Here is a 288,358-nt window from a genome sequence, read left to right as displayed (position 1 = left end):
TCTTACCAATGACCGAGGTCAGGCTAATTGGCCTGTAACTTCCCGCCTTCTGCCTCACTCCCTTCTTAAACAGGGGGTTACATTAGCGATTTTCCAGTCCTCTGGGACCCTCCCTGATTCCAGTGATTCCTGAAAGATCACCATTCGTTTTGAGAAGTGGAAGATGGGCATGGAGGTGTAGCACTCAGAGTTATTAAAGTGCAATTTCATTTTCATCATTGTCGCCTGGGTCGTCATCTGGCAGAGTCAACAGTCTGCTAAAGCCATAAATTGGTTTCATCCCATTGATTTCTCTGCTACACATGCTAGCGCAGAGATTAGTTGGGGGCAAATCACATCGATGCATTTATGGGGAAGTTAGATAAATGCTCTCATAGAAGTGGATAGAAGGATTTGCTGATGGGTTGAGATGAAGACGGGTGGGAAGAAGCTCGTGTGGAGCATAAAAATACAGCATTTTTTCATTCATTTATGGGATGTGGGTGTTGCTGGCTAGGCCAGCATTTATTGCCCATCCCTAATTGCCCTTGAGAAGGTGGTTGAGAGCTGCCTTCTAGAAGTCCATGTGGTGTAGGTACACCCACAGTGCTGTTAGGGAGCAGCCTTGGTGAATTTCTGCAGTGCATCTTGTAGATGGTACACACTGCTGCCACAGTGCGTCGGTGGTGGAAGGAATGAATGTTTGTGGATGGGGTGCCAATTAAGTGGGCTGCTTTGTTCTGGATGATGAGCTTCTTGAGTGTTGCTGGAGCTGCACTCATCCAGGCAAGTGGAGAGTATTCCATCACACTCCTGACTTGCGCCTTGCAGATGGTGGGCAGGCTTTGTGGAGTCAGGAGGTGAGTTACTTGCCGGAGGAGTCCTAGCTTCTGACCTCTTGTAGCCACAGTATTTATATGGCTAGTCCAGTTCAGTTTCTGGTCAATGGTAACTCCCCAGGATGTTGATAGTGGGGGATTCAGCAATGGTAATGCCATTGAATGTCAAGTGGCGAAGGTTAGATTCTCTCATCGGAAAAGGTCACTGCCTGGCACTTTGTGTGGCGTAAATGTTACTTGACCCAGTAACAATGAATGAATCTGACAACATTAATGCATGGAGTGAAAAAAAGTATCACCTGCACTGCAAATTGTGGCTGCTACTTAAAGTTGGATCCTTGGAGTGTTAAAACTGTGAAAGATGCTTCCTTTCCTGCCCCTCTCAACAGGTTGCATTTGAACAAACACATCTTTTGAATGAAGACTGATTTACAGCAGAAACCATGATTAAAGCTATTGCAATTTTGTTTCCTGGTAACGCAAATGCTTAAGGCTATTTTCTCCTCCTTTCGCTAGTGAAAGGAACACGACACTAAATACATGGACACTATTTTACTAATGGAACGCAAATCCACAAATGTTCGCAAGGAAACTATTTCTAAAGGGGCAATTTTCAAATCTTTTCAGCAATAATGCAGCACTACTTGTTACTATGTTTTGCACCATCCTTAAAAGTTGTCATCTCCACAACCCCGCACCCCCAAAATTTGTTAAAAGACCTGGATACCATGGACTTGCATTCAGGACTACTCCTGTTTTTATTGATTTGCAATCTAAAATGTTGAACTTCTTTCCCAAATATGTCCCACCTGATGAAGATTGAAGGCTCTGTTGATCCTTAAGCACCACCGCACCCCCTGCCGCCAAGAAGTAATCAAAATCTGGTATATTGTACTGCTGTCATTATAAGATAGGTGGGACCACTTTCAGAAACGATTTGGCCTGTCAAGTACTGCCCTAAAATTAGGACCCATTAATTAAAGGGCAGCCAATTTAAAACAAATTGGTAAAGGTTCCACAGTCTGCATAATTGCTTTTTAAATCAGAATTCTTATTTTTCTTTTAGAAAGAAAGACTTACATTTAGAGTGCCTTCCATGAACTTCATGCATCCAAAAGCATTTTACAGCTAACCAAGTACTTTATGATGTGTGGTCACTGTTTTGAGATCTTGCTGTGTGCAAATTCTTTTTATATTCGTTCATGGGATATGGGTGTCATTGGCTGGGCCATCATTTATTGCCCATCCCTAATTGCCCTTGAGAACTGAGTGGCTTGCTAGGCCATTTCAGAGGGAATTTAAGAGTCAACCACATTGCTGTGGGTCTGGAGTCACATGTAAGCCAGTCCAGTTAAGGACAGCAGATTTCCTTCCCCTCAAGGACATTCATTAGTGAACCAGATGGGTTTCTACAAGAATCGACAATGGTTCCATGGTAATTGTTAGGCTTTTAATTCCAGTTTTTTTTTAAATTATTGAATTCAAATTTCACCATCTGCTGGGAATCCAGGTCCCCAGAGCATTACCCTAGGCATATGGAGTACCAGTCCAGTGACAATACCACTATGCCACCGTTTTTTCTACATTACAGTGAAGGAATGGTGCACAGTATCCAGTACACTTGAGGCCATCCGTGACTTGCTGACAACAACAAGGAATAGTGTGTCTCGTAGACACCCACAGTATTGTGGCCAGAAACTTAACTGGATTAGCCTTGTAAATACTGTGGCCGCAACAGTTGGTCAGGGGCTGGGAACTCTGCAACGAGTAACTCACCTGACTCCTAAATCCTTTCCACTATTTACAAGGCGCAAGTTAACAGTGTGATGGAATACTCTCTGCTTGCTTGGATGAGTGCAGCTCCAACAATACTCTTAAGCTTGGCACTATCTAGCTTAAAGCAGCCCACTTGCTTGGCATGTACCCTTCAACCACCTCACATACCTGCATGACTGAGAAATACATTGTGATTGATTTAAGTTGCTAGGTCAAAATCCTGGCACTTCCTCACTAACCGCACTGTATTTTTTTGTGGTGTACATGCAATTTGTTTAAGTATGTAAGCAATTTAGATTTCTTTGCATAGCCGTGCAGTAACTTGCGTAACTTCAAGGGAACAACTTGTGCATGAGTCATGCATCTTAGAGGGAACATGGCTGAGAGTGTACAGATTGTGGCAGTTCAAGAAAGCAGCTCCCCACCACCTTCTTGAGGGTAATTTGGGATGGGCCTTACCCACACCCCATGAACAAATAAGAAAAAAAAACTATTATGTTAATTTAGATCATGTTTTAATTTAGATCCGGTTTTCTTTGAATTAAACTTTGTTTAAATCAGTTTTACCTCAGGCACTTGGAATGTTTATTTTCCTGACACTGACACTGGACCAACCTGCTGTCAGCTTTATTTGATTTATATAAAATAAACGAATGACAAAACCCTCTGATCACAATTTACTATTGGTGCAGCACAGTGTACTGCTAAACCATATAGACCAAAAGGTACTTTGATCTCTGATCTGTTCCATGAGATGATCTAAACTGAGGCAGTAATTGGGGAGTTATAATTAGATTCAGCGCCACTAAGCAAGAAATGATCAGACAGGGTTACGAACTACTATCCAGTGACCCTGTTGGGTAAGGATAGGTTTGAAGCAGCTTTATTGCCTCTACACATGACAATCGTTGTCTGAGCTCATACTTGAACAGTAAAAGTAAAAGACTTGAGTTTATCGAGCACCTTTCACAACCTCAGGATATCCCAAAGCACTTTTAGAGCCAATTAAGTACTTTTGAAGTGGAGTCACTCACTGTTGTAATGTGGGCAGCCAATTTGTGCAACATAAGCACCTCCATTGGATGTCTGGTGATACCCCCAGAATGAACTAAGCATTAGTAGTTAATTTTATTGTTAACCTCTATTCCTCTGAACAAGGGAAACTAAGAACTTTTGCACAAATGTCTGAATTAGACAGTGCAGTGCGAATGCACAAATATTCGAGTTGCGTTGCAATCAAGAGTGTTTTCCTCCTGGATTGTTTCTGCTTCTCCAACGTAGCAATTTGATAAGGTTAAGACTTGTATTAAAAATTCTGCCATGTTCGAAGACCATCTTGTAGAAAGTGTCAACGTGCGTATTCCCAGTTGGATCGGCAAATTTCAACGCCGTGAGTGGAATGTACAGATTGTTGGTCTGGTAACGGAATGGAGGGTTTTTGGAGGTAATCACCTTCACTGTGTGCTGTTAACAAAATCAGAAGTTCATAAGTCATGATTGGCATCATTCATAAGGACAGCACTAACTCGCCTGCCCTCCCCCCACCATCCTGCCAACACCCTGTGTTCCCCGCCACCCCCCCACTACTCCACACAGCTTTACAAACCCAATCTACTTAATCCAAAAGCATCAATGGTTGGCTCAGGTGAATGTGTTTTAATTGATGCAAGAAGTAACTACTTCGTGGATTCTGAGCAAGACTAGATCAGTAGAGAAAGTATCTGAACAGAAGAAGCCTACGAGCAAATATCTAAAAGTCTAGTCCAAATCTCTGAATTTTCAGTGCTTTCATGTGATAGCTACTCTAATCATAGGGGCATTTTTTTGTTCATATTTATTTTGTCAATTTTCTCCCCTTTCCTCTTGTGCACTCTCCAGTGAGTCTTGTCCACCATCTACAAGGCACAAGTCAGGAGTGTGATGGAATATTCCGCACTTGCCTGGATGAGTGCAGCTCTCACAACACTCAAGAAGCTTGACACCGCCCAGGACAAAGCAGCCTGTTTGACTGACACCACATCCACAAACATTCACTCCCTCCACCACCGATGCACAATAGCAGCAGTGTGTGCCATCTACAAGATGCATTGCAGGAATTCACCAAGACTCCTTCGACAGCACCTTCCAAACCTATGACCACTACTATCTAGAAGGACAAGGGCAGCAGACACATGGGAAACACCGCCACCTGGAGGTTCCCCTCCAGGTCACTCACCATCCTGACTTGGAAATATATTGCTGTTCCTTCACTGTTGCTGGGTCAAAATCCTGGAACTCCCTAACAGCATTTTGGGTGTACCTACACCACATGGACTGCAGTGGTTCAAGTAGGCAGCTCACCACCACCTCAAGGGCAATTAGAGATGGGCAATAAATGTTGGCCCAGCCAGCGAAGCCCACTCCCGTAAATGAATAAAAAAAAGTGCTGTCAGACTCCTCATCATGCGAGGGTAGATCACAGATGAACAATTTTTTCTCATACAATATCTATATCCATTTTCTGGGAAGACGAGAATAAGACACTGCACTGCTGAGACTTTTGATTATCCGCTGGCTTTGAAACAGATATATCTAATTCATTATTTAATTAAGGGTATGTAATGGCTAGCAAACATCAAGATGGATAACATTGTTCATTTTTATAAGAAGAATAAGGAAGAGACTGTAACTAGGGCCATAAACATAAATTAGTCACTTCCTCAGGAGAAACTTCTTTATCTAGAGAGTATTGAGAATGTGGAACTCACTATCACAGGAGTAGTTGAAGCAAATAGCATAGTTGGGAAGCTAGATAAACACATGAGGGAGATAAGATTTGAAGGACACATTGATGGGGTTAGATCATGAAAGGTTGAAGGAACATAAACGCCAGCTTGGATCCATTTTGGCAGAAGGTCCTGTTTCTACGCTGTAAATACTGTGTAATACTTTGTAAGATAATTGGAAAAAGGACCAAAGAGGGAGAAGTAAATTCTTTTATGTAGTGAGTTGCTGTGATCTGTAATACGCTGCCTGAATAGGTGATTAAATAGATTCAAAAGTAACTTTCAAAAGGGAATTGGATAAATGCTTGAAGGGGAGAAAAATTTGCCAAGCTATTGGGAAAGAGCAGGGGAGTGGGTCTAATTACATAACCTTAAAGAGTTGGCATGGGTATGATGGGCTGAAAGTTTCCTCTGCTGTAACGTATGACTGTAAATAACAGTGATTAAATGCCAATTTTCTCAGTACAATAACATTTCAAAATATATAACGTTTGTTAAATACCCACTATCAATTTCAAATACGATTGCTTGAGGGCACAACTTATTTCAAAAATACCTCAGCCACATCTTCTGCTGTTTGTCCAAGAGCATGAAAGACCTTTTTTGAATAAGGAAGGTACAGTTGCTGAAACATCTTTGCAGTTTCTTCATCCGTACTGGAGAGGTCCATTTTAGCAGCGTCCTCATACAGTTTAGTTTCAAACTCAGTGAAGACTGGTCCTGGTTCAATGAGACTTATGCTATAGGGGACATACACACCGAGAATAGTTATTCAGAATAACCATCTGATAATGAATAATGCAAGGATATGTCAACAGAAATAATATTTAAGAATATACAAAATATCTTGCATCATCAGAATAGCTTTAGAACTCACTTTGTACAATACTTGAAACCATTTTGTCCTGAAATGGCTTGACTTCTAAGCAACTCGTTTAAGGACTGCCAACCACTAGCGTACTTAGATAACTCCAAGATTTTCCATTTTATAACTGCAAGTTTATTAACTTAATAAAATAGGAACCAGTAGGACAATTATTGGGGCTCCCCTGATGGCTCAGTACGTAAATATACTACGCTGTATTTTGTGGTACTGAATTATATAGGCCAGCAAGTTTCTGGTAAAATTTCTGGGCTATTCTGAGTGAGTTAATCTTTACCAAGAGGTACAATGTACAGTACTACTGCAGATCAGCTTAGTGTTGCGTAGCTAGGGAGGTGGACAAAGAAGTATCATTGAGAGACCTTGGACACATCACATGAAAATGAAGAAGCCTGAATCTTGTAAAAAAACAATGTCTGATTCGATCTTTTTTTTTTCTCTTGATGATTAAGAAAAATCTTCAAGGCTCTTACTTTACATTGAATTTTAAAGCTTGAATTGCCAAACTTTCGCAGAAACCCTCAACAGCAAATTTTGATGCTGAGTAGACATCATTGAATAGAAGACCTAGAAATATGAAGAAAAAAATGATATTTTTTCCCCAGCCAAATAAAGCCAAAGTTTAAGTTTGATAACAAAATGACTTAACATTCAACACTGCAGCTACATTGATTGTCCATGGGCTGATGGAACTTCTAAAAACATCAACTTACCATGGATTCCCATAACACTGCTCGTGACGACAATGTGCCCGTTTTGTCGTCTTTTCATGTCGGGTAGAATTTCTTTCACCAAGCGAGCCAGACCGAAGAAGTTTGTGTCAAACACCGTTTTCATGGTATCTAAGCTTTGGCACTCTACTGGTCCAATGAGCCCCATTCCAGCATTATTTACTAAAACAAGCAGAAAAATGAAATAACAAAATACTGTTTTTGCTCAACAAGCTGTTTTCACTAGAAGTGATAAACAGGAGAGTACAGTTTTTTTTGCTGAGGAACCAAGCTGAGGCGTCATATCCCAAAGTGCAGGACATATTGAGAATTAAAAGACCAAAAGAATCAACAAATGGTGGTCAATGCTTGTTTATGATATCCTCAAACGTCTTGCATTATAAAGTGCCACATCTGCTTTTATAGTGGAAACTGCCTAGGTAAACGTGTCACACCCTAAATACACAGCCCCGTGAGTGGAGGCGCAATAGTGCTACTACTGGTTGGAGGGTGTAATGTCTTGTAGGGAAACTTTTGCAAAGCTATGGGAAAGAGCAGGGGAGGAGGACTAATTAGATAGCTCTTCAAAGAACCTGCACGGGCATGATACTTCTGTGCTGTATCATCCTATGATCCTTTATGAAAAAGCCCCGTTTTGAAAAATTGCACGCCTCTGCTGCCCTCTACAATAACAGTGTTGGTATCAGAAACTTTCTGAGGCAAATTCTGAGTTCCAACTTGCTTTGTCCCACTCTGAGAATAAGGTGTAAAATGGGTTTAGGGTTAGAATTGTGTTCAAGAGCTTGAAGTAGATTTAGGACTAAGATTAGATTTAGGATTTGGATATGGAGTTGGCTTTAGGATTAGGATAAATTGTTTGGGCTTGGGATCTGGTTATAGTTGGCTTAGGGCTTCAGGCTTAGAATTAGTGTTGGACTTGGGGTGACAGCCAATTAATTCAAAGGTACCTTGATTTCATTAAAATAAGTATTTATTTCAATGAGGAAACTCTTCAGATGAATTCACTTTAGTTTCTTTCTTTTTATAAATTTTACCTAATATGTCCACCTTTCGTTCTGGAATACTGTTCACACATTTGCATATTGAATCTTCACTGCAAACATCAAGTTCTTTAATTTCCAGTGTGTCATTCAATGTATTGCCCGCTGCATCTTCCAGCCTTTCCTTCTTGTCTAAATCTCGCATTGTTGCGACAACTGCAATAAGGCAAAGATAGACTGCGGCAGATGATTTACGATAATTTTTTGATGTATAATAGAGAGCCCCTGTGCCACTGTTCTGTATCCATGACACATTTCACAAATGTAAATTTAAACAATATACAGTTTACATTTGTTTTCATTTTTTATCTATCATGATTTGGAATGAACCTTGATGTTATAAACATTGAGATTATAAACTTATCGGTCAACTCTGTTTTTCACTGCACTATTTGTCACCAATACAATTTAATAATATAATGGATGTTGTAAAGTACATAAAGGAAGTTCAAGCCATATCCATCACAAGATAGGTTTAGATGAAGTTCCTTTGGCCCATTTCTTCTCATCCTTCCTGAAATATCAACCTAATCCGTGTTAAGTTCTAGCTATTTCTTAGCTAAGTCAATTTCTTGTGCAATCACCTTTCTTAGTAAGTCAATCCAAGTGCTGATCACTCAATGAAAGCAGCTTTGTTTAGAAAAGAAAGAAAAACTTGGATTTATATAGGGTCTTTCATGACCTCAGAATGTCCCAAAGCACCTTACAGCGGATGAAGTACTTTAGAAGTGTAGTTACTGTTGTGGAAATGTGGCAGCCAATTCATGCATAACAAGTTCCCACAAACAACAATGGCTAGATAATCTGTTTTAATGATGTTAATTGGTGAAGGATACCAGGATAACTCTCCTGCTCTTCAAAATATGTGACATGGGATTTTTTTTTAATATCCACCTGAGGAGGGCAGACAGGGTCTCAGTTCAACACCTCACCTGAAAAGTGGCATCGCCAACAGTGCAGCACTTCCTCAGCATCTAGAGTGAGGCTTGAACCCACAACCTTATGACTCAGAAGCAACAGTGCTACCCGCTGAGCCAGAGTTAGCACAATCACTGGACTTTGAAAGTATCAAACGTAAGACATTTCAGACATATGACAGTCCCCTAATTCCAAGACATTTTATGATGTTGCCTGGAATAGAAATGCAGCACACATAAAGGACCAGTAGGTAACTTGTTCCCAGCATTTTGTCAATGCTGCTACAATGGTCATTTATGAGCTACGTGGAAAAAGTGTTGTGGTGACTCCTTCATTCTATTTACTGCCTCTCCCTACAGAGAAGGCGATGGCCTCTGCAACCTGCTCCCATACAACAGTTAAAATCAGTAATTCATTAAAGAGAACCATGAGTTCGGACATGCTTCCTGCCACCCTAGGAAAATGTGTGAAACATATTACCTCATTATTAAAATAGCAGTATATAGGCGGGTAAGAATGAATGGATTAATTTATGGCTTCATTCGCCTTGCTACATTTCTCCTCCTCATCAATAATCACTTTTTAAAACCTGTCTCTGATCATTCTTGCAGCAAGGTCCCCAACCTTTAACCCCAACTTGGTTCTTTCACCAATTTGTCAAGTGTCTTTCAATGTTTTACTGCATAAAGACACAATTTAAGTGTCAGTTGTAAAGAAATTATACTCATATTAATAATAGCTTGTGTCTTGCACAACCCTCAAAGCAAGTCCTTTCATCATGACTGGTCTACTTGAAAGGGTAAATCGTAGAGTCTCAGAAATTTACAGCATGGAAGGAGGCTTTTCGGCCCATCATGCTCATGCTGCCTGACAAGGAACTATCCAGCCTAGTTGCACTTTCCAGCTCTTGGTCCATAGTGTTGTAGGTTACAGTACTTCAAGTGCATATCCAAGTACTTTTGGTGGGATTTCTGCCTCTACCACCCTTTCAGACTGTGAGTTCCAGATCCAAACACACTCAGGTAAAAACGTTTCCCCTCAGATACCCTCTAAACCTCCAGCTTCCTGCCCTAAATCTATGCCCCCGGTTATGGACCCTTCAATCAAGGGGTGTACAGGCAGAAATCCTCATCACATTTAAAAAGAGATGCCAAAATCTACAGGCTATGCTCCAAGAGCTGGAAAGCGGGATTAACTTGATAGCTCATCTTCAGCCGGCACAGACACGATGGCAACAATGACTTCCTTATTTGCTGTAATTTTTCCATGTTTCTATTACATTTGCACATCATAACCTGCAGCCCACGCGACTGTTAAAAAACTTGCATCAATATTAACACTTATACAGAATGCAATTTAAACTCTCATCTTACCTTTAAATCGTTTCAACTGATCTTTTGCTAGTTTGACTGCTAGGGCCAGGCCAATACCAGAGGAACAGCCTGTGACTACAACAGTTCTTGCAGACATTATTGTTTTTCCTATTGTGAACCACTGCAAACAGAGAAAAAGACTTCAGTGTTTGGAAGGTGCTGCTTTTCCCTTCCGAACTAGACAACCTAAATATAGCTCGATGGTTCCCTTAAGTTAGAACAAGTTTCAGTCAATTAAAAAGAAAAACTTGCATTTGATCCTGGGACCTGCAGATCAACTAAAACTGGACACAGGCTCTTCACAAATTCACTTGCATGTTAAATAATGGAACTGATGCTTTATCCTCCAGTGAAAAAATAAAATCTCACAACTTGGTTCATATTGCTGCCATGCAGAGGTACAGGGTGCATGGTAAGAAGTAAAGCTAATCTATACAAGCTAAAATAAAATTACAGGCCCCTCTATCAATGCATCCAACTGGCTCTTGGATGCCAACAACTTGTGTTTATATAGTATCTTCAAGGTCATAAACATCTCGAGCTGTTACACAGGAATCTTACAAAGCAAAATTTGACATAGGGCCTTATAAGATGATATTAGTGCAGATGATCAAAAACTCAGTCAAAGAGGTAGGTTCTAAAGGGAGAAAGAGAGGTGGAGTTGTTCAGGGATGGAATTATAGAGCTTAGGGCCCTGGCAGCTGAAGGCATGGCCGCCAACAGTGAAATGATGAAAATTAGGGATCCTTAAGAGGCTGGAACGCAGAAATCACGGAGGATTGTGGGGTTGGAGGGAATTACAGAGATAGGAAAGGGCGAAGGCAATGGAACAATTTGAAAATAGGGTTAAGAATTTTAAAATTGAGATCTTACTTAGCCAGGAACCAATGTAGGTCAACAAGCACAGGGGTGACTGCAGATTAATGTGTGTCTAAGTCAACTAGAGAATCCGTGTGCACTCAATCATTTCCAAAAAAGCACAAATGCTTGATTCAGTGAGGTTCAACAGCTTATTTTTCCCTAATTTAAAGATATTTTCCCTCCTTTAAATCCTCGCTATTAATCAACTGAGAGAACTGGCTTCAGTCCTACTTCCAGAGCGTGTAAATACTTCTCTTCGGATGTGTCATGGAAGCAACACTCAGATTTTCTCTCCTTGATCTGGATAATATTTTGATTTCATAGAACCTTACAGCACAGGAGGCCGTTCAGCACATCATGTCTGTGCAGGCTCACTGAGAAAGCTGTCAACTATTCTCACTTCCATGCTCTTTTGTCAAAGCACTGCAATTATTTTACGTTTTTAAGTATTATTCCAATTACCTTTCAAAAGTTACGATGAAATCTTCTTCAATCAATGTTTCAGGCAGTGAATTCCATATCACAATAACTCGCCGATTAAAAAGATTTCTCCTCATACCCCCTCTTGTGCTTTTGACAATTATTTTAAATCTGTGTCTTCTGGTTATGAGTGGAAACAGTTTCTCCCTACCTGATTTTTTCAAACCCCTCATGCTTTTGAACACTTCTATTAAATCTTCCCTTAACTTCCTCTGCTCTAAGGAGAACAATCCCAGCTTCTCCAGTCTCTCCACATAACTTAAACTGTTCATAATTTGCTGCTGTTGATGTAAAACTCCAACACTCAATAGCAGAACAGAGTGAAACACTAATGTTTTGCCCTCAGCACCTAAAACGTAAAGAGAAAAGTTAGAATTCTTGGCAACATTGATTTGCACAGTAGCTCATCCTGTGGCAACTCTTACAGACAAGCATAGAAAACCTGCCACAACACATTTCCGCTGATTTTCTGTAGAGCACATTAAGCAATTGATGGGTGCGGACAAAAGTCTGGAAACATGGGTTTCTCAAGGCCACTGACAGCTCACTTTCAGATGACCCAATTACTTTGCATTCTGTCCAACAGTCGAAAAATGTAATAAGTTTAGATTTATTGCAACATGTATCATTGAGTTCAAAATGTTTGTGAGAATATGTAAATTTGGATTACAATTAAAGGTAAAAACAGAAAGTAATGACATAAAAAAGCCTACAATTAAAAAAAAAATAGCCTTAATTTAAACAAGGATGAGTGAACATTTTTAATTACAATAAAAAAATGGTGCTCCATCAGAGTTCACTATGCTTTCACCAAACAAAAGCAGGCACATTATTCTATTAGCTCCTTGTTTTCCTTTCGATTATGTATGCCGTTCAATTCTTTTTTGAAGGCATTTGATTTTAGTACCTTTGTAGAAGTTATTAGATAATGGAGAAAACACAAACATAGGAGCAATTTAAAGACAACAATTTTACACACAGCTGTTTAGAATGACATTCAGTACAGTACCTTTTAAGTAATCGCTGCATGCACACCAACCAGAGAGAACGGAACTCAGGTCAGAACAGATCTTCTTACTGTAATCCCTAGTAATGACTCCCCACTCAGACACGTGGGGTCTCTGCACATTGGGAGTTGTAGTTAGTTTTTGCAAACCATTGTTTATTGTAGATAAAACATTAATTGAGCACCTCATAAGTGAGATGTTATTTGCAAAATACAATTGTTACCTAAAACTTATCAAATGGACTTTGATTGATCTTGAATTGAATATGCATTGAAGAGGACACAAGTAACATCCCAGAAATAACTGTAAATCAGGAAATGGAGGAGAGGGAGGAACTCAAGAAAATTACAATCACCAGGGAAGTATTACTGAACAAATTGATGCACCTGCGGGCTGACAAGTCCCCGGGTCCTGAAAGACTTCATCCTAGGGTCTTAAAAGAAGTAGCTAGTAAGATAAAAACAGAAACAGAAATACCTGGAAAAACTCAGCAGGTCTGGCAACATCGGCGGAGGAGAGCACAGTTGAATTAAGAGTGGAAGACAGGGCAGATAAGGTACAGATAGCTCCAGTGGGGGTGGGGGAATACTGAAAGGTAGAAATAAACAATGGGTGGAAATACATTTAAAAATAATGGGAATAGGTGGGGAAAGAAAAATCTATATAAATTATTGGAAAAAACAAAAAGGGGGAAGAAACGGGAAGGGGGTGGGGATGGAGGAGAGAGTTCAAGATCTAAAATTGTTGAACTCAATATTCAGTCCGGAAGGCTGTTAAGTGCCTAGTCGGAAGATGAGGTGCTGTTCCTCCAGTTTGTGTTGAGCTTCACTGGAACAATGCAGCAAGCCAAGGACAGACATGTGGGCAAGGGAGCAGGGTGGAGTGTTGAAATGGCAAGCGACAGGGAGGTCTGGGTCATGCTTGCGGACAGACCGAAAGTATTCTGCAAAGCGATCACCCAGTCTGCGTTTGGTCTCTCCAATGTAGAGGAAACCGCATTGGGAGCAACGAATGCAGTAGACTAAGTTGAGGGAAGTGCAAGTGAAATGCTGCTTCACTTGAAAGGAGTGTTTGGGCCCTTGGACGGTGAGGAGAGAGGAAGTGAAAGGGCAGGTGTTGCATGTTCTGCGTTTGCATAGTCTACTGCATTCATTGCTCCCAATGCGGTTTCCTCTACATTGGAGAGACCAAACGCAGGCTGGGTGATCACTTTGCAGAACACCTTCGGTCTGTCTGCAAGCATTACCCAGACCTCCCTGTCGCTTGCCATTTCAACACTCCACCCTGCTCTCTTGCCCACATGTCTGTCCTTGGCTTGCTACATTGTTCCAGTGAAGCTCAACGCAAACTGGAAGAACAGCACCTCATCTTCCGACTAGGCACTTTACAGCCTTCCGGACTGAATATTGAGTTCAACAATTTTAGATCTTGAACTCTCTCCTCCATCCCCACCCCCTTTCCGTTTCTTCCGCCTCCTTTTTGTTTTTTCCAATAATTTATATAGATTTTTCTTTCCCCACCTATTCCCATTATTTTTAAATGTATTTCCACCCATTGTTTATTTCTACCTTTCAGTATTCCCCCACCCCCACTAGAGCTATCTGTACCTTATCTGTCCTGTCTTCTAATCTTAATTAGCACATTCCTTTAGATAATATCACCACCTTCAACACCTCTTTGTTCTTTTGTCTGTGACAGCTTTTGGTTATCTCCACCTGACTGGTTGCTTGTCCCAACAAACCCCCCCCACCCTTAAACCAGCTTATATTTCACCCCTTTCCTATTTTTACTTAGTTCTGTTGAAGGGTCATGAGGACTCGAAACGTCAATTGTGCTCTTCTCCGCCAATGCTGCCAGACCTGCTGAGTTTTTCCAGGTATTTCTGTTTCTGTTTTTGTTTTGGATTTCCAGCATCTGCAGTTGTTTGTTTTTATAGCTAGTAAGATAGTTGATGCGTTGGTTTTAATTTTCCAATATTCCCTGGATTCGGGGAAGGTTCCATTAAATTGGAAAATAGTTAATGTAACTCCTATATTCAAAAAGGGAGGGAGACAGAAAGCAGGAAACTACAGCTTAACATCTGTCATAGGGAAAATACTAGAAGCTATTGTTAAAGACTTTATAGCAGGCCATTTAGATAAATTCAAGGTAATCAAGCAGAATCAACATGGTTTTGTGAGAGGGAAATCATGTTTAACCAATTTATTGGAGTTCTTTGAAGAAGTAACATGTGCTGTGGATAAAGGGGAATCAGTGGAAGTACTGTGCTTAGATTTCCAGAAGGCCTTTGATGAGTCGCCACATCAAAAGTTATTGCGGAAAATAAAAACTCATGGTGTAGGGGGTAACATATTGACATGGATAGAAGATTGGCTAGCGAACAGGAAACAGAGATAATAAATGGCTCTTTTTCTGGTTGGCAAGATGTAATGAGTGGTGTGTGACAAGGATCAGCGCTGGGGCCTCAACTTTTTACAATTTATATAAATGACTTGGGTGAAGGGATGGTTGCTAAATTTGCTGATGATACAAAAATGGGTAGGAAAGTAAATTGTGAAGAGAACATAAGGAGGCTACAAAGAGATATAGTTAGATTAAGTGAGTGGGCAAAGACCTGGCAAATAGAATAAAGTGTGGGAAAATGTGAAATTGTCCATTTTGGCAGGAAGAATAAAAAGAAGCATATTATCCAAATGGTTACAGATTGCAGAGCTCTGAGATACAGAGGGATCTAGGTATCCTAGTGCATGAATCAAAATAGGTTAGAATGCAGGCACAGCAAGTAATTAGGAAAGCTAATAGAATGTTATCGTTTATTGTGAGGAGAATTGAATACAAAAGTAGAGAGGTTATGCTTCAGTTATATTGGGGACTGGCAAGACCAAATTTGGAGTACTTTGTGCAGTACTGGTCTCCTTATTTAAGGAAGGATGTAAATGTGCTGGAAGCAGTTCAGAAAAGGTTTACTAGACTAATACCTGGAATGGAAGGATTGTTTTATGAGGAAAGGTTGGACAGACTAGGCTTGTATATACTAGAGTTGAGAAGAGTAAGAGGTGACTTGATAGAAGCATATAGGCCAGAATTTTAATTTGGGTGTGCGGGTGCGTGCCCGACACACCGGGACATAAAATGACGCGCGATGACGTCGGGCGTGCGTCCCAATGTCACCGTGCACCGTCGTTTTATTTCGCTAGGCGGGCGTGCGATGTCAACGGAGGCGCACCCGCCATTAATTAACGGGCCAGTTAAGTCCCTTAAGGCACCAATTGTCTGTGATTTTACATAGCCTGTGCGATTTCTAGCGCGTCGCATAGGCACAACGGGCAGGCGGGTAGGCCACATTTTCAAAAATCTCATCCACGGGCGGGATAAGAGGGGTGAGTGGGCTCGCTAATATGAGTTGTTAGTACTTTAGATTATACCTTACAGCTACATGCTTGTGTGAACAGGACAACTTCATTTCGCTTCAGAGCTGCTTTGGCAGAAATAACAGGCTTCACTTCAGGACACATAACACTTGGGGCCTTCCAAACATCAGACAGCCTTTCCTTACCCTGGGAATGGGGATTGTGCTCTCCTCTGGAGACACCTCCTCTGAGGAGGAAGAGAGGGCCAGAAGGGGGAGGATGCCAGGTGTCCCTTTTCAGCCTCCAGGGGAGCGATCTGTGGGAGAACAGGCGCAGGCACAAGGGGCGCAGGGCCAACAGGAAGTCCAAGGCGGAAGGGGCCGCAGAAGATGCCACTATCCTGCTGCCAGGGTTTACAGGCAGCGATGCAGCTACCTCAATATGTCTGAGTTGCAATGCCTAAGGAGGCTCCGCCTCTCAAGGGGGACAGTGACCTCCACCTGTCAGATGATTGGCCCTGAGATCAGATCAGTGTGGGTGGACACTCCATGCCAGTGGCACTGAAGGTCACAGTGGCCCTCAGCCTCTATGCCTCCGGCTCTTTCTAGGGGTCGGCGGGTGATCTTTGTGGAGTCTCCCAATAAGCTGTCTACAGTTGTGTCAAGCTGGTGATAGACGCTCTGTTCAGGCGTGCATTGACTTTCATTCACTACCGCATAGACAAGACCAGCCAGGCAGAGCGAGCCAGAGGCTTTACAGCAATTGCTGGGTTCCCCGGCATCCAGGGTGCAATCGACTGCACACATATGGCCACCAAGGCACCAGCGGGTGAGCCGAGTGCCTTCGTCAACAGGAAGGGATTCCACTCCATGAACGTGCAGATAGTGTGTACAATGACGGTGTGGAGCCGATCGCCGACCGTAAAATTCTGGCCATAAGATCCTGAAGGGTCTTGATATGGTGGATATGGGAAGGATGTGTCCTCTTAGAACCACAGAAAAGTTACGGCACAGAAAGAGGCCATTCAGTCCACTGTGTCTGTGCCGACTGAAAAAACTAGCTGCTCATTTGAATCCCACCTTTCAGCAACCATTCTGTAGACTTGTAGGTTAACATTTCAGGTGTAGATCCGGGTACCTTTTAAATGAGTTGAGGGTTTCTGCCTTAACCACCAATCCGGGCAGCGAATTCCCGACACCTACCACTCTCTGGGTGAGAAAGGATTTCCTAGTATCCCCTCTAATCCTTCTACCAATCACCTTAAATCTGTGCCCCTGGCAACTGACCCCTTGTTAGGGGAAACAAGTCTTACCTGTCTAATCTATCTAGGTCCCTCATAATTTTGCACACCTCAATCAAGTCACCCCTCTCTGTTCTAAGGAAAACAACCCTAGCCTACCTAATCTTTCCTCATAGCTGCAATTTTCCAGCCCTGGCGACATTCTTGTAAATCTCTTCTGTACTCTCTCCACTGCAGTTATGCCCTTTCTGTAATATAGTGACCAGAACTGTACGCAAAACTCGAGCTCCGGCCTAACCGGCGTTTTATACAGTTCCAGCATTACATCCTTGCTTTTGTATTCTATATCTCGTGCAATAAAGGAAAGCATTCCATATGCTTTATTTACCACCTTATCTACCTTATCTACCACCTGTCCTGCCACCTTCAAGGACCTGTGGACAGGCACTCCAGGGTCTCTCATTTTCTCTACCCCTCTCAATATCCTCCTGTTTATTGAGTATTCAATTGCTTTGTTTGCCCTCCCCAAATGCATATCCTCACACTTCTCCAGATTGAATACCATTTGCCACTTTTCCACCCACTCAACCAAACCATTGATATTATCCTGTCCACAGCTATCCTCTTCACTATTAACTACATGGCTGATTTTTCTGTCATCTGCAAATTTCCCAATCACGCTTCCCACATTTAAGTCCAAATCATTAATATATACCACAAGCAACACTGAGTCCAGTGGAACGTTACTGGAAACTGCTTTCCATTCGCTAAAGTATCTGTTGATCATTACCCTTTGTTTCCTGTCACTGAGGCAATTTTGGTTCCAGCTTGCCACATTTCTCTGTATCCTATGGGCTTTTACTTTTTGATCAGTCTGCCATGTGGGACCATGTCAAATGCCTTACTAAAATCCCCATAGACCACATCAACTGCACTACCCTCATCAATCCTCTTGTGAAAGAGTCTAGAATTAGGTGTCACTGTTTAAAAATAAGGGGTTGCCCATTTCAGACAGCGATCAGGAGAATTTTTTTTCTCTTAGCGGGTGGTGAGTCTTTGGAACTCTCTTCCTCAAAAGGCAGTGGAAAGCAGAGTCTTTGAATATTTTTAAGGCATAGCCGGATAGATTCTTGATAAACAAAGGGGTGAAAGGTTATTGGGGGGTAGGTGAGAATGTGGAGTTGAGGTTACAATCAGATCAGCCATGATCTTATTGAATGGCGGAGCAGGCTTAAGGGGCTGAGTGGCCTACTCCTGCTCCTAATTCATATGTTTCTTTGTACTCCAACCCCAGGATTTGAGCACAAAAATTCAGGCTGACAGAGCCAATGCAGTACTGAGGGAATGCTACACTGTAGGAAGTGTTTATTTTTTGCATGAGGCATAAAACCGAAACCCCATCTGGCCTCTCAGCTAGATGTAGAAGAAACCATTGGAGAAGAGTGGGGGGGGTAAGATCCCCTTGGGTGTCCTGGCTCAAAATTTACCCCTCAATCAACACCATTGGAACAAAATACCTGGTCATCTTCCCATTGTCGTTTCTCAGGCTGATGAGCACAAATTGACTGCAGCATTTCCTACAAGAGGACCACCATTAACGGCCGTGCCAATCGTCCGGAATCTTATCTTTGTGAGACCTGGAAAAGCAAAGCACTGTCAGAAAATAGTGAAATTGAAGTTGAAAAAGGAAATCGGCCCTGAAATCTCACTGCGGGATGAACGTGTGCATCAATGCTGAAAACTTTTGTCTGAAATTCTTGGGAGGTGCAATCGACCATTTAAGCTTCCAGCACACTTTCTCCCACAGATCCACTAGATTTTGCGTGGTTTTATTTCCAAGATCAACTTCAGTGGCTGGTGAAGGCTCGTTAAAACAAAATGATTGCCAAAACAGTAAAGGAAGAAATCTTAGGGGAACAAATTTAATTTTTGTTGCACCCCATGGCATAATTTCAGAATGAGACAGGGAAAAGTGACAACCACTTGGATTAGGCGCATCAAACAAAGAGCAAACCAGTGGCTTTGAATGTGTTACAATTTCCTTTAAATTTAACAAACTATAATAAAATGCAAATTTCAATGGAATAATTGCAATTTTCAGCATCCTGACTGAGAATGGGAAACGCAAAGTTGGTAATAAGACAGATGAGGGGGGGAAGAAGGAGAAATCCCACCTTGAAAAATATGTGGCTCGAGGAGGCTCTTGGGGCACACCTGGGAGGGGGAAGGGCAAAAAAAAACGGTTCCCACCTCGCTGCAGGTGCGCCGGCTTCATGCGTCACCTGATTGACGGGGCGAGCTGACCATTCGGGCTGCGGCCTTCGGAAAGGCATCCAATCCGATTGGCAATGCCTGAGCGAGGGGGGGCGGGATCTGATAGCCGGGCACGAGACGGTGAAGGTTGGGCGCGTGCGCTCTTGGAGCTCACTTGGCAGTGACGGTTGCGTGAATGTCTCGGGCGCCATGTTGTGAGTGCGAGTGGCGTCGTGGGCGAGGATTAAAAAGTCGGCCGGGTCTTTGAACGGACATGAAAGACATTCACCCGCTCATTCCGAATTCACCGTAGTAGGCAAGACACGGACGAATCCTGACTAAAGGGTCGTAGAACCCGGGCCCCGCCCGATTTATTCAATTTAAATTTAGACCTCTATGCCCACGAAATCTGGTTCTGATGAAAGGTCATCGACCTGAAACCATAACTCTTGTTCCTCTCACCCCGACGGTGCTGCCTGACCTGCCGAGCATTTCCAGCATTTTCTGCTTTTACACCAGAGAATCAGGGAATGGTTACAGCTTAGAAGGTACTGACTGTTGGTGACTTCACTGAAGTGGCAGAGCCTTCTGCTGTCTTGCACAATTGACCATTCTCCATGAATGAATCCTTTTGTTGGTCGACTGCAGGGTCAGCAAGGGATTGAGGTGAAATCCAGTCTTGCCCTCATGTGGACCATTTGTCAGCAAGGGTCAGTGGACAATGATCAGGACCAGAACCTTGGCCGATATCACCCTCCATGGCCCAGTGTATTATAGGATCATAGAATGGTTACAGCAAGGCCGTTCGGCTCGCCGTGTTTGTGCCAGTTCTCTGCAAGTGCAGCTCACTTCGTGCCACTCCTGTGCCTTTTCCTCTGCAAATTTTTTTCCCTTTTGCAAGCCACGATTCTGTCTCCACCACGCTGCCGCGCAGTGCATTCAAGATCCTAACTGCTTGCTACATTAAAAGAGGTTTCCCTCTTGTTGGCATTGCTTCTGCTGTCAAATCATCTTAAATCGATGTTCTCAGGTTCTTGATTCCTTACCCCAACCTTATCCCAATGGGAGGTTTCTCCCTATCTGTTCAGACCCCTCATGATTTTGAATACCCCTATCAAGCCTCTACTCAGCCTTCTCCAAGGCCTCTATCCAAATAACTGAAGTTCCTATCCCTGGAATCATTCCTGTGAATCTTTTCTGCACCCTCTTGAATGTCTTCCTAAAGTGTGGTGCTCAGAAATGGATGCAATATTCCACTTAAGACCAAGCCAATGATTTATATAGGTTTATCATAACTTATTTGCTTTTGTGAGCTATGCCCTATTTATAATGCCCAGGATCCCATATGCTTTACTAACTCTTTCTCAACCTGTCCTGCACCTTCAATGACTTGTGCACATAAACTCCCCAGGTCTCTGTGCTCCTGGACCCCTTTATAATTATACTCTATATTACTTACATCATTCTTCCTATCAAACTGAAGTACTTCACACGTTTCTGCATTAAATTTCATCTGACACATGTCCACCCATTCCACAGGCCTGTTTATTTCCTCCTGAAGTTTATCACTATCCTCCTTACAGCTCACAATACTTCCAAGTTTCGTGTTGTTTGTGGATTTTGGAATTGTGCCCTGTACACCTCAGTCTAGGTATAATATAGTTCCAGATTTCCCCTATTTGTTTGAAGAAATGTTCGCCCCTGAAGGGAGTACAAGCCATGTCTATGAAACGTATCCTCATAATTTAACCCTTTTAGCTTCAGTATCAATCTGACAAATCAGCATTGCGGCTCTTCTAAAGCCAAAACATCTAAAATCTTGTCAACCTCAATGTTGAAGTTTTCTATTGACCTCACGCTCCCCCCAGTGTCAGCAGTTTTTTTGGGGAAGAGAGCTTCAGATTTCTGCTATGTATGCGAAGAAGTGCTTTCCAATATCACCCCTGCCAGCTTGGACTAGATGACTTTCGGAAACCTTTGACAGGCCTAGGCCATTTGCACATCAGCTTGGCTGAGGAATTGAGGACTATAGCAAACTGCTCTGGCATTAGACTTCTGATTCAAGACAGTTTTCCCTGAATTGGTCAAAGAACAAATAATATTTTCAACATGACTGACTCTGGCTTTTAAGAGATTAAGTGGACTGTATAATTTAGCCTCTGTGCAGGAATGAGTTCTCCTTACTTGATAATGAAATCAGCTTGTATAATTCTTTGATGTTCCAGTGGCTTCACTCATGGTGTTTGTGGGAGTGCCAGGCCAAGAGATTCCGGTGCCAGAAGCCAGTGGTCTATGGGAAGGCTTTTCTGGTGTTGAGGTATGTTGTAGAGTGGCCGAGTTGTACTATCAGTAATAGAGTTGATCTGCAGACACTTTTTAAGTGGAAACATTAAGTTTATTTGCAATATACTCAGCAGCAACTACACATGTGCTTTCAACTCTAATTCTACACTAACTGCTGAGGTAGCCCATACTACTCTCCTATTGGTTACTACAAATCATGTGACCTTCCCTAACAAGTATTATTCTTAAAGGTACATTATGCACAAAACAAAACCAGAATGACTACAGCGTATGGTGTGGAGGGAGTGGGGATGCAGGGGTCTCTGGTGGGAAAAATCAGCAGGCATGGGACAGGACACACTGAGCATGGGTTTGAATCTTATAGCTTTTTTTCTGGTTAAATTTAGGATCTTTCATGCAAATGCTATTCCAATGCCCCAGTTGCATTATTAAGTCACTTTCCTCACCCCAACTTTAACATTTTCTGGCTGCCTAGTGGGTCTTCCATGTTGCTTGGAGCGCAGGCTGCTCTTGACCTCTGTGTCCAATTTTGCGAAGAGCACATGTCCAAGTTGTTGAAGCATGTCAGGTGCCTTTCCACCGGATTATCACTTCAGTACATTTACACGGCTGCAGTTAAACTGCAGTATAAAAATGGTGTAGCATGATCTGATGCTCATGGGGTCTAATTTCTGCTTTTTGGCTTGGCATCTCTTTTCCTTAAATCTATTTGAAGTGCCCTGGGAAGTTTCTTGCATTAAAAGGTACGATTGTAAACACAAGTTTCTGCTGTTGTCCTAGTACCATAAACAGCACTAGTATAAATGTTTAATAAACATGATTATTATATAGTATAAATCTCTCTTCTCGCTTAGGCTGTGCTTTGAGGTTGAGGATGACTTGCTTCCACACTAAAAGTGAGTTCTCATGTGACTGAAGAATCCAATGCATGACCTACGCTCTCTCACTGGTGGGGCAGACAGTGGTAGGGGGAACAACTGGATGGGATGCCTGGGTTGCCATGCGCTCCTTTCACTGTTGACCTTTGACTTCAGATATCCCTTGGTGATGAGACTTGAGGTGTTCAACTCCTTCTTGGATGTTTTCCCTCCACTTGGGGCAGTGTTGGGCCAGGGATTCACGGATGTCAGTGGTGATGTTGCACTTTTTCCAAGGAGGCTTTGAGAGTGTCCTTGAAGCATTTCTTCTGCCCTCCTGGGGCTTACTTGCCGTGTCGAAGCTCTGTGTCAAATGCTTGTTTCGGGAGTCTTGTGTCAGGCATGTGGACGACGTGGCCCGGCCAGCGGAGCTGATCAAATGTGGGCAATGCTTCGATGCTGGGGATGTTGGCTTGAGCGAGAACACTGACGTTGGTGCGCCTATCCTGCCTTTGCCGGATCTTGCGGAGGTACTTCTCCAGAGTTTTGAGATGCCTGCTGTATATAGTCCATGTCTCTGAGTCGTATAGGAGGGTGAGTATCACTTCTGCTCTGTAGACCATGAGCTTGGTGTTGGGTTTGAAGTCCTGGTCTTCAAACAAAATCTTCCTTAGGTGGCTGAAGGCTGCGCTGGCACACTGAAGGTGGTGTTGAACCTTGTCATCAATGCCTGCTCTTGTTGACATAATCGGTGGGTGGGGGGGTGGGGGGTAGGTTGGTAGAGGACCTTTGTCTTATGGATGTTTAGCGTAAGGCCCAAGCTCTTGTACGCCTCAGTGAAGATGTTGATGATGGCTTGGAGCTCAGCCTCCGAGTGTACGCAGACGCAAGCATTGTCTACGTGCTGAGTTCAATGACAGAGGATGGGACAACCTTGGATTTGGCCTGGAGGTGGCAGAGGTTGAACAGGTTCCCGCTTGTTCTGTAGTTTAGCTCCACTCTAGCGGGGAGCTTGTTGAGGGTGAGATGAAGCATCTTGGCGAGGAAGATTGAGAAGAGTGTCAGTGTGACAATACTGCCTTGCTTGACCCTGGGCCAAACGTGGATTGGGTCAGTGGTAGATCAGTTGGTCAGGATCACGGCTTGCATGTCATTGTGGAGCAGGTGGAGGATGGTGACAAACTTTTGGGGGCAGCCGAAACAGAGGAAGATGCTCCATAATCCTTCACGGTTGACAGTGTCGAAGGCTTTTGTGAGGTAAAAGGCCAAGTACAAGGGTTGGTGCTGTTCCTTGCATTTCTCTTGCAGTTGCCGTGCGTTGAAGATCATGCCTGTTGTGCCCCTTAGTGGGCGACATCCGCATTGTGACTCTGGGAGGAGCTCTTCAGCCAAAGGGAGAAGGCAATTGAGAAGGATTCTTGGCGATGACCTTCCCTGTTTCTGACAGCAGGGATGTTCCTCTGTAGTTCTCGCGGTCAGACTTGTCACCTCTCTTGAAGGTGGTCGTGATTATGCCATCTCTGAGATCTCCAGGCATGCTCTCCTTTCAGATAAGGGAGATGAGGCCATGTATTTGCGCCAATAGTGCTTCTCTGCTGCGTTTAGTGCTTCGGTGGGGATTCCATCTACTCCTGATGCCTTGTTGCTCTTTAGCTATCGAATGGCCTTTTCTACCTTGTGCCAGGTTGGGGTTGTGCTGAGTTGGTGGCGGGTAGCATGCTGCAGGTTGGAGTTGAGGATGCTTGAAGACAGAGTCTCTATTAAGAAGATCTTTAAAGTACTCCTTCCAGCGGGCGCTGACTGCCTCTCTGTCCATGATGAGCATCTCTCTGTTCTTGGCCAGCAGTGGATTGGGGCCTTGGGTCGTAGGTGGTCATGACTACGCTAAAGAAACCTCGCACGTTATGGTTGTTGGCTAACTGTTGGATCTCCACTTTCTCCACCCACCATCTGTTCTTTAGGTCACGGGTTTTTTTGCTGGACCTCAGCCTTCAACCATCTGTAGAGCTGCTTACTTGCTCTTGAGTTGGGTTGCTATTTCAGATGCAAAAATGCCTTCCACTTGTGGCTTTTCAGCTCCTGGATCTCCTGGTCGTTCTCATCGGACCAGTCTTGGTGTTTCCTGGTCGAGTGACCAAGCGTCTCTATGCGGGTACTGTTGATGGAGGCCTTGAGGACAGACCGGGCGCTGTGGACACTCTTGTGTCTCTGGGTCACCAGGAGTTGCCAGTTTGGAAGTGAGGCGCTGGCTGAATAGGGTTCTTATCAGGGTCCTTGAATGCCTCAGTGTTGATTTTCTTGTGGCATTGTTTCCGTTGCCATCGCTGCTATGGGGCTACATTGATGTTGATGACAGAGTGAATTAGGCGGTGGTCCATCCAGCAGTTGCTATCTCCAGTCATGGCGCGGGTGATATGCACATCTGCGGTTCGTTGCTCGGACAATGATGTGGTCAAGCAGGTGCCAGTGCTTGGATCGAGGGTGTTGCCATGAGGCCTTATACTTATCTCTCTGATCGAATAAGGTGTTGATTATGACATGGCTGTGTTCTAGGCTTTTTGTCAGGAGAAGGGTACTGTTGGTGTTGGATTTCCCTATCCCCTCTCTGCCAATTACATCTCCCCAGAGGTCTGTGTCCTTCCCAACTCTGGCGTTGAAGTCGCCAAGGAGGATCAGCTTATCGCCTGTTGGGACTCCAGCCAAGGATTGTTCGAAGCTGGAGTAAAATTTCTCTTTGGACTCGTCTGTAGCATCCAGTATTGGGACGTATGCGCTGAGGACTGTAGCGCATTGGTTCTGGGCTAGATTGAGCTGAAGGGTCATGGGTTGCTCATTTACTTCGCAAGGGGTGTCTTCGAGACGACCAAATAGTTCATTTTTAATGGCGAAGCCAACCCTCTGGAGGCAGTGATCTTCTACTGGTTTACTTTTCCAGAAGGTGTAACCACCACCTTGTTCCTTGAGCTGGCCTTCCCCTGCCTGCCCAGTCTCACTTAGAGCCGTGATGTCAATGTCGAAATATCTGAGCACCTGGGCAACGATAGCAGTACGACATGAGGAGCCAGGAAGAGATACTCAGCCAGATAGTCCCAGAGAGCTGAATTAGTATGAGTATTGAAAAATGATTGTTATTTCCTGTTTTGTATGGTACAGTGGAACTTTATTTATGCATATGAATAAGAAGCAGGAGAATGTCATTTGATCTTTTGAGCCTGCTCCGCCATTTGATATCTGCTATACATGGGGTGTACCCAATTGACAAATAATTAATAGTCCTCAGATTACATCTTCTCATTGCTGCACTGAATTTTGAAACCTCTATCTTACCCCTTCTAGGCTCAGTTCTCTCCAGATTTACTTACTTAAGGTGGTTCTGCTAGTCTGTGACATGGTTTTGTGCTCTTTGCTTCCCTGTGTATATCCCTCGTGACTTTGGACACAGAACCTGTTGTAGGTTACAGTTCGTAGGTCTCAAGAAATCTTTGTCGTCATGGTTGGTTAACTGTAAGTCGTTATTGACTATTAGAACTATTTACAAATATAAAGGGTGCAAATTATGAGCTATCTCCATGCTTGCTGGTACACATGGCTGTCCAATATTAGGTTGCCCAGTAGGTTTGGGTCATGTGCTGTCTTACATCACCATGTGGGTGGTACTGTACTCAGTCGTCCCATATTAACCTTAAGTGTGCAAGACCCTTATACTACAGAACCGTTACTGCACTGAGTCAAACACTGCTGAAGCGTGTTTAAACACACCTGCTACATGTTGCTTTTTAAAAACCGATACCTTTGTTCTGATTAATCTTCCAGAGGCTGTCAGTAGGATTGTCGGAAGGGATTTTCATTTTAGTGTCCATCTCTGCAGCAGCGGGTGGGCTTAAGAGCCTGTGCTTGCCATTGGTGGAAGAGGTTATTCATTTGGGGTTGTGCCTCTAGGTTGGTACTTGACAGAGTTACAAAATCGACATTTTCGTTTTTGCTTGCAGATAATTGAAAGATTAGATAATCAGTGTTCCAGTGCAATAGGAATGTATCCCTTTTTGGGCTCACCTCTTCTGATTAAAGTATATTTTATAATTGATTAACTCATCAGTAGAATACAGAAGAGTTTCAGTAAGGCTGACTACGCTAACAAATCTCTGAGTGAAGATCGGAGACTGAGTCATTGGATATTTAGTAATTGAATTTCGTAGCCTATTGTCATGTTCCAGTGTCTTATGAACTTTCAGTCAATACTTTAAAAATTTTGAACTGAAACAATCTATTAAAGTGGCCACTGAAAATCATGTGAGCTTTTAGCTTCTGAGCTCCAGAGAGCCCTGAGTGTCAAGCAAATACCTAATTAAATATGGATATTCACAGCCATCCGGAGAATTGATACATTTCCTTGTTTAGGATGGACCTCCAACAAAAGAACTGTTGCATTCCAGCCAGTTCATTTTTCAGTTTCACCATGGTCAGAAGAAATATTGAAACTGTGTGTGTTAGATGAATGTGAATGGATTTCCATCAACCTTGCATTGTATTCTGATGATCTCTCACCCAAACCTAGACTGGGTGAATTTCTAGGTGTCAAACAAAAACACAGGAGGTGTAAACAATACACACCACCCCTTTTTGGAAAGAACTTGTACAAGTCACATGCTGAAGAAGCCATTTTGTGGTCTACTTTAATAATTCAACGGGAAGCTGCTCAGAGACAGAAATCCATCAAACAGCCATCAAAGCTACATGTAAACTAAGCAGCCAAGGTAATAAACTAACATTACTTAAAAGTGGAAGATGGACATCCTGTTCCAACTTCAAGTTCACCTGAGAACCAACCTCCGGAAACTACTACAAGAGGCTTGCAGCTTACTGAAAACCCTCTGCTTTAAAAGACCTTCACTTCAATCAAAGCACCAACTTGTCTAAGAAATTACAGACCTGCTATGAAAGAGACTGAGACAATCATAAATTATAATTGTATTGTTTTTTTCCTGTATCCAACCTTTGTGTGAGTGATAGTGTGGGTGAGTTGAATGAGACGTGTTTTAAGTGTGTGATAATAAACAAACTTGCTTCGTTTTAAATTCACAAAAAGCTTGCTGCTGGAATTATTTAAATTGGGACACTCTAAGGGCAAGAAAACACACCCCCCTCACATACAAAATCACAGGCAGTAAGTGTGTAACACTACATTCATACAAGTAATCATATCACAATGTTCCAGGAAATTTGTTATTTCAACTATATATGTTAATTTAGGATCTTCAAATTTTTAAGAAAGTCAATTAATGTCATAATCCATGACTGAGGGATCTAGGTCCAGGACATATTTATAATTCTTCTGTCTTGCCTATTCTCTATATTTTAGCACATCTATTTTGTAGATTCCATGCAAAAAAAAAAAATGCTGTTGCTTAAGTCCTTTGCAAAGGACCACATTGTTATAAATAACAGTTTGGCTACTATAGAGTCAGTTCTACATATTCGTAATCAGTTTGGTGAAACAGCACGATTACGGAAGCAGTTGCATGTTATAATTCTGAGGAAATTTAAACTTATTTTAAAGAGAGTTCCATGATTAAAAAGTAGGTTGTAAAACGTCCGAACAGACAAATTTCCGGTATCGTCAGCGTACTTCATTGCTGTTAGTGGTGTATAGAGCATGTTGGTTTGGTAACGAAATACTGGCTGTTCCATTTTTATCACTTTGATGGTTGCCTTGGAAAAAGTAAAATTATAATTGGTTAAATGTAAACTATTGATCATTTATATAAACAACACTCGTGTCCTTGTTTGCAAAAATCTTCATATTGGAGACAGTCTTAAATGAGTCATCATTCTTGGCATCTGCTATATACTGCTGAAACCGCCAACCAGTAAGACTCATTCTTTTAGTTCATAACATCAACTTGTCTTTAAATTGGTCCTTTAACATAAGAAAATCTCCCACGGCTCTATATAGGAGTATTATAAAGCAAAATTTGACACTGAGCCACATAAGGCATGACCAAAAGCTTGGTCAAAAGAGAAAAATGCAAAATACTGCAGATGCTGGAAATCTGAACCAAAAAAAATTGCTGGAAAAACTCAGCAGGCCTGACAGCATCTGTGGAGAGAAAGACCGAGTTAACGTTTCGAGTCCTTGTGACTCTTCTTCAGGACTGAAGAGAAGTAGAAATGTGGTGAAATATATACTGTTTAAGGAGGGGAGACAGGTGAAGCTGGATAGAAGGTCAGTGATAGTTGGAGGCAGAGATTGCAAAAGATGTCAAAAGGTCGAAGGGGTGTTGATGGTGATGATACTGACTAACGGATGTGCTAATGGTGACATTGAGAGTGGAAAGCAGGGTGAGCAAGTGACAGATGGCCCTAATGGGGGTGGGGTGGGGGGAGGGGACGGTGTGGGAAAAAAGATCGAAATAGGCTAAAAGGTGGGGATAAAACAATGAATGGAAATAAATTTTAAAAATAATAATAGAAATAGGTGGGAAAAATATACATAAAAATTTAAAAATAAATATTGAAAAAAGGGGTGAGGATAGAGGAGAGAGTTCATGATCTGAAGTTGTTGAATTCAATGTTAAGTCCGGCAGGCTGTAAAGTGCCTAATCAGAGGATGAGGTCATGTTCCTCCAGTTTCGTTGAGTTTCACTGGAACATTGCAGCAGGCCAAGGACGGACATGTGGGCATGAGAGCAGGATGGTGTGTTGAAATGGCAAGCGACAGGAAGGTCTGGTTCGTGCTTGCGGACAGACCAAAGGTGTTCCGCAAAGTGGTTACCTAGTCTGCGTTCTATGTCTCCAATTTAGAGACCACCACATTGGGAGCAGCGAATGCAGTAGACCAAATTGAGAGATGTGCAAGTGAAACACTGCTTCACTTGAAAGGAGTGTTTGGGCCCTTAGACGGTGAGGAGGGGGAAGTAAAGGGGCAGGTGTTGCACCTTCTGCGGTTGCATGGGAAGGTGCTGTGGGAGGGGGTTGAGGTGTAGAGGGTGATGGAGGAGTGGACCAGAGTGTCCAGAGGGAACGGTCCCTACGGAATGCCGACAGTGGGGGTTAAGGGAAGATGTGTTTGGTGGTGGCATCATGCTGGAGTTGGCGCAGAATGATCCTTTGAATGTGGAGGCTGGTGGAGTGAATAGTGAGGACAAGGGGGACCCTATCATGGTTCTGGGAGGGAGAGGAAAGTGTGAGGGCAGAGGCGCTGGAGATGGGTCGGACACGGTTGAGGGCCCTATCAATCACCATGAGTGGGAAATCTCGGTTAAGGAAGAAGGAAGACATGTCAGAAGCATTGTTTTGGAAAGTGGCATCATCGGAGAAGATGCGACGGAGGCGAAGGAACTGAGAGAATGGGATAGAGTCCTTACAGGAAGCAGGGTGTGAGGATTTGTAGTTGAGGTAGCTGTGGGAGTTGGTGGGCTTGTAATGAATATTGGTGGACAGTCTATCACCAGAAATTGAGACAGGTCAGGGAAGGGAAGTGTCAATGATGGACCATGTGAAAGTGATGGAGGGGTGGAAATTGGAAGCAAAATTAATAAATTTTTCCAGGTCCAGACGAGAGCATGAAGCGGCACCGAAACAGTCATCGATGTATCAGAGAAAGAGTTGTGGGAGTGGGCTTGAGTAGGACTGGAACAAGGAACGTTCCACATACCCTATAAAGAGACAGGCATAACTGGGGCCCATGCGGGTATCCATAGCCGCACCTTTTATTTGGAGGAAGTGAGATGAGTTTAAGGAGGAATTGTTCAGTGAGAACAAGTTCAGCCAGTTGGAGGAGAGTGGTGGTGGATGGGGATTGTTTGGGCCTCTGTTCAAGGAAGAAGTGGAGAGCCCTCAGACCATCCTGGTCAGGGATGTAGAGGGATTGGACGTCCATGGTGAAGAGGAGGCGGAGGGGGCCAGGGAACTGGAAATTCTTGATATGATATAGGGCATCCGAGGAATCGCGGATGTAGCTGGGAAGAGACTGGACAAGGGGAGAGAGAACGGAGTCAAGATAGGAAGAAATGAGTTCCGTGGGGCAGGAACAGGCTGACACAATCAGTCTACCGGGACAGTCCTGTTTGTGGATTTTGGGGAGGAGGTAGAAGGGGGCTCTCTGAGGTTGAGAGACTATGAAGCTGGAAGCTGTGGAGGGAAGATCTCCAGAGGAGATGAGGTCAGTGACATTCCTGGAAACAATGGCTTGATGTTCGGTGGTGGGGTCATGGTCAAGAGGTAGGTTTCAAGAATTGTCTGAAAAGAGGAGAGAGAGAGAGAGGCGAAGAGGTTTCGCGAGGGTATTCCAGATACCAGATGTCCCAGAGCAGCTGAAGCACAGCCAACAATGGCAAAGCGATGAAAACAGTGGATGCTCAAGAGGCCAGAATTAGTTGAGAACAGAAATCATGGAGGGTTGGTGGAGGGACTGGAGAGGATTACAGAGATAGGAGAGACAAAGTTGATGTCTTTTTCGATTTTTAAAAAAGTCTTTTTGCAAGTTTGTTTAAATTTTAATAGAGATGCAAAATAGGCTGTAGTGTATTACTCTCATTATATACCCTGCCCAATATTCTTTTACAAAGTTATGGAAAAGGAAACTGGGCAGGGTTTTTATATTTGTATTGAGGATTTGCGTGTCGTTGGCAAGATCAGCGTTAATTGCCCATTCCTAATTTCCTTTGAGAAGCTGGTGGTGAGCTGTGATCTTGAACCGCTGGAGTCCATGTGATGTAGGTACACCCACAGTGCTGTTAGGTAGTGAATTCCAGGATTTTCATAAGGAGTGGCGATATAGTTCTAAGTCAGGATAGTGTGTGGCTTGGAGGGGAACTTGCAGGTGGTGGTGTATCTACGCATTTGTTGTCCTTGTCCTTCTAGGTGGTAGAGGTCGTGGATTTGGAAGGTGCTGTTGAAGGAGCCTTGGTGAGCTGCTGCAATGCCTCTTGTAGATGGTACACACTGCGCATCAATGATGGAGGAAGTGAATGTTTGAGGTGCTGATCAAGTGAGCAGCTTTGCCTTGGATATTGTTGTGCTTCAGTGCTGTTGAAGCTGCACTCATCCAAACAAGTGGAGAGTATTACAGTATTCCATCAATATTCTGACTTGTGTCTTGTAGCTGGTAGACAGTATCTGGGGAGTCAGGAGATTTACAATGTACAAGGTTTATAATGGATGGCCAGTCAATATACTGCTGCCTGTTTTATGCACCTGTTGGAGTTAAATTTTGTTCACAAAGTTCTTTTGATCTGTCTTGTTTGCTGGTATCAGACTTGCATTTAGTTTAAAATGAGTTTTTAAAAAAATCTCTTAAATATACAAGGTTTTAAATAAGCACTCATTTTTTTCCAACTTATTGTTGTTTTCCTGTATTAGCCAGTGGTATCTTCAATGTCAATTTTTTTAAAAATTCTATCTGTAAACATTATACTAAACTAGTTGGTGTCTAATTGCTCACAATCATTGAAATATTGGCCCGTAACTTTCGGTGGAGTGGCAATCGAGTTGGAGCACCACTCTGCCTGTAATTACTTACCTTGAAATCCAGCTGCTCCTATCTTGCCCGACTTGACTCAGGCCCGGTAAGATCTGTGTAGCGCAGTGGACTTCTGCGGCCTTCAGTCAAGGGGGTAGTCGGGAGCGGGTTGGGAGGGTGTAGTCGGGGGCCCCGGCAGGTCGCTGAATGGGTTGGGACATTCCGTGGGGGGGTAGTTGGGGGGGCTAGTTGAGGGGTTGGGAATAGTTGGGTAGTCCCATTGGGTTGGGAAGTGGAGTTGGGGGGGGGGGGGGGGGAGTGTGGTGGTGTTGGAGGATTCCCTTGGGGGGGGGGGGGTCAGCGGGGTTGTAGTGAGTAGTTGGGGGTAGTTGCTGTCCAGTGGGAGTTTGAGGGAGGTCAGTACAATGGTCACTCAGAAGCTAGAAGTTGTTTTAATTCTTCTAACTTTTTCTGGGTAGCTATTGGTGTAAGATAGAATCATCTGAACTTTGTAATTTAAATTACATTTTTGAATGGCTTCTATTGCAGGGCAATTGCCCATCAAAAGTCTGAACTTCCCGGGCAATTGCCATGCAATCCTTAACTGGGAACTTCCATTTGGAGGGGGGGGGATGGGTTAGGTTTCCCCAGTGCATCTTTGGGATACCCCCTTCTCCAGAAACACTGCTCTGGAGTTCAGAAGTTATGGGCCATTTTGTCATCTCATTTGTAGCATGGGAACAGACATGATGTAATCCTGAGAGAGGACAGCATCTACCATTCCTTTGAAACCATTGTCGTGGGCCTTTTGGACCTTGCTCCTCATGATCTAAGGAATATAATGGAAGATGAGGAAGAGCAAACATCATTAGTTGATCATCAAAGGCATTTTAACGTATTCTGCCAGATTTTCAAAGGCAGTGGAGACCGGTTAGCTACAGTCTAAATGGCACCCGTCTGCTCTTTGATGTCAAGAGTTGGTGACATAGACTTCTATGCAGATATCCTACCTCCGGTGTTCATGGAGGTGACTACACGGGCAGTGGCACCAGCCATCTACAAGGAATGCCTCACTTGCTGGAATGAAACTCCTCTGTAGCCTCAGACATTACACTGCAGAATCAGGGCATTTGACCCATCTAGTCCAGATTATTTGCCACTTAACCCATGTGCATCTTAATGCATTATGCAAAGAGAGAGAGAAATGCTGTGCTACTGGCTGAGAGTGTAGTTACAGTGTGACAGGTTTACACAGGTTGTTTCTATTATATGTATGGACATAGGAATTTATAATAGGCAACATTAACACACAAGAGTGATTAAAAAGGCGGAGGGGGGAATAGGAAGTAAGACTTTTTATATCGAATTTTATGCAGATTTTTAATTTATAGCTTTGTATGTTTTAAAACAGTTATTGTTACCAATATTAACATGCGAATGCTTAAAACCTTTGCTTGATATTCCTCTATTTGTGATGTGAGTGGAGAACTATTTGACATAAACTGATTAACACCAGTGTTGAAATAGTCATCAGAAGAATATCATAAGAAACCATGAAATGATCATTTGCTAATTTTGTGTTTAGTCATTTCTGTACATTGCGTTTTGAGCTTATGGTTTTTTGGCAAAACCGATTACCTTAGAAATTGTATCTGGAGTCTGTCCCATTGTCATAAAGATATCACGAGAAGCAGGTAGATAGGTATCTTTAAAATACTGGATTGTTTCTGAATCTGCTCCTGGAAATTCTGAGTGCAACACTTCTTCCATGAGTTTAATTTCAAATTCCGTGTTTACTGGACCAGGTTCTATCATTGAAACACTATAGAGAGAAGCAAAATACTGTTGTTAATGTAGAACTTGGATATTCTGAAATTGGTTGTATGTTTAGAGGGTTTATGGAAAGTGTTCCAGAGAGTAGGTTTAGGACAGCGGTGGAATGAGGTGTTGGTTGTGTGTAGAGATTAGAAGGTGTACAGTATGCTGAAGTCAGAGGAATGCAGTGGGTGGTGCATTTTGGAAATGCAGGGCCAATTGGGCAATGGAAGGACTCTATCTAAAGAGGAGAATCCACGTAATGAACTCGACTAGGAAATAGTTTATTCTATAGTTCATTGACTTATTCTTCTGAATTAGACTGACTATTTTTAACTTCTATTGTATGGTACTGTGGTACGTTTTTTGTTGTGCTTTTTAAATCCCTTTTTGGGACAATGGATTAGCATTCGTGTCATGCCCCCCAGTCAGTACCCAAGCGCCCCTGGGGAAGCTAATGATCCTACCAGCAGACTGAATTCCAAGAGAAAATTAAAGGACCTTGAAAAAGCCTCCTTGCGGAATCCCATGCAATCCCCTCAGAGCCACCAGTCTCAACATTGAGCAACCCTCTGGCTTGATGGCAACAGGGCATGCTCTCTGAACCATGCCAGGTTGAAAGCCAACTCACATCCCATGCCTTACAACTTAATGTTAAGGAACTATCAGCCGCCAAGTGAAACACAATTGGATGTCTTGCCACCCAACACCCCATCGACAAGAGACCTACAAGAGACCCATATTGCAACTAGCAGGTTGTGATTACATCAAAGGCTTTGACCTACTGTGCTACTCCCCTCATGCTAAACATGGCCATGCCACCTCTGCCTGACCTGACATTGCCGATGTAGCCGCCCTGTCATCAACCACGTTCTGTGACACAATTTGGATCGGCGGTTTCCATATTGCAAATGTGTACAGGCCTCCAAGTGCCAGCTAGGAACAGCAAGTCCTGCTGATACTGCCTCATCCAGCCACATATGTGGGAGACTTCAACAGCCACCACACTGACTGGGGTTACTCAGCACCATACAGTGATGGTGAACAGCTTCTAGAGTAGGCCTCCAGAAATGACCTCACCCTGATAAACAACCCCAAGCAATACGGGACGCTGTATTCAACCAGATGGGGTCAGAAATGCTCACCTGCCCTGTGCTACATCAGTTCCTTTGATGTTCAACCCCAACCAGCACAATGCCTTGTCCTGGAAGACTTACCACATAGTAAATACAGGCTATCACTCATTGACATTGGCCTTTGCCTTCTGTAAAGCAGATCATCATTATAACTATATATATTCATAATATACTTATGGAAGAATCATAGAAGTGTTTTTGTGATGTCATTCACAAAGCTGCTTGCACAGCCATCCCTCATGGCGATTGACCCATCTACATCCCATGTCTTGATGTAGAGCACAGCACTCCCAAAGGAATAAGAATCATTTGGTGATCCTGATATAGCAGACCACCTCGTTGAATCTCTCAATGCTACAGTTCACGCCAGATAGGAGGAAATGACATCAGGCCTCAATTTCACTCATTCCAGTCGGAAGTGCTGGAATTTGATTTGCTGACTTGGAGCAGTGAAAAATCACCTATGCTAAATTGCTAAAAGAACATGAAGACAGACATAGTGCTTCTAGATCTCACAACTACCTATGATACCGTGTGGCACACTAACCTGCTACTAAAGTTGTCTAGAATGCCTCCAGCCTGGCTCGGGACAGTTATTGAAACACTCCTTTGCAACAGAGTCCACCTTGGGCAAGGGAGAAGTGTATGGAGAAGACTGGTCAATGGGCTACCACAGGGTTCAGTGCTAGCCTCAACCCTGTTCAACATATATACAAGTGACTGCCAATAACCATGTCCCACAAGTTCATCTATGCTGATGTAATCTGTTGTGCCACCCAAGCTCCATCCTTCTGCACTTTGCTTCAGATCCTTAGTGAAGACGTTACAAAGTTGACGGACTACCGCAGCACATGGAGTCTAATGTTGAATCCCTCTAAACCCATATTCTGTGTATTCCACTTCCACAATGCCAGTGCCAAAAAATAATTGCGTATCTATATGGATGGCCAGAGACTAAGGCCTGATCCCAACCTAACATGCTTGGGAGTGACTCTACCAGCAAACATCCTTTGGATCGAGGAATGGGAAACATTGGAAGTCACTGACAAGTTACTTGTGACAAATCCCATCTGTTGAATAGTAGGCTTTGAACTACCATGGCGAGAGTGGTCCTTGCTAAACAGGTTCAGGACAGGCTAGGGCCCCTGTACAGCCGACCTACAATGCTGGGGCCTCAGAACAAACCCCTTATGCACTTGTGAAAAAACACACACAATTCTGCACATTACTGAGGAGTGTTCCCTCTACAGACTAAGTGGCAGAGTAATCACCTTAAATTCAGCAAATGAAGCTATCTGGTTTGATGGCTGCATTTGAGAGGGAGGATGTGCATCCTGCTTACAGAATACTGTTAATGCCCCTGTATCCACCAGCAAATGGCAAGGACCAAGAGATGGTACAGGCTCTGTTGTGCTTTCCTCTCTGCTCCATGTGACTCAAATTTGGGAAATTAAAGTAGGAGAAGCTTTGTGTGAACAAGATTCATCTGTGTACATTTTTTTTTTGAAGATAAAAGTGTATGTACTCGCCCTGATCTTCCTCTTTGTGCAAACTAGAACATGCCTGCAATTGTTCTTGCTTGGTGGTGTACCCAAGTAAATATATTTACTTACTATATGTTGAACTTCAGAAGTTGGACTGCAAGACTTTCACAAAATCCTTCCAAGGCAAACTTAGAGGCAGCATAGACATCATTGAATACGATTCCTGTTCGAAAGGAAGAATAGTGTTTTAATATTTGTTTTTAAAAAATAGATTTTTGGTTCCATTATTTTCTGACATCCATGTTTGAACTTTATAGTGCTCCTTATCAGTTGTTAAGATTTTTCAAAATAATTAGTTTCAGTGGAGAAAGGGAGATGGTATTGCAGAGGGTTTGAAAAACTATTTGGATCAATTAGTTTCATTAGATAGGATTATATAGGATACACGGCACTCAAACAGGCTATTTGACCCGATCAGTCCATGCCAGTATTTATGCTCTACTTGAGCCCCCTCTTATCTTTCCTCATCTAAATCTATCAGTGTAACCCTCTATTTCCTCCTCCCTTATATGCTTGTCTAGCTTCCCCTTAAATGCATCTATACTGTTCACTTCAACCACTTCTTGTGGCAGTGAGTTCCACATTGTCACCACTCTTTGGGTAAAGATGTTTTTTCTGAATTCCCTATTAGTTTACTAGCCAACTACCTTAGATTGATGGCCTCTAGTTATGGTCCCACAAGGGGAAATATTCTCTCTGACCCACTCAAAAAAAAACCTTCCAAAATTCTAAAGACCTTGATTAGGGCACTCCTTTTTCAACAGAGGAGAGACCCAGCCTGTCAATTTTTTTTTGAAAAATATATCTTATTCGTAAAATATCTGAAAGAACATTACAAACATTTCTAAATGGCCATCACAAAAAATGCAATCGTATTCAACTTTTACACATGGATCACGAGGTGCTTCGATACAATCAATGAAAATTACAGCCGCTTCAGTATGGTCATTACAGACAGTCAAACAGTGCAATGGTATTGGAGTTAACTACATACATCATGTAGCACTCTGAGGTGCTTCAATACAATTATGACACATTTAGTATTCACTACATGCATTCGCTATGAGTCATACAGCCCGAGGAGTTCATACAATTCCCACGCCCTCGGTACACTATGGCAGAAAGGTCTTAGACAGCGACCTTTCCCCATTGCGCCTTTGCGGCGGCTGCCCCAAGCTTTAGTGCGTCCCTCATCATGTAGTCCTGGACCTTGAAATGTGCCAGTCACACTCGGTCGGGGACAACTCATTGCACTGGAAGTTTCAGACAGATGAAAGAGTGGCCTTCACCGAGTTGATGATCCTCCAGCTGCAGTTGATGTTTGTCTCGGTGTGTGTCCCTGGGAACAGCCCGTGGAGCACAGAGCCCTGTGTCACAGCACTGCTTGGGATGAACCTTGACAAAAACCACTGCATCTCTCTCCAGACCTTCTTTGCGAAGGCACATTCCACAAAGAGGTGAACAATGGTCTCTCTCTCTCTCTCTCCACGCCCCCCCCCCCCCCCCCCACCACCACCACAGCCACCTCGAGGGCAACGTGCAGAGGGGGTGAGACTCCTGGTGTGTAGGAAGGATCTGACGGGGAGGGCCTTTCTCACCACCAGCCAAGCTATATCTTGGTGCTTGTTGGAAAGTTCTGGTGATGAGGCATTCTGCCAAATGACTTTGACAGTCTGCTCGGGGAACCATCCGACAGGATCCACCATCTCCTTTTCCCTCAGGGTCTCTAGGACGTTACATGCTGACCACTGCCTGATGGACTTGTGGTCAAAGGTATTTCTCTGCATAAATTTTTCCATGAGGGACGGGTGGTATGGCACGGTCGAACTTGGGAGTGTTCTGCGGCAGCGTGGCCAGACCCATTCTTCGCAACACCGGGGACAGGTAGAACCTCAGCACGTAGTGACACTTAGTGTTTGCGTACCGAGAGTCTACGCATAGCTTGATGCAGCCGCACACAAAGGTGGCCATCAGGATGAGGGCGATGTTGAGCACTTTTTCCCCCCTTTATCTAGAGGCTTGTACACATCCCTGCGAACACGATCCACTTTCGACCTCCAGATAAAGTGAAAAATGGCTTGGGTGATCGCCATCGCGCAGCAGTGAGGAATGAGCTAGACCTGCGCCACGTACAGCAACAGCGAGAGTGCCTCACACCTGATGACCAGGTTCTTACCCGCAATGGAGAGGGAGCGTCACTCCCACATGTCCAGTTTTCTTTCCAATGCATGCCCCAGTCCCTCCGAACCATATCCCAGCACCTTCAGGCCGTCTGTCCTGAGGGTGAAGGGGACAAAGGATTGGTCAGCCCAGTTCCCAAAGAACATGGCCTCACTCTTGCCATGATTTACCTTGGCTCCCTAGGCCAGTTCGAACTGGTCACAGATGTTGATCAGTCTGCGCACCGACAGCGGATCCGAGCAGAAGATGGCGACATTGTCCATGTACAGGGAGGCTTTGACCTGAGTGCCTCCACTGCCTGGGATCATCACTCCTCTTATGCCCAGATCCTTCCTGATGGACTCAGGAAAGGGTTCTATTCAACACGCAAACAGGACAGGGGAGAGAGGGCAGCACTGCCTGACTCCAGATTTAATTGGAAAGCTATCTGATTCCCACCCATTGATTGAAACCGCGCTATTGATTTTAGTGTAGAGCAGTTGGATCCAGTTGCGGATTCCCTCCCCAAACCCTATTTGGGAGAGCACATTCACCATGTAGGTGTGTGATATTCTGTCAAAGGCTTTTCCTGATCCAGGTTGATGAGGCAGGTGTCCACACCCCTGTCCTGCAATTGTATCCCCGAGTAGTGCAAGACTGTCCGAGATCTTCCCGCCGGGTACAGCGCAGGTCTGGTCAGGGTGGATCACCAACTCCAGAGCAGACTTGACCCGATTGGCGATGATCTTGGACAGAGTCTTATAGTCCATATTCAGCAGTGAATTGGGTCACCAATTTCTAATTTCCTCCATTTCCCTCTTCCGCTTGTAGATGAGGGTGATGATGCCTTTCCTCATGGATTCTGACATGCTGCCGGCCAGAAGCATACTCTCGTACATTTCTAGCAGGTCTGGGCCGATCCAGTCCGACAGAGCCAAATACAGCTCAGCCGGTAAGCCGTTGCTTCTGGTAGTCTTAGTCTTCTCGAAGGACTCAAGGGCCTTAGTCAGTTTGTCAGGAGTTAGCGGTTTGTCCAGACTTTCCCGTGTGCTGTCGTCTAAGACCTTCGTCATAGAGGACAGGAAGGACTGGGAGGCCGTGCTGTCTGTGGGCTTCACGTCAGACAATCCAACATAAAAGGATTTGCTGATCCTCAAAATGTCAGACTGCGATGACTTTACTGAGCCGCTGCCTTCCTTCAAGCTGCTGATCACAGATCTCTTTCTGTGTACCTTTTGGAAGAAGAAACGTGAGCACGTCTCATCCTGCTTCACGGAGTGGACTCTGGACTGGAAGATGATCTTGGAGGCCTCCGAGGCAAAGAGTGAGGCTTGCTGGCTCTTCACCCTTTGGAGTTCCTCCCTGATGTCGACCCCCATCGACTGCAGCCGGAGAAGATTCTGCATGTTTTTCTGGAGTCGGGACATTTCCCTCTGTTCCTTTCTAGCTTTCTGGATGCCTTTGAGGATGAAAAACCTCTTGATGTTTTCCTTGATTGCTTCTCACCAGGGTGTCAGGGACTCAAAGAGGGGTTTCACCCAGCCTGTCAATCCTTTCCTGATATGTATACCCATGCATTTTTAAAGTCATCCTGTAAAACCTCTCTGCACCCTCTCCATCATGTCTGTAACCTTTTTGAAATATGGTGACTTGAATTGCACACAGTATCAAAGTGTGGTTTACCCAAGGTTCGATTCAAGTTTAGCATAACTTCCCTTTCTTTTCAATTCTATCCCCCTAGAAATAAAGACCAGTGATTGGTTTGCTTTTTTTCTGACTTTGCCAACCTATGGCACAACTTTTAGTGATTGGTGTATTTGTATTATGAGATCCCTTTGTTCTTCTACCCCACCTAGACTTGCACTTTCCAAATAATAACTGACCTCCCTATTCCTTCCAAAACGTACTACCTCACATTTATCTGTGTTGAACTTCATTTGCCAAGTGTTTGCCCATTTTTGAAATTTATTAATGTCCTCTTGTAACTTGTTGCAGTCCTTCTCAATATTGAGTATCCCCTGCACCCGATTTGGTGTCATCTGCTCATTTAGAAATTTTATTTTTGAATTCACAGTCCAAATCATTAATGTAAATTGTGAACAGCAGTGGTCTCAGAACTGATCCTTGTGGAACACCACTTCTTACTTTCTGCCACTCTGAATAACTACCCTTTACTCCCACTCTCTACTTTCTGTCTTGAAGCCAGCTAGCAATCCATTCTACCACTTATCACCTGACTACATAATCTCTGACCTTATCCATTAGTCTATTCTGAGGCATCTTATCAAAAGCATTTTGAAAATCCAGATAAGTTACCTCTACTGCATTATCATTGTCAACTCTCTCTGTCACCTTCTCAAAATTCATTAAGGTTGGTCAGGCAAAACCTTCTCTTTTGAAATCCATGCTGATAATTCATTACTATATTTTTCATTTCTGGACGTTCTTCTGTTCTCTCTTTGAGTAGGGACTCCATTATTATTTCTATCATCAATGTTAAGCTGACTTCTCTATAATTCACTGAACATGTTCCATTCCCCTTCTTAAATTTAGGAATTACATTAGCTTTCCACTAGTACTCTGGCACTGCACCTTTTTTCCCAATAAATCATTAAATATGTTTATTAATGCCTTTGCTCTCTCTTCCTGAATTCTTTTGAAATATATGGATTCAATCTATCCAGACCTAGGGCTTTATCCTCTTTAGAGTTTGTTTTGTTCATTCAATATATCCTTTTTTATTTTAAACACACTTTTCTTATTGCTCTTATCATCATTCAGTGTCATTTTTACCTATTCTACCTCTCTGGAAAATACCGAAGCAAAATAGTTATTTAATATTTCTGCCATCTCTTTCTCATTAGCTGTTTAACCCTTAATGATCCTCTCTATTATCCTGACTGTATCTTATGGGACAATTCCCAATCACAGCCTTCCTTTTTTATTAATGTGCCTGGAAAATATTTTACTATTTTGTTTTATATTTCTTGATAATGTAATTTCATAATTTCTTATGCCATCCTAATCGTTTTTTTTACTTCTCTCTATATCCCTTTGTGCACTTTTCTGCTATGTACTTAATGTATGCCTCTTTCCTAACCCCGATTGTTCCCTTATGTCTTTATATATCTATGGAGTCTCACTAGTTTTTAGCTTGTTCTTTTTAGTGAAATATATTTTTCCTGCCCTCCGTTAAATACCGTTTTCAATGTGGAAACATTGTTGTTTGACAATATTGTTGCCCATTTTACTTTTCCAGCCTATTAAAATCAGCTTTCCTCTAATCTTTTAATGCAGTTTTCAGCGTACTCATGTCCTTCAATATCATAATTTTTAAAATTCTTTCACAAGGTGTGGGTGTCGCTGGCTAGACTATCATTTGTTGCCCTTTGCCCTTGAGAAGTTGGTTGTGTGCCACCTTCTTGAACCATTGTAGTCCATGTGCGGTAGGTACACCCAAAGTGTAGTTTGGAAGGGGGTTCTAGGATTTTGACCCAATGACAGTGAAAGAATGGCAATATAGCTCCAAGACAGGGTAGTGTTTGGCTTGTAGGGGTACTTGCAAGTGGTGGCATTCCCATGCATATTGCCCTTGTCTTTTTAGATGGTAGAGATTTGGAAGGTGCTGTTAAAGGCATGTTACGTTATAGTCACTATTACCTAGATGTTCCTCTACTTTTACATCTCTTACCTGCTCTAGTTTGTTCCCCATTACTAGATCCAATAGTAAATCTTCCGTTCTTTTTTAACATATTGGGTTAGAAAGGAGCCCTATATATATTCACAGAATCATTGAATCTTTACAGTGCAGGAGGAGGCAATTTGGTCCATTGAATGTACACTGGCTCTCTAAAAGAGTATTCTACTTCGTCCCACTCCCTGGCCTTATTCCTGTAACCTTGCACATTCTTTCTTTTCAGATAGTAATCTAATTCCCTTTTGAATACCTTGATCGAACCTGCCTCCACTGCCCTCTCAGGAAGCTTGTTCCAGACTCCAACCACCCCAGGTGAAAAAAATTTTCCTCACATCACTTTTACTCCTTTTGCCAATTATTTTGAATATGTGCCCTCTAGTTCTTGATGCTCTCTTTAGTGGGAACAATTTCTCACAATTTATCCTGTCCATACCCCTCAGGATCTTGAATACCTCTATCAAGTCTCCTCTCAGCCTTCTCTTCTCCAAGGAAAACAGTCCCAACCTCTCCAATCTATCCTCATAGCTACAGTTCTTTATCCCTGGAATCATCCTTGTGAATCTGCTCTGTACTCTCTCCAATGCCTTCACATCCTTCCTCAAGTATGGCACCCAGAACTGGACGCAGTACTCCAGATGACGTCTATCTAGTTAAAAGCAAAATACTGCGGATGCTGGAAATCTGAAACAAAAACAAAAATAGCTGGAAAAACTCAGCAGGTCTGACAGCATCTGCGGAGAGGAACACAGTTGACGTTTCGAGTCCGTATGACTCTTCATCAGAACAGAGGTCTATCTAGTGTCTTATAGAAGTTCAACAGGACTCCTTACTTTTGTACTCAATGCCCCTATTAATAAAGCCCAAGATACTATATGCTTTATTAACTGCTCTCTGAACATGCCCTGCCATCTTCAATGACTTATGTACATATACACCGAGGTCCCTCTGTTCCTGCACCTCCTTTAGAGTTTCTCCCTTTGTTTTATACTGTGTCTCCATATTCTTCCTGCCAAAATGAATCGCCTTACACTTCTCTGTATATTGTAGGAATACCATTCCCTTATCCCTTTATCTATATCTTTTGCAAATTAATATCAGGGCAGTTAAAATCTGCCATCATTATTATTTTATTTTTTACTTAATTTCCTTAATTTGTCTGCATATTTCTTCCTCTACGTCCCTTTCACAATTAGGTGGTCTGTAGACCTATTTGTGTAATTGGTTCTTTATTATCTTTTATCTCAGTTGTTTCTGTTTTTGTCTTGCTGATAGCTGGCATTCCTTTTTTCTATTGCCTGAGTTCTGTTACTCTTAATAAGTAAAGGTGTTCTACCTCCCCATTTCCCCTCTCTATCTTTTCTAAATATGTATATTTTGCAGTATTTCATTCCTAGTCCAGAAGGTTCCACTTTCTTTAATTAGAATTTGTTGACTAGTCATCAGTGGTTTTCATATATCCTCTGTTCAGCCATGATTTACTTCGTTTTATTAATATGAAAAATGCAGATAGTTCAACCTCATACCTTCCTTGGCTGTTAGTTTGTTTAAGTAGATGTCTGAGATTTTGTTTTAACCATGCCAGTAAATAGTATCATTTGCTTCAACATGGATAATTCCTGGGACTAAGATGGGCGATAGTCATCTTTTCCTAAACTTCCTGCTGATAAAGTTCAGAGCTGTGCTGGAATTAGCTCTGCTGAAGATTTTATCTTAAGGTTTTAGCTCTAAGCTGACCGTAAAGTACCAGGGTCACTGTGCAAACTGCAAGAGGAATTGTCCACTTTCAGTTGGCATACTTGATTTTTTGCAGCCTATTCTGACTTTGGAAATAAAATTCAGAAACTTTTAACTTATTATACAGGGAACATATTAACACATTGAACATGGCAATTTTTAGAAGTTGGAAGAATTTCAAACATGCAAAATAATTACCAAAATAAAATACTATTAAGCGCTTTAAAATACAAGACCCCTCTTCTATTGCCTCGGTAGTGCTCAGTTTATACATGGAAAGGCAAGAATGCCTCTATCTCCATTACATTGTCTTAAAATACCCTGGTGTTCCCATGAATGTGGTGGAATAACTCTGCCTACAGCAGAGTAAAGGCATGGAAATGGGGAATGGGCCTAATGGTGCTTTGTCTCAATTTTCTCTGGGAATGTTGTTTAGGTGCTTACATCCATGGGTTCCCAAAGAAGCTGTTGCCATTGCAACTGAATTGCATAGAATTGTGGGTCTGAAATGCCATAGAGACTGAAAAAGGTTGACCCTTGAGGTTGGTTGGTTTTCTGGCTGTTGGTCTTCTGGCTGCTATTCTTCAGCAGCAAGAAAGACTTAACAGGTGGCACCATATCTGTTGCTGCAGGACCCAGACTTCTAACAAAAAAACATTGTTTTAACATCCAGTCTTGATCACGTGAAGCAACAAAGCACAACTCTTTTGATTCTGAAACTAAAAGCTGTGCAGATGTCCCCTACCTGCTTCAGAACATTCAACATGCTTACTAAGAGAGATTATTTATGGACTGAACTGAAGAGGTTATGGTACCTTGAAGTCCCATCACACTGCTCATCATAACAATGTGCCCACTCTTTCTTCTCTTCATATCTGGTAGCACAGCCTTGACCATCCGAACAGCTCCAAAAAAGTTTGTGTCAAATACACTCTTCATTTCCTGGATGCTGAGACTTTCTATTGGGCCAATCTTTCCAACACCTGCATTGTTCACTGGACAAATGTATAAGACAAAAAAATTCTTTATCATAAATTACAAATGATGTTCCGCTTGAGAGAGCAGACAAGCTTTCGGTTTAAAGTCTCATCCCAAAGGTGGCATTTCCAACAGTGAGGCACTCCCTTGGTACTGCATTGGGACTGTCAGCCTAGATTGTTGTGCTGAAGTTGTGGAGTGAGTCCTTGATCATATTGAGACTAGTTCTGTGATTGAAATACAAGATGGCAAATAAGGGGACACCCTTATGGAGTTGGCGCAAGCGAGGCTATGGCATTCGTGCAAGCTGGTTGGCTGGTGGCAACAGAGGCACATGCGCAGGGGGAGGCATCAACTGGAGCTCATCCAGAGGCAATCGTGGTAGCCGCCTGTACTGGTCCCTGCCCTGGGGCTTGACAGCACTTGTCAGGCAGCTGTTGAAAATGATTTCCTGTGGGAAAGACTGACCTGTTCTACAAAGGGGAATTTTGGCTTTAAGAAGAGACGATCCCATGACCTGGGGAGGGTAGGACGCTAAATAGACTCACGTGACCCCAGTCGGCAGGCAAACTTGTCTATGTGACCAGGTGCTGCTAGAGTGAGAAGACGTTGTGGTGCATTTAGAAAAAGATGAACACAAAGGTTGGATCTGGGAGCAGAGATAAAGAAAAATAAACTGACTGTCACTGCTCCAGTTATTTTAAAGGAGCTGATTGACCAGAACTGGCCATACAGTGCACAGAGGTGTTACTGGGGGCTCGGATAAAGATGAATGTGGGGGAACAATGCTGATGATCTTCTGCATAAGTGTGCCTTTTTGCTGAAGACCATTCCCGTGGAACATGGTTTGGTTGGTAACTGCTCTTGGATGAGAATTCGGTGGCTAAATCCTTGAAGAACAGGAGCTAGAATTCTAGCTGAGGAGATTCAGAACGTTGAAGGACTTTGTGGCTAAAATTAGTGCCATTATATACTAAGTGGATTGCCTAGAAAATCCATGCAATCTGCCTTTGTTGTATTTGCTATTTAATGTGCATGTTATGACGTGGCAGATGATGTGTGCCAGGCAGACCAAATCCACAAGGGAAGCTTGGTCGTTCTATCACAATGGTCTTGCAATTTGTATTTATTATGAGATGTGTGCACTGAATTCAGAAGTAATAAGTCCACCGAGACCTTTAGAGATTAAAAAAATTAAATTAAAATATTAACAAAATATAAAGATTTCAAGCACATACTTAAGACTACAATTAATTATTACTATAATAACTCCTAAAATTCCTAATTAACCTAACTCCCAGTTACACTCCCTTTAACACAACAGTCCAGAATAGATTTTAGATTTAAAACAGAACCAGCAAGTTGACACAATACCCACTTGACAGTGGAATTCCAAATTGTTTTTCCCCAACTTCAGTTTTGTCATAAAGCAGACTTATGCACAAGTGCTGGAGGCTTCAATAAGGCTATTTCACACACTCCTGTTAGATCTTACATGGCCTTCTGACACATAGCCTTTCATTCTTCTCTAAAAATGTTTCTCTCATTTTAATATGTAAATTCTATTGTTCCTTATGTCTTTGAAACAGTATCTTCCTCATAATATAAAAACTTTCATGTTGCCAATATTGTCAGTAACCTTCGGGAAAAATAAACACGTTCCTTAGCCTTGCTTATCTGGCTAGTTGTAAACAGACTAAGATCCCTTTGAAATCCAAATCTCTTCATTTATCTTAAAATGCAAATTCGTTTCACACCTTACATGCTAAGCCAGCATCATGGGCAGAATTTTCCCCCTATTAGGGGGGGGGAGGTGTTGTACGGGGGTGAACCCAATCGGCGCCCCCGATCGGGTCCGCGCCGCCATTTTATGTGCGTGATGCGCGCCCGGAAGTACTGAGCATTCCCTGTGCGGGCAGGGGAGATTCCCTGAGGTGTCTCAGAAGATTAGTTTATGGTTTAAACATTTAAGTAAAGAATTTAAAAACTGTTAAAACATGTCCCCTCATGTGACAATGTCACATTAGCTGGGACATGTCAATGAATTTTTAAAAAATTTTTTATTGAATTTTTAAACACTTCATGAAACTTCATCCCGCCCATGGATGAGGTTCCATGAAAAATGCGAAGGCCGCCTGGGCTCTTCGCCTGCTCGCCAACCTTAAGGTTGGACAGGCAGCTCATTTTATTAATTCAATTAGTTTTTAACAGGCCTTTGACAGTTCAGCAGGCGTGGAGCCGATTTGGCTGCGCGCCTGCTGAACTGAAAATCTAAATGATGTGCGGTGACATCTGGATGCCCTCCCAACATCACCGCGCGTCATTTTACACGTCGGCGAGCAGGCCCCGCCCCCGCTTGCCGACCTGAAAATTCTTCCCCATGTTTACTTATTAGCATGTCAAGCTCTTTGCTTCTTTCAATGATTTCACACTTGCAGCCTACTTGACTCCAAATGTAATTAATTCACACACAGACCCAATTGTCCTTACCCCCATAAACCTACTTCACAATAAACCAGAAAAATATTATTCCTTCAACACAGAGAACTTTATAGTTTATATTGAATGCAATTTGCCTGTTAATTCACATTTAATTTATGTTAATTTTGGTTTGATTGTTATAATAAGTCATAAAAAGTGAAATCTTGCCCATCGGTTTTCTCTTTGGGGTCATTTGGTAAATTCGGTTCTTTTGGTTTGTTGGTCTCCACGAGGAATATAACAAAATTGGAGCTCATCCGGGATAGATCTGAAGTTGGTTGTGAAATGGGTTCATTGGAACTTTCCAATTTAAACAAACAAGATTTCGCGTTTACTTAGCTGTTTTCATTGGGGAATCAACGTGAGTAGCTTTGATGCTCAGGAAGATGTGGAGAGAGAGGATTTGTCTTAGTGCCTCGGAACAGTTGGGAAAAGATAATTTGAAGGCTGTAGCAGAGGAAAAGAGGGTCATCTTAAAATCAGGAGCCAAGAAGGCAGAGATTGTTGAAGAATTGACTGAGCACCTGAAGATCAAGAAAGAAGAGGATGTTTCTGCTTCAAGTAGAACTGGCAAAACTTCACTTAGAAAACAAAGTTAGAATTTGAAAGTGGAATGAAAAACTTGAAAGAGAAAGAGAAAAATTACAAATGGAGAAGTTAGAAAAAGAGGAAAAAAAGGCAAATACAGAAAATTGGGAAGAGAAAAGCACAAAGTATGTGCATTGGAGGGAAAAAGTGAGGATAACCAAGAACAAACTCCTTGTAGTTTTGAAATAAAAATAAAAACAAAAAACTGCGGATGCTGGAAATCCAAAACAAAAACAGAAATACCTGGAAAAACTCAGCAGGTCTGGCAGCATCGGTGGAGAAGAGCAAAGTTGACGTTTCGAGTCCTCATGACCCTTCACCTTTCAACAGAACTAAGTAAAAATAGGACAGGGGTGAAACATAAGCTGGTGTAAGCTGGGGGGGATGGGGGGTGGGGGGAAGAAGTGGTGGGAGAGGGGGTTGTTGGGACAAGCAAGCAGATAGGAGGAGATAACCAAAAGATGTCACAGACAAAAGAACAAAGAGGTGTTGGAGGTGGTGATATTATCTAAAAGAATGTGCTAATTAAGATTGGAGAGCAGGACAAGCAAGGTAGCTCTAGTGGGGGTGGGGTGAAATAAGCGATGGGCGGAATACATTTAAAAATAAACTAGGCACTTTACAGCCTTCCGGACTGAATGTTGAGTTCAACAACTTTAGATCTTGAACTCCATCCCCACCCCCTTTCTGTTTCTTCCCCTTCCCTTTTGTTTTTTCCAATAATTTATATAGATTTTTCTTTTCCCACCTATTTCCATTATTTTTAAATGTATTCCACCCATGGTTTATTTCACCCCAGCCCCACTAGAGCTACCTTGCCTGTCCTGCTCTCCAATCTTAATTAGCACATTCTTTTAGACAATGTCACCATCTTCAACACCTCTTTGTTCTTTTGTCTGTGACATCTTTTGGTTATCTCCTCCTATCACTGCTTGCTTGTCCCAACAACCCCCCACCACTTCTCCCCCCCGCCTTTAAACCAGCTTATATTTCACCCCTGTCCTATTTCTACTTAGTTCTGTTGAAGGGTCATGAGGACTCGAAACGTCAACTTTGCTCTTCTCCGCCGATGCTGCCAGACCTGCTGAGTTTTTCCAGGTATTTCTGTTTTTGTTCCTTGTAGTTTTGATTCAGCAAAGAATATTCACTTGGTGCATTTATTGTGGAGGGAGTAGAAAGGTACTTTTTGTCATTTGACAAAATTGCCATAAATTTGAAGCGGCTTAAACAATCTTCAAGTATGCATTTTCATAGGTAAAGCTTTGGAAGTGTACTCTTCTCTTTCAGAAGTGCACTCAGGTGGCTATGATAAAATAAAGACTGCTGTTCTCAGTGCTGGTGAGTTGATACCATTGGCCTATGGACAGAAGTTCAGAAATTTGAAAAGGAAACGGGGCCAGATCTCTGCAATTTGCTAGAGAGAAAGAAATGGTGTTAGAAAGGAGGTATAGATTGATGAAGATTGCACAGACTTTGAGAGCCTTAGGGAAGTAATTCTGATGGAAAAAATTAAAAATACTGTCCCAATGGTCCATTGGGAGTAGGGTCCCACCTGGAAGAGCATAAGGTTTGTAAAATAAAATAAGATACAATAATGACAGATGATCATGAATTGTCTCACAAGTATATTAATAACAAGCTCAAACTTGGAGACTTCCAGAGGTAGGGAGTTTGATAATGGAAAGAAACCTTGTTCTATTGAAGAAGATGGCAAAGGTGAAAACACAGGCACTCCTCCGGATAGTAAAAGAGAAAATCCGGAGGACAAATTTGGTTTGAGGGGGCCAAAATGCTATTTTTGTCATAAAAAAGGACATGTGATGCAAGTGGGAAAACAAGCCTGGAGCATTTGACTGTTCACAAAGTGTTCCTCGTGAAAATACTGTCCTAGTAGCTAAAGCTCACAATAGGCAGGTAGTTGTTCCCATGTTTACTGATAGAGTGAATCAGGGTGCAGAAAACTGTAGAAGTTTTCTGTTTGAGGGTAAAGTGACCTCATGTTTGTCTGGTGAGACAGGCAAGCCAATTCCCATCCTTAGAGAAACAGGGACAGCACAGGCACTGATATTAGTTAGTGACATGGATTTCCTGCCAGTTAGTTTGCTGAATACTAAACTTGTTCCCTTGTATAAAATGTTACTTAGTTACTGATCCTTATACTGTTGATGTTGTTCCTAGTTTGCCTGTTGATGTTGTGGATTTTTTGCAAAGAAATGACGACTGGGGATAAGGTTTTGATGTCTTCAGTGATTTCAAGAAAGCCCACTAAGGCTGCTGAAACTAAGGCTTTACAGGAAAAGCTGGATAACTTGAAGGAACAGAATACCCTTCATGAATCTGCTGCTAAGATTGATGTTCTTACTAAAGATGTGCCTGTGAAATTAGAAACTTGGCTTGCTAGTTTAAAAATAATGTTGGAGCATTAAGCTGAGGAGGAAAATTAATAGTAGTTGGAAAGGCCTTAAAATAACTTGAACTAGAATGGCAGAAAAAGTATGAAGATAATGCAACCAAACTGGTTGAAACAGCTTTAACAAAAGCTAGTGGTTGTTGGTTGGAAGAATTGACTAACTTGCCTGAATACAGAACCACTTTACAAATTAAGGGGAAGAAATGGGAGAGAAAGCATGAACAAGATGTGGCAAAGCAGATAGCAATGGTATTCAAAACAGATGACAAACAATGAAACAAAAACATGCTTTAGAAGAAATTGAGAAAGCTGGGTCCATTGTTATAACTGCAGAGTTCCAGGGAAAATATTTCTTCTTGGCAAATTAGAACTTCAGAAAGAAGCAGCAGCAGTTGCTAATGCTGGCAAAAGTTTGAGCTCAGTGAAAACAATAAGAGATCAATAAAATGAATTAACTAAATGAAAAGGATTATCAAGCCTTTTTAGCTGAGCATCGAAATGAACTCAATAAAGTCCTTAAAGCAGCTAAGGAGGTCTTTACCTGGCAGAAAAATGAGCTGCTTGCACAATAGGAAGCAGAATTAAACTTCAGTCTCCTGGAGGAGCAAAAAGAATGGCCAATTTATAAATAAGAACTTACAGATGAAAATGCTGCTGAATCTGAACCAGATGGGTCAGTTCCAGATGCAAATCTGGATAGAGACTTGGACATTAAAAAGCATGTAGACGTGGAAGAAAATGGGGACCAGAAGCAGAACCTGAACAGAATGATTTGGAATGTTTCATATACAACGTAAGCTGAGAAATTTTATACATCAAAGAGAAACCAAATACGAACTGGTTTCCAGAAAGGAAAACTTCAATTCCCAATAACAGCCATATGAGGAAAAATGCAGGCAACAAACAAAGAAATGTCAACAGGAAGGTCAGCAGGTGAAAAAAAAGCTGGAGACAACATGCAGACAGCTTCAGCACACTGTTCATGAACACATAAGTTACAATATCTTAAAGAACACGAAAGAACCACAAAGATTATGCAAAATGAAAAGGAGGATCTTGCAAGATGAATGGAAGAAAGTGAATCGAGCAGCATAAAATAACTCTTGTTTTCAGAAAAATTGGAACTCTGAGAATTCATGCAAGTTGATCTCTGAACCCTAATTGTCACATTCTTTACGGGGGAGGCGGTAATGCAGTGCTATTGTCACTGGGCTAGTAATCCAGAGACTCAGGGTAATGATCTGGGGACCCAGGTTTGAATCCCACCATGGCAGATGGTGAAATCTGAATTCAGTGAAAATATGGAATTAAATGATGACCATGAATTGATTGTTGTAAAACCCCATCTAGTTCACTAATGTCCTCCCTTTAGAGAAGGAAATCTACTGCCTTGCCTGGTCTGACCTACATATTACTCCACAGCAATCTGGTTGATTCTTAAATGCCCTCTGAAATGGCCTAGCAAGCCACTCAGTTGTATCAAACTGCAAAAGAAAAGTCAATAAAGAAATGTTAATAATATCTGGGAGCTAGTGCCAAATTTGGTTCACAGACTAGTCAATCAACAGCCTGACATAGTCATACTCATGGAATCATACCCTACAGATAATGTCCCAGACAACACCATCACCATCCCTGGGTATGTCCTGTCCCACTAGCAGGACAGACCCAGCAAAGGTGGCAGCACAGTGGTATGCTGTTGGGAGGGAGTTGCCCCGGGAGTCCTCTGGACCCCATGAAGCACTGAGGGTGGGAAGGGCGCAAGATGTACACTGGGTGGGGGACTTCAATGTCCATCGGTAGCTGGCTGAGTCCTAAAGGACATAGTTGCTAGATTGGGTCTGCGGCAGGTGGTTAGGGAACCAACAAGAGGGTAGAATGTACTTGACCTCATCCTCACTATCCTGCCTATCATGATGCATCTGTCCATGACAATATTGGTAGGAGTGACCACCTTGCGGAGATAAAGTCCCACCTTCACATTGAGGATACCCTCTATTGTGTTGTGTGACATTACCACTGTGCTAAATGGGATGGATTTTGAACAGACCTAGCAGCTCAAGACTGGGCAGCCATGAGGTGCTGTGGCCATCAGCAGAGGCAGATTTGTACTCAACCACCATTTGTAACCTCAAAGCCTGGCATATTCCCCACTCTACCATTACCACCAAGCCAGAGGATCAACCCTGGTTCAATGAAGAGTGCAGGAGGGCATGTTAAGAGCAGCACCGGGCATACCTCAGAATGAGGTATCAACCTGGTGAAGCTACAACACGAGACTACTTGCATGCCACACAGCTGAAGTAGCAAGCGATAGACAGAGCTAAGAGATTCCACAGCCAATGGATTAAATCTAAACTCAGCAGTCCTGCCACATCCAGTCGTGAATGGTGGTGAACAATTAACCAGCTCACTGGTGGAATGAGCTCCACAAATATCCCCATCCTTAATGATGGGGGAGCCCAGCACATCAATGCAAAAGATAAGGCTGAAGCATTTGCAACAGTCTTCAGCTAGAAGTGCCAAGTGGATGATCCATCTCTGCATCCTCTGGAGGTCCCCAGCAGCACGGCTGCCAGTCTTCAGCCAATTGGATTCATTCCATGTGATATCAAGAAACTGCTGAAGGCACTGGATACTGTAAAGGCTATGGTCCCTGACAATATTCCGGCAATAGTACTGAAGACTTGTGCTCCAGAACTTGCCGCGCCCCTAGCCAAACTGTTCCAGTACAGCAACAACACTAGCATCTACCTGGCAATGTGGGAAATTGCCTATGTATGTCCTGTGCACAAAAAGCAGGGCAAATCCAAGTTGGCCCCATCAGTCTACTCTCGCTCATCAGTAAAGTGATGGAAGGGACCATCAACAGTGCTATCAATGTTTGCTCACTGACATGTTTGGGTTCCTCCAGGGTCACTCAGCTCCTGACCTCATTACAGCCTTGCTACAAACTTGGACAAAAGAGCTGAACTCCAGAGGTGAGGTGAGAGCAACTGCCCTTGACATCAAAGTGGCATTTAATGACATCAAGGAGCCCTAGGAAAACTAGAGTCAATGGGAATCGGTGGTGGGGGGGACTCTTCGCTGATTGGAGTCATACCTAGCACAAAGGAAGATGGCTGTGAGAGGTCAATCATCTCAGTTGCAGGACATCGCTGCAGGAGTTCCTCAGGGTACTGTTCTAGGCCCAACCATCTTCAGCTGCTTCATCAATGGCCCTCCTTCCATCAGAAGGTCAGAAGTGGTGGTGTTTGCTGATGATTGCACAGTGTTCATCATTAGCAATTCCTCAGATACTGAAAAAATCCATGTCCAAATGTAACAAGACCTGGACAATATCCAGGCTTGGGCTGACAAGTGGCAAGTAACATTCGCGCCACACAAGTGCCAGCCAATGACCATCTCCAGCAAGAGAGGATCTAACCATTGCCCCTTGACATTCAGTGCCATTATCATTGCTGAATCTCCCACTATCAACATCCTAGGGGTTACCATTGACCAGAAACTGAACTGGACCAGCTATATAAATACTGTGGCTACAAGAGCCACAGAGGCTAGGAATCCTGCGGCGAGTAACTCACCTCCTGACTCCCCAAAGCCTGTCCACCATCTACAAGGCACAAGTCAGGAGTGTGATGAAATGCTCTCCACTTGCCTCGATGAGTGCAGCTCCTACAACACTCATGAAGCTTGACACCATCCAGGACAAAGCAGCTCGCTTGATTGGCACCCATCCACAAACATCCGCTCCTTTCATCACCGACGAACAGTGGCAGCACTGTGTACCATTTACAAGATACACTGCAGGAACTCACCAAGGCTCCTTTCACAGCACCTTCCAAACCCATGACCGCTACCATCCAAAAGAACAAGCGCAGCAGACACATGTGATCGCCACCACCTGGAAGTTTCCCTCCAAGCCACTCACCATCCTGACTTGGAACTATATCACTGTTCCTTCACTGTTGCTGGTTCAAAATTCTGGAACTTCCTCCTAACAGCATTGTGGGTGTGTACCTACACCACATGGACTCCTGCGGTTCAAGAAGGCAACACACCACCACCTTCTCAAGGGCAATTAGGGATGGGCAATAAATACTGGCCTAGTCAGCGATGTCCACATTCCATGAATAAATTTTTAAAAATGTTTAGTTTTATTAGTGGTTAAGCCCTTATGATTTTGTAACTACGAGATGTATAGTTGTAGAAGATGACAAGACAAAGTACCTGTAGAGCATGTAACGTATTTTTTAAAATATTTATGATGTTAAGAATTTGCTGTATTTCAAAAAAGTTGTAAAGAAAATTGAAATTCTACCTGAGGAAATTGGAACTTTGAAGGACTTTGTGGCTGAAATTGGAGTCATATATGCTAAGTGGACTGCCCAGTATATCCGCGTGACCTATCTTTGTTGTATCTGCTAATTAATGTGTAATTTGTAGTTTGCATTGACCACAATTGCCTGTTAATTCATGTTTGATTTACGTTCATTTTGGTTTGATTGTTAAAGTAAAAGTTACAAAAAGTGAAATTTTGTCCAGTGGTGTTCTCATTGAGGTTGTTGGGTAAATTAAATTATTTTGGTTTCCATGAGAATCATGTAAGCCTGAACTGGAGGAGCTCCCAGAAATTTCAGCCTTTGACTCCCTCTTAAGGAGGTCACCTTGGACATTCTTGTTGAAGAAAACCTTGAGAGAGCAAGTAAAAATGGAACTAGACACCTCCCAAACTCATGGTCTGTACTATTGTACTAGTTATGTCTTGATCCTGCTCTTTCCTTTCTCACTCACTGAAATACAATACAGACACTGTATATTGCACATGATTTAGTGCAAATTCTGAAGTAGTCTTGCATCCCAACATAAGTTCCTTGTAGCATAGGTTTGGTAGACCAGAGACACCCCAACGTTTTGAAGTTGAGATATCAGTGTCACAACTGTAGAGTTGGCCATTTATGATATGATTACAGTGAAAAGTGAACCATTGTGCACAAAAGTGGGATGGAGAGAGGGGGCACATATACAAATTCTAAACTCCCATACAGAATAAATGCACAAAATTGAAACTTCAACATACAAATGTCAAGTCCCAAATACAAGAGCTTGATACACAAGAAAATTTAAGAGCTTCGTGCACAAAAGTTCCAAGTCACGGTTTGCAAAGTTTGCAAGCTATCAACAAAGTTACATGGCCTGGTGGGTGCAGTTAGTGATCTTGTGGATGAAGCAACCAAAAAATAAAGCATTTGGGCACGTTTACAATTGAAGATATGTCATGCTTCATTTCCTTACCCAGTATGTCAATTCTTCTATCTTGAATATTATTGAGGCATTCTGTCACAGATTGATCACTGCAGACATCAAGCTGGCTGATATGTAATGTCTTGTTCAGTGTATCTCCAGCAGCTGCTTCTAGCTGTCCTTTCCTGTTTAAATTTCTCATGGTAGCAATAACTGTTTTGAAAAGAAAATTTTTAAAAAAGTGTATCACCATTATTGCCCGTTCACTTGCACTTCCTGACCAACTTTTCACTTCCTGTGTCATTGAATCACAAAGAAAGATTTGCATTTCTATAGTGCCTTTCATGGCTGTTGGTCATTCTAAAGTACTTTACAGACAATTATGTTTTTTTAAAAATTGTAGTCATTGTTGTAAAGTAGGAAATGCAATAGCCACTTGCACACAACAAACTCCCATGAACAGCAATGTGACAATGATCAGAAAATCTGTTTTTGTGATGTCTGTTGAGGGATAAATATTGGCTCGGCATTGGAGAGAACTCCCCTGTTCTTCTTTGAATGTAGCCATGGAATCTTTTACATCCTACTGAAAGGTTAGACAGAGCCTTGGTTTCAAAGAACTATACAGTTCATCTATGACACAAACATTTCTAATCTAGATCCAAATGTGATTTGAACTGTTATATATGTAGCTTTTACCAGTCACATCACAAGCTGACGTTAAAATAGGAATTCCAACGTTAAACAACAATACAGGCCTGCAGTGATTATATGTAACTAGTCGGTGGCACTGCATGATCCAGAAGTCAGTTGAAGTGCTTTTTGGAAATAAATTTTGTCTGCAGCTTTTTTTCTCAGTAACTGAAATTACTATATGGTTCAATACATAGTTTTAAGCAAAATTACCTAGAATTCACAGGTCATTCAGCCCAACTGGTCTATCCTGGTGTTTATGCTTCACACGGGCCTTCCCCTAATCTACCTCATTTCACTATATCAGCATACCCTTCTATTTTCTCCATCGTGTGTTTATCTAGCTTCCCCTTAAATGCATCTCTGCTATTCACCGCAACTATTCCATGTGGTAGCAAGTTCTACATTTCAACCACTCTTAGCTAAGGAAGTCTCTCCTGACCATGCCTAAACTACTGTCCGCTGAAAATTCACAAAAACCGTTGTTCAAACTCTTTCTGGAGACTCAACTGCCCTGCCAAGAGCTACCAACCAATTAGACTGCCAGTAGTGCTGTAGTCCCAGTAACGCCACCAGACGCATTGGCCATTACTGGGTCTTGAGTCAGTCCTTGACCAGGAGCATAGTTAGAGGCTGGAACACAAGGTAGGTGGGGCAGCCTCTCTGGGATCAGTCAGCCTAACCTGGACAAGCTGCAGAAAGGCAGATGGAGTAAGCAGGTGTGGGCTGCTCTTTCTGCTGAGGCAGAACCCCCCGCTCCAAGCCCGCATGCCCTGGTGGACTCACCATGCAGCGTGTGCCCCTCCACTGCTGGTAAAATACAGCGGCGGCAGGAGGAGGCCCTTAAGTGGTTTTTAATTAGGCCATTTAAGGGCCTCAATTGGTCCAACGTGGGCTGCCTGACACGTACTCCACTGCTGGTAAAATACCAGCAGGATGACTAGGCGATGGGCACTGCGCCCCTGTCATCCCACCTGATTTTCTCCTTTCCCATGCCCTGCTAGCCCACTCCTGGGGTAGGGTGTAAAATTCTGGACTCAGAATAGTACTGATACATTATAATGAGAAAATGGGAGGAAGAATGATAGATTGAGTAGTCATAAGTATTTTTATTAAAATATGTTAATATATGGTTTAGTAGTTCAGGATTGCTATTCAGTTTTAATAGCCTTAGTACTGTAGTATTGATGTGTGCTTTAATGTCACAATGTGTGAACTGAAAATATATAAAACTGGTCACCCAAGGACATGGAAATTATTAGATAGTTCTGATGGAAATCAGTCATCACCAGCTCAAATTTTTATATCAAAATGTAAGTAATTTTTATGGTAAATTTGTCTCTATCAGGTAACTTCACTTACATTAAAAAAGGGTTCTCAAATAATGGCAGAAAGTTTATTTACTAATATATGTACTTGTGTACAAATAAATCTGATTTACAGAATATGTCAATTTGTATCATATATTTCTATCCAGGTAATTATAGCTACTCATTTACTCCTCAAGCGAATCAGAGAGGAGAACTGTAATTGCATATAAATTACAGTTCAATGCTATTGTCTGTCTTTTTCTTTCAAGGTTACTTTGAAGATGTGCGTGTGTGTTGCAATTTACCTCTGAGTTTGAAACTACTTGCAATTACCTGCCTTTTCCCACAGGCGTTACACAGAGGCCTTAAAGAATGTAATAGGTGAGCTGATAAATATCACAGGATCAGTTTTCAGTCTGCGTGCTCTTAGCATGAATGCTTGCCCTATGTGCATGCATTTTCCGTCAATTAACTTCAAAACGTGAAAAATCATGCCGCTGAAATTTAATTTCCTGAAAACAAAAAAATGTAGTCATTTAACTGTGCTCCAGATTAACTGTGAGCTGTACCACGAAGGTCAGAAAGCATTTTATCCCATTTTAAAGTTTTCAAATTAGTTTTAAAAATAAAACAGAAGTGGATTATTAGTTCCAAATAATAAATGAAATGTGAATTTATAGTATCGCTGACAAAAGTGATCGTTCAAAACCTTTGGTGTGTTTTCTGTCATGAAGTCACAGCTCTTTATTTTTTGAAAAATGGTTTAAAAAAAACCTTCAACTGAACTTCTGTAATTTGAAATGAGGCAGCACAAATTACTTTATGGGCAGAATTTTCTGCCTGTTGGGCGGGTGGAGCTGGAGCGGCCGCAGGCAGGCACGGACCCGATCGGTGCCTGTGATCAGGTTCGCACTGCCATTTTGCGCAGGCGGTCCAATTAAGGCCCGCCAAGCATATTTGCTGACTCCTGTGAATAGTGGGAATGTGCAGACGGCCAGGTCCAGTGGCGACCCGGCAGTCTGTTTAAAGGAAGGCCTGGCAGCCTCCTGTAGGCTGCTCACAATGGCCAGTTCCAGGTCACACCGCAGGGGGTCGGCTGAGCAGGGCACGCTGGAGGGAAGGGCAGAGGAGCAGGGCAGGCTGCAGGGTAGGCCAGCTGGGGGCCAATGCGCCCCTCACTTTTCTGATGACTGCCTTGCTACCCCCCTCGAGGAAGTGGAAGCGGGAGGTGTTGGTCCCCCAGGATGGGAGGAGGAGGCCCCCCCTACATGACCAAACATGCCTGGGAAGAGGTGGTGAGCTCCCGCGACGTGATGCAACAATTTGTTGCGCTCTGGAAGGATGAGTACCATGTTGGCATTGGGCATTTAATCCAGCAGGTAGCCTTAGCCTTTGAGGCCCCCGCCCCCAACCACTCCAAGTCTTACTGTCGTGACTACATTGAATCATGTTGGGCATTTCTCGTACGCTGGGTGGGCAAGCAGATAGTGCCCATGCTTAGATCAGCCTGAGTGGTTCATGAGGAGATGAGTTCTCCCCCGCACCATGTGTTGGTCTTAGTCACACATGACTAGTCTGGGGCAACCTGCAGGAGATGCAGCTAGGCACATACTCAGAACTCCAACACATGTCTTATTCACGGTGGTGAGATTGTGGAAGGGGAGCCTCAAGGTGTCGTGGCCAAGAACCACCTGCTGCCCTCGGCGCTGCACGTAGTTGTGCCTCCTTGCTATGGGAGTAAAGACCATGTGTTTCCTAAAGTGATGTATGCAGAATGTGTCCAAGGTGGCCACTGGGTGGGGGGGGGGGTTGTTGGGAGCAGGCATACTATACTATCTTTGTGTGACTGATCAGCAGTAGTGGGGAGAGGAGGCACTGAAGGCCTGATATGGGCCACTGTGGTTGTGGTGTAGCGTACGTGTGCAGAGTCCATGTGCAAATTGCCACAATGAATGGTCTTTTCTGTTTTTCAGAAGAATGCTCATGATGCATCTGAGTGTTTGAGGACTGGAGGCAGCCAGGCTCACCTGATGGTGTTAAGCCACTTCGAAAAGGAGGCCCTAGAGCTTGAGAGGCACCATGCGCCCAGGTCAGCTGGCGTCGGTGAGGCTGGGGTGGAACGGCCAGGTATTTGAGGCCAACAGTGAGATCCACAATGTCCTCCCAACATCCATAGCACTGATGATTGTTTAATTTGTTATTGTTGCAACATTGCTCGGTCACAGAGTGATAGAGTCAGAGGCGTGGATCATAGAAAATGGTCCCTCGGCCCTTCAAGGATGCGCGCATCAAACACCTTCCTAAGTTTCCTAATTCCATTTCTTAGCACTATGCCCATGGCTTTGTATACCATGGCATCACAACTGCACATCCAAATACTTATTACGTGTTAGGAGGGTTTCTGCGTCCACCACCCTTTCAGGCAGTGCGTTCCACATTCCCAACACACTCTGTTGCAAAAGTTGCTCATCCCATCACCTGTCAACCTCATGCCCCTTACCTTAAATCAATGCCACCTGGTTACTCATCCCTCCGCCAAAGGGAAAGGTTCCTTTCTATTGACCCTATCTATGCCCCTCATAATTTTATAAACCTCAATAATGTCACCCCTCAATCCCCTCTGCTCCAGGGGAAATAACCTCCGTCTATGCTATGTCTCCTCATAAGTCAAATTCTCCAGCCCAGCCAGCATTTTGGTCAATGACCTCTGCACTCTCTCCACTCCAATCACATCTCTCTGTGAAGCGCATTTCACAACAGCACGCAGAACCATAGCTGTGGCCTAGGCAGCGTTTTCTGTACTTGGAACATTACCTCCCTGCTCGTATATTATATTCCTCGGCTAATAGAGGCAAGTATGGCACCTACCTTCTTAAACGCCTTGGGCTAAATTTTTCCGTCGGCGAGCAGAGGGTGGGGCCCGCTCGCCGACGCGAAAGTGACGTGGGATGACGTTGGGGGGAACCCATGATGTCATCCCGCCCCATTTAAATCTTCAGGAAGGTGGGGGCACAGCCAAATCAGCTGTCCGCCCGCCGACCTGTCAATGGCCAATTGAGGCCATTGACAGGATAATTAAAACAATTAAAGGACCTGCCCGTCCAACCTTTAGGTTGGTGGGCAGGCCGGGGAGCCCTTGCGGGCTTCTGAAAAAACATGAAACCTCATCCACCGGCGGGATGAGATTTCATGTAGGGTTTAAAAAAGTTTATTAAAGTTTGAGTGAAATTTATTAACATGTCCCATCTTGTGCGACATTGTCACATGAGGGGGACATGTTAATAATTTTTTGATTTTTCTATTTTTAAAGTGTGAAAACCTTTCAGCGATCATCCTGAGGCAGCACTTAGCCTTAGGGAGATGTGCGCTCTTTCGTGCGCATGCACGAAAGAGCGCAATCTCGCTTTTGGGGAATTCCCCCGCCCGCACAGGAAGCGCGTAGCGCTTCCCGGTGGACGTCATGCTGGGCGGGCCTTAATTGGCCCGCCCACTTAAAATGGCGGCGGGGCCCGCTTCTCCGGCAGGTATCGGCTACCCCGCCTGCCGGAGATTGGGTCGGGCCTGCCCACCCGACAGGCAGAAAATTCTGCCCCTTATGTATCTGTCCCGCTACTCTAAGGGGCCTGTCGACATGCACAGCAAGGTCCCTCTTATCCTCCTTACTTTCCATGGTCCTACCATTCATCGTGTATTCCCGTGCCTTGTTTGTCCTGTCCAAGTGTATCATCTCACACTTATCCACATAACATTTCCACTTGGCATTCCTTAGGCCATCTGACCAGCCTGTCACTATCCACCTGTAATGTAAGGGTGTCCTCCTCACTATTAGCCTCCCCACCAATATTCGTGTCCATAGGTTCTGGAAGGTTGAGCGCATAATGAGCCAGGGGGGAAAGGGATGAAGTGTCACTGTGTGCACGCTAACTGATCTACTGTCCTTGTTGTTCATTTCAGCATCATCAGAGCATGGCTGCCAGGAGGAATTGCAGATGCCCCGTCTCACACCTGAGGGGCCTGTACTGTCACCTGCATCACACCATTTCAGCAAGGCAGGCACCAGCGCAGATACTAGCACCTTGGTGGGCATTGCAACATCGGCTAGCGTCCCGGGGCACAGTGGAGAGGGCACTTCACAATCGCTGGAGGAGCTGGCAGAGACAGAGAGTGCCAATGGCACCAGCAGTCGGAGGACTGCAGGGGGCCAGGCACATGCTTAGTCGGTGCCTGATGATGTGCCTCTGGAGTCGTCTGGGATGCAGCAGCTGCAGGAAATGCGGCCGGGTGTGCGGGAGCATCTGGGAGTGATACATTAGGCTACGCTTTGCTTGGTGTCTGTGGTGGAGGAGTCCATGCGGAGCATCACTGATGCAATGAGCCTCATGGCAGAGCATCATGCTTCCTCCATGGAGAGAGTGGCGACTCTCGTGGAGAGGCGCCTCCAGGAGAACAATCAGGTCCTCCTGGGGTTACACGCGGACCTGCAAGCCCTCCAAGCGATCCAGGCATCGGAAGCGCATCTTGAGAAGATCGATGGCTCTCTCCACCACAGCCCTTGTGGAGGCGTGGCTCCTATGTACCGCTGCTCAGCTTCTGATATTGGATGACAGAGAGGCATCATGAGCCACCTTCTGAGGGGATAGCCCTTGTCACCCAGCAGCCATCCATCAAACCAAGCCGGAGCACTGAAGAGTCCTGGCACCTGGGAGTGTCTGAGGATGTCAGTGTTGTGGGAGCTGTCTGAGTACCTTGCACAGACTTGTAGAATCAGCATCCTGTGATCAGACACCATCTGCACGTTCATGGAGTGGAAGCCCTTCCTGTTGACGAAGGAAGTGGGCTCACCTGCTGGCGCATTGATGGCCACACGTGTACAGTCTATAGCACCCTGGATGCGGGGGAAGCCAGCAATGGCCGCGAAGCCTCTGGCTCGCTGTGTCTGGCTTGCTTGGTCCCAGCGGAAGTGGATGAAGGTCAATGCACGTCTGAACAGAATGTCTGTGACCTGCTTGACACAAGTGTGTACAGCTGATTGGGAGACACCACAAAGATCACCCACCGAGCCCTGGAAGGAGCCAGAGGCATAGAAGTTGAGGGCAACTGTGACCTTCAGAGCCACTGGCATGGGGTGTCTGCCCACAAAGTTAGGGGAGATCTCAGGGCCAACCATCTGATAGATGTAGTTGACTGTCTCCCTTGACAGTTGGAGCCTCCTTTGGCACTGCACCTCATACATATCGAGGTAGCTACTTCACTGCCTGTATACCCTGGCAGCAGGATGGTGGCGTCTTCTGCGGTCCCTTCCACCTTGGACTACCTCTTGGCCCTGCACCCCTTGTGCATGTGCCTGTACTCTCAAAGGTAGCTCCCCTGGAGGCTGAATGTGCACTCCTGGCCTCCTCCTTGTTCTAGCCCTCCCTTCCTCCTCAGAAGAGCTGCCTCCAGTGGACATGTCAGAATCCATAACCAGGCTAAGGGGAGCCCTCCGGAAAACTGCAGGCCCAATTAAGATTACTGACTGCAGATTGCTGACCTGAAGGTTCAAAGTACACAGAAAGCTGCTGGAATTCGTTCTGAATTGCTGCAGATCACACAGGCAAATTTTAAAAACTTTCTGCAATAAATACTTCACAAACCAGATTCACAATCCCACTAAGCCCTTTTATCCCGCCCATGGATGAGGTTTGTTAAAAATTCTCTTACCCGCCTGCCCATTGCGCCGACCCAAAGATCGCACAGGTGCCTAAAATCGTCGTTGATTGACGAGTTAAGGGCCATAACTAATCCATTAATTAATGGCGGGTGTGCGTCAAACTTCATCGAGCGCCTGCCCAGCGAAATATCACGGTAACATTGGGACGCTCGCCCGACATCACCACACGCCATTTTATGTGCTGATGTGTGGGCCCGCGCATCAAGCAGAAAATTCTGCCCTATAATGCGAGGCCACCTTCCAAGGTGAAGGTGAGAAAAACAAACAAGACCCCCCCCACACAGGAAGTGTGAAGAGAGAGAGATATTTCAGGTAATCAGTAGACATTAAAACCCAAAACTGAAGATATTAAAACTACAAAGGGCTGGACTTTAATTAACTGTAATCCTATTAAGACAAAGGGAACTGCTGGCCAGCCAGGATATACAACCAACAGACACTCAAACCCCCTGTGGAGGATGAAAGAACCCCATCTCCTGTTGGCTTCTACTATCATGAAATGTGTTAAAAGTTTCTGAGATGAAACATCAAAATGAGATTACTTGTTCTACAGCAATGATTACAGCAGAATGGTAATCAAACTGAACTTTAAGAACTGGGTTTGCTAAGCAGGAGGGGAATCTGGAGAAGCTGCTATTGGATCAGTAAGGAATCTCTCTCACTCTCTGAAGTTAAGCTCTATCTCTAAAGTCTAAAGATCCAGCACAGGAGATAGTGAATGTCCATCGGAACGAACCTCAGGAGAAACTCATTGATTTCTGGAAGACAGATTACAGATTAAGTAAAGGAAATTGTCTCCAGCAAATGCAGTTACATGGACTTCATTTCAACTCCGGGATTTTAAAGGAACCAAATATGTTAAAATGGCCACAAAGCTCAACAATCTACGCCTCAAGGACAAGCAAAGGACTTGATCGTATATTCTTTTAACATTTTATTTGGACCCTAACTTTCCTTACTTCTGATACTTTTGTGTGTGTAAAATCTTTTTTTTTTTTCTTCGGGTTTAGTAGCTAATAAACTTGCTCTTTCTTTGACTCAAGAAAACCTTGTGATTGGCTCCTTATTGTTCACTGCATAGATCGTAAAAAAAAATACATTTGGATTTGGAAAAGACATCCAAAACCCTTGTTGTGACCACGAAGAGGCTGAATTGAGGGGAGCCAGTTCACTCCTCTTCACCCTATTGTAACATTTCATATAGTAGTGTTCCCACCATAAACATGCAAAAATAGATGTGTGCCTTTATATAGAGAATAACAGTTACATAGGAGTCATTACGAGATCTTGTGACGCATCCCTATCTCTGGGCCAGAAGCTCCAGGTTCAAGTCCTCTCTAGGATTTGGTGGCCAAGGAGGTCCATTCATAACTTGGCCAAATGAGTTGATTATCAGCTTATAAATCCTTCCAATTTGCCTGATGGCAGGCAATAAGAGTGAAAGAGTTTCTTGGTCAGCCATACTGCAGAAAGCAATGGCAAACCACTGCAGTACTTTGCCAAGCATAATCGTGGACTAATCCAGTGGATGCCCATGGTTGCCAATGCCCTCATAGGGCATAGTACCTGAAGGAAGAGCAGTCATCTTTATTGGGCAACAATTGAGTCAAGGAATTCAGATAGTACGTAAATAGTAATATGCAACCTTATCTAGTTATGAATTGTTAAGATTATATTCAGAGATTAGATTTACCTATGATGTTCAGAGAAATTTCTTCTGTTTTGGGTGTTGCCCTACCTCTGAAAATATCTGTCACAATTCTTTTATTACTCACCCATGTGTTGTGGGTATCACTGGCATTTATTGCCCATCCCTAATTGCCCTTGAGAAGGTGGTGATGAGCTGCCTTCTTGAAAACAACTGTGTGTCTTGCAAAACAATAATTAAAATACCTGGAAAAACTCAGCAGGTCTGACAGCATCTGCGGAGAGGAACACAGTTAATGTTTCGAGTCTGTATGACTCTTCAACAGAGTCATACGGACTCGAAACGTTAACTGTGTTCCTCTCCGCAGATGCTGTTAGACCTGCTGAGTTTTTCCAGGTATTTTTATTTTTGTTTTGGATTTCCAGCATCCGCAGTTTTTTGTTTTTATCTGTGTGTCTTGCAAGGTCACTTCAGAGGGCAGCTAAGAGTCAACCTCATTGCTGTGGGTCTAGAGTCACATGTCAGCCAAACTAGGTAAGGTTGGCAGATTTTCTTACTTAAAGGGACATGAGTGAACCAGATGGTTTTTTCAACAATCTGCTAGTTTCATTGTCACCATTACTGATCCTAGCTTTTTATTTAACTAACTGAATTTAAGTTCCCTGGATGCTGTGGTGAGATTTGAACTCATGTCTGGATCATTAGTCCAGGCTTCTGGATTGTAATCTGGTAACATAAGCACTATGTTACCATACCCCTTGGAGCGTATCTTTGTAATACCAATGTGGAAAAAAAACTTTAAAAGATCTATTAAGTAAAAGGTAGAGATATAATTCCTATATTTTTCTAGGTAAAAACAGGTCCATTTAATGCACTTAAAAAGTAACATGACAACATTTTTTAAAATTATGCATCCCTGGGATGTGAGCATCACTGGCAAGGCCAGCATTTGTTGCCCATTCCTCATTGCCCTTGAGAAAAAAGGCATGAGTCATCCATATGTGTGCAACATTAAATATTTTTCTTTCAGTTAGCACCTAGTTAACAAAACACTTACCGTAATATTGTTTCTTGGCATCATTTGCAAGGTTTATAGCAATCTTTAAACCAATTCCAGAGGAGCATCCAGTAATAAGTACAACCTTTTGCCCATTGTTTGCCATTTGTTCTTCTACTGGAGAGCTGGAGAGAACACTGAAAAGGATTAATACTTGGATAAAGCAGATTAGTCACGTGATTGGGTTAGTGAGCTGTTAATAAACCTGTGGACCTTGTGTGACCTTGCGCACCAATATTATACATGCATCCCTACAGTCTTAGCTTAAGGATCACTGGAGAGTTTCCACAGAATGTTATGCGTGGTTCTGTTTTGGTTCATAAAGAATAAGATAAAGTTTTTGATCTAATTTTAATGAAAAGACATCATGGGTATAAAGTGGTGAAATATTTGCTTGTAATAGTCTAATCCTTTTGCTAAAGTTAGTGGTCAGGAATTTTACCTTTCAAATTAACTTTTGTGTTTGAATGTATATGAATCTATATAACATAACTATAATATATGTATTATTTATATATTCAAAAATATATATGCATTTTCATGTCAATTTTTGTGACAAGACAATTTCAAATGTAAATGCGGACATAGAAATTTATAGTGAAATTATAAAAGTAAGGATAAATGGTATGACTTTGAAATAAGGACTTAATTACATACATACATTTACCCTGGTCTGATTATGTCCCACCCTCTAACCTCACTTCATCTTGTTTGTCCACACTTGTTCTGATTCGCCTATGTAACAACACATGGGATCAACTATTTTATAATATAAGCACTATTAAAATAATAATGCTTCAAACACCGTGGCCTAGAAAAATGGGCAATGGGTGGCCAACTAAGTCCCCAATATGGTGGCCAGGAACAGTAAGCAAATTTTCAGCTGTTAGTGTGCCACCTACCATATCGGTAGAGGAGGTTGTGTTGGCAGTAAAAGTTCACATTAATAGCATTCCGAGCTCTGTGTAATCTGTTTAAATGAGGGGCCTGTGATTATGGCAGGAGCCATTTCCCATTTTGGATCGCTCAGCACTTCAGCTGTTGCTGAATTCGCTCTGCACAATGTGGTCCTAACCAGCATGAAGGCCCCTTTATCTTTGCCACTTCTATTTAAAGGAATTATGGTTAGTTTCTGTTTTAATGTTCCTGGCTAGGTCCTGTCTTCTTGGTGTTTTTTGTTGTTGTGTTGTATGACTGGAGAGTTCACTGCTTGCACAGAAAATGGTTCTGCTGCTCACTGAAATGTTTATTGTATTGCAGCCATGCCATTGGTGCAATGCTCCTGGCATCATCATCCTCAGTGATCACTTTCCACAGCTTACCAAATTGATAACTGGAGGGGTCCAGTCCCTTGCCCAACCCTACTTCCTGCTTATAGCTTTCAGCCAATTGTTATGACACAGCCGATGGTAAATGCTGAGTTGTTCAAATCCCAAAGGAAAACATGAAACTGCCACAACTTGTTTTTGCAGTTTGTGTAAATTTCAAGATGCATGCCTTGAATTCAGTAGTAATAAGACCACCAAGTCTTATAGGCTTTACAAAACTAGATTAAACATTTACTAATAAGAGAAGTGATTTTTAAATACATACATAGATCTACAAATTACTACTATGAGAACTTCTAAATTCCCCTAATCTAACTCCCAGTTACACTTTCATTAAGGGAACAGTAAGACACATAGATCTTAAAAGACCCAGGCAAAGAAACATGATACCCTGAACAAGTTGAATTCAAAGTGAGTTTTCTTAATGTCACGACTCAATGGGGGATAGTGTGCTATAATATCAAGCCCCACTGCTCCCTGAGCTGAGAGAAATGTGAAAAATTTGATTAGACCCCCAAATTGTCCAATTCTACCTAACTGTTTAACTTAGGTTAACATAATATGAGCACCAGCTTTGTAAACTTAACAAGTAAATAACCGTTTATTAAACAAATTGTCCTAAACCAGCGGCAAAAGAGAGGAATGTGAACTGCTAACTTTTAACTCTATAATTTAAACTCTACCTTCTTAACCCCTATACACAAACACACACATAAGACATACAAAAAATGGATTTTAAGGGTGAGATAAAACAGTTCAATAGCACCAATCCAGAGTGGGATTAGATGGGTTGATTTTGATTGCTGTCTTCCCAAATTCCTTGCAGTTCATTGTTAATGACACAAGATGGTCTTCCAGCACTTTCAGTCTGTAGTTCACTGGTTGAAAACTTGCTTTTCAATGTCTCTACTGGTGATTTTCCCCTTTTCCTTTTGATAGGGGTTTTTTCAGAGAGAGCAGGTTACAGGGCTATGAAGAAAACGCCAGCTAGCTAGTCTTGTAGATTTACTGGAATCTTACATACACAGGAGAGAGAAGTTTTAGGTGTGTTGTCTTTGCAGGTTAGGATCTCTCTGCTCACTACTATCACGCAAAACCTTGGTCACCTGATCAAGAGCCAATTAAAAATGTAGTTGCTAGGCAGTTCCTCTTACTTCAGGACCCCTTTCTGGCACCATTTTGTACAACCTGGCACACCCTGTTCCAGGATATAGCAACACTGTATGTTCTACATCCTGTTCCAGTGAACATGTCTTTCAACTAGCTGCCTCTAATTCAATTAAGCCTCAGCCACATACACATATAGACACATAGATACATCCCACTATTCCTCTATTTTACAATAAATTCCAATAATATTTTGAGAATTATTATATCTTCCAGACACAATGAGTAGTGTGGATACTGCTGACATCACAGGAATAATTGTAATCAGCAGGCAGCATGCTGCCGACATTGGTAACAACTTGCACGGAGAGCCCAACGTGAGTTTTTCTAAGGGTATTCAGGGGAGATGCCCTTTTAGAAAATTTTCAGTTTCATATTAAAAATTGTTACTTTTAGTTTACTTATTTCATGTGATTGATTTTATTATGTGGTAAAAGACATTTTTGTCATGAGATTGATCACTAAAGTAGCAAACAAAAAATACATGGTTATAAGAGCAGAACATTTATCCATCGGAGTCTATCCCTTTTTACTGTAAAAGCTTATTATATTAGTGCAAAGATTTATGATTTTTACAATGATCCTTCCTATTTTTGAATTCAGTCAATTTTCACAATCATTTCAATTCCATCAATATTTTACAAAAAAATGATCAATGTTATGTTCAATTTGGACATTCATCACATTGTATCCAGCCGTACGTAGAATCACAGAATAGATCAGCACAGAAGGAAGCCACTTGGCTCATCATGTCTGAGTTATTTTCTCAAATGGTCTTTTGGATGAGATGTTATACCGAGGCCCTGTCTGCCACCTCGGATGGACATAAAAGATGCTATAGAATTAATTGGAACAAGAGCAGAGAGTTATTCCCAGTGTCCTGGCCAATTTTTGTCTCTCAGTTAACATCACAAAAACAGACTATATGGTCATTAATTGCTGTTTTGGGAGCTTTTTGTGCTCAGATTGGCTACCATGTTTCCAACAATACACCTACACTTACACTACACCTACACTTCAAAAGTGCTTCATTACTTCAAAAATGGTTTCTGAGGTTCTGAAAGACTATATAAATGCAAGCCTTTGAGATGTTTTTGCATTTTATTTCAGATGATGAAATAAATTGAAAGTGGTGACAATAGAAAAGATCAACTGTGAGCACTCTCTCCGCACCTGAAAGGCCGATTATAACCTCACCCACGAAAAAGTTGGCTACCATGCAGCCATTTATACGCTAGGGGGAGGGTGTTAATTGGCTCAGGGTGAGACTTCTGCCCCATCTAGAGAGGAAGTATCACCTTAGAGAGCTGCTGGCAAAACTGATTTGCTGGCAGCTCTACTGTCCGAGTAAAGTCAGGTTTGAATGGTGGTCACTACTGGGACTACAGGCAGTCCCCAAAGAAGAGGAGGTTATGGAGGCCGGAATTAATGTATCAGCGGGTCCAGACTGGCAGGCCCCAGTGAGGGTGAAGGGGGGCCAGGTTTCAAAGGTTGTTGGTGGAGGGTTAAAAGGCACTGTGAGATGGAGGGGCATAGGGAACGTTCAAAGGATGTGCTCCCCCCCATAAAACCCCCATCTTCCTGAGACTCACCTACCCAGTAAAAGCTGCTGGACTTCCCTCATGTCATGGGCCTTCCCTTGCTGTGGTTGAAATTGGAGGAGGGGCAGAATGGGGCACTTAACTGGCCACTTAAAGGCTGGAAACCTGCAGGTAGGCCATGCCTAGCATTTTACAACCCGTTTCCATGAAACATGCTGATTGGGGGTGTGGTCTGTAAAATCTAGCTCCGTGGGTTACCTCACCTCATCTTTCATCTAGGTACTTTATAACCTTCTAATCTCAACATTTCATTCAACAATTTTAGATCTCACCCCTCTCTCACCTTCAAATGGTCCATTCATACTATCTACCAATATTCATTACAAACCCACTAACTCCCACAACTACCCCAACTACACTTCCTCACAATCTGCTTCCTGTAAGGACTCCATTCCAGTCTCCCAGTTTCACTGTCTCTGTTTCATCTGTTCAGATGATGCTACCTTCAATAACGGCATGTTTGTCATGTCTTCCTCAGACAAGAATTCCCCTCCACTGTGGTTAACAGGGCCCTCAAACACGTTCAATCCATTTCTTGCACTTCTGCCCTCATATCTTCCTCTCTCTCCCAGCACCATGATAGGGTTCTCCTTGTCCTCACTTTTCACCTCACCAGCCTTCATTTTGAAAGGATCATCCTCCACCATTTCTGCTAACTCCAGCATGATGCCACCATCATCTTCCCCTCACCTCCCCGTCAGCATTCTGAAGGGACGTTCCCTCCATGACACCCTGGTTCACTCATCTATCACCCCAACACCTCATCCCCTTCCTACAGCACCTTCCCATGCAATCACAGAAGGTGTAGTACCTACTCATTTACCTCCTCCTTCCTCATCGTCAAAAGCCCTAAACACTTCTTCCAGGTGAAGCAGCGAATCACTTGCATTTCTTTCAATTTAGTCTACTGTATTTGCTGCTCATAATGTGGTCTGCTCTACTCTGGAGACTAAATGCAGACCGGGTGACCACTTTGTGGAACACCTTTGCTCAGTCCGCAAGCATGACCCTGACCCTGTTGCATGCCATTTCAATTCACCATCTTGCTCTCATGTCGGTCTGCTACAATGTTCCATTGAAGCCTGATGCAAGCTAGAGGAACAGCATCTCATCTTCTGATTAGGCACTCTACAACCTTCTGGACTCAACATTGAATTCAACAACCTCAAACCATGAACCCTGTCCTCCACTTTGAATTTTTTCCCCCAAGTGCCAGTCTGTATCTTGTTCTCATGTTTTTGCTTTCAGACAGCACTGACCTCTATTCTTCTATTAACACCTACTTTGGACCAAATCTTTTGTCTTTATGCTATCATTACCATTCCCTTTGTCTTGTGTTGTCATTTAATCTCTCCTGCCCTCCAACCTGGCCTCACTTGCCTTCATCATCATCCCAACTCCCCTCCACACACATGCAGTCATACATTAAGTTAATTAAGTTAATAATTAGGAGTTCTGATAATTTTACAATATGCTGACACAAAGCTGATCTTCTGTTTCCTACTCTGTGCTTCTCCTTATGACTGACTAGAATATGGCTGGTCTGTTAATCAATCTTATGCTAGGATGAAATGTTTTCCCAGAAGGAGAACTGTAGCAGTAAGAAGAGTTGACACTGGCTGTATTTTAGATCTACCGCAGTATTAGCTAAAAGGTAAGTCTAATATTTCAACCTATATTCCCATTGCCCTTTCTGTGATGCAAACAAAATCCTCATAATTGTTCCTGAAAGTTGTGACTTTAACATTTAAGAGCATTATCCTACCATGTTTATGTTGGAAGACACTCATCATAGATTGTTGGGTCATGTTACACAGTTCAGAACTAGATAAACATGCCCTGTTGGATTTTTTTATGTAATTTGTTTTTATCGGACAAGATAAAGATTGCAATTTCATTCAGTGTTGACATATGTTGTAATAATTAATTATTGTGTACAAGAATGAGAACATTTCATAAATAGCATTTAGTTTGAAAGTTAATTCTTGCTGTCATTGGTTCTTAATAAATGTCTTTTATAACAAATCATCTTAATTTTACTGGTAACAACAGATCTTAATTTAGTAGCAGCTAAACCCCACCTACTTTAGTTAATTGATTTACTGTTACTAAATTAGACATCATTCTACTCCTTTGAGTTAGAAAATAATTGTAGGCTCTATTTTCATTTCTGTCACCCTGTTGGAATTATACTTTGCAGTCTGTTAAGTGACTTAAGCCCCAGTTTGCACCATTTTCACCTTGCATACCTAAGTGTCAAAGTTGTTAACATCTTGATTGCTTGACTGTTGAGATCTGATCTTCAGAGAAAAATTTTCTTTTGCCTACCTTTTTCAAGAATAGAACAGAAACTCTACTCTAAGTTTGCATCATCAAGAATTTGACAAGGAAAAAAATCTGAATCTTTGAAAATTTTTATCCCGCCGTTTACACCTAATCAGGTGGATCTTGATTTGCACATGGTTTGGTTCGGACCCCCAACACCATTTTTATCACTGACTGTATTGAATTCTGTGTGGGTTCTTCCAATCTTCCGCAATGGTATTAGTTGGAGATTGAAGGACCTCCCATTGCAATGCTGGGAGATTGGGCGAACTCCTTTGAAAATTCAATTGTTAGTTGTATTTTAATTGTATCGTATTGTATGCAGGTGGTGGGCATCAACTGGGGATTCACTTGGTATCCTCATGAAATATTCTTATATTTTTGAACTGCACTGGAGGCAGGAGGCCATTCTGCCATCCCAATCTGAGGGAGAGTTGCTGTTTTCATTTTCAATGCCCTTCAGTGCAGACAAAGGCTGTTATCAGGAAGACCAAATCTGCGACTTTGATGAGTGTAGCTCACAGAGCCTCAGTGGCAACTTCATTTTTGCTAGTAGAGCGGTCTGTGAGGACCTACTTGGGAGTAAATGCCTCTGTTGTTACTGCAGCCTTGTCACCATTCACCATGGGGTGATGAACTACACACATTCCAAAATGACAGTCGAGGCATGTGTTAAAGCCATGGCTGGGGCTGCCCACCTAAGCCATTGTAGCTACTTTGAAAATATAGGGGAAGGCCATATTCTTAACACCAAGCCGGTGATACACCTGGCCCTTGAGAGGTGGGTGGGACCTTCCTGCTAGTGGACCCTCTTGAGGTCATCGTGCAGTAGATCATCAACTCCAATGTTGTGCCACCTATCCTGGGTGAGCTCCTCCTCCCCCACCTTCTCTAACTGGGGAAGGTGAAGTCGGGGATAGTGCCAATCCTGCTTGGCTTCAGAGAGACCAGCCCCCGGCACATCTTCTCCTTTTCGTGCCACTCTTTGTGGAGAAGGCATTGGAGGAGGACCTGTGTGAGGGCGAGTTCACTGTCCATCACCAGAGGCTGCCTACCACATTTTTTGGACGGCAGATGGTGTGTGATGCCACGTCCATGAGGAGGTGCGGAACAAATGAAAGAAATGCCTGGCCTCCTAGGTTCCCAAAGCAAGCCAGGCAGCAAATGCTGGTATCAGTACAACCACCTCACCCCATTTTTATTCTCTCATCAGAGCCCTCAGCTGTAGCAAATGTCACCATGGTTGTTGGATTGAAGGTGTGAGGGCCGGGTAATCTGCTCGGAACAAAGGCGTGGCAAGAAACCAAACCCCTCCTCCGATAGCGCAAGACACCCAATTTGTGACCCCGTGCTCACATGTCCCTGGCCTGTGAGCAATCCCATGAGTGTCCCCCAAGTGTGACTCTGTGATTGTAACTGAGACTGTGTCTGAGCCTGAAAATGCTGGTGCCCATTTTGGTGGAACTTTGACAACCCCAGCCATGGTTTTAACACATGCCTTGATTGTCATTTTGGAATGTGTGTAGCTTTTCACCCCATGGTGAATGGTGACAAGGCTGCAGTAGCAACAGAGGCATCCGCTCCTGAGTAGGTCCTCACAGACCCTGTTATTGGTGAAGATGGAATTGCCATTGAGGCTCTGTGAGCTACACTCATCCAAGTCTCATGGCAGGGCTTGGGTACAGGAGCGAGGGAGAAAGAGAGGGTATGGAGGCAGAGGACTCAACAGACATGGAGATCTTACTCCTTCTGAACCCCTTCTGGAAAAGAAGGGAGGGCCACTCCACAGAAGTGGGCGAAAGCCCAGAGAAGGGATGTCCCTCTGTGAAAAAGGTATCACTGCCCCTCATTCCTGCCCCCTATCCCACCACCACGTGCTGTCAGTGAAGATGGTCCATCCCATAGGTGAGACAGGTCCCTCTGTTGACCTGTACCTCCTGATGGGAGAATGGAACCCTACTTGAGGGCGGTGCACAGGATTCATCCTCTACAATCCAGTCACTCATTGCCAACTCAGTGTCTTGAAAGCTGAGACAGGTAAGGTTGATGAGGCTGAGCCCACCTGGCCATATGCTGACTGCCTCCAGCACCTGCTCAACCTGTGGAGGATTCAGGATCACTGGGGCAGTAGTGGGCGATGGATAAGTCCCCCTTTCAATGTCTCTGACTTTGGTGACTGGCATACTGGTACTGGGTACAAATTCCTTAATCATGAATCCAAATGGCCACTGATATTCTCCAAGCTATCCCCCAGTACCCAGTGGTAGAATCCATGGGTGAGCCACATCAATGAGAGAACTGCACCAAGCAATCAAAAGAATGAAAAACCACAAAGCCTACAGCCTTGATGGTATTCCAGCTGAGGTCTTCAAAGCTGGCAGACTTTCGCTAACATCAAGACGCCATGCACTCATCATGGATTTAGGAGGGAAAAGAACTACCCCCGGCAAAGCGGTCATCCAGTCTGGAGAGACCAAACGCAGACTGGGTGACCGCTTTGCGGAACACTTTCGGTCTGTCCGCAAGCATGACTCAGACCTCCCTGTCGCTTGCCATTTCAACACTCCACCCTGCTCTCAGGCCCACATGTCCGTCCTTGGCCTGCTGCATTGTTCCAGTGAAGCTCAACGCAAACTGGAGGAACAGCACCTCATCTTCCGACTAGGCACTTTACAGCCTTCCGGACTGAAAATTGAGTTCAACAATTTTAGATCATGAACTCTCTCCTCCATCCCCACCCCCTTTCCGATCCCCCTTTTTTCCAACAATTTATATAGATTTTTATTTTCCCACCTATTTCCATTATTTTTAAATGTATTTCCATCCATTGTTTTATCTTTGCCTTTTAGCCTATTTCGATCCCTTCCCTTCCCCCAACCCCACTAGGGCTATCTGTACCTTTATTATCACATTCCTTAGATAATATCACCACCTTCAACACCTCTTTGTCCTTTTGTCTATGACATCTTTTGGTTATCTCCACCTATCACTGGCCCTCTATCCAGCTCTACTTGTCCCACCCCCACCTTAAACCAGCTTATATTTCACCCCTTTTCTATTTCTCCTTAGTTCTGTTGAAGAGTCATACGGACTCGAAATGTTAACTGTGTTCCTCTCCGCAGATGCTGTCAGACCTGCTAAGTTTTTCCAGGTATTTTTGTTTTTGTATAGAATCAACTGCGCCAGCTCAGCCTCCTACAAACTATGGCAGTGAGTGTTTGAGAACAATGACCATCCAATCAACAAAAGCCCTAGCGCACAGTGCAGTTATCATCATCACACTCCAGTACTGCAGTGAGACTGGACTCTGTATCAGCGATACAAAAGGATGCTAGATAAATTCCATCAGCAGTGCCTCTGCTGCATCCTCCGGATTCAAAGGGAGGGCCAGGAAACAAACGCTAGTGTCTTTCTTGAAGCCAGCTTTACAAGTATTCAGGCAAAGCTTCTGCAAAATCAACTTCAATGTGCTGGATTCTGTGTCTAGATGCTAAAAATCATCTCTCCCACGAGGTTCTGTTTTCTCAACTCTCAAATGACCAACCCTCCTGGGTGGGACAAAGAAAATGCTTCAAATATACTCTGAGGCTCTCCCTCCTGAAGCATGACAGCATTAATATTAATAACTAGGAGAAGCTTGCTACCAGTAATTCAAAATGGTGACAACTTGTCCATCAAGCTGCATCATGCTTTGAGTCACAATGACTCAATGAGGTATGTCCTGCCTCGTGTGCCCGAAGACCTGTGGTTCTAAAAATTGGCCTGTTCAGTTACATGAAGACCCACGGCAGCCGCCAACACTACCGACTGATACTGGGTATGGAGTTTTTCCTTTGGTAGCCGTATGGCCCAATGCCTGAGGTGGAGCAGGGTCCTGAACTGCCGCTGCCCTCTGGGCTAGACCCCTCATCCTAGGAATGGGATGTCCTCTCGAAAATTTTAACATAATTTTTTGCTTTCAAGTATACATAATGCTTTCAATTACAATTTGACATCAGCAGTTCTAATTTGGAATGCATTTGATACCAAATTTAATAGTGTGCTCAAAGCTATATCCATGCCTACTCAAATCTATCTAGAGTGCTCAAAAGTAAGAAATGTACTCAGCAACCTGCGTTGAACAATACAAGGAAATTATTTCAATTTTCAGTTTTTCACTTAGTCCAAAAAATTTATTTGTGATACAATACATGCTTGAGGGCACCACCTGAAACCCATCAGTTCTTAATTCATTTTAGCCTCAGGGTTTATACTTAGACCATAAGACATAGGAGCAGAAGTAGGCCATTCGGTCCATCGAGTCTGCTCCGCCATTCAATGAGACCATTGCTGATCTGATAATCCACAACTCCACTTTCCTGCCTTTTCCCCATAAACCTGACTCCCTTAATCTCTCTATCTCAGCCTTGAATATACTTAACGACCCAGTTTCTACAGCCCTCTGCGGTAAAGAATTCCACAGATTAACAAACCTCTGAGAGAAGAAATTCATCCTCATCTCTGAATTAAATGAGTGACCCCTTACACTGAGATTATGCCGTCTGGTCCTAGACTCTCCCACAAGGGGAAACAACGTCTCAGCATCTACCCTGTCAAGCCTCCTAAGAATCTTATATATTTCAATAAGGTAGCCCCTCATTCTTCTAAACTCCAATGAGTACAGGCTCAACCTACTCAACCTCTCCTCATAAGAAAATCCCTCCATATCCGGGATCAACCTAGTGAACTGTTTCTGGACTGCCGCCAATGTCAGTATATCTTTCCTTAGATAAGGGGACCAAAACTGTTCACAATACTCTAGGTGTGGTCTAACGAATGCCCTGTATAGTTTCAGCAAGATTTCCTTATTTTTGTACTCCATTCCCTTTGAAATAAAGGCCAACATTCCACTTGCTTTCCCTATTACCCGCTGAATTTGTATGTTAGCCTTTTGTGGCTCATGCACAAGGACCCCCAAATCCCTCTCTGCTGCAGCTTTCTGCAGTCTTTCTGCATTTAAATAATATTCAGCTCCTCTATTATTCCTGCCAAAGTGCATAACCTCACATTTTCCCACATTATGTTCCATCTGCCAAATTTTTGCCCACTCACTTAACCTGTCTATATCCCTCTGTAGACTCTTTGTGTCATCCTCACCACTTGCCTTCCCACCTATTTTTATGTCATCCACAAACTTGGCGATAGTACGTTAAGTCATTAATATGTGTTGTAATTAATTGTGGCCCCAGCACTGATCCCTGTGGCACTTCACTAATTACAGGTTGCCATCCTGAAAATCCCTCCCTTATCCCAATTCTCTGTCTTCTATTAGTTAGCTAATCCTCTATCCATGCTGATATACTACCCCTAACACCATGGGCTCTTATCTTGTTAAGTAGCCTAATGTGCGGTACCTTATCGAACGCCTTTTGGAAATCCAAATATATTACATCATCTGGTTCCCTTTATCTATCCTGCTTGTTACCCCCTTAAAGAATTGTAATAAATTTGTCAGGCATGATTTTCCCTTCATGAAGCCATGCTGACTCTGCTTGATTATATTATGTATTTCTAAATGCTCTGAAATTACATCCTTAATAATAGACTCTAACATTCTGCCAATGACCCACCCACTCCCCAGGTCTCAGGGTATAAACTCTCCCCTCACCACCAGTCTCAGGGCCTAAACTCGCATGTCTCACTCCCTCCAGTATCAAAACTCTCCCCCTTCTCAACCTCGAGTCACCAAACTCCCTCCTCTTCCCCTGCCCTCTCCCCCTTCCCCTCTCTCCTCTTCCCCTTTCCCAATTCCCCTCTCCCCCTTCCTCTTTCCCCTCTACTGCTTTCCAATCCCCCTTCCCCTCCTCCTTTCCCCTCCCCTCCCCCTGTTCCCCCTCTCTTCTCCCCTCCTCTCCCTCTCTTCTACCCTCTCTTCTCCTCTCCCCTCTCCTCCCCTGACCCCTCCGCCTTCCCTGACCCCTCCGCCTTCCCTCCCTGCCTCCCCTCCCGCTCTTCCTTCCCCTGCCTCTCCTCCCAAACCCCTCTCCTCCCTACAGCTTGTGCAGTGTTTGCTTGTTCCAGAGAGCAAGTTTTAGTTAACAGCCTTGGAATTCCATTTTCGAGGGAGAGAGAAGCTGCAAAACACCTCCCTTATAGCAACAATGGGTGCTTGTGGTAATATTGCTGGATGTTTTATAGATTAAGAATCTATTTGCATTGTTGCCTGAAATGGGTGTGTAGTTGGGAATCTAGTTAAGTAGAAATCTTTTGGGAACTGTTATAAGACTAAGTTTAATTGTGTAACTGTGTTCAAGTTTTCTTTTGTTAATAAATGTTTTAATTTAACCTTTAAAATCTCCAAAGGTAGTAGTGGACTCTTCTGACAAACCTTCTTGTAATAAATACAAATTGCAAAATCGTTGTGATAGCTGTGGAATTAAATTAAAAAATATATAACAAAATAAAAAAGCTAGCAACTCATCAAGGCTCTGCGACAGCACCTTCCAAACTCTCATTCTCTACCACCTAGAAGGACAAGGGCAGCAGATGCATGGAAACACCACTACCTGCAAGTTCCCCTCCAAGACCCACACCATCCTAACTCGCCATCCCTTCACTATCACTGAGTCAGAAACCTGGAACTCCCTTCCTAACAAAACCTATCTACTTGGCCCCTGTTCTTGAATACCTGATCGCCGAGATCCAGGAGCTGGTGGGCAATGTGGCTTGGGACAACAGGAACACCTGCATCAGCCTCCACCACCTGCAACTCACCATCAGCAATGACAAGGAGCTCAACAAGCAGCTGGGAGGTATCACCATAGCCCAGGGCAGGGTCTTCCCCAACATCCAGGCTGTGCCTGCCCAAGAAAACTGTACATCCCAGCAAGGTTTATGCCTGAAAGTGAAAGATCAGAAAAAGGTAAAAAGATAATGCGAATAAAATTTTTAAAAAGAAAATATATCGCCCAATGCATGGCTGAAAACAATCTTGTGGTACACTCAACCCGCCCCAGTTCTTCCCAGATCCCACTTTCTCTGCCATAAGCCAACAACACCCAGCACCTAACTCTGATGGCCCGGACCCTTCTGCTTCCGTTTGGGCCTGCTAGAAATGAATCTGCGTGGGACTGTGTCAGCCCACAGCCCTCCCTCTCTGTGCCTTTCCATCCCTACCCCCCTGTCTCTCTACCCCTCCTTCCCTCTCTCTCTCTACCCCTCCCACTCTCTACCCCTCTCTCCCTCCCTCTCTCTCTACCCCTTCCTCTCTCTCTCTCTACCCCTCCCTCCCTCCCTCTCCCTATCCTTGTTCACACCCTCTCTCAACCCCTCTCTCCGTCTCTCCACACCTCTCTCCTCTACCCCTCCCCCTCTCTCTATACCTCTTCCTCTCATACACTCTCTTCCTACCCCTCCATCCCCTTCTGTACACTCACTTCCCTCTCTACCCTTTCCTCTCTCTCTACCCCTCCCTCTCCCTCTCTACCCTCGCTTCCGCTTTCTCTATCCTTGCTCCCTCACTCTCTACCCACATGCCCTTCCTGTCTCTACCCCTCCCCCTCTCTCTCTCTCTAAACCCCCCCTCCTCTCTCTAATCTCTAACCTTCCCTCCCTCTCTGAATACTCACTTCCGCTCTCTCTACCCTTGCTCCCTCAATCTCTACACACAACCCTCTCGCTCTACCCATCCCTCCCTCGCTCGCTCTCTCTACCCTCCCTCTCCCTTCCTCTTTTTCTCTACCCTCCCCTCTCTCTTTGCCCCTCCCTCCTTCTCTCTCTTTACCCCTTCCTCCCTCTCTCTAACTTCCTTCCCTCTCTCTGTACCCCTCCCTCCCTCTCTACCCCTCCCTCCCTCACTACCCCTCCTCCCACCTCTCACTCTTTGCCCCTCCCTCCAACCCTTTCACTCTATACCCTGCCTTCCGTCTCTCTCTCTACACTTCCCTCTCTCTCTACTCCTCCCTCATCTCTCTCACCCCTCCCTCCCTTCTCTCTACTCCCTCCCCTCTCCCTACTCCTCCCTCCCCTCTCTTTACCACCCTCTCCCCTCTCTCTACGTTTCCCTCTTTCTCCCTACCCCTTCCTCCTTCCCTCTACCCCTACCAAACTCCCTCCCTCCCTCTCCCCTTCTCCCTCCCTCCCTCTCCCCTTCTCCCTCCCTCCCTTGTCCTTCACTCCCTCCCCTTCCCTCCCTCTCCACATCCCTCCCTCCCCTAACCTCCCTCCCTCCCCCTTCCCTCAGCCCATCCCTCTCCCTTCCTGTCTCTCCCTCTCCCTTTCCTCCCTCCCTCTCCCATTCCCTCTCCCCTTCCCTCCCTCCCTCTCTGGGGGGGTGGGGCACAGAGAGTTGGGTGTAGAGGAGATTGGGTGTAGGGGTGGTCGATAGGGGATGGTGGCTAGGATGGAAGTGGGGTTGTAGGAGGGGTTTGGGGTTTTGGCAGCGTTGGTTATTGGAGAATTAGGGGTTGGGTGTAGGGGGTGCCCCGCTAATCCATATCTGGTACCTTTGTCCAAAAAAAGCTTTTTAAAATTTTGTTTTAATTCTAAACACGGAAGTACTTCTGCTTCTTTAAATTCAGAGCTATCCCTATGTGTGTGCATGTAACGTGTACGTGTGTGTGCAAATGGATAAAAATGTTTTTAGTCCTGTTCTGCCTGTTAAAACAAATTGTAACCATTTATTCAATTCTAAAGTATAAGGTCCTAATTATATATGAATTCTATCTAATATCTATATTCTGCCTAAGTATATCTCTAAACTCCGTGATACTGGAAATTGGGAGGTGGACTACCTACCAGGCTGGCCAGTCCTAATTGCTGGTATGTGCACTTAACAGGGACAAATTTCCAAGTCGGGGCTGCACGATTAATTGGTTAATTTCCAACAACATTCTACCTGTGAACGCTTAAACGGGCCAACACATGCTGTGAACACACTTTGGAGCTAGCCGATCCATGACGGCTTAACACCAATGATGTCAGATGAACAGCTGCTGTTCGCAATTGATGTGGTTTCTACAGTCGCGCGCAAATAAATGTTTGCAATTGATGTGGTTTCAGGTCAGATCCTTCACATGATTACTTTCAGATTTCAAATGATGATTTAAAAATCACTTTCGAACATATAATTTTGCAACCGAGTGCAAGTTTACACTGTTGTGCACAGAATTCTGTCAAAGTTTTCAGGTAGGGTGTGTGCTAGATAGCTTGGAGCGTGATGGATAGCTTTGAATGTGCTAGAGCTGAGCACGCTATCAAATTTGATGTCAAATTCATTCCAAATTAGAACTTTTGATGTCAAATTGTATTTGAGCGCTTTGAACGCATTCAGACATTGAAAACAATCAGAGCTTATTTTCCTTATTTCTGAATTTCGATAGCTTCAAACATCCTAAAACTGAGCTAACTTGAGAAAATTTTAAAGCAGACTCTGGCCAGAATTTTCTGCTCCCGTTGGCGGCGGGCGTCATGGTGGGCAGGAGCGGAAAATATCGGGAAATCACAAAAATTGGTTTCACGTTGTCATAAAACCAGTTTGCAATCATCCGCTTCACCTGTCAATGGCGGGCTGTGTTTCCCACTGCCGCATGTCGGGAGCCTAATTTCGATACTTTAGCATCTCATTATAGGCCCTGCCCGCCGGAATCATCCCCACACACTAAATCATCCCGGCACAAATCATGCCGACGTGTTTCACAACTGTACATAAGCGCCATGCACCTGGCGAGCTGCACTTCAAAGTTTGTTTGCCCACCTTGCTTCAGGCAGCACTCGCAGTCATCAGCACCAGACTTCACAGACAGCACTGCATCACTTTTAGAGGGGAGCTGTACCTATCAGACCAGCTGTAAGGTAGGGGTGGCTTCTCAGAGGCTGTAGGGCCAGGGCTTGCTTGGGGAAAGGGGAGACGAGGCGTCAGGCAAGGGAAGATGCTGCAGGGTGAGGGCTATACTGGGGAAGGGGGGGGATATCCCAGGGTGTGTGTGGGGGCACATGTTGATTTTTGCAAGTTGCCTCAAGATGGTGAGGGCTGAGGAGGTTGTCTCCAGAGGAGATGAGGCCAGATGGAGATGTGAGGGTGTGTGTAAGAGAGTGAGTGGTGATATCCCTTGAGCTGGCAGTAAGTGAGATGCCAGTGAATGTGTAATGGCCTAGTGAGTGTGTGAGTTTAGAGTGATAAGATGGTTGCCTTACCCTGATGGCATGGATGAGATATTTCATCCTCTTTCTGTACTGGATGGCCAACCTCTTCTGTGCAGCGTTGGCACTGACCACCACTGCCACTGCCTCCCAAGCCGGATTGGTGAGATTGCTGGACCTCCTATGGCCAGAGCAGGGTGGAGGACACCGAGGCAGGCCTCGAAAAGGCATTCCACTGAACTCTTCTTGACTTTCAGGGCCATGTCAGTCCTGGGCAGCAAGCATTGAGAACTGTGTGCGTGGCTGCAGTTTAGATAAGGCACCCGGAGTGAAGAAACAGTGAGGAAATGGAGTGGCGGGCGATTCAGAGGCCGCCTGCCAGCGAGACGGCGTGTTTCTTGTGGCTGTATAATTAATGAGGTGGGAAGCGGACGATACGGTGCGAAAACCCGCCAATGCAGCCGGTGGGTAAAATGTCGTTTTTCACACCCATCACCGCGCTTAGTGCAATTCCGGGACTCTGTTTTAACATATGTTTTAATAAGCTAGTTTTATGTTTTCCTTCGTAATCTATAACTCATGCATACAATTTCCCTGCCCCTGCCTCACCCCCCCAGAGATTGCAGCAGTTTTCTTTCACACCACTACCCCACCTGCCCGGAGAAATTTTCTCCCCCTTTCCCAGAGCGATCCCTGCCCCCCTCCACCACCCCCCACCCTTAGCAATTTTCACCCTCAACATCTCCGAGCAATTTTCTTGCACTCTTGAACCCTCTATCTGTCCCCCAGATTGCAGCAATTCTCTTCCTTCTCGCCCTTCACTCCCCCTCCCATTTGCTCTCACTCTCCCTGTCCAACTCCCCCTTCTGCTCTCCATCCCCATCCCCCTCCCCCTCCCCTCTCTTCCCACCCCCCTCCTCTCCCCGTCTTCCCCCCTGCCCTCCCCACCCCTCTGCTCACTCCAACCACCCTCTCCCTCTCATCCTCCTCCCTCCCCAAACCCCTCTCCCCTTGCCATCTCCTCCTTCCCTACTCCTCTCCCACTCTCCTCCCTACTCTGACCCTCCTCCTCCCCCACCTTCCCGTCCCTTCCCCACCCCTCCCCTCATCCCTCACCCCTCCACCGTGCCCCCACCCCTCCCACCCTCCCTCACCCCTCCCCCACCCCCTCCCACCCCCTCCCACTCCTCCATCTCCTTCCCCTACCCCTCAACCCCCTTCCCCTACCCATCCACCCCCTTCCCCTCCACCCACTCCCCCTATTCCTCCATCTTCCCCCTACCCCCATCCCTCTCCTCCCTCCCCCCACCACTCTCCTCCCCCCAACCCCTCCCGCCACACCTCACCCCTCCTCCACCCCACTCCTCCCTCCCCCCTCCCCCATACCTCTCCTCCCTCCTCCCACACCTCTCCTCCCTCCTCCCATGCCTCTACCCCTCCTCTGCCCTCCCCTCTCTCCCTCCTCCACCCTTCCCCTCTCCTCAACCCCCCCCCCCCCTCCAAGAGAGTTTAGCCTTGAGACTTGGGGGGCGGGTTGGTGGAAAGTATACACCCTGAGACTAAAATGAATTGAGAACTGATGGGGATCTAACTGGTGCTCTCAAGCATATACTGTATAGTGGAAAGATTTTTTAGTATAAATGAAAAACAATAAATTTGGATACTATTTAAGTAATTAATTTCCTTATATTTTTCAATGCAGGTTGCTGAATATATTGGATAGCTTTGAGCGCACTCGATAGCTTTGACTGTCTTTTGCCATTTGATTGTATTTCATATCAGAGATGGCACAACACTGCTGATATGCGATCAAAATCATTCCAAATTAGAACATTTAATGTTAAATGATCACTGATAGTTTTTGAGCACATTGAATGCAGAAATGATGTTAAACTTTTCAGGCAGGGAGTGTTTCATGTCATCTGCAGTTTTCTGTCAGATTAAAATGATGGCTTTAGTAACGTGCAAGGCATGATAGTGAGCATCTGTAGGGTGTAAAATTAGTGTGTGACAAGGGGAGTCAAATTGCTATTTTTGTGTACTTCAGGAAAGGGACCAGCATTTAAAAATGGGAATCTTGTTTTATGTTTTGTATGTATCGCTTCTCAACCCAGTAGAGACAATTAAGTACAATTGAATTCGCTGATAATATCAGCACAGATTGGGGGGTGGGGAGTGGAATTTTCTGATCTAGCTCAGCTATTAATAACAAAACAAAAACAGAATTACCTGGAAAAACTCAGCAGGTCTGGCAGCATCGGTGGAGAAGAAAACAGTTGACGTTTCGAGTCCTCATGACCCTTCGGCAGAACTTAAGTATAGTTAGGAGAGAGGTGAAATATAAGCTGGTCTAAGGTGGGGGGCGGGGGGAGAGAGAAGTTGAGGGTGGGGTGGTTGTGGGGACCAGCAAGCAGTGATAGGAGCAGATAATCAAAGGATGTCACAGACAAAAGGATCAAAGAGGTGTTGAAGGTGGTGATATTATCTAAGAAAAGTGCTAATTAAGAAAGGATGGCAGGATACTCAAGGTACAGCTCTAGTGGGGGTGGGGTGGAAAGACTAACAAAGTATTAGTTGTAGATTTAAAAATAATGGAAATAGGTGGGAAAAGAAGAATCTATATAAATTATTGGAAAAAAAAAGGGAGGGGGAAGAAACGGGGTGGGGATGGGGGGAGGGGGAGTTTAAGATCTAAAGTTGTTGAATTCAATATTCAGCCCGGAAGACTGTAAAGTGCCTATTCGGAAGATGAGGTGCTGCTCCTCCAGTTTGCGTTGGGCTTCACTGGAACAATGGAGCAAGCCAAGGACAGACATGTGGGCAAGAGAACAGGGTGGAGTGTTAAAATGGCAAGCGACAGGGAGGTTTGGGTCTTTCTTGTGGACAGACCGCAGGTGTTCTGCAAAGCGGTCGCCCAGTATGCGTTTAGTCTCTCCAATGTAGAGGAGACCGCACTGGGAGCAATGAATGCAGTAGACTAAGTTAGGGGAAATGCAAGTGAAATGCTGCTTCACTTGAAAGGAGTGTTTGGGCCCTTGGATGGTGAGGAGAGAGGAAGTGAAGGGGCAGGTGTTGCATCTTCTGCGTGGGCATGGGGAGGTGCCATAGGTGGGGATTGAGGAGTAGGGGGTGATGGAGGAGTGGACCAGGGTGTCCTGGAGGGAACGATCCCTACGGAATGCCGCCAGGTGGGGTGAAGGGAAGATGTGTTTGGTGGTGGCATCATGCTGGAGTTGGCGGAAATGGGGGAGGATGATCCTTTGAATGCGGAGGCTGATGGGGTGATAAGTGAGGACAAGGGGGACCCTATCATGTTTCTGGGAGGGAGGAGAAGGCGTGAGGGCGGATGCGCGGGATATGGGCCGGACACGGTTGAGGGCTCTGTCAACGACCGTGGGTGGAAAACCTCGGTTAAGGAAGAAGGAGGACATGTCAGAGGAGCTGTTTTTGAAGGTAGCGTCATCAGAACAGATGCGACGGAGGCGAAGGAACTGAGAGAATGGGATGGAGTCCTTACAGGAAGCGGGGTGTGAGGAGCTGTAATCGAGGTAGCTGTGGGAGTCGGTAGGCTTGTAATGGATATTGGTGGACAGTCTATCTTCAAAAACAGCTCCTCTGACATGTCCTCCTTCTTCCTTAACCGAGGTTTTCCACCCACGGTCGTTGACAGGGCCCTCAAATGTGTCCGGCCCATATCCCGCGCATCCGCCCTCACGCCTTCTCTTCCCTCCCAGAAACATGATAGGGTCCCCCTTGTCCTCACTTATCACCCCACCAGCCTCCGCATTCAAAGGATCATCCTCTGCCATTTCTGCCAACTCCAGCATGATGCCACCACCAAACACATCTTCCCTTCACCCCCCCTGGCGGCATTCCATAGGGATCGTTCCCTCCGGGACACCCTGGTCCACTCCTCCATCACCCCCTACTCCTCAACCCCCACCTATGGCACCTCCCCATGCCCACGCAGAAGATGCAACACCTGCCCCTTCACTTCCTCTCTCCTCACCGTCCAAGGGCCCAAACACTCCTTTCAAGTGAAGCAGCATTTCACTTGCATTTCCCCTAACTTAGTCTACTGCATTCGTTGCTCCCAGTGCGGTCTCCTCTACATTGGAGAGACCAAACGCAAACTGGGCGACCGCTTTGCAGAACATCTGCGGTCTGTCTGCAAGAAAGACCCAAACCTCCCTGTCGCTTGCCATTTTAACACTCCACCCTGTTCTCTTGCCCACATGTCTGTCCTTGGCTTGCTCCATTGTTCCAGTGAAGCCCAACGCAAACTGGAGGAACAGCACTTCATCTTCCGACTAGGCACTTTACAGCCTTCCGGGCTGAATATTGAATTCAACAACTTTAGATCTTAAACTCCCCCTCCCCCCATCCTCACCCCGTTTCTTCCCCCTCCTTTTTTTTTTCCAATAATTTATATAGATTCTTCTTTTCCCTCCTATTTCCATTATTTTTAAATCTACAACTAATACTTTGTTAGTCTTTCCACCCCACCCCCACTAGAGCTGTATCTTGAGTATCCTGCCATCCATTCTTAATTAGCACTTTTCTTAGATAATATCACCACCTTCAACACCTCTTTGATCCTTTTGTCTGTGACATCTTTTGATTATCTGCTCTTATCACTGCTTGCTGGTCCCCACAACCACCCCACCCTCAACTTCTCTCTCCCCCCGCCCCCCACCTTAGACCAGCTTATATTTCACCTCTCTCCTAACTATACTTAAGTTCTGCCGAAGGGTCACGAGGACTCGAAACGTCAACTGTTTTCTTCTCCACCGATACTGCCAGACCTGCTGAGTTTTTCCAGGTAATTCTGTTTTTGTTTTGGATTTCCAGCATCCGCAGTAGCTTTTAGCTTTTTGTTTTTACAGCTATTAATAAGCTTACTGAGACACAGTTGGATGTTTTAAGAGCAATCCAGTGGCTTGCCTGTGCTTTTTTACACTTGAGTTTGAAATGTTGGTGTAGCACATATAACAAGATACTCTCCTTTGTGGATCTAACTTAGACTGCCAAGGTCAAACTCTAATAACTTCCAGGCAAAAAGCCATCAAATATCAGGAACTAACTGCTGTTCCCGGATTTTCATTAGACCACTGGGTTTAAATTAACTCTTAGTTAAACAGCCTGTTTGGTGAATATTTGGATACTTTTAAAGAGCAAACAGCAGTACAAATTTCCCAATTGTTAAAGATTAATAGATCTGTGCTAGGTTTTTATATAAACCACTAAAATTATTTAGAAAAGTTTGTCCTAGTGAAGCAGTCTGACATCATGAGAAGGACCTCTCTGTTGCTTGCTCTGTTGGTCTTTATTCCTGCACTGTCCCAGTGTATTCCACTGTAAGTATTAGGGGATGTTTCTGTTTTCTATTTAAATACATACTGTTTTCTAGACCATTGAAATTTAACATTAGACAGCTACCCGATGTGATCCTGCAAAAGAAGGGGAAATATTTCCCTGTTTCTTATTTATCACTCCTATTCTAATTAGCTTTCCAGTTAACTTTAAAGGATCCCATTGTTTGTCAGATTTGTTGTGTTTTTCTGAATGGAAGGATACCAAGGCCTTAGAGAGTGTGTATATAGGATTACAAAGGATATATGGCACAGAAACAGACCATTTGGTCCAACCAGTTCATCTTTATTTTAAAGATCTCTATTAGTTCATCCCTCTGCCTTTTTTCCCCCCCCAAGAGAAAAGTTGTCCAGCCTGTCAATCCTTTCCTGATATGTATACCCAAGTAGTTCTGATTTCATCATTGTAAATCTTTGCTGCACCCTCTCCAGAGCCTCCATATTCATATTTATATTTAGTTATGAGAACAGAACTCAGTACTCTAAGGGTGGTTTAACCAAGCTATGATGCAGGTTTAACGTAACCTCCCTACTTTGCAGTTCTGTCGCTCTGGAAATAAATATTAGTGCTTGATTTGCTTTTTTTTCAGAGCTTGCTAACCTGTGGCGTGACTTTTAGTGATTGGTGTGTTTGCACTCCAAGATCCCTTTGTTCTTCTACCTGACCTAGACTTGCACCTTCCAAGTAAAAAGTGACCTCTTCATTCTTCCTACCAAAATGTACTCCCTCACATTTATCTGTGTTGAACTTCATTTTTCAATTATTCAATGGAATTTTAGCAGGAATGAAAGATTTCAAGTTACATAGAGAGACTAGAGAAACTGAGGTTGTTCTCCATAGAGCAGAGAAGGTGGAAGGGAGATTTGATAGAAGTGTTCAAAATCATGAAGGCTTTTAATAGAGAAAATAAGGAAAAACTGTTTCAATTGCAGAAGGTACCAGAGAACACAGATGTAATTGTCAAACGAATCAGAGGCAAGATGAGGAATTTTTTTTTACAATGCACATTGTTATGTACTGGAATACTCTCTGAAAGAGCAGTGCAAGCAGATTCAATAGTAATTTTCAAAAGAGAATTGAATAAATACTTGAAGGGAAAAGAGCAGGGGGAGTGGGACTAATTGGATAGCTCTTTATAGAGCTGACACAGGTACGATGGGCTCTTGGCTTCCTTTTGTGATACATTATTCTATGATTGTATTCCTTGAATTTTGTCGCCAAACACTAACAGGACTCACCTCCCTGCTAATGGTCATTGTATATGCTGATCATAGGGAATAGCTGCAAATTAGAGAAGTAACCTCCTAGATACACTCAGGGAAAAGTATATATCTGTAAAAACTTCTGTATTGTCAGTCTGCTTACAGAAAGGTGAAAGAACGTTTGTCTTAGCAAACTAAGGTCAACATTAAATTTCATTATTTTGTCTAAAGTTAAATCAGAAATATTAAACAGACACTTTCCTGTTAAGGTCTAATTAAGATCTGTCTCCATAACAGACCTAGAGTTTAGAAACATTAAGAGCCACTGCTGTCATTTTGAGGTAATTTATTTCTTGGCATTGCCATTGAGGCCAGGACTCCCCTCCCCAATTCTCCCTGAAGTCAGGAGGGATTGTGGCAGAGGATAGAAAATTGCTGCCTCACCACCTCAACAGGGATTTGCCGCCCCTATCACTCCTTCGGGAATTATTGTTAGCTCCCTTTCCCCTGCCTATGTGTGAATGGGGCAATGGGATGGGATTGGGTTCCTTGGAAGAGTTCACTTCCACTTATCATGTTTCCTGGGGCCATCACAGAAAAGGTGATAGCAAGCTTCAAGAAGTTGCAGTAACAACCCTGGGGTACCCCAGTGAGGAAGAGGGATTTGCCCAGCCTCTTACTCCTCCATTCAGGCCTCCACTTACTTTTCATGGAAGACTGAACTACTGCTGAAGTCTGCAAGAAAGCTGATGTTCTGAACATGGGAGGTACGACTGCCCGATTGCCTCGTGTGCTGTTCCAGTGGCTGTCCCACAGGGATTTCGTGGCAGACTACTTCTTGGTAGGAGTTCCTGGGTCCCATTGTATGTACGGGATGAAATTCATTACATCTTCCTGGGTTAAGACCATAAGACCATAAGATGTAGGAGCAGAAGTAGGCCATTCGGCCCATCGAGTCTGCTCCTCCATTCAATGAGATCATGGCTGATCTGATAATCCTCAACTCTACTTTCCTGCCTTTTCCCCATAACCCTTGATTCCCTTTCTGATTTAAAATATGTCTATCTCAGCCTTGAATATACTTAACAACCCAGCCTCTACAGTTCTCTGCGGTAAAGAATTCCACAGATTCACTACTCTCTGAGAGAAGAAATTCCTCCTCATCTCTGTTTTAAATGGGCGACCCCTTCGAATGGTGATGGAATGATAGGCGGAATTCACGATCCACTGGGACACTGCTGCTGGCGGGTCAATCTGGCCTGAGTGTTCACTGGCATTCCAAATCGGTCCGAAAGGAAAGCAGTGAAGCACAAAGTTGTTTGTTCTGAAATAATCGCACACTTGGCGAAGGGTGTCAAGGGTATCGAAAACAGTTGGATAAATGGAATTGAGGTAAAGATCAACCATGACCTAAGTTAATGGCAGAACAGGGTCAAGGGACTGAATCAGAGTCTGCTCCAGTTCCTATTTCATGTACTGTCCCAACTCTTGTTTAGCCTCAGATGGTTTTAATAGCAAAGCATTTCAGCTGAGAGAGGGAATCCTGTTACTAGGACTTGGAATTGACAGTGCTAAACGTTCATCAAACAAGCAAAGTATTGATTGCCGTTACAGTGCATAACATTGTTCTATTTTAGCAAATTTATTTACATCTATCTAATGGATGTAATGGTGATTTTTATTTTCTCCATAATGGTTAGAGGACCAATTAGATTTGGTTTTGGGAAATCTAACTGTAGCTCATCTGTCCGCTAAACTGATCCTAAAATCAACAGCGTACATTGTTACTAGAGCACCTTAATCATTACTATTGATGAAATGGTACTTTGTTTACTTATTCTGACAGATACATATTGACGGCTCCAAACGTTTTGCGAATTGAAAATGATGAAAATGTGGTTCTGGAAGCCCACCAAATCAACGCAGATTTAGAAGTTGACATTACTTTACAATTTTTTCCGAAAAATGATGACATAATATTTAGGAAACATGAAATTTTACCATCAAATAAGGGATACCTATCTCTGCCTATTAAGGTAAGTGAACTTAAAGCAGTTCACTCAGTTATTAAGCAGCTCTCCAAAGTAGCAGTCTTTATTTAGAATAACCTAGGAAACTTTGGTCTAAATTTTGCTGCCAACACAATCCCTTCTGGAGATCTTCCTCCACAGCCTCCAATCTCATAGTCCCCTAACCCTGAACTGCCCGTTTCTACCTCCTTCCCAAAATCCATAAACAAGACTGCTCTGGTCGACCCATTGTTTTAGCCTGTTTGATCCCCACTGAATTTATTTCTTCCTATCTTGAATACATTTTTTCTACCCTCGTACAGTCTTTTCTTACTTACATCCATGACTCTTCTGGTGCCCTATGTCATTTTAACAGTTCCAGTTTCCTGGCTCGAACCGCCTCCTCTTCACTTTGGATGACCAATTCCTCTACATCTCCATCCCCAACAGGATGGTCTCAGAGCTTTCCATTTCTTCCTCGAATTGAGTCCTAACTAGTCCCCACTGACCACCACCCTCCACTGCCTGGCTGAGCTTGATTTCGCTCTGAGCAACTTCTCCTTCAACTCCACTCATTTCCTCCAAATAAAAGGTGTTGTTATTGAAACCCACATGTCTGCCTTTTTGTGGAATACGTGGAATATTCATTATTCCAGTCCTACTCAGGCCTCCTCCCTCACCTATTTTTCTGCTACATTGACTTAATTGGTGCTGCCTCTTGCTCTTGCCATGAACTTAAAAAATAATTGACTTTGTTTCCAATTTCCACCCTTCCTTCACCTTCACTTGGTTCATCTCTAACTCTTCCCTTCCTTGACTTCTCTGTCTCCATTTCTGGAGATAGGCTAACAATTAATGTTCTCTACACCCCATGGACTCCCACAGCTACCTTGACTACACCTTCTCACACCCTCCTTCCTGAAAGGACCGTATTCCATTCTCCCAGTTTCTCCATCTCTGTTGCATTTTTCTGATGATGCAACCTTCCACACCAGTGCTTCCAATTGTCTTCCTTTCTCTTCAACCGAAGACTCCCATTCAGTGTAGTTGACAGGGCCCTCCATTGTGTCCGCTCCATTTTATGCACCTGCCCTCACCCTTGTCCTCACTTTTCACACCACCAGCCTCCGTATTTAATGGATCATCCTCTGTTGTTTCCACCAGCTCCAGCATGATGCCATGGTCAAACACATCTGCCCCTGCTCTCCCCTTTCAGCATTCCGAAGTAACTGTTCCCTCCATGACACCCTTAACAGCCACCTCCCGTTCCTATGGTAACTTTTGATGCAAGTGCAGGACATGCAACACCTGTCCTTTCACCTCACCTCTTCTCAACATTCCAAGGCTCCAAACAGTCCTTCCAAGTGAAGCAGTGATTTATTTGTACTTCTTTAAGTTTAGTACACTGTATTCGTTGTTCATGATGTGGTCCCCTCTACTTTTGGGAGACCAACCTTGCATAACACCTCCATTCAGTCCACAAGCATGACGCCAAGTTTCTGGTTGCTTGTAATTGCAATTCTCCACCTTGTTCCCATGCTGACCTTTCAGTCCATGAACGACTGCTGTGTTCCATTGAAGCTCAATGCACGCTCGAGGAACTTGGCGCTCTACAACCTTCTAGACTCAACATCAGTTCAAAAATGGATCACAACCTCTGCCTTCACTTTGTTCCATGTATTTATTCTTTTTGTTTTGCTGTGTTGCTCTTATCTTTCTTTCTTTATTCCTTCATATTGTATTCAGGTGGTTGCTATGTAGCCATTTAGGCCTCATTTGGACACAACCTTTGCTTCTTTACTATATCCATTTCCACTCTCTTTGGCTGTTGTTATGTAATCTCCCCTGCCCTCCAACCTATCACTTCTCTTTTGTTCTTCCTGACCCCTCCCCCCTTCTAATGGCTTAAAAACCCTTACATTTCTATCTTTGGTATTCTTAGAAAAAGAGATATGCTATTGAAGCCTTTCATCTAACACATCACGGCAATTCGCAAGAATACCAATTATCAAGAAAACATCAATTTATACTGCATGAGAAGAGAGTGCTAATTGGTTGGCAAGTAGACTGTTGCCTTTACTATTCGTATTCTTGTGAATTGTCCTGATGAATACAAGACAAAAAGCTTCAACAGCATTCCTCTTTTTTTCACCAAAACTCATGTTCTGTGCTATCAAATGAGTATTTTTACCCTCCTTCAGTTCTGATGAAAGGTCACCTCAACCTGAAATTTTAACTCTGTTTCTCCCTCCCTAGATGCTGCCTGACTTGCTGAGTATTTCCAGCATATTTTGTTTCTATTTCAGATTTCCAACATCTGCAGTATTTAGCTTTTGTAATGATTAGTTTAATGGTGCTCACTGGTGTTAATAAGCAAATCACCCAGCAAATTGTGGTGAGTGAGACACTGACCTATATAACTTGTATTCCCCACCCACCCCCATGGGCCCTTATAGCCCCTGTGCTAAACCCATGCTAATGCATGACCATTCCACCCATCACCACCTTTAACCTTACACCCTCTATGCCAACTCTCCCTGTATCCACCATAGGCAGACCTCAGGACGCATGCCAAGATGAAATGAGATTTTAAATATATATTATGCATTTCACTATATTAAAAAAACTATCAACTATGAAAACCCATTCAATACATTTAAATTCCCTCAAGCACTCAACCCTATATGTTTATGTTTCGAATTCCACATTCACATCTACCTCTGATAACCTTCGATTCCCTTGCCTAACAATAATCTATCTACCTGTGCCTTAAAATATTCAATGACCTTGCATCCACTGCCTTCAGAGGCAGAGAGCTCTAAAGTCGCACAACCCTCTGAGAGAAAAACATTCTCCTCATCTCTGTCCTAAAAGGGCAACCTCTAATTTTAAAACAGTGTCCTATAGTTCTGGACTCACCCACAAGAGGAAACATTTTTTTCATGTCCACTTTGTCAAGGATCTTATATACTTCAATCAAGTCACCCCTCACTCTTCTAAACTCCAGTGGAAACAAGTCCAGTCTATCTAACCTTGTTTCCACTGGAATTTAGAAGAGTGAGGGGTGACTTGATTGAAGTATATAAGATCCTTGACAAGGTGGACATGAGGAAAGTCCAGTCTATCTAACCTTTCCTCATAAGACAGCCCGTTCATTCCAGGTATCATTCTAGTAAACGTCCTCTGAACCGCCTCCAATGCATTTATATCCTTAAATAAGGAGACCAAAGCTGCAGACAATATTTGAGATGTGACCTCACCAATGCCCTGTATAACTGAAGCATAACATCCTTACTTTTATGTTCAATTCTGCTCGTAATAAAGGCTAGTATTCCATTAGACTTCTTAATTACTTGCTGTACTTGCATACTAACTTTTTGTGACTCATGTACTAGAACACTTAGATCCTTCTGCACCTCAGAATTTTGAAGCCGTTCTCCATTTAAGTAATACTCTGCTTTTTTGTTCTTCCTTCCAAAGTGAACAACTTCAGATTTTCCCACATTAAACTCCATTTGACAGATCTTTGCCACTCATTCAACCTATCTATATCCATCTGCAACCTCCTCATGTCCTCTTCACAACATACTTTCCTACCTAAGATAAAAGCAAAAAACTGCGGATGCTGGAAATCCAAAACAAAAACAAAAATAAAAATACCTGGAAAAACTCAGCAGGTCTGACAGCATCAGTGGAGAGGAACACAGTTAACGTTTCGAGTCCGTATGACTCTTCAACAGAACTAAGGAAAAATAGGAGAGGTGAAATATAAGCTGGTTTAAGTGGGGGGGTGGGGGGGGTGGGACAAGTAGAGCTGGATAGAGGGCCAGTGATAGGTGGAGATTGCCAAAAGATGTCATAGACAAAAGGACAAAGAGGTGTTGAAGGTGGTGATATTAGCTAAGAAATGTGCTAATAGGTGACATTAAGGGTAGAAAGCAGGACGAGCAAGGGACAGATAGCCCTAGTGGGGGTGGGGTGGGGTGGGGGGAAGGGATCGAAATAGGCTAAAAGGTAGAGATAAAACAATGGATGGAAATACATTTAAAAATAATGGAAATAGGTGGGAAAAGAAAAATCTATATAAATTATTGGAAAAAAGGAGGATCGGAAAGGTGGTGGAGATGGAGGAGAGAGTTCATGACCTAAGGTTGTTGAACTCAATATTCAGTCTGGAGGCTGTAAAGTACCTAGTTGGAAGATGAGGTGCTGTTCCTCCAGTTTGCGTTGAGCTTCACTGGAACATTGCAGCAAGCCAAGGATGGACATGTGGGCATGAGAGCAGGGTGGAGTGTTGAAATGGCAAGCGACAGGGAGGTCTGAGTCATGCTTGCGGACAGACCGAAGGTGTTCCGCAAAGCGGTCACCCAGTCTGCGTTTGGTCTCTCCAATGTAGAGGAAATCGCTTTGGGAGCAGCGAATGCAGTAGATTAAATTGAGGGAGGTGCAAGTGAAATGCTGCTTCACTTGAAAGGAGTGTTTGGGCCCTTAGACGGTGAGGAGAGGGGAAGTAAAGGGGCAGGTGTTGCATCTTCTGCGGTTGCATGGGAAGGTGCCATGGGAGGGGGTTGAGGTGTAGGGGGTGATGGAGGAGTGGACCAGGGTGCCCCGGAGGGAACTATCCCTGCGGAATGCTGCCAGGGAGGGTGAAGGGAAGATGTGTTTGGTGGTGGCATCATGCTGGAGTTGGCGGAAATGGTGGAGGATGATCCTTTGAATGCGGAGGCTGGTGGGGTGATAAGTGAGGACAAGGGGGACCCTATCATGGTTCTGGGAGGAAGAGGAAGGTGTGAGGGCGGATGCGCGGGAGATGGGCTGGACACGGTTGAGGGCCCTGTCAACCACCGTGGGTGGAAAACCTTGGTTAAGGAAGAAGGAAGACATGTCAGAGGAACTGTTTTTGAAAGTGGCATCATCAGAACAGATGCGACGGAGGCGAAGGAACTGAGAGAATGGGATGGAGTCCTTACAGGAAGAGGGGTGTGAGGAGCTGTAGTCAAGGTAGCTGTAGGAGTCGGTAGGCTTGTAATGAATATTGGTGGACAGTCGATCACCAGAAATTGAGATAGAGAGGTCAAGGAGGGAAGGGAAGTGTCAGAGATGGACCATGTGAAAATGATGGAGGGGTGGAAATTGGAAGCAAAATTAATAAATTTTTCCAGGTCCAGACGAGAGCATGAAGCAGCACCGAAGCAATCATCGATGTACCGGAGAAAGAGTTGTGGGAGGGGGCCGGAGTAGGACTGGAACAAGGAATGTTCCACATACCCCATAAAGAGACAGGCATAACTGGGGCCCATGCGGGTACCCTTAGCCACACCTTTTATTTGGAGGAAGTGAGAGGAGTTTAAGGAGAAATTGTTTAGTGAAAGAACAAGTTTAGCCAGACGGAGGAGAGTAGTGGTAGATGGGGGTTGTTCGGGCCTCTGTTCGAGGAAGAAGCGGAGAGCCATCAGACCATCCCAGTGGGGGATGGAGGTGTAGAGGGATTGGATGTCCATGGTGAAGAGGAGGCGGTTGGGGCCAGGGAACTGGAAATTGTTAATTTGATGTAGGGTGTCAAAGAATCATGGATGTAGGTGGGAAGGGACTGGACAAGGGGAGAGAGAATGGCGTCAAAATAGCTAGAAATGAGTTTGGTGGGGCAGGAACAGGCTAACACGATTGGTGTGCTGGGACAGTCCTGTTTGTGGATTTTGGGTAGGAGGTAGAAGCGGGCCGTCCGAAGTTGGGAGACTGTCAGGTTGGAAGCTGTGGAAGGAAGATCTCCAGAGGAGATGAGGTCAGTCACAGTCCTGGAAACAATGGCTTGATGTTCAGTGGTGGGGTCATGGTCCAGGGGGAGGTAGGAGGAAGTGTCTGCGAGTTGACGCTCAGCCTCTGCGAGGTAGAGGTCAGTATGCCAGACAACAACAGAACCATCCTTGTCAGCAGGTTTGATGACAATGTCAGGGTTGGACCTGAGAGAACGGAGTGCAGCAAGTTCAGAGAGAGACAGGTTAGAGTGGGTGAGAGGAGCAGAGAAATTGAGACGACTAATGTCACACCGACAGTTCTCAATGAAAAGATCAAGAGAAGTTAAGAATCCAGAGGGAGGGGTCCAGGTGGAGGGAGAATATTGGAGGCGGGTAAAACGATCCGTTGAACGGGGAGAGGTCTCCTGCCCAAAGAAGTGAGCACGGAGACGAAGGCGGCGGAAGAAGAGTTCAGCATCGTGCCGAGCCCGAAATTCATTGAGATGAGGGCGCAAGGATATGAAACTAAGTCCTTTGCTGAGCACTGAACGTTCAGCATCAGAGAGGGGAAGGTCAGGGGTATGGTGAATACATGGCCGGGGCTGGGATTGGAAGACGGATGGGGACAGAGGGACAGACAGGGGTGGAGGGTCCTGGATGGGCGTTGGTGTCGATGAGTTGTTGGAGCTTGCATTCCTTTGCATCTGAAAGAAAGAGACAAAGTTTCTTGTTGAGGTATCGGATGAGACGAAGAATAAAATGAAACTGGGGGCACGGGCAGCTTAGAAATAGGGTGTGGCGGTGCTGCTGGAGGGAGAGGTTGAGTATGTTCACATGGCGGCGCATGGCACTGAGTGTGGATCTCAGGATGCGACAAGAACAGCAGTCCGAGGAGCGTTGTATGTCCTGGGGATACCTGTAATCCTGGGTGGGTTTGAAACATGAAGGATGGAACTTCAGTTGAAATCCACGTGGGGTAAGTCGGAGACGGAGACAGTCACTGAGGAAGGAAATATGGCTGTGAAAGCGGGTTTTAGTAAACACCTTGTCAAACACCAGGAAAGAAATGGAAAGCAATGAAGGTGAACAAGGGAAAAGAGAGATACGGAAATCCTGTCGGAGAGAAGAGCAATACTTCTTCAAGGTAGGCATTCCTTGAAGAGAAGTGGCAGTCAATTAAACACTAAGATAAAAGCAAAAAACTGCGGATGCTGGAAATCCAAAAAAAAATAAAAATACCTGGAAAAACTCAGCAGGTCTGGCAGCATCTGCGGAGAGGAGCACAGTTAATGTTTCGAGTCCGTATGACTCTTCAACAGAACTAAGTAAAAATAGAAAAGAGGTGAAATATAAGCTGGTTTAAGGAGGGGGGGGGGGGGTGGGTGGGACAAGTAGAGCTGGATAGAGGGCCAGTGATAGGTGGAGATTGCCAAAAGATGTCATAGACAAAAGGACAAAGAGGTGTTGAAGGTGGTGATATTACCTAAGGAATGTGCTAATAAGTGACATTAAGGGTAGAAAGCAGGACAAGCAAGGTACAGATAGCCCTAGTGAGGGTAGGGTGGGGTGGGGGGAAGGGATCAAAATAGGCTAAAAGGTAGGGATAAAACAATGGATGGAAATACATTTAAAAATAATGGAAATAGATGGGAAAAGAAAAATCTATATAAATTATTGGGGGAAAAAAAGGGAGGATTGGAAAGGGGGTGGGGATGGAGGAGGGAGTTCATGATCGAAAATTGTTGAACTCAATATTCAGTCCGGAAGGCTGTAAAGTGCCTAGTCGGAAGATGAGGTGCTGTTCCTCCAGTTTGCGTTGAGCTTCACTGGAACAATGCAGCAGGCCAAGGACGGACATGTGGGCATGAGAGCAAGGTGTTCTTCTTGTATACTTTGTCTTACGTTGTGGTTAATGTTAGGCGGCCTGTATACTACTTCTACTAGTGGCTTCTTTCCTCTCCTATTCCTCATCTCCACCTAAACCGATTCTACATCCTGATCTCCTGAACCAAGGGCATTTCTAACTATTGTACCATTGCCATCGTTGATCAATAGTGCTACCCCTCCACCTTTACCTAGCTTCCTGTTTTTCTTGAATACTGTATAGCCCTCAATGTTCAGGACCCAATCCTTCTTATCCAGCAGCCACATCTTTGAAATGGCTATCAGATCATATTTATTTACTTCAATGTCTGCTATCAATTAATTTACTTTGTTATGAATGCATCCAGATACAGAGCCTTTAATTTTGTATTTTTCTTATTTTTGTAACATCTTTTCTTGACTATTGGTGTATTCTTAGGTTTTATCTCTTTGTCCCTTCCTACTATTCTATGACCATGTTAATATTTTGGCCTCCTGCTTTGAATCTATCCCCTTGATCTGCCACATCTAGCCAAGCCTGATCCCTCACTACCCCCCTTATTTAGTTTAAAGCCCTCTCTACTTCCCTAGTTATGCGATTCACAAGAACACACTTCCCAGCAATGATCAGGTGTAGACCATCCTACCAGTACAGCCCACACTTTCCCCAGTACTGGTGCCAGTGTCCCATGAACCGGAACCCACTTCTCCCATGACAGTCCTTGAGCCATGCATTCATCCCTCTAATCTTATTTGCTCTATGCCAATTTGCATGTGGCTCAGGTAATAATCCAGAGATTCTGCTTCTTAATTTGGTACCTAGCTTCTCATACTGACCATGTAGAACCTCCTTCCTTGTGCTGCTTATGTCTTTTGTACCTACATGAACCACAATGACTGGATCCTCCCCCTCCCACTGCAAGTTTCTCTCCAGCCCTGAGGAGATATCCTGAACCCTGGCATCGGGCAGACAACAAGACCTTCTGGACTTTTCCCTACGGCCACTATGTTCCTGTTTGCTCCCCCCGCTTGAATGGCTTCCTGTATCATGGTGCCATGGCCAGCCTGCTCATCCACTTTACAGACCTTGCTTTTGCCCACACAAGTTGTGAGCACCTTAAACCTGTTTAACGATTGCAAAGCCTGAGACTTCTACACTACTGTCTGCTTGGTCCCACCACCTGTCTCATTCATGGTCACATCCTCCTGTCCCTCACTGCTGAGCAAAACAGACGACCCTATTCCAAGAGGCGTGACCATCTTCTGGAACAAAGTGTCCAGCTATTTCTCCCCCTCCCTTATGTTGCACAGTGTCTGCAGTTCGGCTTCCAGATTAATAGTCCTGATCCAGAATTCTTCTAGCTGCTTACGCTCTCTGCAGACGTGTTTGTAATGGATTGCCTTGGCTTCCAAAAGGTCCCACATTCCACAGCTGCAACATAACACCTGTCGTGCCATTGTTACATATTTTATTTAGTTAATTTAATTTAATTACTCACTAATTAACTTAGAATAGTTCCTATCCCCTTTCCCCTGTGCACCAAATTCCCACGTGAACCTAATTTGCTATTCACTCAGTCATAAGAACATAAGAAATAAGAACAGGAGTAGACCATTTGGCCCCTTGAGCCTGCTTCACCATTCAATAAGATCATGGCTGATCTTCTTGTGTTTCGATTTCCACATTCCCATCTAACCCCAATAATCTTTGATTCCCTTGCCTAACAAGAATCTATCTACCTCTGCTTTAAAAATATTCAATGACCCTGCCTCCACCGACTTCTGAGGCAGAGAGTTCCAAAGTCGCACAACCCTCTAAGAGAAAAAAATTCTCTTCATCTCTGTCCTAAAAGGGTGAACTCTAATTTTAAAACAGTACCCCCTAGTTCTGGACTCACCCATAAGTGGAAACATCCTTTCGATGTCCAACTTGTCAAGACTGTTCAGGATCTTATATACTTCAATCAAATCACCCGTCACTCTTTTAAATTCCAGTGGAAACAAGCCCAATCGGTCCAACCTTTCCTCATAAGACAACCCACTCATCCCAGGTATCAATCTAGTAAACCTCCTTTAAACCGCCTCCAATGCATTTACATCCTTCCTTAAATAAGGTGACCAAATATTTGAGGTGCGGTCTCACCAATGCCCTGCAAACTGAAGCATAAAATCCTTACTTTTATGCTCAACCCCTCTTGTAATAAAGGATAGCATTCCATTAGCCTTCTTAACTACTTGTTGTACCTGCATACTAACTTTGTGATTCATGTACTGGAACATCTGGATCCCTTTGCACCTCAGAATTATGCAGCTGTTCTCCATTTAAGTAATACTCTGCTTTTTTTGTTCTTCCTGCCAAAGTGAACAACTTCAGATTTTCCCACGTTAAACTCCATTTACCAGATCTTTGCCCACTCACTCAACCTATCTATATCCATCTGCAACCTCCTTATGTCCTCTTCACAACATACTTTCCTACCTATCTTTGTGTCATCTGCAAATTTAGCTACCATGTCTTCACTTCCCTCATCTAAGTCATTGATGTAAATCGTAAAAAGTTGAGGCCCCAGTACAGCAGGGCGCCGCTCGTCACATCCTGACACTCGGAAAAAGACCCATTTATGGATACTCTCTGCTTTCTGTCAGCTAGCCAATCTTCTATCCATGCTAATATGTTACCCACTACACCATGAGATTTAATTTTCTGTCTTTGATGTGGCACCATATCAAATGTCTCCATCTCATTCTGGCGTAGTCAGTTGTCTCCTCACGTGCCCCTTACTGATTGTGTGGTTTGATAGGCCTGTCTCTTTCATTAACACTCTGAGCTAGTTTAGCTTCTTGCTACAGTAATTACACCACTGGAACCAACTGCTTTCATGTGATTGACAGATAACTGCCACTCCATACAGTTCTCTGTTTAAAAAGGCCAACCTATCTTACTTTAAGGTTAGTACTATGTCAGATCTTAATTCTTAATCTGTGGTTAAATCCTGAAGACTTACCAGAACTTAACCATGTGAACCTAATTCACTACCTGCTTAGTCTCCATCTCACTCCAGCATAGCTGCCTGTCTTCTCGTGTTCCCCTTACTGATCCAATTCAATGTTAGAATCCAATTCTAATATTCTGAATCAATATGAGGTACATGTGAATTAACAGGCAACATCCACACTACACATTAAATAGAAGATATGACCAAGACAGAGCCCATAGATTTCTCAGCAACGCAGCCAGATGTGAGTGTTCACTCTGAGTTACATAATCTTGTTTAAACTCTGTCTCCCTTATGAGGGATTGCACGTCTTCACTCTTCCCTTTCAAATACCCAGCCTTGGAATTCCTTCCAAAAATTGCTCCGATTCAGGCTGCCTCGATGACTACTCATTTCCCAGGGTTTTAATCTCATCTCCCAAAACTACATTCCCCAGGATTCTGAGTCTGCACTACAGCACCGACTCATGGACAAAATTTCAGCACTTCATCCATGCTGAACAGAACACCACTTTTCTCCAATGGCCTGCTGCATGGAGTCACTGACCTTCCTTTTCAGCTCTTCAGGGCTTCTCCCAAGTCCTCACCACTTGGAGCCTGTCAACCACAGCAATTTTACTGCTTGGAGCCTCCTTCCTAGTTCCCCTCCCCAGTGGTTTCTCTCCTGAGTGGTTCTTCCGGATGGTCTCCTCCTGAGGCTGGAGGCGGAGGGGGGGAGGCTTCTTCCCCGGTCATCTCTCTCTTTGGGACCTCCCCCTGGGTTCTCTCTCCCTCAGTGAGACCTCTCCCTGTCCCCGTCACCGCTATGTTATTGGCGCCCACTCCTGGGTCCCATAATTGGGTTTTGGCATTGTTTTTTTCCCCACGCAGGTGAGTCGGGCATTTGTTCCCAGCACAAAGATCTTTCAATGCTGAACTCATGTGCAGCCCGCTCCCAATTCGCGCACGCGCGGAAACTCCTACGGCAATGTCAGCACTTGTAGTTGTCGACCTCTGCTCGGAACTCAGGTAAATTCCCATTCCTTGACAGTGTTGCAAAAAATATCGCAGGATGATGTTTTCTTCCTGGCAAGCAACCGAAACTGTTTAGAGCCGGATGCATTCCATTTTTCTGGTTATCAAAATCGTTGATTGAATTTTTGATGATTTTCAAGACTAGTAAGAGCATTGTTCTTAATTGAGTTTTGGCATAGATCAGATATTTTTGAATAATACTCCTACTTTACCCTGCCTTTTGAGATCATAACAACTCACTGCAGATAAAATTTTCACCAATCTCACCTATGGTTCTTTTGCTAACTATAGAATTTTTGAGGGGATGAATATCTGTTGGAAAAACTGAAACGATATCAGTATTTTGACTGACTTGATCAATTTCAAATACAGAGCACTTTCTCCGATGCTTTAACAAGCCTTATTGACTTGTTTTCCGGAGATGAACGGCCTTGGGTTATGCATTTCCTTGTAGCCTCCAGCAGTGATCCTGCGAGGTTTTACAGGATCATTGAGGGGTCACCTTATTTGCTTGACACTAGCAGGTTCTGTTATATACAAGGTTGATAAGGAACTTCTTTAGTCATTAGGGACTGACAAAATGATTTTTTTTCCTTCTAGACTTCTGCTGTAGTTATGTCAGAAGTCTGACATTGACATGGTGTCTCAAATTATGTTGAACTACGCCATTTTAAAAAAATTAATTCATGGGATGTGGACATTGCTGGTCAGGCCAGTATTTATTGCCCTTCCATATCACCCTTAACTGAATGTCTTGCTTGGCCAGTTCAGAGAGCAGTTGAGTCAACTGCATTGATGTGGATCTGGAGTAACATGTAGGTCAGATCAGATAAGAGCGACAGATTTCCTTCCCTAAAGGGCATTTTGAATCAAATGAGTTTTTACAACAATCTGGTAGTTTTACAGTCATCATTACTGATCCTAGCTTTTTATTCCAGAATTATTTTATTAACTGTATTTAAATTCCTAGTTGCTTTGGTGGAATTTAAATTCATGCCCTTAGGCTACAAGTCCAGTAAAATAATTGTGATGCTACCTCATTTGGTCACATTACTTGCCAATGAAACTTGTCACTTAGCAGCAAAATTTCAGATTGGCTTATTTGTATGATTACCAATGAAAATATTAACCGTTATCTTTTTGTGGATTTGTTCGTTGAGTTTTGTGATAAATAGTCATCTTCCTGAATATAGTTTGGTGTTCTGCAAAAGTGTAAGTTTGGTAGTACTTCATGTAGTGATGAATCATATCAAACTTATTTTAACCAGGAAAACTATAAAACCTCATGGAATATACAACCAAGTAGGAAGGGACACTGGCGTAAAGCACATCATGCTATCCTGAATTCTCCCTGATATTTATTTATGTTAACTCCTCATTTTAAGTGGAGGATTCTGTTAATCCATAAACTCTGCTCTGGTTTAGCATTACTACCCCAGTAAGCAGACCTCAATTCCTACAAACTATATAGTGTGTCTATAGCTGTTCAGAATCCAGGTAAATAAAGGTGAGATCCAGAAATCGAACAGAAGAACATTGCCATTGGACATAGCTTACCCAAATGTACAGTAGTTACTTTTGGTATTTTTTGACACATTGAATATACACAGCATTAGACTTTGATTCAAAAGAAACCAACAGTTTGTTCAATGAACACACACATGAGCAATATTCAGTGCTAAACAGTATTATTAAACTTATTTGCAAGCTTTTCTTTCCTTCATCTCTGAGCTGTTTTGCAAAGTAACTGGATCTAGTGGTTCTGTGCCTGACATTGGTAATAAGTGACTATGAGAATAAGACTTGCATTTATATAGCAGCTTTAACAACCTCAGGATGTCCCGAAGTATTTTATAGCCAATGAAGTACTTTTTGAAGTGTAGGAAAGACAGCAGTCAATTTGTGCACAACAAGCCCCCACCACAGCAATGTGCTAATGAACAGTTAATCTGTTTTTGTGATGTTGATTGAGGAATAATTATTGGCTGCATGACACCAGGAATAACTCCCCTGCTCTTGAGCATTGCTGAAAAAAAGAGACATGCTGTTGAAGCTTTTTGTCTTGCTCTCATCAGGACAGACATGAGAATGCCAAATTTCAAAGGGAGCAACAATTTATACTGCATGAGAAAAGGGTGCTGATTGGTCAAGGCATTGCTATGGAGAATGCACCAGGGAACTATTGTCCCCCATGCTTTTTAACTCAAAACAGGTGCAATTCCTGAGCATTTTCCTTTTGCCTGCGTATGAATATATGTAGCTGCCAGCAAGCATAAGTGAGCCACATTGTGAGCCCGATGGAACTTTGGTTTAGCATCTGACCTAAAAGACAGCACCCCTGGCAGTGCAGCACTCCCTCAACATAGCAATATGAATGTTAGCTTAGATTATGTATGTACATCTCTGGTGTGGGTTCTGAATCCACAACCTTTTGACTCAGAGGCTAAAGTATTAGCTATTGAACCACAACTGACATGTATAAACTATGAGATTGTCATTAAAAAAAACTGTGTTACTAATGTCCTCAGGAAGGAACTTGCTTCGCTTAGCTGGTCTATCCCAAATGTGAATCCGATCCAAAGTTACATGGTTAACTCTTAATGCCATCTGAAATGGCCTATCAAGTGTAATTATCGTAGAGCTATTAGGGCAACTAGAAATGAAGACTAGATGTGGCCTTTATAGTGTTGGATGCATCCCTAGAACAAATATTTTCAGAAATATTGTACAGTCAGGTATGGTACTAATGATTCTAGTGTTCAGCTCCATTGATGACTTTTTAGATAATGAAGTAGCCGAAGTCAGTCTGTAACAAGCTTTGACAACAGCCATGCAATTGTAGGAATGACCATCTTCAGCAAGAGAAGGAAAGAAGCTATCTCCTTACAGTTTCAATGGTACCACCCTATCCATATCATTGGCACCACCACTGATCAGATCTTAACTGGGCTAACTATATCATACCCAGAAGAGAACAGAGTCTATGAACTATTTAACCAGTGGCTCAGTTGCCAGCCAGTCAGATCTTCTCTACCATCAACAAGACTCATGTCAGGAGTGTGATGGCATGCTCATCACTGACCTGACGGATTGAAGTTCCAGCACTTTTCACCACCCAAGTCAGAGCATTCTGTTTGGTTCATGACCCTGATACTGTGGATCCTGTTTGCAGTATATCCTGCCTACACCACAACAACTTTACCAAGCTTAGTTTGACATTGTCTCTCTCCATCACTAATCTACATCCAACAAAGAAGGACAGAAACCACAATGTCAGAGGACCACAACCTAGAAACATTGTGTAAGGAATGGCCCCTGTACTAGAGTGGAAGACCAGAGGGCTATCTGTAATTGGGCCTTATTATAATCAAAACTACCAGCTCACTGGTGAAGACTTATGGAATTTCCAAGGCCAATGTGTGGATGTTAAATGGGGTGCTGGGGGGCAATATGACCAGTTGCATAATAACTACACTTATTTTAATATTTATTTCTTTATATGTTTTTTTTCCAGATACCCAGAGATAGAATTCCAAAAGAAACTGTATTGCCCAAGTATGTAGTGTTGGAAGCAAAATCAGCATTGTTTAACTTGGAAAGAATCATCCTTATTTCATATCAAATAGGACACATATTTATCCAGACTGATAAACCAATCTATACACCAACTCAAACTGGTAACTATGGCTACAAGCTTTCTGATATATCTCCAATGCATAAGTTAAGAGCAGTGCTGAATGTGTGGGGTGTGAAAATGGGGCGACGAGGCCATAGCTTACCAAGTTGAGAGATGTTAGGAATGGAAAATAGAGCTCTTCCCATTTTTGAGGTAACAATGTCTGCATTAAGCACACTGAATCCATGATTGAAACACTTTTCCATGCAAAAGTTGGTAGAAGTTTGGCACTCTCTTCCGCAAGTAACATTTGAAATTGGATCAATTTTTAAATTTAAAACTGAGATTGATAGAATTTTGTTAAATAGAGGTGTAAACATAGGAACATAAGAAATAGGAGCAGGAGTTGATCATAGAGTCTCTTGAGCCTGCTCTGCAACTCAATACAATCATGGCTGATCTTATGGCTCAACTCCACTTTACCGCCCTGTTCCCATATCTCTTGATTCCTGAGAGACCAAAAAACTATCTCAACCTTTCTCATACTCAATGATGGAGCATCCACAATCTTCTGAAATATGAGGCAAAGGCAGATATATGGAGTTAGGTCACAGGTCAGTCATGATCTCACTTGAATGAGGGACAGGCTCAAGTGGCTAAATGGCCTACTCCTTTTCCTATAATGCAGCCACGTTTCTGCACAATCCCAACAACATATGCCAGCCCAAACTCAGAACAGTAATCTCTGCTGCACCAGTGTGATATTTTTTTCCATTAGGCTTTGAGTCAGATTGTGACTTTGAATCAAATTAGAAAAAGTTTTGTGCTCACATTGATAAGCATGTGTGCATGTATGTGCATGCACTCATACTTAATGTAGCACATTCCTTATTTGACAGCGTAACATTTTTAAAATTAAGTCAGATGAAGAACGTAAGTAAAGATTTTCCCAATGCTGCTGAGTTTTGTAGGATATGAACAGTTTTTTGCAGCCGGGTCACTTGATAGTACTCTTGCCTCTGAGTCAGAAGATTGTGAGCACAAAAAATCTAGGCTGAAACTGCAGTGAGATACTGAAGGACTGCTGCACTATTGGAGATGCTGTCATTCAGCTGAGACATTAAGCTGAAGCCCTGTCTTTCCTCTCAGGTGGAAGTGAAAGATCTTGTGACACTATTATGATGAACAGCAGGGGAGTTTTCCCTGTTGTTGTGGCCAATATTTATCTTCAATCAACTACACAAAAGCAGATGTTCTGGTCATTGTTCATATTGCTTATTGTGTGAGCTCACTGTGTGCAAATTTACTGCCATATTTCCTACATTTCACAGTGGCACCTTTTTCCGAAGTACTTCATTGGCTGTAAAGTGCTTTGGACATCCTGTGCTCATGAGAATTACAATAGAAATGCAAGGTTGTTTTTTCCTTGTATCCCCAGGCACCTTTTCCAATTTTTTGAGGATCACTCATTGATGTATTTACCCTGTGCTGTGTGTTTGAACCCAGGTCTCAAAGGCCAATGTCTAAACCACAGCACAACCCAGTGCCCACTTTATATATTTTTAATGACTAGTTTTCCTTTGGCCTATCTAATAATGTCAATGGTCGGCTTCACACATTGACATTTTTACATATATAGCAGGATTAGTTGTTCACTGTGTCTCCTGCCAATGCAAGATGGCGGTCTGCGCATGGCAACTGGTTCACGCTTGCGCGGAAATCTACTGATGTCATTCTGCTTGACCCAGACTGCCAGTATCATTCTACGCATGCGCAGACATTTTAGCATGTTCAATTAGGGGCTGCATGGCATGATGATGTCAGAAGGATTTCAAAATTCGGCAGTTCTTGGGGAGTGCATCAGTAGGAATGGGGTGTCCATAGGGAGTGTTGGGCAGTATTTAGGGGTCCCCATCTGCTCCTCCTCACCCTCATCCCCTCCCTCCTCACCCCTATTCCTTCATCTCCCTGGTCAAAATAACGGCTATTGTAACAGCTATAGGCTTTCTCCAGATTTTATAGATGGGAGACAGAGTCCAGTTTTCACGGTGAAACCCAATGATTTACTGTCAACTCTGCAATTATTCCTTGCAAAAATGCACTTTTTTCAAAGCTAACTAGCTATATGAATTCTGGCTACAAGCAGCTGTGATTCATTCTCGCAAGCTGGTATCTATGATGGAGAGAGTGCAGTGTCTTGTCTTAAATATGTCTTTCCTTTATGTATGTTATAATTTAAATAACTCGCAAAGGATGAGAACAAATTAATACTGTTCCACGTTTCTTTCCGAGCCCATTAAAAGGACGCCGCCACCCAGCTGTGATGATTTCAGCAGTGCCATCTTTGGTCCAATACGCTGCCTACTCGGGCACTCCAAATGATGTCACGGGGCAACACACTCAAACTGTGCATGCTCGGAGCATGCACTGCGTTGGCAGGAAACACAGCCTTATTTATTATGTGATTTTATCTGTTTTTTAACGTTTAGTCTTTTATAACACATAAGTAAAGCTTGTATGTAAGCTTACTGTGAAAACAGAAACAGTAATGTGGATTAATTGTTGTTCCCCTTTTTTTCTCCAGTTCTTTACCGTTTGCTTACTGCGAACACTGAACTAAAACCGACCAAAAAAACCGTTCTTGTTGATTTTGTGGTAATGTACATTTTTACAATAATTCAACCAAAATAAGATCTTTTTGGGGATTTTTTTTTTTTACAACAAATCTTTATTTTCAGAATCCACAAGATGTTATCATGAAGAGGGAGGAAGTATTTGCCAAAGATAATACTGGCATTACTGGAAGCACCTTTAAAATACCCGAGATTGCGAAGTAAGTGCAAGAAGTGCAGGACAATTGGAGCTTGCTGCTGAAGCATAGTGGAGAAACATTTCTTTCATTGTTCATTGACATGGCAGTTCATAGTTCAGAGCCTTTTCACAACAGTGGCTCATACAAAAGATATTAAGTGATGTAGTAAGTTGTCAAGCTGGGAATTAAATTTCTCATAGCTAATTTTGATGACACTATAGGTGTGAGTAAATGATAATTATCATGATATTCCAATGCCTCATTCCTTGCAAAGTTAGTGCTGGTGGGAATTTTACAATCATTTTATTTTAACTTTGGTACTTGGGTTAAGTTCTCCCAGAGATTGATATGATGAAAGATTTTTATTCTCAAGTGTTTTCTGGTGTTTAAAGTGAAATTTAGTTGTGGCATTCTTCACCCTTGTAAAGGAGGTTGCAGTACAAACCAATTTGATCAACTGACAGTTCAGGACTAAATGATTTGATTTACTCTTTGGAAAACCTCACTCACACTATCATTTCATGAAAGTAGTGTGGAAAGTTTTGTTGGTTTTCCTACAATCACATAACAACAGCAGACCAAGGTCCTTTGAAGTTCTTTGCACCATATGGATGACATCAGTACATGTGCAGCACAACAGTGGGCATACTTTACTGAAACATCGTACAGTATTTTGCAGAGTTCGTTTGCTGGAGCCATTCTGTCCCAAGTACGAATTGTCCTGTCGTACTCAAGAAGTTTGAGATCATTTTTGAGTTCAAGTGTGCTCAATGCGCTCGATTACGATTTGACGTAAAAAGTTCTAATTTGGAATTAATTTGACATCAAATTTGATAGTGCACCCAGCTATAGTGCACTCAAAGCTAGCAAACGTGCTCCAGGCTATCAAATGTGCTCAAAGCTATCCAATATGCTCAGCAACATGCATTAAAGATATTTTTGATAAGCAAGGGGATGAGATGTTATCGGGGTTAGGCAGGAATACAAGGTTAAAATCAGATCAACCACGATCTTATTGAATGGGGGAGCAGAGTCAGGCTCCAAGTGGCCTACTCTTGCTCCTAATTCAATGTTTGTAAAAATACAAGGAAATTAATTGCTTAAATAAAATCCAAATTTATTCAGTTTTATCTTCAGTTCAAAAAATTGTTCTGCTATACAAAACATACGTGACAGCACCACCGGAAACCCATTAGTTCTTCATTCATTTTAGTCTCAGGATCCATACTTTCCACCCACCCACCCCTCAGGTCTCAGGGTGTAAATTCTGCCCCCCCATCCAGTCTCAAAGTCTAAACTCTCTCCTTCCAGTCTCCAAATTCTCCACATGCCCTTTCCCTCCAGTCTCCAATCTCTTCCCCCCTGCCCTCTCCTGCCAGTTTCCAATCTAGGAGAGGGGTGGAAAAAGGAAGGAGAGGGGAGGGGAAAGCGGGGAGGCAAAAGGGGAGTGGGGGAGGGGGAACAGGAGGCAGGGGAGGGCAAAGGGGGAGGGAGAAGGGAAGGGTGGAGAGGGGGGAAAGGAGGGGAAAGGGGGAGAGGGGAAGCGAAAGGGGAGAGGGGAAGGGAAAGTGTAGAGGGAAAGGGGAGGGGAGGGGAGAGGGGCAAAGGGGAGGGGAAAGAGGGGAAAGGGAAGGGGGAAGAGGGGAGGTGAAAGGGGAGAAGGGGAGGGCAAAGGGGGAGACGGGAGGGCAAAGCAGGAGGGGGAAGGGAAAGGGGAAGGGAAAGGGGAGAGGAGAGAGGGAGAGCAAGGGGAAAGGGGGTGAGAGGGAGGGGGAAGGGGGAGAGGGGAAGGGAAAGGAGGAGAGGGGAAGGGAAAGGGGGAGAGGGGAAGGGAAAGGGGGAGAGGGGAAGGGAAAGGGGGAGAGGGGAAGGGAAAGGGGGAGAGGGGAAGGGAAAGGGGGAGGAGGGGAAAGTGGGGAGAGGGGAGGGGAAAGGTGGGAGAGGTGGGGAAAGAGGAGAGGGGAAAAGGGGAGGGGGAGGAGAAAGGGGAGAGAGGGAGGGGGAGGGGGAGGGGAAAGGGGAGATCGGGAGGGGAAGGGCGAGAGGGGAGAGAAAAGGGGAGGGAGTGGAGAGGAAAGGGGAAGAGGGGAGGGGAGAGTCGAGCGGAAAGGGGGGAGAGGGGAGGGAAAAGGGGGAGAGGGGAAGGGAAATGGGGAGGGGGGAGGAGGGGAAGGGGAGAGGGGAAAGGGGGAGAGGAGAGGGGGAGGGGAAGGGGGGAGAGGTGAGGGGAAGGGGGAGAGGGAGTAGGAGAGGGGAGAGGAAGGTGGTGTGGGGGAAGGCAAAGGGGAGAGGGGAGATGAAAGGGGGTGTGTGGAGAGGGAAAGGGGAGGGGAGAGGGGGAAAGGGGGAAGAGGAGAGGCGGAGGGGGAGGGGAAAGGGGAGGGGAAAGGGAGAGGGGAGGGGGAGGGGAAAGGGGAAGGGAGAGGGAGGGGGAGGGGAAGGGGGAGGGGAAGAGGGAAGGGAGAGGGAGGGGAGGGGGTGGGGGGGAGGGGGTGGGGGAGGGGGAGGGAGGGGAGGTGACGTGAAGGGTAGAGGGAGTAGGAAGGTGGTGCGGGGGAAGGCAAAGGGGAGAGGGGAGATGAAAGGGGGTGTGTGGAGAGGGAAAGGGGAGGGGAGAGGGGGAAAGGGGAGGGGAAAGGGGGGAGAGGAGAGGGTGAAGGGGAGAGAGGGAGGGTAAAGGGGAGGGGAAGGGGAAGGGGAAGGGGAGGGGAGGGGAGGGGAGAGGGAGGGAAAGAGAGAGGGAGGGGGGAGGGGAGGGGAGGGAGGGGGGAGGGGAGAGGGAGGGGGGGAAGGGGAGAGGGAGGGGGGAAAGGGAGAGGGAGGGGGAAAGGGAGAGGGAGGGGGGAAAGGAGAGGGAGGGGGGAAAGGGAGAGGGAGGGGGGAGGGGAGTGGGTGTGGGAGGGGAGTGGGTGGGGGGGGAGGGGAGTGGGTGGGGGAGGGGAGAGGAGGTGAAAGCAGTAGTGGAGAGAGGGAAGAGGAAAGTGGGAGAGGGAAGGGCAAAGGGGGAGGAGAGAGGGGGTGGGAAAAGAGGGAAGGGGACAAGGGGAAGGAGAAAAAGGGGAATGGGCAATGGGGAGGGGAAACTGGGGAGGGGCAAAGGAGGAGGGTACAAAGTGTGAAGGGGAGGGGGTAAAGGGGGAAGGGAATGGGAATTAGAAGGGGAAGGGAGTGGAGGGGGAGGGGAGAGGAGGGGAAGGGGGGGCAGGGAATAAGAGCAGCCAGGGAGGGGAGCGAGAGAGGATTGGCAAAATAGAGAGGGAGTTTCGGTGAGAGAGGAAGAGAACTGCTGCAATCTGTGGGAAGGGAAAAATGGGCCTTTTTTTCTGGTTTGCATTTACCTTGATAAGTCTAAAATCCCAAAAGACTGAAAGACCTTTGTGCCGGGATTTTCTGGCTCCACCAGTGGTGGACCCCAACGTTGCTGGAGCCAGAAAATCCTGCCCTCCATTTTAAACACCCAGGCCTGGATTTTTCCCACAGGCACGTTAGTGTTAAATAGGAGTCAGAAATCTGCATTGTGGAGAAAGCGGTCTGTGATTTTTCCTGAACATTTAAAACCCATTTAACTTATTTGACCAAGCTTTTGATCATATGACCTAATACTGCCTTAAGTCAGCTCACCCTACCTGAGAAGTGTAACTTCTGAAAGTTTTGTAGGGTGGGCGGGGGATGTGTGGGCAGAAGAAAATTTCTCTGGGGTGGGGGTTTTGTGGAGTGCGGAAAAAAATTGCTTGGGGGCTGCTGGTGGAGGAGAAAATTGCTTCGGGGGGCAGGGTGGGGGAACAGCTGCAAACCAGGTGGGAGGGGGCGGGCGTGCCGAGGAGCTGGGGGGCCGGCTGGGTAGGTTGTGCTGTTGAGTTATAAAGAAAAACATAAAAGTATCTTGTCAAAACAGGGTCTGCTTTTTCTAAAGTTAGCTTGGTTTATGATGTTTGAAGCTGCAAATTCAGACAGATGGAAAATAATCTCTATGATTGTTTATGGTGTCCAAATGCTTAAGTGATGTTGCTAATCACAAATGTTTGAGTGCAGTGATTTGGGGCAATTGATGATATTGATGTCAGTTACAATACTTGTAATGTTAAATGATGGCTAAATGATTGTTTTTGAGTGCAATTGATGCCAAATGATAACTAAATGATTGCTTTTGAGTGCAGTTGATATCAAATGAGTGCAAATGAGCGCTGTTGAATGCAAATGATATCAAACTTTTTAGGTAGGGATTGAAGAAGGCAACAGTTCCAAATCAAGCAAATCCACATCTGGATGGTACTGCATGTTATGTGCATCATAACTCAATGCATGAAGGGCTGGAAGAGATTTAAAGTACTTGCTCTCAGACTAATTTTTGGATTTGCAGAAACATGAATTTGAAATATATCATACATAAAGGGTACAAGAGTAATGGAATTGATCTGTCCAGAATTGCACAAAATATCTTAAATATCATTTAAATTTGGATTTTTCTGTAATTGTGAATGGAGGAGATGAGTTTAGAGATGGATGATAACTAGAGCGGCGAGAGGAGAAAAGTGAGCCTGAGAGGCAGCAGTGATAGGATTAAAAAAGCGAGTCTGAGAGGGAGCTGTGCGAGAGTGGTGGGAGGATAAAAGAGCGAGCCTGAGAGGGAACTTTGAGAGGATATAAGAGTGACCCTGAGATGGAGTAATATGAGACAGTCTGTGGGTTCACAGCTGATCGACTGTGTTCTAAAGAAAATCAAGGTGACGTCACAGGGAAGAAGGTAAGTGATTGGTGAGTATTTTTATCTTCTCTGTAGGGTATTCTTTCAAATTAGTAGTTGGGAAATTAAAAATCAGGTCAGTATATCAGTAAGTGAATTAGCAGGTCTAGAGGTATTCATTTAAATTAATAGCTTAAAGAGACGCTAACTGGGGACAGAGCTTTTTTTAACATCATGGATGGACCTGTGAGCCCTGTTGGTTGTAATCCTACACCATATGGAAATTTCAAGACATTTCACAGAGTCTACTCCTGCCCACCCCACCCCACCTCTTCCTTCTGGCTTCCTGAACATAAAATCTCCCCAAAACTCACTCTGAACTCAATTCCATGCCCTAATGTGTATTGGAAGGATGGCCATATTGGCCCATTCTAGTTTTCCAGACTTGTTGCTCTTGCCCACTTCTCCCATTCCAGGTGGGAAATGGACCGGTTTCCTGCTAATAACGTCCAGCAGTTAAAATAACTTGCCTGATTTCTGCAGCATTAGCTGCGTTTCCCAGAGTTAAAATCACGGCCAATTATCTTAACCTCTTGGTGTGCTACTGACTCGTAACTTGAAATAATTTCTGTATATCATTTGGGATTTCTCAGAGTGGTTGAGATAGAAAAGGGAGGTGAGACATCCCCAACAAAAATGGATTCCATCTATAAATTATATTTCTTTGAACAATTGAAAGCACCTATTGATTTTGGATTTTATTGCTCAATGTGGCTTTAAGCTTTAAACAAAACCTGATGACAGTTCATATTGTCTTGGGATTCATGGGGAGTATATTTTGATTAAACATAAATTTTAAAATCGCAATTAATGATAGTTTTGACGTATATATAATGAATAAAGAAAGGATTTCAAATAAAATTACTTAACTAATATATTTTCCAGTATTGGAGTGTGGAAGATTGCTGCAAGTTACAAGGAGGCCAGTCATATAAATTACACAACTGAATTTGAGGTCAAGGAATATGGTGAGGAAATTTAGCTAATGTATTAGTTTATTATTTCTCTGTCCTGACTGTTTTCATAAAATGGATATTAAAAGCAAAGCATTTCTTGGCATAGTTTTAAATAAACCGATAGGTTACCATTTGGAAAATCTGGCTCTTTTTAGTTGTATTTCTGTAAAAATTAGTGCAGAATATTCTAGCGTATGGTGCTAAATTGATTTGTATTGATTTTTTGGTTGGACATTAAGACCAATATGTTGACTGAAAGTATTTGGATCTATTCTTAATGTGCGAGTGGATTCTTCCCTCCCCATGATGATGCTCACAAGTGCAGTGGAATTTAATGCCTTCCTCCATGGTGAGATTGATGGTGGGGAGGGAGGGGGTGCATTAATCAGGCCAGTGGGTAGGGGGGGGGAACCCTGCTGCCTCCCCACCTCCACCCCGATTAAGCATGTGGCAGGAAGGCCCATATACAGTCAATTCCTGCCCCACCACCAATTGAGGCCTTTAATTTATGTCCACTCAAAGGCCTCATCCCATCACAGCTGGGATTAACCCAGTGACAGGTGAAGGTCTCGCATGCGGGAGCATGACAGGCAAACCCATGTGGGGTTGCTAATAGGCTCTTGGGGGACCCTCGTTCAAAGGCATCAGTGCCTGATCAAGAGACCCAGCACCAGGAAGCAGGGACCTGCTGAGGGCCCACCCCCCTGTGCTTACTGCCAACCCCTTCACCCACCTCTTCCCTACTGCCCCCCTCCTGTCATCACTCACCTGTGGTCTGGGATCCAATGATGATCTAGGCCTTGGGGGCTGGGGGTGTTGGTGTTGTACCGTAAACAGCCATCACCTCACCTGTTCAATAGAACTGCTGGCCTCTGTTTCCACCTTTAAATCCAGCCATTAGTGTCAGGCCAATAGCAAGGTTGTGATAAAAACAAAAAGCTAAAAGCTACTGCGGATGCTGGAAATCCAAAACAAAAACAGAATTACCTGGAAAAACTCAGCAGGTCTGGCAGCATCGGTGGAGAAGAAATCAGTTAACGTTTCGAGCCTTCACGGCCCTTCGGCAGAACTGAAGCATAGCTAGGAGAGGGGTGAAATATAAGCTGGTTTAAGGTGGGGGGGGGGCGGGGGGGGGTGGAGAGAGAAGTTGAGGGTGTGGTGATTGTGGAGATAACCAAGCAGTGATAGGAGCAGATAATCAAAAGATGTCACAGACAAAAGGATCAAAGAGGTGTTGAAGGTGGTGATATTTGTCTAAGAAAAGTGCTAATTAAGAATGGAAGACAGGATACTCAAGGTACAGCTCTAGTGGGGGTGGGGTGGAAAAGACTAACAAGGTTTTAGTTTTAGATTTAAAAATAATGGAAATAGGTGGGGAAAGAAGAATCTATTTAAATTATTGAAAAAAAGGGGGAGGGGGGGAGAAACGGGGTGGGGATGGGGGGAGGGGGAGTTTAAGATCTAAAGTTGTTGAATTCAATATTCAGCCCGGAAGGCTGTAAAGTGCCTAGTCGGAAGATGAGGTGCTGTTCCTCCAGTTTGCGTTGGGCTTCACTGGTTGTGATGTTTGACAGATGTCCCCACTCAGCTCAAGAAGCCATTGTTCTCGCACTGTGACTGAAGTCATAGCCCCAACCACTCCTCAGAAACACCAAGAGAAATCTAGTTTCTTCTTATTCTGTGCTTGTGATGTTATTGTGTCATATTTGTAACGTCACATTTGAGTGCCTTCAATATGTGCTGATTTCCATTGATAACATATCTCTTCCACCATTGCAGATAATAGTGGTTAAACACTTTAAAGGACTTCTGCTTGATTCAGAACATCGGAATAGGAGGAGTCCATTGAGCCCCTCAAGCCTGTTCTGTTATTCAATTTAATCATGACCAATCTGTAATTCAGCTCACCTTGGTTCCATATCCCTTATTATGCCTTAATATCCCTTAATTGCTTAGCAAAGGTTCATTAATCTCAGTTTTAATAATTTTCAGTTAGCCTAATTGGACAGCTTTTGAGGAAGGCAGTTCCAGTTTTCATTACCCTTTGAATGAATAAATGCTTCTTGACATCACCCCTGAATAGCCTCTCTCTAATTTTAATGCTATGACCTCTTATTCTGGACTCCCTAGTATTTTACTATATTATCTTTACTATATCTATATTATTGCTAGCGTTTATCTTTATCTTCTCTACCAACATCATTAATCATCTTCAATACCTCAATTAGACCACCCATATCAAAAAATATTCATGTTACCAAGAAGCTGATGAGTGTATACCAAGATACTATTAAATAGTTCAGTATTGTTATTCTTAAAAATAATTCCTAGCAACTTTAAATTGGATTACTCAGCTGATAGGACATCTGGACAAACCATAGAAAATTTATGGCATAGTCTTTCATAGCCAGTCAGCCCACCGTGTCTGTGCTGGCTTAAATTCCACAGGCTGCCATGGTGGGACTTGAACCTGTTACCCCAGAGCATTAGCCTGGGCCTCTGGATTACTAGCTCAAGTGACACTACCATTATGCCACCACCTCCTCCAATAAATCAAAGCATAATTTTTAATTGAAAGAGAGAAGAGGAAGTATTATGATCCTTTTTGCTACCTGATTGTGCTGGCTCATGGATTATTGCCTTTGTGATTATGCAATTAATTTTATTGGTGATCTGTAAACTAACTAGCACAATGTCAAGCATATTTGGTCACAATTTCCAGATTGCACCAAAGCAGGAACTCTATCTGATAATCTAGGCAAACTCTTCAGATAGGTGATGCTGTATTGATTTCTATAAAATATGATGTTACACAGGTCTGCATTCTTGAATTGATGTAAAAGGTTCTGTCAAACTAGTTGAAGAAGTTCAGAGGAATTTTCTTGGTTTTCTGGCCAACATTTCTTAACGAACACCATCAAAAACATTGTCTGGTCGTTCATTCTAATGCTGTGGGGTGTGTAAATTGACTGCAATGTTCAAACATGTTAACAGCATGAGAGTCAGGCAATTATAATGTTTTAAATGGTGTTTTAACTTGGGTTTTTTTTTGTTAGTGCTACCGAGTTTTGAAGTTACCGTGGAGTCAGAAAAGCATTTTTTCTATGTTGATGATATTAACTTGGATGTTTCAATCACTGCAAGGTTGGTGAATTCTTCTATCAGAGAACAGGCTTGGTAGAGTGTTTGTTTCTATGATATTTTAACTTTTTTTTTCATTTTAGATTCACTTATGGAAAACCTGTTGAGGGTCGTGCATTTGTTCTATTTGGAATAATGAAGGATGGTGAAAAGATAAACATTCCATCATCACTTAAATCAGTAGCTGTAAGTAAAAAGCAAAAGATTCCTGAAATATTAGAAATTTGGGATATGTCCAAATGTTAACATGATCATATGGATTGACAAATAAAAAATCTTTGTAGTATTGAAGAATTAGCTAAGTGAGAAAGTAATTGCTTTCTTTGTGAGGAAACCCTTCAATAATGAAAGGTAGTTATTTTTGTTTGTTAATAGCTGTTCATTTTGCATGACAGTTATTTAATTTTTTGAACTATGTAGTTATAAGATTTAAAATTAGGGCCTAGAAAGTCAATCATATTGTGCTAATTTTTCAGGTGTTAAACGTTCACTGTCCAGTGTGCATTGAACTTCTCCATAGTTTCGCAAGGTGCACAGCAGAACAATAGAAAACATAGGGTCCCTACACTTATTGGAGAACTCTTTCCTGCTCTAAATGATTTAATTTCAGATTACAGATGGGCAAGGATGCACTTCGCTGACAAGTGGAGCTTTGAAAACCAGCTTTCCAAACATTCACGAACTTGTGGGGTGTTCGATCTATATTACTGCTAGCGTTATAACACATACAGGTGTGTAAGTACCGTGTATCTTATAGTTAAAGAGCATCTCGTACATGAATTGAAGGTTTGTAAAAAAGATTGACTTATTCCATTAGTATTTCTGTTTATCTATGTAATCAATCCATATATGTCTGTTGTAATGGTTTTATCTTGAGAACATAACAAATAGGAGCTGGAGTAGGCCATTTGGGCCCTTGGAGTCAGCTCCTCCATTCAGTAACATCATGACTGACCTTCAACATCAACTCCATCACGTCCTATTCCTATATTCTCCCATTACCTTAGTATCCAAAGGTATATCAATCTCTTTCCTGAATATACTCAATGATTGAAATTCCACAGGTCTCTGCAGTAGAGAAATCCAAACATTCACAACGCTTTGAGTGAAGAAATTTCTCCTCATCTCAGACCTAAATGGCAGATCACTTATTTGACACTATGACCTCAGGGGGAAAATTTTCTCCCTGCCGGGTTGGCTGGTTAGGATCAGGCACGGGCGGGTGCGGAGCCGATCGCCGCCTGCGATCGGCTGTGCGCCACCACTTTATGTGGGCAGGCCAATTAAGGCCCGCCCAGCATGATGCATGGCTGGTAGTGCTCAGCATTACTCCTGTGGGCGGGGGAGGAGGGGGAGTCAGGGCCTGCGCTCTTTCGCGCATGTGTGCGAAAGAGCACAGAAATCTCCCTAAGGCATGGCGCAGCCTCAGGGAGATTAAGGTCATATTGGAAGTTTGAAAAAAGAAAGATTAAAATTATTCAGACATGTCCCCACATGAGCTGGGACATGTTTATGAAATGTGTAAAATGTATTTATTTAATAAAGCCTTCAGGAAACCTCATCCCGACCGTGGATGAGGTTTCCTGAAAGATGCGAAGGCCACTTGGGCTCTTCGCCTGCCCTGCCAACCTTAAGGTTGTTAATTATCTGAATTGTTTTTTTATTGGCCTTAACAGGCCTTTGACAGCTCGGCAGGCGTGCAGCCACAGCTGGCACGTGCCCACTGAACGAAAGATCTGAATGATGCGCGGTGACATCAGGACACACACCTGACATCACTGCGCGTCATTTTACGTGTCGGCGTGCCGGGCCCGTCTCCGCACACTGACGTGAAAATTCTGGCCCTGGTTCTAGACACCCCAATCAGAGGAAAACATCTTCATTATCTACCCTCCTGAGCCTTAAGAATTTTATATGTTTCAATAAGAGATCACCTCTCATTTTTCTAAGCTCCAGAGAATACCGACATGATCTACTTAATTTCTGGTCATAGGGCAATCCCCTTTTGTAATGGGTAGCTTTTCCACTTGTTGACACCAGTAGTATCTGTATAATCTAGTTGTAATTGGTCGAAACTGTGCAAAAGATTGGGAAAATTTAAACTTCAGTGAGCTGTACTCAGTTATGTTTTCTACCAGCTTTTACACTAGTTGAAAATTCAGTTCACCCGGAACAGGCCCTGCCAAATCTGATCACATCTTTAGGTCAAAATTGTGAGATTCTACTAATTGTGTTGCTTTGGGAATACTCTTCAAAGTGCGCTCATTTTCTTAGGTGTATAGGCACCAGTAGGCATGTTTAAAAAGTTTTTTTTCCATTCGCTGTTGGGATGTCAGCAACGCTGGCAGGGCCAGTATTTATGCCTATCCCTAATTGCCCCTAAGAAGGTGATAGTGAGCTGCTTTCTTGAACTGATGCAGTCCATGTGGCTGACTGTTCTGTAGCAGTTTTGCTACAGCTCAGTTGCTTGTTAGTCCATCTCGGAGGCAGTTGAGAGTCATTCACATTGCTGAAGATCTGGTGTCATGTATCGGACAGACCAGGTAAGGGTGGCAGATTTCCTCCCCTGAAGGCGATAAGTGAATCAGATGAGTTTTTAACGACAGTCTGATAGTTTCATGATCATTACTAATGAGACTAGTATTTATAATTCAGATTTATTAATTAATTGAATTTAAATTTCCTCTGCTGCCATGGTGGGATTTGAATTCATGTCTGTGGAGAAGTTTTACTCATAGATTACTTGTCCATTACCAGTGTGCTACTGTCTCCAGTAAAAGTGAAAAAAATATTGAGTTTACATAGAAACCAATTAGTGTATACCAATGAATCTTTTAAATAATTCAGTATAGGTTCTTTAATTAATTTCTGAGGAATCAGAACATCAGTAGCTGCATTTAAATTGTGTTACATTTTAGTAAGCCCACAGCAGGGATATTTTACTTCTGGATATAGTAAAATGCCTAATACAATTTTCTTTGTTTCTATTTTTTTGCTTTATGATACAGGTAGTGACATGGTAGAAGCAGAAAAATCAGGAATAAAAATAGTCACCTCTCCATATACCATATTATTCACAAAGACTTCCAAGTATTACAAGCCTGGAATGCCATTTGATCTAATGGTACAAATATCCCTGCTTACTTCGTCTTTGCTTTCTATTCCTTATGTTAAATCTTTGCTTTGAGAGGAATACAATAAAGATTGTTTTTACTGTTCCTTCTTCTCTGAGGTCTATGTAACGAATCCTGATGGTTCACCAGCCAATGGAATCCCAGTGATAGCCAACAATGACCAGAGCCATTCGAAAACCCAACTTGATGGTATTGCCAGGCTGACGATAAATACGGTTGGACAGCCACAAAATTTACCAGTAAAAGTGAGCACATTTAATATAGACTCATAGAATAATCCAACACAGAAGATACCTTCCAGCCTACTGTGGCTGTAGCTCTTTGAAAGAATCATCTGTTTGTCCCATGCATCCTGCTTTTTCCCCTAGCCTTACAAATTATTTCTCTTCATGTATATATTTGATGCCCTTTTTGAATGTTATCATTGAACCTGCTTCCACCAGCCTTTCAGGAAGTGCATCCATATCATAACTACTCATGGCATAATAGAAGGGTCTCATGTTGTCTCTGGTACCTTCACCAATTATGATACATCTGTATCCTCAGATTACCAGCCCTACTGCCAATGGGAACAATTGCCAATTACTTTATCAAAACCCTTCATATTTTAAACACGTCTATTAAATCTCCCCTTAACCTCCTCTGCTCAAAGGAGAATATTCAAAGCTTTTGCACCATGAACGATTTAACGAAATATTGCAATATGGATTTACTTTGAATACTTCACCTACGCTGTATAATATTGACCTTAGAAAATAACACGTCACAAATGCACTTGGGCTCCTGATTCATTTCCTATGCATGGAACTTATTTTGTTCCTTTTAAGGAATGAGGGAATTCCAGAAATTTGGACTGTGATAGCGAAGGTGTGGCCAGCAGTAGTGGAGTAATTAAAACCAGGGATGATCAGGAGGCCAGAATTGGAGGAATGCAGAAATCTCAGATGGTGTACCAATCTACTTCCTGCTGATTTTATCCTTGATAGCAGAAATTAACCTCATTCTCATAAATGTTTGCTATGTTTTCAATGTTACTAACTAACTTGTAAAGCAGTGTTGCTTTATAAATCGTGCATATTGGCATTTACTCAATGGCTTCAGTTTAAGTTTCTTGTTTTAAAATTTTTTTCCTCTTATAGGTTGAAACAAATGTTGCCAACACTCCTAAATCTCGACAGGCCTCTGCAAGTATGGTGGCAGAACCATATAAGACGCAATATGGTTCAATGAACTACTTGCACATTGGCATTCAACCAGTAGAGCTAAGTCCAGGAAATAATTTGGTAGTTAATCTCAATCTCCGAAATGACAATTCACAAATCCAGGACCAGATAAAGTACTTTACCTACATGGTATGTTCTCTGTATGCCAGTCATGTCTTATTGTTTTGACATTTATAAAAGAGGCAGTTCAAGGATCTTCGGTAAAAAAATCAATTGTGGAGTGAGAAGAGGTTATTCTGTCCACTGAGATCATTCTGTCCACCCGGTTATGTCCACTTCTCATGCATGGGTTTTACTAACTTCGCTGAAAAAAGAGACATGTTGAAGCTTTTCATCTTGCACTCATCAGGGCACTTTGCAAGGATACCAATATAAGAGGAAAACAACAATTTATACTGGTTGGCAAGTGGACTCTGATCAGCGCTCTCTTCACATACAGTATAAATTGTTTTCTCCTTATATTGGTATTCTTGCGAAATGCCCTGATGAGTGCTCACTGACGGAAGCTAGCAGCTGGCCCCCTGGGTTGAACATGACTGTGAGGTGTACACACATGAGATAGACATCTCCCAGCTTGCGTTTGATGCTTTCCCACAGCTTCTTGTCACAGTTGGGTGAGACAAAAAACCCTAATCATTTGAGTTCGAAAAGGCCATTGATTGCTTAGCAAGCAGAAAGGCTACCCGCAAGGATGGAATCCCAGCCAAATTGCTCAAACACAGAAAGTCCAATCTACTGCCACACCTTCATGACCTCCTCCTTTATTGGAAAATAGGATCCATTCCGCAGGACATGTGTACACAAAAATCATCACTTTATTCCAAAAGGAGATAGCAATCGCTGCAGGAGCGTCTCACATCTTAGTATCACTGGATTGGCCTTTACTAGGGTCATATCTAGAAGTCTCCATCTACTTGAAGACTGACTACATCCAGAAGCACAGTGCGATTTCTGTGATGGCAGGTCTACAGTGGGCATGATCTTCATACACCATCTACAAGAGAAATGTAGTGGACAGGATATACCATCTTACTTTTGTAGATCTCACGGAAACAAGATTTTGGCTGTCTATTAAAATTGGCTGTCTTCCAAAGCTTCTCAATCTTGTCTGCTCCTTTCATGAAAACATGCACTGTACTGTACAGTTTGATGTGACTTTCTCCGACAGTTTCAGGGCGAAAATTAGAATAAAATAGGGCTGTATCCTAGCCCCCACTTTTCTCCCTTTCAAACTGGGTGCAAAATTCAATCATGTTGTGGTCGCTGTTACCTAGGGGTGCCTTTACTCTGAGGTCATTAATTAATGCTGTCACATTACATAATACCTAGATTTGTTACATTACGTAAGTCTAATATAACCTGCTCTCTGGTTGGTTCCTGCTCTAAGAAACTACTTCGAAGACATTCTATGAACTCCTTATCCAGGCTACTATTGCAAATCTGATTTTTCCAGTATATGTAGATTAAAATCACAATGATTATTGCCATCCCTTTATCACAAGCACCCAATATTCCTTCTTGTATACTTTGTCCTAAATTGTAGTTACTGTTAGGGGGCCTGTAGACCACCCCCACTAGTGACTTCTTTCCCCTACTGTTCCTCATCTCCACTCAAACTGAGTCTACATCCTGATCTCCTGAACCAAGGTCATCTACAACTATTGTACCAATGCCATCCTTGATCAGCAGTGCTACCCATTTACCTAGCCTCCTATTCTTCTTGAATACCATATGGCTGTCAATATTCAGGACCCAATCCTGTCATTCTGCAGCCTCAGATCATATTTATTTACTTCAATGTGCGCTTTCAATTAATTTACTTTGTTATGAATGTTACGTGCATTCAGATACAGAACCTTTAGTTTTGTCTTTTTGTTATCTTTGTAACATCTAGTCTTGATTATTGGTGTATTCTTAAGTTTTATCTCTCTGTCCCTTCCTGCTAATCTATGACCCTCATTTCCCATATCACTATTATGCTTTCCTGCCTTGAATCTACCCCTTGATTTGCCACAGTTACCCAAGCTTGATTCCTCACCATCCTTTGTTTAGTTTAAAGCCCTCTCTATTTCCCTAGTTATGCGATTCGCAAGAACACTCATCCCAGCACAGTTCAGGTGTAGACCATCCAAACAGTATGGCCCCTACTTTCCTAGTACTGGTGCCATTGCCCCACAAACCAGAACCCACTTCTCCCACACCAGTCTTTGAGCCATGCATTCATCTCTCTAATCTTATTTGCGCTATGCCAATTTATATGTGGCTCAGGTAATAATCCAGAGATTATAACCTTTGAGGTTCTGCTTCTTAATATGGTACCTAGCTTCTCATACTGACTATGTAGAACCTCCTTCCTTGTCCTGCCTATGTTGTTTTCACCTACATGGAGCATGACAACTGGATCCCCCCCTTCCCACTGCAATCTCCTTTCCAGCCCTGAGCAAATATCCCGAACCCTGGCACCGGGCAGACAACACAGCCGTCTGGACTCTCGCTCTTCGCTGCAGAGAACAGTGTCAATCTTCCTCACTATACTGTCCCTTACTACCACTACATTACTGTTTGCTCCTCCTACTTGAATGGTTTCCTGTACCATGGTGGCATGGTCAGCCAGCTCATCTACCTTGCAGACCTCGCTTTCATCCACACAAGTTGTGAGGACTTCAAACCTGTTTGACAATTGCAAAGCTTGAGGTTCCTTCACTACTGTCTGCTTGGTCCCATTAGCTGCCTCACTCACGGTCACATCCTCCTGTCCCTCACTGCTGACCGAAACAGATGGCCCTATTCTAAGAAGCGTGACCATCTTTTGGAATTAAGTGCCCAGGTATTTCTCCACCTCACTTATGTTGTACAGTGGCTTCAGTTCAGCTTCCAGATCAATATTCCTGATCCGCAATTCTTTTTGCTGCTTACATTTTCTGCAGATGTGTTTGTCCTGGATCGCCTTGGTGTCCAAAAGAACCCACATTCTACAGCTGCAACATAACACCTGCCCTGCCAATATTACTTATGTTATTTAGTTAATTTAATTACTCATTTAATTAACTTAGAATAATTCCTATGTATACAACACCTCTTTCCCTTGTGCATCAAATTCCCACATGAAACTAATTTGTTACTTACTCAGTTTCCGTTGCATAGTCCTCTTTCTGCTTGCGCACCCTTTACTAATAGTGCGGCTTGAAAAGTCTGTCTCTTTTATCAACCCTCTGTTGAGTCACCTGCCACAGTAATTAACACCACATGAACCAACTGCTTTCAGGTGGTTGATAGATAACTGCCACTCCAGTCAGTTCTCTACTTAACAAGTTAACCTAATTTACCTGAAGTTTAGTACTATGTCAGATCTTGATTCTTAATCTATAGTTAAAACCTGAAAAGGACTTACCAGAACTTACCATATGAACCTAATTCGCTACTCACTCACTCTCCGTCTCACTCTGGCATAGCCGCATGTCTTCTTGCGCACCCCTTACTGATCTGTGTGAGAATCAGTAAGGATGTCCCTTGTGCTGTTAGTGTGTCAGATCCCTGATGGCCTTATGAGAGTGTGAGTAAAGATTGAGGAAAAGTTTGACTTAGCCTGGCGAGTGAATGAGATTATTCATCCTCCTTTTGCATTGAATAGCAGTCCTCTTCTGGAAAGCATTGGCCCTGACTGCACTGGCGAGGTTGGTAAATGTCTGGCTCCCATCACTGGGGAAAAGTATCTTCCACTGGCCCTCGATTGCCAGGCGGAGTGCTACATCCCTAAGTTGACTTGCCTGTCCTCAGTTCCCTGCAGTAACATGTGTGGCTATCCATTATTCTTTACTACATGTTTAGAATTTTAAAAACTTAATTAAAATTATGTTGATAGTTTTTATTCACATGTTTCCTGGTCAGTGCACTGTTCACTTTATTATTTCATGTGTTGAGATCATTGAAATCCATATATGCATCCATAGATCTTCAAAATTATTTTTCTACTTTAACCTACTTTTGTCCCTTGACTTATTTTCTCTTTTTTTTTACTTCCTTTAATTAGTTGATAAGCAAAGGAAAGATAGTGACAGTTGGACGGCAGCCGAGGGAGTCAGGTCAAATTGTGGTGAACATGCTCGTCCCAATCACCCCTAACCTAATACCATCCTTCAGACTGCTGGTTTATTACTATTTGCCAAAGGACCCGCAAACAGAAATCGTTGCCGATTCCATTTGGGTCAATGTGAAAGACACATGCATGGGAACAGTAAGTATTTCTGTTTTGTATTTGGTTTGTTTGCTCTGGAATTTGTGCAACATTTTTACTCTGTTTCAGTACTGAGAGGTTAGATGAAGAAAGGAGGGAGACAGAAAGGAGGAAACTATAGGCCAGTTGGCCTAATGTCTGTCATTGGAAAAATTATAGAACCCATTATTATGGAAGTAGTAGCAAGACATTTAGTCAATCATAATACTGTCAGGCAGAGGCAGCACGGTTTTATGAAAAGGAAATCGTGTTTGTCAGATTTATTAGAGTTATTTGAAAATGTAACAAGCAGGCTGCTTAAAGGGGACCCAGTGGATGTAGTGAATTTGGATTTCCAAAATACATCGCTATAGTGCCACATAAAAGGTTACCACGCAAGATAAGACCTCATGGAGTTGGGGGTAATATATTATCACGGATGGAGGATTGGCTAATTAACAGGAAATAGAGAGTCGGGAGAAATGGGCCACTTTCAGGTTGACAAATTATAACTAATGGAGTGCCACAGAGTCAGTGCTGGGGCTTCAGCAATTTATGACCTATATCAATGACTTGGATGAAGGGACCAAGTTTATTATAGCCAAATTTGCTGACGATACAAAGATAGGCAGGAAAGCAAGTTGTGAGGAGAACACAAAGAGTTATTGATACGTTAAGCAAGTGGGGAAAAATTTAGCAGATGGAGTATAATGTGGGAAAATATGAGGTCATCCACTTTGGCAGGAAGAATAGGAAAGGATAATATTATTTAATTGGAGGGAGGCTACAGAATGTTGCAGTACAGAGGGATTTGGGAGTCCTTGTACATGAATCACAAAATGCAGGTACAACAAGTAATTAGGAAGACAAATTAAATGTTGACCTTTATTTGAAGGAGGATGGAGTATAAAAGTAGAGAAGTTTTGCTACAACTATATAGGGCATTGCTGAAACTAGACCTAGAGTACTGTGTACAGTTTTGATCTATCTACTTAAGGAGGGATATATTTGCATTGGAAACAGTTCAGAGAAGTTTCACTAGACTGATTCCTGGGATGAAGTGGTTTTTATATGAGGAAAGGTTGAGCAGGTTTGGCCTATACTCATTGGAGTTTAGAAGAATGAGAGGTGATCTTATTTAAATATATAAGATTCTGAGGGGGTTTGATAGGGTAGGTGCTGAGAGGATGTTTCCCCTCAAGGGGGAACCTAGAACTGACGAGGGGGCACAGATTAAAAATAAGGGGTCATAGTAGTTAGATTAACTTAAATAGTTAAAATGTAGATGAGAAATTTCTGCTCTAAGAGGGTCAGTAAGTTTTGGAATTGTCTTTCACAGAGAGCAGCCAAGGCTGGGTCATTGAATATATTCAAGACTGTTAGATTTTTGATTTACAAGAAGATCAAGGGCTATTGGGGCGGCGGCAGGAAAGTGAAGTTAAGGCTACATTCAGATCAGCAATGTCCTTATTGAATGATGGAACAGGCTTGAGCGGCTGAATGGCCTACTCAGGCTTCTATTTCTTTCTTATGTCCTGCGTTGCTAGTTCGCCAATTATCTTAAATCTGTGTCCTGTGGTTACTCTCCCTCCTGCCCCATCTACTCTCAAAACCCGTCATCATTTTGTACACCTGAAATACTTAGTCCTATGCATGCAAGTTTGTATTTTAGCCAATTGTTTAGAAGCTCTTACTGGTTTTACTGTTTCGTTACAGTCATGTGATTTATGATTCCAATATCTCAGTATTTGAGCTGAAAATTAACCACAATTGGAAGTTCCACTGAAGTACTAGTCGTCAAGGATTAACTTGGAAAAATAGCTAATGACAAGAAATAACTATTTTCACAGTACTTAGCACTTTTGCTGTACTATGGTGATAAATGCTATGAAGTTACTCAAGTATTATTAGGTAGTGCTGCCTGAAAGGGTGGTGAAAGCGGTAAATTTCAAGAGAGAATATGATGAAGGCTGCATTTGTTGCCAATGCTGTGCATGCTCAGTTCTGGTGTTTTAGTCTGTCACATCATTGTGAATGACACCGGCAAACAAATCAAATTCTAGACAATAGAAGTGAACAGGCTACTCTGAGCAAATCTTACATACTGGAACATTATATTTAATGATAGTTAGAAACTCAGACCTTTTGAATCCAGACCTGTCAGCAATATTCCCGCCTAAGTACAGTTTTTTCTCCAACCAGTCAAATCGTTTGCTTCCATTTCAATCTCAGGGAGTGACTGGGAATTCTGGATTTACGGAAAAAAGATATTTCTGTCTGAAATCTGCTCCCAGCAATGGGGCAGGGATTAATTGATCGGGGGATCAGCACTTTCCTGAGAGATGTGAGTGGCTCTGAGAAGAGCCTTTAGGTTCAGAGATTTGCAATTTGCTCAGATTGTTTCACTTCTTTCCTGGCATTGCTTTCTTAGCCTTTGCTGCTTTCACTTTGGGCTTGGCTTTCGATTTGTTCACTCTTTTGACGCCTGTGGCATTTTGTCTCTTGTCAAAAAAAGCTGAGTGCAGGGAGTGACATCATTGGATTTGTGCGCATATGCAGATGGGTATCAGCGACCATCTTGTGTGGCCATATTGCGTTGGCAGGAGACACAGTGTATGATAAATACTTGAAGGGGAGACTTTACAGGGCTATGGAGGAGTGGGACTAATTGGATAACTCAAATGAATGAGGCTGAATGGCCTCCTGTGCTGTTTCTTTCTTTGATTCTATAATTTCAGTGTTCCAAATCTAATTTTAGAACCATCAGCAGTGATGTGATACACTGTTCAAAGGTAATCCAGTATTTATGACTATTTCAGACTAACATCCATTTCTTCACAGCTGATAGTGTCTGCTGCAAATAAGCACGATGAAAATAAGATCTACGCACCGGGCAAGCAGTTTCAGCTGAAGCTCACAGGTGACTCTGGGGCAACGGTTGGTCTAGTTGCTGTGGATAAAGCGGTGTTCATATTGAATAAGAAAAATAAATTAACACAGAGCAAGGCAAGTAATTCCTAATATTTTTCTAAGCATTTACCTTTAGAAATTACTGTTGTTAGTTACTAATAGACGAAAACAAAACCCATTTGTGTGATGTTTCTCGGCTAATTGTTTTAAAGAATTCTTTTACTTATTTATTTGAACAAAAGTGGCCAGCAACTGGCCAGATGTGCACATAGGTCGTTAGGAGATCTAAGCAAGAATAGGGAATAGCAAGAGGGAACTGGAGGTGTTGGGGAGGTGGGTTTGAGGGTTAAGAGTGGGGGGAAGGCAGACTGGGAGTGACCACTCTGGTAGTACTTACAGTTGGGTGAAAAGTGTGAGGGAAGAAACCAAGATGTACTGTTATTTGTTTTGATTCTCACGAAACTGATGGATGCCTGGGTCCTGCTGCAATGTGCCCTTTAATAAAGTACACTGAGTTTGAGGAGTTTCAGCAGGGAATGACAAGTTCCATTACTTCCACCAGCACTTGAGAATGTGCCATAGTTTAAATGGTGCAGTTTTTTAGGGCCTGTTCATCAAGGAAGAAGCAGAGGAACATGACTGAGCTAAGATCAATTGTGGACTCACTTCCCATGTGTTGGAACTCAGTGCAGGTCTGACTCTTTTTCACTGTCACACTCAAAAAGCCTTCTGCACTCTGAAAGACATAGTATTTCTGCACAGGTCCTAAGATAGATATGAGAGCTTCACATTGGGCTTCCTCAATCTTACTTTGCATGCTCAAAATTTTGGAAGGAAAGGCAACTGAGATCTTTGTTACATAAGCTGTCTATGTCTGCCTGACATGAGCTTGAACCTTAAATGTTATGAAACAACTTTTTTGAGGTGGTGGTGGCATCGACTGCCTCTGTCACCTCCCTCAAGACACTGTATCCTATCAATTGGTGGAGTATTTCCTGCATTTTCTGTGTTTATTTCAAATTTCCAGCATCCGCTGCATTTTTCCCTCATTTAAGGAAATGACAGCGGGTGGACACAGATTGGCTGGTGGTATTTCTGCTCCACCACTAACCTGCCAACTGGAGGGAAAGTTAGATTGTTAAGGAATCACTTTATCTGCTTGGTTAATTCATGCACCCGCTTTGTGTGCATTCTATGTAGATCTGGAATGTTGTGGAGAAAAATGACATTGGCTGCTCACCTGGAAGTGGTAGCGATGTTTTTGGCGTTTTCTCAGATGCAGGATTAACATTTGTAACAACCACTGACATCAAGACTGCTACAAGAACAGGTACTATTTCCTGGAAGCACTCAACATATTGAATTAGCTTATGTAACTTCGTGTAACTCTTTTTGTTTTCGAGTCAAAAAGTAACTCTTTTCGAGTAACTTTGTGTAAAGGGAAGTCCGGTAATGGTCGAGTTCTATTTGCAGTCATTGTTTAGAGGATGAATGAAATAAATAAATAGCTTAATACACTGTCTTGTAATTGCGCTGAAATCTCATGCAGTTTGATTATACATACCTACACTGCACTTATTCCACCTGAATTCCAACTTAAATCTCTCTCCCCCCCCCCCCCGCCCCAATTATCGATATCTCCAATATTCAACATTCCAAAAATCACTGCTTTCACTGTTTAAGATCCCCGCTTGAGCCACATGTGCTGCCTGAGTTCCAGCATTTTCTGTTTATGTGCAGATTTCCAGCGCCCACGGTATTTTGCTACTGATAAATTCTCCTGTTAATTCCCTAGGATAATCTGGGGACATTAGATGCATGCAGTTATGTTTGTAAAATTCATACTGTGCATCAAGATTGTTTGAAACTGCAGGACTGTAACTAATATTTTGACATGTATCTATTTCAAATATCTATTACAGAGCTGAAGTGCAAACAGCCAATGATACGTAAACGTCGTTCAACGAGTTTAATGGATGTTAAGGCGGCTAAATGTATGTGTTTCTGATTTAAGAAATAGTGCATTGCAATTAATCACATTTGTAAGGGTCATTTGGATGGCAGCTTTTTAAATTCATAATGTTAGGCTAACTAAAATGTTATTCTGATGCATCTATATAACTAACCTTTTTCTCCGTAAAAACAAATCTGTGATAAATTATTTCTGCTGAGTTTGCTTTTATTAACCTGCATGGCACCTGAAGGTCTGATCATTGGCTTGTCAGGAGTACTGTACCTTTGAAGATAAAATCTAAGGTGCTTTGGCACAGAGCCAAAACACAAAAAAAGTTTGATGTAATTGTTCTTAAAGACACAGCCAAAAGACTGTAACACAAACTAGCCATAGAAGTTGTTGATATCCTGGAAGACAATTTTACCATTGAAGATTCTTGGAAATAGCTAAAGGAGGTTACTTACAGCACAGCACCTGAAGTCCTAAAATTCATTAAATGTGAGCACCTAAACTGTTTTGACAAGTGACCAAAACATAGGCAATCAGCTCCTAACAAATAGGCATGAGATCCTCTTTCGTTGGGCAGAGCACTTCAGTAATCTCCTGAACCAACAATCCATAGTGTGCAATGATACTATTGAGACATTTCCACAGCACCACACCCTGAAAGAGCTTGCTCCCGATGCTTCTCAAGCAGAAGTCACGAAGGCCATAAAGCAGCTTTCTATGGGCAAGTCGCCGGGAGCTGATGGCACCCTACCTGAAGTGTTTAAGTACAGAGGGATTCATGGTCAGGAGACTCAGTAGTCTCTTCTGCATAATCTGGAACCAGAGCGCTGTACCCCAGACTACACAGATGTCTCCATAATTCATCTCTACAAACAGAAAGGGAGCAAGTCTATCTGCCACAACCATCGTGGAATATAATTTCTTTCAACAGCAGGAAAAATTCTTACAATGGTTATTCTTAATTGAATTGTCACTCACCTCATTGACTGTGTACCCCGAATCACAGTGTGGCTTCCGTGCAGGACTGGGAACAACACATGTGATCTTTGCAGCATGTCAAATTCAAGGAATGTCCCACCAACAGAATAAGGACCTCTATATGGTGTTTATTGACCTGACTAAGGCTTTTGACACAGTAAACTGGAAGGCCTGTGGAAGGTTCTGTACAAATATGGCCACCCTGAAAAGATGATCGATCAGTGTCATTTGCTCATTTCATGATGGCATGATGTGCAGTGTGATGCAAAATGGTAGGTCATTGGATGCCTTTCTTGTCAATAATGGCACCAAGCAAGCTTGTGTATTGACTCCAGCTCTGTTCGCCTTATACTTCATAATCCAGTAGGCTCTCAAAGATCTTGACATCTACACATCGAATTCAGGACAAATGGAAACCTCTTCAATTTGCAAAGATTCAGGGCTTGCACTGAATAGGTACTGAGTGAACTTTTGTTCGCATATGACTGTGCTCTCATAGCACACACTCTGGAGGATATACAACTGCTTGTTAACCACTTTGCACTCGCCTCAGAACAGTTTGGCCTGACAATAAGTCTGAAGAAGACAGAGATCTTCTATCAACCTGCCCCTGGTCATATACCCCAAGATCCCACAGCTACTATTAAAAATACACCCCTCCATTCTGTACAGAAGTTTTGCTAACTTGGGAGCATCCTCTCCAAGAACACTATGGTGAAGGATGAAATCAACCATCACCTGACAAAAGCAAGTTCAATGTTTGGCAGGCTCCCTCACAGACTTTGGAAAGAGCACAGAGTTTGTCCCAGAACAAAGATCAAGGTCTACAAAGCAGTGGTTCTTATACACTTCTTTATGGGTGAGAGACTTGGACAGCATTGCATAAAGCAACTAGAAGTGTTCCATATTTGCTGCCTGAAACCTGTTTGCAATTTCAGGTGATGGGACAAATCCCCAACACCAAGGTTTTTGCAAAGTGCTGCATACCTGGCTTCGAGTGCGTGCTCATCAGATGTCAGCTTCGCTAGGTCACTCCTGAGTTTCACATGGAGGATTCCTGCATACCAAAGGCAGTACTTGACAGCTAACTGAGCACGGGAACCGCACCACAGGAAGTCCCAAACTTGGATCTAAAGACAATCTGTAAGCTAACCTCAGAGCCTGCCAGCTAGATTCCCAATACATGAGGAAAAAACAACCTTAGACAGACTCAAATGACGAAGGATAAGTGAGCACAGGACAAAGCCAATTCATCCATCGTCCCTCCAACACAGGCTTAATATGCAATATTTGCAATCAGTTATGCAAATCGAGACACACAAGACAACATCAACCTACACCAGGGCTTCTGAAACTGTGGGTTGTGAGACCAGATTCTGGGGTCGTGGAGCTCCGACTGAATGTTAACAGCTGCAAGACCCCTTTAAATCATTGCGTATTTTTTTAGCCGGCGCCGATCGCCTGCGATCGAGTGCGCACCACCATTTTACGCGGCAGGCCAATTAAGGCCTGCCCAGCGTAATGCGCGTCTCTGGCATCAGCGTGAAGGGGCGGGCGGGGGTGGGAACTCAATGTCTACCGGGTCCAATGGCGACCCGGCGGCCTATTCAAAAATGGCGCAGGCAGCCATGCGAAGGCTGCCATTGATTTTGCAGTACCGTTGCAATGCAGAACGTCGTTGCAGAATAGGGCAGGCGGGAGGGCAGGTCAGCGGGGCAGTCGGCCCTGAGGTTTTCTGGCAATTGTCTCGCTGCCCTCCTGGGGGAGGTGGCAGCACGCCGGGATATCCTTGTCCCAAGGGACCGGAGGAGGAGGTTCCCCCCACCTCACCAAAAATGCTTGGGAGGAGGTGGCATCCAGGGTCAGCTCCCATGATGTGGTGAGGTGCACATGGCTTCAGTGACCTCCTGCAATCGGGAAGGATGACCCCCCCACCCCCGGACCTCAGAGTTCTTAGAGTGTGAGTGGCAAATGTCAATGAGGCAGCATCTGGGAAAGGGGGTGAACCCTGGCTGCTTGGAATGAGTGTCTTGTGGCTCGAGGGTCACGAATCGGCTGAACCCTGCAAGGTTTTCCTCAGGTGGGGATGGCCAGGCTGCAATGGCAATGCAGGTGCGAACAAGAATTCACTCAGTAGCTGTTCAGTAACTTTTGTGCATGCCCTGAATCTTTGCAAATTGAAGAGGTTTCCGTTTGTTCTGAATTCAATGTGTAGTCTTATGTCAAGATCTTTGAGTGCCTACTGGATTATGGCCAAGAAGTACATGGCAAACAGCTGGAGCCAGTACACAAGCTTGCTTGGTGCCATTATTGACAAGAAAGTCATCCAATGACATACCATTTTGCATTACACTGCACATCATGCTCCTCTCTCCTTTCAGGAGAAGACAGCCCACAATAATGCTGAGAGGCTGCGGACTGGCAGAGGTACGCCCCATCTTCTAATCCTGTCCGGATACGAGCAAGAAGCACTAGAGCTGGAGAGACGCCATGCGCCTAGGTCAACCAGCCGTGGTGAGGTTGGGGTGCCACAGGGAGGTAAGAGTGCAGTGTACTGAGGTCAGCATGTTTGTCATAGCAACCATTCCACTGTAGCCTCTATATTGATGCAAGCCTCGAACATGGAATCCCCATTGATAATGGAAAGACGAGGGCATCCTGATCCAGGTGCCAGGCACGCACAGTGGCAGTGTAACGACTTCAACTAATGACATGTCCTTGTTCTTCCTTTCAGGCTCACCAGAAGACCGTCGGGGTCAGGAGCTTGAAGGACCACCGTTCACTCTAGAGGACACAGAGGATATAAACGCACCAGCGTCACACCCTCTCAGCCAGGCAGGCACCAGCGCAGATACCAGCACCCCGGTGGGAGTTAGATCGTCGGCTAGTATCTCGGTGCACAGCGGTGAGGCCGCTTGAGGTGCAGGCGGAGGCAGAGAGTGCCCAGGGCGCTGGCAGTCGGAGGACTGCTGGGGACCAGGAACATGCTCAGTTGGTGGCTGATGATGTGCCTCTGGAGTCGTCCCTGAGGCAGTAGATGCTGGAAGTGCAGCAGGGTGTGCGGGAGGATCTAGCGGGAGATACATGAGGAAATGCGTGCCATGGTCTCCGTTGTAGAGGAGCCCATGCAGAGCATGAGCAATGCAATGACCCTCATGGCCAAGGGCACTGCTTCCTCCATGTGGAGAGTGGCAACTCTCATAGAGAGGCTGCTCCAGCAGCTCAATCAGGGATTCCTGGGGATGCACTCGGACCTGCAAGCCCTCATGCCAGCAATGACCTCAGGTGGTCACTGTCAGTGTGGGAGATGGATTAGGCACCCAGTATCCCAGCTAGGTGCCCATCCATCAATGGTGAGCAGGGAGGTCCAAAGCAACCTGACGATGGTGCACGAGCTGCTTGTTGTCCCTGTGGGCTCCTCTCAGGGTGCTCCGGATGACGGCAGTGGCTCCTCCGCCCCTCTGCCAGTGACCGTGGCATCCGATGAGGCTGCGGCAACTGGGGAGATGCCAGCCATGGCACTGGCCACTCCCAGGTGGAGCCAGCAAAGGCTTCACGGGCTAGAGGACGCCCACCAAGGTCATCAAGGCCAACAGGACAGCAGAGTGAGCAGGCTGTCACCAATGCCGGTGTCAGCGAGGGGGGAGCACCTGGATACAGCACCCGCAAGCGAAAACTTGAAGCACCTTAAGCACAACACGGCCTTATCACTGGTGATATTTTTTTCCCCCACTTTTACGTTAATTATTATTTAGTGTGATGGATAACACCTATCCATTTAATTTGTATTATGTATGCCAGGCACCACACCAGTAAATGTGTTTCTGTTCAACAAACTTCTGGTGCTTCATTAGTTCTGCAGGTGCAGGGTAACCCATGATGTTATGAGTGACTCGTTTGTCATTGAACTTTATTGAAATGGCACATAGTGCATGTTGTTCACCAAGCAAATGTTCCTATTAGTTATTGAGTATGGAGCCTGCAGCCCTGGCATGTGGTGGTGGTCTTTATTTGGTAGGCTAGCTGAAGGAACATTGGACCAAAGCCTTCCGGGTGTCCCTGCCTGCCTGGAGGTTGCCCAAGTCAGCGTCTATCCCCTCAGCATTCTCCTGAGCATGCTCGTCCTTAGACTCACTACTGATCTCATTGTCTGCTGCCAGAGCAGCTGTGGTGGCCAACATCTTCCTCCACTGCGTCTGCCCTTTCCAGCACCAGATTGTGGCGAGCGCAGCATGCAACCACTATCAGTGACACACAATCTGGTGAGTATTGCAGTGCGCCCCCTGAACGGTTCAGGCATCGGAAGCGCATCTTGAGAAGGCCGATGGTTCTCTCTACCACTGCCCTTGGGGAGGCGTGGCTCCTATTGTACCGCTGCTGGCCTCTGTTCTTGGATGGCGGAGAGGCGTCATGAGCCACCTTTTAAGGGGATAACCCTTGTCACCCAGCAGCCAGCCATCCAGTCGGGCTGGACCACTGAAGAGCCTCGGCACCTGGGAGTGTCTCAGGATGTAAGCGTCATGGAGCTGCCTGGGTACCTTGCACAGACTTGCAGAATCTGCATCCTATTGTCACACACTATCTGCACGTTCATGGAGTGGAATCCCTTCCTGTTGACGAAGGCACCCAGCTCTCCCACTGGCGCCTTGATGGCCACATGGGTGCAGTCGATTGCACACTGGACACAGGGGAATCCAACAATCACTGCAAAGCTTTTGGCTCGCTCTGCCTGGCTGGCCTCGTCCGTGCGGTAGTGAATGGAAGTCAATGCATGCCTGAACAGAGCGCCTGTCACCAGCTTGACACAACGGTGGACAGCTGATTGGGAGACTCCTTAAAGATCACTGACCGACCCCTGGAAAGAACCTGAGGCATAGAAGCTGAGGGCCACTGGCATGGGGTGTCCACCCACACAGTTAGAGCTGACCTCAGGGCCAATCATCTGACAGATGGAGGTCACTGTCTCCCTTGAGAGGCAGAGCCTCCTTCGGCATTGCACCTCAGACATATTGAGGTAGCTGCATTGCTGCCTGTAAACCCTGTCAGCAGGATAGTGGCATCTTCTGCTTCCCCTTCCGACTTGCATTTCCTGTTGGCCCTGCGCCCCTTGCACCTGCGCCTCTCCTCCCACAGGTCACTCCCTTGGAGGCTGAATAGGGACACCTGGCCTCCTCCCTCATCAGGCCCTCTCTTCCTCCTCAGAGGAGATTCCTCTAGTGGAGACCACAATCTCCATTCCCAGGGCAAGGGAAGGCTGTCTGACACCTGGAAGGCCTCAAGTGTTATGAGTCCTCCAGAGTCCTGAACTGAAGCCTGTTATTTCTGTCAAAGCCGCTCTGAAGCGAAATGAAGTTGTCCTGTTCACACAAGCAAGTAGCTGTAAGGTATAATCTAAAGTACTAACAACTCGCATTAGCGAGCCCACTCACCCCTCTTATCCCGCCCGTGGATGAGATTTTTGAAAATGTGGCCTACCTGCCTGCCTGTTGCGTCCGTGCGATGCCCTGAAAATTGCACGGGTTGTGCAAAATCAAATTCAGTTGATACCTCAAGGGCCTTAACTGGCCCGTTAAATAATGGCGGGTGTGCCTCTGTCCTCATAGCACGCCCGACTACCGATGTATCGCGATGGTGCGCACGTGCGGCGTCATCGTGTGTCATTTTACATTCCGGCGTGTCGGGCCTGCCCCCGCACGCCGAATGTAAAATTCTGGCCCTGAAAATTAAACACTTTACCCTGTGTCCCCCACTCTCACAGATTTCCCCCTCCCTCCTGCTCTCGCAGCACCCACTGAGGGGTCATGGCAGTTTTCAAGCTCCAAAATGGGGTCACAGTGGGAAAAAGTTTGGCAAGCACTGCCCTAAAGTGTAAACCATTTTTTTTCTTACTTGCTGTACACTCATCTGTTGAAGCAATGGGAAAATCCACCAAAAGATTATGACAAGTTTGAATAAGGTAGACAAAGAAAAACTGATCCCATTAGCTGATCCCATTGTACAAAGACTAGGGGATGCAAATTTAAAGTTTTGGGTGGGAGATGCACTGTTTTTTAAAATTTATTCTTCCACAGGATGTGTGCTTTGTTGGCAAGGGCAGCATTTATTGCACCCTAATTACCCTTGAACTGAATGGCTTGCTAGGCTATTTCATAGGGCAGTTAAAAGTCAGCCACATGGCTGTCTGTCTGGAATCACGTGTAAGCTCGCCTGGATAAGGTTGGCAGAATTTGTTTCCTAAAGGACATTAGGGAAACTGTAAAGGCAATGGGCCCTGACAACCTTCCAGCAATAGCACTTTAGGCTTGTGCTCCAGAACTAGCTGCACCCCTAGCCAAGCTGTTCCAGTACAGGTACAGCACAGACATCTATCCATCAATGTGGGAAATTGCCCAGGTATGTCCTGTACACAAGAACAAGGCAAAATCCAATAGCTGATGATTGCACAATGTCCAGCACCATTCATGACAACTCAAATGCTGAAGCACTCTGTGTCCATATGCAGCAAGGCCTGGAAAATATCCAGACTTAGGCTGATAATTGGCAAGAAAGATTCGTGCTGCACAAGTGCCAGGCAATGACCATCTCAAACAAGAGAGAATCCACATCTCCCCTTGACATTCAATGACATTACCATCGCTGAATCCCTAACTATCAACATCCTGGGGGTTACCATTGACCAGAAACTGAACTGGACCAGCCATATAAATACTATGGCTGCAAGAGCCGGTCAGAGACTGGGAATTCTGCGGAGCGTAACTCATCTCCTGACTTCTCAATGCCTGTCCACCATCTACCAGGCACAGTCAGAAGTGTGATGGAATACTCTCCACTTGCCTGGATGAGTGCAGCTTCAACAACAGTCAAGAAGCCTTACACTATCCAGGACAAAGCAGCCTGCTTGAATGGCACCCCATCTACCACCTTCAATATTCACTCCCTCCACCACCAACGCACAGTGGCAGAAGTCTACAAGATACACTGCAGCAACTCATCTTGCTCCTTTCGCAGCACCATTCAAACCCATGACCTCTACCACCTAGAAGGACAAGGGCAGCAGACACATGGGAACACCAACACCTGGAAGTTCCCCTCCAAGCCACTCACCATCCTGACTTGGACATATATTGCTGCTGCTTCACCGTTGCTGGGTCAAAACCTTGGAACTCGCTCCCTACTGCACTGTGGGTGTACTTACACCGCATGGACTGCAGAGATTCAAGAAGGTGGCTTACCACTGCCTTCTCAAGGGCAATTAGGGATGGGCAATAAATGTTGGCCTAGACAGCGACACCCAAATCCTATGAATGAATGAAAAAAAGAACCAGGTGGTTTTTACAACAATCAATAATAGTTTCATGGTCGCCATTACTGAGACTAGCTTTCAATTCCAGATCTTTATTACTTGTATTTAAATTCCACCAGCTGATGTGGTGGGATTTGGACCCATGTTCCCAGAGCATTAGCCTGGCCCTCTAGATTTCTAGTCCAGTGACACTGCCAGTATGCCATCATACCAGGAGGAACATATTTTACACAGGAGAATGATGGAAGCAGAAATAATCAATGATTTCAAAAGGAAATTGGATGTGTACTTGAAGGATCTATCGTGGAGTGGGACTGACTGATTGTTCTACAGAGAGCCAGCATGGACTCAATAGGCCAAATAGCCTCCCATGTGTAAATGATTCTATGATAAAATTCATTGTATTGTTCACTTTCACACCTGTGTCTTCAGCTGCCTTGTCCCTAAGCTCTGAAATCCCCTTCGTAAACCTCTGTTTCTTTTCCTGTTCCTTTAAAATGTTCCTTAATACCTACTTTGGCCAAGCTTTTGCTCACTTGTCACCATGTGGCTTAGTGTCAAATTCTGTTTGATACTGTGAAGCACCTTGGGATATTTAAGTCAAGGGCGCTATAGAAATGTAAGTTGTTCTTGCTAAATATTAGAAAGCAACTTTTACACCAGTACCGTTGTTCATTTTTTCCCACCAAAATTATAATATCCACAGAAATCCCAATCTCAGTATAAGGGGTTGACCATTTAGGACTGAGATGAAGAGACATTTCTTTACTCAGCGGGTTGTGAATTTTGGAATTCTTGCAGAGAGTTGTGAATGCTCAGTCATTGAGCATATGCAAGACAAAGGTTGATGGATTTTTGAATATTTAGTAGGTTAAGGGGAACTTGAAATTGTGCTAGAAGATCAACATGATCACGTTGAATGGTGGAGCAAGCTTGAAGGGCCGACTAGCCTATCCCTGCTCCTATTTGTTTTGTTCATATGCCGTTAAATCATGAATGACTTAGACTGCATTTTACTTCTACTTTGCACCCTGTAATTTTAATTGAAAATTACCATGCGCATAAACGTAATCGGTTAGTTAAAATAAAAAGTGCTGTTTTATCTGTGATTCATACAAAAGACCCTAGCTGTTAAACATCTCAGAAAAATGATTTCCACATTTAGTCCATTTCTTGAAAATATTAAAACTTATTTTTCAAACGTTATATTTCAAACCCTTTTCTTTGGTATTTTTATATTTACTTTTTCTATTTGATTCATGTACTTTTTTATTTTAGTGCATAAGTACAAATCCCAAATACCCCGGAGATGTTGCAAGGATGGAATGAAGCTAAACCCCATGGGATTTTCATGTAACAAGAGAGCAAAGAGAATAGTACTTGGCCAAGAATGTAAAGCCGCCTTCCTAGATTGTTGCAACCATATCACAGAATTTAAGATTCAACGCAAAAAAACTGAAATGACTTTGGCGAGAAGTAAGCATCAATTATTTTTCTAGGTGGTAACCCAAATGAAATTATATATTTTAATTTCTTTTTGACGTAACGCTTTATTTATCATTTATTTTATTTTATTTATTTATTCATGAATGCTTTATTTATCTTTAAGAATTACAAGTTTTGAGCACTTTTTAAGGTGGAGAAAAAAGAAATTTTTGCATGTGCAGGAGAGGTGTTGGAGTAGAGATTTTTTGTGGGTGCTCAGGCAAACAGTAAGTATTGGGATGGCTGCCTTGTGTACTCCCTGCTCCATATTCAGCTCCATTAGCTGTATTATAGTGTGCATACACAACTGGCCAATGAAATACCGCCCATTCAATACTACCATCTAAGGTGAACTTTCAATCCTTATTTTACATTAAGATGGTTAAATTAAGGAGCCAAAAATAACCTAGCAGCCAAGCAAAATATATTGAAAATACAAAACAACAAGCAACAAATGTTAAGGGCTGGATGCCACAGATAAGTTAGCTGAACTTAAGTAATATTAGTTTTAGAAGCGGTGAAACAGCGCATTAGAGATAGAAGAAACAGGAATTCAGATAATTGTAGCTGGAGATGCATTAGTGAAATGGTTAAAGGCCTGTTTTGGTTTATTCATTTGTGGGATTTGAATGTCATGGGAAAAGCTACATTTTGTGCTGTTTGGGAAGGAGTTCCAGGATTTTGATCCAGTGACAGTGAAAGAGTGGTCGATATATTTTCAAGTCAGGATGGGGTGTGATTTGAAGGGGAACTTGCAGGTATTCCCATGCACCAGATGCCTTTATTCTTTTAGGCTGTAGAGATCTTGGACTTGGGAAGGGCTGCATAAGGAGCCTTGGCAAGTTGCTGCAGCACTTCTTGTAGATGGTATATACTGCTGCTACTGTCTACCGGTGGTGGAGAGAGTGCATGTTTAAGGTGGTGGATAGGGTCAAGTGGACTGCTTTGTCCCGAATGATGTCGAGCTCCTTGAGTGTTAGAGGTGCATTCATTCAGGGAAGCGGAGAGTATTTCATCACACTCCTGACTTGTGCCTTGTAAATAGGGGACAGGCTTTGGGGAGTCACGCAGTTAGTTATCCATGACAGCATTCTGGATAACTCTTGACCTGCTCTTGTAACCATTGTACTTATGTGACTAGTCCAGTTAAGTTTTTGGTCAGTAGTGAACCTCAAGATAGTCATGGTGGGGGATTCAATATGCTAAATAGCTCATCTCAGAAACTCTGGCATGGCCGGCCCGTTTCTTGCTGCACAAATGTGAATCATACTGTATCATTTTTCCAATTGGAATGGAAAATGTGAACTAATGTCTTTAAACTTAGAGATGGATGGAACTCTGCATCTAAATCCCTAATTTACCATTGACACTTTTCTTTAGGTGATGATGATGCTTACTATTCTCCCTATGAAGATATAATATCCAGAAGTGACTTCCCAGAAAGCTGGCTGTGGATACTGAAGACTCTGCCCACAGATCCCCAAGGACGGTACTGATTATTATTATGCTCTTGTAAGAATGTGTAGTATTTGCATGGGTTCTTATGGTTTAATGCATGAAATTGTCACTCAGTCAGATTTTTACAGTCCAAAGGTTGAATATAAGAAAAAGACTTCTGTAGCACCTTTCATGCCCTGAGATGTCCCAGCTAGCTTAACAGATAATTAAGTACTGTTTTTGAAGGATTTTCATGAAATGTAACTTGAGGTATTACATTTGTAATTTAGGAAACACAGCAGCCAATATGCCCACAGCAAGCTCCCACAAACAGTAGTGTAAGAACACAAAAACAAAATAGTGTGGATGCTGGAAATTTGAAATAAAAACAAAATGCTGGAAATACTCAGCAGGACAGGCAGCATCTGTGGAGAGGGAAACAGAGTTGATGTTTCAGGCCTGTAACATTTCATGAGAACTGGGAAAAGTTAGAAATGTAATAGGTTTTGAGCAAGTGAAAGGGTGAAAGATAAAGAACAAAAGAGAAGGCCATTGATAGATTGGAGGGCAGGAGAGATTAAATGACAAAAGGTTTCATGGTGAGAAGTGAAAGGGAGTGGTAATGGGACAAGTAAAGAAACAAAAGATTTGTCTAGAGGTGGTATGAATGGCAAGATATCTGTTGTCTGAATGCAAAGTAAATAAGGGAGAAACCAGAGGGAAAAAAGAAATCAGCAAAGGAATGCAAAACAAAAAGGGGGCATAAGTTATGATCTAAAATTGTTGAACTCAATGTTGAGTCCAGAAAGCTGTAAAGTGCCCAGTTGAAAGATAAAGTCCTATTCCGTGAGCTTGTGTTGAGTTTCATCACAGCACTGTAGCAGGCCAAAGACAGAGAGGCTAGAGTGGGAGCAAGGTGAAGAATTGAAATGACGAGTGACTGGAAGCTCAGGGTCATGCTTGCGGACCAAATGGAGATGTTTCACAAAGCAGTCTGTGTTTGGTCTCCCCAATGTAGATCTGACCATGTCGTGAGCAGCAAATACTGTATGCTGCCAATTAAGCACTAGTATTGTATGGGACCTTGGAAGGTTAGAAGTGAGGAGGTAAAAGGACAGGAGTTGCATCTCCTGTGCTTGCATGGAAAGGTGCCGTAGGAAAAAGCCGGTTTGTATTGAGTGTCTGAGGAGTGGACCAGGCTATTGTGAAGGGAGAGCACCTTTTGAGATGCTTAAAGGGGAGGCTAGGGGAAGTTTGTTTGGTGGTGGCATCATGCTGGAAGCAGCGGAATGGCTGGGCATGATCTGTTGAATATGGAGGCTGGTGGCTGGAAGGTGAAGACAACGGGAACCTTATCATGGTTCTGGGGGGGAGAGGAAAGGTTGACAGCAGAAGTACGTGAAATAGAATGAAAACAGTCGAGGACCCTGTTAACCACTGTAGGGTGGGGTGGTTGCAGGGAGGGAAATCCTCAGTTGAAGGAAAAGAAAGAAATATTGGAAACAGAAGTATGGAAGATAGCATCATCCAAATAGACACCGTGGAGACGGAGAAACTGGGGGATTGGAATAGAGTCCTTACAGGAAGCAGTGTATGAGGAGGTATAGCCAAGGTAGCTTGATTGGTTGATAGCTTACTCTCAGAAACGGAGACAGAGAAGCTAAAGAAGGGTAAGAAAGAGACAGAGATGAGTCATGTGCAGGTGAGGGAAAGGTGGAAATTGGAAGCAAAGTCATTGAGATTTTTCAATTCAGGGTGAGAGTAGGAAACAACACTGATACAGTCCTAGTGTGAAAGTGACCAGTTAATTGTTTTTTTTTGTGTGATGTTGGTTGAGAGATAAATATTGGCCAGGATACCCAGAGAACTCTCCTGTCTTCTCTGAAATAGTGTCTGTAGGATATTTACATCAACCTGAGAGGGCAGACAGAGCCTAGTTTAATGTATCACTTGAAAGATGGCACCCCTGATGGTGCAGCAGTCCCTCAGTACTAAGCTGGGGTCTCAGGCTAGATTTTTGTGCCCAAGTCCTGAAGTTGGACTTGAACTACAACCTTCTGACTCAGAGGTCAGGCATCTGCCAACTGAGCCATACTGACACTTTATAGAATGATTCCACTAAGCAAGCATCCATTTTTACTCTGAAGTGTTTGGATTACGTGGGGGGTGGGGGAGGGGGCTGGTTAACTCAGTTGGCTAGATGGCTAGTGTGTGGTTCAGAATAACACCAACAGGACTGGTTCAATTCCCATCCCAGTTGAGGTAGACTTGGGACTTACCTCCTCACCCTGCCCCTGAGAGTGGAAGGCAATGGCAAACAACCATTGATAAAACTGCCAAGAGAAGCAGCTCAGGAGGAAACATAAGCAGACAATGAGCCAAGGACCTACCTTTAGGCAGAGCACTCATTACTCATAAATGGTTTGCACGATCTTAAATATACAATGTAGTTAACTTCATTAATGGGTAGCAGTCGGAGGGTAGCAATAGTCCAATAGTTGATTTCACAAATAAAATGACACATCAGTAGTCAAGGTGTTAACAGTGTTGGTCAAGAAGTATTCAATGGAAATATATTTTTATTTTTCTTAATCAGCGATGTCACAGAGAAAGTATCTGGTTACCTTAAAGACTCAATCACTACTTGGGAAATACAAGCTGTCAGTGTGTCTTCAGAGAAAGGTAAGTCGTTTTCAGACTAGTAGTGCTTGAGAAGTGCTTTTGTGACCTCTGACGTGATCTTTGGTGTTTAAAGGTTTGCGAGCAGAAGTCATTTGGTCCACCACTTGGAACATGGTGTCAGGAGTGTGCAGCTGAAATTGAGTGGGTTTTGATAGCTGTAAGAGAGCCAGCAGCTGTAAGAAACAGCAGAGAATAATTAAAACTTTAGTCTGCAACTTTGTACCAGACATTGCTCACTGGGTAAGTCAGTATGGCTTTGAGTGTTCCAGTAGCAGCACCTATGGAAATGGAGGCACATTTTGAAAATAATTTGGAAATTCTTCCAGTCTCAGTGGCAAAACAATGTAATTCCCACAGACTTAACCAAGATATCTGAACAAATAAGAGTAGCTACTCTGTTATCATTGTTGGGAAAGAGTACTACAAGCTGTATTGTGTCCCAGATCTCACTGAGGAGCAGAAAAGCTGGTCGTGAAATTTTAGAGGCCCTGAAGACCTAGTTTGAGCCCTGTACTAATTATATTTATGAACACTTCATGTTCAACATCAGTGCTCAGGAAGAGGGGGAGAATATTGATCTGTATGTGACTGCACTGAGACGTACAGCTGAATCTTGTGAGTTTGAACAACTGAAGGATGATCTGATCAGAGATGGGATTGTCTTAGGAACAAGAGACCCTGCCGTGAGAGCACATTTGCTGACATAAGAGAACCTTACTGTCAAGAACACATAAAATAGGAGCAGATCATATGGCCCATTGAGCCTGCTACGCCATTCAATATGATCATGGCTGATCTTGGGCTTCAACACCATTTCTTGCCTGCTCCCCATACCCCTTAATTCCCCGAGAGACCAAAAATATGTCTATCCCAGCCTTAAATGTATTTAACGATGGAGCATCCACAAACCTCTAGGGTAGAGAATTCCAGAGATTCACAAACCTTTTAGTGAAATAATTTTTCCTCATCTTAGTCCTAAATGATTGACCCTTTATCCTGAGACTGTGTCCCCGTGTTTTAGACTCCCCAACCGGCAGAAGCAATCTCTCAGCGTCTACCCTATCAAACCCCCTCAGAATTTTGTAGGTTTCAATGGGATTGCCTCTCATTCTTCTAAAGTACAGAGAATATAAGCCTAATTTACTTAGTCTTTCATCACAGGACAATCCCCTCATCCCAGCGACCAATCTAGTGAACCTCTACTGTACCACTTCCAATGCAAGAATATCCTTTCTTAAATGTGGAGACCAAAACTGCAAACAGCATTCCAGATGTTGTCTCACTAAAACGCTGTACAATTGAGCAAGACTACTTTTTTCTTGTACTCCAAATCCCTTGCAATAAAGACAACATGCCATTTGCCTTCCTAATTGCTTGCTGCACCTGCATGCCAATTTTCTACATTCCTTGTACAAGCACACTCAAGTCTCTTTGAACGTCAACACTTACAAGTTTCACAACTTGAAAAAATACCCTGCTTTTCTATTCTTATGACCAAAATGCATCACTTGACAACTCCCTACATTATACACCATTTGCTGTCTTATTGCCAACTTACTTAACCTGTCTATATCTCTTTGCAGCCTTTCTGTGTCCTCCCCGCAGCTTACCTTCCCATCTAGCATGGTATCATCAGAAAACTTTGACACGTTACTCTCTGTCTCTTCATCTAAGTCATTAATATAGATTGTAAGTAGCTGAGGCCCCAGCACTGATCCTTGTGGCACTTCACTATTCACTGCCTGCCAACTTGAAAAAGCCGTGTTTATCCCCACTCTCTACTTTCTATCCATGAACCAATCCTCTCCTCATGCTAAAATACTAACCCCAACTCCATGAGCCCTTATCTTGCCTATTAACCTTTTTTGTGGCACCTTATCGAATGCCTTTTGGAAATCCATACTACATCTAGTGGTTCCCCTTTATCTACCCTACTAGTTGCATCCGCAAAAAAGCCAAATAAATTTGTTAATCAGGATTTCCCTTCAGCAATGTTGCAACCTTCAGTCAACCATGTTGACTTGTGAACACGAACCATGAAGCCAACCATGTTGACTTGTTTTAATTATACTGTGCTTTCTTAAGTGCATTGTTAATACTTCCTTAATAATAGATTCCAACATTTTCCCAACTGATGTTAGGCTAACTGGCCTGTAGTTCACTGTTTTCTCTCTGCTCCCTTTTTTGAAAAGTGGTGTAACATTTGCCAACTTCCAACCTAAGGGACTGTTCCCGAATCTAAAGAATTTTGGAAAAAAAGAAAGCTTCTGACATGTGCAGAAGCTCTAAGGTCATTGATCAGCAACTGGAGAGTATTAATTGGGGAACTGACGAGGCTTTGCACTATGCTGAGAGGGAGTCCAGGCCTTACAAGTGCAAGACAATGGAGAAAAGGAAGAAATATTTACAGAAAGACCACAGAAAAGTCAAGGCCAGGGTATCAGATGTAAATATTGCAGAGGAGATCACGTGAAAGAAAAGGAAATATCTCCAGCATGGGGAAAGCAGTGATCTGACTGCAAGAAGCTGAATCCCTTTGCGTGCAAGTGTTTTGTTGGAAAGATAAAAAGCAAGCCTATAAAGATGGTTTCTGGAGAGATCCTGAGGAATCATTTCCCACCCTAGAAAAGGTTGGCATCATCAAATCTCAAGGAAAAAATGGTTTATGAATATTGGAATGATGACTGTAGAAGAAGAGCATCAATTTGAAATGAAGTGTCAGATAGATACTGCTGCTACATGCAGCATCATGGGCTTCGCTGTTCAAGATGATAACCGAAAAGTGAAGCTGTCGAAGGTAAAGTTGAGGAGTGCTCACCCCAAGAAGACAAACTAAGCTGAGAGCTCAATTCAATGGGAAGAGAGAATATTTGCAGTTCCAAATAGTAGACACTGAGCAAAATCCACTCATCTCTACTGAAACAAGCCTGAAACAAGCTTGAAGCAATCAAAAGCTTGGACTAGTACCCCTCCATGTATCAGAAGAAGTTTAACATGTTTTGCATGGCACAAAGCTATTGACTGCTGAACAAATCCTAAAAAATTACAAAGTTATTTTCATGGATCTTGGACGTCTTCCTGGTGAATATCTTCTTGAAGTAGCTGAATGTATGCGACCATCTTCATCTCCATCTTCCAAGGAGAGTTCCAGCTGCCCTCAAGTCTAGCCTGAAAGACAAGATACAGCAGCTTGAAAAGATGGGAGTAATCAAGAAAGTGACAACACCTACTAGCATGACATGCTCATCAACCCAGCACAGACATTGAATCTGACGGACTAGCGTCTTGCTCTGATCAAGCAAACTATGCAACGAGATGCAGCTCTCCAAGTGATGCAGGAAGTAGTGATGAAAGGATGGTCAGAAACCATCAAGGGCACACCTATTGCAATAAGAGAATATTGAGCATACAGGGATGAAATGACTTTCTAAGATGGAATCTTGTACAAAGGAACTAGAGTCGTCATCGCTAATAATGAGAAAACAGATGTTGAAGCGCATCCATGCAAGCCATTCAGGAATTCAGCCTAATCTGAGAAAAGCCTAACATGAGTAATGAGATCAAGGACCATATCAGCGAGTGCAGTTCATGTAATGAACATCAAGCTAAGCAAACTAAAGAGCGTCTCATGACTCAGGACATCCCAGACAGACCAAGGATGAAGCTTGGAATAGACCGTTTCACTTTTTGGAACTGACTATCTCGTCACCATCAACTACTATTCAGACAACGGGGCATACCACAAGCTGATGTCAATGACCCTCAGTGAGATCGTAGAATAACCGAAAGCACACTTAAGTCGTTATGGCGTTCCTCACATTGTGATGAGTGACAATGGTCTTCAGTTCATGCGTGAAGAATGCAGATGTTTTGTAATAGATTGGGAAATTCAGCACTACACATCATGTCCACATCATCCCCAGTCAAATGGAAACGCTGAGGCAGCAGTGAAAATTGTCAAAAGGATGATCAAAAAATAGAGTAGATCTAACATAGATGTGTACAAGACAATTCGAGAGTGGAGAAACACACGTATTGAAGGCATGGAAATAGTCCAGTTTAGCAACTAATGTCATGCTGCATCCAAATTACTTTTCCAATAGCTAGAACACTACTGAAGCCAGAGGAGTAACAGGAGTGAGTGACAAAGTCAAAGTGAAATGATAGAAAGCAAAATTTCACTTTGATAAAGCTGCCAAATCGTTGCTAGAGCTGAGAATTGGAGAGCTGATCAGAGTGCAAACATTCAATGCTCTCAACAAAAGTCAGCCCGCTTGGTAACTTGGGACCTGTGTAGAGAAGTTGTTACCGCAATTGTACATAGTGAAAATGAGAGACCAGATATATCATCATAACCATGGACATATACAAAGAACATATACAAAGGTGGTGGGGTAGTGTTATTGTCACTGGACTAGTAACCCAGAGACCCAGGGGACTGCTCTGGGGACCTGAGTTTGAATCCCGCCATGGCAGATGGTGAGATAACAATCTGGAATTAAAAGTCTAATGATGAGCAGGAAACCAGTGTTGATTGTCGTAAAAAAACATCTGGTTCACTAATGCCCTTTAAGGAAGGAAATGTGCTGTGCTTACCTGATCTAGCCTACAAGTGTCTCCAGATCCACAGTAATGTGGTTGACCCTTAAATACCCTCTGAACTGGCCGAGCAAGCCATTCCGTTGTATCAAACCGCTAAAAAGTCTAAAAATCATTCTCAACAATCTTCAGCCAGCAGTGCCGAGCGGTTGATCCATCTCAGCCTCTGGTGGCCCCCAGCACCACAGATGCCAGTCTTCAGCTAATTAGATTCATTCCACGTGATATCAAAAACTGCTGAAGGCACTGGATGTTACAAAGGCTGTATTCCTGCAACTGTACTGAAGATAAAAGCAAAATACTGCAGATACTGGAAATCTGAAATAAAAAGAGAAAATGCTAGAAAATCTCAGCAGGTCTGGCAGCATTTGTGGAACAAGAAACAGTTAATGTTTCGAGTCTGTATGACTAATGAAGAGTCATATGGACTTGAAACGTTAATTCTATTTCTCTTTCCACTGATGCCAATAGTACTGAAGACTTGTGCCCCAGAACTTGCCGTGCTCCTAGCCAAGCTGTTCAAGTACAGCTACAAAACTGGCATCTACCTGGAATGTGGAAAATTTCCCAGGCATGCCCTGTGCACAAAAAGTAGGACAAATCTAACCTGGCCAATTACTGCCCCATCAGTCTACTCTCGATCATCAGTAAAGTGATGAAAGGAGTCATCAACAGTGCTTAGCAATAACCCGCTCTGTGAGGATCAGTTTGGGTTCCGCCAGGGCCACTCGGCTCCTGACCTCATTACAACCTTGGTTCAAACGTGGACAAAAGAGCTGAACACCAGAGGTGAGGTGCGAGTGACTATCCTTGACATCAAGGCAGCATTTGACCAAGTGTGGTATCAAGGAGCCCTAGCAAAACTGGAGTCAATGGGAATCAGGAGGAAAACTCTTCACTGTTCAAGTCATACCTAGTACAAAGGAAGATGGTTGTGGTTGTCGGATAGTAATCATCTCAGTTCCTGGACATCACTGCAGGAGTTCCTCAGGGCAGTGTCCTAGGCCCAACCATCTTCAGCTGCTTCATCACTGATCTTCCTTCCATCATAAGGGCAGAAGTAGGAATTTTCGCTGATGATTGCACAATGTTCAGCACCATTTGCAACTCCTCAGATACTGAAGCAGTCCATGACCAAATGGAGCAAGACCTGGACAATATTCAGGCTTTGGCTGACAAGTGGCAAGTAGCATTCGTGCCACTCAAATGCCAGGCAATGACCACCTCCAACCATTGCCCCATGACATTCAATTGCATTACCATCACTGAATCACTACCATCCTGGGGGTTACCATTGACCAGAAACTGAACTGGACGAGCCATATAAATACTGTGGCTACAGGAGCAGGTCAGAGCCTAGGAATCATGTGGCAAGTACCTCACCACCTGATTCCAGAAATCCTGTCCACCATCTACAAGGTACAAGTCAGGAGTGTGATGAAATACTCTCCCTTTGCCTGGACAAATGTAGCTCCAACAACATTCAAGAAGCTTGATGCCATCCAGGACAAAGCAGCCCACTTGATTGGCACCCTTTGCACAAACATTCACTCCTTCTGCCACCAACGCACAGCAGCAGCAGTGTGCACCATCTACAAGATGTACTCGCCAAGGCTCCTTTCACAGCACCTTCCAAAGCTACGAATGCTGGAAAGACAAGGGCAGCAGATAGCTGGGAACACCACCAACTGCAAGGTCCCCTCCAAGCCACACGCCATCCTGACTTGAAAATATATCACCATTCCTTCACTGTTGATGGGTCAAAATCCTGAAACGCCCTCCGGAACAGCACTGTGGATGTACTGATACCACATGGACTGCAGCGGTTCAAAAAGGCAGCTCACCACCACCTTCTCGAGGGCAATTAGGGATGGGCAATAAATACTGGCCAAGCTAGCGATGCCCACACCCATGAATGAATTAAAAAAAACTGTTCTTTCACAGCTAACAGCTGATTAGGAAGATGTAAGCTCATTAACCACTCGAGAAACTGAACAACCATTACTTCCAGAGGTCAACCATTCCCCACCAAAGGGAGTGGATCGCCAGCAACAAGTATCACAGCAGCAACACTCACCACGGCAGCCAAATTCCCTGGAGAGGCAGCGTCACCCCAGGAATGACCATTCGCCAGACAAACAGCTAATAACAGCCCGTACGCATACCATTAGGAGACCTGCAATGTGGGTGTATGGACAGAAGAAAGTGGGTCATACCTAGTACAAAGGTTGTGGGAGGTCAATCACCTTAGCCTCACCTGCCCCTGGACTGTTTTTATTGACAGGACATATGGTGTAGCTTTGTAAAAAAGAGGCCATCTGTTTTTTATTCAGTCTCCATCGTTTACATTGTTATTTCACCTGATTTTATTATGAATGGTTGGCTGAGTTTCAAAAGTTCCAAAACCATTTAACTCAGCACCAGGCCATGTTCACATTTTGATTGACAGTTTTAAGAGGCTATTAAAGGATGACCTGTCTTTGATGTGATCAATGAAATAGATGCTTCTTTATTTTAACAGCAGTCTGACCGCTTGAGAGGATTTACATTTTGGAATGGTTTCATGGATGACAGTTTTTTTCAGTGTCCAGTGTGTTTGAATGAAAGCTCTGTTAGATTGTTAGAATTTTTTTTTATCATATCCTTTTCAAAGACATGACTTCTGTGGTTTGCCCATTGTGGACACTGGATGAGTAGCTATGCAGGATACATCAGGGGTGGGGAGTGGGTGGGTGGGTGGAGGCCTGAGGAATATGAGGGAGCATGGAGGGGGCATATGGAACATGAGGGAGCATGAATGGGGAGTATGGGGGAGCTTAGAGGGGGCATGGGGAATATGAGGGGAATGGGGAATATGAGGGGGCATGGAGGTGGCATGGGAATTATGGGGGCATGGAAGTGGTATATGGAATACGAAGAAACATGGAGGAGGCATGGGGAATATGAGGGTGTATGAAGGTGGCATGGGGACATGAGGGATGTTTGGGGGATGAGAGGGGTGAAGAGTTTGAGTGGCTGATGTTTATCATTAAAACTGGGCCGATGTCCCAGTAAATGGAGGATGGTGTTCCAGCTTACTGGCCTGGCCATCCGCTTGCCTCTGTTGTAGCCTCCGTGGGACCAACTCCATCCAACTCCTGAAGCCCCAGAAAGAAAATATGGTAGACAAAGGCCTTTTAAAAGGAGGTGGGTAGGCCAGTTAGGGAAGTTTCCTGACTAAAGTTCCTGCATTCTCCAAGTATATTGCTCAGTCATTGTCCAGAAGAACAAGCTAAAGCAACCCCAGTTTGGAGTAGAGATCTTAAAACTCTTTTATTTTTAATGGGTTGTAGGTATTTCTGGCATGGCTAGCACTTTTTGCTCATCCCTAATTGCCCTTTATAGGGTAGTGGTAAGCTGCCTTTTTGAATTGTTGCAGTCAGTGTGGTATAGCAACCACAGTGCTATTCAGGAGGGATTTTGATGCAGGGACACTGAAGGGACAGTGATATATTTCCAAGTCAGGATGGTGTGTGATTTGGAGGGGAACTTGCAGGAGGTGAAGGTGCCCTTGTTATTCACAGTGGTAGAGATCACATTTTTGGTAGGTACTGTCGAAGGAGTCTTGGCTGCTGTGCATCTTGTGGATGTTGTAGACGTATGATGATTGTTCGAGGACATTAGAAGAATACAGAGATTAGAGATTATTTTAAACACCTACTGAAGCAACTTAAAGACATGCAATTCCACATGCATGAGGATGATGATAGTCACTCCATTCAAAGATAAACTTGATGACAAAGAAGGTTAAAAAGCAGGGATTGTCATTTCAGGTTCACTGTTTTCAGCTTTGGAGATAACTGCGTTTGTTCATGCAGTGAGATGATCAGCCATGATCTAGTTGAATGATGAAGCAGGCTGGAGGGGCCGAATGGCCTACTCCCACTCCTATTTCTTAGGTTCCTATGTGTAAAGTGAACACCGTTTTAGAATAAAAGTTGTAACACCTTTTCTGAATTACAATGGTGTCTTCCTCCAGGAATTTGTGTTGCTCAGCCTTATGAGCTAACAGTGCAGAAGGATTTTTTCATTGACCTTCGACTTCCATATTCTGTCGTCCGTAATGAACAAGTGGAAATTAGAGCAATCCTGTACAATTATGATGAAGATAATATTCAGGTAAGTTTTGGCAATGTATTTATCTTATCAATATATCCTTACTTACCATCTTTACATGGAGAGGTATTCATTCTATTATTCATTCATGGAATGCACATGTAGCTGGTAAGGCAAACCACCTTCTTGAACACACCTGGGTGGCTGCAGAAGGCAGTTAAGAGTCAATTACATTGCTAGGATCTGCAGTCACATATAGGGCAGACTGCATATGGATGGCTGGTTCCATTCCCTGAAGGACATTAGTGAACCAGATGGATTTTTACAACAATCTGATAGTTCCATAGTCAGCATTATTGCTACTAGCTTTCCATTCAAAATTTATTTAATTAATTAAATTTAATTTGTCCAGCTGATTTAAGATCATGTCACTGCATCATTAGCCCAACCCTCTGGATTATTAGTTCATTAACATAACCATTATGCTCCTGTACTACTAAAACTAATGAGCACAAAATTCTATCAGAGGTTTTCAGGTCTTCAGCCATAGCTTCACTGGGAGACCAGTGTAATCCCCGAAGAAACGGGAAGTCCTAGTCAGATCAGACCTCTGCCATTTCTGCCTTGTGAGAGATGGAACTTCCTGATCGGGAGTTCAACAACAACCTCTTGGGCCTATATAGAATTTTTAAAGACGGTGAGGTCCCAAAGTAGATTACAGAATTATAATCAGACCAAGGTGATGTCAGCCTAAAGAAGGAGGTATTGGCGTGTAGGGTGTGGTGGTTTAAGGAATGTCAAAGGAGCAGAGGTGAAAAGTTATAAAGCGGGTATTTTGGAGTGTATTGCTTAGATGGTTGAAAGCTTGTCCCACCAATTCTGGAATGAAGGGAATGGGACATATGCAAGAGGGATGATTCAGAGGAATACTTATTTCTGGGAGGGTTGTAAGGCTGGAGGAGATAACAGATAGGAGGACAAAGTCATGAAGGGGTTTAAATATGAGGCATTGTGGGATTAGGGTCCTGTGTAGGTCAATGAGCAGAGCCGGACTTAGTGAAACGTAGGATATATGAGCAGTGGAGTTTTGGAAGAATTAATTTTCTGTAGAATGGAGGGTCAAAGGCTGTGCAGGAAGAAATTGGAATAATTGAGTATGAATGTAGAAAAAGCATGTTCCAGCAGCAGATGGGTTAAGGCAGAGCTGGGCAATCTAGATTGGATATCTGACAAGCAGTATGGTAACACCGATATTGCGGCGTCAAGGGAAGTGGTGGGAGAGATAAATCAGCGTATATGTGGAACCTGATCCCATATCTGCAGGATGGGAAACTATTACTAGAGATTCTCTGGCTACGATTAGATAGATACAATTGGGACCAAGCACAGGCAGTCTCACTCTGCTGACAGTAGAGGAGTGGCATTGATGGATGATGGTGTACTGGATTGTGTTAAAGGCTGGAAAGAGGTTAATAAAGCCAAGAAGGGAGAATGTAACATATTCACAGTCACAGAGAATGCTATTTGTGACTTTTATTTTGGTTTTCTAGTCCTCTAGGAGGGTTAAAAAGTTGATTGGAATGATTCAACTCTGATATTGTGAGAAAGATGAGTATAGATTTTGGGAAATAGTATGCTTGAGGACTTTAGAGGGGGGATGCAAGGGAGATTGGAGGTGGTAGGTTGCAGGAACAGATGGGTTGTGGGTATTCCCCTTATGGAGAAATCCACATGGCCTAAGGCAAATGAGGTGCACTTCTAGGGGCCCCCAACCTTGGTTAGAGTCAGTCTTAGAAGCTATTAACAGATGCAATGTTGGCTCATGGAATATTTATATTTTTATCCACAGCATAACTTCTTTATAAAGGTAGAACAAAAGTTATCTAGTACCATGGATCTCTTTATATAGTTGGTTTATGCACAGCAACACTGAGAAATGAAAGTGGTGTCTCAGTGAGAAAACAGCAGATCAACAATTAGAAACTCCAGGGCTGTTTACAGTTTACGAATGTAAATTTCCAAGAGATGCTAAATTTTCATAAATAGCAAATCTTTTGTAGCACTGATAACAATATGATGCCACTGCCGACCATAACAAATTTCTCAGGGTTTGCTTCATTGAAAAATTTTGACAGGAGGGAAAAATTGTTGCTGCAGCCCTCAGGTGCTGCACCCCTCGTGTGCTTCAGGTCCCAGGTCTTAGTTGCTTCGTGATGTTTTACTACTTTAAATAAATTAATAGATGTAATTGTTGCTGGAAATCTTGGTCACACATACTTCATGCTTTTCCAGCAGCTCAGAGGCTTCCCTTAGCAGCAGGCTGCAGACTTCTGAGGCTATTGCAATAGGTTTCTAACCTCAGTTCTCACTTTGAGATTTGCCCTCTGTACCATGCATTACCCTGTTGCTGAGATGATGCTGTGTGAATGTAAGCCAGCAATTTTGCACGCATGCAGTCAATCACTGTTCATTCATACAAGGAACATTGCCAATGGAAAATACTTTTCTAAATCTCAAGTTGCAAATCAGAAGTGCTGTATTGAAGCAAATGAGTTGGGAGTGTTGCATCTATAATTTTTGACATAATGTAGATACGTATTATATATGGTTTCATCACATAAATAATTCCACTTTTAATAATTATTTTATAATTTAATTGTACTTTAAATTCTAGGTGCGTGTCGAGTTTCCATACAAAGAAAACCTCTGCAGCGGTGCAAAACAGACGGAGAGATTCAGAAAAGAAGTTACTGTTCCTGGAAAAGGATCCGTTGCTGTGCCTTATGTCATAGTTCCATTGACAATCGGAGAAATAGATGTTGAAGTCAAAGCCTCAGTCTATGACAGACTTGTTAGTGATGGTGTGAGGAAATCCCTTCTAGTGGTGGTAAGTATGAAACTTCCAGATGTTCCTCGCATTAATGGTTAGAATCATTGATGTTTACAGTACAGGTGGAGGCTATTCAGCCCATCAAGACTGTGCTGATTCTCTGCAAGAATGGTTTGGCTAGCCCCACCTTCCTGCCCTCTGGCCCTGCAATTTTTTTCCTTCAGCTGCCTATCCAATTCCATTTTGAAAGCCATGTTTGAATCTCCCTTCACCGCAATCTTGTTATTTTGATCCCAAGCCAGCTGTTGAAATACGAAACTGCACAGAAACTAGTACTTTGCTTGCTAATGGGTTTATTCACAGAATGCAGTATTCATATACCTGCTTTCAATTTACCAACCTGTTTCAATTTTTTTTATTTTAACAGTCGATAAAACAAACTAATTAAAGTGACAGCCCTTAAAGGGACAGTCTCTGTCTGTCTTTATACTCTTTTGGAAACAGAACAAATTATCCAAGGCTGAAACTAATTAACTAAATAAATTAGTGATAGCCCCTTAAAGGGGCACTGTAACAAAAGAAAAAATCTTAAAGGAATGTTATCAAATTGAAGTAAAATATAATTTTGGGGGTTAATGTTGCACTCTAGTCCTCCCGGTGATGCCCTCCAGTCACAGAAACCAACACGTTATAAGTGCTCTATATACTCAATTAAACAATGCCTTTCAGCTGAGTATCTTAACAACATAATTCGCAAACCGTTAACAACTATCAGGCAATGGATCTGCGATTGTAACCACATGTTGCATAAAAAGATTTTCCTCTTATTACATTTGGTTCTTTTGCCAATCTTCCTACATTTGTGTCCTCTGGTTTTTGAATCTTCTGCCAGCAGGAACAGTTTCCCTTTATCTACTTTATCGACTCCATCTACACCCTTCAACATTTTGAACACATTTATTAAATCCCCTCTCAACCTTGTCTTCTCCAAGGAGCACAGCCCCACCTTCTCCAATTTGTTCACTTAGCTGAAGTCCCTTATCTCTGGAAACGTTCTTGTAAATCTTTTCTTTTTGTAATAAATTAGCTCATCCTGGACGCCAACTTCTCAATTGGAATTGAATCTCTGAAATAAAATATTGGGTTGTTCAGAATCTGAAAATTTTGGTAATGGACACCTGAAATCACAAGTCACAATCGATGACATCGGTTAAAAATCATGGCAAATTACAAATTAATTTTGGCCAAATGGGAAGTGGAAAGTTAGATAGTGAACTATTCCAGCCACTTGCTGGTTGCTGACAATTTCACCTAAATATAGGGTGTGGACCATATTCAGGAAGAATGATAATGACACTGGTGCAAGGAATGTTGGGGGAAATTGCCTTGTTAAGAATATATTAACCTAGAGTATCATAGTAGCTTAAGCAGGGAATATTAGACTTAGAAGCTACCAGGCTCTATCATACTCATTTCATTCTGTTTTTTCTTGTAGCCAGAAGGGAAAAAAGTCGATGTTGTGCGTTCTTACGAGTTGGATCCCAAAGGTTAGTTCCTTGTTCACTATTAACATTCTTATAGTAAATGGTTGTCAAAATATCATTAATGTTATTGATGAAAGCAGACATGTTGCTGAAGCTTTTCATCTTGCACTCATCAGGACAAATGTAAGAATGCCAAATTTCAAGCAATTACAACAGTTTATAGTGCAGGAGAAAAGAAATGCTGATTGGTTGGCAAGTTGATTCTGATTGGCCAAGGCATTGCGAAGGAGAAAGCACAGTGAGCTACAGGTGCCCCAAGCCTCTGGGTCATTCAAAAAAGAGCCAATGCTTGAACATATTCCTTTTGTTTTCAGGGAATGGATCCTTGAGCATGAATGTATGCCGCTACTGCCATGCATAAGACACATTATGAACTTGACTGATTATCTTAAGTTAGTGTAGCTGTTAGCATACTCAGGATTGTTCAGCAAGTGTAGCCCAATCTCAGAATCACATCTAACAGTAGAATTGTTTTTTGAGTTTTGCAAGTATGTGGTAGTTGATTTCGGTCTGTGCTTTGCCCATTATGAACAGCTGAAAGAGGCTGTCATTTGATTCGATCAGGCAGCCCTTGGGACATAGGGACTACATGCCTGACATCACACTGCCACTGAAATTCATACACTACATTGCTTAGTTTTTTGTAGTCAGAATTTTTGAACTGATAGCAGCATCGTATTAGTGGAAAATACCACTTGCGTAGCCACTGCATAGTGTAGTGTGAAACAGGCTGCTTAATCTATTGTTCAAATTTATGAGATACTTTGCCTTTCCAGGGTAATTTGAAGTAGAACAGGCACTTTTCAGATCTGAATGTGGCGGCCTTTGGTCCACTGCCAGTTTGTGCGATACACAGCGAATAAAGAGTCTACCATCAGTCCAAAAAGACATTGTGCCTACCACACAATTGAGCAATGTCACGTATGAATTTCAGTGCCGGTTTGATGCCAGGCACGTAGGCCATAACTCATAACGATTGGCTGATTGAATAAAACAATGTACTCCTCCAGGTGTGCATAATAGCCAGAGTATGAACCGTACTCAACAAACCGTGCTTGCAAAACCCAAAGCAAAGCATCTACTGTTAGATGTGATCCCGTGATTGGGTAACACTTGCTGAACAACCGAGTGTGCTAATAGCTGCATCAACAACCAGTGTATGATTTTAAGATGATCAGTCGAACTCATTGATCTTTGCTAGAAGTGACATACATTTATATGCAAGGACCCATTCTCTGCAAACAAAAGAAATGTTTACAAGTCTTGCTCCTTTTTTTTGAATTACCTGGAGGCTTGGGGAGCCTATTGCTTTTTTGATTGCAATGCCTTGGCCAATCAGAGTCAACTTGCCAACCAATCAGCACCTCTTTTCTCCTATAGTAAAAATTGTTGTGATTGTTTGAAACATGGCATTCTTGTGTTTGTCCTGATAAGTGTAAATTGAAAAACTTAAGCAACATGTCTCCGTTTTCAGCAAGATTCAAGTTCTGTACTACCAAGCAACTTACCATTAATGTTATTCTTGTTTGGTTTACAGAACAGCAGCTTGCCTTTACAGAACACCTTTAACACAGTAAAATTTCTCAAAATGCTTTGCGGACGCATTATGAAATAAAATTTGTCACCAAGCCACGTAATGGGATATTAGGACAGGTTACTCAAAGCTTGGGTAGGTTTTGATGAGCATCTTCACCAAGAGGTAGAAAGGCACAAGTTTTAGGGAGGGAATTTTTTTTTTATTCATTCATGGGATGTGGGCTTCGCTGGCTGGTCCAGCATTTATTTCCCATCCCTAGTTGCCCTTGAGAAGGTGGTGGTGAGCTGCCTTCTTGAACCGCTGCAGTCCATGTGCTGTGGGTACACCCACAGTGCTGTTAGGAAGGGAGTTCCAGGATTTTGACCCAGCGACGGCGAAGGAATGGCGATATATTTCCAAGTCGGATGGTGAGTGACTTGGAGGGGAACTTCTAGGTGGTGGTGTTCCCATATGTCTGCTGCCCTTGTCCTTCTAGATAGTAGTGGTCGTGGGTTTGGATGGTGCTGTTGAAGGAACCTTGGTGAATTCCTGCAGTGCATTTTGTAGATGGTACACACTGCTGCTACTGTGCGTCAGTGGTGGAGACAGAGAGAGAGAGAGCAGCAAGCTGAGATGGATCATCCACTTGGCACTTCTGGCTGAAGATTGGAGCAAATGCTTCAGCCTTATCTTTTGCACTGATGTACTGGGCTCCTCCATCATTGAGGATGGGGATGTTTGTGGAGCTTCCTCTTCCAGTGCGTTGTTTAATTGTCCACCACCATTCACAACTGGATGTGGCAGGACTGCAGAGCTTAGATCTGATCCGTTGGTTTGTGGGATTGCTTAGCCCTGTCTATCACTTGCTGCCTATGCTGTTTGGCACACAAGTAGCCCTGTGTTATAGCTCCACCAGGTTGACACTTCATTTTCAGGTATGCCTGGTACTGCTCCTGGCATGCTCTCCTGCACTCTTCATTGAACCAGGGCTGATCTCCTGGCTTGATGGTAATGGTAGAGGGGGGGATATGCCAGGCCATGAGGTTACAGATTGTGTTTGAGTACAATTCTGCTGCTGCTGATGGCCCACAGCGCCTCATGAATGCCCAGTCTTGAGTTGCTAGATCTGTTAGGAATCTATCCCATTTAGCTTGGTGATAATGCCACACAACAACACGATGGAGGGTATCCTCAATGTGAAGGCGGGACTTCGTCTCCACTGCGACTGTGCGGTGGTCACTCCTCCTGATAATGTCATGGACGGATGCATCTGCGGCAGATAGGTTGGTGAGGATGAGGTCAAGTATGTTTTTCCCTCTTGTTGGTTCCCTCACCACCTGCCGCAGGTCTAGTAGCTATGTCCTTTAGGACTCGGCCAGCTCGGTCAGTAGTGGTGCCTCTCCACTCTCCATGGTGGACATTGAAGCCCCCAACCCAGAGTACATTCTGTGCCCTTGCCATCCTCAGTGCTTCCTCCAAGTGGTGTTCAACATGGAGGGGCATTGATTCATTAGCTGAGGGAGGGCGGTATGTAGTAACCAGCAGGAGATTTCCTTCCCCGTGTTTGATCTAAGTTCCAGAACTTAGGGCCAAAGTAACTGTAGGTACAGCCAACATGCTGGAGTGAATAAATGTATAATGCTCAGTCGACCAGAATTTCTGGAGTGCAGGTACCTAGAGAGCGATGTAAGGCTGTAGAAGATTACAGTGATAGGGAGGGGAGAGGCCATGGTGACCTTGAAAATCAGGATGAGAATGTTAAAATTGAGGCATTGCCAGAATGGGAGATAATGTCAGTAGCAAGCACAGAAGTGATGGGTGAATGGAACTTGGTGTGAGTTTGGACATGGGCAGAAAAGTTTGGATGATCTCAACTTTATGGAGGGTGCAAGATGGGAAGCTGGCCAGGAGAGTGTTGCAATAGTTGAGTCTAGAGGCAACAGACATGAATATGAGTTTCAGCAACAGTTGAATTGAAGTTAGGCCAGAGACAGTCATGTGTTACAGAGCTAAAGATAGGTCATTTTGGTAATGGAGAGGATGCAGTGTTGGAAGCTTAGCTCAGGGTCAAATAAAATGCTGAAGTTGGGAACAGTCCATTGTAGCCTCAGACAGTGGCTGGGGAATGGATGGAGTTGAATGCAGGTAAGATTAAAATATAGCTTTGTTTTCCTGTCAGGATGATAAAAATCATAAATTAAATCAAGATAACACTTGTTAAATATCCCCTTCCTCAAAAATAAGGGATAAGGGTAATCCGTTGGCTAGTGTTCTCAAATGGGGCACGGAGGGTGAAAATTGCTTGTTGGAAGCACATCTCAGAATCATGATGCAGAGAAAATTATGAAAAATTATGCATAGTACATGCTTCCCATAGGCAAGGTTCGCAACTGGTAGTGAAAAGTTAGAAAATTACCCTTCACTGAGCATGAGTTGGCTCCTTTTATAAATATAAGGCTGGATTTCGCTACCAAGGTGGGTCCACCAATCCTAGAAGCAGATCGTTGGTAGCCAAGGAAGTGAACCAGCTAGACGTTTTTGGTTCGAGCTCTTAGGCCCTCTACCCTCATCTGTCACATTTCTTCACCTTCCCACCCATCCCGTCATGCCACTCCATGTCAACCCATGCCTTCCCCACATATCCCATGCCCCCTCACGCCCCCCCATGTCAAATCATGCCCCCCCCCTTAAGCCCCATACCCTCTCAAACCCTCATGCCACCTCCATAGCCACTCACCCAGTATCCACTATAAACAGACCTCAGAAATCATATGGAGATGAAAAAAATAAACTAACGATCTAATGCAACACTCATTTATAAACACCAAGAAAAAGCAAAATACTGTGGATGCTGGAAATCTGAAATAAAAACAGAAAATGCTAGAAAAACTCAGCAGGCCTGACAGCATCTGTGGAGAGAAAACAGGGTTAACGTTTTAGGTCCGTATGACTTCTTCAGAGGAATCAGAGCTCTGAAGAAGAGTCATATGGACTCGAAATGTTAACTTTGTTGCTCTCTCCACAGATGCTGTCAGGCTTGCTGAGTTTTTCCAGTATTTTCTGTTTTTATCTCATTTATAAACCTTTGTGGAAAAAACTCCCATTCATGAAATACATTCAAAGCTTTTAAATTTCCTCAAGTAGTTAATCTGTTATAAAAACAAACACACTTCTATTTAGTAGCCACATCAAAGACAACTAACTAATAGTTTAATAGCCTTCTAAACTGTCAAAGTGTGAACTCAGAGCTGTCTGCTGAGATGATTTTAGCTTTTGAAACTTAGCCAAGCATTCATAATGATATAACAATAGCACATGGGAAATGTCAATAAAGAACTCTATTGAAACTGTGGAACAGGTAGTCATGCTTTTTTTTTAACCTACACAAGAATGCCTGTCAATCAAAACAGTCCAGCAGATTTTATTTTTAACTCTCGCTGATTGCTTCAGCCTATTTCTTTTCAAGTTTAAAGAGCAGGGGATTCAAAAAAACTTCAGAACATGACACTTAAACAGACCATATCCATCTTTCAAGAACAATTATGACCACTCCATCAATTTGTGTCTCCCATACTGCTGGTTAAGGCCTTTGGAATAGCAAAAATGGGGCTCAGTACTAAATTCTATTGGCCCTGCTGAGTTTGGTTTTCCCGCTTGTCCGAATCACTGCCCACTTCCTTCCCACTGTTGGGAAAAATAGGATTTGTTGGAAATGGGGTGGGACTTCTGTGACTGGAGCCCACTCATCATTTTTAAAGGTCCATAGATTCTTCCTGACTCTGTGAAAATCTGCCCCATATCCCAGGATTTCAATCGTTTTATGGGTTAACCACAGAACTACCAGTACACATCAGGTATTTTGGCAAGTTATCTAGAATGCTGTTTGTATTCTGTGAAAATAAATATTTTCAATTGAAATAGGTCATCTGATTCATCTTGTATAACACACAGACCATTCTTCTATTTTCAAAGAAAACTGCCATAAACTTTTCATATATATGTACAATGCGTTGATGTTCACAGTCAATGTTCAGAGATCTTACTTCAGCCACCTTGGCTCTTTTAATGCTATTTTGTATTGTGTCAGGGAAGTTTTTTTCAGTACAATAAAAGAATTATTCACAGGATTCAAAAAATTGTTGAGGTCCTTATACTGGTATTAAAAAGAAATCAAAGGTGATTAAAATTGTTCTTGAAGGTTCCCAAATAAGTTTTAAAATGTGGCTTTGATATTTCTGCCAGTGCAGCTGCCATTTTGTGTCTCACAGCAAAAAACTATTGGGCCTAAATCCCAATTGTTTAGAGACATCTTTGCTCTTTGGATAGCAAGCTGGAGTGGAGTTCCTTCTCACTTTCTGGCACAAAATTGATTTCCTCCTCCTCCTCCTCTCCCATCCTCATTTGAGATGTCAAATGTGATATGCCCCTTGCCATGAAGTGCCTCATTGTAATATATGGCCCAGAATTTTACATTGTTTGTGCGGCCACGCGAGAAGACATCGGGCGCGTGCCCCGACGTCATCGCGCTTGCGCACAACATTATGTGCGGCGGGCACGCATGGGAGTCAGAAGCGTGCCCTTCGACAATTAAGCAGGCAATTAAGCCTATTAAGGAGCCACTTGCCAGTGATTTTATGTGGCCCGTCCACTTTTACAGTTGGCGGACGGCCCAAATTGCCAGGTAGCCTTCATGCTTCACGTTTTCACTACAAACTACATCCAGGGCGGGATGAATTGTCTGGGGTTGAATAAAATAAAGAAGACGTTTGAGGGATGATCTGCTATGTAGTCTGCTACCAGGTGCTTGCGTTTACTGTGTTGCCACAGTTTGCAGCAGTTTACTGAGCTCATTTCATTTCTAAGTTACTGCAGCTCCCTGAGGCAGCTGCATAGCAGCTGTCAGCCTTCAGGGGGCACAAGCCCTCACCCTCCGTTCTTTTGGTGCCTGCCCTCTTCCCGCACCCCCATCCCTCTCCCCCATTGCAGCACTGAGCCCTTCTCAGCACATGTTTCATGCTGACCAATTGCAGGCGGAAGTGCATTTTGCATCTGCTTCCAGGCCTGTTGATTGCGTGTGCCCGATGAACATAAGATTCAGGCCATGGTAATGAGGATTAGGGGTGTTGCAACTCTGAACTTTTTAGTTTTATGCTCGCATTAGGACTAGATTAGAATGAGAAATGCGACACTCAGCACTTGCTTGATTAATCGAGGCAGATGCAGTGAGGATTTTTGTGTCTTGAAGATTACTGAAAGCTTGTGGAGTTATTACAGTGGCTAGGAATAATTTGTTGGAGCCTGTTTTTTTAGGGCTGAAAAGTAGCTTGATCTAAATAGCCTTGTACTTGGTTGTGGCAGCATAAGGCCATTGGCAGATTTTCACCCTCTGCACCGCCACCTACAATGAGAGTTTGTTGGAATTTGATACAGTATCCTGTATGACTTGCATTGGAGGTGGCACAGCGAAGGTTTAGTTGATTAGTTTCTGGGATGAAAGGGTTGTCTTTTGATGAGAGGCTGAGTAAATTTGGCTTAAACTCTATGGATTTTAGAAGAGTGAGAGGTGAGATTCTTGAAACATAAAAGATTCTGAAGGGCTTGACAGGTTAGACACCAAGAGGTTATTTCCGCTGACTGGAGAATCTAGAACATAGGATACAGCCCCAGGAGAAGGGATCGATCATGTACGAGTGAGCTGAGGAGAAATCTGCTCACTTAGAAGGATATGAATCTTTGGAATTGTCAACCCATAGGGCTGTGGATGCCCCATTGTTATTTAAGGCTGAATACGGGAAGTCAGAAAGTGTATCTAGCTACAGCTATTCGAAATCCGCATATCGGAGCTAGAGCTGCGGCTGGAGTCACTGTGGAGCATCTGCAAGGATGAGATCTTCATGGATAACACGTACAGTGAGGTGGTCACACTGCAGCTAAAGAGTGCACAGACAGAAAGGGAATGGGTGACCGCCAGACGGACTGAAAGCAATAGACAGGTAGTGTAGGAGGCCCCTTGGTCCATCTCCCTCTCTAAAAGAATTTCCATTTTGGATATTGCTGGGGGAGATGGTTTCTCAGGGGAATGCAGCAAGAGCCAAGTCCGTGGCACCACAAGTGGCTCAGCTGCACAGGGAGTGCGGAGAAAAAAAGGAGTGGGAGAGCAATAATGATAGAGGATTCTATTGTAAGGGGAACAGATAGACTTTTCTGCGGCCGCAGACGTGGCATGAGGATGGTATGTTGCCTCCCTGGTGCCAGGTTCAAGGATGCCATTGAGCAGCTGCAGGACATTCTGAAAGGGGAGGGTGAAAAATCAGAGGTCCATATTGGTACCACGACATAGGTAAAAAGGGACGAGGTCCTGAAAGTAGAATATAGGGAGCTAGGAAATAAATTAAAAAGCAGGACCTCAAAGGTAGTAATCTCAAGATTACTCCCAGTGCCATGTGCTAGTGAGATCAGGAATAGGAGAATAGACCAAATGAATGCCTGGCTGGAGAGATGGTATAGGAGGGAGTGATTTAAATTCCTGAGGCATTGGGACCAATTCTGGGGAAGATGGGACCTGTACAAGCTAGATGGGTTGCACCCCAGCAGGACTGCGACCAATATCCTCGCAGGGGTATTCGCTAGTACTGCGTGGCAGGGTTTAAACTAGAGTGGCGGGGGAATGGGAACTTGAGCGGGGAGACACAAGAGGGGGAAACAAAGATAGGGACAAAAGGCAGAAAAGTAGAAAGTAAAGTGGAAGGCAGAGGAAACAAGAGCTGGCAGCAAATAAGGCCATAGTACAAAAAAAAGTATAAAAATGTTAGAAAGACAAATCTAAAGGCACTGTATCTGAATCCACAGAGCTTTCGCAATAAGGTAGAAGAATTAACAGCGCAAATAGATGTAAAAGGAAATGATATGATTGTGATTATGGAGACATGGCTGCAGGGTGACCAAGGCTGGGAACTGAATATCCTAGAGTACTCGATATTTAGGAAAGACAGGCAAAAAGGAAAAGGAGGTGGGGTGGCGTTGTTAGTTAAGGATGAAATCAGTGCAATAATGATAGAGGATATAGGCTCAGAAAATCTAGATGTAGAATCAGTCTGGGTGGATCTAAGAAGCAACAAAGGGTGGAAAGCATTAGTGGTAAGGTAGGTGATGATGCATGTAACAAGGTTGCTACAGGAATCATGGGTAACTTTAATCTACATATAAACTGGGCAAAACAAATTAGCAATAATTCTGTCGCACATGAATTTCTGGAGTGTGTACCAGATTTTTTTTAGACCAGTAAGTCGAGGAACCAGCTAGGGAACAGGCTATCCGAGATTTGGTATTGTGCTATGAGAAGGGGTTAATTAATAATTTTGTTGTGTGGGGTCCTTAAGGGAACAGTGACCATAACATGACAGAATTCTTCATTAGGATGGAAGGTGAAATAGTCCGATCTGAAACTGGGGCCCTAAATCTAAACAAAGGAAACTACGAAGGTATGAGGTGTGAGTTGGCTAAGGTAGATTGGGGAACTTCATTAAAAGACATGACGATGGATAAGCAATGGCTAATATTTAAGGAACAAATGTATGCATTGTGAAAGTTATACATTCCTTTCTGGCACCAAAACACAATAGGAAAAGTGGCCCAAACATGGCTAACAAAAGAAATTAAGAATAGTATTAGATCCAAAGAGAAGTCACATAAAGTTGCTAGAAAAAGTAGTAAACCTGAGGATTGGGAGCAGTTTAGAATTCAGCAAAGGAGGACCAAGAGATTGGTTAAGAGGGGAAAAATAGAGTATGAGAGTAAACTTGCAAGGAACATGAAAGAAGACAGTAAAAGCTTCTATAACTAGGTAAAAAGAAAAAGGTTAGTGAAGACAAATGTAGGTCCCTTATAGTCCAAAAATTGGGGAATTTGTAAAAAAAGAACAAGGAAATGGCAGAGCAATTAAACAACTACTTTTGTTCTGTTTTCACAGAGGAAGACACAAATAACTTCCCAGAAATAATATGGAACCAGGGGTCTAGTGAGAAGGAGGAATTGAAGGAAATTCGTTTTACTAAAAAAATAGTGCTGGAGAAATTAATGTGACTGAAAGCCAATAAATCCCCAGGGCCTGATAATCTACATCCGGAGGTGCTGAAGGAAGTGGCCATGGAAATAATGGATGTGTTGGTTGTCATCTTCCAAAAGCCTGTAGATTTTGGAACAGCCTCAGTAGATTGGAGGGTGGCAAATGTAACCTCACTATTTAAAAAAGGAGGGAGGGAGAAACCAAGGAATTACAGACCGGTTAGCCTAACATCAATAGTAAAGGATGTGATAACAGAACACTTAGAAAATATCAACGGAATTAGATAAAGGCAACATGGATTTATGAAAGGGAAATCATGTTTGACAAACCTATTGGAGTTTCTTGAGGATGTAACTAGCAGAATAGATAAGGAAGAACCAATGGATGTTGCATATTTGGATTTTCAGAAAGCTTTTGATAAAATCCCACATATGAGGTTAGTGTGCAAAATTAAAGCACATGGGATTGGGGGTAATATATTGGCATGGATTGAAAATTGGTTTGCAGACAGGAAACAGAATAGGAATAAATGGTCTTTTTTGGAGTGGCAAGCGGTGACGAGTGGGATACCGCAGGGTCAGTGCTTGGGCCCCAGCTATTCACAATATATATCAATGATTTGGATGAGGGAACCAAATGTAATATTTCCAAGTTTGCTGATGACATGAATATCGGTGGGAATGTGAGTGGTGAGGAGGATGTTAAGAGGCTTCAAGGCAATTTTAGACAAGTTGAGTGAGTGGGCAAATATTTGGCAGATGCAGTATGACATGGATAAGTGTGAAGTTATCCACTTTGGTAGGAAAAACGGAATGGCAGAGCATTATTTAAATGGTGATAGATTGGGAAATGTTGATGTACAAAGGGACCTGGGTGCCCTTGTACATCTGTCACTGAAAGCAAGCATGCAGGTTCAGCAAGCAGTTAAGAAGGCAAATGGTATAAAACAAAAACAGAAATACCTGGAAAAACTCAGCAGGTCTGGCAGACCTGCTGAGTTTTTCCAGGTATTTCTGTTTTTGTTTTGGATTTCCAGTATCCGCAGTTTTTTGTTTTTATTTTTAAGGCAAATGGTATGTTGGTCTTCAATGCTGTAGGAGTACAGGAGAAAGGATGTCTTACTGCACGCTGTACAGGGACTTGATGAGACCACATCTGGAGTATTGTGTGCCATTTTGGTCTCCTTACCTAAGAAAGGATATACTTGCCATAGAGGGAGTGCAGCAAAGGTTCATGAGACTGATTCCTGGGATAGCAGGATTGCCGTATGAGGAGAGATTGGGTTGACTAGGCATGTATTGACTGGAGTTTAGAAGAATGAGAGGGGATCTCATTGAAACATATAAAATTCTGACAGGGCTGGGCAGACTAGATGCAGGGATGATGTTTCCTGTGGCTGGGTGGGGGGCTAGAACAGGGGGTCACAGTCTCAAGATATGGGACAGGCCATTTAGGACTGAGATGAGAAACTTCTTCACTCAGAGGGTGGTGAACCTGTAGAATTCCCTACCACAGGGAAGCCAAGCAACTGAATATATTTAAGAGGGAAATGAATAAATTTCTAGACTCTAAAGTTGTCAAGAGGTATGGGGAGAGAGTTGGAGTGTGGTATTGAGATAGAGGACCAGCCATGATCATATTGAATGGTGGAGCAAGCTCAAAGGGCCGAATGACCTACCCCTGCTCCTGTTTTCTATGTTTCTATATTAAGGTCTCTTGGGGAATCAAGGGACAGGGGGAGTGGGTGGGAGTTTGGAATTGAGGCAGAAATCCAGCCATTATTGTATTGAATGGCGATACAGGCTCAAGAAGCTGTATGGTCTCCTCCTCCTATTTCTTATGTTCTTATGGATATTCCTTTCTAAGCCATTACCATGAAGAAAGATGAGCAGGAGCCTGAGAGGATGGTGGAAAGGAGAGTTATCCTTTATTTAAGTAGGATGAACCTCCAGCAGTTATTACCCACCTCTGAAGAATTAACAGGTAGCACAGGTCCTATAAGGAGCTTCATGAGAAGCTGTATATCAGAGTCATGCAGTTCACCAAAGATGCAGTTGTGGAGTGGTGCCATCTACTGCACGATGAGCTGCAAACAGAGATCTGAAGAAGGATCATACGGACTGGAAACATTAATTCTGTTTCTCTCTCCACAGATGCTGCCAGTCCTGCTGAGCTTTTCCAACATATTCTGTTTTTATTTCAGATTTCCAGCATCCACAGTATTTTGCTTTTACCTTTGAAATAGATCTACTTGGAAGAAGTGCTTTTCTGTCATTGGATGAGGAGCATTGTTTGGGCAGAGTAGAGGGATTGTTACCTGTATTTGCCCTTTCTGTACCTGCCCCTGAGATTCATGAAGAAAATAGTTTGTCTATGAACAATAATATCCTGCACCTTTGGAACAAATAATTCAGTGAACTAATTAATTAGAACATTAAGTTTTGAACAAAATTTGCTTCATATTGTTGCAGTGTACATTCGGGCGGTGTCATGTGAAATATAAGAAAACAGAACAAACAAACATTTACGTCAAAAGTTTTGTGGCAGTAGGAAGAAATAATTATATAATATTTAAAGTACAAAAACAGCCCAACTGGTCTATACTAGCATTTAAACTTCACTTAAGCCTCTTCCCATCCTTCTTCATCTCAATACATCAACGTAATCTTCTGTGCCTTTCCCCCTCATGTACTTATCTAGCTTTCCCTTAAATGCAGCTAAGCTATTTACCTCAACTTTACCTTGAGGCAATGAGTTCCACATTATAACCAATCTCTGGGTAAGGAAGTTTATTCTAAATTTACTGGCGACTATCTTATATTTATGGCCCCTAATTTTGGTCTCCCCCACAAATGTCTACACCTGTACGCTATGTTTACCCTAGCAGACTTCTATCAACTCACCCTCAATCTTCTAAAGAAAAGAGTTTAAGCCTGTTCAATCTTTCCTGATGGATATATCCTCTCAGTTCTGATATCATCCTTGTCAATCTAAGGTTCTATACAAATTTAACATAACTTCTCTGCTTATCAGTTTTATCCTTCTAGCAAAATTTAAGCAAAACAGGGCCAACTGCTTAATTTCACTAATCGTTTCACAGTCTTAACCATGGAATTCTAAGTTGTCCCATGTAGGGAAAATGAGTTATCTCAGAATCTTGGAACTTCCATTGGTGAAACCATGGGAAGAATTAAAATACCGAAATCTCTAGTAAACTCCAGGAAGGTTGAGTAATGTGCGTGTAGAGAGGACAAATAAAAGGAAAGGAACCCAACCAATAGTTATTGAAAAAAATCAAAGATTTGATGAAAAGATTTTCTTTATATAAATCAATATATTCTTTCTTTAATTTAGGTAAACAACAAAGGTTTAAGATTAATGGTACGGTCCCAGAAGACATTGTTCCAAATACAGATCCACTATCATTCATCAGTGTTCAAGGTACGTTGACTGGGGTAAGGAATCGCTAGTCCAAGTAATCCAAGGCAATTTCCTTGCAGAGACTTTAGGGGCAAGCACATTGCTTGAGTTTACCTGGCTTGTGCAAATTTGAATATTCAAAATGGCAGAACATGAGCATTCCATCTTTGCTCTGGCTTTTGATGCTTGAGTAGAGATCAAAAAAGTGAGGGGAAATTTATAAGATTCCTACCTATACTGGAATAATCCTTTCATTTTAACTACTTGGAATATGGATCAGAGAGCTGCTCATTGCTTCCCCCCAACCCCATCTTCTCATTACCTTCCATTGATTAAATTTACTTCTCAATGTCAGAAGATAATAGGCGAAATTTTTGTCATATCCCACCTCTTCTAGTCATAATCATTGAACTTTACAGCACAGAAAGAGGTCATGTGGTCCCTTCTCACTGTGCTGTTTTTTTATTGCCTCGCTTTCAAGACAGGAATCTTTTTTAGTATTGAAAACTGGTGAATCTCTCCAGGATGTAATTAAGAGATTGAAAAGATGGCTGGAAAAGTACATTTTCTGGAGGAAACTGGGCTAAAACTATATTATGTAATGAACTTATCTTTCTTAATTTGTAAGCTGTATAACCTTAAGTATTGCTGGACAAAGAGATATGTCAAAGCTTTTCATCTTGCACTCATCAAGACATTCCCAAGAATACCAAAGGTAAAGGGAACAATTTTTACTTGATGAGAGTGGATTCTGATTGGCAGAGGTTTTGCCATGGAGAATGTACCAGTTAATTGATGACTGACAGTTAACTGCCAAACATTGTTTAAATTCAAACCAGGCAGGTTGACTCTGGTCAGAGTCCAATTGGCCAGATTGGCCAGAGTAAGAATTATGCTGACAGCCAATTTAAGTTAGTTAACCAGGCTTGCAGTGTGGCATACTTACACGTGCTAGAAGCTACATATATTAATACACAGAAATCTGTTCTTTGCAGATAGAAAGAGCATGCCAATATACAAACATATGAAATAGGAACAGAAGTAGGCCTTTCAGCCCCTCGAGCCTGCTTCGCCATTCAATAAGATCATGACTGATCCGTTTGTGTTTTGAATTCCACATTCCCATCTACCCCCCCAATAACCTTTGATTCCCTTGCCTAACGAGAATCTATCTACCTCCGCCTTAAAAATATTCAATGACCCCCACCTCCACCGCCTTTGGAGGCACAGAGTTCCAAAGTTGCACAACCTTCTGAGAGAAAAAAATCTCCTTATCTCTGTCCTAAAAAAGCAACACCTAATTTTAAAACAGTGCCCCCTAGTTCTGGACTCACCCACCAGAAGAAACACATCCACCTTGTCAATAATGTTCAGGATCTTATATACTTCGATGAAGTCACTGCTCATTCTTCTAAACTCCAGCGAATCCTACTCCAGGTATCAATCTAATAAACCTCCTCTGAACCATCTCTGACACATTCACATCCTTCCTTAAATAAGGCGACCAAACAGCACATTCTAGATGTGGTCTCACCAATGCCATATATAGCTGAAGCATAACATCCTTACTTTTATGTTCAATTCCTCTCATAATAAACACTAGCATTCCATTAGCCTCCTTAATTACTTGCTGTACCTGCATACTAACTTTTGGTGACTCATGCACTAGAACATTTAGATCCCTCTGCACCTTGGAATTCTCCAGTTATTCTCCATTTAATAATGCTCTGCTTTTTTATTCTTTCTGCCCAAAGTGAACAACTTCACATTTTCCTACATTACACTCCATCTGCCAGATTTTTGCCTCAACCTATCTATATCCGTCTGCAACCTCCTTATGTCTTCTTCACAACATACTTTCCTACCTATCTTTGTGTCAACTGCAAATTTAGCTACCATGCCTTCACTGCCCTCATCTAAGTTATTGTAAAACGTTGAGGCCTTAGCACAGACCCCTCTAGTCGTCACATCGTGCCAATCAGAAAAAAACATTTATGCACACTGTTTTCTGACAGCCAGTCAATCTTCTATCCATGCTAATATGTTACCCCCTACACCATGAGCAATAATCTTTGAAGTGGTACCTTATCAAACTCCTTCTGGAAATCCAAGTACATTATGTCTACAGGCTCCCCTTTATCCACAGCGCATGTTACTCTTTCAAAGAATTCCAATAAATTGGTTAAACATGATTTCCCTTTCACAAAACCATGCTGACCCTTCCTGATCACCTAGTGTTTCTCTAAGTGCCCAGCTATAACCTCCTTAATGATCGATTCTAACACCTTCCCCATGATATACATCAAGCTAACTGGCCTATAGTTTCCTGTTTTCTGTCTCCTCTCCGTGCACAAACGTTGTCCCTACTTCAACTGAACAAAATAGGCGGCAGCCAGTTCATTCCCTAGGGCAATGTCTTGACCAATCGGAGCCAACCTACCTAGTTTGAATTTAAACAAAGCTTGGCAGTTAACTGTGAGTCATCAATTAACTGATGCATTCTCCATGGCCAGGTCCACTTGCCAGCCAATCAGCATCTCTTCTCATCAAGTATAAATTGTTCTCTTTACATTTGGTATTTTTGAGAATGTCCTGATGAGTGCAAGATGAAAAGCTTTGACATGTCTCTTTTTTCTGTGATACTTAAGTTCTGTACTACCAAATGACTAACCTGCATAATCTTTGTGCTAATTTCTGACTAACAGTCCTTGCTTTTGTACAGAATGTACAAGAAAGTAGAATTTTGATAGAGATTTTAAGGAGAAGTTGTTTGCCTCCTCTGTCTGAGGAGTCGGTAACCAGAAGACACAGATTTAAGGTAATTGTCAAAAGAACCAAGAAGAGAAATTTCTCATGCAGCAAATTGTTGTGGGCTGGAATGCGGTGCTTGTAAGGGTGGTGGAAGCAAATACATTCGTAACTGTAAAAGAGAATAGGATAAATATTTCATATGGGAAAATTGGGGGGCTATTAGGAAAGAGCGGGAAATGGGACCAAGTGCATACCTCTACTAATGAGCAAGACAGGCACAATGGGCCAAGTGGCCTCCTCCTGTGCTGTAAGATTCTATAAACACAGTACAAATAAGGGTAAGTCCATTATTTAGAATTAAGACTCATGAGTTCATCATCCTATTGAGGATAGAAATTTCACAAATGGCCATTCAAGCTTTTATACTGGTTATTCTTTTGTAAGACATGGGAATTATCAATGGGTTTCTTCCAAGAGAGTGAAGGAAATCAATGATTTGTGAATGTGAGTGATGAGAACAGCATTCTGAGATTCAGAGTGCAATAATTCCATTGATTAAATCTGATTTTGATTGTTTTTGATATTTGGGAGGCTATTTATAAATATAAACACAAAAGATGCTGGAAATACTCATCAGGCCAGGCAGTATCTGTGGAAAGAAAAATGAGTTAATGTTTCAAGTCTATTATCTTTCATCAGAACTGGAAAATGTTAGAAATCTAATAGGTTTAAGTAGGTGAAATGAGGGTAGTGAAAGATCAAAAATGAAAGTCTTTGATAGGGCAATATGCTGGAGACATAAATGGCAAAAAAATCCAAAGAAACTGATAATGGAATAACCAAAGAAAGAAAAGATTGCCCAGATGAGATTTGAATGGCAGAATAATGAACAGCTGTCATCCAAAAGCAAAAACAGGAGAAAAATAAGACTAAGACTAAAACATGCCAAGAAAAGGAAACAAAATGGGGGTAGAGATTACAGTCTGAAATCATTGAACTCAATGCTGAGTCCGGAAGGATACAAAGTGCCTAATCGAAAGATGAGGTGCTGTTCTTTGACCTTTTCCCTTTTGAGAGACCCTCCTATATGTATTTTTTCCACCATCCCTCATTTCACCTACTTAAAACTTATCAGATTTCTAACTCTTTTCAGGTCTGATGAAAGATCATCAACCTGAAATGTTAAGTCTGCTTTTCTTTTCACAGATTGTGCCTGACCTGCTGAATATTTCCAGCATCTTCTAATTTTATTTCAGATTTCTAGCATCTGCAGTATTTTGCTTTTGTACTTATGACTGTATTTTGTTAACACAACAGGAGACATTTTAGCCCAAACAATTGAAAATATTATTGATGGAGCAAAACTGAAACATCTAATCAGAGTCCCTACTGGCTGCGGAGAGCAGAATATGGCGTCTATAACTCCAGTTGTGATTGTCACCAACTTTCTGGACAAAACTCATCAATGGGAAAAGGTGGGAATGGATCAAAGAGACACTGCATTGAAGAACATTAAAAAAGGTACACATCGCTATTTTTATATACAAGGTTGTTAAGATAAGGAGCATCATTCTTTTGGCATTTGAATTTTACAGGTTGTTGCATATTGAGATCATCACTGATGTTATAATGTAAGTCAGGTTCAGAATAGAGGCTGCATTTTGTATTACACTGACAATGCTCATTTTGAGTGCAATAAGGTCATACTTTAAAATCATACAATGTTCTTTTCTCATAATGCAGAGATTCCAAAATATTTTTGCAGAGACTCTCCTCTTTGGAGATTCATGACCCATTCACACCCCGTCTCGCCCACATTTTAAGAGAAACAATATTTTGTAGTCCCTAAGAAGACAGCAGGGTTCAATCTTACTGGTTTCGCCAAATGAGGAAATAGTTGAGAGAAGTTCAAAATGCCTTGAAATTGACTAGAATGAGGTGAAAATAAATGATTTTCTGGGGGCGATGAAATCAAATGTGGAAGGGATTGAGTGGTTGAGCAAATCAGTGACAGCTAGAAGGACTGGTGAACATCAGAGATTAGGCAGTTGGATGTTAGAAAGTGCATTTGTGTGTGACTTATGGGAAGATTCTTTCTTTCCCAGGGTTGGATGCAGGGGGGGAAATAGGGTTTGAACAGGGAGCAGGATAAGTATGTGGTGAGGATCACAGTGGTGGTTAGAGATGATCTTGTCAATGATGGGGACTATTAAGGTCATGAAAGATGACAGGCTCAAGAGGGTGGCTGTGGACATGGGTGTGAGAGGAGGAAAATACTTCACAGAATCACACAGTGCAGAAGAGGCCCTTCAGCCCATCGAGTCTGCACCGACACGTGAGAAACACCTGACCTACCTACCTAATCCCATTTACCAGCGCTTGGCCCATAGCCTTGAATGTTATGACATACCAAGTACTCATCCAGGTACTTTTTAAAGGATGTGAGGCAACCCGCCTCCACCACCCTCCCAGGCAGCGCATCCCAGACCGTCACCACCCTCTGGGTAAAAAGATTTTTCCTCACATCCCCCCTAAACCTCCTGCCCCACACCTTGAACTTATGTCCCCTCGTGACTGACCCTTCAACTAAGGGGAACAGCTGCTCCCTATCCACCCTGTCCATGCCCCTCATAATCTTGTACTTGGAGAGAGTGGAATGATTATAAATTCAAAGACGGGCAAAAGGAGCCGAGATAGAGGTTGATATTGGGCTGAATTTTCGTGGAGTTGGGGAGACTCTGTGGAGTGTTCAAAATGGAGGGCGGGACCCAGATCTGGAAGTCCCATCCCCATTCCCAATGCTTCCGACATTGACCGCTGTGTGAAGGGGGCGGGGCATAAAGCACATATACGGCATTTACGAATCAGCCGGGCCATTTAAAGAGAGAACAGAAAGTTGTGATTTTCACTGTTAAAAGGTGCAAAAATCACTGGTACTGGTGAAATGAACAGCTGTGAAGGCCTGGGGTGAAGAATTCTAAGCCTTATTTAAGTTGTTTGCTGCCTCAGGTTTAATGCTGAATTTGTCTAGATAGAGGCTGCTGTATGAACTCAAAGAAGGGAGATAGTGTCGCTGGAAAGATTCACATGGCATCCTCTTCATCATTCAGGTGCAGGTACATCATGCAGGTACAGCAGGTAATAAGGAAGGCAAATGGAATTTTGGCATTCATTGCTAAAGGAATAGAGTATCAAAATAGAGAAGCGTTGTTGCAAATGTACAAGGCATTGGTGAGACCGCACCTGGAGTACTGTGCACAGTTTTGGTCCCCTTACTTGAGGAAGGATGTAGTTTCATTGGAAGCGGTTCAGAGGAGGTTCATTAGATTGATTCCAGAGATGTGGGGCTTGTCTTATGAGGAGAGATTGAGCAGTTTAGGCCTATACTCGCTAGAGTTTAGAAGGATGAGAGGAGATCTAATTGAGGTATATAAGATGCTAAAGGGGATAGACAAAGTAGACGTTGAGCAGATGTTTCCCCTTGTGGGGCATTCTAGAATGAGAGGCCATAGTTTTACGCTAAGGGGTGGTAGATTTAAATCAGAGATGAGGAGGAATTATTTTTCTCAAAGGGTCGTGAATCTGTGGAATTCTGTGGATGCTGAATAAATTTAAGGAGGAGAAAGACAGATTTTTAATTAGTAACGAAAGGTTGAAAGGTTATGGGGAGAGGGCAGGAAATTGGAGTTGAGGCCGAAATGAGATCAGCCATGATCGTGTTGAATGGCGCGGCAGGCTCAAGGGGCTGAATTGCCTACTCCTAGTTCTTATATTCTTATGTTTTTATTCCTTGCCTCATTACCAAGAAGGTGATACTTCAAACTGTGAATATCGCTGGGTGTGCAGAGTGTTGTCCAGTAAGGAAGGAAGGTTGAAGAAACGGGCACTGGACCCTCAGACATGCGTCCTGTAGAGGAAAGGTGGAGGCAGCTGTCGTTTAAGGGTCTGGCACATATAGGGTTATTGTGAGACTGAGTACAGTACACAGTGATGTAGGAGCACATGACCCACACCCAAGATCTTTTGAATGTTGGATAGAGCTGTGTGCACCAACTAGTATGGAGGCAGCTCCTAGCTTTTTTAAATTCATTTACGGGATGTGGGCATCGCTGGCTAGGCCAGCATTTATTGCCAATTCCTAGTTGCCCATGAGAAGGTGGTGGTGAGCTGCCTTCTTGAATCGCTGCAGTCCCTGCAGTGTGGTGTAGCCACAGTTGGGGAGGGAGTTCCAGGATTTTGACCCAGCGACAGTGAAGGAATGGTGATATATTTCCAAGCCATGATGGTGAGTGGCTTGGAGGGGAACTTCCAGGTGATGGTGGTCTGAGCTCATTCTGAAAAGATTTATAAATAATTAATTGAGTACCCTGGGAGAATCGTGACATTTCAAACCCAGCTAAAGGCAAGCAATTGCCAGAATTTTGAGGAATTTGTGACTTATTAAACATAAATGCGGAGCAAGCGAACTCTGTAGGCAGCCATTCCAAAAATTGTTTAGAATGTTCTTTTCAAGCTGAGCATGATTGCTATTGCAGCGGAGCCCATCAAAACCAGCAAGCAGGCGAAAGCCCTTTGTCTCCAAGTGAACGGTGATATCATCTTAAAATTCAGAAAGTGCTTAAAGCAGAACCTGCACTTTTAAATTCCACATTTCCAAATCAATTTGGACTAATCCAAGGACCAAATCAATCACGCAATTGGAGACTTTGGTAAAAAGAGTGTGAATGGGAGAGGAAGGTGTAGGGGGAGGAAGGTATAGGTTTGACTGGGAGAGGAAGGTGTATTTGTGGGGCGTGGGTGGCGGCGGAGTGGGGGGCGGCCAAGGTGTTGGGGGTTGGGAGGGGGAGGAGGGAGTATGGGGGGAGGAGGATGTAATGAGGGAGAATGCGGTAAATGTGGAGGCAGGTGTGAGCGTGGAGGCAGGCGTGAGCGTGGAGGCAGGTGTGAGCGTGGAGGCAGGCGTGAGCGTGGAGGCAGGCGAGAGCGTGGAGGCAGGCGAGAGCGTGGAGGCAGGCGTGAGCGTGGAGGCAGGCGAGAGCGTGGAGGCAGGCGTGAGCGTGGAGGCAGGCGTGAGCGTGGAGGCAGGCGTGAGCGTGGAGGCAGGCGTGAGCGTGGAGGCAGGCGTGAGCGTGGAGGCAGGCGAGAGCGTGGAGGCAGGCGTGAGCGTGGAGGCAGGCGTGAGCGTGGAGGCAGGCGTGAGCGTGGAGGCAGGCGTGAGCGTGGAGGCAGGCGTGAGCGTGGAGGCAGGCGTGAGCGTGGAGGCAGGCGTGAGCGTGTGAGTTCGGAGGGTGGAAGGTGTCTGGAGGGAAGAGAGAATTTGGAGGTGGGAAGGTGTCCAGGGGGAGGAGGGAGTCCAGATGGGGGAAGGTGTCCAGTGGGAGGAGAGAGTAAGGGTGGAGGATGGAGTAAGGGGGTCAACAGGCGATGTCCAGGTGAACGTGCAAGGGAGGGGTCAGTGGAGTCAATGCATCCTGGGGAGTGAACTGAGGATGGGCGTAATAGGAGGTATAGTGAGAATGAGAGGGGGCAGAGGGAACCGGTATGGCGGGAAAGTGAGGGTGCGTCAATAGCGGTTGAAGGGACAGCGAGGATGGTTGGTGGGGACTCAGATGCAGATATGGACCTTGGTGATGGGAAGGAGGAGGTTAGAGAGGTCAATGTGGATGGGGGTGGGATTCTCAAGAAGGAAGGGAACGTGCATGTTGACATTGACCTCCTGGAAACACAAGTATTTGGGTTGATAGGTGATGGTAGGGAGGTGGAAGGCAATGCCAGTGGGGTTGACAGTGATGGGGGAAAGAACATGGGTGACTGGAGGAGGGGAAAGGATGGGAGAACTGACGGTAAACTTGACAATGACCATTTCTCAGAAATTGAAAGTGAGCGGAGCCTCGTGTTGAATGGGCACAGGCGCTGCATGGCAGTGCAGTCAGTGGGTGGATGGAGTTGCAGGTCAGCTTGGCTGGACAACTGAAAGAACCCCAGCAGGCAGCATTGATATTGCTCCGGACAGTGAGATGAGTGTGAGGGTTGAAAGCTCCACGTGCACGGGAGAATGCTTGCATGAGGCCCTGAAAGGCCCTGCCCCCCCACCCCCCCCCCCCCACCCCCCCCACCCCCCTCTCCCTTCCACCCACATACACACACACCCACACGCGCACACTGGAGAAGTATCACTCATGGTCTGGCTGTGTACAGTTGAACTGCTCGTCGGGGGGCATGCAGTGGGAGGGCTTACGAAACCTGTCAATGAAGCTGAAAGACAACATTACACATTATTCAGTGAAAGTGAATGTATTTTCAGAAAGTTTCAAAATGTGTTCACCCATGCAATCACTCATGATCAGAATTTCTTAACTTTTCTAGGCCTACCATGTAGGTGTTGCCCTGACATCTGCAGCAGGGGTGGAGACAGCCTGTGTAATGGTTGGCCCTGTTGCTTCTGATGACTTCAGCCTGCATTCTCTGGAGAGCCGAGGCATTGAGGTCCCCGGCTTGCTTTGGCTATCCTCTGATCCTCTGGCCAGCTGCTCTCTCTGCGGTGACAGAGGATGAAGTTGAAGGAGGCCACAGGCAAAAGGGACTCAAAGGGACTGGACAGCCTCTGAAATTCTTGTTTGGATGACCCAGGGGTATCCGGCTGCCACTCCTCCTTGCTTTGAGTGTCTGAGGGCCGCGGCCTGACTCCTTGAGGGGAAGGAGCACCTGGAGGGACGTCGAGGTGCCCGTTTCCCACTCGCATTGTCAGTGCTGGAGCTCACATGTGGCTACCGCGATAGAGTGCAGATCTGTGCACATCTCCGTGTTCTGCTGAACCACGGTCTTCATGGTGTCCACCATTCTTCCCATGGAGACCTCCATGCGCACACATGTGGGCACTACTTCATCAGAGAGTAGGCGGACTTACTCCTCCGACTCGTGTGCAACCCTGTTGAGGGCTTCCAACAGTTCTCTATGATGTTCCCCCGCCTTCTGCTGACTCTCCATGATGAGTTGGAAGGCCGAATCCAGAGGCTCCTCATCTGACTTGAACCTCACAGATGTTTCTTCCCCAGCAGTCCTCTGAGTGCCGGAGAGCTCGGCTGAACCTGCCTCCTCCTGCGAATACGTGTCCATGCAGTGACCACCAGATTGTAAACCCGAGCCTGCTTTATGTCTAGGTCCCAGCGAGGTGTGTGTCTCTGCACTGGTGCAGGGTGTGGGTGAGCGCTGTGACGGGCCTTCAATTAGGGTGTCATCAGATCCTTCCTCCGAGGTGCCTTTGCGGCTTGAGTCGAGAACCTGGCTCATGGATCTCCTCGGCTGCTGCCTGTGAAAGCAAGGAGAGATAATTAGTGTATGACTGTGGGACAGGGTAACTCACTCACAACATGGTTGTCTGATGGATGTTGCACAGCTGGATCCTCACTTGGTTGAGCACCTCTGACCTCACTGTCAGCACAGGAATGATCCAGGTTGTTGCCGGCCAGCTGGATGACTCTATTTTCAAAGCCTGTGAGGACCTTGATGTTGGGCATTCCTCCACCAGTCTGTGACCTTTCCTTTTTGTTGTGTGCCAGCTTGCCCTGAATGAATACAGATGGAGAGAGTTCAAGCAGGACACATGCCAGTCCAGATGAGAAGAATGCCTGGCATGTGTGGGTGGTGAGTGGACAGGATGAAGGCATGTTTTACAGGACAGAAGAAGGTGTGTGAAAAGTGATGTTCCTTGAACTGGCAGTGAGTGAGATCCTTGTGGGTGTGTGATGGGTTTGAGAGTGTGTGAATTGAGTGTGATGAGAAAAGTGACTCACCCTGGTGGAACGGAGGAGATCATTCATCCTCTTTTGGCACTGGGTGGCTGGCCTCTTTTGCAGAGCGTTGGTGCTGACCACCGCTGCCACCATCTCCCATACTGGATTGGCGACCTTGCTTGCTGGTCTGTGCCCAGAGAGGGGGTAGAGGACTTCACTGTGGCCCTCCACTGCATCCAGTAGGCACACGTGTGAAGCGTTGCTAAATTTGGGGGCAGCATGTTTCTTCCCTTTAGCAGCCATGACTTTCCAGCAGCTTCTGATCCCTTAGACAGTGCTAGCCTGTGCAGGGGCACCCTTTAAATATGGCACCTGGATTACTGAAGGCCTGAGGTGATGGTGGGGCAGACGAATCAGAGGCCATCCCACCAGCAATCCAGCGTGTTTCCCGGGAGTGCTTTATAAATGAGGCAGGACGTGCCAGGGAGAGGACGATACGCCACAAAAACCTGCTATTGTGGCCGGCGGGTAAAATGTCTTTTTTCCCGCCCACTAGCGCACTTAGTGGAAATCTGGGACAATTCCCACCAAAAGGTCGGAGCAGAGCAGGTTAATACACTGCTTTAATTGGTAGGTCCGATTGCGGATGACATTATTGCAAGACAGTGAATCAATGAATCATCTGTTAAATTTGAAGAAGCACTAAAATCTTATAATGCTTATTTCAATCTAAGAAGCAACAAAATACTAAAAAGATCTAAATTTGACAAGCGAGTCCAGCAACCATATGAACCTGTCGATTCACTCATTAATGGTCTGCACAGGATGGCAGAAGGTTGCGAATATGGAGACTTGAAATCTGAGCTCATCAGAGACAAAATAGTGATATGAGTAGTGGACAACGCATTCTCTAACCTCATGCAAGCAAAGGAAGATCTAACCATGGAAAAGACAATCTAGATAGCTAAACAGTCAGAACTCTGTGTAGCACAGCATCATTTTAAGGGGAGAAAATAAACCACGGTGCAAAGGTCAACCCACAGTTCAGTTAGTTAAGCAACAAGGAGACACTCCATGCCAGGGAAAGCAATATCCAAACTGGCCAGCAGAATGACCATGCCAACCCTGTGGAGCAAAGCGCCACCACAGGAGAGATGAATGTCCTGTAATTTCAGCCCAATGCTTTCAATGCAACAGGATTGGACACTATGGCAAGCTGTGCAGGGCAAAAACTCTGAATGTATAAAAAGCCCAATATTATCCAGGAGGTTGGGTCTGCAGGCCTCAAAGTCACATAATCATGCTTCTTGGGTGAGCTCAAAGATTTTGGTTTCTTGTTTTGGAATGCGGACATTTCAGTCAACAGCAATTTAGCAAGTATAAAATTAGACACAGGAGCCAGCATAACTGTTTGTCCAACAGTTAGACAAAGAATCATGACTGGCGACTCATGCTGACACCGCCCATGACACTCCTATACGGGGCAGAAGGCTTAAAGCTCCTGGTGAAAGGCACCCTGCAGGTGACATTGAGATACAAGAATAAAACAATCCATGAGACCCCCTTTGCGTTCCTCAACCAGGATTGTTCATTACTAAGCCGCAAAGCCTATGTTGAGCTTGACCTGTTACAGAAGATTGGCAAGGTCAGCCAGCAAGGACCTGGCTCCAGATACAAATGTGAGCTTCCAAAACTCTTCACAGGACCTGGGTGACTGAAAAATGCATACAGGATCACAAGTAGAGAGCATGCTAAACCCGTGTGCCTATTCACACCATGTAGCATCTCTCACCCACTCATGAAGCAGCAGCAGCTGAATGAGATGACAAACATGGGAGTCATCTCCCCAGTCACAGAACCAACTGTGTAGTATTTTGGGATGGCCCCAGCCCTAAAATTGAAAGGGTCCATCCATATCTGTTTCACTTGACACAGCTGTATCAAGCCATAGCCAAAGAAGTACATCCCATGTCCTTATTGAACTAAAGCCTGAATAAACTCTTGAAGAGCACAGTATTTTCAAAGCTGGAAGCAAACAGCGGCTTTTGGCAGCTCCCTCGTGACAAAGAGTCCAGGCTGTTGACAACATTTATTACCCCCTTTTGCAGATACTGCTTTAACCACCTGCCATTTGGAATCTCATCAGCACCAGGAATATTTCAATGTAGGATTTCGGCCATCTTGCAAGGTCTTCAGGGGGGTCATTTGCCACATGGGTAATGCATTAGTTTACGGTACAACGGTTGTTGAACATGACAAGAGACTCACAGCAGTCTTAGAGCGCCTGCAGGAAGTAGGGTTGATGCTGAATGACAAATGCAAGTTTTCCAAAAAATCAATTTGATTCCTAGGCCACATCATCAGCAACAAAGACATCATGGCACAAAAAAAAGGCTATCAGTGAGTTCCCAGCCCCATCCTCAATTCCAGAAGTCCAGCAATTCTTGGGGATGGCGAACCAGCTGGCAAAAGTTTTACTGACCTTGGCACAGAACCATTGAAGCATCTACTGAAGAAAGACCAAGCATGGTGCTGGGACTCGCATAAATACCAAGCTTTCACTCACATCAAGGCAATACTGCTCTCTACGGACATTCTGGTCCACTACGACCCAGCGCTGCCCTTTACCATAGCAGCAGATGCTTTATCTACAGGCCTGGGAGTGGTCCAGTTCCAGGGACAACTGGATGGAAGTCTCTGATACATGTTCTATGCATCCATAGGGCTGTTAGACATGGAGATGAGGTACGCTGTCATAGAAAAGGAAGCTCTTGCAGTCAGGTGGGCATGCAAGAAGTGTTCAGACTATATTATTGGCCTCAAGGTTATAATCGAAATGGACCACAAACCACTAATCTCCTTATTGGATGAGAAGAAGCTAGCAAAGATACCTCCCAGAATCCAGAGGTTTTCCCTGTGCCTCATGAGGTTTGCCTATGAGATAGTATATGTTCAAAGTAAAAACTGGACAACAGCAGACACATTTTCAAGGATCACAGTGGGCCTTCTAACAAAACAGGATGCCAATCTCATCAAACAGCCAAACTCATCAAGAAGCCTACACCCAGTTGATAAAGAGGTACCTGCCAGCGACCACAAGTAAACTCCAACAGATCCACCAGGAACAAATGTGTGATGAGGATTCTGCCCACATCTGCAGATACTGACAACTCCTTGTTGAGACCAAACGGAGGGACCATGAAACCCTGGTTCAAACAACAAAAGCACTTTATGATTATGGATGAGCTTCTGGTCTATGATGAGCAGTTGGTCATCCCAGTCTTTCTACGGCTAGAGTTTCTTCAAAAATTACATCAGGGCCACCTGGGCATCACCAAGTGCAGAGCCAGATCCAGGCCCAGTGTGCTGCCTGGTGGCTAAGCATTTCCAAAACCATGAAGACACCATTGCAACTTGCCAGGTGTGTGCGTTGTACAGGCAGGACCAAAGAGAGCCCCTCATCCCCACATAATTCCCTACCAGGCCATGGGAGAGGTTGGGCGTTGACCTATTCATCTTCAGTAGCAAATTGTTCCTTATAGCGGTGGACTACTTCTTCAGATGAGTTGAGGTGAAGCAACTATATACAACTATACAGAGGCAGTAATTAGGCATGTAAAGAGATGTTCACAAGCTACGGCATCCTGGATGAGAACATGTCCGATAATGGCCCACAATTTTCAAATGAGTACTTCGTGCACTTGGCCAATACTCCCAGCTTCCACCATTGTACCAGCTTCCTGAGATACCAATAGTCAAATGGGGTGGCTGAAAGAGGGGCCCATACAGTAAAAAGCTCTCCTAAAAAAGGAGGACTTCCCCACAGCACTGCTCACATATGGTTCCACCCATTTACAGTGTGGCCTGTCCCCATCCAATCTCCTGATGGGCAGGAATCTCCGCACACAACTTCTAATCCTGCTGGAAAAAAATCTCATACCAAGGTTGGTAACTAAGGATTACCAGGACATCTAAGCAAAAGAGCAGTCGTACAGGTAGAAGCAAGCTTCTGGCTACAACAGATGGTACCGCACCACACAAATACCACAATTTCAGAAAGTTAGCAAGGTCTGGATTAAAGCCTTCGAGAGAGAAGATGCCGTCATTCGAAAGGACAGGGACCAACCCCTACCTGATTGACACCACTGAGGGCACAGACAGGAGCAACAGGAGGAGCCTCCATCTGATCCCTAGACTGCCCATCCCCACTGTGCAATGGAGAGATATCGAGGAACATGCCCAGATGCCAGAACAACTTCCAAACCTACAAGAAGAACCAGTAGTGGCAGAGCCTACCATTCCTCCAGCATTAGTGCGAACAAGATATGAAAGGGCTATAAGGCCTCCAGATGGCCTGAACCTAAAGGTCAAAGGAGGAGATGAACTAGTGATAATGTAGTAATGACAATGTAAATGTGTGATAGTAATAACAATGTAAGACATAAGATAAACAACAATCACTTAAAATATTTTGGATAAAGTCTTGGGGGAGGTTTAATATAAGGGTCTGGCCATATATAGGATTAATGTGGGACTGAGCACAATACTGCCCACACAGTGATGTAAGAGAACAAATGACCCACACTCAAGGTCAATTGAGTGTTGGAAGAGCCGTGTGTACCAGTGAGCATGGAGACGGTTCCTAGCTTGTATCCTTTGCTGTATATTTGTAAATAGTTCTAAGAGTTAATAATGATTTACAGTTAACCTAGGTATGACTACGAAGACTCCTTCAGACCTACCGAACTATAACCAACACCTACACCAGCAATGTGCTGCTTAGCCATGGCACCCAGGCATGAGGTGGCAGAGCTCCCAGTCAGAACAGCAAGAAGGAGGAGAGTGAGTTATTACCTTGAGCAAAGGATATACTAGAACAGACATAGCTTCCTCAAAATGACTGAACGGCTATGCAGACCAAAACTTAAAAAGTCCTGGGAAATGGTCAGAAAGTCTGTGTCATTTTGGAGGCAGACCTCGCACCTCGAACAAGCCCTGCCAGTAGCAAAGTTACTGTGGCCCTCAACTTTTATGCGGCCAGATCCTTCCAGGACCCTGTTGAAGACATCTGCGACATCTTGCAATCAGCCACCCACATAACATAACATCAGTGACTTATGACCCCTTTGCGAGGGGAGAAGAGCACATTAATTTTGCAACAGATGTGAAGTGCTAGAGCCAAAGAACAATGGGGTTTGTGTCATTAGCTGGCTTTCCACAAGTGCAAGGCGTGATAGAATACTTATACATCACCATCAAAGCACCATCACAGGAGGAGTACAGATTTGGGAATAGAAAGTCTTTTCATTCAATCAATGTGCAGCTTGTGTGCGACCATAATAAGGTTTACCTCCACGCCTGTGCACAATTTCCTGGAAGTTGCCATGACTCTTTTATCCTGAGGTAATCAAACCTGCCACACACTTTTGAACCCATACCCCAGGTCCATGGCTGGCTACCGAGCAACAAAGGTTACCGAGTGAAGAGGCGGCTGCTTACTTCATTGTGCCAAGCGGATACGGTGCCATAACAGCATTATGACAGCATTCACTGTCGAACCAGTGCAACCATCCTTTGACCTTTTAAAAATGTGTTTTTGATGACTTGACCACTTGGGAGGAGCACTCCAATACTCTCCTGCGAAGATGTCAAACATAGTGGTGGCCTGCTGAATACTGCATAATATGGAGCAGCGAAGGGGTGTACAACTGCAAGATCTAGAGCCCGGTGAAGTACACCTCTCATCAGAGGAAGGGTGGAGGAGGAGGTGGATCCATCTGCCTTAGATGAAGATGTAACCGAGGAGGATGAGCAGCACAAGGTTGAGGGGACAATGGGGAAATGATGAAGGCATGCTTGGAGCCTAGAGCCGGCACAGCATATGACGCCCTCGTAAACAGGGTGAACCTAATACAGAGGCGCTTCTCCTAAGCAACATTGAGGATATAGATGCACCCTTGGAATCAAATGGCTGTTCAACCATCAATAGATAAGTGCCTTTGATACCATTGCTGCCTCATATCTTCCAGTAAATGCCCATTCTGCCACAAGAGAGAAAATCTATAAGTGTCCATGAGACTCTTTGATAATGGCTAAAGTCTTCACCTTCATAACTCAGCATTTAGCCATGTTGAGGGACTGACCATGAGATACCCTCTGACAGAGGGGTTTGCAAGTGATTTTTGGAGACTGTCAAATATTGGTGAAGTCATCTGGTCACGAACCAAGGCCTGGCCCCACGTCAAGTGTGATGCAGCACAGTGTCAGTTGAGACTCGGGAGATGCAGATTTCGTGGATCCACCAACAGAAATGCTGCAAGTTGAGACAGAACAAAGTAACCTCATCGCCACACAAGTGCCAGGCAATGGTCATTTCCAACCTGAGAGAATCTGACCATCTGCCCTTGACATTCAATGTCATTACTACCGCTGAATCCCCTGCTGTCAACATCCTGGGGTTACCACTGATCAGAAACTGAATTGAACCAACCATTTCAATACTTCAGCTACAAAAGCAGGTCAGAGGCTGGGAATTCTGAGCCGGGTAACTCGGCTCATGGCTCCTTGAAGCCTGTCTATCGTTAACAAGGCACAAGTCAGGACTGTGATGGAATACTCTCCACTTGCCTGAATGAATGCAGCTCCAACAACACTCAAGAAGCTCAACAGCATACAAGGCAAAGCAGTCCAACTTGATTGGCGCCCAATTTTAGACTCTAAACATTCTCCTCCCAATACCAAATAAACTGTGGCAGCATTGGGTTCCATCCTCAAGATGCACAGCACCACTCACCAAGGCTCCTTAGATAGCACCTTCAAAACCCGCGACATTTATCACATGGAAGGACAAGGGCAGTAGATGCATGGAAACACCACCACCAGCAAGGACCCGTCCAAGCCATACGCCACTTTCACTCGGGACTGTATCCCTATTCCTTCAATGTCACTGGCTCAAAGTCCGGAACTTCATTCCAAGGAGCATTGTGAGTGCATCTGCAATACATACAATGGTTCAAGATGGCCACCACTTCTCAAGGGCATTTAGGGATGGTCAATAAATGCTGACCTATCCATCAATGTCCAAATCCCATGGTTGACATGGTCAGTATTGGACATCTCATGGAGCACCCTACTGCCTGACTTTGCAGCTGTCACACTGGCAAGGTCATGTATTTGTATGTTTTCTCAGTTATTGTATGTGCCGCTAAACAAGTATAGACCAATTAATCAATCGTTTAATCTATATAGTATATTTACAGAAAATGAAAAAGGTACACTCAATAATGTGAGATATAACACCACATATGAACCCATCAGTGATCGAAACACTGTGGTGCATTTGAGCTCAAACATGCCTTTGTGATGCCTTGGAAGAGGTGGAGGCAGACTGCTCACCTCTCTGTTTGTAAGGCATTGAGAAGCATCGTGGCCAGCTTCTTCTTACAGGTACTCCTTGGGGACCTACCTGAGACTGCAATTTGGCAGAGGCAGCCATGGCCGCTGGAGCATGTACTACAGATGAGGGCTCTGGTGGAGGGGCCAAGAAAGCCATAGGTGAGTGCACAGAACTCATTCTCCTATGCAACCTCCTCAGCCCTGTGTTGGCTTTCTGAAGGGTTGGATGGTGTTGGGCTGTTGGGGCACAGCAGTCATCCATTCCAGTTTCCATTGTGCCACCAGTGAAAATGCCCTGTTATGGGTACACAGCTCGTGTATTCCATGCAGGACAGCGCTCAGACTCTGAATGGACTGCAACAGGCTACTGAGTGAATCTTGTACTCTTTGCAGGAATTCACACTGCTCTTGCATCCACTGGGAGTGATGCTGTATGTGACACTCCATGAGATAGGCCAGTCTCTCATTTTTGGAGCTCATGCAGCTAACCCCCTGAGACAAGATCGAGCTCTTCTATGGAAGACTCCTAATAGGCCATTTCTTACAGCAAGTATAAACAGTTGGCCAACATTGAAAACTTTTATTCATATGGCAATGAAATGAAGTCTGTCCATGCAATCTTATGATACCTTCACAACTCCTTTCCTATCACTGAGTAACTTCCAGGGTGACCCTTCATATAGGGCCTGAGTCATGAAAAGCCCACCTCCTAAATTGATCCTGCCTCTGAAGCATTTCTGGGGTTGACTGGCCCGACTTCAGCCAGCACCTGCCTCCCAGCAATGAAGATCATGCCTCAGGAGCCATTTTTCCCAGGGTGGGTGTGCGAAGCCAGGAGTTTTCCCAAATCCCGCTACCTGCGAGGATGAAAATTCAGTCCATTATTCCTGCCGATTAGTCACACAGTGCAAAGTATGTGTAAGGAGAGAAAAGATAATATCTCAGGGAGGAAACTCAGGGTGAGATTTTGGAGATGGTAGCCAACAAGGATTTTAGAGGAGATGCAAGATGGAATAAGCTGAGGTGCTAGGAGGTGCTGTAGAAGCAGTGGAACAGATCGAGGGTGGTACAATGATACGGTCACATTGCCACCATGCTAGTTTGAATGGCGCAGATGATGGAAAGCATGGGGAATATGCCTCATGAGCCAACTTCTATCAAAGGCAGAATGTCAATGCAATCTCAAATGAAACAGCGATGGCAACAGCCTTGCATGTGAATACATGTAGCTGATGGGAGGAAATGCAGTGTGGGCACCTGTCGATCTGCTGACAGAGCCCTCAGGCAGCACAGCTGGATGGCAATGTTTGGCAAGGTTATTCTCAGTGAGTGCATTGGACACAAGTTTACCAAAATAGGGCATTGGGAATTGTTTTTCATACGAAGTCATCAATGGTGTTTCGTAGAATCTTATGGGGATTGCGAAGAGGGGTACAGAGAGTAGGCCTTTGCTTGTGCAATGTGAGCTTTAGATGGGGATAGTTGAAGGAAATTAAGAAGCTAAAGGAACGTTGTTATGGTTGGATAGGGATTGGAGAGCAAAGTGCCTGAAGTGGGTGAAAGTGGTGAAAGGTGACACTACTGGGTAGCAGGAGAGAAGGATCTTAGAGGTGTAAAGAGGAAAAAAAGAACGAGATGATATGGGCTTTGGAAGGGGACACCAGCAGAATGCACATGAGAATTGACATAGAGGGAATTCAGGTTACAAAGGCATAGCAGAGGAGAGACATGTCCTTGTCGTAACCTGACAACAGGGAGATAAGAACATACAATTCCAAAGTTGCAGTCTGAAGCTCTGTGATTGGATGAAATCGACTCATGGAGTGAACTCGGAGCATCAAAGTATGCAGGTTTGGAGATTGTGTGAAGAGGAAATGGATCTAGGAACCATTCAATGATCTTGATCGTGCTCTTCTTTTCTCTGTTTGGGATTGGCTTTGATTGTTAGTATTTTCTACAGGCTTTCAGTGTTCAGATTTTTTTTTTTCTATTTTCTCTGATTCTATATTCTGTGACTGGATTACTGTTTTTCCCAGTTTTTTGTGATTTTTGTTTCAGATTTCCAGCGTTTAGATTTTTGCTTTTTTAAATTTAATTTGTTTTCCATTCAGGCTATGCTCAGCAATTGGGATATCGAAAAGAGGATGGCTCTTATGCAGCATTCGTAAGTCGACCTGCTAGCACATGGTATGTTATAATTGAATTAAATGTTTTCTTTTTTCTTTCTCCTTCTGGTAACCTTGTTTTGACATAGCTCGTAGAACCTTGTCAGGGAGACATTATAATATTATTGGAATTTATTGTAAAATAGTGGTATCTGTGTCTATATGTGTCTATGTGTGTGTTAATTGGATTAAAGGCAGCTGGTCTGAAGGCTTTGATGTATTAGAAGATAAGCTTGGTTTGAAATATTAAGTAGGTAAACATGGGGGAGTTTAGAATGTAAGGTGTAAAAGGGTATTTGCACTTTTAAATACACTAAACTAGATTGTTTTCAAAAGAGAGTGAAATATTACACCTAGCCAGGGGGAGTAAAGAAACAGTGTGTTTATTTTTCCCAAAGATTACTGGTAAACTTGGTACTATGAGAGATTTTTATTATTAGAAAGGTAAAGCCCAAAGGCATAGTGAAACAATGGGAATTTGCATTCAATGGGGAAAATATAAAGTAGCAAAGGCTGTGTGTAAGGGAAGGCATTTTAAGATCTAAGAAGTTTGAAAAGCCTTCAGCATCTATGCCTCAAGCTGCTATCTAGAATGAACTGAAGTTACGAAAACTCACTTTGAATTGGATTGTTCAGGGTATCTATCATGTTTCTTTGCCTGGGTCTTTTAAAACCTATGTGTCTTAGTTACCTTAATGAAAGTGTAACTGGGAGTTAGATTAATCAGGGGATTTAGAAGTTATTATAATAGTAATTTGTAAACATATGTATGTGCTTAAAAATCATTTTTCTTGTTAATAAATGTTTAATCTAGTTTTGTAAAAACCTATAAGACTTGGTGGTCTTATTACTACTGAATTCAAAGCCTGCATCTTGAAACATACAAATTGCAAAATTAGTTGTGGTAGTTGTCTCAAGCTTCCCTCTGGGATTTGAAAAACTCAGCATTTACCATCAGCTCTGCCACAACAATCTTGCTTCTGTGAAATGTCTTGGGATTTAAAAAAAAATCATTCACTGGTTATGGGCTTCGCTGGCTGGGCCAGCATTTATTGCCCATCCCTAGTTGCCCTTGAGAAAGCGGTGGTGAGTTGCCTTCTTGAACTGCTGCAGTCCATGTGGTGTAGGTACACCCACAGTGCTGTTAGGGAGGGAGTTTCAGGATTTTGATCCAGTGACAATGAAGGAACAGTGATGTATTTCGAGGTCAGGATGACGAGTGACTTGGAGGAGAACTTCCAGGTGTAGTGTTCCCATCTATCTGTAGCCCTTGTCCTTCTAAATGGAAGTGCTTGTGGGTCTGGAAGGTGCTGTCCAAGGAGCCTTGGTGAATTGTTGCAGTGCATCTTGCAGATGGTACACATTGCTGCTGCTGTGTGTCAGCGGTGGAGGGAGTGAATGTTTGTGCATGTGGTGCCAATCAAGCGGGCTTCTTTGTCCTGGACAGTATAAAGCTTCTTGAGTGTTGTGGGAGCTGCATTCATCCAGGCAAGTGGAGAGTATTCCCTCACACTCCTGACTTGTGCCTTGTAGATGGTGGACTGGCTTTGGGGAGTGAGGAGGTCAGTCACTCATCACAGGATTCCTAGCCTCTGACCTGCTCTTGTAGCCATAACATTTATATGATTAGTCCAGTTCAGTTTTTGGTCAATTTTGGTCAATGGTGAACCCCAGGATGTTGATATGGGGGATTCAATGATGGTAATGCCATTGAACGTCCAGGGGCGATGGTTAGATTCTCTCTTGCTGGAGATGGTCACTGGTTGGCACTTGTGTGGTGCAAATGTTACTTGCCACTTTGATATTGTCCAGGTCTTGCTGCATTTGGACATGGACTGTTTCAGTATCTGAGGAGTTAAGAATGATGCTGAACATTGTGCAATCATCAACGAACATCCCCACTTCTGACCTTATGATGGAAGGAAGGTCATTGATGAAGCAGCTGAAGATGGTTGGGCCGAAGACACTAGCTTGAGGAACTCCTGCAGTGATGCCCTGGAACTAAGCTGATTGACTTTCAATAACCACATCCATCTTCCTTTGTGCTAGGTATGACTCCAACCAGTGGAGAGTTTTCCCGCTGATTCCTATTGACTCCAGTTTTGCTAGGGCTCCTTGATGCCCCATTCAGTCAAATGCTGCCTTGACGTTAAGGGCAATCACTTTCACCTCACCTCAGGAGTTCAGCTCTTTTATCCATGTTTGAACCAAAGCTGCAATGAGGTCAGGAGTTGAGTGGCTGTAGCGGAACCCAAACTGGGCATCAGTGAGCAGGTTATTGCTAAGCAAGTACCACTTAATAGCATTATTGATGACTCCTTCCATTACTTTACTGATGATCGAGAGTAGACTGATGGGGTAATTGGCTGAGTTGGATTTGTCTTGCTTTTTGTGTACAGGATATACCTGGGTAATTTTCCACATAGCCAGGTAGATGCCAGTGCTGTAGCTGCATTGGAACAGATTGGCTATGGGCACAGCAAGTTCTGGAGCACAAGTCTTCAGCACTATTGCTGGAACCTTGATATTCAGTAGCCTTATCATCACTGAATCCCCCACTATCCACATCCTGGGGGTTACCATTGAGCAGAAACTGAACTGGACTAGCCATATAAACACTGTGGCTACGAGAGGTCAGAGGCCAGGAATCGTCAGACAAGTAACTCACCTCCAGACTCCCCAAAACCTGTCCACTGTCCACAAGGCACAAGTCAGGAGTGTGATGGAATACTCCCCACTTACCTGGATGAGTGCCTGTTTCCACAACACTCAAGAAGCTTGACACCGTCCAGGACAAAGCAGCCCACTTGATTGGCACCATATCCACAAGCATCCACTCCTTCCACCACCAACGCACAATAGCAGCAGTCTGTACTATCTACAAGATGCACTGCAGCAATTCACCAAGGCTCTTTCGACAGCACCTTCCAAACCCACAAGCACTACCATCTAGAAGGACAAGGGCAGCAGATAGATGGGAACACTACCACCTGGAAGGTCCTCCCAAGTCACTTACCATCCTGACTTGGAAATATATTGCTGTTCCTTTACTGTCACTAGGTCAAAGTCCTGGAACCCCCTTCCTAACAGCACTATGGGTGTACCTACACCACGTGGACTGCAGCAGTTCAAGAAAGCAGCTCACCACCACCTTCTCAAGGGCAACTAGGGATGGGCAATATATGCTGGCCCAGCCAGTGAAGCCCACATCTTGTAATGAATAAAAAAAAAATTATCAGGGCTCATAGCCTTTGCACTATCCAGTGCCTTCATCCGTTTCTTAATATCAAGTGGAGTGAATCGAACTGGCTGAAGACTGGCATCTCTCTGATGCTGGGGATCTCTGGAGGAGGCAGTGATGGATCATCCACTCAGCACTTCTGGCTAAAGATTGTTGCAAATGCTTCAGCCTTATCTTTTGGACTGATGTGTTGGGCTCCCCCATCATTGAGGATGGGGATATTTGTGTAAACTCCTTCTCCAGCGAGTTGCTTAATTGTCCACCACCATTCACAACTGGATGTGGCAGGACTGCAGAGCTTAGATCTGATTCGTTGGTTGTGGGATCGCTTAGCTCTGTCTATCACTTGTTTTATTAAGTTAAAAGTGCCATACAAATACAAGTTGTTATGTTCCTGCTGCTGTCTTTCAGCCAATGAGACTGGTATCAAAAATTTAATTATGCACTATTAGGAGTATAGGATACACAAAATCCATTGCACTCTCTCATGCAATATGGAGGAGGATTCTCTTCTGAGACATGTCTTTCTGCTATGAACCAACAACAGCTTGTTTTTTCTCAGACCTTTAATGAAATGGAATCTCCCAAGGTGCTTCACAGGAGTGATTACCAAATAAAACCTGATACCAAGTAACATAAGGAGATATTAGGACAGGTGACCAAAAGCTTGGTCAAAGAGGTAGGTTTTATGGAGCATCTTAAAGGAGAGTGAGGAAGAGAGGTGAGGGGTTTAGGGAGAGAGTTCCATAACCATTCAATTTGTGCCAAAATATGATTTTCATAAAAAAACTGATTTAGATCAAGTTATATTTATTTAGCATTCAACATCTGTGTACATTGAATCATTAATTACTGCAGTGTTGAAAATGTTTCTGTTTTCTTGCACAATTTTTAAAAAAAGAGTCTACAATGCATTTCTTTCCCTTGTAGGTTGACTGCTTACGTGGTGAAAGTGTTTGCAATGTCATATAGCTTGATCGCGATTGAACCAAATATTCTCTGTGGTGCTGCAAAGTGGCTGATATTAAATAAACAGCAACCTGATGGTCACTTCAAAGAAGATGCTCCCGTAATTCATGGAGAGATGATTGTATGCAAAATGTTTCTTTTTACTCAGTTTTATTTGAGATGGTTGTGTTGAAGAAATGAAACAATTGAATCATAGAATGATACAGAATAGAATGAGGACATTGTGTCTATCATGCCTATGCCAGCTCTTTGAAGGAAATATCCAGTTAGTCTCAGCTCCCTGCTCTTCCCCAAGTTTTTCCTCTTTACGTGTTCCTCCAATTCTCTTTAGGTACTATTTAATCTACTTCCACCGCTCCTTCACGTAGTGTATTCCAGATCACAACTTGCTACATTTTAAAATGTCCTCATTGTGATTTTTCTTAATCAGGGTCCTCTCTGATTCTCCCACTGGAAAATCTGCAAGATTTTGAACATCTTTATCAAAGTTTCCCTTTAACCTTCTCCTTTATCCTTTCCCATTTCCTAAAATACTTCCAGGGCCTGATCTCGCTTTAACTCCTAGAACCTGCTTTCATCCTTCTGTCTTTTGCCCTCCTTAGCCCTTCGGCATTGGTGACTGTTCTTTCAAATGTTGTGTCATTGTCCTCTGGACCAAGATGCCTAAATCCTCCTGCTTTCAAAGCCCTTTGCATAGCATTCCTCTTCCAACTCCAAATTCCATCTACACCTTCCTTCACTCTTCCTTGGTGTCCATTCTATGTCTCTACATAATAAACCATTCTACAATATTTTAAAAATATATAGGGACTCTATATAAAACTCACTTTGTTGGGAAACTTGTTATTTTCAAAATCCAACAAGGTAGGTAAATGTCAAGTGTATAATTTTCCTGTTAAGGCTTTTTGTTTTAAAATGTTTGATATGCAAAATTCACATCTAAGTTGGATTTACACTGCATTCCTGATGTTCCAAATTTGTTAGATTGTTCCCTCAGATGAGTTTTTAATTATGATCTTAATTATAGGATATTTTTGCCCCGATTTTCCCTTAGGGATTTTTCAGATCTTCGATTTGTTTTTGTAAATCTTTGCCAAACAAGGAACTCCAGAAATGAAATCAGCAATTTAACTCCTCCTTCAGGGAACATGCCTTAAGGGGATGCTGGTAACCATGGACTTCCATTGGATTGGTCCATAATTACGTTTGACAAAGTACTGCAGTGGTTTGCCGTCTGCAGTATGGATGACCAGGAAATTCTCCTGCTCTTACCACCTGCCATCAGGCAGCTAATTGACCTATGTGCCCATGTAATGAAAGCACCTTCCATGGCCATCAAATCCTGAAGTGGACCTGAGCATCTGGCCCAGAGGTAGAGATGCTACCACTGTACCATAAGCCCTTCTGCAGCAGTTTAACTATTCCTTTTATTTGCTTTGAGTCATAGGGCAGAATTTTCTGCCTGTTGGGCGGGCGGGCCTGACCCAATCTCCGGCAGGTGGGGAGCCGATCCCTGCCAGAGAAGCGGGCCGCACCGCCATTTTACGTGGGCGGGGCCAATTAAGGCCCGCCCAGCGTGACGTCCGGTAGGAAGCGCTATGCGCTCCCTGTGCGGGTGGGGGGGATTCCCTAAAAGTGAGAGTGCACTCTTTCGCACATGCGCACGAAAGAGCACACATCTCCCTGAGGCTAAGTGCAGCCTCAGGGAGATTGCTTCCACTTTGAACAATATTAAAAATAGGAGAAAAAAAAATTCCCTAACGTGTCCCCCTCATGTGACAATGTCACATGAGATGGGACATGCTCATAATTTACAGATTAACTTTATTAAAATTTTTAACACCCCGCATGAAACCTCATTCCGCCTGCGGATGAGGTTTCATGCTTTCTCTATTTGCTGCTGGGGCTCCTGGCCTGCCTGCCAATGGGCAGGTCCTTTAATCGTTTAAATGATCCTGTCAATGGCTTCAATTGGCCGTTGACAGGTTGGCGGGTGCACAGCTGATTTTGCTGCGGGCCCGCCTCCCTGAAAATTTAAATGGGGCGGGATGACGTCGGGGGTTCCGCCTGGCATCATCCCGCATCATTTTACGTGTCGGCGAGTGGGCCCCGCCCCCTGTTTGCCGACAGCAAAATTCTGCCCATAATGTGGGAAAGTACCTGAATGAAATGTTTTATCCTTTTTTTGTATGCTGGTTTCCTTTAGGGAGGCGTCCAAGGATCAGAAAGTGACACCTCACTGACTGCATTTGTACTCATCGCAATGCTTGAGGCTAAACCTATTTGTTCAATTTACATAGAGGTAAGGAAGTCCCATTTATTAGAGTAAGGTAATACATCAAGGCTACAATGTAGTATTTTGGTTCAGATGATTTTCTTGAAGTTCTCTCCAATATTCTCCTATCTCATCTGAAAGGTCCGACTCTTGCTAGGTTCCACTGCTATCAATCAGCAGAGGGGACCTCGCCTATTTGGCAATTATTCAACATGTAAACTTGGAAGTAATTGCTAGCAGGCTACCTGACCAGAGGAACCATTGCCAAACCTGATCCTGTATGTTGCCCTTTTTACTCGGGTCCCAGATGTCCTGATTCCCTTGTGCAACATTGCCACCCTGCCTGTTGAACAACTTTGTGAGCAAAAATCTTTGTGCTGAAGGGTACAGGGGTGGATGCTCATGGCTAGTGCATGGCGGATGTTGGAGGTTGAAAGAGAGATTAGAGGCAAGGCATGGGGAGGATAGAGAGTGTAGGGAGGATGGAGTGGGGGAGAAATAGCAGTGGCTGGAAGTGGGTGGGGCAGTAAGGAGTTCAGAGGTTGGAGGGGTGATCAGAAAAAGGAGTGGGATTGGTGGCTGTGGATAGATCTTAGGATGGAGGTGGAACTGGAAGCTGGCTCATTGGTAGTGATCAGGGTGCAAAGAACAGCAGCCCCTGTTCATTAAATTTGGGGTCGGGAGGGGCACTCCTGTAATACCTGGTGATGGCAGACTGTTCAGCATAAATGGTTTGTACATTATTTTTGAAGAGTTTTTTTAAAATTTGCCTTACTTGGCATGGCCACATAGCTAACAAAGACATAACCCATTTTCTTTAAATGTTCCACTGCAAAAAATGTTATGTCCTGTCAGCCTCATTTTATTGAGCACAGAGAAACAGCAAAATGGATAGAACTGATGTTACATATTTAAAAAATAGTGCTACTGTGAATGCTTGCTCAATACACCAGTTGGTAACACTTGATGGAATGCCGTTCTAAAATCTCTTTATTTAATTATGATTTATTAATTTCAGAGTATTGAAAACAGTATCAGAAAAGCAGGAGAATACCTGGATAATCAGATTGGTAATTTAAAGAGAACATATGCTGTGGCAATAACAACCTATGCCCTATCACTAATGCAAATAAACAATCAGCACATCCTGATGAGATTTACTTCACAAGGTAAGTGCGCATTTTCTCTCTGTCTTCAGAATCTTCCTGCTGATATTCTGTCCATTTCTGCGCATCTAGGGAATATCAAAGTAAGTGAAATAGTTACAGTTAATAAAAACTAAGGCTGAGATGGGTTGCCTTGAACCCTGAAGTCAGAACTTAAGCTGGTTTGAAAATTCTGAACTCACTGCCCCCCTGAAACAGTGACCATTTCTCGTTATCTAATTAATAATTAAACATTAAGGGGATGAAGTTGTTGAAGTTACCAGTGTGAAAAGGGGCTTATTACAAATTAGCAGCCTTTTTTACATCATGCCTAGTGTCTGTTCCATTGACTCAGAGCCGATTGCAGTGAGCATTTTTGGCACTACTTCCGAAGACTAGTTTCAGCCCCTTCTGCTTCATATTCATGCAGCATTGTTTGCAGGGCATCCAGTAGAGGACACCCAATGAAAGATGATTCTTTAGTCAGTACCTAGACCTCCACCCATCAGATGAGCTCAGACTGGGAGGCAGTAGCAGAGAGACATGAGCTGAGGACAAAGTGGCAAGTCTCTTTAGAGCCTCGCCAGGATGTCAGTAGCCAATAGCCTCAGTCTTTTTGCTGTTGCAGGCATAAGAGGCCTGCACTTGTGTATAACCTCCCTGCTGATGGTTGGGAGAAGGTAGAGGGGCAACCCTTTGTTGGGCTATGTTAATGATAAGGAATATGACATTTTGGCAGTTGTGGGTCCAATCAGGAATGGCAACCTTTGGGTGCTGAGGGGGAAGGCAAAATAATTATCCTTCATTGTTCATTATTTTGGAATATTGCTTAATAGAAATCTTGAATGTGATGGTAGAATATTTCAGTGAAGAAACTCTTTGTGTTACTTTTGTGTTTAAGGGTATGGGCCAAGGGAGAACAGAAAAAAGATCAGTAAAATTTAATTTAAAGTGAATATTTATTAATCCAATGAATTCTTTTCACAGGGGGAGCATTGATTTTTTTTCTGGTCTCATTACTTCATATACAGTGGTATACAGTCAGGAGAGACTTGCCCTGGGAGTCGTCAACATTGACTCCGGAGCCCAAGTCTCCTGGCATCAGATTAAATGTGGAAAAGGAAGTCTCCTGCTGATTCACGTACCTCACCTACCCCCCGACACACAACTCCGCTGGCTCAGTTGATGAATCAGTGCTCCTCCATGTTGAATACCACTTGGAGAAAGCATTGAGGGTGGCAAGGCTGCAGAATGTACTCTGGATGGTGGACTTCAATGTCCATTACCAAAAGTGGCTTGGTGGCATTGCTACTGACCAAGCTGGCTGACTCCTAAAGGACGTAGCTGCTAAACTGTGTCTGCAGCAGGTGGTGAGGGAATCAACAAGAGGGAAAAACAGACTTGCCCTCATCCTCACCAAGCTGCCTGCCACAGACTCATCTGTCCATGACAGCTTCAGTAGAAATGATCATCGCACAGTCCTTGTCGAGACAAAGTCCTGTCTTCACTTTGAGGACACTCTCCATTGTGTTGTGTGGCACTACCACCATGCTAAATGGGATGGATTTTGAACAGATCTAGCAACTCAATACTGGGCATCCATAAGGTGCTGTGGGCAATCAGCAGTAGCAGGATTGTACTCACAATCTGTAATTTCATGGCCTAGCATATCCCCCACTCTACTATTACAACCAAGCCAGGGGTTCAAACCTGGTTGAATGAAGAGTACAGGAGGACATGCCAGGAGCAGCACCAGATGTACCTACAAATGAGGTGTCAACCTGGTGAAGCTACAACACAGGATTACTTGCATGCCAAACAGCGTAAGAAGCATGGGATAGACAGAGTGATGCGATCCCAGAACCAATGGATCAGATCAAAGCTCTGCAGTCCTGCCATATCCAGTCGTGAATGGTGGTGGACAATTAAACAGCTCACTGGAGGAGGAGGCTCCACAAACATCCCCATCCTCAATGATGGGGGAGCCCAGCACATCAGTGCACAAGATAAGGCAGAAGCATTTGCAATAATCTTCAGCCAGAAATGCTGAGTGGATAATCCTCTGGAGGTCTCCAGCATCACAGATGCCAGTCTTCAGCTAATTCAATTCACTCCATGTGATATCAACAAATGGCTGAAGGCACTGGATAGTGCAAAGGCTAAGGGACTTGACAATACTCCGGCAATAGTGCTGAAGACTTGTGCTCCAGAACTTGCCGTGTCCCTAGCCAAGCTGTTCCAATACAGCTACAACACCAACATCTACCGAGCAATGTAGAAAATTGTCTAGGTTTTCCTGTACACAAAAAGCAGGACAAATCCAACCCGACTAATTACTTCTCCATTAGTCTACTGTCAATCATCAATAAAATGATGAAGGGGTCATCAACAGTGCTATCAAGTGGCACTTTCTTACCAGTAACCTCTTCACTGATGCCCACTTGGGGTTCTGCCAGGATCATTCAGCTTCTGACCTCATTACAGTCTTGGTTAAAACATGGACAAAACAGCTGAACTCCAGAGGTGACATGAGAGTGACTACCCTTGACATCAAGGCAGCATTTAACTGAGTGTGGCATCAAGAAGCCCTAGCAAAACTGGAGTCATTGGGAATCAGGGGGAAAACTGTCCATTGGTTGGAGTCATACCTAGCACAAAGGAAGATGGATGTGGTTATTGAAAGTCAATCATCTTAGTTCCAGGACATCACTGCAGGAGTTCCTCAAGCTAGTGTCTTCGGCCCAACCATCTTCAACTGCTTCATCAATGACCTCCCTTCCATCATAAGGTCAGAAGTGGGGATGTTCGCTGATAATTGCATAATGTTCAGCACCATTCGCAACTCCTCTGATACTGAAACAGTCCATGTCCAAATGCAGCAAGACCTGGACAATATCCAGGCTTGGGCTGACAAGTGGCAAGTAACATTTGCACCACACAAGTGCCAGGCAATGACTATTTCCAACAAGAAAGAACCTAACCATCGCCCCTTGATGTTCAATGGCATTACCATCACCGAGTCCCCCACTATCAACATCCTGGGGGTTACCATTGACCAGAAACTGAACTGGACTAGCCATATAAATACTGTGGCTACGGGAGCAGGTCGGAGGATAGGAATCCTGCTGTGTGTAACTCACTTCCTGTCTCCTCCAAACCTGTCTACCATTTACAAGGCATAAGACAGGAGTGTGATGGAGTAATCCCCACTTGCCTGGACGAGTGCAGCTCCAACAACACTCAAGAAGCTTGACATTATCCAGGACAAAGCAGCCTACTTGATTGACACCCCATCCACAAACATTCACTCCCTGCACCACCGACACATAGTGGCAGCCGTGTGTAGCATCTACAAGATGCACTGCAGCAACTCACCAGGGCCCCTTCGACAGCACCTTCCAAACCCATGACCGCTTTCATATGGAAGGACAAGGGCAGCAGACACATGGGAACACCAACTGGAAGTTCCCCTTCAAGCTACAGACCACCCTGACTTGGAAATATGTCACCCTTCCTTCATTGTTGCTGCGTCAAAATCTTGGAAGTCCCTCCTTAACAGCTCTGTGGGTGTACCTACACCACATGAACTAAAGCAGTTCAAGATGGCAGCTAAGCAACACCTTAATAAATGCTGGCCTAGCCAGCGACGCCCATATCTCATGAACGAATAAAAAAAAACTCACAAAAGAATTTACCTGGAGCGCTTTCGGACAATCTCCCTGAGAATGCACTTGATCGTTGGCAACGTACCTATTTGTCAGAACTGGATGAAAATTTGCTTCAATGATTTTTGTTTTGTAAGAGATGGAGCACACAGAACCATACACCAATTTATTTGAAATAGGTGGCACGTTTGCTTCGAATGACCTTTATTTTAACTTGTTATTTTTCTTACGCATTTTTAGACAAATCATACTGGGCAGAAGGTGGAAATGTCAACTCTTTGTACACGATTGAAGCCACAGGATATGCCCTTCTTGCTCTTGTGCAGCTCAGGAAATTTGAGGAAGCTCGTGGACCAGTTAAATGGCTGTCACTAAGAAGCGAGTATGGAGGTGGCTATTCTTCCACACAGGTTGCACGATTTTACTTTACATTTGTATTGAATTCATTTTTAAGAAAATAAACTAAGTTTAGCAGAAATCTTTAAGCTTGGGGGGGGTTGAAGCCTGTCTTTTTTATTGCTGCCAAACAGGAAATCACCCTTTCCCAAAGGAGAAAGTCTTGTTCTTATTTTGAAGTTGAGCTGGTATCTTAGATTTCATAATGAAATATTTGGGAAATTCATTGACGAATGTTTTCAAGACAACTGTCAGGAGCTGCTTCAATGCACAAGATCTGATGAGCATGAATAAATAGTCAATTGTGATTCAGTGCTTTTTAGCTTGTTTGTTAATGGAGTAATCTTAGCAGAATGCCTGGAAACTCCCGGAATGTGGTGAGGGGGCAGATTTTATGCTGTTATGAATAGTAGGCGGACTTTCCCACACCATGAAGATATGTCCTTGGTTCTTTTTAGTTTTGCCTCCTCAGGCTCACTTAATTGATTTTGTCAGGTCTCTTGGTGAGTTTACCTAAGGAGAGCATGGTGATTGCCTGATTGTGGTAGACCATGGAGGTCTGTTGCAATGCACCACAGCCAGTGGCTTCTGAGCTGTCATAAAGGGAAGCAAAATATTAGCTTGTGCAGTTCATTTACTCTTGACACACTCCATTTGCCTCAGCAATGTAGGATGCCAAGGACAGACGAGTATCCCTTTTGCCCAGGATTTCTATGGCACAAGTGGCAGCAACTGGAATGAGTGACCTATTTCCACCATTTGCATAGCATTAGAAAACTCCTGTCCATATTTGAGCAGATACAATTCTACACATCCAGCACATTGATGAGAATTGCTGGAAATGGCGAGATCAAATGAGAGTCACCAGAACTTACCCCACTAACAGCTGATTAGCATAATATCTCTCAAATGTAATTCCAGTGAAAACTTACAGCAGGATCTTCCCAATACACTAAACCAGTAGATGTGATCTCTATCAAATTCTATTACAAAAGAGATGGCATTTGTGATATTGCAGAACTTCTGCAGTAATGTACTGATGAGCATTCTGATTTAGACATTAAGTGAACCTACACATTGGAAAATAAACTGAGCCAATACACAGTATTCAATAACCAACCAAAGTATAATATGCTGTAATTACATAAATATAAGAAAATTAATTGGTTTTGCTTATCTTTAACGAGAAAAGGCAGATTCTAGTTATTAAGAAACTTGTTTTGCACATCTTATGAAACCTGGTAGGAATGTTGCACTAGCCTATAAGTGTCTCTCCAACCAAGCTCATGACATCTGGAAGGAAATAAATGAATTATTTCTAAAATGAATTATTTTAAAAAAGTGGCTACTCATAAAATAACTTAAAATTATAATTGCATTCACTTGCACTACTTTCTAACCCGCGATCCTTATCACCTAGAAGAACAAGGGAAGGAGGTTCTTGGGCACACGACACCTGCAACCTCCCTTCTAAATAATACCTTGTCCTGACTTGGATATATATCGCCATTCCTTCACTGTCACTGGGTCAAAATCCTGGCGCTGCCTTCTGAACAGCACCGTGAGTGTATCTTCACCACATGGACTACAGTGGTTCAAGAAGGCAACTCACCACTAGCTTCTGAAGGGCAACTAGAGCTGGGCAATAAATGCTGGCCTTGTGAACGACAGCCACATCCCATGAATAAAGGAAATAAAACTAATTTCCACTTGTGTTTAAACTGACTTCAGGATTTTGAAGTTTAATATCTTTGTCCCCTGCACTTCTAAGTTGAAACTAAAAGCCAGAATGCCATTGCAGTTTTGTTTTTCTGAAATCTCTTGATTATTCTCCAAGAACTTTAATTGAAACCAAAAAAAGATTGATTACTCATTCTTATTTCTTAAGCAAACAAGTCTGAAGTGTTTTCTTTCTTCTCAAATATATTTATCAATAACATTTTCCCCCCTAGGCGACAATGGTTGCTTTACAAGGTCTAGCCAACTACCAGGCTGCTGTTCCTCCAATCGAAGATATTGACTTAGATGTCGTTGTATCCATTTCTGGCAGACAAAGACCTATTGCATGGCGTTTCGACTCATCAAATCAATATGTAGCAAAATCAGCAAGGGTCAGTTATTACTTATGCTTTAAAATAAACGTTCAAACTTCTCTTTTCGATATGTCCTAACTACTTCCTAGTATTCTACTTCTTAGCATTTTTGACCATAAATAATGTAAATCATTTGCAGCTGTTTCTCAGTACAATTTTCCTGTGTTGCTAACCTACAGAAGTGAATTAATTTTGCATTACATAGATTAGAGCCCTTATACACAGAAATGGGGCATTCAAACCAACTGTCTGTGGCTGAGTTTATGTTCCATGAGGGTCGTCACCCATCCCACTTCATGAACATGCATTTTATGTATATTTTTAGTAGCTATGATGCTTAAATCCTGTTTTGCTCAATAATTTCAGTGTTGGCAGTTTCAGAGGATTATAGTTTTATTGTGTAACCTTGAGGAATTTCGGTGGCATATTACGGAATTCCAAATTTCAGCCACACAACAGTCTGGCGAGGTGCAAGGTGTTTCACTCTAGGACAGGGAAAATCTCCACATAGCCTCTCTCCTACATCCCCGGGGAGGGGATGTGGCGGCATTTGCACTCGCCTCTCTAGATCGTTAATCCATGCCTTGGTATTTCTACAACAACACAACTACAAAAGCAAAATACTGCAGATGCTGCAAATCTGAAATAAAAACAAAAAGTGCTGGCAATACTCAATATATCTGCAACATCTGTGGAAAGAGAAAGAGAGTTAATATTTCAGGTCTGTGACTTTTCCTCTGCTTAGCGCAATATGAAGTTTACATCTGTTAAATGATCGGGAGGCGGAGTCTCTTTGCTGATGGTTTCACAAGTGTTTAGTTCCATTCACAATTCTTCCATTGATGAAGTTGTCGACACCAACATAAACCCATGTTTGCATAATAGCTGGGCTGGGGGTGAGAAATGGAAGGTAATATTTCTGCCACAAATGCTAGGCAATGACCATCTTCAACAACAAAAATTCCAGTACAGCCTCCTTGACCTTCCATGAAACCATTATTGCTGAGTTCCCATTGTCAGTATTTTATGAGGTTACAATTGGCCAGAATCGTTTAATTCGACCAGCCAGATTATCGCTTTGGCTATATAACAGGGCTGAGACTGGATGCCCTGCCATAATCAGTTAACTTGCTGACTCCTCAAAGCCTCTCCAGCATCTACAAGGTTCAAGTTGGTTGGAACACTTGTATTCACTTCAATGGGTGGAGCCATGCAACACTCAAGAAGCTGAATGCATAAGGTAAAGCAGTTTGCTTGTTTGGCACCCTGACTTTAGACCCGATATCAATCCCCTCACCCACTATTACACTAAGGCAGTGTAATTATCTATAAGATGCATTGCAGCAATTCACTGAAGTTACTTTGGCAGTAACTCTCAACCCTCTAACAGCCGTCAGTGAGATGAATAAGGATTGTGGCAATGCAAGGGTCCCCATCCTTTACCTCCTACCTTGTCACTCACAATCCTGAGGACAAAGAGCGAAAATCACCAGACAGCTATTCTACTTTTTCTTTTTATTTCTAATTTGTTAGAATATAACAAAATGAAGCCATTCTTATATCATGTATCAAAACTGTTACTACTCTTTATTTTGCAGCCTTTTCCGGGATTTTGTTATATTAAATTAGCAGTATATAAGGTAAATGGCTAATTAACATAATCCATATTTCAGATGAGCGCCCTCGATAAGGTTGAGGTAAAGGTGAATGGGGAAGGACAAGGAACAATGAAGGTAAGTGTTGGTTCCAAGTACTTATTGTTTTGGAGTACAATACTGTCGGCTGAACTTAGTCCTTCATCCTCTGATACCTTGAATTGTTGCAGATGATATATTAAATGGTATCATTGTAACGAGGCTAACCACCCAGATAATTGGGTAAAAAATTCCATAAGAACTACATATGATACAGAACAGATGAAAGCCAATTGGCCCAACTGGTCAATGCAGGTGTTTATGCTCCATACAGCCTCCACCCACTCTTATCCTATCAGGATACCCTTCTAATCCTTTCTCTCTCTTGTGGTTATCCAGCTTCTCCTTAAATTCAGCTATGCATTTTACCTGAATTGCTCCTTGTAGTAGTGAATTCCGTATTCTAACCGCTATTTGAGAAAAGAAGTTTCTTCTGAATTCCATATAAGGTTTATTAGTGTCAGTATTAGATTTATGTACCCCAGCTCTGGCCCCTTCCACAAGTGCAAATGCCTTTCTACATCTATCCTATCAAACCCTTTCATAATTTTAAACACCTCTATCAGATCACCCCTCAGCATTCTCTTTTCCAAAGAAAAGAGGCTTTGCCTGTTCTTGATAGTTATAGCCTCTTGGTTCCAGTATTATTGTTTTGAATTTGTGCTGTAAACACTGTAATATTGTGTAAACCTCTTCATTATTTTAAAGATTTCTATTGTTACCCATCATGCTTCTCTTTATGAGAGAAAAGAACCATAGCCTTTCATCAGAAGTATATCCTCTCGATCCTGGGATGATTCGAGTGAATCTTTGTTGCACTTTCTTCCTGACTCTATATTCTTCTTATAATATGGAGATTGGAACACTCAAACTATCCCACTTCCTACAGAAAACAATTGTATAGTAAAACCTCATCTCTAATGTAAATTTGGGTTCAAAAATGTAGTAATAGAGTAAAGTAGAGAAGCTATCTAAACTACATGGAAAAGAGAAACTCTCCCCTTATGCAGGAGCGCCTGCTTTTGGAGGATTTTATTGGAAGAAGATGAATCTGTTTCAGAAGTGTTAGATCTTTTGCATCATACATGATGCTACGAAACAAGTGGGCACCTTTTTTATTTGCTCATGTGATGTGGGCAGCGCTGGGCAGGAAAGCTTTTATTGACCATCTCGAATTGCCATTGAGAAAGTCGTAGTGAGTCACCTCCCTGAAGCACCGCAGTCCATGCGCTGTGGATTCCCATATTTTTAACCAGTAACAATGTAGGAATGGAGATATAGTTCCAAATCAGATGGTATGTGACATGGGGGAACTTTCAAAAGATACTGACCCAAATCTTCTGGTAAATAGCACTGTTGAATGCATTGCTGCCATCCCAACGGATCTGCCCATTTTCAGCGGGTACTTCTGATCCTGGCTGAAGCAGAAATAGGCCAGCGCAACTTCTCCAGGGTAAGTCCAGTGAGCACAGGAGCATTGAAGGAAGGAGAGGACTTGCCCCCTGTTTGCGGCACTAGCTGCCATGTTCAGGTAAGTTATTACAGGTCTCAAGTCTTAATGAATGTGTGGGTTAGTGAATGGATAAGTGAGTGGGTGAGTGAGTGTGGGTGGATGAGTGGTAAACGAATTGGGTGGGGTTGTACAGGGGGGATGGGTATTCAGTTTGGGGTTAATCAGGTTGGTGGGGTGGTGGGTTATGTGGGGAGTCGGGTTGAGTGGGTATTCGGGACAGGGAGCGGTAGTGGGAGAGAGAGTCAAGTCGGGTCGAGGGTCCTAGTGGTTGCCTGTGGTGCTCAGTTCAGTTAGGCTGACTAATCTCTGAGTAAGACCAGGTAATAACCAGCATAGCATTTCCTAGATAAGTATCCAGGTAAGTTCTGCGAATCTGACCCAAGTCTCTGACCCTGAGCTCGGTTTGGAGACATTTGCAGGGGGCCCCAGGCAGCATAAATCAGCCCATCACAAGTTTAAACTTTCTGGTCTATTACAATGCATCTGCATGCGCCAGGGCTCCCGCAGGTGCCTGACACACAACGCAGACTTCACAGTCCAGATTTCACTGCTTTGGCTGATTGGCTTATTTTATTATTTTAAGTGTACTGCTTTTGATAAACGACCACTACTTGTGTTTTTACTATACAGGTTCTAACTAGTTATCATGCTCAGTTGTCTAAACACGTCAAAGAATGCAAGAAATTCAATTTACAAGTAACTGTGAGAGAGGTGCCTGAAGGTGAGCTGCGCATAAACCATCCAGAGACCATTATTTCTCATAGCTAATTATGGCAAACCCACTGTGCAATGAAATATGGTGGAATATTTTTGCTTGCTCAGTGATTGAAATATCATCATGGTACACACACACACACACACTCTGATGGGGAAGAAGTTAAATTCAGTTAATTAAATAAATCTGGTATAAAAAGCTGGTGTCAACAATGTGACCATGAAACTATTGGATTGTCATAAAAACCCACCTGGTTCACTAATGTCCTTTTGGGAAGAAAATCTGGTGCCCTCACCTGGTCTGGCCTGGCCTATATATGAGTCCACATCAACAGCAATATAGTTGACTCTTAAATGAAAGAACTGTGGGCTTAGTAAGCCACTAGTTTTAGGGCAATTAAGAATGGGCAACAAATACTGACATTTCCCACATCCCAGGAATGATTAAGAAAATGTGTGACACTCCTGCCCGAGTCAGACAGGCTGTTTAACCATCCAAGAAAACAGTGGTGTTAAAATAGCTGCAGGGCAGGAAATGAACTGTAAGTGTACCACTTGTGTTTAGCCTCCTATTTTGTCTGGTTTCCATTGGGATGAGGCAGTTAAAATTCTCTCTTTGCAGTTAAGTTTTATGGAGTACAGTAATTCCAGAAATGGTGAACCTTTTTAACAGAAGCTGAGGAGCCTCTTTGACAGGGTGAGGTTTGACCATGGGCATATGGGAAGGGTGGAAACATTTTGACTTGTGAGATTCAGTGAAACATGACTTTATCTCTGAAGTAGATGAATATGAGCAACTAATTAAGCCAAAAAAATAAACTTATTCACTTGTGACACCTATGAGAGACAAACAATCTTGCAATGAAGAGTAGATTTTGTCTTATATAATGTTTCGATAAATAGTTATAATGTCATTATGGCACAGAAGGAGGCCAGTCGGGCTATCGAGTCTCTGCCAGCTCTCTGTAGAGCAATCCAATCAGCCCCATTCCTCCTCTCTATCTAAGTGGCCTTGTACGTTTATTTTCTTCAAGTGCCCGTCCAATTTCCTTTTGAAGTTTTGAGTCCGTATGACTCTTCATCAGAACTCTGCTGATGAAGAGTCATATGGACTCGAAACGTTAACTCTGTCTTCCTCTCCACAGATGCTGTCAGACCTGCTGAGTTTTTCCAGCTATTTTTGTCTTTGTTTCAGATTTCCAGCATCCGCAGTATTTTGCTTTTATCCTTTTGAAGTTACTCATTGTCTCCACTTCCACCACCCTTGAAGACAGCAAATTTCAAGTCATTACCAATCAAAAATGTTCTTCCTCACATCTTTCTCCTGCACCTCTTGCCCAGAACCTTAGTCCAGACTTTCAAATGCTGGCAGGGTTGGGACCCGCTGCAGGTGCAATTTCAAAATCATGACCCCAACGTTCAATTCAGGATTCCGAAGCCTCCAGGACAGTTTGAAATTTTCAACATGCTGTTGGGGGTTAAGGAATGGGGAACCCACTTGCCTTCAATTTATGGCTAATTAAGCTCCATTAGGAGACTGCTAATTGGCTGCGAAGAGCGAGGACAGGATTTTCAAAGGGCAGATCAATGAACACAAACAGTGTGGTGCATGTTGGTGTCCATTCATTGAGTTAATTGAGAGGCCATCAGAAAGTTTCTTTGCATTTGTAGAAAACTGTAGATTCATGAGCCAGTTTGAGCTGGGTTGGGTTCTGTACCTTTATTTTGCCTGCATGGCCACTTTCCTCTGCATCAACGGTGCTGACCCTCTGAGGAGCTGCCTCTCAACATAACTGCTGTCTGCCTTTGCCACTGGTGCTAGCAATCAGTTCTCGCCTCCTGGAGGCACTCAGCACCACTAAAGAAGTGATGCAGTTAAAGCACAGGGTCGGGACCTTGAATTTGTCTCAGCTTCTGGTTCCTGACCCCGCTTTGAAAATCTGGCCCCTTAAATCTGTATCCCCTAGTTCTTGTGCCATCAGCTAATGGGTACAGCTTTTTTTTTTGTCTACTTTATCTAAACCTGTCTTTATCTTGTACACCTCTATCAAATCCTCCTCACTCAATATCCTTTGCTCCAAGGAGAACAATCCCAGCCAAACTTTGTAGCTAAAATTCCTCATTCCTAGAACTATGCTGATAAATCTCCTCTGCATCCTCTCAAGAACCCTCACATCTTGGTACTAGCATGTGCAAGTCCTTTATTCCATTAGTCTTCACATTAATGACAAGTTGTACTCTACCTTAACATTGCCAGGCCTATATTTCTTGGAATTTAGAAGGATAAGAGATGATCTCGTTGAAGTGTATTGACAGGGTACATGTGGCTGGAGAGCCTAGAAATGTATTTTTTATTCTTTGATGAGCTGTAAGCTTCACTGGCAAGGCTAGCATTTGTTGCCCATTCCTAATTGTCCTTGAGAAGGCAATGGTGAACTGCTTTCTTGAACTGCTGCAGTTGGTACACTGTTAGGGAGGGAGTTCCAGGATTTTGACCCAGTGAAAGTGAAGGAATGGTGGTATATTTCCAAGACACGGTTGTAATGTTCCCATGCATCTACTGCCCTTGCCGTTCTAGGTTGTAGATGTCACAGGTTTCGAAAGTGCTGTTGAAGGAGCTTTGGTGAGTTGCTGCAGTGCATCTTGTAGATGGCACACACTGCTGCTACTGTGCTCCACTGGTGGACGACATGAATGTTTAAGGTGTTGGATGGGATGCCGATGAAGCAGGCTGCTTTGTCCTGAATGGTTTACCAAGCTAATTGGACTTTATTGGAGCCGCACTCATCCAGGCAAGTGCCTTGTGGATGGTGGACAGGCTGTAAACTTGTCTGCACTCTCAAGTATACGTAATTTCATAAAACAATTCCAAGAGGAGTAGGGGAGTTCTCCAGTTTCCTGGCGAACATTTAATCCTAAACCAACACCTAAGATCTGCGCATTCATGACATTGCTGTTTATGGGACCCCTACTGGACCCGTGCTGGCAATTAAGCTTCCTACATTACGACAGAGACTAAACTTCGCAACTGCTTCTTTGATTATGAGGGTGGCCTTAGGTCACGAAAGGAGCAATACAATTGCAATTTCATTTTCCTTTATCCACATTTGAATAAATAATTGTGAATTAAAGTGCTCACAATGGCAATAACTAGTCTTGTTTTGTATTGCTACAGCTTTAAGACCCGCTGAAGCTCAGAATTCTCTGTTGATAAACGTCTGCGCTCGGTGAGAAGTTCACATTTCAATCTCTTGGAATTAAATTTGCTACTTGATATTATTGAGGAAATTGGTTTGACAGTCACTGAGAGGTTATGTAATTAACCTGGGATTAATATTGGGTCAGTCCTTTCATATTGTCAACTGAATTATTCCTAATAAAATCAGCAGTTAGTACTTAAACATAAAGAATAAGAATATCTAATAAATAGCAAACTCTCTCCCCCTGCACCATCACTTCTAGCATGTGTAAGGAGTTCATGGACTTTTTGGTCAATAAGATTGACGTCTTCCATTAAGCTAGCTCTATTAATTTCCCCCCTTCCTCTTGCTCATCAAGACAATCCTCCCACTGTCCTAACCAAGTTCAGCTTGCCCATTAGATCCACCTTCTTTACCCCCTTATGCCATTTTCATTAATCTGCTGACCATCCAACTTGCATTCCTGGTTCCCATGCCAGCTGACACTGTAAATGGCTCCCTCTCTTCAGGTACTAGCCCTCTCTCTTTTAAAACTACCATTATCACCACCATCAAAACTATCACCAACTGCAACCCCATCTCCAAACTCCTTTCCTGTCAAACTGTGGTCATCTCTGAAATCTGGGCCAACCTTGACTGCAACTTCATGTTTGAATCTCTCCACTCAGAGTTCCAAACCTCCCATAACACTGGAAAGGTTCTAACCAAAGTCACAACTGGGACCCTCATTCCCCATCCCCCTTGTCTTTGAAAATGTGGCAGTTAGTCACTTTCTTCAGCCGCTGTAGTCCATGTGGTGTAGACCCACAATGCTGTTAGGGAGAGAGTTTCAGAATTTTGACCCTTTGACAGTGAAGGAATGGCAATATAGTTCTAGGTTTGGATGGTGTGTAACTTGGAGGGGACCTTGTAGCTAACAACACCCCCATGCTCCTGTTGCTCCTTTTCTTCGAGCTGGTGGAGGTCGTAGGTATGGAAGCTTCTGTCAAAAGAGCCTTGATGATTTTGCTCCTGTGCATCTTGTACATACTGCTACCACTGTGGGCCAGTGGTGGAATGAGTGAATGTTTAAGATGATGGATGGGATGCCAGTCAAGCAGACTGCTTTCTACCAAATGGTGTCGAGCTTCTTGAGTTTTTTTGGAGCTGCAGTCATCCAGGCAAATGGAGAGTATTCCACCACATTCCTGACTTGTCCCTTGTCGATGATGGACAGACTTTGGGGAGTCAGAAGGTGTGTCACTCGCCACAGAATTCCCAACCTCTCTCCTGCTCTTGTAACCACAGGAATTATATGGCTGATCCAGTTAAATTTCTGGTCACTGATAACCCTCAGAATGTTGATGGTAATGATTCAATGATGGTAATGCCATTGACTATGATGGTTAAACTCTCTCTTATACCCAAGGTAATAGAACTGAAACCTGTGTTTATTTATGGAATTAGCTTCCACATATATCTTATATGATGTTCATCTCTACATGGCCTCATCTCTATCTCTCTTGACTCCTTTACAGCCTCAGGCTGCTTGTCTGCTAGTGATGGGGTGATAGTGCCTGTTTTGATTTCTTGCAAAGTGAAATTTTTACCCCTTATCCTTTTATCCCCTTTTTATCACCAAACGGAAGTTGCTTTTTCCAGCAGTTTATTTAATGAAAATTCAAAATATAAGATAATGGCATTATACAACTTTAAAGAATTGGTGTTAAGGAAATACTGTTGCCAAAAGGAGTGTTTTTAAGATTCAGTGTGAATAATGTTCCACAATCTGCATATTTCTCTCAATAAGAGCTCACAAAGCCTGATGATTGTAGTTTTTTATTACTAATTTTGTAAGTAAACTTGTAATAATTTGCTCTTTAAAGATATCTTGGAGATTCAGATTCCTCAATGGTGATTGCAGATATTTCAATGCTGACAGGATTTTCTCCAGATGTACAAGATCTTGAATTGGTATGATATCTTTATTACTTAATAAGAAAAAGCTTACACTTATGTTGCGACCAAGAACCCATAAAACTTAAAATGAAAGGTGCCACATCTAAACTCAAGAGGTTAGCTGTATTAATGGCACACATAGAGATAAAAGGTTTTGACCTATTAGCTATTACTGAGATGTGGTTGCAGAGTGAACAAGGTTAGGAACTAAATTTTCCAGAATGCTTGATAGTAAAGGATGCGATGAAGGCAGTAGTGAGAAAAGATCTTAGTCAAAATAGGGATGTCGAATCAGTATGGATGGAGCTGAGAAATAATATAAGACAGAAAACAGTGGGAGTAGCTATAGTCCCAGTAATCATAGTGCTGGATGGAGTATAATCATGGAATGAGAGGAACATATAACAAAAGTAACGTAATAAGTGTCTTTAATTTTCATATAATCTGGGAAAACCTGATTGGCAATAGTAGCTTGGAGAACAAGTTCATGGAATGCATTTGGGAAGTGAATGGGGAAGTGTGAAATTATCTACTGTGTTGGGAAGGAAGGAAAAGCAGAATACCTTTTTGAAAAGTATTAGGTGCCTTGTACATGAATCAGAGTGTTAACATGCAGGTATAGCAAGAAATTAGGAAGGAAAATGAGATCTTGACTTTTATTGCAAAGGTGTTGAGGTAAGAGAACAAGGAAATTTTGCAGCAAATGTACAGGTCTTTGGCAAAATCAAAGAGAGTACTGTGTACAGTTTAGGTCTCCTTAATGAAAGAAGGATATATTTGCCTTAGGGTGCAACAAAGGTTCACTAGATTAATTCCTGGGATGAGAAGCTGTTCTATGAAGAGAGATTGAGTAGAATGGCCCATTTTCTTTGGCGTTTAGAAGAAAGAGACTTGATCTCATTGAAGTGTATAAAATTCTTCAAGGGCCTGATAGGGTAAATGCTGAGAGGCTGTTTCCCTGATTGAAGAACTAGGGGTCGTAGAAACATTTTTGAGCCTGCTCTGCCATTCATTAAGATAATGGCTGATCTATTTGTGGTCTCAACTCCACTTTCTTGTCTGCCCTCCATAGTCTCAGAATAAGTGTTTGAGATGAGGAGAAATTTCCTTACTCTGATGGTCATGAATCTTTGGAATTCTGTACCCCATAGTGCTGTGGATGCTTAGTCATTGAAAAGATTCAAGCATGGGATTGATGGTTTTTTTGGGCATTAAGGGAATCAAGGCATATGAGGATGGCGAGGGAAAGTGGAGCTCACGTAGAAGTTCATGATAATATTGAATGGTGGAGTAGACCTGAGTGGCTTTAGGACTGCCCATGCTCTTAATTCTTATGTTCATAACCTTACCATGTTTGAGAAGCATTTCAAAGTCTTCACTCAACTGCATCGCCTTGAAATAATATAAAGCTATTGTGTAACTAACCATTTGTAGACAGCAGGATCTCTCAAACCCAACAAGATGAATGACCAATTAGTCTGTTTTAAGAACATAAGAAGTGGAAGACTAGTGTAGGCCATTTGACTCTTCAAGCCTGTCCCAGCATTCATTAAGTTCATGGCTGAGCTGCTACCTCAACTCCGCCTCCTCACACTGATTCCCTATCCCTTTATTCCCTTAGCACACAAAAATGTAGGCAGATAAGAATGATGTTGGTTGAGGTAGGATTGTGGCAGCCAATGTACGACAGGGAAAGTATTTTTAGTTATGACTGAATCCAATCTGATTATCCCCTTGGAGATCACTGATCTTAAGAATCTCTATGCCCTCTTTAAAGGCAGGAACTGATTTTAAGAATCTCTATGCCCTCTCTAGAAGCAGGAGCACACTACCTCATTTGGTATTAAAATAGAGTAGTGGTATGTTAACAGCTGTGCCTCTTGAAGGGGAGGCGGTGGCATAGTGGTATTGTCACTGGACTGGTAATCCAGAAACCCAGCAGTAATGCTCTGGGGACCTGGGTTCAAATCCCATTAAAAGTCTAATGATGACCATGAAATCATTGCCAGTTGTCATAAAACCCATCTGGTTCACTAATGCCTATTAGGGAAGGAAATCTGCCATCCTTATCTGGTCTGGCTTACATGTGACTCCAGACCCACAGCAATGTGGTTGACTCTTAAGTGCCCTCTGAACAAGGGCAATAAATGCTGGCTGAGCCAGTGATACCCACATCCTGTGAATGAATAAAAAACCCCATTTAATTCTATAAACTTGAAATGATCTCGGTATGTTTCCATCTAGTATTAAAATCTGAATAGAAAGTTTCTTTACAATGATAAGTGAATATTAATTTTCTGTCAAAGGACTGGCCACTGATCCAATGTCTCAATGAATTAGCCATTCTCAATTAGATCTAAGTTAACAGATATGCAATTTGAAGATAGATGTTTGACTTTCTACATACGCAGGTGTTTCCTCCTCCCAGTGAAACACTAAGTTAGAAGAAGTATTCATGTGATCAGAGTATAATTGAATATGAAAGATTTAACAGATGTAATTATTGTAGTTTTTCTCTCACTTGCCCTCACAGGCATGCTAGTGCACTTCTTCCCTCACTTTCACTTCACACAAATGCTCTTCTCCTTCTCACTGGCTCCCCCCACCCCCTCAATTCATGCTGTCCTCCAACCCCAGTTTTTGCATGTCTTATCATGTCTCACTCATAGAATCACAGAATCTCACAGTGCAGAAAAGGCCCTTTGGTCCATTGAGTCTGCACCGACACATGAGAAACACCTGACCTACCTATCTAATCCCATTTACCAGTACTTGGCCCATAACCTTGAATGTTATGACATGCCAAGTGCTCATCCAGGTACTTTTTAAAGGATGTGAGGCAACCCGTCTCCCAGGCAGCGCCACTCTATGCCCTTCTAATCACCCCCATTGTCCCTTATACCTCCATGCCACCCATGCCCCTCCCTCTAGTTCAGCCTGATGTCCCTTTCAATCACCTCTCAGCATTACTCCTAGCTGATATTATGCAATCAGAATTCTATGTGTGAATAGATCAGCAATTAGTTTAAGATTTTTAAGCATGATGATGAATTTCTGCATGTGCCTGAAACCTGTCTGACCAAACTATGTGCCATCATTGTATCCTCTTGTTGTACGTATTAGCAAACCATAACTTACTAACATTTTGCCTTATTTATTTGCAGCTGAAAAATGGAGTGGAAAGATATATATCGAGATTTGAAGTAGACAAGGCATTATCAACCCAAGGATCACTGATCATTTATTTGGATTCAGTAAGAAGCAAACTATATTTTGGCAATTATGAAATAGAAGACAGTGGGCTAGATTTTCTATCCTGGGTCAGGTGCTCAGAGATAGGAGAATTCCCAGCTCTGCAAACCTGACCTTTAAAAATGGCTGCCCGGACGTCAGATTTTTGGTCCAAGGGGCGGACTCGAATAGGAGTTGGGTGGGTGACCTGGCTAGAAATAAGCTGGGCATGAAGGGGCGGCTAGGCAGAAGGCCTGCCTCAGGGCTCTGGCACTGTGTCCAAAATGAAAAAAAATGAAAACATAATACACCCCTCCAACCTTCACCGCTCACCCCGCACACACTTCCCGTTGCCCCATCCATGCCAATCATGCCACCTCATCCCCCCCACACACCATTCTATGCCCGTCTACTCACCCCGATTGTCCCTTATATCTCCATGCCACCCCATACCCCTCTACCCATCCCCTATAGCCCTTTATAGCTTCATGCCAACTTAGTGCCAACTCATGCCCCCCCCACTCACCATCATTTTCCCTTACCCTTCCATGACAACTCACCTAGTATCCAGCAAATCTCAGGAGCCATGCTGACATAAAATAAAGTCATGTGTCTTTTGACTAACCTCTTATGAAAACAAAAGTTTTACTTAAGGACTTAATCTCTTACAAAAATGAACATTTTCTATTCTAGGGGGAGATGGTAGCATAGCAGTAATATCACTGGATTAGTAATCTAGAGGCCCAGGCTAATACTCTGGGGACACAGGTTCACATTCCACCATGGCAGCTGGCATTAATAAAATAAATCTGGAATTGAAAGCCAGACTCAGACCATGAACCATCTGGTTCACTAATGTCCTTACCTGGTCTGATCTGCATGTGACTCCAGACCCACAGCAATACAGTTGACTCTTAACTGCCCCCTGAAATGGCCTAGTAAATCACTCAGTTCAAGGCCAGTTAGGGTTGGGCAACAAATGCTGGCCTTGCCAGCAATGCCCACATCCCATCGAAGAATTTTTAAAAATTCTATAACCGCTTGGAGCTGTCAATCAAACTGTTCACTTAAAAGGCGCCCCATTGTGATAACAGTAGTTTTATAAAATCAGTCATTCCAGCACAAATCCCATCATGATAGCTCCCAGGCTTATGTCCACAGACAGAATTAAATATCAAGCATGGATTGTTTTTTTCACCCCATACCTTTTTTTTAATATTGGAAGCCTTGACAGCCTTGATAGTTCCAGTGATTTTTGACAGTTCTTTGACAGCTTAATAGTTTTTGACAGCTTCTCAGTTCTATGACAACTTGGACAGTTCTTTGACAGTTCCAATGAACTTGTGCACTTTTTCCACAAAATTTTGTCTACTTTAAACAATTCTGAAGGGTGCTTTACCTATCCTAAAGGCTGGCTTTACCTCTCCAAAGGTGTACCCTGGCTATCTGAACAGATTCACCAAATTCATACCAGCTCTTACCTGGTCTAATCTTTACATGTTAGGATGCACATTCATGGCCTTCCAAAATCCCACTTCAGTGGAGGCAGCTGATGATTCAAATGGCTAGCTGCCTCCATAAAACATGCATTCACGACTCAATTCCTGCCCCTAGAAAATGGAAAATGCCGTGTTCGGGGCGGGACTTAGGATTTTCAGCCATTTCTGCTATTTTCACCATGACAGTGAGCCTATCCATCTTGCTGAAAATCTGGACCAGTGTCAGGCTTTTCCAAAACAATTTACTGTCAATTAAGTACCTTTGAAGTGTCGCAAACTATTGTACTGCTGAGGGGTATTGTTGGGTAAGTCACCTGGCCAGTTTTAGTTGCATACCCACCTGGTTTCTGTCAGGTTGGGCGGATTAAAAACTGGCCCCAATCTTAACCATGCTCCCTACCTTATTAGTTCAAATTGTGACATCATCCAATGGACCATTTATTTTGGATTGAGGTGAGCAACATAGTTTTAACAACAGTAATGTTGTTCATTCCTTTTAAACTGTTCAATGTACAAGGTTTCACTGCTCAGCAATAAGATGCTTTGGGAGTTCACAACAAATGACCCTGAACAATCAGTACAAGTGTGGAGCAAACTTCCCTGCTCCAGGAGCTTAAGAAAACCACCCTTACTGTATGGGCCTTTCATCCTATTGTCATGGCCTTGCTGAGGAAGAGTGTGTTAACTTAGGCCAAAGTATGACAGTGGACTCACCAGAAGTGAACTGGGACTATTGAATATCATTTCAGATATAACACAATCAGGAAAGAGACCTTCAGCCCATCAGTCTTTGCTAAATACAAACCGAAGCTAAAAGTGAAAAGGTTGAGAGCCCTATCGCCTAATGCGACAACAAATTCAATTTTATTTTTTCATCTCTAGGGCCTGAATTTCAATCTTTGGTCGGGAACGCGGAGTTGGTAAAATTCCCAGCTCCACAAAGCCGACCCTGGAAAAACTACCCCAGATGTTCAGATTTTAGTTCTGGGAGTGGGTGCGGGGGGAGGTATAATTGGCCTCAGGCCTGCCACCCTACCCTACCTCCTCACAGAGCTTGGAGGCAGCCTAAGAGGCTGCTGGGTGTGGAGGCGGGCTGTGAGAAAGGCCCGCCTCACTGATCTGGGACCTTGTTGCAGCTTTAGAAGAACAAAAAAATATCCCTCTAGCCTCACCCATCATACCCCTCACCCATCACATCCCTCACTCCTCCACAAGCTCCCCATGCCCCATCCATGCCATCTCATGCCCCATCCTCCCCCCTTGGCCCCTTATACCTTTCATGCTAACTTATGTTCCCCAAACCACCTTCCATGGCCCCTCACATGCTCCATACCAACTTATGCCCATCTACCCACCCCATTGCCATTTATAGCCCCTATGCCAACTTCGTGCCAACTCATGCCATTCCGTGTCCCTCACCCGCACACCACTCTTTTCCATTACACCCTTCATGCCAAGTCACCCAGCATTCTGCATGGGCAGACCTCAGGCCCCATGCTGAGATGAAATAAGATCAAGTTCCTAAGTGTCTATTGATGAAATCATTATTTGAAAAAAAAACTCATTGATAAAAACCCATTCCCTACATTTAACTTCATCTACCTAATCCCTTATAAAACAAACTTTTTATTCATAGCCCAACTTCAAAGATTTTATTAGCATTTGGAGCTGTCAACCAAACTGTGAACTGATAGACACCCCATTGTGATAATGATAGGTTGTGTAATCAGTCATGCAGCACAAATTCTTTAATGATAATCCTCAGGCTTATGTCCACAGGCAGAGTAAAATAGTAAACACTGATTTTTTTTTAACACAATGCAGACTTTTTTTAACAAAAATTTAAAGCCCAGAACACTTAAATGCCTTGACAGTTCCAGTGAGTTTATCCACTTTTTATACACATTCAATTCTACATTTAACAATCCCAAATGGCAAAGTACCTCTCCCAAAGGTGTCCCTGGGCCTATCCAAAAGGGTATCCTACCTCTAAAGAACTCCACAAACTTTAGATCTGCTCCTGATAAGGCCTAAAGTGCAGAAGTCATGTTTTGGGCATCCCATTAGCCAAAATTGTATCTGACTGAAGGCAGCTACGCTTTACCATGTGCAGTTACCTTGATGAACCACTGATGTGCATAGCGCAATCCCCCGCCATTCCCCCCATCCCTCCACCCCCTGGCAACAATGGCGGGATCCGGGTTTAAGGGTGGGACTTCTGGATTCCGTGGTGGCTAAGCTGGAGACCTACTCCATCATGGTGAGAATTCTGGCCTAGGTTTCAGGATTTAAGAAGTATTTTGGTAAGATTGGAATTTACTTTGGGGGAGTTAATAATTATTTTTTAATGGCATTTACTTGCACATTTCAATCATGCCTGCATAGTGTGAAGTTTTGTTTGTCTTTAACACCTCTGAAATAATCATTTGTTGAGTATATTGAGGTGAATTATATCCCCAATTTTGCTGCATCATTTCCTTTCTTTTACATATGCAGATTAATCCTTTCGGCTAATCATTAATCGATCAATTGTGCTCTGACTTTCTCTTTTAAATTACAAACAGGTTTCACATACAGAAGACACTTGTTTTGGATTTAAAGTACATCAGTTCTTCAAAGTTGGACTTATCCAACCAGCTTCTGTCAAGATTTATGAATATTACGATACAGGTAAGGCTATCTTAGTGGCTTAGCTTGACTCCTTGGAATGGAGATTAAGATGAGGACAAAAAAAAGGTTAAGTTATTTGAAAACTATATGCCATGAGGAAAATAGTAGAATGAGCACGATAGTTATAAAAAAGATAGCAATTAAAGATTTTTAAAATAACGTTAAATTGTAAAGCTTAAAATATTTATTGACCAGATGACATAAAACCTAGCTCAGTGCTCAAAAAGGAAGAATGCCAAGGTCAGGTAACTTGATGTATTCCTTGCCACAAATACTCTTATCTGAATTTGGTAATTTTTTTCTGTTCATGGACAGAGAACCTGTATACAATTAGCGTGGCAAATAGTAATTTCTGGGCTAATATTACAAGATGCTCCACTTCTAATTATTTTGAATTATAAAATTAAGGCATTCCTTAGGAAGCCAATTTTCAGTGTTTTAATAAATTGTGTGTGAATTGTTTATGTCGCTTGGCTTATATGTTATATTCATGTCATTTTTGTTATCTACATGCAGTGAACAGTTGCACTAAATTCTACAATGTCATAGAAGGCAGTGGAATGCTTAATAAAATCTGTCAAGGTGATGTTTGCAGATGTGCAGAAGGTAAGATTCAGTTATAAGTCTTATATGGGAATTTTTTAACTTAATGCGCTATGCTATTCATTTGCTCATTATGTCTGGGATGTAACCTAAGTTAAAGTTATCAAGTGGTGCTGCAATTTCCAATAATGCAGTGCCCATGAGATGAAGTTTCATTAATGTTAACATGAACTGATGTACATATACCAATTGCTATGTCTTGTTATCAGTGCAAACTTGACTTAAACCAGCTTAAAAGCACAGAGTATCCATGCCAATTTAATAATTTTGTACAAATATGCATTTAATGATGGTAGCCAATCTACATAGGTGATTTTTGCAATCCTGTTCTTCTCATGCTGAGCTCCACTGTCAGGGGGCATAGGATATAGATAGGACCACAAGTTTTATTAGACATTTTAACCCGCATTCCCTGTGAGCATAGCCTTCTGCTTGGAGCATTGTCACCATATAACACAAAACCATTGATCCAAGCCTCCCTTTTTGTCAATCGCCTAACTAGACTTTAGTGTCACTCCTGTATATATGCTTCAATTTCACATTCATAAAACAGCAACAAGGCCACGGTAGAAGATGCAGGAAATGTAGAAACATGAGAACAATATGTTGATAAATTTTCTTTGAAGAGTTTGTGACAACAACAAAACAATTATTAGTGTACATTAAATCTAGCAATTAAAGAATTATGGCAACAGATCAAATGGTTGGAGACATTTCAGCCACCTCAATTCAATAAGCATGGCACTTATTACTGAAAATATAATTTGAAGCATAATGGATGTATAAAATTACAAAATTTACAGGAAAATGGTTAGACTTAATAGTATAATAGCTTTTTTTGATACTATAACAAAAGCAAAATACTTTGGATAATGGAAATCTGAAATAAAAACAGAAAATGCTGGAAGCACTCAGCAGGTCTGACAGCCTCTGTGAAGAGGGAATCAGAGTTAATGTCACAGATCAAGGTTTCAGGTTGCTTATCTAAAGAAGTCAAAATTTCAAACCAGAATCTTTATATCTTGTAATAATGGGCAGACTTTTCTGGCTGACGTGTGGGTGGTGGAGCCCGCACGTTAGCGCTTAAAATGTCGCGTGAGCGTCCCGACGTCAGCGTGCGACATTGCAATATTTCGGTCGGTGGGCGCGCTCAGCAGCGGGATGCTCACCCGCCATTAATTGAAGGCCTCATTAAGGCCCTTAACTTGCCAATTGTCCAGGATTTTGAGGGGCCCGTGCGAACTTCGGGTCAGCGCACGGGCCCAACGAGCAGGCGGGTAGGAAATTTTTTAATAAAACTCATGCATTGGCGGGATATGTGGACTCAGAGGGGTTGTTCATGTTTTCCACGAAGTTTTAATTGCAGAAAGTGTTTTAAAGTCGCCTGTTTGATTGTTAGCAGTTCACATCGATTGTGTACTTTGAAACCAGTCTGCAGACAGTAATCTTTCTCGAGCCTGCAGCTTTCCGGAGGCCTCCATTTAGCCTGCGGGTATGGTTTCTGACGTCTCCACTGGAGGCAGCTCCTCTGAGGAGGAAGGGAGGGATAGAATAAGGAGGAGGCCAGGACTGGACAATCAGCCACCAGGGGAGCCACCTTTGGGAGGCCAGGCGCAGGCACAAGGGGCGCGGAGCCAAGAGGTTGTCCAAGGTGCAAGGGGCCACAAAAGACGCCACTATCCTGCTGCCAGGGTTTACAGGCGGCAAAGCAGCTACCTCAATATGACTGAGGTGCAGTGCCGAAGGAGAATCTGACTTTTAAGGGAGACAGTCACCTATATCTGTCAGATGATTGGCCCTGAGATATCTCCTAACTTGTGTGGGTGGTCACCCCGTGCCGGCGGCTCTGAAGCTCACAGTTACCTTCCACTTCTATGCCTCTGGCTCCTTCCAGGGCTCGGTGGGTGTTCTTTGCGGTGTCTCCCAATCAGCTGTCCACACTTGTGTCAAGCAGGCTACAGACGCTCTGTTCAGATGGGTATTGACCTTCATCCACTTCCGCTGCGACCAGGCAAGTCAGACACAGCAAGCCAGAGGCTTCGCGGCCATTGCTGGCTTCCCCCGTGTCCAGGGTGCTATAGACTGTACACATGTGGCCATCAAGGCGCCAGCAGGTGAGCCCAGTGCCTTCGTCAACAGGAAGGCCTTCCACTCCATGAACGTGCAGATAGTGTGTGATCACAGGATGCAGATTCTACAAGTTTGTGCAAGGTACCTAGGCAGCTCCCACGACGCCTACATCCTCAGACACTCCTAGGTGCCGGAGCTCTTCAGTGCTCCGGCTCGGCTGGATGGATGGCTGCTGGGTGACACGGGCTATTCCCTGCGAAGGTGGCTCATGACGCTGTCCAAGAACAGAAGCTGAGCAGCGGTACAATAGGAGCCACGGCACCACAAGGGCTGTGGTGGAAAGAGCCATCGATCTCAAGATGCGCTTATGTTACCTGGACCGCTCAGAGGGCACACTCCAGTACCCCCCAGATCGCGTGTCTCTGATAGTGGTTGCATGCTGTGCTCAGCACAATCTTGCGCTGAAAAGGGGGGATGCAGTTGACGATGAAGACCTTGACGCCCTGGATGAGGCTGCACATGATGAATCCAGCAGTGGCTCAGAGGATGAGGAAGCACAGGGCTATGATGAGGGGCAGCACGCCGACCCGCTATTACACCAAGGAGGCAGGGACACCCAGGACAATTTAATCCAAAGAACCTTCAGCTAGCTCCACACACATGGAACAGCATTGCCTGGCGCTTCCACACGTGGCACTTAGGTGCTACATCTTCCACCTTATCAGCTGCTTAAGGGCTTAGTACAGAAACATCAATGTCCACTCAAACACTCATGATACGTCTGTGAAAAAGAAAAATGCATCACAAAGGAAACACCCTCAGCCATGCTCAGAAAAGTGGACTTTATTGTGTCCAAAAATATAACACAGACTTCTCCTTTGCAATAATAAGAATTTTGTTCCCTATTCTAAGGCCAACACAAAATCACCAGTGACATACCCGTTGAGTGCCAAACGTGCCTTATGCTTACGTTTGCGGGTGCTATGTCTAGGTGCCACCCCATCGGTCGGAGTGGCTTGTGAGACAGCCTGCTGACTCTGCTGTCATGTTGGCGTCGATGACCTTGGCGGGCGTCCTCTGGCCCGTGGAGCCTGTGATGGCCTCGACTGGGAGGAAGTGGCCAGTTCCAGAACTGGAACCTCCCCAGTTGTCGCAGCCTCAATGGAAGCAACATTGACTGACAGAGGGGCAGAGGAGCTGCTGCCCTCATCCAGAGTGCCCTGAGAGGAGCTCGCAGCAATGACAGGCAGCTGCTGCGCCGACGTGAGGTCCCTTTCGACCTCCTTGCTCACTGCAGATGCATGGGCACCGAGCGCTGATGCTTGATGCCCACAACATCTCCCATATTGGGAATGACCACCCGTGACCAGTACCGCTGTGAGGGCTTGCAAGTCAGAGCGTAACCCAATCAGAAGATTTTCCATCCGATTGAACCCCCTCTCCTTGAGAGTTGCCAATTTCTCAGTGGAGGAAGCCTGAAGCTCTGCCCTGAGGTTCATGCCTTCACGTACACTCTGCCTAGACTCCTCCGTCGCAGAGAGCAACTGAAGCACACCCTCATGCAAACCTGCTAGATGCAAACGCGCTTCCTGCCGCTTGTCTTGCAGCTGCTGCGTTGGTGACAACGCCAGAGCACATCATCAGTGCCGGACTCAGCATGTGCCACGTCCCCTGCAGCCCTCCGACTGCTGGCGCCATCGGCACTCTCTGTCCCTACCATCTCCTCCAGCGATTGTGAAGTGCCCTCTCCACTGTGACCCGGGACATTAGCCGGTAATGTAATTAGGTAAATTCCCCGCCGAGGTGTTTGTGTCTGCGCTGGTGCCTGGCTGGCTGAAATGATGTGCCGCAAGTTGCACATGTTGGGCCTCAGGTGTGGAGGGGGTGCTGCAGTGTATATGGGCATGGCCATCTGGTAGTGATACTGAAATTAACAACAAGGACAGTGCATCAGTTAGCGTACAGTCAGTTAAACCTTTCCCCCCCCCACCCCCCCCCCCCCCCCCCCCCCCCGAGCCTCGTAAGTCGCTCACCCTTCAAAACCCTAAGGAGACGAACATTGGTGGGGTGGAAAAGAGTCAAGAGGAGCCCCAACCATTAGACGCGCATACAGACAGGCTGGTCAGATGGCCTCAGGAATGCCACATGGCATGTTATGTACCATTGGAATGGGGAGAGTGCAGAGGTACCTGACCTGGATAGGCATGCTGGCCTGGATAGTTGCGGTGCTGAGGAAACATTGCAAACACTTGCGACATTTGCCGTGGATCACAGGAGATTGAGAGGTCACATTATTGACCTACATACCGTTAGGAGGGGCATAGACCGGGTGAGCAGAAGGCAACATTTCCCCTTGGCGCAGGGATGAGTAACATGGTGGCATTTATTTAAGTTGAGTGTCATGAGGTTCACAGCTAAGGTGCTGAGGACCTTTTGGACAGAGTAATGTGGGGCGCACTGGCTGAAAGGGTGATGGAGGTCCCAAACCTCCTAAGATGCAATAAGTCTTTGGCTGTGCAGCAGTGATGGCATGGCATATTAGGCCATGGGGATAGTGGTCACAAATGGGATAAGGTGACTTTGGAAGGTGGTGGAGACGCGAATCCTCAAGGGAACGAGGGACCTTTGTGTATGACCCACACGCCAGAGTGTCTCAATCTGTGAATGAACAGTGTTGCAGCATTAATGATTGCAGCAACCATCAGTGGTTTGGATGGTGGGCAGACAGAGTGGATGGGACTGTGGACCTCAAATACCTGGCCGCTGGACCCCAGCCTCACCGCCACCAGCCGCCCTGGCCTCCTGACTCCTCCCCAGCTCCATGGCCTGCGCCTCAAATGTTGTGAGGCGCTGGAGCAAGGTGTGCCCACCTGCAGTCCTCTGGCGCTCCTGTAGATTGTGTTGACTTTTTGCCTGCAGAACAGAGAAGAGGGCTTATTGGGGCTGATCGCTCATGTACTCTGCACACGCACGCCACACCCCAACCACAGTGGCCCATCTGAGGCCTCCAGCGGCTCCTGTCCACACTACTGGTGATCAGTCACCAGAAGATAGTACGGCTGGTCCCAACCCCCTCCCCCAATGGCCACCTTGGACACATTCGGCGTCCATCACTTTGAATAGCACACGGGTCTTAGCGCCCATGGCAAGGAACCGCAACTAGGTGCAGTGCCAATGCCAGCAGATGGCACGTGGCCACAACACCTTGAGGCACCCCTTGCACCGTCTCATCACCATCAATATGACGTGTTGGAGTTCTGAGTATGTGTCGAGCTGCCTCCCCTGCAGGTTGCCCCCGGACTACTCAAATGCCACAAACACCAACATATGGTGCAGGGAGAACCCATCTTCTCCTCAACCACTAAGGCTGATGTAAGCATGTTCAGTACCCGTTTGCCCACCCAGCGTGCGCCAAATGCCCAATGCAGTAACGACAGCAAGACGTGGGAGGGGGTCTCAAAGGCTAAGGCTACCTTCTGGGTCAAATGGCCAAGGCCGACATGGTACTCACCCTTCCAGAGTGCAGCAAATCATTCAATCTTTTGCAACATTGGGTACCTGTGCGCCGCACATCATCATGGGCGCTGACAGCATCACCAATCTCCTCCCACGCCTGGCTGGTGACATGGGGGCCCTCTTCCTCCCATCATCCGGATACAACACATCCCGACAGCGAGAAACCTCTTGAAGGAGGACAGCAAGGCATGCATCGGAGAATCGAGGGGCCCAGTGGCCCCCTGCTGGCCTCTCCTGCAGCCTGCCCCCCTCCTCCTGCTCATGCTCCTGTGAAACCGCAGCTGCCTCCCTCACTCCCCGAGTGGCCATGGTTCACTGCCTCAAGCAGACTGCCTGGCCACTCTTTGTACAGGCTGCCGATTCCCCATTGGAACCGGCGGTCTGAGCACGCCTGCCCCCGCAACTATTTTCCCGTTCTCCACGGGAGTCGCTAACCTGCTGGGTGGGCCTTAATTGGCCAGCCCGCGGAAAATAGCGGCACGGCCCATTTCGGCGGCGGCAATCGGCTGCCCGCCTGCTGCCGAGTTGGTCAGGCCCGCCCGCCCGTCAAACGGAAAATTCTGGCCAATGTATAAATGTTGTTCTTCTATGTTCATCCAAATAACTTGCTAGTTCTAATACAACTCTGCTGTTATTCAAGCGTAGAAGGAGGTTCTGAAGGAAGTCCTGAATTAAAAAATGTTTTTCAAAAAGTTTTACTTAGATACACTTAAAAAGATAATAAAGAATAAAATATGCAAATAGAAAAGGGTGGCGTTTTTAAATCTATAATCTGCATATTTTCCTTAGAATTTAGAAGATTGAGAGGTGATCTAGTTGAAACTTAAAATTTTAAGGAGCTTGACAGGATAGATAAAAGCAAAAAACTACTGCGGATGCTGGAAATCCAAAACAAAAAAAGAATTACCTGGAAAAACTCAGCAGGTCTGGCAGCATCGGCCAATGCTGCCAGATCTGCTGAGTTTTTCCAGGTAATTCTGTTTTTGTTTTGACAGAATAGATGTTGGAAGGGTGTTCACGCTAGCTGGGGAGTCTAGACCACAGGGGTCTTTGAATTAGAGGTCAACCATTTAGGACTAAGATGAGAAGACATTTCTGCACTTGGACGTTGGAATTCTCTCTCCAATGGCTGTGGATGCTCAGAGGATAAGTATGTTCAAGTGATCGAAAGACTTTTGGATACTAAGGAATTCAAGGGACTTGCAGATAAGTGCGGGGGAAGGTGGTTTGAGGTTTGATTAGCATAATCTTATTGAATAGCAGAGTCGACTCAAAAGGCCAAATAGCCTACTCCTACTGCTGTTTCTTATGTTCTAATGTATCAACAACTTTATCAAGAATGAGATAAGGGAGGGAAAAATATAATTTATAATCAACTAAAAGGAGAGAAATGTTTTGAGGAAGGAGAAGGAAAGAGACAACAATAAGGTATTTGGATCAGCAAACATAGCAAATCCTCCATAGAAGATAAGATTATTACATCCTTCCTAAGATAATTTGGATGGGGAAGAACAAATTTGATATTGTAACTAAAGCAATAACCAGATAAACCTAAGTGTATTACCTGTATAACAGTTTGGAGTACTTTGCTGTTAATGACAGATCATTAAACAAAGAGGGAAGGAAGTTGACCATTCAGAGTTTATCACTTTCATTTTAATGAACTATCTGAAAAGTTTGAACTGGACCGCAGAGATATTTCATTTTTTTTTCTTTTGTCATTTATAGGAAGTTGTATATCAGTTAAAACTCCTGATCAACATATCTCTTATAATCAACATGAGGAGAAAGCATGCTGGCCTGGAACCGATTATGGTAAATTCATCATTCAGCTATATTGCAAACCTGATCAGTCTTTTTGACTGATCCCTGAAAGGGCATGGTACATAGCACACTATTTTATCATTGTATTTGTAATGGGCATTGTTCATTATTTGATGAAATGTAATGAAATGTTCAATCATTAGAAACATGTCTATAAATAGGACTTGGAATGATCAAACCTAATCCTACTCATTCTCGTCAAACCAATTCTTGCGAGGCAAAAGTTTTATTCTAGTTCTTTCTCCTTTCACCACCTCAAGACAGCACACTCAGCCCAAGAGAATGAGCAGCTACGCAATTGTCAAGCGTCTGAAAATGCCAGTTATCATTCGCTTCACAGGAAATATGTTTTTCTCCTTATAGGGAAATAATTGAAACTTCATCTGTGCCTGTTACAGGACAGCTGAAATCACCTACCATGTGGGAGGGTGGTTGGAGTGCTGCCTCTTTTACCCTGGTACAGGCTAATGTTATAATGTTATTATGATATCACTTCCCTGTCATAATTAGGGCTGTGACCCCCCCCACCCTGCCCACCCTGACTGTGGATTGTATGGGAGTCTCCCATAATTGAGGATTGATCCCCTGGATGCTGCTGTGAGCAACCCAGAGGGAAAATTTGTAAAGAGAAACCATTTATCTGTGGGTTGTAATACCTGTACAGTGTTGAAACATGTCTCTCCGATGTGAAGTGACACAGATTCTGTTCCAGACCTAAAAAATAATTTTTCAAAAGTTGAGTCTGAATTCTAATTTACCTCTTACTTAAGGAGGCCATAACAATAAAAATCACCCTGATTGTCCATACCTAAGTTTAGCATTTTGGAGCAGAGGCTTTTGGGCACATTCCTGGTTAGCAGCTAAGGCAGTGCTTCCCGAACCCTTCCTGTTATGACCTAATTTTAATGCCTCAGACTTCTTGTGATCCCAGATTGAAAATTTGGGGACACGAGAGTTGTTAAGTGGGGTTGGTGGGGGGGGGGAATGATCTCACCCAACGGTTGAGTGGTGGGGAGGCTTAAGTTGTTGAGCGGCGGGACAGGACTTCATGAAAAGTCAGGATTTCTCCAAAATATAAAGCAAGTACCGACTTATTCACAGGCCTTTTTTGTAGCTGCGATTGGATCTCAGAGAGCAGTCAATTAGGCCACCAGAGAAAAAAAAAAATGCATTTTCAGGGGCCATGCAGTTGCCCAAAATCAGTCTGAGCTCTATGCTCATGATCCCAAAAGTCACGGCCAACAGTTTGTGAAGCCTTGAGCTAAGTATTGTATTGCTGTACATTTTATGAGCAAAGCCTCAGCTTGTATGGTGCTAATGATACATGAACAACAATATTTATCACATTTCTTTTTAAATCCATTTTATTCCTTTTAGTTTACAAAGTAGCATTTCGTAACAAGCAAAAGAAAGACAGTTACATATACTACAGAATGGAAATTCTGACTGTGATAAAACAAGGTGGGTTATTTTCATATTCCTGAACCTGATGAAAAATAAAGCATGCTGTCAGAAAAATAAATCATTAATGTTCATGCACATTAATATTATGTATAACAGAAAACACTAATACTGGATAGTATTAACGATATTCGGTCCATCGAACTACTTAGTCCACAGTCTGCCACTATAGCACAATTGTTGAGATGGCAAATTGAATGGGAAATGTTGGCATACTTGCATTTACATAGCACCTTTAATGCAGTAAAATCTCCCAAAGTGCTTTACAGGAATACAATCAGACAAAATTTGATGGATGAATCTCTAGCTATGACTAGATAAATAAGACAGGACCAAGTGACAATCACACTCAGCTGACAGTAGATGAAAGATATTTGAGGGAAGAATTGTGTGATAAACTAGATCAAAGGCTGAAGCTGTCATGAAGGCTGAAGATGAATAATACATCACTGTCACAGTCACATAAGATGTCATTTGTGACTTTGGTAAGGACCATTTCAATATTCTGGCAGGAAAGATGGACATGGATTTGGGAGGTGACTATACATTCAAAGTGTTTTGGATAGGAAAGGGAGGTGGGGTGGTAGTTTGCAAGGACAGAGAGGTCAGCGTGGTTGGGTTGATGATGGCAGGTTAGAAAGGGATGGGGAAGAGCACCAGAGGAGAGGAGACTATTAACAATATCAGCTATCATTTGGAGCAGGAGGGGAAGTTGTGTGGTCAGCAGTTTAATGGAAATAGAGTCAAGAGAGCAACAGGGATTATCTGGTAAAGAAAAAGTTCAAAACTGATGTTGGATAAAATAGAGAAGATAATACCTGAAATGGTGGAGGCACAAACTCCATAGTTTTTCAAAACACAATTGAAATCTACAGTTCAGATGAGTTTAGTGTTCCACAGAAGGATGAGTTAAAATAAGCCAAATGGCCTCCCTCATCTGTACTTTTTTTCTATTCATTCCTGGCGTGTGAGACTCGCTGGCAAAGCCGGCATTTGTTATCCATCCTTAATTGCCTGTGAGTGTGGTGCAGACAGATTCACTTGTGACTTTCAAAAGGGAGTTGGACAATTATCTGAAGAGAAAAGATTGGCAGGGCTACGAGGAAATGGCAGATGAGTGGGACCAGCTGAGTTTCTCTCATATGATGTGCCAAATAGTCCCTTTCTGTGCTGTAGCCATTCTATGGTATTATGATAAGCCAACCAGAGTGTGGGGACAAATTCACTTGTGTAGAACTAGAGAATTCTCCTGCCAAGTTAGACCAAAGACCATAATTGAAAGGATGCATGACTTTGACAACAGATTAGAATAGTCCCCTCATGATCCAAGATAATACTTTGGATAATTGGAACTAACTTAAGGATTGGGCAAAATTTAGCATGAAGAAATACAACTACATAGAGTAGATTTTACTGTTACCTTTATGCGTTTTTGGCACACAGCTTGATTTTTAAAATTTCTTTTTAAAGTATATGTCAGATAAATAAATTAAAAGCATTATTGAAGAGAGAGGTTCTAAGGAAACTTTTGAAGATAACAGAAGACAATATGGAGAAAGTTCAGGAATATAGGACCAAAACAGCTAGCCGTGGAAATAAGTCTTGTATCAGTGGTGTACACACCTACCCACTTATACTGGTTCTTAACATAATTGGAAAACCCAATTCCATCCATATTGGTGAAGTGGACTTTGCATACAGGACGCCTCTTGTTCACTAGAGTGATTGGGCTGTGATACAAATAGCTATTGGGACCATATCTGGAAAGTAGTCCATGCGTTCAGGGATTGCTTAGCTGGTTTCATGTATTTTGGCTTTTTTTTAAAAGTGTATATGGAGCCTGTGCTTCCAGGTATAAGTTCTGTTCAGCCTATTGAGTGGTGCATGAAGCAGAATTTCCCATGAAAAGCTGGGAATCCGTCAGGGATGTGACACGCTCCTTGGATGTGACCAGGGAGTGGGGACATGGTTACAGAAGATCTGCTGAAGCTCCTCTCACCATAATTTCCCTATCTCCCCTGAATGATGCAGAATCCTCCCATTTTCTAGTCATGTCTTCAATACATGCAGCAGAAATATGTTTGGAGCCAGATCTGAATTTCAAACCCTGAATGGTTGTTATGGTTTATTAGGTATGCAACTATGACAATGTTGTCCAGTAGAGAATTGCTGGCATGGCCACACAATACCATTTAACCATATGCACTCACTTTTGAAGAAAGTACCTTCTGTACACTTGCACGACAAACACTCCTGTTGTTCATAACTGAGAAAGTAAAGCACTCAAAATGATGAAAAGCACTAGCACTCCCTGCTTTTAGTTTTGCCATTTCATGAACAAGTGTGCAAAAAAAAAATAGGTTAAGGTACCTATATTAAACACTACTTCACCCTCACCTGGAGTACTGTGTCCAGTTCTGGCTACCATACTTAAGGAAGGATTTGAAAGCTTTAGAGATGATGCAGAAAGGATTTACAAGAATGGTTCAATAAATGAGCAACTTCAGCTGGAGGAGCTGGGTTGTTCTCCTTAGGTAAGAGAAGACTGGGGGGAGATTTGATATTATTCAAAATCATGAGGGGACCGAGACAGGTTAGACAGGGACAAACTGTTCCCATTGGCAAAGGAGTCGATATCCAGATAACATTGATATAAGGTGCATGGCAAAAGAACCAGTGGTGACATATAAAAGAACTGTTTTATGCAATGAGTGATTAGGATCTTGAATGCACTGCCTGAGAATATGGAGTCAGATTCAATCGTGGCTTTCAAAGGAGAATTGGATCATCATCTGGAGAAAAAAATTGTACGGCTACAGGGAAATGGTAAGGCAGTTGGACTAGCTGAGCTGCTCTTGCGGAGAGTTGGCACAGACACAATGGGCTGAGTGGCCGCCTCCTGCACTGTAACCATTCTATGATTCTTTGACTCTGCATGTGCTGCTCTCCTTGATAAGGAGAAAATCTATCTCTACGTGGAGAGGCAAGGTTTGATCAGGGATAGTCAGCATGGCTTTGTCAGAGGGAGGTCATGCCTAACAAATTTGATTGAATTTTTTGAGGAGGTGACCAGGTGTGTAGATGAGGGCAGTGTAGTTGATGTAGTTTATATGGATTTCAGCAAAGCCTTTGACAAGGTCCCACATGGGAGACTTATAAAGAAGGCAAATGTGCATAGGATACAGGGTAATTTGATAAGGTGGATTCAAAATTGACTTAGTTGCAGGAGACAGAGGGTGATGACAGAAGGATGCTTTAGTGACTGGAAGCCAGTGTCCAGTGGCGTACCACAGGGATCTGTGCTGGGTCCCCTATTATTTGTCATTTTTATAAACGACATAGATGACTATGTGGGGGTAGGATTAGTAAGTTTGCGGATGACAGAAAGATTGGCCGGGTGGTTAACACTGAGGTTGAGGGTCTTGGACTACAGGAAGATATAGATGGGATGGTCAAATGGGCAGATAAGTGGCAGATGGAATTTAACCCTGAAAAGTGTGAGGTGATAGACTTTGGAAGGAGTAATTTGACAAGGAAGTATTCAATGAATGGCAAGACACTAAGAAGTTCTGAGGAACAAAGGGACCTTGGCGTGTGTGTCCATAGATCTCTGAAGGCGGAGGGGCATGTTAGTGGGGTGGTGAAAAAGGCATATGGGACACTTGCCTTTATCAATTGAGGCATAGATTACAAAAGTAGGGAGGTCATGTTGGAGTTGTATAGAACCTTGGTGAGGCCACAGCTAGAGTACTGTGTGCAGTTCTGGTCGCCACATTATAGGAAGGATGTGATTACACTGGAGGGGGTGCGGAGGAGATTCACCAGGATGTTGCCTGGGATGAAACATTTAAGTTATGAAGGGAGATTGGATAGACTTGGGTTGTTTTCATTGGAGCAGAGAAGACTGAGGGGCGACCTGATCGCGGTGTACAAGATTATGAGGGGCATGGACAGGGTGGATAGGGAGCAGCTGTTCCCCTTAATTGAAGGGTCAGTCACAAGGGGACACAAGTTCAAGGTGAGGGGCAGGAGGTTTTGGGGGGAAGTGAGGAAAAACGTTTTTACCCAGAGGGTGGTGACGGTCTGGAATGCACTTCCTGGGAGGGTGGTGGAGGCGGGTTGTCTCACATCCTTTAAAAAGTACCTGGATGAGCACTTGGCACATCAGAACATTCAAGGCTATGGGCCAAGTGCTGGTAAATGGGATTAGGTAGGCAGGTCAGGTATTTCTCACGTGCCGGTGCAGACTCGATGGGCCGAAGAGCCTCTTCTGCACTGTGTGATTCTGTGATTCTATGAAGTGTCCAATACGTAGTTTTTATTTAATAATTAGAAATGCCATTAGCCACATCTGGATTGCCAATTAGCCACATTTAGCTAATGCATTGGAAAACATTGACTGATGGTCAAGTAGAATAATTTTCCATCTGACATTGTGCATTTTGTATTTAGGGAGTGATGATGTTGGGAGTGGACAATTTAGAGAACTAATAACTCATGCCAACTGTGAAGGAATATTTGAGGTGGACTTGGAAAAAGGTTACCTAATAATGGGTCAGGGATCAGATTTGTGGGGTGAGAATAAAAGGTAAGCTTTAAATTTTGAACTGATTTTTCTCTTTTGTAACATTTTCTGCATTCTCGCATAATTGGAATTTTATTGATAATCCGAACAAATTAACTTTAGAAAATGAATCAATTCTGCTTAAAAGAGTCATGACGTTGTAATCTAAAGTAACTGGCTTTCTAATTCTTGATGAGAGATGGAAAGTAGAGCATGCAGTCTGAACAACAGTATAGAGCACTCAGGACCAAATCTTGCGGTCAGCTGTGCAATAGAGCAGTTCACTGCCGAATGTTTTTAATATTGTGATTTTACCTTTTTCATCGCCTGGAGTGGGCACTTCCTCTCCTAGCTGCAGTGTGGATCCATCAATGAGGTAAGTGGGGGACCTAATGACAAAGCTCAATTTCAACAAAACTGTGCTTCCTTTGATGTCATGAGCCGAAGACATGTCCTTCGATGATAGGTTTTATAAATGCATTTGTAAACATTTTAAATGTTTTCTTTATTCTGCTTCTAATTCTAGCTCCTCCTGCACCGCACTCCCCGCCCTCCCTACTCCAATCCTCCATCCCTCCACCACCACAGCCAGCCCTACTCTAATGCATCCCCAACTCTGCTCACCTCCCTTTCCACCGTTGGCTCCACGCCCCCAGCTCTTCCCTGATGTCTGCATGATTGAGGAACCAGGGGTGTGGAGAAGAGGTGGCTAAGCAGAGCCAGTTGTGCCAGTATGGGGAGCATGGCTGCGGGAACGGGAATGTACATACGAACGTACAAAATAGGAGCAGAGGTGGGCCTTTCAGCCACTCAGGCTTGCTTCGCCATTCAATAAGATTATGGCTGATCTGTTTGTGCTTCAATTCCACATTCCCATCTACCCCTGATAGCCTTAGATTCTTGTAAGGCATGGGAATCAAGCTACCTCTGCCTTAAAAATATTCAGTGACCCTGCTTCCATTGCCTTCTGAGGCAGAGAGTTCCAAAGTCACATAGCCCTCTGAGAGAAAAAGATTCTCCTCATCTCTGTCCTATAAGAGTGACCGCTAATTTTGAAACAGTACCCTCCAGTTCTGGACTCACCCACAAGAGGAAACATCCTTTCCCCGTCCAACTTGTCAAGACCATTCAGGATCTTATATACTTCAGTTAATTCACCCCTCGCTCTCCTAAACTCCAGTGGAAACAAGCCCAGCCTGTCCAACCTATCCTCATAAGACAACCTCCTCATTCCAGGTATAAATCCAGTAAGCCTCCTCTGCCAAGTATCAAATAAGTACCAGGCAGTCAGCCCAAGTTAACATGCCGACAGGTCCCAGCAGGTCCATCAGCCTGGGTTCCCTCAAACATCTTTCCGACGATCTGCATCTTCCTAATTCGAGTGTTGGACTCCCTGGTAGTTGTGATTCCATTTTGGCTCTCAATAACAGTGAACGTTTCAGTGTTTGCTGCTGTTGGGTCTGCAAGATCTGGGTCATAATGTTCAGGACTTGCACACGATTGCTGAACCTGGGCATTGTGGACATATTCCTATTGGCTCTAAAATCTTCAACTTCCTCTGTAGCAGTACACCCAGACAGTGAGTGTTGGTCCTCTAGAAAGTGACAATGGGGAATTAATAGTAGATAACCAGGAAATGGCAGATGAAATGAACAAATATTTTGCTTCTGTCTTCACTATAGAGGATACAAAAAATATTCCAGTAATAGCTGTAAGTCAAGAGGTGGAAGGGAGAGGGGAGCTTGGTGAAATTATAATTACTAGGGAAGCGGTACTGAGCAAAGTAATGGAACTGTGGGCTGACAGCCTCTGGGTCCTGATGGACTTCACCCTAGGGCTTTATAAAAGGTGGCTAATGAGGTAGTAGATGTGTTGGTATTAATTTTCCAAAATTCTCAAATTAAATTTCCAAGATTCTGTAAAGGTTCCATCAGACTCGAAAGGAGCAAATATAACCCATCCACTCAAGAAGGGAGGGAGGCAGAAAACAGAAAACTGTCCACCAGATAGCTCAACATCTGTCGTGAGGAAGGTCTTAGAGTTAATCATTAAGGAGAGAAACTCAAGGTAATCAGGAAGAGTCAGCATGGTTTTGTGAAAGGGAAATCTGATGCACCTGCCTTGGAGGAGGTTCAGAGGAGGTTTACTAGATTGAAACCTGGAATGAAAATGTTGTTGTAGGAGGAATGGTTAGACAAACTGGACTTGTTTTCAGTAGAGTTTAGAAGAGTGAGGCGTGACTTGATTGAAGTATATAAGATCCTGAGCGGCCTCGACAAGGTGGGTGGGGAAAGGATGTTTCCTCCTATGGGTGAGTCCAGAACTAGGGGGCACTGTCATAAAATTAGGGGATGTTCCTTTAGGACAGAGATGAGGAGAAATTTTTTTCTCTCAGAGGCTTGTGCAACTTTGGAACTCTCTGCCTCAGAAAGTGGTGGAAGCTGGCTATTGAATATTTTTAAGGCAGAGGTAGATGCATTCTTCTTAGGCAAGGGAATAAAAGGTTATTGGGGGTAGATAGGAATGTGGAATTCAAAACATAAACAGATCAACTATGATCATATTTAATGGCGGAGCATGCTCGATGGGCCGAATGGCCTATATCTGCTCCTATTTTGTATGTTCGTATGTACATATTTTGGTGGGAGGTAGTTCTCACACTTGCTCCATTGTGGGCATTCTTTGAGATAAATAAGGGAGAAAGTTATGTAAATAGATTATTAGAAAATAGTGGCGTAGTGGTATTGTCACTGGGCTAGTAATCCAAATGTTCTGGTGACCTGGGTTCGAATCCAATAAATTCAATAAAAATCTGGAATTGAAAAGTCTAGTGATGACTCTGAAACCGTTGTTGCTTGTTGTAAAAACCCATCTGTTTCACTGTTGTCGCCTGCCGTCCTTACCTGGCCTGGCCTACCCCCAACAACGTGGTTGACTCCTAAGTGCCTTCCGGAATGGCCTAGCTAGTGACTGAGTTGTATCAAACCGCTACGAAGCCTAGAAGGAATGATGGACCTCGGGGCAATGACCTAGGACCTGGAAACGACAAAGGCAAACTCAGCCCTGACAACCCAGCAAAGTTCTCCTTACTAACATCTGGGGGCTTGTGCCAAAATTGGGAGAGTTGTCTCACAGACTAGTCAAGCAACAGCCTGACGTAGTCATACTGACAGAATCATACCTTTCAGATAATGTCCCAGGCACCATCGTCACCATCCTTGGGTATTTCCCATCCAGCAAGACAGACCCAGCAGAGGTGGCGGCACAGTGGTATACAGTCGGGGATAGTTGCCCTGGGAACCCTCAACATCGACTCTGGACTCCTACTGATTACCACCGCCACCTGGGTGTCCTTGATCATAAGTCACAGAAGGCTAACATGCAGGTGCAGAAAGCTATTAAGAAGGTTAATGGAATGTTAGCCTCTCTCTCACTCGCAGGCCCTCCCCCACCCTACCCCTCAGCTGACGAATCAGTGCTCCTCCATGTTGAACATTATTTGGAGCAAGCACTGAGGATGTATGGTCCCAGAATGTACTCTGGGTGGAGATTTCAATGTCCATCACCAAGAGTAGCTCAGTAACACTACTACTGACCGAGCTAGCGAGTCCTAAAGGACACAGCTGCTAGACTGGATCTGCAACAGGTGGTGAGGGAACCATTAAGAGGTAAAACCATACTTGACCTCTTCCTCACCAACCTGCCTGCTGCAGATGCATCTGTCCATGACAGCATCAGTAGGAATGACCACCTCGCAGTCCTTGTGGAGACGAAGTCCTATCTTCACATTGAGAATACCCTCCATCATGTGGTGTGGTACTACCACTGTGCTAAATGGGATAGATTTCAAACAGAAGTGGCTCCTCAATCCTGTACACAAAAGGCAGGACAAATCCGATCCGGCCAATTACCACCCCATCAGTCTACTCTCCATCATCAATAAAGTAATGGAAGGGGTCATCAACAGTGCCATCAGGCTGCCCTGGCTTAGCAATAACCAGCTCACATATGTCCAGTTTGGGTTCCGGCAGGGCCACTCAGCTACTGACCTCATTACAGCCTTGGTTCAAACATAGACAAAAGAGCTGAACACCCGAGGTGAGGTGAGAGTGACTGCTCTTGACATCAAAGCCGTATTTGACAAAATGTGGCATCAAGGAGCCCTGGCAAAACTGGAGTCAATGGGAATCGGGGGGGAAATCTCTCTGCTGATTGGAGCCATACCTAGCACAAAGGAAGATGGTAATAGTTGTTGGAGGTCAGTCATCTCAGCTCCAGGACATCACTGCAGGAATTCCTCATGGTAGTTTCCTGGGCCCAACTATCTTCAACTGCTTCATCAATGTCCTTCCTTCCATCATAAGGTCAGAAGTGGGGATGTTCGTTGATGATTCAACAATGTTCAGCACTATTTGCGACTTCTCAGATACTGAAACAGTCCATGTCCAAATGCAGCAAGACCTGGACAATATCCAGGCTTGGGTTAACAAGTGGCAAGTAACATTCGCACCGCAGAAGTGTCAGGCAATAACCATCTCCAAAAAGAGAGAATCCAACCATCGCCCCTTGATGTTCGATGGCATTACCATCACTGAATTCCCCACTATCAACATCCTGGGGATTACCATTGACCAGAAACTGAACTGGACTAGCCATATAAATACTATGGCTACAAGAGCAGGTCAGAGGCTAGGAATCATGCGAGTAACCCACCTCCTGACTCCCCAAAGTCTGACCACCATCTACAAGGCACAAGTCAGGAGTGTAATGGAATACTCTAAACTTGCTTGGATGAGTGCAGCTCCCACAACACCCAAGTAGCTTGACACCGTCCAGGACAAAGCAGCCCACTTGACTGGCACCACATCCACAAACGTTCACTCTCTCCACCACCGGTGCACAGTGTACCATCTACAAGATGCACTGCAAGAATTCACCAAGGCTCCTTAGACAGCACCTTCCAAACCCACAACCACTACCATCTAGAAGGACAAGGGCAGCTGATAGATGGGAACACCATCAACTGAAAGATCCCCTCCAAGTCACTCACCATCCTGACTTGGAAATATATCATCGTTCCATCACTGTCGCTGGGTCAAAATCCTGGAACTCCCTTCCTAACAGTACTGTGGGTGATAGATGGGAACACCACCAAATGGAAGTTCATCTCCAAGCCACTCACCATCTTGACTTCGAAATATATCGCTTTTCCTTCACTGTCACTGGGTCAAAATCCTCCCTGACAGCACTGTGGATATACCTACACCACATGGACTGCAGAGGTTCAAGAAGGCAGCTCACCACCACCTTCTCAGGGTACTTAGGGATGGGCAGTAAATGCTGGCCTAGCCAGTGATGACCACATTCCGTGAATGAATAAAAAAAGTTTACATTTATATAGCACTTTCAAGATGTACCAAAACCCTTTGGAGCTCTGAATACGAGTCATACGGACTTCAAATGTTAACTCTGTTTCTCTCTCCACAGATGCTGCCAGACCTGCTAAGTTTTTCCAGCATCCTCTGTTTTTACACCAAAACCCTTTACAGCCAATGAAGTAGTTTGAAGTGTAGTCATTGTCATAAGATAGGAAATGTGGCATGGAATTATGCACAGCAAACTCCCACAATCGCTTTGGGATAATGACCAAACAATCTGATTTAGTAATGATGGTTGAGAGATAAATATTACATTGCATTAGAACTTGAGATTTTGGACATTTATATCCTTTTTTCTGTCTTCAGTCCCATAATGAATATGCAATTGTTTAGTATATTATGATTTTTGGAAATACGAACTGGAATGTTTACATAGAATTACATTGAATATACAACAGAGAAACAGGTGATTCAACACAACTGTGTTTATTCCGGTACTCCCCAGAAGCTTCATCCAACTTCTCTTCGGCTTACTTTATCAACATAACCTTCTATTTCTTTCCCTGTCATATGTTTGTCTAGCTTCTGCTTAAATGCATGGCTGCTATTTGCCTCAACTGCCCCCTGTAGTAGAGAGTTCCATAACCTCCCATTCTCTGGGTAAAGAGTTTTCTCCTGAATTTCCCATTGAATTTATTCGTCACTATCTTATATTCATGGTCTCTAATTTTGGACTCGCTGACAAGTGGAAACCCTCTTCTCTCCATTCACCCTATGAAACTTTTTCATGATCTTAAATTGATTTTCCCTCAACCTTCTCTTTTCCAGAGAAACAAGCTCCAGACTCTTCAATGTTTCCTGATACATTTAATCTCTGATATCATCCTTGTAAATCTTTTCCTTGCACCTTCTCCAGTGCCTCGATATCCTTTTCATGATAAATAAATGCTGAGTCAAATATCACATTGAAATAGCCACTAGCCATCACAATTTCTTTTTAATTTAGAAGGTATTCATTATCAGCGTGTCTGTGATTTTTCTTGCTCATCATTGGCTCTCTCAATTTCAGGATAAGCTATCTGGTTGGAGATGGAACCTGGATCGAATTTTGGCCAAACGAAGCTGATTGCCAAGACCGTCGTTACACCAGACACTGTCAGATCTTAGAGGAATTTTCCGAAGCCCTAATGGTTAATGGCTGTAGCACTTAATTTTTTTGTTTCTTAAATTAAAGTGGTAATAAATGTTATTTGTATCTAGTAATGCAAATTGAATAAAGCTTTTTAATCAAATATCAAATGACATGGAAACTGATTTATTTTAGCTGTGCAAAACTTTGCAGGGAAAATATGCAGTGACATTGCTTACAGTAAGACTTGATTAAAAGATAGCTTTTGTATATGAAATCTGATGACTATAAAGGACACAGGATTTTAATTTCAAAGACAGTCATAAGAGATGTGCAGTTAAAGACTTTACCTCATCTTTACGCTCATGTTCTGTATTGCGGTGCGATTACTGTTAATAAAAAGATGTTAAAAACCATTTTAACTCATTGTATGAATTTTTTTGTACAGTCAATCTCCATGCAGATTGAACACTATTTTTCTGACACTTTTGGTTGCCAATGCACAAACTCTCAGTATTCTTCAGAGGAGTTGATTCTATAGGGATATTGGACATCAGCTGGCTTAATTTTCATGGCACCAGGAGGAGCATGAAAATTGCCGTATTAGAAAATAACTTCAACAGTCCCTTCAAGCACCATTGGTTCATTCACTCTACGTCTTGTAGGACAGAACAGAACGCTCCCTCTGCCCATTGTTACTTCAAAATTACTTCAGGGTCATGTGATTATATAGGATCCCCGATTTGCCTAATTCCACCTATCTGAAGCCCCCAGTGTCAACAGCAGTGGGCAGGATGATGTTGGAGGAATGGATGCTAACCCAGTGTGTTTAATAAATAAATACTGACTTGCCAAGAAAACCTCATTTTGCCTTTTCTCCCCTGCCACTCTGTTAAAATCTCTTACTGTCAGAGGCTGCCAAGGTCGACCCTGAGGGCATTTTTACAACAGGAGACCCTGGGCTGCAGCATCTTTGAGAACATCCTGCTGGTCCAGGACTTGTTCCATCTTTTTCAGGCCACCAGTTTATTGAGCACCTTCCTTTCCCCTCAATCAGGAGAAAGTATTCTACAAGGTACGTCACCAATACCAATCTGGAACACTGTGGCCGCTGGAATTTCTGTTGCATTTTGACAGTTGCATATCAGGATAGGTTTAAGCTCAGCTGTTATGCATAAACTAATGCAATGTTAAAGCTGGCATGAGCTATATGTGCTTTGGCGAGTTACGCTCAAGTTAGCTTTGGGTGAGATTAAGCAGCATTTATGGAACTGTATTCCAAGAAGAGTTGGCACCACCAACAAGTGGGAGAGTAGATGATTTTACTTGAGTGCACTTAATAAGATGTTAAACAATAAAATATACAAGTAGAAGAAGGGTGACATTTTATATCTCTTGGGTGGCCTATGTTCTCTAGCATTTATAGATTTTTGGATACAAAGGAAATAGAGGGGTATGCGGACAATGCTGGAAGGTGGCTAGAGGTAAAAGATCAATCATGAACTTACTGAATAGCAGATGCAGGTAGGGGACCCACTGCTTTCCCACCTCTGCTTGAATAAGCCTGGGGCAGCAAGGCTCATGGGCAGCCTTCCCACCCAGCTGTTAACTGAGGCCCTTAAGTGGATAGCTTAAACACCTCATCCCAGTGCTGCTGGTCAGCAGTAGACAGGGGAATTGCCATGCAGGGAGCCTGAAAGGCGAACTCTCAGGCTTCCAGGGACTTCAACACACGGGGAGGGGGAGGGGAAGGGAGGGGCCGCAGACAGCCTGCCCTTGATTCCGAACACCTCCATCCCTAGTCAGCCACCCCAATGCTGCCTTCACTCACCTGTGGCCTGGGTCCTTCGGCAACCCCTTGCCGCTGGTGGGTGTATTACCAGCAGCAGCCACTGGCCCCGGTGGCGCTGAGAGGCAATGGAGAGCTGCTGGCCTCTGATTGGCTGGCCAGCTCTCGGGGACAGGAGTTTGCTCCCGGGGTCCTAAGCCCAAGGGAAGACCCAATTCTGGCTAATAAAGTGCCTGATGGGCACCTGATTCTGACAGGCCTTGCCCAACAGAGACGATGTGGGGCTCCCATCATTTGTCCAGCTGGCAGGCAAGACCCCCGTCTCCAACATTACACTCTGCCCTTTGTTCTTCTTATGTAATATTGACAAGAAGAAAAATAAAATCCTGTCCAAATGGTCAGGTGAGCATAGATTGACTTACTCAGCAATGTAGGCCAATGGTATAGATTGTGCTCACTTTTGAGATCCACACATGAGTTTCATCATCAATCACTCGGCAGCAGCCCTGACTGATATTACTCTTCAGCTAGTTGTCTCTCACTGTACTCAATAGCTATCTCAGCATAGACCAGGAAGAAACCTCTTGTGAAAAGTGTGAATCATTTACACAGCCTTGATATTTAATCACTGATCCATGGGATGGACCACCCTGTGTCACGGCTTTGATCTGTATCTGACGTGTGTTGTTTTTATTAACATTCATTTATTCATAAATCTTGTATTTCTGTTGCAATGCAGTTCAGCCACTGGATGGTGCTAATTCACAGGAATTCAGACTGAGAAAAGGTTTCAATCATAAATTTTGAAAGTGTTTTATGGATATACTGGACATGGCATTCATTTAACAAATAGCCTCAGCTGTGTAAAGACTGTACAATTAACTTCTGTAACTCTTTCAAGTACATTCACAGTTCTTTTTTCCCCAGGAGTGGGACATGAACCCACAACCTTCTGACTCAAAGGTGAGGGTGCTATGAACTGAGCCACAGCTGACTTCTGTAGTTGGAGCTGCCTATTGTTCTTACAACTGACTGGTTTACGGTGCTACTCAGTGGAAGACCCAACCACTTGGCGTAGGATGGCCACCTGTACAAGCCACAGGTCCAGGTTACACTTTGTCAAAGAACGGGAGTGAACCATTTGGGTTTTTATGACAATGCAGAAATTTTTGTGGTTATTTCTGATGGCAGCCCACGAATTTCCAAATTTGTTCATTAAATTCAATTTCCCAAATGAATATTGGATGCATGTTGCAGAATTTAATGCCCTCCCTCGTGAGGAGCTTGGTGGCAGGGAGGGCATTTAACCAGGCGGGAGGATGGCACGTGGGAGTCCCGTCATCTTCTCGCTTCCACCCTGGTTAAGTCCATGGCAGGCAGGCCCGTGAACAGCCCATTTAAGGGCCTCAATTGTCGTGCTCTCCGCACGGCGAGTTCCCCCGCTGACACTAGTATTAACCCAGCGGCAGTCGGGGGATTCACCATGCAGGCAGCAGGGCAAACAAAGCCACACAGGGTTGCCTCATTCAAAGGCACTCAGTGCCTGATGAGGGACCCAGCAGCGAGAAGGGAGGTGCCCACTGAGAGCCACCCTCCTGTTCTTGGCGCTGACCTGGTCCTGACCGTGTGGGTATAGTGCAAGCAGCAGCCATCGCCTCCCCCGTGGCCCTGCTGTTCAATAGAGCTGCTGGACTCCTGGTGGGTGGGACTTCTGTCCAGTAGTCCTTGATCTGGAGAAGGCCCGAGCAGTCCAGATAAGTCTCTGAGTGGCGTTTAATTTAGCAGGCCTTCCCTAAAATAGGTGACATGGAGCTCCCACTGGCTCTCCAACCTCATTGCCTCCATTAAGTACCACCCATGGCCTCAGGAATGCTATTTCAGTTCCATAGACCATCCACTGTTATAACCTTTATCCAACTGTACTTCTTGTTATGATCACAATTGATGTTATTCGCTGAGAAATCCAAATCCCAGAGGGAACTTCTCTCACTGGTCATAAACTTTTTTTTGTATTTTCAAAATAAGGGAAAGAATTCCTGATCCCAGAAGCATAGAAGCCCAGTAACCCTTTTAGGATTTTAAAATTAAAAGATTTATTAACAAGATGAAAAAAAATCTTAAGCACACAAGATTAAAGTTACACAGTTCAAACAGTCTTACAAAACATCCCCCCCAAAAAACCCACTTGGTCAGAACACACAAGTAAACTACTTGGCAACAACTCCCTTTTGGATTTTAACCATAAAAATCCAGTAATATTACCCAAGGCAAAAAACAGCTACCCCTTTAGTAAAAGGTATACCACACGACTTCTCGATCTCTCCCACTCTGCTGTGGAAATCCAAGAAAGTTCAGAAAACAAACCACTTCCTCACACAAGGACATTTCTGCTCCCACTGAAGGGCTGTTCCAGATTTCACACCTTCTCTCAGCACAGAGCTGGTCTCAGGACATCTCCCCTACACGGCCACCCCAACTCAGCTCAACATCTTTCCTTAAATATCTTTATTCCCTTTCATCCCAGATTCCATTGTTCTCAAATACCTCTTTAACTCAACATATCCAAATATAAAAAAACGTTTATGTTTTCCCATTGCCTCTACTTTCGGGTAAAAAAAAATTGAATAACTCCCCCCTTATTTACTTATGAAACCTTTGTAAGTTGTAAATGTCCCTTGTCACTTCTAAACTCCCCTTTGAAATTTAACAGCTGAAAGTCAAGTCCCTACTTATCTCCTAATGCAAATTTTTAAAACCCAACCTATTAACTTGAAAATCCAACTTCACCATAGCTTCTCATTATAAATGCATTCATCCAGCACCTTCATCCTTTTATCTCTCAATTCCCACTGACAAACTCTCTCAATGAACCTTCGCTCCCAGTTTAATTAATCATGGACACACACACACACACACACACACACACAGACACACAGCCCTCTTTACAGAATACCACCATATTCCCAAAATATTTAAAAAATCCACCTTCACACTTCTAAACTGATGGTAACTAGTCTGGTTGGAGCGTTAGTGGTAGACTCACCTGTCAATAAGAAAGGAAAGAAAAACTTACATTTATGTAGTGCCTTTCACAACCACACGACGTCCAATGAAGTACTCTTGAAGTGTAGTCACTGTTGTATTGTGGGAAACAGGATAGCCAATTGGCTCAAAACAAACTCCCTCAAATAGCAATGTAATAACGACCAGACTATCCGTTTTTGTGATGTTAATATTGGGCACACCACAGATAACTCCCCTGTTCTTCTGTGAAGTAGTGCTTTGGATCTTTTACATCCAGGCAAGAGGGAAAAATGGAGCCTTAGTTTAATGTATCATCTGAAAGACAGCACCTCTGACAGTGCAGCACTCCCCTCAGCTCTGCACTGGGGTGTCAGCCTTGACTTGTGTGCTCAAGCCAAAGCTGAACCCTTAAGCTTTAAACTCAGAGGCTAGAGTGCAACCAACGGAGACCCAACTGGTTTTCTAATTCCTTGCATACTCCACTTACAGGGAATGAAGCGAAAGTTTATTCAGGCTTCTCTAACCCAAACACATTTGTGGTGTTAATACCAAATGCGTCGCATGGCTGATGAATAATAATTGTAAAAGGCCTGACGACAGAATGCTGCTCCAAATAGACAGATGAAATTTTAGATCAGCTTGTTGTCTGTCACATGGACAAAAATCTATTTTCTTTACATAAATTGAATTTCCATTGGCCTGTTTCTGACTATTAAAAAGCTTTTATAATCTTGCTAAGCACCAATTACTGACCTTGTTGCTCATGACTGATTTTGAAAATACTTGCTTTTTGTTTAGTTTTTGGAGAATTTTTGTGTGCCTTACAACGAAGGCTAGGAGGTCCTTGTGGCGCAGTGGGTAGCGTGCCCTGCTTCTGAGCCGGAAGCTCTGGGTTCAAGTCCCACCCCGGGACTTGATGGCCAAGGAAGGTGCATTCATAATGCAGCCAAACAGACTGAGTATTAACCTGCAAACCCTTCCAACAGACACCAATGGCAGAGGTTAAGAGTGGGACCCAACTGGTATTCTAATTCCTTACATACCCCACTTACAGGGAATGAAGCAAAAGCTTATTGAGGCCTCTCTACCCCAAACATATTTGTGGTGTTAATACCAAATGTGTCGCATGGCTGATGAATAATAATTGTAAAAGACCCGACAACAGAGTGCTGCTCCAAATAGTTGGCTTGGTGATGGAAAGGATGTTGGAGCCTCTACCATCACTATTCATAGCTGTGGACTACAACATGCATGTAAAAGTGCATGTTGCCACAGAAACTTGCACTCCTTGAGGGTTGGGGGTGGTGTTGGCTGGTTGGTGTGGATCAGATTGGTGCCAATCACACTTGGTTTGATGGCTGTTCTGGCTGGAGTGAATGTGGGCCTTGCCTTACTTGTGGTGTAGATCATGGCACTGCAGGTTGGGCCTATCTTCAGGCAGAAAGATGAAGGATGCTAGTCCTGGTGAAGTGAAGCATTTCCTCTCTCAGGGCACATTGTATTGGATTCAGATAGTCCTTGGCTACGTATAGCCCAGAAATGTACACAGCAAAGCACCTTCTTTGTCTCAAAATGTACAGGAACTTCAACTACAGAGGAGCACCTCTTGTTGTGACTAAGTGAATTTTCCACACTTTCCACACCTGCCATCCATCCCTGTTGAGCAAGATTCCAAATTTCGTAGCAAATTGGCCTGGGCTCAGTAAAAAAAACAACGGCAGACAAAGGAGAACTGGCTCATACTAGCGAAAGATAAACTGAAGTCTTGCTGTGCAGGTTTGCTTCACACAAAGAGTGACCAATACATGGATTGGACATCAGGGCAGGGAAACTGAGGTAAAAATGCCAGAATCTTTAACGAAACAGTCAGATTCTGTGATGAGAAGGCTCCAGGCTCTCTCTGGGTGGGTGAATCAAGAGGAGCCAGGTGGCTTTTCTCATCTGTAGCCATCCAGCGATTCTAATTCAAATGGGTTTTTGGAGTTTGACGAACCCTCGGCGAGATTTCCTGCACCCGCCCACCGCCGCGATCTTCCGGTCCTGCCGCAATTCAACGGTCGTCTGGCCGGGGCACCGCCTCGCCCGCGGCAGGTCCCACCCGCGATGGGGGTCGGAAAATCTGGGCCCCTGTGTTCCAACATTGGGGCTGGATCATCTTTCTAGGCCAATACGTTTGAAAGTATTGAGGATTTTGGTAATGGGGGCCACAGTAGGTTATTCAAATTGGGCAGTGGGCACTGAAATGGAGAACATAGGGTGAAAAAAGGATATACTGGACAGGAGCTGGCTATTTGGCCCAACTAGTCCATGCCCATATTTATGCTCCATTCCCTTCCTTCTCCCATCCTTTCTCATCTAAATCTACCTTTGATATCCTCTATTCTCCTCTCCCTCAAATACTTGTCTAACTTCCCCTTAAACCCATCTATACTATTTGCTTCAACCACTCTCTGTGGTAACGAGTTCCATATTCTCACCACTATTTAGGTAAATAGGTTTCTTCTGAATTCCCTATTGAATTTCTTGACGATCCTATTGTCATGGGCAGAATTTTTGTGTTTCATTACTGATCATGATCAGTTTTTTTTTTGCATGAAAGAGGCGGGTCTTTTCTCACCCTCAGAATGTGGTTCCCAAATTAAATAATTTCAGCAGCGATCTTTTGTGAGTTTAAAACAAAGAAGGCTATTTAGTCTCACACCCTCCGCCCAGATTAAATGCAAAGCCTCACACACTCTCTCTCACACACGTTAGACACAGATGAAGGTAATGTACTGTTACAGATTATAATTATCCCAGTCTCTGATTTATGTTCCCATGAGACAGGCCTATAGTTTCTTGGATGGTTTCGATGCTTTGAAGTTGAAGCGATGGGTTTGTAAAGCGAAGGGTTCTCAGTAGGCTGTGAGGTTTCTTGTAGTTAAATTTCTAGCAGGTTGGTTCTCAGGTGAACTCAAAGCCCAAACAGACTGGGGGAGTACTTCTCTCTGTTGGGATCTCCTGCTTTCAAGGCATTGCTGTTAATGACCTTGGCTGCTTGCTGACTTGCAGCTAGCTCAATGGCTTTTGATGGGACTGTCTGCAAACAGTTTCTAGCAGATTTTAAAAGCAGACAACAGCATGGCTCCCTCATCACGTGACTTCTACAAGTTCAGTGTCCTTTTTCCAAAAAGAGGGTGGCATGCATGGCGATTTCAATATCCTAAAATTGTTTAACACCTTGAGGGTTCGGCACAGTTAGCTTGATAAAATATAATGATGATGGGGCCATTCACTTCCATCTGCCACCCATTGAGTTCCCTTTTGTCCAGAATGAAAGAGAGAGAGACAGGCGCGCAGGAAATTCTATTTCTGCACTGAAGAAGAGTCATAAGGACTCAGAACATTACCCCTGTTTCTCTCTCCACAGATGCTGCCAGACCTGCTTAGTTTTTGTTACATTTCCTGGGTTTTTTTTTTGGAAACTCTATAGCCCTTGTGTGTTTGTCCATCCTTAAACAAAGAGAGGTGTGAATTCACCGGATAGGTGTGATTGTCCATATTTAATTAGGTATTCACTTGAGACTTAGGCCTGTCTGTAGCTTAATGCCAAATGTCACATGATTATCAGCAGCCATTTTAATAGTCTGTTTGCGTCCAGTTTTAAAATTATTGACTGAAATTTCAAAATATCATGGGGCGTGACATTGTATTAATTGCCTCTAGTTATGCTCTTCTCCAAAAGAGGAAACATTCTCTCCGTATCCACTCTATCAAAACATTTCATAGTTTTAAAGAGAGTTCACTCTTTTTCAAGAGGGAAGTGACCCAGCCTGCAAATTTTATCCTGATATGTATCCCATGCATTTCTGGTGTCATCTTTGTTAACCTTTTCTGCACCCTCTCCAGTGTCTCTATATCCTTTTTATAATATGGTGACAAGAACTGCACACGAGCCATTCAAAAGTCCATTGATTTCGGCAGGGCCGTAAAATTCCGCCCTAAAACCTGAGAGAAAGTTAACAGCCACTTGGACAAACAGGGGATAATAAGGGAGAACTAGCACTGATTTGTTAAGGGCAAATTGTCATTTGATTAACTTTTTTGATTTGATTTGACCAGGTAACAGAGACGGTGGATGAGGACAGTGCACACGATGGTGTTACTATGCACTTTCAAAAGGCATTTGATAAAATATTCATATAATAGCTTGTTAGCCAAGTTATGGCCCATGGGATAGCAGTATGGATACAAAAAAGTGGCTACAGGTTAGAAAACAGACAGTGATGAATAGTTGTGTTTCAGTCCAGAAGAAGGCATACAGTGGTATTTCTTAATGTTCAGTACCAGAACCACTGCTGTTTTGAAATATAGTAATGACTTGGACTTACAAGTACAGGGCACAATTGGAAAATTTGCAGATGGCACAATTGGAAAATTTGCAGATGACACAAAACTTGAAAGTGTGATCATGGAGTCATAGAATGGCTACAACATAGAAGGAGGCCATTTGACCTGTGGCATCCATGTTGGATCTCTGCAAGAGCAACTCAGCTAAACCGACCCTCCTGCCCTCCTTCCCCTGTGGCTTTGCAAATCTTATCTCTTCAGATAATTATCCAGTTCCCTTTTGAAAGCCGCAATTTAATCTTCCTCCAACACCGTTCTCTCGGGCGCTGCATTCCAGATCCTAACCGTCTGCCGTGTAAAAAGTTCTTCTTCATACCATCCTTGATTCTTTTGTTGCCATTTGCTTTAAATCGGTGTCCTCTGGTTCCTGACCCTTTCGCTAATGGGGACAGTTTCTCCCTGTCTACGCCCCTCAGGGTTTGGAGCACCCCTGTCAAATCTCCTCTGAACCTGCTCTTCGCTGAGGAGAACAGCCTTAGCTCCTCCAACCCACCCATGCAACTGAAGCCCCTCATCGTCGGTACCACTCTTGTATTTTGTACCCTGTCTGATGAAGTACTTTTGAAGCATGGTCCCTGTTGTGATGTAGGAGATGGAGCAGCCAATTTAGTCGCAGCAAGCTCCTACAAACAGCAATGCGACAATGACCAAATCTTTTATTTTTTTTTTCAGGTGCTGGATGAGAGATGAACATGAGCTTTTACATCTGTGTGAGAGGAGAAATGGGACCTTGGTTTAGCATACCTTTTCCCCAGTGACATGCCCAAAGATTTCATGCCTAAGATTGGAAATTCATCATTGAATCTTGACCTTATCTGTAAAGAAAAATCAGTTGGAAGATGATAATTTAGAGACACTCCCTTAATCTCTGCCATATCAATGCTATAACTGGTTAACTGTTTAGATCCAAAATAAAGTTGGTTAACCTGCGGCAGTTGTAAATTAGCAAAGGATGCTGAACGATGTTGTGTGTAATGTTGCATAAACTTTAATAAGACTGTCTCACCCATTGTCGCTGGATCAAAATCCTGGAACTCCCTCCCTAGCAGCACTGTGGGTGTACCTACACCACAGGGACTGCAGCGGCTCAAGAAGGCAGCTCACCAACACCACCTTCTCAAGGGCAGCCAGGGACGGGCAATAAATGCCGGCCCAGCCAGCGAAGCCCACATCCCGTTAATGAATTTAAAAAAAAACCATTCATCATTCAGATGTTGGGTTGACATAAGATCAAAGCGAGAACCATACCTATGGCACAGAATCCAACATTCAACATTAAGCAAACGGTACTCATTAACAGGAGCAAATTATTGTTGAAAATAGTAGCAACTAAATTTATTTTATTTACATAAATGCGAATTACACATCACAATCTTGGAATGCCAGCACTGTGGCCGGATATCACAATGATGGAGATTGCCCTGGGATTCATTTGAAAATATCTTTGTAAATTTACAAGATTATTGGAACCAGTCAGAATTTCTCTGTAACGACACTCATGCCCAGAGACCCCTACATACACCTGGGAGCTCTGCTTCCAAATAACATATATAATAGCTCCTCATTCAGGTGACAGAAATCTATTCCTATAATATTGTGGGAAAACTTTTCTTGAATTATTTGGTATCATTTCAGAACAGGTTAATTCCTTTGCAAGCAATAGTTCAGGACAATCTCTCAGGCTAATGCATGGGATGTATTTACCTGACCTCAATTATAACTTCCTTTCCAAATATTTCCTCTTTCTATCTCCCCACTCTGGCGATTCTTTTGCCGTTCTGAGCGTAGAGCTGATCTGCGGGACCCCCTGAGTGGTTTGTTTCCATGGACGAGCAGTGTGTGTGTGTGTGTGGTAGCGGGTTATCTGACGGAAACTCTTTCGAGTTATCAACAGTCACAGATTGCAACTCTTTCGAGTACAATCACAGTTCTTGGTTTCCGGGAGTGGGACATGAACCCACAACCCTCTGATTCAAAGGCGAGGGTGCTATGAACTGAGCCACAGCTGACACCTCTGGGTTATCTGACGGAAGAGCGTCACCTTTCCTCAGCAGTTTATTGGCAGAATGCGCAACCTGAATGCCCATTCCTAGTTACCCTAACCGAGTTAGCTTGCTCAGTGACTTTCACAATAGAATCAACCACGTTGGGTCACTGGGGGTCATAGACATCAGCTTTGCTTCAGGTGAGGTTTTTACAATAGTCTAGTAGCTTTACGATAACTTCTACTCTCAGCTTCTTATATCCACATTGCATTTCAACTTTCGAAACATTTTCAAGCTGCCTTGGTGGGATTGGATCTCACATTGAGTAGATTTTGAGTTCGGTCCTCCGGAATGCTGACTCAGCAACATATAAACCGGTACACCATCCTACCCTCTACGTCTCACCTGAGCTGATGCTTCTCACCCTGCAGCCTTGGAGTGTTAAGGCGAACTTACTCCAGGATTGCCCTGGAGTCTCCAGGAAATTAAGACATTTCCCCCCCCACCACCCCACCCCAAGACACCGGGAGCAAACGCAGGAGAAAAATCACAGATGCAAGGGGGTGTTTTATTTTTTTTTAAAACAAGTTAACACTTTTTGTTTACCAGTGAACACACTTTGTTGAAGAATCGTCCAATCGGGCACTGAGGACTCCTGTCCGCTTTCCGATTGGCTGTAGGAAGGCAGGTGTACCGTGAGGATGGAGGTGTGGGACCCACAATTGGTGGGAGTGCAGGAGTGGGGCAGGTTAGATGGGGGTGGACAGAAGGTCATGAGATACCTCCAGCAATACCATAAGTGCCCATTCTGAGGGCTCAGATCAGCTCAGTCAATGAGGAACAAGATTGTTTAAGATACACCCCACCCAATCGGCACAGAGGTAACCTCTGGGTTACTAGGGGAGTTCAAAGCTGTTGCTTTAATATCACTTCTTGAAATTGACAATCATTTATGGCGGAAGATTCTCATTTTTCACTGGTCCCAACTGGAAAAGAAGTGGAAAATCTCAACCATGGCAATCCAACCTCGTTTACAGAAAGCTGACTTTGTACAACCTGAGTCACTGAGATGAGGACTTGGAAACAGGAGGCCATTCTGCCCCTCCAGCCCCTTCTGTCATTCAAATAGATCATGCCTCATCTGCACCCGTTCACCCTCCTTTGCTCCACATCCCTTGAAACCCTTATCCGACAAAAGTCTATTGATCGCAATCAGCCCGCAGCATCCAGAGCCTTGTGGGTGGGGGGTGGGGGTGAGGGGTGTGTGTGTCTGCCTAGGCTGGAAGAAAAATTTCCCAATGTGGTTCGTGACAAGTCACGTTGCACAGTCCGATGCCAGGTACTACGGAAGAAGCTACCTGCGAAACACAGACACTTCCCAAACACCCTGGTGGAAATAGCCTGTGTTGTGACCACTTTGCCCCTACAGCTTGGTTCCCTCCGCTTGAACTGACTTGTTGAAGCCCTGCAGATTCCAGCAACCCTCAGCCAGCCCACCCACAAAGGCAAATTTGATCCCAGCCGTTGAGCAGCGGTGCGCTATTTGACTGTGGAGGCCGTCAGAGGGTGCCTGCTTCCTTCCTGTCTGTGCCCAGTTTTCATATCTTTCCTGTGCCCTTCCCAGCTGTCACCGGACTGAGGTCAAGAATGGAGATCTATTAATTAATTTATAGGCAGCAGCCCTGTGCTTTCCATTAGTTAATTTTCCCCCTCTTTTCCTCTTTGCTGCTCTAACTGAGACCAGCTCATTCAGCATCAACTGGGTGGCAAACCTGAGGTCTGCTGGTTTGTACGGTTCAGTAGAACACCAAGCTTGTCTCTAAGACATTTGAGGATCTTGGAAGGGAACCACCTTCATTGGCGGTGGGCACTCATAGGAGCCTCGTGGATGGATTGGCGAAGCTGGGACTGTTCTCCTTAGAGAAGGGAAGTTTGAGAGGAGATTTGATACAGGTGTTCAACATCTTGAGGGCTCTGGACAGAGTAGATAAGGAGAAACTGTTCCCACGGGCGGAACGGTTGAGAACAAGGGGACACCAATTTAAAGTGATTGGCAAAAGAACTGGCAGCAACACGAGGAAACCTTTAACGCAGCGGGTGGCTAGGATCTGGAATGCACTGCCTGAGAGTGCAGTGGGACGCAGACTCAAACACGGCTTTCAAAGGGGAATTGGATCGCTACCTGAAAAGATTTGCAGGGCTATGGGGAAAAGGCAAGGGAGTGGGACTAGCTGAATTGTTCTTGCATAGAGCTGGCGCGGACAAGATGGGCCAAGCGGCCTCATTCTGTGTTGGACCAATTCTATGATTCTGTTACTCTGTGAATCTGGAAACCTACAGGGCTGCAGCCTATAATTGTCCAACCAGGTGTTCTTAGTAAGTGCCAATTCCTGCTGGAAGTGTCAGATTGTCGCATCGCCTCTGACATTCTCTGTGCCATTGATCTCCTCTGGCATTGCTCCCAATAACTGGAGGCATGTTGGGCAAAGGTCTGAAGATCTTCAACTTGCTGAAGTCACTGGAGATCAAAATTGATAGTTTCTATAATGGGTGGCCAGTTTTAATGTCGATGCCAGTTTTATGTCAAGTGGAAGGCCAGCTTACCCTATTGTGTTATAAAAGGCAGTGCGTGTGGAGACAGTGCCCTGCAAACAATTTTAACCCTTGCTGAATAATTCTGCTGCTAAGATGCATCCTTTAAGAACACAAAGTCTAACTGTTGCAAATAGACACACCCTGAGGAGAATTAAACATTAATCGACAACAGAACAGCAGGAAATAAATGCCTCTCTTTCCACGTCTTTAAACATGTTTTTGGCACTCAGAAGTGTGAAGTTTGAGGTTTAATAAACACACAAGAAATATAAATCAGGGTTTGGTTGAGAGAAATTTGTCACGTGCAGACGCAAAGGTGTAGCCGTGGTAAAGGAGGATCCCTGCTTTTCTCCTTCTGTGTCATTTTTATTCACAATTGACATAATTCAAATTATGATTCATGGTTTGCTACAGGTAAGATTATTACGTAAGTTTGTTTTGGGGGCGCAAAATGAAGAGGTGAAGACAGCGCCTCCCAAACACGCAATCCTCCACCAGCTACAGCAAGAGCAGCATCTGCACGGGAGCACCCACTACCAGCAAGTTCCCCCTCCAAGCCACACACCATCATGACGTGGAACTACATCGCCATCCCTTCGTTGTTGATGGGTCGAAAACCTGGAACTCCCTCCCTTAATTCCCTCCCTACACCACAGAGACTGAAGCGGTTCAAGGAGGCAGCTCACCACCACCACCTTCTCGAGGTCGATTAAGGGTTGGGCAATAAATGCTGGCTTTGCCTGGGATGTCCAAATCCAGAGAAAGAATTAAAGAGAGAAATGTGAGCGCAGGGAAATGGAATACTTTTCCACTCTGGACACCCAGCATTGTTAACAGGTCCTGAGTTATTCCTATGCAGCAAGGCTAAATTTAGAATAAACATCTCTTCTGTAATCTACCTCCCAAAAATATGCCTCAAACCCATCCCACAGTAGTATGAATCCCTGGGCAGTTCCTACATCAGCTAGTCGGCACTCTGATGGGATAACTAGTTTAGTGTCATATCGAGGGCAGCTTTGTGATGGGGAGTTAAAGCCATGAGGAGCTGAGTGAAGACTGCACAGACATTTTATTTCAGACCATTACACTTAAATGAGCCTGAGTGAGCCTAGGTTCAGGCCTGGTTTGAATCAGAGATTACCATCCTGCCCTGCTTTATTGCAAACATTAAGGGTGTTCCTCTTTAAGAGCCGCTGCTTTTTGTACATTGGTCAAGCTCTTCCTTGTTATCCAAACTGGATTACATAGATTTTGGATTTTTTTTTTTTGAACATATAATTTCACAGAATCACAGAATCACACAGTGCAAAAGAGGCCCTTCAGCCCATCGAGTCTGCACCGACACGTGAGAAACACCTGACCTACCTACCTAATCCCATTTACCAGCACTTGGCATGTCATAATATTCAAGGATATGGGCCAAGTGCTCATCCAGGTACTTTTTAAAGGATGTGAGGCAACCCGCTTCCACCACCCTCCCAGGCAGCGCGTTCCAGACCGTCACCACCCTCTGGGTAAAAAAGTTTTTCCTTACATCCCCCCCAAACCTTGAACTTATGTCCCCTTGTGACTGACCCTTCAACTAAGAGGAACAGCTGCTCCCTATCCACCCTGTCCATGCCCCTCATAATCTTGTACACCTCGATCAGGTCGCCCCTCAGTCTCCTCTGCTCCAATGAAAACAACCCAAGTCTATCCAACCTCTCTTCATAACTTAAATGTTTCATCCCAGGCAACATCCTGGTGAACCCCCTCTGCACCTCCTCCAGTGCAATCACATCCACCCCTCCTCTTCTTAAGGTGCTGTCTCTTACAGAAATACAGTTTCCACACCCATAGCAACACACTGCCAAACTCACCTTCTTCATGTGCGAACTGGGACAGGGAGTGTGATGAGCTATTTGACCAGCCCAATCCCATTCTCAATCAATGAACACATGCAGCTGAGGTTAAGATCAGTTAACTGAATGCAGGATGGGTGTAAAACCTGGGAACACCCATTCTGTATGACTTTGATCAGCATCAAACTGCATTTACTTGGTCAGCCCTGGAAAGGTTATGTCTAGTAGCTGCTGTTGGTTATCTGGGCTGATTCCTTAATCCTCTGAGCTGTTACTACCAGTGATGCTGCTTTCTGACACCCCCTTCAGAATCTGTATTAGTTTGATGAAGAGGAGATGACGTATAGTCTACGGTCGGTGATGCTTGGAGATATTTACAATGCTTATCAACGTCTTTTTCATTTTGCCATTATATTGGATTTTCCTTCTACCAGACCCTCTTCAGACATGAGTGCCACTTACAATGGAGGAAATTGCAACTCAATAGAAGTGCACAATTATATCCCCTCACTCCTCTCAGCTCTGGTAATCGTCACATTGCACCTATATTGATCCCAAAGACTATATCAACTTGTTAAAACGTTTACAAGCTTGAGTTTTCTTGCTTTGACTTGGCTGTCCTTTGATAAATGAATTGAACATCGCCAAACCTAAACGTAAAACTGTACAATAGCGGATCACGTTTCCCATCGGTTCCCATTCTCAGTCCAACCCGTGATATTCAGAGTGGCTCTGCTGAAAATAGGCTCCAAAGGAAAGTGTAGCCCATTCAAGGGAAAGGTCAAGTTTCTTTGCATATTCACTTGCGGCCCTTCCTTTATCCCCGGCTGTAAATGTGAAAATCTCATTCTATGCACAGCTTCAATTTTCAGATTTCTGGATGATCTTGAGTCCCTTGGGCCAAAGATAAGAACCTCGAGCGAGCTTCCGTCTTATTCGAGAGGTCCATATTTTCGCACATTAGACATGCTTGGCGTGGAGCATTTCGATCAGCAGGTTGTTGCAAGGCACGTCTCCGTTCAAGTGCTTGAGGTAGAGGTACTCCTCGGCCTGCATGCTGATTGCTCGTATCTCAGGCAGCCTCAGGAGAAGTTGTCCAAACTGTTCGGCCTGCTGCGGGAAGCACATGGTGTAGTCCATCAGAGCCCTGTTTACCTTCTCCTGGATCGTCTCGACAAAGGGGCGGTTTTCCAGGCTTTTCACATCTGCGGAAGGGAGGAAGAATTTGACATGACAGCTCAATAAGATGGCGCGACGCCGAGCGGGGAATCTCCCCTTTAACCAATTCCTTAATGGCTTTTGCTGACACCACGTTCGCTGAAGATTGATCCCTGGAGACTCCAGGGCAACCCCGGAGGGTTGGCAACGCATACCCGGATCCTCAGGCCATCAGCAACTGTCTGAAAGGAAACAAATCACTGCTCACGTTTTCATATGGCTTACCAGGGCTGAAGAGCACCAGGAACTTCAGACAGACAAACTCATGCCGGTCAGTCTGCAGAGAGCGAAGCTTGCTCACCAGCTCCTGCGTACGGGTCACCAGGGTATTCAGTGTGGCTCCTGACTGCGAAGCGATGGTTGAAAGATCAATCTGAGAAGAGGGGAACATTGGTTAGTCAACGCAGAAGAGTTGTCCAGGCGCAGAAGTATTAATTCCTGCCTCTTGAGCGTCCCCAATGTTAATTGCTCCACCACGGGTCCCAGAGCCCCCTAAACCTCCCTGTCTCCCTGCCGTGCCCCCCTCCTTTAAGGCACTCCTCCAAACCTACCTTTTTGACCACATTTTTGGTCACCTGTCCCAATATCTCCTCAATGCGCTTCATCGTCAAATTTAATTTGCTAAAGCATCTTAGGATGTTTTACTGTGTTAAAGGCACTATATAAATGCAAGCCCTTGTTATTGTTGATAGGGTGAGATGAAATAGGAGGGGGGCTCATGTGGAGCATAAGCATCGGCAGGAACCAGCTGGGTAAGGGTGGCCTGTTTCTGTGCTGTCCATTCGATATAACGTTACATTTTACCTGTTGCCCTGTCACCAGGAGGATGCTAGACTCTTTGCCATGAGCCAGCTGCCTATAGATGTGATCCATTACCAGGAGTTCACTCCAGCAGTTCTGGAGAAGCTTCATCTGATCATCGACCTGTTAAGATACAAAACGAGAGCTGTTGAATTTTGCACTCTTCCTCCTCAATTGTTATTTGAGCAAAGGTTTAGTTGTAACACCTTATAAAATATTTTCCTACCAATGGGTTGAGTATGTGCACCCTGGGAAGCCCAGACCTGAGCTGAAGACCTCACTGTGAAAGTCGGATCACTGTGTGGGTGGGGGGTGTGTTGGGGTACCAAGCAGCTGGCGGTGGGATTGAGCACAAGCCAACGATCCATGCCTTCAGCAAAGGGCAAGTGAAGAAAGCAAACGATGCAATGACACCTCCTCCTGCCTGTGTGCTTTGAGATTAGGCAGCGGGAGATGGGGAAGCAGGATGAGATGCTGAGTGATTTATTGCCGGGTTTATTTTTTTCTCTCCCTGTATGGCTCTCTCCGGACCTGTGAGGAAGTGAGCGCCACACTCTGACATCAAAACACAAAAAACGTCCTATCAGGAAAACGTGGGCATTTTCCTGTCATTTTCTGCTCTTAATGTGACGGTGTTTCCACCATCCTGTTTGACATAATCTCTTAGATAACACGTTCATTCCATAAAGGGGAACAAAATAGTTTGGCCTGGATGCAATGACTTAGTTGAGCACTGCCTGTAAACATGCCGTTAATGTGCTAATGTGTAACTGTTTGACAGAATGTAATAGCTGGAAATCAACATAATAGGGACAGAAATGTAGCAAATATGAGTCCAAAATTGTTGATTAAAAATCACTCAACCTCTAGTCCTGCTTCCCTCACTCCTCTGCTACCCCAGGTAATGACTACAAACATTCTGTTTAAATTATAAACAAACCAAATATTGAAGGGGACAGGTTCACACTCCCTGATCTACTAACACTGCTTAGTGTAGGCAGTGGGGTGTCTCTGACATACTGGACAATACATGTTACTGAGGCACAAGTCTGCTCTCTCTCATGCACTGGATTACAAAAAAGGAAAGACTTGCATTTATATAGCGCTTCTCACAACCACCAGACCTCTCAAAGCACTTTACAGCCTGTCACTGTTGTGTCATGTCAAAAGCATGGCAACCAATTTATGCACAGCAAGCTCCCACAAACAACAATGTGATCAACTGTTCTTTATGATGTTGATTGAGGGCTAAGTATTGGCCAGGACACCGGTGATAACTCCCTTATTCTTCTTCGAAATAGTGTCATTGGGGTCTTCCCAGATAAGGGCTCAATTTAATGTCTCATCTGAAAGACGGCACCTCCAACCATGCAACACGACCATCAGTGCTAGATCAGAGAATCAGCTACTGGAGATTCCTATCCTCGAGTGGGACTGCATGGTACCCGGCGCCTTGTAACTGAGAGTACGACGAACTGAGCCACAGCTCAGACCATGGGCAGAATTTGGCCCTTGCCATGCAAGCTCGGCGGGGGGGTGGGCAGGGGCTGTTGGGATGCCCGGTGTGTAACGCGAGTGGCAGTGCTGGGCGTTGCCTGCGCGGGTGAGGGGAGGGGAGGAGGGTGAGCTGGGTGAGCTGCCTCAGGGAGGTGAAGATATGTAAAAAGATATAATTATAACATTAAAAACGTAATGTAACCTGTCCCCTCGTGTGACTCAGTCACATGAGCAGGGCCATGTTATTAGTGAAAAAAACAAAGTTTTTATTTGCTTTTGGAAACCTCATCCCGCCCGTGGATGAGGTTTCCGATCCTTTTCGCCTGCCCGCCAACCGAATGGTTGGTTGGGCGGTGAATAATTTCTTTTAATTACCTTTTTAACGGCCTTAATAGGGCCTTTTAATTGTCGGCGGGCGTGCTGCCAGCTGAAATATCGCCCGAGTGTGCGTTGACCTCAGGACCGCACGCCCGACATCATCACGCGTCATTTTACGCTCGGCTATGGTCGGGTACACCGCCCGCCCAGTGAGCTAAAAATTCTACCCCATGTTACTGAGCCCGTGTCTGATTCCTCTGACACACTGGACAATACATAATTTACTGGGGATCTTGGACTTCACTGGGAACCCCAATAATCGAGTCCATTTTAAAAACATTCTTTCAAGGCTAGGCCAGCATTTATTGCCCACCCCTAACTGCCTTGGCACAGGCGATCTAGGCTGTGTAGTGATAGTTCATCTAAAACATTAATATATCTTCATTTGAACAGTAATCTTCCCTGCATCAAACCGAGTGCTATGAGAAAACATTAAGAAGCACTCTTTCTCTTCAACGTGAGGCAGAATGGGGCCTAGCTTCCTCTTCACTGGGGCTCCCCTCTGAGCCTTAGAAGTCCCCGGTTTTAATGCTGGCCCCTGCCAACTGCCTTCAACCTTGGGCTGATTGGGGCTACCTGGAATTGCGTGGTTCCTCCCTTTCTGTTACAGGATTGACGCCCTGTGGAAGATGGCAAGAGATCTGAAGACAGATCAAAGCGGTAACTGCCTGATTCAGACCATCAGCTGCTGCTCACCAGGATGTGTCCCATCTGAGGGACTGTGATGTTGTCGACAGCACTGGTGTTTGTCTTGCTTTGACTGTTTCTGCTTGACTTGCTCTACGTGTGTGTTCCACTGTTAAAACTGCTGCCGCTTTGCTGTTCAGCTTCCCTCAATTTTCTTCTGGGTTCGTTAAATTGTTTTCACCTTATCTTCCCCACCTCAGGTTGCTACCTTTCGCAAATCATCCCCCGTCTCAGATTTTGAGTGTTTATTTTTTTAAAAGTCCTGTGCGCTTTCCCTTTCCTCCTGAAGCTGCTGATCCAGCCTGGCATCCTTTACCAGAGGCGACGGCCACACTCCATCCCGATGAGGGTGAGCACCAGCAGATTACTTTATCACGGGGTTACCAAAGCCAAGCTCGGTCCTGCCCTTGGCTCCGCGGAGTTTCCTGTGCAAACTGAGCTGGAGTTTGTAGCTCTGGCTGAATCCCCTCCCGTTCATAGGGCAGAACCTTTCCCTCGCCAGGGAGGGCGTGTGCCCCGCCCGAGCGGGAGAGCAGCAGCGCACAATGAGGTCGGGCGAGCGTCCAAACGCCATCGCGCACTCGCACGGTGTTTCGGTTGGCGGGCGCGGCGCGGCGCGCGGGAGTTGGCAGCCCGCCCGCCGACAATCAAGAGGGCTGCTAATGCCCGGGAACTTTTCCCGGCCCGTCCAGCCTTACAATTGGCGGGCGGGCGGGCGAATCGGCCAAGCGGCTTTTGCAGTTTTTGTGACACTTCATCCACGGGCGGGATGAGGCTCCTACCGGCGGTTAAAAAAAATAACAACGTTCAAAACTCATTCTTAACCTGTCGTTTGGCAAAGTCACGTGAGGGGACGCGTTTTCCTTATCTTTCAATTCGTTACTTTTCACGTTAGAAATCTTCAGCTCCCCAGGGCAGCAGCTCCGTGCCTTTAGGGAGCTCTTGCTGAGCGCACCTGTGCGGATGCACTGACTTCCGCAATCGCCCTCTCCTCCCCACCCACCCTCCCCCACCTGTCAACCCAGGCAGCGCTGAGTGTTTCAGCGCGCGATTCACGCTGGCTGCCCTGTCATTGGCCAGCCAGTGTGAAATCGCGGCCGGGGCCCAATCACGGGTGCCGGTCAGTTTCGTGGCCCACCGCGCCCGCCTTCCAGGTCGAAATCCTGCCCGTAGAATGTGACAGCGCACAAGGAGGCCATTCAGCCCATCTATTCTGCTCTGGCTCTTTCGAAGAGCGATCCAGTTTGGCCCCCACACCCTGCTCTCTTTCTCTTTTGACCACTTAATTCTCTTTTGAAGGCTACCTTTGAATCTGTCTCCGCCAGCCAGTGCGTTCCAAATCCTAACCACGCATTGCCTAAAAAAAATGTTTCTGCTCAAGTCCACCTCTAGTTCTTTTCCCAATCACCTTCAACCTGTGCTCCCCTGGTTATCGGCCCTTCAGCCTTTGGAAACAGTTCTTCTCTATTTACTCTAGCTAAGTCCTTCATAAATTTTAAATACCCCCTTCAAATCTCTCCTCAGCCTGATTTAAGGAGAACAACACTAGCCTCTCACGTGTGGCACGTTCAGTAATTGCCACTTGGATTCTTTTTTGGACTCAGAAGGAATGGAGGGCTGTGGGGATAGGGCGGGAAAGTGGAGGTAAGGCAGAACGGCCTAGTTTTTATTGAACGGCAGAGCAGGTTCAGGGGCTGAATGGCTGACCCCTGCTCCTATCTCTTATGCTCTTATAGGAGTGGCAATGTCCCCCACCACCCCCCTCCGGCCCCTCAAGGAATCTTTGGACCTTCACTCTCCTGGGCTTTCCGTTGCCTCTCTGTGACCAGGGCTGGCTTAGGACCCAACTCACAGCGCCAGTGAAGGAAGGCCGACCACAGTGTGAGCTTAGATTGTTTATGGCCTCTCATTGCTATGGTTGTGACCCATTCTGTGTCATTGATCCCTAGCTGTCTAAAGCATCTATACAGTGCCTTTCATATCCTCAAGGCATGCCTTCACAGCCAATAAACTATTACGCAGAATGTGCAGCATGAAAACAGGCCATTCGGCCCAACTGGTTAATGCCGGTGTTTATGCTCCACCTGAGCCTCCTCCCACCCTTCATCGCCTCACCCCATCAACACGCCCCCTAATCCATTCTCACTTTGTTTCTAACCCCTTAAATGCATATTCACCTCAACCATTCCCTGTGGCGGGGATAAAAGCAAAACACTGCAGATGCTGGAAATCTGAAACAAAAACAGAAAATGCTGGAGAAAACTCAGCAGGTCTAACAGCGTCTGCGGAGAGAGAAACAGAGTTAACGCTTCGAGTCCGTATGACCCTTCTTCAGAGCTGTAGTAGGGAGTTCGACATTCTCACCACTCTCTGGGTAAAGAGGTTTCTCCTGAATTCCCGAATGGGTTTGTTACCTTGACAACCTTATACTAATGACCCCTAGTTTAGATCTCTCCCCACAAACCCTTTCATAATCTTCAAGAACTCTTTTAGGTCACCTTTCACCCTGCCCTTTTCTAAAGAAAAGATCCCAACTCTGTGGAGCCTTTTCTTCTAAGTATTACCTCTTAGTTTTGGAATCATTCTTGTAAATCTTTTTTGCACTTTCTCCAGTGCCTCTGATACCTTTTTTATAATAAGGAGACCAGACCTGTTCACAGTAAGTGTGGGGCGAAGGTTTTAACGTAACTTAATTAATTTGACAGCATAATTGCTATTGCAATCTGGGCAAATGCAGCAGGCCATTTTGCACAGAGCAAGATCCCACAAATAGCAACAGGATGAATGACGGGTTAACCTGTTTTTGATGTGTTGATTGAGGGATAAATTTAGTCTATTCCTCTGCTCTTCGAATAATACCATGAAACCTTTTACATCCGCCTTAGTGGGTGGACAAATTCTAAAGCTAATGTTTCATCTGAAAAATTAATGAGATTTCCTCATCCATTCCCCTTAGATTGTGAGCTAATGTGAGCCCTTGAATCCATGAATCTCTGACCCAGATGCTAGTAACAGAGCCTTGGCTGACACAAAATGGAATTTCAAACCTCTGTTTGGTAAGTCAACTCAAAGTCATTCCCAATTTTGTAACAAATGTTCAGTAACAGTCAGAAATTTGGGGCGGATGAAGGAGACGAGAATTGAATTGTTGACCTGTCCATCTTTCTTCAATTCCTTCTCTTCCCCGTCCTGAAGATGTTTATTCGGGCTGGGGAGGGTGGAATTCCCAGAGCACCGGCTCCTTCTGTTCAACCTCAGTGAAGTGAGTGGTCAGTCATCCCATGCTGGCCCCGACAGTGAGTAATTGCAAGCTATTGAGCCACGAGAGGCATCACCGAGGAGCTTGTAAAACTCAAAATCGGCACGATTCCAGGAAAGGGGTGGTTGTCCATCCCTCCTAGACTTTGGGCAGGTAAGGAGATCGGATACCTCGGAAGAAAATGTGAATCGGGGTGGGGGGAAGGAACCTTCCAGGTCTTTGTGCTCGGGTACCATGACAAGCAGATGTCTTAACTGCTTGGGTCAGCTAGCTCTCCTTCCCTTTACAAACTGTACTTAGGGAAGACTTTCAGTGGCAGCCTTGGGATGTAACGGAGCTGGCTTGGGCCGAAGGGATTCCCTCGCCTACAAGTGGAAAAAAAAAATCCATCCTGTTTATTCAGATTGTCAGGGCAGATCCTGAGACAAAACGTGCCATCGTGTAATAGTAAAGCAGATGAACCTGCAAACAAAAGGCTTTCTTCCTGTTATAGAACACTTCCGCTGTTCACCGTGACCCACAACTGCTGCTTCCTCTCTTCCAAACAAAGCCGTGGTGCTCAGGCAACTGGCTTCTTATTTTGTTTTTGTTAAGGATATCAGTGTCAGGAATTCCTTGCTTGCAGCAACAATTATATTGTACCTTCAAAGTACTGCAATGTCCCAAGGCGCTTCCCACTGGAAAGACTACCAAACAAAACTTGACACCGAGACACGTAAGAAGGGATTAGGATACGTGGCCAAAAGCCTGGTCAAAGAGCTAGGTTTTAAGGACCGTCTTAAAGGAGGAGAGAGGAGTGGAGAGGTTTAGGGAAGGGATATCAGGGCTTAGGGGCCACACAACTAATGGCCCGGCTACCAACAAGTGATGGTTGTTGGGGGGAGCGGGGGGGTGGGGGTGGGAGGGGAGGGGAAGAAAATCAGGGCTGTGCAAGAGTCCAGAATTGAGGGAACGCAAAGGTCTCAGGAGAGTTGTAGGGCTGGAGAAAGCTACAGAGGGAGGGAGAGGTGGAAACTGTGGAGGGGTTCGAAAACAAGGGTGAGAATTTTTTTAAAGCAGCAAGCCAGAGTTATCCGGAGCTGTCCGCTGCCTGACGCCTGATCCTGGTGGCAGACTGTGAGGCTGCCATGACTGACAACATCAAGCGACATCCTGGAAAATAGAGGTGCTGATGGTCGTGCTAATTCTATACGCTATAAATTATCGTACACTGTGCAGTGAAATAATGGGCGTAATTACAGAAAATCATGCTAGTCAGTTGTTGAAGGCTTTAGCCAGGTTACAACATCTTAATCAAAAACAGAAAACGCTGGAAGAACTCAGCAGGTCTAACAGCATCTGTGGAGAGAAAAACAGAGTTAAAGTTTCGAGTCCTTATGACTCTTCTTCAGAGCATCTTAATGTTGGAATCTGAATTGTCTTTTTTTCATTCATTCATGGGATGTAGGCATCACTGGCTGGGCCAGCATTTATTGCCCGTCCCTAATTGCCCTAGAGAAGGTGGTGGTGAGCTGCCTTCTTGAACCGCTGCAGCCCATGTTGCTGTTAGAGAGGGAGTTCAGGATTTTGACCCAGTGACAGTGAGATGATGGTGATGGTGATGTCTGAGACATTATCTGAAAGAAAGATGAGTGGGAAATGTAGACACTTAATTAGAGAATTTTCCCTTTGACAGCGTGGGCTGGATTTTCACAGAGTCGGGCAAAATGGTGAGTAGGACCCAGATGCAGAAGTACCGCCCCCATTTCCGACAGATCCCATTTTTGCTGGCTGGGAAAGTGGCAGGACACAGACGGAAAACCTGAACTCAGCAGGATCATTTGAGATTCGTGCTGAGTTCAAGACCCCATTTTCTCTGTTCCAGGGGTCTTAACCTGCAGCGTGGGAATAACAAATGAATGGAGTAGATATGAACCCTTGTGAAGGGTGGATAAAAAGGGTTTATGATCTGAAGCTTTTTAAATCCCCACCGCTTCAAACATTAAAAAAGCAGGCTTAAGCTGTCAGGTAGCATTAAAAAAAAACACCCTCTGCTGGACTGCTTTTATTGATGTAGGTTAAGAAAAAGCATTACCATCTGTTCCTGCAGTTTCAATCGAGTTTTTGTTGACATTTCCAAAGGGCTGTTATTACAGCTGAGGTCATAATGAATGTCTAGCTGAGTTTCAAAAGCTACAAAATCACTTATCTCAATGGGTAGGGGGGAGCTGAGTTCACAATTTGATTGGCTGTTTAAAGAGGCTATTAAAGGATGATCTGCCTTTGAAGCGATTACTGCATAGAACTTTGTTTATATAACAGATTGAGAATTTAAGGGGGTTTAAAATCTTTGGATTGGTTTCATGAATAGGAGTTTTTCAGTATCAAGTGTGTATAAATGGGAACTCTATTAGATTGTTAGAAGTTTAATTTTTTTCATCCCTACATGGCTCCTGAGGTCTGCCCATGGTGTATACTGTGTCAGTGACTATGGAGGTGTCATCAGGATATGAGGGTGGCATGGAGGAGGGATTGAGGGGCGCAAGGATGGGGCATGAGTTGGCATGGAGGGGGCATAGGGAATGGGTGGCGGGGCTAAGGGGTGAGTGTCAGAGGACCTAACAGCTTCTAAAGCAACGATCCGATTCCAGGGTCGGCAGGCCCTATTCTAACTCGCCCCTGTCTCACTGGAGTGAAAATTGGGTGTAACAGGGCTCTTCAAGCTGAGGCGGGTCTGCCCAGTTTTGAAATTTCCCGACTCGAGCTACCCACCTCAGTAGCGAAAACCCAGCCCTGTTTCTCTGCTTTGAAATCCTTATGTAGAAACTTTATGTCAGCGTAATAATACTTGCATGGTAAACAGGGGACATTAATGTGTCCTGTTATTGGGTTATAAATACAAAGTGCATATATAACACAGTTTAAGGGTCACTTTGGCTCAAAAATCTGCCTGCCATGTTCGAAATGTTGTGGGTTCAATGCCTAGCCCAGCCATAGAATCTCAGCCTGACGCAATTATATCTCAGGTGAGGTTTTAAGCTAAGGTTCATCTCCCGGTTCAGGTGATGTAAGTGATCCCATGACACTGTTGGAAGAGGTATAACAAACTTGTCTCTCAACCAATGAAAACAAATTCACCGCTTAATCTTAATTGCTGTTTCTAGGATCTTGCTAGGCTCCGATTGGCTGCTTTAATCGAGCAATGCAACAGCAGTATTCCAAAATGAATGCATTGCTTTTAGGTGCTTTGAGACACTCTGAGGACTTTATGAAGATAAGTTTGGCCTTTCTGTCTTTTTTTTTATTTTCAGTTCCTTCTTTCTTTCTTTCCCAGCAATTGTAAAAAACTTATTCACAATGAATGAGCAGAACCTAGACAACGAAGACAATGGAATAATCACCATCCATGCCCCTCGGAGCTGCACTAATTTAAGTTAGGGGAATGATTTGTCGCAGTAACTAACTTCTCCAGATCTGCTTATTTTTCCTGCCTGGAGCACACTTTGTACAAAATGACAGTAAGCGCAGAAAATCTTGCGGTATATTATGGGATGCCAGCCGTGGTCAGGACCATGCGCTCTGCCGCACTCGCTCTGTTAAATGTACTCTTGTCATATGCACTTTGCCATACATGCTTTGTCACTTGGACTTCATTACATGTGCTCTGTCCCACTCAGTGTCACATGTGCTCTGTCCCACTCAGTGTCACATGTGCTCTGTCACACATGCTCTGTCACATGTGCTCTGTCACACGTGCTCTGTCACATGCACACTGCGACAAACTCTCTTGTTGTGGAGTTATGTTTCAAACAACTAGTAGATCTCGCAGTCAATGACATTGATAAAACAGCTTCTTGTAATTTATGACGTGGTCTAAATCCCTAAGATGCATGGCTGAATTATGACATCCCAGCCTCCAAGTCATCCTGGTTGAAAGTGTAGCCAAGGAGAGAAAGGCTCAAGATACCGTAACTTAGATTGTGACTATTTTTGGTGAGCTATCAAAATTGATCAACGAGTTGTCTGAACGGCTACCGATTAAATGAGAAAGAACTCATTCCTTTTTCTGAGCGTTGCATTACCTTCAGCTCCTTGAAGTATATGCTGCTCCTGGCCCATTCCACCAAGGAGAATAAGGTTTGATCAGCCATTTTGCACATGATGCCAAACGTGTTGAGCCTCTCATGTTTCCCTCTGGTGGTCTGCTCTTGCTGCAGGTAATTTAAGATCTTTGCCCGGACCTGTGCCTCGTCTGGTTCACACTTCACCAACTCCTGTATCAGCTGTGGCACGGCTGCGGCTGAACTGGGCCTGTACGCCTCCAGGTACGGGTTGCTGAGCAACGGCTCGGGGGAGCCCGGGTAGCTGGGGTCCATGTGTTCCGACTTGACGTGGCAGCTCGGGAAGGGGCTGCACAGGTGGTACCCCGGCATGGCACCATGTGCCGCAAGGGACATGTTGACTGGAGAAGCGTCAACCACGTTGCTGTCATAATCTCCTGCCGACGATGACAAGCTGTTATAGCTTAAAGATAGACACTTGGATGCTGAGTGTAGGCTTTCACTAGTGATGGGTGTGGTCCGGTCCATTGGTAGGCTTTGCATCACATAAGAGGTAGGATCCAGTTTAATTCCATTGCCATTAATGAGAGCTTTCTTCTGTTGTTTTAACGCCCTGTCTTGCTTGTACAAGGGCCCAAACTTATTCCGACCACCACGCATTCGATCTGCTCGTACAGCTATTCAGAAAAGAAAATATCGGATTAGCTATTGACCAATTTGTCTGGGAGCAGGTAAGTGGTAGCATGCATTAATATTTTGTACATTGCAGGTTTAGGACACTGATGTGTATAAAGGTTTATCACTCTAATTTGCATCTTTCCCTTTTCCCCCCTTACTTTCTCTGCCCTCTGCTCCCAGAAGCTCTAATTTCCACTAGAGCCCAGTTCTCGAGGGACACGGTCCTCCTCAGCTCAGAGCGAGGTCACTCCCTTCCGCTATCTCACACATTGTTCTGTATAAGTCCAGACAGTGAATGCAGGGCAGCCTCTGGGGCTCTTCCACTGAACCCAATTGTGTCCTCGCCTGACTTAGGTAGACACCGAATGACTAATTCCACAGTTCCAATGGGGAGACCCGATGACAAGATATTCAGGATGGAGAACATCAACGGGGTGCGACAGTGAGAGAGAAAGTGGGCTCCTACAGAAATAAGAGCTCCTGGGGAACAGAGGGGAGAGAAAGTAAGGCAGAAAAAGGAAAGATGCAAATTAGAATGATAAACCTTTATAAATATCAGTGTCCTAAACCTATAATGTACAAAACATTAATACAGACAAAGCAGGAATCAACATGACAAGAGCTTTCTTCCATTCTAACCTAGAGGATGAAAGATGTGCAAGAAAAGTCTCTCTCGCTATGGGTAGTTTATACATCATGTATATATTTATCTGTACGTGCACAGGTCTAAGTGTATTGTCCAAAACTGTAATCAGATGATGCTCTTGTATGTATGAAGCCATTCTGTGCCCCAACAATACCATTGTTGCATTTTAAGCAAATTGAAGTTGGCATTTCTTTCATTGCACATAGACAATTGGTAGCATTGAACTAAGACTCTGTCTATTCACTTCGTGGGTAATTCTTGTATGGAAATCCTCCTTATGTGTAAACTTATCCTCAGAAGAAATCCTCCTTATCCTCCTAAGGTTGAGCTTTCCCATTGGCTTAGCAAGTTTACCCAGTTGCGTAGCTGAGCCATGTAGATAAAGGAGAACCCATCTCTCGTTTCAGCAGAGCTACCTGATCTCAGCCGGGGTGATTGGAAGGGATACTGTAATCACACTCAGTGCCCAGGGAGGGGCAACTGTTCAGAGCTCCCACACACGGGTCGACAGAGTTAAGATACAGATCAGTCATGATTTCATTGAATGACAGAAGAGGCTCAATGTGCTGAATCGGCCTCTTGGCGTTCCCATGTTCTCATTCTTATCATGATCCATGACTCTCATTTGGAAACCTGCGTGTGTGCTTTTCAGTTCAGGCAGGACTGGGCACCCCACGATTAAATCGCCCACCAAATTCAGTGCCTGCACCCGCAAATATCTGTGTCCAGTTTTACCTTTCCTGGGAGGGTGATCAATGTCCATGGATTCATTATCCAACACGTAGAATTAGCCAATGAGCAACAGAAGGAAAAATAAACTACAGGTTAATATTCGTGGTGGGACTGATCGACATTGTCCAGGTTTCTGTTTCAGGTGCTGAATAGTCTGTTACCCATGTTTTGAGTATTTTCTCTAAAGAGGGGATAATTATCTCGTGCTCAAATCCCTCCAAGGCCTCACCTCTCCCTATCTCTGTAACCTTCCCCAGCTCTATAATCTTCTGAGATCCCTCCATTGCTGTCCTCATGAATATCTCTGATTTCCATCACTCCATCATTGATGACCATGCCCCCAGCTACCTTGGGCCCTAGATCTGGAATTCCCCCCCTAAACATCTCTTCCTCACTACCGCTTTAAGATGCTCCTTAAAACCCAACCTCTTTCGCCAAGCTTCGGGTCACCTGTCAGAATATTTCGGTATGTGGCTCGGTGTCCGCTGTTTTTTTCCTGACGGTCTCTGCTGTGAAGCACCTTAGGATGTTTTGAATTAACGTTAAAGGTGCTGTACAAATGCAAGTTGTTGTTGTGAAAGAGAATGAATACGAGTTACCTTCCAGCTTCATTCCGACAGTCAAACATTTTTGGAATCGACAATAAGGACACCGCTTCCTCTGGGCTTTGTCGATCTGACAGCTCTGGTTTTCTACACAGGTGTATCGTTTGTTATTCTGAACAGTGCGTTTAAAAAAGCCCTAAAATAGAAGCATACACATGGCTTCTTAATTTAGTTAATCAACAACACTTCCTCTGTGCTGTGGACAGGCAGCTGTCTATACAAGGCAGATACCAGACTAGGAAATGGCGCTCTGACCTCTTACTTCCAGCCCGGGGTCAGCCAGAGATTTCAACTGTTTCCTTAAGGTCACTTAGAGCAACATTGCCGTTTTAGCTTATGATGTAATTATTGTTTAAGCTTTATGCAGAGCACAGGTCCGGTTCTGCACTGCATAACCGTACTCCCTGTAATTAAGTGAGGGCATGTTGACTTTGGAGAGGGTACAGAGTAGAGTATGGCACTGTAGTGGCATAACATGTTGGAGAAGCAGCCTGGGTGTCAAAAGAAACAGGAGCAGAAGTAGGCCATTCACCCCCACGGACTTGCTCCGCCATTTAAGAAGATCATGGCTGATCTGGTCTTGGCTTCAAATCCACTTTCCTGCCTGTTCCCCACAATTCTTGACTTCTCTATAGTTCAAGAATTTGTCTACCTCACCCTTCAATACATTCAATGACCCAGCCTCCTGCTTTCTGGGCTAGAGAATTCCAAAGAGTCACGATCGTCTGAGACAAGAAATTCCTCTTCACCTCCATTGTAAATGGGAGACCCCTTATTCTGAAACTGTGCCCTCCAGATCTAGATGCCTCCCACACGGGGAAACATCCTTTCAGCATCTACCCTGTTAAGCTCCCTCAGAATCTTATATGCTTCAACAAGGTCACCTCACATTCTTCAAAAATGCAAGGAGTATAGGCCCAACCTTGCTCAACCTTTCTTCATTATACAACTCAGGAATCGACCCAAGTGAACCTTCTCCGAACTGCCTCCAATTCAAGTATATCCCTCAATAGATCAGGAGACCTAAACTGTACACAATACAGCATCGCGAGTTCAAATCCCACCATGGCAAGTTGGGAATTCAATAAAGCCGGCCGTTCCTGGGAAATGAAAATCCAGGAATGTGTAAAGCTGATCACTGACAATAAAAACTCAACTGGTTCACTAACGTCCCAAGGGAAGGAAACATTTCACCGCTTACCCAGTCTGGCTTATGTGACTCCAATCCCATATTACATTGTTGACTCTTCATGCCTTTTGAAATTAGATGGGATATGTTTTTTTTTATTCATTCACGGGACATGGGCTTCGCTGGCTGGGCCAGCATTTATTGCCCATCTCTAATTGCCCCTGAGAAGGTGGTGGTGAGCTGCCTTCTTGAACCGCTGCAGTCCCCTCAGACAGTAAGACCAAAAAGGGTGACAGTAAATCAGTTTCCCATTCTACTGCCACCCAATTCTTTCCCAATGATGTCGATGGGCTACCAATGCACACTTGCCCATTTTGCACTCTTGCCCCAGATGCCTGTATGCCCCAGCATGTTAAAATCTTTGGTGAAATAATGATGAATGTAATTACATACAAACTGTTGATGTTATCATTATCACTATCACCCAGCGAGCTTTGAACTGCATGCCACATAGATCATGAAGATCCACCAGTGAGTCATCATGAACTTCGCCTGCTGCATCATGTAGATACAGGTTCATTTTTATGGATTAACAGTATCACATAACTCGAGATGACTCTGTTAGTCTTTAACAATTATCCATATTTTAGTTTCTTGCTCCTTACTCCATGATAGCTTTCTGCCAACTGTGTGCGGAAGGACCCATTTGCATTGGTTATTTACACAGACTAATGAAAGCTTTGTCCTTGTGAACTAGTGAATAACAATAATTAGCACTGCATAGGGGACTTAACCAGTGAAGTAGAAGCCACCCCTGCATTTTTGTTTCTTGACCAATAATTGGGCTGTGATGTGCAAGGTGTCTTTGAATATTCCTTTAATTCTGGCCTCTTGATCATTCCCGATTTTAACCCCTCCCAGTCTGTGGCTATGCTTTAAGCTGTGTGAAATTCCTAAACTCTTGAATTCCATGCCTCAACCTCTCTACCTTTCTCTTCTCCTTTAAGTCATTTCTTAAAACCGACCTCTTTGACCAAGATTTTGGTCGCCTGTCCTAACATCTCCTTTTGTGGCCCGGTGTCAAGCCTTGTTTGATAACGCTTCTGTGAAGCAGCTTGGGATGCTTTCATTCGAGGCATTATATAACACAAGAACACACGGGAAAAAGGAGCAGCTAGGAGTAGACCGAATGGGCCATTGAACCTCCTCCGCCATACAAAACAATCATGGCTGATTTTGGGCTTCAACTCTATTTTCTCGCCCGCTCCCTGTAATCCTTAATTCCCTGAGAAACCAAAAATCTGTCTATCCCAGCCTTAAATATATCCAATGATGGAGCATCCACAACCCTCAGGGGTAGAGAATTCCAAAGATTCACAACCCTGCGAGCCAAGTAATTTCTCCTCATCTCAGTCTTAAATGATCGGCCCCTTATTCTGAGGCTGTGCCCCCGTGTTTTAGACTCCCCAACCAGCGGAAACAATCTCTCAGCGTCTACCCTGTCAAACCCCTTCAGAATCTTGTACGTTCCAATGAGATTGCCTTTCATTCCTCTAAACTCCAGAGAATATAGGCCCAATTTACTCAGCCTCTCATCCTGGGACAATCCTCTCATCCCAGGACCAATCTAGTGAACCTTCACTGCACCATCTCCAATGCAAGCATATCCTTTCTTAAATGTGGAGACCAATGCTGCACACAGTATTCCAGGTGAGGTCTCACCAAAGCCCAGTACAATTGGATGTGTCTTTGACACTGACTTTTGTTTTTCAATAGAATGTATTTTTGTTGAAGATTTTACATAAGAACCTAAGAAATAGGAGCAGGAGTAGGCCATTCGGCCCCTCATGCTTGCCCTGCCATTCAATAAGATCATGGCTGATCAGCCCCAGGCCTCAACTCCTCTCTCGTGCCAACTCCCCAGTAGCCCTCAACTCCCCAGTATTTCAAAAATCTATCTACCTTCTCTTTAAATACTTTCAGTGATCTGGCCTCCACAACTCTCTGGGGTAGAGAATTCCAGACATTCACTACCCTTTGAGAGAAGAAATTCCTTCGCATCTCAGTTTTAAATGAGTGTCCCCTTATTCTGTAACTATGCCCCCTAGTTCGAGATTCCCCCCACTAGTGGAAACACCTTCTCAACATCAACCCTGTCAAGCCCCCTCAGAATCTTATACATTTCAATAAGATCACCCCTCATTCATCTAAACTCTAATCAATAAAGGCCTAACCTGTTTAGCCGTTCTTGATAAGTCAACCCCTTCGTCTCAGGAATCAGCCTAGTGAATCTCTTTTGAACTGCCTCCAATGCCAGTATATCCTCTCTTAAATACGGGAACCAAAACTGTGCACGGTACTCCCAGGTATGGCCTCACCAACACCCTGTACAGTTGAATTGTTTTTTTAAATGTTTCCCATTGTTCATTTACCTCCATAGCTTTTAATCGATTTATCCAGTCAACCTTAGCCAGTTCTCCCTGCATACCTATGTGACTAGCTTTGTTTAAGTTTAAGATTCTGGTTTGTAATTGCAAGTTATTGTTGTTAAGACCTTACTTGATGAAGAAGCCAATCTTTTAATGCTGAATTTATGACACACAGCTGGGATGGAGCAAAGGGAGGTTGATTCCTGCTGGCTTTACCTGACCTGTGACAGGCAGTATTGGATAGTAATAGGGAAACAAGTGATTGTTTCTCAGCACTGGAATCCATCGTTTAGATAAATACAAACCATTGAAAAAAAATTTCCCCTCATAATTAATAGATACATCTGATAAAGACTTGTCATTGTTTTCTCATTTGACCAAGACCCACTCGAAAGCTCATCCTGTTTATAAAGAACATTGTTTGACTGTCTTGTTTCTCCCCTGCACCCCCACCACCCCCTTGCAACTCCTCCCCCCACAACTAATCTCTCGGTTAACTTGTCAAGAAGCAAATCCTGTTTAGACAGCAAAAATTGCTTTGCCAACTCTCTTAAGCAGATCATTCCTGGATCAGACAAAGGATGTCTTTTCCATTGGCTCAAATTGACAGGATTTACAAAAGAGCAGAGAGCCAGATGGTGTAAGACTTATGCTGATACTTCAGTGCAGTACGGGGGGAGTGCTGCACTGTTGGAGGTGCCATTTTTCAGATGAGACATTAAACCGAGGCTCCTCTCAAGTGAATGTAAAAGATCCCATGACACTATTTTGAAGAAGAGCGGTCAAATTCTCCTGCTCATTATTTATTCCTCAACTAACATCACTAGCTCAAGTTATCTGGTTGTTATCACATTGCTGTCTGGAGGATCTTGCTGCAGGCAAATTGGCTGCCGCATTTCTCACAGCAGTGACTACACTTCAAAAGTGCTTCATTAGCTGTGACGTGCTTTGGTATGTTTAGATGTCATGAAAGGGGCTATAGAAATGCAAGTCCTTTTGCTTTTGTGCGTCTCATTGGTACTTCTGTCTAACGCTTACCACCATTAGTGAAGATACTGTCATGAAGGAATGGTGCTTTACAAAGTAAATGATGACAGTGTGTCACATCACATGACATTGGCAGATAAGGAAGGCCTTTTGGCCCATCTTAATGCATCTATCCCGAAAGATCTTAATGTTCCCCCCCCCCATTGTTTATTAAATAATTACAGCGTTTTTTTCCCCTTTAACTGGAAATTTACTCCACAGGTTAATCAAAGGTAGGTAATTAGCCTTGGTCCATGAGGGGCCATAGGCATCTCTCTCTGTTAGTGGTTTTACAGCATGAGGGGCCACCACTCCACATTAAGCATTCAGCAAGGCAAAGGAAGCAGCCCTTTATGAACCAGGACAGCCAATATGGGAGTTGAACCCACGCCGCATACAATTGGCATCATTCTTCCCCACACTCTAGTCAACTGGGTTAACCAACCTCCCACGTTAATCATTAGAACATAACAAATAGGAGCGGGAGCGGGGAGTAGGCTGCCTTATTCAATATGATTACAACCGATCTTCTACCCCAACTCTACTTTCCTGCTTGATTTTCACATCCCTTAATTAAGTCCAAAAATGTATCCATCCCAGTCTTGAATATATCCCACGAATGAGCATTCAAAGGGTATTGCAAAGATTCACAGTCCTTTGAATGAATGAAGAAATTTCTCCACATCTCAGTCTTTTATTGCCAATCCCTTATCTTGAGACTATGATCCCTAGTTCTAGGCTTTCCAGCCAGTGAAAAAAGTCTGTCAGCAGTTACCTTGTCAAGTCCCCTCAAAATCTATACATTTCAACGAGATCACCTCTCATCCTTCTCAACTCCAGAGGGTCTAGGCCCATTTTACTCAGCCTCTCATCATAGGATAGACCTCTCATCCGAGGGAATCAAGCTCGTGAACCTTTGATTTGCCACCTCAAAAGCATTTCCCTTAGATAAGGAGACCAAAATTGTGCGCCGTACTCGGGGTGCGGTCTCACCAAAGCCCTACCTAGTTGCTTATTCTTGAAATCGTAATGTGGAGGAGCAGATTTAAAATTACCTTTTATAACTTTGAACCTATGTGTCCAGTATTTACAATATAGCCATAAAAGCTTCCCTAACCAGTTTCAAGGGCAAGTTGCACTTTCAGCACATATTCTACAAACAGAGAGAATGTTTGGTGGATGTGTCACACAAAATGTGTAACAATTACAATATATATAGATGGTTGAGCCTAAGACATCCCGTTTGTACCCAACAGTAAGAACATTGTGATCTAGAAGAAAATTCAGAGGCTAGTTACAAACTGTCTGGAGATTTGCTAAAAATAACTGAATGACCTTTGCTACATAGCGTTCCGTTTCTGTCAACTGTTTTGCAAGGATGCCCTTGCTGTGATTATTCCCTGTAGTAGCTGCAAAGGCCAGTGTTTTCTGACTTTTAAGCAATAATGTTTATTCTTTCACATCAAAATGTCTCTCTTCTCTTGAAAGTGGCTGATTTATGCTGGAGGGTATAGTTCCATTGCCACAACATCTCCCAAAAATGTTTCTTTATCACTAGGACTCTGGACTGTTCAACCTGGGGAGTGTTGCAGACGATCTCTAACTTGTCCTCAAGGAATGTTCATCCATTCCAACGTATCATTGGACAGAGGCCGGGACTGGGAGCTGATTTCTACGCTCCTTAGTCTTAAGGATGTATGGTGGGGGATTAAACCTCGGAGCTCCTGGTCTCTTGTGGGCCAGTACCTAACCCAGCAGCACCTTTGGTTCAGTCTCAGGCGTATATGCCTAACAATGGCTTAGAACATTTCGTACCTTGCAACTTTCACAGGTCAGAAGGCCATAGTGGTATCCCGAGACTTTGTCTCCGCAAATCGGACACAGTTCCTCATAGGCGGCTTCAAACGGGAACTCCATCTTAACCTGAGGATCTAGGATATGAAACAGAAGGTCCTTCATGTTTTACTGAGTCTTTGCTTCCTCATCAAACCAATATTGCAATAATGTGTTTAAGAAGCTGCGCTGGACGATTTTGTGAAAAAGAGTAGTGTGCGCAGAAATAAATAGCTTGTAATGCCTTCGCCTGGTGATGTCTAATGTCTACATTTAAAATTTGTGACCAGCAACTAGCTTCTCATTTTGGTTCCCAATTTGTTCCTGACCCCTCTTTTCCTGAAATATGTTTGACTACAGACGTTCAGATGCCTGCAGCCCTCCAACTGTTGCTTATTTATAAGCTCAGATCAAAATGGCAATGAAAGTTAAGCTGTTACAGTTTCCAATGATGGGTACAATAGGCTAATACTGGACTAACAACCCAGGGATGATGAGGTCCACTGACCCATTGCGAATCCGAATTCAATACATCAAAGACTGTGTAGGCTAGAACCAGGAAAGAATGATGGTGAAAGCTGGGAGATTGTCATAAAAAACTCAAATGGTTCACTAATGTCCATAGGGAAGGCCAATCCTGGCCTACATATGTGGTTAATTCCCAAAGCCCCCAGGGATGGGCAGTATCACTTGCACGTCAAAAATGGGTGAGGAGAAAGCTTAGCTCGATCCAATCTAGACCAGCACGTACATGAACGTGCTCATGCACACGCAAACACATGACAAGCATACACACACACGGAATCACACATACACACACGCACAAGCGCACACGCACTCAAACATGGAGACTCATATAAACACACAAGTGCACACAGGAACAAACACGTGGACGTACACAGACACACATAAACATGCGCTCAAAATTGTGCGTGTACAAATACACACACAAAGACTCAAACATGTACACACATCCACACGTATATAAACGTGCACACACAAATACACAGAGAAGAGTGTGCACATACAAACACAGACACACACATAAACGTGCTCACCTAAACACACATAAACATGCTCACAAGCACCTGATGGCCAACCTGTGCTCTGTGGAACAAAGCATCACCAATTTCTGTTCATTTCAGGAATGAATCTCACGGCTTTGTTAACATCAGGTGTAAAGCAGGGATCAGGAAAATGTTTCCACCAGCAGGAGCATGAGTGATCAGGGGGCACAAATTTAAGATAATTGGCCAGAGAAGGCAATCGGGGGAATATATTTTATACTGCAATGGAAGAGCTGAGGGAGCAGATTCAATAGAAACTGGCTAAAGAGAATTGGATAAATGCTTGAAAAGGAAACATTTGCAGGGCTAGAGGGAAAGCGCAGGGGAGTGGGATTAATTGCATAGGTCTTTCCAAGAGTTAGCTCAAGCACAATGGCCAAATGGCCTCCATATACTGTAAGACTCTGAGCTCTTCTACCAAACCACATCAAGATGGGTTGAATCTACATTGTTTGATGTTAATAAGAAGCGTGTTTATAGGAGCTTCATTTGTCCACTAGTTTAACAGGGGTTTGAAACCGTTTATTTTACAAAGATTGAAATAGAAAATGGAGGAATGTCATACTGAGGTGTGCAAGTTCCTATCGCACTGTGTGCTTTCAACACGAAATGAATGCAGAGTAAATCTCAGCAATATATGTACATAGAGGATGAGGAGGACACAAAGCCAGAAGAAGTGGAGCCTGAAGAAAGGTTGCAGTCAGAGGGGTAAATTATAAAGCTGCAGCACAGGAGTACGAAGGTGACAGGTTTTAGGAAAAGATTCCAAAATGAAGAGGTCACATTTTTTGACCCCTCATCTGTCAGATTCTCTGTTTTTAAGCAACACAATTGCACTGTAAACCCAGACTACAAAACCCTATCGCTCAGCCTTCTAAACTATCCCTAGCTCAACTGCTGCGAACTCTATCTCAGTTTTCAGCTCTCTCGCTCTGTCTCTCAGCTTGCTGCTCACTCTCTCTCTCTGTCTCTCAGCTTGCTGCTCTCTATCTCTCTCTCTGTCTCTGTTTGCTGCTCTCTCTCTCTCTCTCTGTCTCTGTTTGCTGCTCTCTCTCTCTCTCTGTCTCTCAGCTTGCTGCTCTCTCTCTCTCTCTGTCTCTCAGCTTGCTGCTCTCTCTCTCTCTGTCTCTCAGCTTGCTGCTCTCTCTCTCTCTCTCTCTCTGTCTCTCAGCTTGCTGCTCTCTCTCTCTCTCTGTCTCTCAGCTTGCTGCTCTCTCTCTCTCTCTGACTCTCAGCTTGCTGCTCTCTCTCTCTCTCTGTCCCTCAGCTTGTTGCTCTCTCTCTCTCTCTGTCTCTCAGCTTGCTGCTCTCTCTCTCTCTCTCTGTCTCTCAGCTTGCTGCTCTCTCTCTCTCTCTCTGTCTCTCAGCTTGCTGCTCTCTCTCTCTCTCTCTGTCTCTCAGCTTGCTGCTCTCTCTCTCTCTCTGTCTCTCAGCTTGCTGCTCTCTCTCTCTCTATGTCTCTCAGCTTGCTGCTCTCTCTCTCTCTCTGTCTCTCAGCTTGCTGCTCTCTCTCTCTCTCTCTCTGTCTCTCAGCTTGCTGCTCTCTCTCTCTCTCTCTCTGTCTCTCAGGTTGCTGCTCTCGCTCTCTCTCTGTCTCTCAGCTTGCTGCTCTCTCTCTCTCTCTCTGTCTCTCAGCTTGCTGCTCTCTCTCTCTCTCTGTCTCTCAGCTTGCTGCTCTCTCTCTCTCTGTCTCTCAGCTTGCTGCTCTCTCTCTCTCTCTGTCTCTCAGCTTGCTGCTCTCTCTCTCTGTCTCTCAGCTTGCTGCTCTCTGTCTCTCAGCTTGCTGCTCTCTCTCTCTCTGTCTCTCAGCTTGCTGCTCTCTCTCTCTTTCTGTCTCTCAGCTTGCTGCTCTCTCTCTCTCTGTCTCTCAGCTTGCTGCTCTCTCTCTCTCTCTCTCTCTCTCAGCTTGCTGCTCTCTCTCTCTCTCTCTGTCTCTCAGTTTGCTGCTCTCTCTCTCTCTCTGTCTCTCAGCTTGATGCTCTCTCTCTCTGTCTCTCCGCTGACTGCTCTCTCTCTCTGTCTGCCAGCTCGCTGCTCTCTCTCTCTGTCTCTCAGCTTGATGCTCTCTCTCTCTCTGTCTCTCCGCTGACTGCTCTCTCTCTCTGTCTCTCAGCTCGCTGCTCTCTCTCTCTGTCTCTCAGCTTGATGCTCTCTCTCTCTCTGTCTCTCCGCTGACTGCTCTCTCTCTCTGTCTCTCAGCTCGCTGCTCTCTCTCTCTGTCTCTCAGCCCCCTCTACTCTCTCTGTCTCTCTGCTCGCTGATCTCCTCATTTCCCAGTTTGCTGTCCAGCCTCTCTGCCCACTGTGTTCCACGTTTTCTTTCTACTTGCTGCTCCGCATCTCTCAGATCCTCTGAGCTCGAATCTTTCCATTTCATTGTATCTGTAACTTGTTCACGGCTCTGGTTCAGAAGAATGCTCCATGTTCTCCATTGTATGAGCCTCACAATCCAGTACTGGTTTCTATAATGCTGATTTAGAATTGGATTTAACTCATTTAGCCTAATGTTTTGTGCCTGCCATTTTAAATTCAAAAATTATGTTTCTTATCTGTATTTTGTGGAACTTTCATCTGAGCTGCTGACAACTGGGAAATATATTCAAGTGGGAACACTTGAGAAAATCTATTTAAACATGAGTCCGAGATTACTGTTTGTAGTATTAGTAACAATGAATATGTTATAGGGTGGCTGAGTTGTACTATTAGTGATAGATTTGATCTGCGGACACTTCCTGGTTGGAAACATTAAGTTTATTTACAATAATCTCAGCAGCAACTACACATGTGCTTTCAACTTCAACTCTATCTCTACACTGGCTGCTGAGGTAGCCCTCGCTACTTTCCTATTGGTTACTTTTAAAAAATTCATTCATGGGATGTGGGCATCGCTGGCTGGGCCCAGCATTTATTGCTTATCCCTAGTTGCCCTTGAGCAGGTGGTGGTGAGCTGCCTTCTCGAACCGCTGCAGTCCATGTGGTGTAGATACACCCACAGTGCTGTTAGGGAGGGAGTTCCAGGGTTTTGATCCAGCGACAGTGAAGGAACGGCCGATCCGATATATTTCCAAGTCAGGATGGTGAGTGACTTGGAGGGGAACTTCCAGGTGGTGGTGTTCCCATGTAGCTGCTGCCCTTGTCCTTCTAGATGGTGGTGGTCTTGGGTTTGGAAGGTACTACAGATCATGTGATCTTCCTTAACAAGTATTATTCTTAAAGGTACTTGTTATAAACCATAATTACTGCACAATATTAATCCCATTTGCATTACAATGCTGTGATATTTTAATAAAGGAGATAGCCTATTGTAATGTCGGAAACATGACAGCCAATTTACACACAGCAATTACTCACAAACGACAAGGCAATGACGAACCAGATAATCTGTTTTAGTGTTGTTGTTTGAGGGATATGCATTGGACAGGATGTTGGAAAGCTCCTTTTTGAGTAGTGCCAAGGCAGATGGGAACACAGACGGGGCCTCAGTTTAATGCCCCATCCAGAAGCTGTCACCTGTGACAGTGCAGCATTCCCTCAGTATTGCACTGGAGCATCAGTCTGGATTCTGTCCCTGCTGTTGCACCTCGATCATGTGCAGCGTGGGGAGTACCTCGGGCTAGTGCCATTCTCCCTGTACGTCTCACTTCAGAGTGTGTATGTTTGCTTTCCAAATTGTTCGAAGGAAAACAGCAAGATGAATCTTTGCAACTTTTCTCAGAAAAAAGTTCCACAAAAACTCACAATGATTTTTTTTTCCCACCAGTAACGGGGGTTATCTCAGAAAGTGAGCAAGGGGGGGAAATCCAGCAAAGATTACATCACCCACACTTCTTTTTGGTTATAATTAAAATTAAAAAATAATACTGTTTAGATTTAGAATTGAAAAGTAATAACCGTTTACAGAAAAAATGCATTTTTCTACATCCTGTAATTGTAAACCTTTCTGAGTTTCTTTGAATGAGTTTTCTTTGGGGGGGTAGAGATGCATGCAGCGGTAATGTCACTGGACTAGTAATCCAGAAGCCCAGGCTAATGCTCTGGGGATAAGAGGCAATTGGTGGAATTAGAATTCAAATAATAATCTGGAATTGAAAGCTAGTCTCAGTAACGGTAACTGCAGGCAGAATTTTAACTGTATAAAACGCTGGTTAGGCCACAGCTAGAGTATTGCGTGCAGTTCTGGAATCCGCATTATAGGAAGGATGTGATTGCACTAGAGACAGTGCAGAGGAGATTTACCGGGATGATGCCTGGGCTGGAGAGTTTTAGCTATGAGGAGAGATTGGATAGACTGGGGTTATTTTCCCTGGAGCAGAGGAGATTGAGGGGGGACATGATTGAAGTGTATAAAATCATGAGGGGCATAGATAGGATAGAGAGGAAGGAACTTTTCCCCTTGGTGGAGGGATCAATAACCAGGGGGCATAGATTTAAGGTAAGGGGCAGGAGGTTTAGAGGGGATGTGAGGAAGAATTTTTTCACCCAGAGGGTGGTGGGTGGAACTCTCTGCCTGAAAGAGTGGTAGAGGCAGAAACCCTCATAACATTTAAGAAGTATTTGGATGTGCACTTGCGATGCCAGGGCATACAAGGCTATGGGCCTAGTGCTGGAAAATGGGATTAGAATAGTTAGGTACTTGTTTGATGGGCACAGACTCGATGGGCTGAAGGGCCTTTTTCTGTGCTGTAGACCTCTATGACTCTATGAATCACTCAATTATTTGCAAGTGACCTCACCGAGTCTTCAAAGCTTTTTTCACATATAAAGAATTACCACAGAAGCTTCACGTTAAAACAATTTTCACAGAGAAGCTGTTTCTGATGGAGAGGAACCTTCACTGCTGCAGCTGTGTCTTGATCAGACTTATAATTCAAAAATAATAATGTCTTTGACACATGCGACCCTGCAGCCGTGCTAGTTAATTCTTTACTCTGATGCAACGATTGAAGGAATACCAGGGAGAATTTGCAGTTGTGTAACAACTTATTGCGCCATCGTTTGGATGTCCCAAAGCATTTTGCAACCAACTAAAAGTGCAATCTCTGTGTTATTTAGGCAGCCAATTTGTGTGCAGCAAACTCCCACCAACAGGAGAAAAAAAAACTGAATGAATGATCACGTTAATCTGTTTTTGGTGGTTGGCAGTTTCCTCCACTTATTTGAGCAAGACTTACTGTACATAATCAACGTTCAGAAATAACAGGCAGGAAATAACAGCTGATCCATCATTCAAGTCTGCCCCCAGCACCCTTGATGGCTGGAGCGGCATGACTAAACATTTTCCACTCCTTTGCCTCCATCCCATCAGGGTCACGGAACCAAGGTGACTAGGTGGAGCTAAGAGACAGAGGGGGGCAGAGAGAAACTCTCTCTCCTGTTGAGGAGGAGTCCAGGTCAACCTTAAGTTTAAAGCTAGGTCATTCAGGAAGCATTTCTTCACACAAAGGAGAGTGGGAATGTGGAACTTCATCCCCCAAAACCGCTGTTGAAGCTGCGGGTCAATTGAAAATTGACAAGACTGGGATTGGTAGCTTCTTGTTTGGCAAGAGCGTTAATGGTTACGGAACTGAGACGAGTAAATGGAGTTAAGATACAGATCAGCCATGTTCTGATTGAATGGCAAAACAGGTTTGAAGGGTTGAATGGCCTCCTCCTATTCCTATGACCCTAATTATCGGCTGCTTTTTTTTTGCATTAGGCTCCTCCAATCGGAGAGGAGTTGCTCAAGTTTGTTTCACTGAGGTGCCTTGTAAGCTGGCTGGAGTCAGCAGTCCCTCGCAGGTGAGGTGGGACACGAAGTGGAGGAAATATGCAACAATAAGTCCTGTTATTTGAAAGCTCTTGGAACTATTTTGTTCAACTTGTTTTCCTCTTAAAGTTTACTCTCGGACGCGGTTGCGAAATGGAGGGAATTCTGGTGAAAGAAAGCTGTGCACAGTGTTAATGTTTGCACGCTCCCATAGTTCATAGCCCGGCAATGAGGAGATGGATTGTACAGCACGCCCAGGTGTGGACATTCGCGTTCTAAGATGGGTTCTGCACCTTTGGGATCTGAGTTCCTTCCTGGGCTGAGAGCTGAGGTCCGGTGTAGTGGAGGGGGAATGAGGGAAGTGGGGCAGAGCATTAGTTGGGTGTCGGGTGTATGGTCCCATGTGTGGGCGACAATGGTTGGGTGGTTTGGCGCTGGGGGCAGGGGCTGCGGAACAGATGCACAGGGCAGGGCAAGCGGGCGCTGCGATTATTTACCAGCTGGCTTCAGGCTCCCGTTCAGCAAAGATTGTGCACGGTGGAAGGTGTGCAAGTAAGTCCTGCGTTACCATAGCCTTAACTGGCATTGCAAAGGCTTTCAACTTCCATTGCTTTGGGCACGGGGAGCTAAACACAGAAAGAAACGGACAGCTAAACGGACAGGATGCTCGGTGCACAGTCTTTACGATCGAGGGCTTCAGTATGTTAAGCTCCCTTGGTGACTCTGACATTGCGAATCCCTAATATGGAAATAAAGATTGTACTTCAAGGGGCATGGGAAGAAAGTGGGGGGTGCGATGGGGAGCCTGGGCTGGTGGGTGGGGATAACCTCCTTCTGTGTTCTCGACTGGAGCACATTACAAACAAGGTGCGAGAGGTTGTCGTGCTGCTCCTCAACGATGCAAATATATTTATAGACAACAGCAAAACTGGCCAGAACACTGAGCAGTGATACTACAGAAGGATTGGCTCTCGCAGTGACACATAGTGCCGCTGTGAGATGATCACTGAAGTCTAATCAAACTTTTCTTTTGAAGAGCTCCTATAAATATTGACACACTCCCAGAGACCCCGGCCCTCCCAGATAAGCTTCTGACAAGAATAAAGTGTGCTAACACAGCTAAAAATGTTCTCTTTCAGTATACAGTGTAATCTGTCAGTAAGTCAGTGTGTCCTGTTATCTAATGAGAGGCTCATCCTGTGGGTTTTCTCCGCGGTTCCAGAGACCCCAGTTTGTAAAGTTCTGATTTAAAGTTTTCCCATAGCGGGCTTCAAGGTGATGAATGAACGAATTTGGAATTCATCAGTGGAAGATGTATTTAATAACTGAAAACTTACAGATGGTTCAGCGAAGATAAAGAAGTGTAAATTTTATTGTACTCACTCTGTAACAACATTTGCTCTGATTCCAATGGCTGAATGTACATGAAATCGGATTCGATGTCCAGATTTGGTAGCATAGCAGGCCCACTAAATTCCCAGTTATACTCAAGCCCAGGATTGCACAGTGCACTGATAACACAGAGGTGCTTTGGATCTGACTATGGTGAGTACTCGGGCAGTGCAGTGAACCCCTCTCCACAGGAAGAGGAGGAGGGACATGACCATTCAACAGATTGACGTGTTCACTGGCCACTCATGGGTTGTCCCATATCATCCAACATGTCAGAGAATAAGTAACAGCAACAGGAGTGCCTTCTACTAACTTATTAACCCTATCAGTACTTATCCTAGTGTTTCACCATCAAAATTATAGGTTATTCAGCAGGCTATTCTAACTAGGAAAGTAATCCATAAATAGGACTCCAAGATGTCACCGAGTCGTCATCTTGGAGGTGGCTTGCTTGAATACAACTCAGAACATGCTAGGTCAACCGCTGTGGCTCAGTGGGTGGTACTCTTGCCCCTAGGTCACACAGGTTTGGGTTCAAGCCCCACTTTAGAGACTGGAGCTCAAAGGTTATGGGGAGAAGGCGGGAGAATGGGGTTGAGAAACTTATCAGCCATGATTGAATGGCGGAGCAGACTCGATGGGCCGAATGGCCTAATTTCTGCTCCTATGTCTTATGGTCTTTTGGTCTTATGGAGTGCAAATACCAGACTGACGCTGGCAATGCAGTACTGAGGGCATGCTACACTATCAGGATCTTTTGGATGAGACATTAAATCAGGGCCAGGTTTGGATGGATGGTAAAAGGAAGAAACATTGTAAATGGGGCGCAATTGCCAGTTGACAGCAGAGTCCCACCATTTTAAGGAGTCTTGTTACATTATACTACCATTGGCAAATGGAACTTGTGTTGTCATACACAAAGCTGTCATCCTTCAAGGCGGTAGAAATCAGGGTCTTAGGAAGTGCTAGTTAAGATGCTTTAGTGAGCTTCTTGCAGTTCATCCTGTGGACAGTACATACTGC

General features: G+C 43.9%; 4 protein-coding genes across 6 annotated transcripts; 1 reads left to right on the top strand and 3 right to left on the bottom strand.

Moving 5' to 3' along the window:
- Window positions 1–2,859: 2,859 nt before the first annotated feature.
- On the bottom strand, window positions 2,860–18,871 carry LOC144669008 (retinol dehydrogenase 8-like). Of its 2 annotated transcripts, none has more exons than XM_078531557.1 (7): window positions 18,760–18,871; window positions 10,305–10,425; window positions 8,008–8,169; window positions 6,956–7,135; window positions 6,716–6,809; window positions 5,916–6,099; window positions 2,860–4,058 (listed from the first exon to the last, which is right to left on the bottom strand). In XM_078531557.1, the coding sequence occupies exons 1-7, from the start codon at window positions 18,814–18,816 to the stop codon at window positions 3,831–3,833; spliced, it is 1,026 nt and encodes a 341-aa protein (XP_078387683.1). In that variant the 5' UTR covers window positions 18,817–18,871; the 3' UTR covers window positions 2,860–3,830. The 2 variants fall into 2 exon arrangements, with proteins under 2 accessions (XP_078387683.1, XP_078387684.1); XM_078531558.1 differs by lacking the exon at window positions 18,760–18,871 and adding an exon at window positions 12,655–12,774.
- Window positions 18,872–26,533: 7,662 nt separating this feature from the next.
- On the bottom strand, window positions 26,534–66,468 carry LOC144668917 (retinol dehydrogenase 8-like). Its single transcript, XM_078531390.1, has 6 exons — window positions 66,322–66,468; window positions 55,955–56,116; window positions 45,018–45,197; window positions 36,681–36,774; window positions 33,755–33,938; window positions 26,534–28,365 (listed from the first exon to the last, which is right to left on the bottom strand). The coding sequence occupies exons 1-6, from the start codon at window positions 66,425–66,427 to the stop codon at window positions 28,138–28,140; spliced, it is 954 nt and encodes a 317-aa protein (XP_078387516.1). The 5' UTR covers window positions 66,428–66,468; the 3' UTR covers window positions 26,534–28,137.
- Window positions 66,469–88,012: 21,544 nt separating this feature from the next.
- On the top strand, window positions 88,013–242,966 carry LOC144668910 (complement C3-like). Its single transcript, XM_078531380.1, has 41 exons — window positions 88,013–88,218; window positions 91,283–91,472; window positions 106,567–106,729; window positions 109,253–109,323; window positions 109,407–109,501; window positions 115,110–115,192; window positions 118,237–118,324; window positions 118,405–118,507; window positions 118,932–119,052; window positions 121,330–121,445; window positions 121,554–121,700; window positions 122,595–122,807; window positions 126,709–126,912; window positions 129,733–129,897; window positions 131,002–131,131; window positions 131,724–131,795; window positions 141,324–141,521; window positions 142,911–143,019; window positions 145,564–145,649; window positions 154,267–154,406; window positions 157,018–157,230; window positions 158,669–158,720; window positions 171,653–171,739; window positions 175,787–175,990; window positions 191,709–191,784; window positions 195,934–196,093; window positions 198,179–198,274; window positions 199,266–199,416; window positions 203,298–203,467; window positions 205,406–205,564; window positions 207,220–207,279; window positions 209,384–209,474; window positions 212,643–212,694; window positions 214,533–214,620; window positions 217,770–217,859; window positions 221,900–222,005; window positions 222,522–222,611; window positions 229,923–230,009; window positions 231,396–231,479; window positions 235,932–236,067; window positions 242,491–242,966. Exons 1-41 carry the CDS (start codon window positions 88,151–88,153, stop codon window positions 242,630–242,632), a joined length of 4,956 nt encoding a protein of 1,651 aa, XP_078387506.1. The 5' UTR covers window positions 88,013–88,150; the 3' UTR covers window positions 242,633–242,966.
- Window positions 242,967–257,620: 14,654 nt separating this feature from the next.
- Window positions 257,621–287,494, bottom strand: LOC144668912 (nuclear receptor subfamily 5 group A member 2-like). Of its 2 annotated transcripts, XM_078531382.1 has the most exons (7): window positions 287,327–287,494; window positions 279,114–279,229; window positions 272,709–272,850; window positions 270,075–270,730; window positions 260,196–260,315; window positions 259,617–259,764; window positions 257,621–259,378 (listed from the first exon to the last, which is right to left on the bottom strand). In XM_078531382.1, the coding sequence occupies exons 1-7, from the start codon at window positions 287,400–287,402 to the stop codon at window positions 259,134–259,136; spliced, it is 1,503 nt and encodes a 500-aa protein (XP_078387508.1). In that variant the 5' UTR covers window positions 287,403–287,494; the 3' UTR covers window positions 257,621–259,133. The 2 variants fall into 2 exon arrangements, with proteins under 2 accessions (XP_078387508.1, XP_078387510.1); XM_078531384.1 differs by lacking the exon at window positions 279,114–279,229.
- Window positions 287,495–288,358: the final 864 nt, after the last annotated feature.

This window comes from Cetorhinus maximus, chromosome 28, assembly GCF_964194155.1.
Source record: "Cetorhinus maximus chromosome 28, sCetMax3.hap1.1, whole genome shotgun sequence".
NCBI lineage: Eukaryota > Metazoa > Chordata > Chondrichthyes > Lamniformes > Cetorhinidae > Cetorhinus > Cetorhinus maximus.
This window is presented reverse-complemented; position numbering and strand designations above follow the sequence as displayed.

What these genes read in the sequence shown, in the direction of transcription:
- LOC144669008 (XM_078531557.1), bottom strand. Translation starts at nt 18,816, where the DNA reads ATGCTGCAGTCAATTTGTGCTCATCAGCCTGAGAAACGACAATGGGAA. An exon ending in ACGAAAGGTGGACATATTAG is followed by an intron (nt 7,136 to 8,007) that starts GTAAAATTTATA and finishes TGCTTGTTTTAG; the next exon opens with TAAATAATGCTGGAATGGGG. An exon ending in GCTTTAAAATTCAATGTAAA is followed by an intron (nt 6,100 to 6,715) that starts GTAAGAGCCTTG and finishes TGTCCCCTATAG; the next exon opens with CATAAGTCTCATTGAACCAG.
- LOC144668917 (XM_078531390.1), bottom strand. Translation starts at nt 66,427, where the DNA reads ATGGCAAACAATGGGCAAAAGGTTGTACTTATTACTGGATGCTCCTCT. An exon ending in TAGAAGAATTGACATACTGG is followed by an intron (nt 45,198 to 55,954) that starts GTAAGGAAATGA and finishes ACATTTGTCCAG; the next exon opens with TGAACAATGCAGGTGTTGGA. An exon ending in CTTCTGAAGTTCAACATATA is followed by an intron (nt 33,939 to 36,680) that starts GTAAGTAAATAT and finishes TTCTCTCTATAG; the next exon opens with TGTTTCAATGATAGAACCTG.
- LOC144668910 (XM_078531380.1), top strand. Translation starts at nt 88,151, where the DNA reads ATGAGAAGGACCTCTCTGTTGCTTGCTCTGTTGGTCTTTATTCCTGCA. An exon ending in TAAAGTACTTTACCTACATG is followed by an intron (nt 122,808 to 126,708) that starts GTATGTTCTCTG and finishes TCCTTTAATTAG; the next exon opens with TTGATAAGCAAAGGAAAGAT. An exon ending in TTATGAATATTACGATACAG is followed by an intron (nt 222,006 to 222,521) that starts GTAAGGCTATCT and finishes ATCTACATGCAG; the next exon opens with TGAACAGTTGCACTAAATTC.
- LOC144668912 (XM_078531382.1), bottom strand. Translation starts at nt 287,402, where the DNA reads ATGCTACCAAATCTGGACATCGAATCCGATTTCATGTACATTCAGCCA. An exon ending in TATACTTCAAGGAGCTGAAG is followed by an intron (nt 260,316 to 270,074) that starts GTAATGCAACGC and finishes GTATCTTAACAG; the next exon opens with GTCGATGATCAGATGAAGCT. An exon ending in CCTGGTGCTCTTCAGCCCTG is followed by an intron (nt 259,379 to 259,616) that starts GTAAGCCATATG and finishes TCCCTTCCGCAG; the next exon opens with ATGTGAAAAGCCTGGAAAAC.